At 42.7% G+C, this 243,326-nt stretch overlaps 4 protein-coding genes, 1 non-coding gene and 2 pseudogenes across 28 annotated transcripts in view; 3 read left to right on the forward strand and 4 right to left on the reverse strand.

Annotated features, from left to right (window-relative positions):
* Positions 1 to 2,703: 2,703 nt before the first annotated feature.
* FLACC1 (flagellum associated containing coiled-coil domains 1) lies at positions 2,704 to 78,562 on the forward strand. 5 transcript variants are annotated; one of them, XM_058439739.1, is made up of 16 exons: positions 7,774 to 8,364; positions 10,218 to 10,403; positions 13,919 to 14,078; positions 14,588 to 14,659; positions 17,396 to 17,444; positions 19,006 to 19,139; positions 21,397 to 21,490; positions 23,229 to 23,290; positions 34,798 to 34,895; positions 35,109 to 35,161; positions 56,398 to 56,497; positions 58,050 to 58,153; positions 64,694 to 64,756; positions 77,333 to 77,422; positions 77,552 to 77,661; positions 78,332 to 78,562. In XM_058439739.1, exons 3-16 carry the CDS (start codon positions 13,966 to 13,968, stop codon positions 78,456 to 78,458), a joined length of 1,269 nt encoding a protein of 422 aa, XP_058295722.1. In that variant the 5' UTR covers positions 7,774 to 8,364; positions 10,218 to 10,403; positions 13,919 to 13,965; the 3' UTR covers positions 78,459 to 78,562. The 5 variants fall into 5 exon arrangements, with proteins under 5 accessions (XP_058295728.1, XP_058295722.1, XP_058295724.1 ...); XM_058439741.1 differs by having other exon boundaries at positions 10,221 to 10,403; XM_058439744.1 differs by having other exon boundaries at positions 10,300 to 10,403.
* An 837-nt stretch (positions 78,563 to 79,399) lies between these two features.
* On the reverse strand, positions 79,400 to 131,341 carry CASP8 (caspase 8). Of its 7 annotated transcripts, none has more exons than XM_032754968.2 (10): positions 131,282 to 131,341; positions 130,724 to 130,820; positions 98,266 to 98,596; positions 93,069 to 93,174; positions 91,835 to 91,973; positions 91,669 to 91,713; positions 89,630 to 89,694; positions 87,611 to 87,752; positions 81,787 to 82,288; positions 79,414 to 80,644 (listed from the first exon to the last, which is right to left on the reverse strand). In XM_032754968.2, exons 3-10 carry the CDS (start codon positions 98,568 to 98,570, stop codon positions 80,509 to 80,511), a joined length of 1,440 nt encoding a protein of 479 aa, XP_032610859.1. In that variant the 5' UTR covers positions 98,571 to 98,596; positions 130,724 to 130,820; positions 131,282 to 131,341; the 3' UTR covers positions 79,414 to 80,508. The 7 variants fall into 7 exon arrangements, with proteins under 7 accessions (XP_032610856.1, XP_058295700.1, XP_032610859.1 ...); XM_032754967.2 differs by having other exon boundaries at positions 131,214 to 131,332; XM_032754965.2 differs by lacking the exons at positions 130,724 to 130,820; positions 131,282 to 131,341 and adding an exon at positions 106,972 to 107,321 and having other exon boundaries at positions 79,400 to 80,644.
* A 6,555-nt stretch (positions 131,342 to 137,896) lies between these two features.
* Positions 137,897 to 175,785, reverse strand: CASP10 (caspase 10). 4 transcript variants are annotated; one of them, XM_032754984.2, is made up of 10 exons: positions 175,548 to 175,785; positions 172,788 to 173,141; positions 171,119 to 171,212; positions 165,782 to 165,917; positions 162,966 to 163,072; positions 155,872 to 155,908; positions 153,669 to 153,760; positions 151,166 to 151,274; positions 149,787 to 150,279; positions 137,897 to 141,711 (listed from the first exon to the last, which is right to left on the reverse strand). In XM_032754984.2, exons 2-10 carry the CDS (start codon positions 173,132 to 173,134, stop codon positions 141,558 to 141,560), a joined length of 1,569 nt encoding a protein of 522 aa, XP_032610875.1. In that variant the 5' UTR covers positions 173,135 to 173,141; positions 175,548 to 175,785; the 3' UTR covers positions 137,897 to 141,557. The 4 variants fall into 4 exon arrangements, with proteins under 4 accessions (XP_032610875.1, XP_032610874.1, XP_032610877.1 ...); XM_032754983.2 differs by having other exon boundaries at positions 155,872 to 155,911; XM_032754986.2 differs by lacking the exons at positions 137,897 to 141,711; positions 153,669 to 153,760 and having other exon boundaries at positions 150,201 to 150,279; positions 155,872 to 155,911.
* A 10,534-nt stretch (positions 175,786 to 186,319) lies between these two features.
* CFLAR (CASP8 and FADD like apoptosis regulator) overlaps positions 186,320 to 243,326 on the reverse strand; it is a 64,037-nt gene continuing 7,030 nt past the window's right edge. Inside the window, exons 1-11 of one of the 11 annotated variants that reach the window (XR_009213747.1) lie at positions 242,083 to 242,858; positions 230,006 to 230,423; positions 226,668 to 226,773; positions 223,068 to 223,203; positions 218,731 to 218,813; positions 212,845 to 212,899; positions 209,093 to 209,142; positions 208,310 to 208,391; positions 196,923 to 197,433; positions 193,524 to 193,741; positions 186,320 to 187,651 (exon numbers count right to left, since the gene is read on the reverse strand). Coding sequence is in view for 7 of the 11 variants with exons in the window: in XM_032754991.2 (XP_032610882.1) it covers positions 193,603 to 193,741; positions 196,923 to 197,433; positions 208,310 to 208,391; positions 209,093 to 209,142; positions 212,845 to 212,899; positions 218,731 to 218,813; positions 223,068 to 223,203; positions 226,668 to 226,773; positions 230,006 to 230,286 (1,443 nt within the window). In the remaining 4 variants the exon portion in view is untranslated. The other 10 variants (XR_009213746.1, XR_009213745.1, XR_004370297.2 and 7 more) reach the window with 10 other exon arrangements.
* LOC116810464 (large ribosomal subunit protein eL38-like) lies at positions 195,210 to 195,406 on the forward strand (annotated as a pseudogene).
* LOC116809867 (U7 small nuclear RNA) lies at positions 216,940 to 217,002 on the reverse strand. Its single transcript, XR_004370038.1, has one exon. It is a non-coding gene; the product is annotated as a U7 small nuclear RNA (small nuclear RNA).
* LOC116810465 (inosine-5'-monophosphate dehydrogenase 1-like) lies at positions 220,184 to 221,719 on the forward strand (annotated as a pseudogene).

Raw genomic sequence — 243,326 nt, forward strand, 5'->3', positions numbered from 1 at the left:
CCTGATGCATTCCCTTTGTACACAATCCGACCTTTTTCTCTAGCTGCCTTTAAGATGTTTTCTGCTGGGCGCGGTGGCTTACACCTGTAATCCTAGCACTTTGGGAGGCCAAGGTCAGCAGATCACTTGAGCTCAGGGGTTCAAGACCAACCTGACCAACATGGCAAAACCCGGTCTCTACTAAAAATATAAAAATTAGCTGGCTGTGGTGGTGTGCGCCTGTAGTCGCAGCTACTCAGGAAGCTGAGGCATAAGAATTGTTTGAGCCCAGGAGCAGGAGGCTGCAGTTAGCCAAGATAATGCCACTGCATTCCAGCCTGGGTGACAGAGTGAGACACCATCTTGAAAAAAAAAAAAAAAAAGTATTTTCTTTAGCATTGACCTTGGACAGTCTGGTGGCTATATACCTTGGTGATGCTCATTTTGTATAGTATCTTGCAGGTGTTCTCTGGATTTCTTGTATCTGGATGTCTACCTCTAGCAAGATTAAGGAAACTTTCTTGAATTATTCCCTCAAATATGTTTTCCAGGTTGTTCACTTTTTTCCTTCTCAGGAATGCCAGTAATTCATAGGTTTGGTTGTTTTACATAATCCCATATTTCTCAAAGCCTTTGTTTACCTTTAAAAATTATTTTTTCCTTATTTTTATGTAACTGAGTTAGCTCAAAAGATCGGTCTTCAAGCTCTGAAATTCTTCCTTCTGCTCGGTCCAGTCTACTGATAAAGCTTTCAATTGTATTTTGAAATTCCCTGAGTGAGTTTTTCAACTTCAGAAGCTCTGATTGATTGCTTTATAAGATTTTATCTATTGCTTCATTTCCTGGATTGCTTTAGAAGTTTTGTGTTGTTGATTTTTAACCTTGACTTGGATCTCATTGATCTTCCTTGTAATCCATGCTTTGAATTATGTATCTGTTCTTTCTGAGTTTCTATTTTGGCTATAGACCATTGCTGGAGAGCAAGTTTGATCCTTTGGTGGTGTCACTGTATTGAGATTTTTCATGGTGCCAGAATTCTCGCACTGATTCCTTCTCATCTGGAGATTCTGGCATTTTAATTTTATAGTATTTTCATATGTGTAGGAGTATTTATTTTTCCTTCTTTCCCTATAATATTATTGGTTTTTTTTTTCTTTCCCTTTCCCTTTTCCTCCCTCTCTAGGGAGTGTGACTGTAAAGAATGCTGGGTAGGGTCTTTTGGCATTGCTTCTATAACCCTATTCACTTCTGTCAGCAGGTTTTATATTGGGCTGTGCAGTTCAACCTACAAGCCAGTAGATGGTGCTTACAGGTAAGAGCCTGCTCTGGCCAATGTGACTGAGTATATACTTGATCCTTGTTTATGGGGAACAGCTCTGTTACCTCAGGCAATGAGCTGATTCATGGGGTGCATAGTGGTCTGAGCTCCCTGCTCAGACACAGGGAGGTAGGGGCCAAAATGGGCAGAGCTGGACTGGGCAGGTCCCACTACAGGTCCCCTGATGGCAGGTACAAGCACCAGCACTGAGGGAGAATGCAGTGGGTAGCCATTACCAAGCACCCAGAGATGCTTGGGAAATTTCCTCAACCCCAAGTTCCCTGCAAAGGGATGTGGGTGGCCTAAACTAATCCAGTAGAGTGACTGCTCCAGATGCCTGGAGCTATATCTAGGCATGGAGCCCCACTGCACCAGGATCTATGCACAGGCAGGGTGGGGTGCTCAGGCTGCTGTTCCAGGTGAGCGCGTGCTCTGAATGCCTGGAGATCTGCCTGAGCATGGAGGAGAGAGGGCCCCCCATACCAAGACCTCTGCGCAGGAGGGTTTGGGTGACTCAGACTGCTGATCAAGGAAAATGGGTGCTCCGAATGCCGATGATCTGCCTGGTCATGGAGCAGAGAGGGCCTTGCTGCACCATGATCTATGTCTTGAAATGGGGAGGGGCAGCGGCTCAGGCTGGTGAACCAGATGAGCAAGTGCACCTAATGCCTAGAGATCTGCTGGGGTGCAAAATGAAGAGGACCTTCCCACACCCAGATCTCTGCACAGGAAGGGTAGGGCACTCAGGCTGCTAGTCCATGTGAGCAGGTGCTCCAAATGCCTGGAGATCTGCTTAGAGGTGGAGTGGAGAGGGCACCCTTGCACCACAATCTATACACAGGAAAGGTACGACAAGTCAGGCTGCTGATCCAAGGAAGGGGATGCTCCAGATACCTGGAGATCTGCCTGGGTGTGGAGCAGAGAGAGCCATGCTGTACCACAATCTATGTCCATGAAGGGTGGGGCAGCTCAGGCTGCTGGTCCAGACAAGCGAGTGCTCCAAATGCCTGAGATTTCTGCCTGAGGGTGGAGCAGAGAGGGCTCTGCTGCACCACAATCTCAGGGGAGCAGGCTGGGTCACCCTGCAATGACATATGCAGACTAGTTCCAGGTCACCAAGGTAGCCCTGGCTGCAAGTCTCATCACACAGGAGAAACTGCAGCTGTAGCAGCTCTCCTCCCACCTCAGGCCTGCAAAGGGGGAGAGCACAATCCCTGCACCTACTAATGAGGCTCTTTGCGCAGTTCTGGCTATGGAGACCCCTACCCTAAGCCAGAGCAGGTGCTCCAATTGCTCACCCAAGACTAAAATGCCTGTGTGGCCATACTGCTAAGTCACCAAAGAATGCCTGGATTAAAAATGGCACCCTGCTTTCAGTCCTGAGTCTGGGAAAATGTTTGCAGCTTTTCTCTGTGTCTTTTCCTCACAGTGTTTCCAAGCCGCTTCCCCAAGTCAGCTCCAGAGCTTGTGAGAAACAAAGTGCTCTCCCTCAGCCTGGGTTGCTTGGATCCCAGGTGGAAAGGTAAGTCATAGAGGGAGGCTGTCTGCCTCTCCCATGTACTAGGGCTTCACTCATTTTTATCAGCTGCATGCCATCACTGGGGCTGTTTGTTCACATTCTCCTCCCTGGCATCTGGGGTGTCCTTCACAATTCTAGTGGATTCCCATTTTCCTTTTTGCATAAAAACCCACAGAGATGATCTTTACACACTATCTCCTTGGAAACAAGGAGCCAAGGCACACTAAAAGACTCTAGTCTGCCATCTTGGAAAAAAAAAAGAAACTATTTTTTGAAAAAACTCAGTATCCATTTAGAATTATGACCATCTTGTGAGAAATGAAGCTTGAGACTCTACTTTGATATGAAATTTAGTGCTATTCTCATCATCTTTAATTGTGTTTTCTTTTACAAATGACTACTAGTGGATGTGTTTAAGTCCAAAAACCTTCTGATGAGGTTTAAGATTTGGGGCTTTAAGCATCCTGTTGACTTCCATTGTTAGTTTCACTATATTAAATTTGAGTTAGGCTAATAGTAAGTTTTATTTTTCTGTTTTTCATTAGTTTTTATGAGTTAAGGGCCAAAATGCCACAAAATTTTCAAATGAGCAAATGTTACTGTGCAAATTTGGAAAAGATGCCGAAATACAACTGTTGGCTGGCAGGTCATGTTGCCAGCAACAGCATGAAGTGTTTTGTTCTTTAGTTTAAGAAGTTATGAAGAAAGCACCCCAAAGGTGTTATGAGATGATGAAAAATACAGAAAACCCAAATATATAAAAATCAAAGTATTGTTTCACAAAATTTGATTGTCTTGCCTTCTCAGAAAAATCACTAAGTTGTTCAAAATCAAGATTTTCACATCACATTCAAACATTATGATAGGCCAGAAAATGCTATGGAGTATTTTAATTTCATATAATTCACTACTACTTCTATGGCTGTTTTTACCATCTCTCAAACAATCTCTAGATCTATCCAGTAATATGAAGAGTTGGTACCAGGCTTCATGTTCCATCTAGATCTACATATATATAAATTTAAGGGTACTCAGGATTCATATTGCACAATGTTCTTCAGCCACCATATGTAGCTCTTGCAAATACCATTCCTGTATGCGAATACCTGTGGAATTACAAATTAAGGCATTAAAAGAAGCAAAAAATGGGTGCTCAGCACCACTGGAAAATATATCTCATTATGCACAAATCTTGCATTCATGCTATCTGAGAGGTTTTGACAAGTTACCTTTCCTCTTACCTTACTGCTGCTGCCCCAGTCTTTCCTGCACTCCAAAGCAGTGTCTGTGTCTGATCTCAGCAGCAGCATCACCCACAAACCTTTATAGCATTTGGGCACAGTCATCTTTTGTTTTGAAGGTAAAGGGTAAAAGATGTGGTGAAGCATTCCCTGAGACCTGCATATGGTTAATGATGAGAGTGAATCTTTAGGGTTATGGTTCCTGCTGTTTCAGAGCTGAGCTCCAGATCAAGGGCCCACGTGTTTTTGTTTTTTTTGTTTTTTGTTTTTTCTTCCTCTTCTGATATGGAGTCTCGCTCTATCATCCAGGCTTGAATGCAGTGGCACGATCTTGGCTCACTGCAACCTCCACCTCCTCCTGGGTTCGAACAATTCTTCCACTTCAACCTCCTGAGTAGCTGGGACTACAGGCGTGCACCACCACACCCAGCTAATTTTTTTATTTTCAGTAGAGACAGGGTTTCACCATGTTGGCCAGGCTGTTCTTAAACTCCTGACCTCAGTTGATCCACCTACCTTGGCCTCTCAAAGTGCTGGAATTACAGGCGTGAGCCACTGCACCCAGCCTGGGCCCACGTGTTCTTGAACAAATGTAGGTTTCTGTGTGTGCCTGTCCTATGCAGAGCCCTCTAAAGCCCAGGGCTCAGAACAGTGGCCCCTCTTTCTAGGTGCAAGGGTAGCACTGCAGGCTCTCACAGGATTCCTGTGGCTACCTGGTTGGGGCTATTCAGGATGATCCATGGGAGTTAGCATAGCACCACTCTAAAGTCAGATTTTGAAAGACAAAGATCAAAGAAAGTTGAGCAAGTGAGCAAGTTGGAGATAATTACAAGCTTCTTAAGAGAACACTGTCTTTTCCACACTGGGAGTATTCTCATAGAGCCACAAATAGTGCTGCACAGATGGAAAGCCTCCGAATGCTCCCAGCTGACCATGTTTGCCACTTCATGAATGCTGCAACATCACACAAGAGGATATCTATTTCCCCAAGCCCTGTGCAGACCAATTTTGATAATATTACTGTCTGAATTAAGTTGCAATTTCCCTCATTCATTTATTCAACTTATACTTTTACTATTCATTTATTCAACTTATACTTTTACTATTGGTATTCTGGTGTCCTCCACCTCTGTTCCAAATAGTAAGACACTTTGTTTTAGGGGAAGATATTGAGAATGCCAGCACTTCCCCAGTTTCATCAAAGAGAAGAGCACTTGGCCGGGCGCGGTGGCTCACGCTTGTAATCCCAGCACTTTGGGAGGCCAAGGCGGGCGGATCACGAGGTCAGGAGATCGAGACCACGGTGAAACCCCGTGGCAGAGAATGGATGAACCGGAGAGTTTGAGTGAGTGATTGACCATGATCCAGCCTGGGGAAGATCCGTCTCCGAAGAGTACTTAACACTTAGCCCCTAAACACCTTCATTTCCTTCTCCTCTGCTGTTTTGGACCTGGCAAAGCTTTACTCATGTCCAAAAAGATGAAAGGAGAATGGGGAGACCCAAAGTAGTAGTAATTAGTGCTGAGCCTTTGCCAAGTCGAGTGGCTGGGGTTTTCCTTCAGCACTTACTTCCTCTGTATCTCTGTTTTTAGCCATGCTTCACTCAAGACCCAAATCCTGCAGCTTTTTTTTTTAATCATAAGAAAGGATTTAAATATAAAATTTTACACACTAAACACACTCAAAGTAAATATTCAATCTCTGGATGGAGACAGATTGTCTAGATGACTAATAGAGTTTATCAGTTGTTCTCTAAGTTATTTCCCTCCTTTTAATCTTTGAAAGTCTCTCTTCATCTAGCCTGTTCATGGTGCTCAGAGTTGAAGCAGCCGTAGTGCAACCAAGAGGCTTCCCTCCATCAACACACTGAGGCTGGCATAACAGAGAGATGGAAAGAGGCCAGTTCTCCAAGGACATTGCTGAATCTTTGCACCAACTCTGATAGCACTGCCTCCAGACTCTATTTCATGAGGTTAATAAACCTCTTTGATGTAAGCCACTTGTGATCAAGCAACAGGTCTATGCATTTTAACTACACGTGGCCTACACTTTGAGAAATCTTGTTATAAATACTGGTGTCCTCGGAGCTCTGTTCTAGACCCTCTTCTCTCCTTACACAATACTCTCTCTATATGTGATCTCACTCGCTCTCTTGGCTTGGAATATTATCCACTCTGAAGACTCCTAAATCTGCTTCTAGGCCAGAATCTTCTTCTGAACTTCTAAAATATATAAGAAACTCTAACAGATGTCACCACTTGTCTATTAGTCTCCCTGCACCTCAACATATCCAAAACTGAACTAATAATCTGCTCCCTGGAACCTGTTTATCCCCCAGACTTTCCTATCTCAATAAATGGCACCACGGTCAACTCAACTGCTCGAGCTAGAAAGCCAGGAATCATCACCTTCTCCTTTTCCCTCATCCCAGCATCCAGTCAGTCACCAAGTCCTATCATGTCTTCTCTCCATCCCCACTGCTGCTCCTCAGTCAGGGCCATCGTTAGGTCCCATGACAACCACTGCCACAGACTTTTACCTGGTGTCCCTGGCCCTTCCAATTGCTTCCCTATATTGCAGTCAGAATGATCTTTCTGATATGTAGATCTAATCAGATCTCTTCTCTGTTTAACACTGCTGCCTGACTCACTGGACTAGAAGAGTGACTCCTGCTATGAACTCCCACTGCTTCTGGCGAGTCTCTTAATATGAGTCATTGTGGCTGCATGGTGGCTCACACCTGTAATCCCAGCACTTTGGGAGGCTGAAGCAGGAGCATCGCTTGAACTCACGAGTACAAGACCAGCCTGGACAACATAGCAAGGCCTCATGTATACTAAAAGTCAAAAAAATTAGCTGGGCATGGTGCTGCGCACCTGTAGTCCCATCTACTTGGGCGTCTGAGGCAGAAGGATCGCTTGAGTCCAGGAGGTCAGGGCTGCAAAGAGCTATGCATGCAGCCTGCACTGCCACTGCCACTGCCACTGCCACTGCACTGCAGCCTGGGTAACAGAGTGAGATACTGTCTCAAAGGAAAAAAAATTAATTATGCTTTTATTGAGCTTTTTTATTGTCTGTTTTCTCATTGGTCTCTAAGTTGTATTGAGTATAAGAACTGAGGTATATCCCCACACCTAGCAATAGTGCCTGGCACACAGTAGACAACAAATGTGAAGTTGAGTGAATAGATGAATTTATAACAGTATTTTGTAAGCTAGGGGTTGTGACCCACCAGGATCATGAAATCAATCTAGTAGATTATAATCAGCTTTAATTTAAAGAAGAAAAAGAAATAGAAGAGAATAGCAAATAATAAGAGTATTATTTCATGAAATTTTTTATTACAAAATTTGTAAAATATATTTCTTATAATGAGTGGCAGTAAAACTAAAATGAAAGCCACTGGGTTGTAATAAGCAAGTGCTTTTTTCTATAGTAAGAAAAAGCAGCTTTATTTAAAAAAAAAATCAGAAAACCTTGTGACTGAAAAAGACTCCTGCCTTGGGGGATTTTTACTTTCACAGATTTCAAAGGCTTAAACTCAAGGGAAAAAAGTGTCTAGAGTTTTAGGTTTCTGTGAGTAGATGACAGAGGAATTAAAAATCCATCACAGATCCTGCCTGGTAACTATTGCCATAGACAAATGAAGCCTAAAAGTGCTGTTGAATTCTATTTCCTCTGAAGATATATCTTAAACATTTTTGTCCCACGGCTGATGACGAAAGTGGAAATCCAGTGTTAAAAGTATGAATTCTTTGCTGTTGAGGGTGGTCACTGATTTGTGTCTTGGAGAATTTAATTGGCTGTTTCTCCCAACCTTCTCTCTTGAAGAAAAGAGCCCTGAGCCAATGAGGAGCTACTGTTCTGTGTCCATAGCAACAAAATAAACAAACTTTGGCCTGCCATCTCCCAAGGGCAAACCTCACGACTCAGGCCCAAGTCACGGGAATCTGAATGGTGGGGTGACCTTCTCCTCTAGTTTACTTTCATTGCAATACTGAGAAACTTCCACTGTTTTGTCTTTAGAAGGGAAATTCATGTTTGTGCCAGGCCAGCCTTTGTAAAAGCCTTTGATTGGATTCACTAGAAGTCTGTCTTCCCGCAGTACCCATACTGTGAATTTTCTGCTTCGGCATTTCAACCACTTGGAATGGCCACTAAAGTCTTGTGTTCTGGAACCTCTGGATTTGATCTAAAGTAAACTCTGATTCTGTGTTGATGGGGAACCGTTTGTCTCTAACATTGTGGTTTCTTTAAGATACTTGACTTGGGCCACATGAGAATAACAGATCTTTGGGCAGTCCAAGGTAAGCTCTTTGGAAAAGATGTTTTATATTATTTTTTCTACTGATTATTAATACTAACCAGTAACTTCTCTGAAGCCTCTGCCGGCTCACTGGTGACTATTGTTAGGGCGAGCCTCAGGTAAAATCATCAGGTAGAAGTGCAGGAAAGGAAAAAAAGGGAGACAAAAACATCCTTACACACACTCACACACCCCTCTATAATTAGAGCTGTATGATGTCAAGCCACTGTAAATGCAGATCTATCTGTGATTACATGGAAATATCTACTAGATATCCTGTTACACAAAAAGAACAAGATGCAACATTGTGTGCAAAGTATGCTCTCATTTATGCAAATCATTTTAAAAATCTATTATGCTTCTCTACAGGTTAAGTTCTATATGCAAAACATTTAAGGTTATATGCACTCACAACATTTCTGGAAGGATGCCCCAAAAATCTGTTAGAAGTAGTTCCCACTGAAGAAGCTATGAGAAGTCAAGGGCTGATTTTAGCTACTGAAATATTAAAATACTGCCATATAGGCCGGGCACGGTAGTTCACACCTGTAATCCCAGCACTTTGGGAGGCCGAGGTGGGTGGATCACCTGAAGTCAGGAGTTTGAGACCAGCCTGGCCAATATGGTGAAACCCCATCTTTACAAAAATTAGCCAGGCGTGGTGGCGGGTGCCTATAATTCCAGCACTGGGGAAGCTGAGGCAGGAGAATCGCTTGAACCTCGGAGGTAGAGGTTGCAGTGAGCCAAGACCACGCCATTGCACTCCAGCCTAGGCAACAAGAGCAAAACTCTGTCTCAAAATAATAATAATAATAAATAAAATACGGCCATATTGATTGGTAGATGACCATGGTCCAAGCCCCTTGCATGTCCTCCTTGCCACCTTGGTTGCCCCAACTCCTCCCCTGGCACCCCCAGACCACCTCATGATTCAGCAACTAAGGGGTTAATGCCCGGCATGGAGGTGGGAGTGAGATCCTCCAGGACCTTGTTCCAACCCTGGTTGATTATTCAATAGCCTTATCTTACTGGTTGTTAAATATTTTGAGTATCACTCCCATGGGTGTTCAAAGAGAAAGGCCTTTATTTTTATTTTATTTATTTATTTATTTATTTTAGAGACAGGGTCTTGTGCTGTCACCCAGGCTGAAATGCAGTGGTGTGGTCATAGCACACTACAACCTCAAACTCCTGGCCTCAAGTGATCCTCCCGCACCACCTGCCAAGTAGCTGGGACTACAGGCACACTCCACCATACTAGGCTACTTGTAAAATTTTTTGTAGATACAGAGTCTCGATATGTTGCCCAGGGTGGTCTCAAACTCCTAGCCTCAAGCGACTCTCCCACCTCAGTCTCTCAGAGTGTTGGGATTACAGACATGTGCCACCACACCTATGAGGCCTTTTTTCTTTTTTCTTAAGAGCAAAAGAATATATACCAAGACATTGTTTATCATGGGGAAGAAGAAAAGGAAACAACCACACGTTCATCAAAGATCATTGAAAATCTATGTAAAACCCCACTGAGTGACTGTATCACCCATACAATTTACATCTGCTTTCTGGCTTTTGAATGCAAATGTTTAATATTATTTATAACATGATAATGATGATTACAACATTTTGGCAGTTTCATCTGTGAATCTCTTTTCTCTTTGTTTTTGTTTTTTGTTTTATTTATTTATTTATTGAGACAGAGTCTTGTTCTGTCACCCAGGCTGGAGTGCAGTGGTGAGATCTCCGCTCACTGCAACCTCCACCTCCCAGGTTCAAGCAATTCTCCTGCCTTAGCCTCCTTAGTAGCTGGGATTACAGGCGTGTGCCACCATGCCTGGCTAATTTTTGTGTTTTTAGTAGAGACGGGGTTTCGCCCTGTTGGTTAGGCTGGTCTCGAAGTCCTGGCGTCAAGTGATCCTCTCGCCTTGGCCTCCCAAAGTGGTGGAATTACAGGCATCAGCCACCGCACCGTCTTTTTTCTCTTTGTTGAGCTACGCCAACCACCATGATGAGCTGATTACAACCATCAAATTTACTAGTCAGGTAAGAAATATTCATCAAATGCCCATTGTGGACAAGCCACTTTGCAAGGCTTAGTGGAGGTGTTGAGGCACAGAGAGCACTCCATAGTGGAGTCCTGGCCTTCAAGAAGAGAGAAGGCAGTTGCTAGAAGTGGACCTGCCTTAGCCTCTCACTTCCTGCCCCATGGACTCCTGCTAAATCTCCCAAGTTCAAGGTTGGCTCCTTTCCTACAGGAAGCAGACACAAGGTTCTAAGCAGAAGCAGTTTCTTTTTTGCTACTGTTGTAGCCTTCTTTCAGACTTTCACCTGAATTCTAGCCCCTTGTATCATCATCTTCCCACCTGGGCACTCGATCCCATCTGCTTCTCTGACCTCATCTCCTTGACTTGGCCCTGACAGGCCCCCAAACCCAGTGGAGTATGGACAGTTATAAATGGTGGCCCTGTCACCTGCTCTTTAGGCCTTTGCTGTTTAGCCAGTCTCCTGGACTCCTTTCTAGCCCTGGACTCCTTTCTAGCCCTGACCTCTATTGCAGAAGACTCCCTAGTCCCAGGCCTCTGGCCCAGCCAACCCCTGCACACGCTGCCTTTCTTCCAAGGCCAGGTCTCTTGCCTTCACTGCACTGCTCACTTAGCTCTCTTTCTGCCGACTCCTCTGCTGACTGCAAGCTCCCTGAGGGCAAGGTCCAACCAGCATCTAGCACAGGACTCACAGCACGAGCCTCTAAAGATTTGTACTGTTAAAGCAGCAGTTACAAGTGAGTGAGTTTTAATATCCTCATATGTAAAACAGATTCAACCTTAAGGTCCTCTCTAGCTCTTAAGGTCATTAGACACCATCAGTGGGTTTCTCAAGCATCAGTCGTGTTAGAGAAAAAGGTCGATTTCGTTTTTTCAGCAGGTTCTTAAGCAAATGTATTCCAGTGTAATATTGAAAACTAATCATAGACTTAGACATTTGAGTTAAATCTGCTATCGTTTTAATGCTTCTGTTAGGCCATTGATTCTTATAACATTTTTGGCATTTGTTTTTATTACTAATGAAATATCCACTGACATGGCCAGGCACAGTGGCTCATGCCTGTAATCCCAGCACTTTGGGAGGCCGAGGCAGGAGGATCATTTGAGACCAGGAGTGTAAGATCAGCCTGGCCAACATGGTGAAACCCAGTCTCTACTAAAAACACAAAACTTAGCTAGGCATAGTGGTGGGCACTTGCAGGAGGCTGGAGGCCTACACCTACAGGAGGCTGAGGCAGGAGAATCACTTGAACCCAGGAAGCAGAGGTTGTAGTGAGCCAAGATTGTGCCACTGCACTCCAGCCTGGGTGACAGAGTGAGACTCTGAAAGGAAAAAAGAAAAGAAAAGAAGAAAAGAAAAAAGAAAAGAAAAGAAGAAAAGAGAAAAGAAATATCCACTGACATCATTTAAAAACCAACTAATGTTAAAAATTCATTAAAGAAAAGTCTCAATTTCTGCCCCATCCCCTAACCTGTCAGTTCTACTTCTCAATGTGCTCCTAGAGGCAATTATTTTCAACTCTGCTATCTATTTCTTTGGAATTTTACCTCATACTTCCAAATAATTTGTCTGTGCTCCGTATGTTAATTTTTCTTTCTGGTACAGCAGATGAGGATTTGGCTCTTATACATACCCATTCCGCTCATTCTTCCCATGTGGTCACAGTTCACTTTTTGGCTAAGTCAATATTAAGTATTTACATTTGATACATATGAGTGTGTGCCATACTATGATTATGTTTACTTTCTCATTCAGTATTTTTTAACCTGGAGTAATTGCACATTATATTTTCTTAGGTTTCTATGTTTCTATTGCCAATCCCTCACCCATACTCCCAAATGCTCTGGTTCCGGTTGCTCTGTAACAAAGTTACCACAAATTTAGTGGCTTAAACAACAATCTTATAATTCTGAAAGTCAAGGTCCAAAATGAGTCTCACTGAGCTAAAATCAAGAGGTCAGCAGAGCTGCATTCCTTCCGGAGGCTCCAGGGGGAATTCGTTTCCTTGCCTTTTCCAGCTTCTAGATGCTGCCCCAATTCCTTGGCCCCCGGACCTTTTCCTCAATCACTCCTACCTCTTCCTCCATTATCACATCTTCTCTGACTGATAATTCAGGTTAATCTCTCTATCTCAAGATCTTTCGTTTAATCCCAGCTGCTTTTGCCATGTAAGGTAACATAGTCACACTTTCCAGGGATTAGGACATGCGGCGTAGGGAAAGGGATGGTATTCATCCTACCATGTGCTCCTACACATCTACCAGCTGCCTGTCAATATCATCAGGTAATCTACCAGTTCCAAGTCCTGCACCCTCTGGGACCTCTGATGTGTGAATTGGCTCCATCTTATTCATCTGTGTCTTTGCAGGCACATAGGCTGTAGTGAGCTATGGTGAGAGCCCTAGTTACGATGCCGAACATGTACGGACATCCCTTGTGCAATCTTGTCTCCTCTCCCATTTTCTTGCTCTTGTGGAATTAAATCTCTTTTAATGCTGTACTCTAATTTTAGTTGGATTCTGGAAAAGAAAGAAGATAAGCCAGTGTGGTCAAGCCACCATGTTTATCTGATAGTTGTCTTTCATCAAGATTCTCATAATAGGGGTTTTGTTTTTATGGAGCCAGGGAAGGAGTTTCCACTCTGTAATTCAAGGAGATAACCAGGAATGAGAAACAAGGAGATTCACTTGCACTGTAGCTCAAGCAGCAGAACTAATTTCCCAGGAAGTTCTGTGCAGAACTTGCTGTGGGAATTTCTCTTCCCTTCAGTGAGAACTGGTGTGGCCTGCTGGAAAGGAAGGAGCTTGGGAGTCAAGGGAGATTTGTGTTTGTTTCCAGCTCTGCAACTTGCTGCCGCTGTGACTTCTCTGAGTCTCAGTAGCTTCATCTATAGTATCAGCATAACAATAATTGAGCAGTTTTACCTGGCTCACAGCAAGGACTCGGTTATGGCAAATTTTATTTTATTTTATTTTATTTTTATTTTATCTTATTTTATTTTTTGAGAGGAAGTCTCACTCTCCACCCTGGAGAGTGCAGTGGCACCTCCAGGCTGGAGTGCAGTGGCACAGTCTCGGCTCACTGCAACCTCTGCCTCCCAGGTTCAAGCGATCCTCCCACCTCAGCCTCCTGAGTGGCTGGGACTATAGATGTGTGCCACCATGCCCAGCTAATTTTTGTATTTTTAGTAGAGACGGGGTTTCACCATGTTGGCCAGGCTGGTCTCAAACTCCTGACCTCAAGTGATCCATCTACCTCGGCCTCCCAAAGTACTGGGATTACAGGCGTGAGCCACCATGCCCAGCCAGTTATGGCAAAGTTTAAATTGCTTTCAAGTCAAGTCTACTGAGTAGAAAGGGATGAGCTGTTAACCTATAGTCAAGACCCTGCACCAGATCAACAGCTTCTGGAATCTACCATTGTTCTTTGGTCCTCCCTGGGTTCTTCCCAATTCGTCCGTATTTTTGCTTTGATTCTAAATGGTTTAACCTTCTGCTGTTGTTTTTTGATTTCAGCAAGAGCCTACTGATCTAGCAGCCAAGACTGTCCCTGACCTTTGGCCATGTACCCCAACCCTCTCATCTATTGCACCTGCTGGGACCCCTGGAACTTGGGACCACGGAAGCTAATCAAGACCCCTCAACTACCACACAAGAACTCCACAGGGAGGTCTAAGTAAGAATTTTCTGGGATGGGTTAGGCACAGGGACCTTAGGATCCATTTGTAGCCTCATTTATTTCACAAGATTTCTAAAACAGCAAGTGTGGCAGGAAAATCCCAGGTGGGCCAGAAAGCCTCGCTTTTCCCAGCTTCCCTGCCAGCTGGTTGGCTGCACCCTCATCTTGCCAGCCCCGCCTGGGGTTTGCGCCATTTTAAATGAGGAAGTCTCAGTGTTGGTGCAACGGCAAAGTGCAGCTTCCAACCAAAGAGCCCTGATGGCAGCTGCTGCCTCCATGTGGGATAAAGAGCTTTGGGAACTGGGGGACAGACTCTTCCTGGGACAGTGAACAAGTGCCAGGGCCTTGGGCCTGAGTTTTAAAGGCCTCAGATTTTAAAGATTCCAGCTGTCAGATCGTGCATTCCAATTTTGGGTCACTATAGGGATGTACTTGATCTGGGAGTGTTAAAAAGGGTTTCCGAATTTCCAATGTTCTTGTTTTAGTTATTTGTTTTTCACTTTCAGGCCAGCTCCTCTTCTACCAGCTCCAAAAAATCACAATTGCCTCCAACCAACAAAACCTGTTGTTTCCCCAAAGTAAGTATTGTTTTGTTTTGTTTTGTTTTGTTTTTTGTTTTGTTTTGTTTTTGAGACAGAGTCTCACTCTGTTGCCCAGGCTAGAGTGCAGTGGCACAAGCTTGGCTCACTGCAACCTCCACCTCCCAGTCTCAAGCGATTCTCCTGCCTCAGCCTCTCGAGTAGCTGGGACTACAGGTGTGCGCACCACCATGCCCGGCTACTTTTTTGTATTTTAGTAGAGACGGGGTTTCACCACATTGCCCAGGGTGGTCTTGAACTCCTGAACTCAGGCGATCCACCCGCCTCGGCCTCCCAAACTGTTGGGATTACAGGTGTGAGCCACTACGCCCAGCAGTTTGTTTGTTTGAGATGGAGTCTTGCTCTGTCACCCAGGCTGGAGCGCAGTGGTGCCATCTTGGCTCACTCCAACCTCCACCTCTCTGGTTCAAACAATTCTCCTGCCTTAGCCTCCTGAGTAGCTGGGATTACAGACACCCATCACCATGCCCAGGTAATTTTTGTATTTGTAGTAACGACAGGGTTTCACCATGTTGGCCAGGCTGGTCTGGAACTCCTGACCTTAAGTGACCAGCCCTCATCGGCCTTCAAAGTGCTGGGATTACAGTCGTGAGCCACTGAGCCTGGCCCTAAGTATTTTTATGTCCATGAGGCAGAAATGGTTTAAGGCATGTGAATAAAATAATCTCCCTCCCACCTGGCCTGACTTGAACTAATTGATGCCAGGGATGTTAGAGAATTGCCAGAATCGACCTTGATTTCTTGCAAACCTCAGATCCTACATGTAGATTTTGGGGTCCTCTGCATCCACAGCTTCCAAAGTCATTGCATCATTTGATTCAAAGTCACTGTATCAACTGCTCTCCACAGGGGTACCCTCAATAACTGTTTTCTGCCCTGGAGCCCAAAGCTTGATGCGTGCTATTGTCACAGAGCCTTGGCGACCCTCCCATGCATTTAGGGTGGTGACTCATTCTTTAGCTGATTACTTTCCTGTGTCTCAGATTTTGTGTGGGTTGCATGTTGGTTTTAATCACAAATTAAAATTTTTACTCACATTTTACAAGCTTAGAAACACACCTTAGTTTTAGGTCTTTGTATGAATCCTTGTATTCCATTAATTTTTTTGGAAAATATTTATTGACCACCTATTATTTATTAGGCACTGTTTCAGGTACTGGGAAAAGAGCCAGAAACACAATAAAGACTCCACTCTCTTGGCACTTATATTCTAGTGGGGAAGGGAGGGGAAGAGGACCATAAACTAGTTATTACATCTGAGGTTGGCAAGTGCTACATAGAAAAACAATGCAGGCAAAGTGGGTAGGGGCTGTGACGTTGGGGATACTTTATGTAGGGAGGTCAGGGTGAGTGCCTGTGTAAAGGGGACAAAAGGAGCCTCAATGATGCCTGGGGCAAGCACTCTTGGCAGAGGGACCAGCAAGTCCAAAGGCCCTGGGGTGGGAACTTGCTTGGCATGTCTGACCTCTTCCAGGAAGGCAGAAGCCAGTGTGGCATGAGCGGAGCGAGTGAGCAGGGAGTGGTGGGAGATGAGCTCAAAGAAAGTAATGAGGTGATGGGTGTGGTGGGCAGAACAGTGACCCCCCTCCCAAGGACGTCTACACCCTAATACCTGGAGACTGTGAACATGTTATGTTACTTGCCAAAGAGTAAGGCTGCAGATGGAATTAAGGTTGCTAATCAGCTGACCTTGAGTTGGAGAGATTATCCTGGATTATCCCAGATTCCATGTAATCACAAAGGTCCTTCTTTGTACGTGAAAGAGGAGGTCAGAGTGTCAGAGTCAGAGAAGGAGCTGTGACAACAGAAGCAGAGGTCGGAGTGATGCAATTGCTGCTGGCAGGGCCGGGCGCGGTGGCTCACGCTTGTAATCCCAGCACTTTGGGAGGCCGAGGCGGGCGGATCACGAGATCAGGAGATCGAGACCACGGTGAAACCCCGTCTCTACTAAAAATACAAAAAATTAGCCAGGCGTGGTGGCGGGCGCCTGTAGTCCCAGCTACTCGGGAGGCTGAGGCAGGAGAATGGCGTGAACCCGGGAGGCGGAGCTTGCAGTGAGCCAAGATTGCACCACTGCACTCCAGCCTGGGCGACAGAGCGAGACTCCGTCTCAAAAAAAAAAAAAAAAAAAAAATTGCTGCTGGCTTTGGAGCTGAAGGGAAAGGCCGCTGTGAACGTATACACATATATGGTATTCGTTTTATATATAGCATTTATAAAGATTTGAATGAAAAACAAGTTTGACTTCAACATTTGTATCTTAATGGGATACATTTCATTATTTGGAACATTTGTTTATATAGAACATTTCATTCTCCAATAAAGAGAGTTCCACACAGTTCCCTGAACGGAGTGTGTGTGTGCCAGTGTGTATGTAAGGGGGTGGCGGGGGGTGTCACCTGACTCACAGAGCCTTGACTCAGGGAGAATATGTAGGGGTCCCTCTAGCTGGTTTATGCTCCTCCAAAACAGAAGTTGCCCCAACATCATAAGACAAGTCTTTTGCCTCCTTGGGCAGGACCTTTTCATGAGCGCCCCCACTTTGGGGCCCTCAGGAGCCCGGCTTCAGTGAGTTCCCCAACTATCCTAGGGATCCCCTAAGAAGGTCAGGTCAGAGAGCAGAGGTCAGATGGTGGCGGCCTTAGGGTTCAGCTCCTAAGCTTTGAACTTCTCTTTGCTGTCTAGTTACTTTCTGAGCATGTCTTTCTCTTGCAGAATGAAAATCCATTCAGCAAGGCAAGAAGAGAGCAATAAATCATTTTATGTGAGTAAAGGCAGGAAGAGGGTGGTGGGACTAAAATTTATTGAGCGCCTACCATGTGCAAGCGTGGACCTTTTACATTTTTACACTTACTTTGTTGAATCTTCACAAAGATTCTGGGAGGAGGTGCTGTTGTTATTGCACATTATGCATGGCAGGTAAGTGGAAGAACCACGAGTTGAACTCAGCTCAGCCAGATTCCAGAGTGGGCATTTAATTGCCACTCTCTCCTACCTTGCACAAGGCAAACAGAGTGTCCCAGGGAAACTGGACATGACAGCTAGTCCAGACCAGTGAACAGCTCGTGCCCAGATGCAGGAAGTGCTCTGCTGACCTAGGGAACTCACGAAAGCTGGGGAGAGGCTGCTGGGACCCCTCAGGGGAGCAGGGACGGGAGGGCACTGGAGAAGGTGATGGGAACCAAACTCGAAGGATCTTGATGCCTGCCTGGGAGTGTGGGCCCGACCCTTCTGGTGTCTGGGAGCCTTTACTGGTCTGACGCAGGCACAGGACCAAGTAAGAGTTACATTTCAGAAAAAGTACCCGCTGGTGGGATGTAATTGGTACATTTTACTGTTTTCTGTGTTTATCTAGTTTCTTTTTTTTTTTTTTTTTTTTTTTAGTTTTAGGTCTTTGAATGAATCTTTGTATTCCATTAATTTTTTTGGAAAATATTTATTGACCACCTATTATTTATTAGGCACTGTTTCAGGTGCTGGGAAAAGAGCCATGCAGTCCTTTAATGGTTAGGGAAAAAAATATACAAGCAAAAATATAATTGCCCTCTAGGTGGGGAGGAGGATGAACTGCCGGGGGAGCAAGATTGAAGGCAGAGAGGCCAGATCCCAAGAGAAAGATGGTGGTGGCCTGGGGCCGTCAGGCAAGGGTGTGGAGAGAGGAGGGTGACTCAGAGAGACATGAAGGAGGTGACAACAGCAGGGATCAAGGGGCTGCAGCGTGTGCTGCGCAGCTCTCAGAGCCCCAGCCTTGCCCTGGTCCAGGCCAGCAGAGGCCCTGCCCAGGTTTCTGACTTGGTGTCTAATGGGAGAAGGAGGAGGAAATGACATTTTGTTTGCAACCATCCTAGTCATTTTCTCATCTGTTGTTTTGTTTTTCCCTCACAAAAGCCCTTTGAGAAAGAGTTATTAACCCCACTTTCTGATAAGGAAACTGAGGCACAGAGATGCTGGATGGCTATTGTCTGGTGGCAGAGCCAAGATTTACTCAGGCCTCTGTGATTCCAAAACCTGAGCAGTTGCCGCATGCCCACCTCCTCTGGACTCTGGCCACGAGGGCAAACACAAGTTGGGGGCAGGGGCATCAAAGGCTTGGTTTGATGCAGAGCTCGAGAGGCCCCTAGGGACACCCAGGAGCCTACCAAGCATCAGATTTGAGTCGCAGAGATGTGAGGATGAGCTATAATGGGTGAAGGACCCAGAAGGGCTTGGGCTCTGGAGTCCCAGGTCCCTGTTTTTAAGATGTGAGTGAGGCAACAAGAGAAGATTTGGAAAAATCTCAGCACTCCCAAGTCTGCCATTTTATCTTACTTTCCCTTGATGCCTAGGAAGTGATCAACGTGTCACCTGGCTATCAGCTTGTTCGGAATCGGGAACAGATTTCTGTCACCTTAGGAGATGAGATGTTTGATAGGAAAAAGCGGTGGGAATCAGAGATCCCAGACAAAGGCAGATTTTCCAGGTAATGCTGTTGTACCAACATGCAGTTACTTGGGGCTACTCCCGCACGGCTCAGCCCGGCCTCAGGGACAAGCCAAAGCTGCTATGCCCACACCCAGGCCACTGGTCCCTGCTCTGGAGGGGCCGCAAGGGCACCTCCCTCCTCGCCCCTGCTCCTGATGATGCGTCTCTCCACATCTGCCTCTCTGCTCTGATCCCATCCGTGAGCAGATCCAAGGGGCAGGATGAAGATTGAGAGTTATGTGATTGATCCCAAAGGATAGCAATTGTTCGTGGGGTGAGGAATAGATAGAATAGCCATAAATTAGTCTGAATTTGGGGCATGCAAATTAAGTAAAGTGAGGGTTTCTGGGAGGCTGGAGTGCACTTTTTTTTTTTTTGAAACAGTCTCTCTGCCACCCAGGCTGGAGTTTAGTGGCACGATCTCAGCTCACTGCAACTTCTGCCTCCCAGGTTTAAGCGATTCTCACACCTCAGCCTCTCGAGTAGCTAGGATTACAGGCTTACACCATGACGCCCAGCTAATTTTTATAGTTTTAGTAGAGATGGGATTTTGCCATATTAGCCAGGCTGTTCTCGAACTCTTGACCTCAGGTAATCCTCCCGCCTCAGCCTCCCAAAGTGCTGGGATTATAGGCGTGAGCCACCGTGCCCAGCCTCTTTTTCATTATGTCCAAAAATACTACTCAGCTCATGCCCCCGGGAGATGCAGTGTGGAAGGTTCTGGCCTGACTATCCCGTTAGCACAGCTGTCCTGTCTGTCTTCAGGCTCCATCCACTCTCTGTCCTCCAATGCCATATCAAGTATATCTCCATGTCTTTCTTTTTTCATTAACAGATGCAGATTCATCTCTACATCTTTTCATTTACCTTTTAATCTCTTATTCATATCTTCTTCTTCCCTGATATCCTGCCCACATTCAGGCATCTCACTTCTTAACTGCACTACTGAATGGCTCTCCAAGTGCCTCTTCCCTCAGGCTTATTTTGCTGTAAGAATTATTTTTTCAACACACAAGTGTAAAAGACCAACAATAGAAAACACACACAGACACACACACACACACACACACACACACACACACACACACAATCATCTACCTATCTGCTAGTATATTGGCAGAATTCAACCAAACCGTTAGCAGTGGTTATATCTGGGAAGGGATTCAGGTTGGGGGTGAGTCTGAAGGCCCCTCAAGTCGAATGAGGCCATGCCATGGAGTCTCCCTGATCTGACCTGGCCCAGAGGGGCCGGACCCGAGTTCTTGTCTTCCCACCCAGGGGCATTCAGCCTCTGCTTTCTTTTCCCTGCTTATCCACAGCGCTCTGCAGGAAGAGAATGGGTCATGCACCTATAGTCAAGCTAGCACCGACAGCCACCTCTTGGCCTCACAAGGAAGTTGTCACCAGTTGTGCACAATAAAACACGATAACCTGTGCTTGTTGTATTCCCCAGTAAAGCTGTGAGTGTTGTTTGTATTGAAGATTGTGTTCAAAAGATAGGGGCTCCCTATTATTCAACTTTCTCATGCCTTTTCTTTCTCTTACCCTTGAACTGTCTCCTCCTGTATCCCCTGTCTTGTTTTATCAGCCCACATTCTCTCTGTGCTCAGTTAGACATGGAAGGTGGTTGGCCAAAGAGGTCAAAGCATCATGCATTGAGGACTTCCTCTCAGCTCCACTGCACATGGCACCACCTGCTCCCTTGTCACTTTAGCCCAACCAGACAGAGCTAAATAATTTACAGATATTATGGCAGCCTTAGACCCAGAAACACAGAAAACCATGACCTGTGCTGAAAGCCACTCTCTTAAATACGCTCTTAGTCCCATCTCTGGCCCAATCCTTGTCTGTGGTTCACAGTCAGCATCAATCCTATTGTACATCTTCTAATTTCCTAATCATCTGAGCTTCATCCTCTGTTTCAACTATCATTACCAAATCAAGGTCAAACTCTAATAAATTTCTGACATATTCTTATTAACCTTCTATTTGGTAGGGCACCAAACCATCCTGTTCAAGTCTAGTGAGCTTACCCACAAGAGCCAGATCTGAGCCTCAACTGCCCTATTGCCAAATGCCTTCTGTAAGATCGCCCCTATCCCTCCACCCTCACCCCATAATGATAGAGCAGGTGCAGAACATGGCCAGCTCTCACCAGGCCAGCTCTCACCAGGCCAGAGTCAGTCATGCTCAGAGGCCTGAATGGCGTGGAATGGTAAGCTTTGTGGATGATAGAAGAATTACTTCTCCTACAGGACCAACATCATTTCTGACCTAGAAGAGCAAATCTCAGAGCTGACAGCAATAATTGAACAAATGAACAGAGACCACCAGTCTGCCCAGAAATTGGTGAGTGACCTTACATTAGCTAACATCTTCATGGATAAGATAAAATTAATATTTTCGGATCACCTATATGCCAGGCAAAATGTTAAGCACTTTACTCATATGAGCCATGTTGTCCAGGTGACAGGACCCTAAAGATTGGACTGTGTCACTCAGTAGTATTTCTCTGACATCTTTATCTGTAATTCCAAGAATTCAAGTTCTTCCACAAGGCTTAACTTATTTATTTCCAGGAGCTCTCCAAGTATCTCTGTGTGTGTGCAGTGACACTGTCCTCCTCACAATAGGGTGCACTTGTTGTTTTCTGTCTGGCCTTTGTGGTGCAATTAAGTTTCAGAGCTTGTGAGGCTCTCACTAACAACACCAGCGCACTCAGTGTCCAGGGCTTACTCTCTGACTGTTAAAGCTGCCCACACATCAGAATCTGCAGATATCATTTGACAGTCTTTGTGATTCCTGAGGATTTCAGTGACACCTTTTTAGCTTTTACCATCTGTTTCATCTGGTGACTTCTTCCTCGCCTCAAACAGGTGTGCCTGTTGGCCTGGCCTGGAGTGACAGCCAGTGCTGTGTTCAGAAATATCCTCCCCAGGGTTGTGGAACCCCGCCCCATCTGGGAGGCTTTACTTCCCAGAAGGCAGCCTCTCACCCTCTGATATGTCCCAGACGTGTCTGAATCCTGCAGTGACCTAGCTTATGACTTAGGCTGGGTCCTATCCTGAGACCACCCTCCTCCGCCCGCCAACTATTGATTCATTACCTTATTTATCTGAAAACACTGCCAAGTTTATGGTCTCCTTCTATAGAAAGGAAACTGAGGCTCAGGGAAGTTAAATAATTTGCATATGATCACTCAGCTGAACAGTGGTAGATCATTGGACAAAATGAACATTTTAAGTCACAGGCACAGATCCTGCTGAAGACATATTTAAAGACTATTTCCATGAAGGGATCCTAGACTGTGTTACTGAAAATACTGCCACTTGTGAACATGCTATTTGTTGTCTGGCCCTGTGGAAGGGAGTAGTGTTGGCTGACCCTGGGCTGTTCTCTGTCTGTCAGAGTGGCTCTGCTGACCATTTGTTGTGTGACACAGTCCCTGGCTTCTCCCCAGTAGTCAGAGAGGTACAAGGACAAGCCGTAAACCCTTGTCCTAGCTGACAGTGGTCAATGACTGATTTGAAGTATTGATTTATCCTGAGACACTGGCCAGAGGATCTGACATGTTAGAATGAAGTATCACCTGAAAGAGAGCAAATCCTGCCTGCTAGAATGGAACTATACTGTCAACAAGGATTAACACTAGACTTTAAGTTCCTTGAAGGCAAGATCTGAGTCTTAGTCCTCTTTGGCTCTTCCAAGCCAAGGCTTTTGTTCAATAAATGATTGCTCAATTGGATTGCATATCCAGAAATCTGAAGGCCATGATGTAACAGAGATGATGGTCTAGCACAGGAGACCAGACGTACCCAAAAAAAATAGTCAGTGAAAGAGATGCACCAACATTATGAACTGAATAAGTACAAAACAACATAGAGCAAGGCACAAATTGTTCTGTTCCCTTATTAATAATGTGCTCTCTGGCACTGCAGAGCACAGTGGAAGAGGGGTGGGAAGGGGGCTGTGCCCCATGAATTGGAAGGCAGCTGTGCCCCATGAATTGGAAGGCTTTTCAGAAGGTGCAGATTAGAATGGGATGGGGTCCTCAGTCCTGTGTTGTTGATGCTGATTTTGTTTCCAGCTCTCCAGTGAAATGGATCTCCGCTGTGCTGAGATGAAACAGAACTTTGAAAACAAAAACAGGTACACTTTCTGGCATGGACCGTTGTGTGTGTTGATGGCTCTAAGGCTCCTGCATCCTTTGCAGGATTTTAGTTCACTGGGACTTCAGATAGTTCCAAATGGAGTTGGCGGATGAAGGGTGGGGGAGATGAACAAGACACGTGTCTTTGAAGAGCAGAATGGCTTGATTCAAAGCCATTAAAATAAACCACAAAGAAAGTTATTACTGCTTTTACATTTTATCATCCAATCCTTTTATTTCAATTATAATCTCCCTTTTTGTTGGTTACTGAGAAGAGTCATTTTTGTTCACTATGAGATTTCTGTGATAAATAACTGTTATTCTCAGCCAAGGCTCCTCCTCCACCATCTCCTTATTCTTCTCCTCTTCCTCCTCTTTTTCTTTGTCTCACCTCTACGCTCCCTGGCTGCTAGGTCAGGGCCTCAGCAAAATAGGAAGAAGGTATAAGAGAATCAGGAGCAAAGTCAAATCAAGAGAAAATTAAAAGGAGTCCAAATACAGAGAGATAGAGAATAGAACATGGTTACCATGGTCCAGTAGGAGGAAGAAAATGGGGAGACGTTGATCAAATGATACAATGTTGCAAATATGTAGGGTGAACAAGTCCAAAGATATAATGTAATAAATGAGAGCTATAGTTAATAATAATGTATGATATTAAGAACTGTTGCTAAATGAGTTTATAGCTGTTCTCACCACAGGGGGAAAATGGTTAACTAAGTGAAATGATGGATATGTTAATTTATTCCACTCTAGTAACCTTTTTACTATATGTGTATAGTAATCTCCACTGTTGTAACCATTTGTGTATATATATATATATATACATACATACATATAAACTCTACCTGTATATATATGCTTGTGTAGTGTGAGTGTATATATATAGTAAAAATTATGTGTAGTATATATATAGTATAATGGTTACTATAGTAGAGATGCATATATATATGATTTATATATATATATATGAATCTTATGACATCATGTTGTATACCTTAAATATACACAATAAAATTTATTTTTAAAGGAGTTTTCTTATGTGTATGGGTGAAGATAATCCTACATCCCCTTTCAGGCTACTTGCTGCACACCAGAGCAGCCTTAGAAATCCTGGTGGAGAGATAGCACTCTTAGTTGAGTCATAGCCATTTATACATCTGTTAGAGCAGTTTTGGGTTTACAGCAAAAATGAGGAGAAACTACAGAGAGTTCCTGTGCACCCACTGCTAATCAAATTCAATCAAATTAAACTCAAAGATGAGTACACCAAGACACATAATAATCAAACTATCAAAAATCAAAGACAAAGCAAAAATTCTGAGAGCATCAGAAGGTAAGAAACACATCACATACAAAGGAGTGCCAATACAATTGTAATTTCTCAACAGAAACCCTGTAGGCCAGGAGTCAGTGTGATGATGTATTAAAAGTGCTGAATGAAAAACCTGCCTACCAAGAATACCTTAGCAAAGCTGTCTTCCCCAGTTGAGGGAGAAATAGAAACTTTCCCAAACAAAAATTAAGGGAGTTCATTATCACTATGCCTGCCTTACAGAAATTGCAAAAGGAAGTTTTAAAAACTGAAACAGAAAGCTGCTGATAACATGAAACACATGAATGCATAACACTCAATGGTATAAGCAAAATAGAGTCATACTCAGAATACTTTAGGACTGTGATGATGGGATGTAAGACAATTTTATCCCAACATGAGGGTAAAAACACAAAACTATTAATAACAACTATAGCTAAAATAAATTTTCAATGATACACATTATAAAATGATATCAATTCTGACATCAAAAACAAAATGTTAGGGAGGGAGTAAAACTGTTGAGTTATTGCTTGCAATTAAACTTGTTATCAGCGTGAGATAGCTTATTACAAGAACAAGATATTCTAACTAAGTGTCATGGTAGCCACAAAGATAAAAATCTTTAGCAGTAGCACAACACAAAAATAGAAATGATTCAAAGCATACACTACAAAAACCATCAAACCGCAAAAGAAGAGAGCGAGAGAGGAAGAAAGAATCTACAAAACAACAAAACAAAATTTAATAAAATGGCAGTAGTAAGTCCTTACCTATTAATAATTACCTTGAATGTAAATGGATTAAATTCTCTAATTAAAAAAATAGAATGCGTTAATGGATTTTTTAAAAACAAGAACCAACTATATGCTGCCTACAAGAGACTCATGTTACCTGTAAGGCACATGAGCACTCCTCCCAGGGTCTGAGATTAAGCCCACTCAACCTGCCGCTACCACCATTGCTGGCACCTACCTGCATGCACCACCTATGGGCCTGAGGACAGGACCACCCAACTTCTCATAGCCATTGCCAACACCAGTGAGTACCACTTGGGTCCTAGAGGGTTGTCCCACTATTGCTACTGCCATCAGCCACAACACACCCACTGCCAATGGGTCCGTGAACCTACCTACCTGCCCAGCCCATAGCTGCCATTCCTGACACCTGAAAAAGACACTAAAAGGCCCAAGAATTGGCCTGCCTGAACTCACTAATACTTAATGCCAGCATATGCCACCCTGGGGCCCAAAGATAGGCACACTTATAATATTAGAATAAAACTGGAAATCAATAACAAGAAAAACTTTGGAAACTATACAAATGCATGGAAATTAAACAGCATTCTCCTGAATGACCAATAGAACAATGAAGAAATTAAGATGGAAATAAAAAAAATTTCTTGAAACAAAAAAAATTGAAATACAACATACCAAAGCCTGTGGGATACAGCAAAAGCAGAGCTAAGAGGGAAGTTTATAGCAATAAACACCTACATCAAAAAAGTAGAAAGATTTCAAATAAACAATCTAACAGTGAAGGAATTGGAAAACCAAGCCCAAAATTAGTAGAAGAAAAGAAGTAATAAAAATCAGAGCAGAACTAAATGAAATAGAAACTAAAAAAAAATACAAATGGTCAGCAAAAAAAGTTTCTTCAAAAAGATAAACCAAATTAATAAACCACTAGCTAGACTAACCAAAAAAAGACAAGAGAAGACCCAAATAAAATCAGAAATGAAAAAAGAGACATTACAACTGATGCCACAGAAATACAAGAAATCATCAGAGACTATTATGAATAACTATAACACTAACAAACTAAAAAACCTACAAAAACAGATAAATTCCTGAAAACATAAAATCTAACAAGATGAATCAGGAAGAAATTGAAAATTATTCAAGACCAGTGATGAGCAGCAAGGTTGAATCAGTAATAAAAAGTCTCCCAACAAAGAAAAGCCCAGGACCAGATGGATTCACTATCAAATTCTACCAAACATATAAAGGAGAACTAATAGCAATCTTCCTCAAACTATTCAAAAAAATTTGAAGAGGAGGAAATTCTCCCTTACTTATTCTGTGAGGCCAGTATTACCTTAATACCAAAGTCAGATGACAATACAACAACAGGAAAAAGAAAACTATGGATCAATATCTCTGATGAACACAGATGCAAAAATCTTCAACGAAATACTAGCAAACCAAATCCAACACTACATCAAAAATATAATACACCATGACCAAGTGGGACTTCTATCAGCAATGCAAGGATGGTTCAGCATATGAAAATCAATAAACATTATATATAACATCAACAGAATGAAGGACAAAAATCATGTGATCATCCCAATAGATGCAGAAAAAGCATTTCATAATAGTCAACATTCCTTCATGATTAAAAAATAAAACCTTTCAACAAGCTAGATATAGAAGAAACATACCTCAACATAACAAAGGCTATATATGACAGATCTGCAGCTATCATCATACTGAATAGGGAAAAGTTGAAAACTTTTCCTCTAAGAATTGGAACAAGGTAAGGATGCCTACTTTTACCGCTCCTATTCAATATAGTACTGGAAGTCCTAGCCAGAGCAATCCCGCAAAAGAAAGAAATAAAAGGCATCCAAATTGGAAAAGAGGAAGCCAGATGATCTCTCTTTGCCAAAAACCATGATCTTATATATGAAAATCACAAAAAAACTCCATCCAAAAACTCTTAGAACTAATAAACAAATTCAGTAAAGTTGCAGAATATAAAATCAACATACAAATATCAGTTGCATTTCTGTACACCAACAATGAAATAGCCAAAAGAGAATTCAATAAGGCAATAACATTTACACCGGCTACAAAGCATAAAATAAAATATCTAGGAATAAATTTACCCAAAAAGGTGAAAGACCTTTAGAAGGAAAACTACAAAACACAGATGTAAGAAATTGAAGAGGACACAAACAAATGGAAAGACATTTCACCCATGCTTATGGACTGGAAGAATTAATATCACCAAAATGGCCATGCTGCCCAATGCAATCCCTAAATTACCAATGTCACTTTTCACAGAAATAGAAAAAATAATTCTAAAGTTCATATGGAACAAAAGGTGAGCCAGAATAGCCAAAGCAATCCCGTGGGGAAAAAAAAAATCTGGAGTTATCACATTACCTGACTTCAAAATATATTACAAGACCAGGCATGGTGACTCACACCTGTAATCCCAGCACTTTGGGAGGCCAAGGCGAGAGGATGGCTTGTGTCCAGGAGTTTCAGACTAGCCTGCACAACATAGCGAGACACCATCTACACAAAAGATTAAAAATTAGGCAGGTATTATGGAGTGTGCCTGGAGTCCTAGCTACTTGGGAGGCTGAGGTGGGAGGATCACTTGAGCCCAGATGGACAAGGCTGCAGTGAGCTATGATCATGCCACTGCACTCCAACTGCACTCCTTGATATAGATCATGGCTATCATAACTAAAATGGCATGGTATTAGTATAAAAATAGACACATAAACATAAACCATGGAACAGAATAGAGAATCCAGAAATAAATTCATATAATTACAGCCAACTGATCTTTGACAATGCTGTCAAGAACATACTCTGGGAACAGGGCACCCTCTTCAATAAATGATGCTGGGAAAACTGAATAACCATATGCAGAAGGGTGAAACTAGACTCCTATCTCTCATCATATACAAAAATGAACTCAAGATGGATTAAAGTCTTAAATGTAAGATCCAAAGCTATAAAAATACTAGAAGAAAACCTAGGGAAAAGTCTTCAGGACATTGGTCTAGGCAAAGATTTTATGACCAAGACTTTGAAAGCACAGGCAACAAAAACAAAAAATGACAAATGAGACTATATTAAACTAAAAAGCTTCTACACAGCAAAAGAAACCATCAACAGAGTCAAGAGACATACTCTTAAATGGGAGAAAATATTTGCAAACTACTTGTTTGACAGAGGACTCAAACAATTCAACAGTAAAGCAAACACAAATTCATTTAAAATGGGCAAAGGGCATCAGTAGACATTTCTTAAAGGAAGACATACAAATAGCCAACAAGTATGTGTTCAACATTACTAATCATCAGGGAAATGTAGAGCAAAAACACAATAAGATATCATCTTAGACCAGTTAGAATGGCTATTATAAAAAGACAAAAAATAACATATATTGACAAAGTTGTGGAGAAAAGGGAACTCTTATATACTGTTGGTGGAAATGTAAGTTAGTATAGCCATTATGGAAAACACTATAGAGATTTCTCAACAAATTAAAAATATGAACCAGCAATTCAACTACTGGATATTTCTTCAAAGATTGTGGAGAACAGGAAATGCTATACACTATTGGTGGGGATGTTAATTAGTTCAGCCACTGTGGAAAGCAATTTGGAGATTTCTCAAAGAACTTGAGACAGAACTACCATTTGACCCAGCAATCCCATTATTGGGTGTATTATACTCAAAGGAATGTAAATCATTCTACCAAAAGGACACATGCATGTGTATGTTCATCACATCACTATAAACAGTAACAAAGATATGGATCAACCTAGATGCCCATCAGTGGTGGACTGGATAAAGAAAATGTGGTATATATACACACCATACAATACTACACAGCCATAAAAAAGAACAAAATCATGTCCTTTGCAGCAACATGGATGCAGCTGAAGGCCATTATCCTAAGCGAATTATCACAGGAACAGAAAACCAAATACTGCATATTTTCACTTATAAGTGAGAGCTAAACATTGTGTACACATAGATACAAAGAAGAGAGCAATAGACGGTGGGGCCTACTTGAAGGTGGAGGTTGGGAGGAGAGTGAGGGTTCAAAAACAACCTATCAGCTACTATGCTCACTACCTGGGCAATGAAATCATTTGTACACCAAACCCCAGTGATGTACAATTTACTTATGCAACAAATATATACATGTAAATGTACCCCTAAACCTAAAATAAAAATGGAAAAAGAAAAAAATTAGTAGCATTTCTATACACTAATAGTTAACTATCTAAAAAAGAAATTAAGAAGACAATTCTATTTATACCAGCTTAAAAAATAAGATACCTAGGAATAAATTTAACCAAGGAAGTAAAAGATTTCTACACTGAAAATTATGAAGCATCGATAAAAGAAATTGAAGAAGAAGCAAATAAATGGAAAGATATTCCATGTTCATGTATTAGAAGAATTAATATTGTTTAAATGATCATACTACCCAAAGTATTACACAGATTTAATGCAATCCCTATCAAACTACCAAAAATGTTCTTCACAAAAATAGAACAAATAATCTTAAAATTCATATGGAACCACAAAGTCCCCAAATAGCCAAAATGATCCTGAGCAAAAATAACAAAGCTAAAGGCACCTGATTTTAAATTATACTACAAAGCTATAGTAACCCAAACAGCATGATACTGGCATAAAAAAACAGACACATAGACCAATGGAACAGAATAGAGGCCTATAAATAAATTTATACACCCATAGCCAACTGATTTTTGACAAAGTTGCCAAGAACACACACTGGGAAAAAAGATAGCCTTTTCAATAAATGGCTTTTAGTCAAATTAAAAGAAGTAGATAAAACAGAGATCTCAAAGAAGCTAATATTACACCTCACAAAACTAGGAAAGAAGAACAGAATAAGCCCACAGTATGCTGAAGAAAGAAAATAATAAAGATCAAAGCAGAAATAAATGAAATAGAGACTAGAAAAACAATATAAAATATCAATGAAACTAAGAGTTGTTTTTTGAAAAGATAAAAGCAACAAACCCTTAGCTAAACTAAGAAAAAAATAGAGAAGACTCAAATAAATAAGATGAGAAATGAAAGAGGAGACATTACAACTGATATGACAAATACAAAGGATCATAAGAGACTACTGTGAACATTTATATGTCAATGAATTGGATAACCTGGAAGAAACTGATAAATTTCTAGACACATAAAACCTACCAAGACTTAATCATAAAAACAATAGAAAATCTGAACAGACCCGTAAAGATGATATTGAATAAGTAATAAAAACCTACCATCCAAAAAAAAACCAGATCTGGTGCCTTTACTGCTTAATTCTACCTGACATTTAAAAAAAGAACTAACATCAATTCTTCTCAAATTCTTCTAAAAAAATGAAGAGGTGGAAGGACTTTCATACGATTTTGTTCTTAGCTTTTTTTTTTTTTTTTTTTTTTAGACAGAGTTTCACTCTTATTGCCCGGGCTGCAGTGCAATGGTACGATCTCAGCTCACCACAACCACCACCTCCTGGGTTCTGGGTTTAAGCGATTCTCCTGCCTCAGCCTCCTGAGTAGCTGGGATTACAGGCATGCACCACCACGCCTGGCTAATTTTGTATTTTTAGTAGAGATGGGGTTTCTCCATGTTGGTCAGGCTGGTCTTGAGCTCCCGACCTCAAGTGATCTGCCTGCCTCAGCCTCCCAAAGTGCTGGGATTACAGGCATGAGCCAACGCACCCAGCCCTTTCACACTATTTTTATGAGGCCAGCATTACTCTGATACCAAATCAGACAAGCACATTATGAGAAAATAAAATTACAGGCCAAAATCCTTAATAAACTTAGATACAAAAATCCTTAATTAAATATTAGCAAACAGAATTCAACAGCATATTAAAAGGATCATCCACCATGATCCAGTGAGATTTATCCCCTGGGATGCAAGAATGGTTGGACGCACACAAATCAATAAATGTGATACCTCATATTAATAGAATGAAGGACAAAACCATACGAACAGACACCTCTCAAAAGAAGACATTTATGCAGCCAAAAGACACATAAAAAAATGCTCATCATCACCGGCCATCAGAGAAATGCAAATCAAAACCACAATGAGATACCATCTCACACCAGTTAGAATGGCCATCATTAAAAAGTCAGGAAACAACAGGTGCTGGAGAGGATGTGGAGAAAAAGAAAACTTTTACACCGTTGGTGGGACTGTAAACTAGTTCAACCACTGTGGAAGTCAGTGTGGCGATTCCTCAGGGATCTAGAACTAGAAATACCATTTGACCCAGCCATCCCATTACTGAGTATATACCCAAAGGATTATAAATCATGCTGCTATAAAGACACATGCACATGTATGTTTATTGTGGCACTATTCACAATAGCAAAGACTTGGAACCAACCCAAATGTCCAACAACGACAGATTGGATTAAGAAAATGTGGCACATATACACCATGGAATACTATGCAGCCATAAAAAATGATGAGTTCATGTCCTTTGTAGGGACATGGATGAAGCTGGAAACCATCATTCTGAGCAAACTGTTTAAGGACAAAAAACCAAACACTGTATGTTCTCACTTATAGGTGGGAATTGAACAACGAGAACACATGGACACAGGAAGGAGAACACCACACACCGGGGCCTGTTGTGGGGTGGGGGGAAGGGGGGAGGGATAGCATTAGGAGATATACCTAATGTTAAATGACGAGTTACTGGGTGCAACACACCAACATGGCACATGTATACATATGTAACTAACCTGCACGTTGTGCACATGTACCCTAAAACTTAAAGTATAATAATAAATAAATAAATAAATAAGTAAATCCAATTAAAAAATGGGTAAGGGACCTGAATAGACATTTCTCAAAAGAAGACATACAAATGGCCAACAGACATATGAAAAAATGCTCAATATTGCTAATCATTAGGGAAATGCAAATTAAAACCATAGTGAGTTATTATCTCACATCTATCAGAATAGCTATTATCAAGAAGGTTGAAGATGTGGAGAAAAGGGAACACTTACAAAGTGTTAGTGGGATTGTAAATTAGTATGGCCATTATGGAAAACTGTATGGAGGTTGCTCAAAAAACTAAAAAATAGAAATACCATATGATCCAGCAATCCCATTTCTGGGTGCTTACCCAAAATATTTGGAATCAGTTTGTTGAGATGTCTGTATTCCCATGTTCAATTCAGTACTATTAACAACATCCAAGTTATGGAATCAACTTAAGTGTCCATCTGTTGACAAATGGATAAAGAAAATGTGGTATATACATAAAATGGAATGCTATTCAGCCTTTAAAAAGAAGGAAATTCTGGCATTTGTGACAACATGGATGGAACTGGAGAGCATTATGCTAAATAAACCAGGCACAGGAAGACAAATACCACATATTCTCACTTATATGTGGGATCTGAAACAATCAAACTCATAGAAACAGCAAGTAAAATGGTGGTTAAAGAGGCTAGGGGGTGGGAGGAATAGGGAGATGATGGTCAAAGGGTACATAATCTCAATTAGGCAGGACAAGTATGGGATTTTCTTAGATCTATTGCACAGAGTAGTAAATATAGTTAATAATAGAGTATTGGACATTTCAAAATTGCTAAGAATAAATTTCAAATGTTCTCACTGAAAAAACTTTTAGGCTGGGCGCAGTGGCTCACGCCTGTAATCTCAGCACTTTGGGAGGCTGAGGCGAGTGGATCACCTGAGATCACGAGTTCAAGACCAGCCTGGCCAACATGGTGAAAACCCATCTCTGCAAAAATACAAAAATTAGTCGGACATAATGGCGGGTGCTTGTAATCCCAGCTACTCGGGAGGCTGAGGTGGGAGAATGGCTTGAGCCCAGGAGGCGAAGGTTGCAGTGAGCCAGGATTGTGCCATTGCACTCCAGCCTGGGGGACAGAGCCAGAGACAAAGTCTCAAAAAAAAAAAAAAAAAAAAAGGAAAAAAAGAAAAAACTTTTAAGTATTTCAGGTGATGACTATGTTAACTAGTTTGGTTTCGTTATTCCACACTGTGTTCATAAATCATAACATCACTTTTTACCCCATAAATATATATAATTATAAGTTACCAATTTATAATTAAAAAAAGAAATCCTGGTGGAGAGACAGCACTCTTAGCTGAGCCATAAACTTTTATGTACTTATTCATTTATTTATAAACTTAATTTTTTAGAGTAGTTTTAGAGTTTTAGGTTTACAGCAACATTGAGGGGAAAGTATAAAAGATTTCCCATATACTTACTGCCCCCTCACACGCATAGCTTCCCCCATTATCAATATCCCCAAAAGTGATAACATTTATTATAATCAATGAACCTCCATTGACACATCATTATCACTCAAAGTTCATAGTTGACATTAGAGTTCACTCTTGGTACTGTGCATTCAATGAGTTTGGACAAATGTGTAATGACACGTATCCACTATTCTAGTGTCATACAGAATAGTTTCACTGCCCTAAAAATCTGCTGCGCTCTGCCTATTCATCCTACCTCCCACCCCTAACCTCGGGCAAACACTGATCTCTTTACTGTCTCCATAGTTTGGCCTTTTTCAGAATGTCATATAGTTGGAATCATACCCTATGTAGCCTTTTCAAATTGGCTTCCTTCACTTAGTAATACGCTTTTAAGGTTCCTCCATGTCTTCTCATGCTTGATAGCTTATGTGGACTCATTTTAATACTCATCATAAACACTGCCAACATCGCTTCCTGGAATGGAGGCTGGAGAGAACTTGGGTTCTAAAATTATCCTGGGTGTCAATGCAGCCCATAGTTTCCCAAGCAAGCTATAGACAAGACTGTGCTGACTATTAGAGGGGAATCTGTGGTCATGCTGGCTCCATTCAAAACAATGGTTGTAGAAAAGGGTCCCCTCACCCTTTCTGGATAGATGCCAGGATAATTCTTCAAGAAGTGAGGGCCCCAGGATGAGTATGGTAGCTCACGCCTGTAATCCGAGCACTTCGAGAGGCCAACGCAGGAGGATTGCTTGAGTCCAGGAGTACTTTGAAACCAGCCTGGACGACATAGCAAGACCCTGTCTCTACCAAAAATTAAAAATTAGATGGCATGGTGGCACGTGCCTGTGTTCCCAACTACTTGGGAGGCTGAGATGGGAAGATCACTTGAGCCTGGGAGGTTGAGGCTGCAGTGAGCTGTGACCATGCCACCACACTCACTCTGGGCAACAGAGTGAGACCCTGACTCAAAAAAAAAAAAAAAAAAAAGAAAAGATTTAAAAATTTTAAAAATAAAAAAGTGAGAACCTCACTTCCTGTGGGAGGGTGGAGGGTAGGATCAGATCAGGGTAACAGCTCAGCTCTGGACTTCTTTTTACTAACGATTGCGGCCTTCTCCTGGGGTCCCACAGGGAGCTCAAAGAGGCCCATGAAGCAGAACTCAGTGAGTTGGAGAACAACTACAAAGCAGCCTTGAAGGCGCAGAAGATGGCTGCCCAAAAGAAGCTAGGTACTGCTGGGACCTGGGAGAATGACCCTGGATGAAGGTCCAGGCAATGGCATTTCTAATAAGCTTCTAGGGTGATTTCCGGGGCACACAAAGGTTTTACCACCTTGGTGATGAGTTTGGGGTGGGGAAGGTGTGCAGAGAAGCTCACGTTTGAATTTGAAAATGTGCATATCAGAAGACTAATGATGACCCTGTTGTTTTCCTTTTATCCAGAGGAGATGGGAAAAGAATACAAGTATTTGAAGAATATGTTTCGTACGTATCAGGTGAGACACAGAGCTCCCTGTTGGATTAAAAGAGAAGGAAGGCTCATTCCTGGCTAACACTGGGATAAATCTAGAGCTTTTGTCCAGAAAATAATGTCCTGAGATTCCCAGCATCCTTGGACCTAAGTGGCACTAGCTGCACCCAGGGAGAGGATGAACCCGATGGCTTCCATGCATGGCAAATCAGGCACCCAAATCCTGAAGAGCACTACTGCAAAATATGCTTGTGATTACAAAAGTAATAGCTTCTCATTTTTTGTAATGGAACAAAAAGAAATATCACTACCCAAAGACAACCCCTGTTAATATTTGTACTTTGTTAGAACTGCAGTTGAGATCATATTGTATATTGTATAACAACTATTTTTTTATATATCTTCTTTATCAAGCATATAAGAAACTTTTCCCTCCTTTATAATGACTCGATATTATCCTAATGAAATTGCCATTGGGTTCTAAAATTTTACTGTTCCCCTATTATTGGGCATTTGAGTTGTTTCCAATTGCTTGCTGTAACAGATAATACCACTTTGAATATCTTTGATTCTAGAAGTAGAGTGCTTGGTCAAAAGGAATGAACTTTAAAAAAAAGTCAACCTTTAGTTTAGATTCAGGGGATACATGTACAAGTTATTGTGTGATACTGAGGTTTGGGATATGAATGATCTCATTACCCAGGTAGCGAGCATAGTACCCAACTGTTATTCAACCCTTCCCCCTCTTCCTCTCTCCCAATAGCCCCCAGTGTCTACAAGAACACATGGCATTTGGTTTTCTGTTCCTGCGTTAATTGGCTTAGGATAATAGCCTCTAGGGCCATCCATGTTTCTGTGAAGGACATGATTTTGTTCTTTTTTATGGCTGCATAGTATTCCATTGTGTATGTACCACATTTTGTTTATCCAGTCCACTGTCAGTGGGCACCTAGGTTGATTCCATGTCTTTGCTATTGTGAATTGTCTGTGATGAACATACAAGTGAAGGTGTCTTTTTGGTAGCAAAATTTATTTTCTTTTAGATATATACCTAGTAATGGGATTGCCGGGTCAAATGGTAATTCTGTTTTATGTTCTTTGAGAATCTCCAAGCTGCTTTCCACCGTGACTGAACTAATTTACATTCCTACCAATGCTGTATAAGCATTCCCTTTTTCCTCCAACCTCACCAGCATCTGTTGTTTTTTGACTTTTTAGTAATAACCATTCTAATGTGTGTGGGCTGGTATCTCATTGTGGTTTTTGATTTGCATTTCTCTGATGATTAGTGACATGAAGCATTTTTTATATTTTCTGACCACTTGTATGTCTTCTTGTTTTTTACACACTATTACATTCTATTTATGACAAGAAATATTTACATGATTGGAAAAAGTAAAAATTGGGGGACAAAAAGCAGATTAGTATTTACCATGGGCTGGACTGGGATTGGGGGAGGGGTTGACTACAAAGGGACAAGAGAGAATTACTGGAGATGATGTAGTGGTAGTTCCATAACTATCCATTTGTCAAACACATTAAATGTATACTGAACAAGGGCACATTTTACTCAATTAAACTGACATTTAAAAAAGAAGTGAAAAAGAAAAAATTCCATTTAGAATGTTGAAAAACTGTAGATTTAGTTCTAGAATTCTGGGGTTCTATAATTTATTTCAAAATACAAGTTTTCAGCCCATTTTTAACTTATCAAATCTTTATTCAGAAATCCGAAGTTTATATTTAAAAATAGCTCATTTAAATTTGACCATAGGCCGGGTGCTGTGGCTCACACCTGTAATCCCAGCACTTTGGAAGGCCAAGGCAGGCAGATCACCTGAGGTCAGGAGTTTGAGACCAGCCTCGCCAACATGGCAAAACCCTGTCTCTCTCTACTAAAAATACAAAAATTATTCAGGCATGGTGGCACACACCTGTAATCCCAGCTACTCAGGAAACTGAGGCAGGAGAATCGCTTGAACCTGGGAGGCAGAGGTTGCAGTGAGCCGAGATTGTGCCACTGCACTCTAGCCTGGGCAACAGAGCAAGACTCTGTCTCAAAGAATATATATAAATAAATAAAATAAAAGAGAAATAAATTTGACCCTAAAGCTAACACGTGCAAAAATTATATAAAAGAAAAGAAAATTGTTCCAACTTTTTTTACTTTGGGGTTTTTAAAAAAGTTTTATTTCAATAGCTTTGGGGGTACAAATGGTTTTTTTTGTTACCTGGATGAATTATATAGTGGTGAATTCTGAGACTTTAGTGCACCCATCATCTGAGTAGTGTGTATTGTACCTAATGTGTAGTTTTTTGTTTTTTTTTATCACAAGCCACTCTACCACCTCCCCCTTCTGAGTCTCTAAAGTTCATTAATGAATATGCCTTTGCATATTCATGGCTTAGCTCCCACTTTTAAGTGACATCATACAGTTTTTGGTTTTCCACTCCTGTGTTACTTCGCTTAGAATAATGGCCTCCAGCTCCATCCAAGTTGCTGCAAAAGACATTTCATTCCTTTTAATGACTGAGTAGCAGTCTATGGTGTATATATGCCACATTTTCTTTATTCACTCATTAGTCAACAGGCACTTAGGTTGGTTCCACATCTTTGCAACTGTGAATTGTGCTGCTATAAACATACATGTACAAGTGTCTTTTTCATATAATGACTTATTTTCCTTTCGGTAGAGATCCAGTAGTGGGATTGCTGGATTGAATGGTAAATCTACTTTTAGCTCTTTAAGAAATCTCCATACTGTTTTCCATAAAGGTTGAACTAATTTATATTCCCATCAGCAGTATATAAGCGCTCCCTTTTCCCCACATCCACACCAAAATATATTGTTCTTTTACTTTTTAATAATGACCATTCTTGCAGGAGTAAGGTGGTATCTCATTGTGGTTTTAATTTGCATTTCCCTGACGATTAGTGATATCGAGCACTTTTTCATGTTTGTTGGCCATTTGTATATCTTCTTTTTAGAAATATCTATTCATGTCATTTGCCCACTTTTTAATGGGATTATTTGTTTTTTTTCTTGCTGATTTGTTTGAATTCCTTGTAGATTTTGATTACTAGTCCTTTGTCAGATGCATAGTTTGCAAATATTTTCTCCCATTCTGTGGGTTGTCTGTTTATTGTTTCTTTTGCTGTACAGAAGCTTTTTAGTTTAATTAGGTTCTATTTATTTATTTTTGGTTTTGTTGCATTTGCTTTTGGTGTCTTAGTCATGAATTATATGCCTAAGCCATTGACTAGAAGAGTTTTTCTAACGTCTTCTAGAATTTTTATAGCATCAGGTCATATTTAAGTCTTCGATCCGTCTTGAGTTGATTTTTGTATAAGGTGAGAAATATGGATCCAGTTTCATTTTTCTACATGTGGCTTGCCCATCCTCCCAGCACCAATTATTAAATAAAGTATCATTCCCCAATTTACGTTTTTGTTTGCTTTGTCAAAGATAAGTTGGCTGTACATATTTGGCTTTATTTCTGGGTTCTCTATTCTGTTTCCTTGGCCTATGTGCCTACTTTTATACAAGTACCATGCTGTTTTGGTAACTATAGCCTTGTAGTATAATCTGAAGTCTAGTAATGTGATACCTCCAGATTTGTTCTTTTTGCTTAGTATTGCTTTGGCTATTCTGGCTCTTTTTTGGTTCCATATGAATTTTAGAATTTTTTTTCTAATTCTGTGAAAAATGATGTTGGTATTTTGATAGGAATTGCATTGGATCTGTAATGCAAGATTACTTTGGGCAGTATGGTCATTTTCACAATATTGATTCTTCCAATCCATGAGTATAGAATGCATTTCCATTTGTTTGTATAATCTATTCTTTCAGCTGTGTTTTATAGTCCTCCTTGTAGAGATCTTTCACCTCCTTGGTTAAGTACATTCCTAAGTATTTTATTTTTTTGTAGCTGTTGTAAAAGGGTATCAGTTCTTTACTTGATTCTCTGCTTGGTCATTGTTGGTGTATAGCAGTGCTACTGATATGCGTACACTGATTTTGTAAACTGAGACTTTACTGAATTAGTTTATCAAATCTTAGAGTCTTCGGAGGAGTCTTTAGGATTTCCTAGATATACAATTATATAATCTTCAAACAGCAATAGTTTGACTTCTTCTTTTCCAATTTGGATGCCCTTTATTTCTTTCTCCTGTCTAATTGCTCTAGCTAGGACTTCCAGAACTATGTTGAATGACAGTGGTGAAAGTGGCCATCTTGTCTTGTTCCAGTTCTCAAGGGGAATGCTTTCAACTTTTTTCCATTCAGTATGACGTTGGCTGTGGGTTTGTCATATATGGCTTTTATTATTTCGAGGTAGGTCCTTTCTATGCCTAGTTTGTTAAGAGTTTTAATTATAAAGGATGCTGGATTTGATTAAATGCTTTTTCTGAATCTATTGAGGCGATCATATGTTTTTTGTTTTCAATTCTGTTTATGTGATGTATCACATTTATTGACCTGTGTGTGTTAAACCATCCCTGCATCCCTGGGACAAAATCCACTTGAATTATCTTTTTGATGTGCTATTGGGCTTGTTTAGCTAGTATTTTATTGAGGATTTTTGCATCTATGTTCAACGTCAGTGAAATTGGTCTGTAGTTTTTTTTTTTATTTGTTGTGTTCTTTCCTGGTTTGGGTATCAGGGTGATACTGGCTGCACAGAATGATTTAGGGAGGATTCCCTCTTTCTCAATCTTTTGGAATCATTTCAGTAGGATTGGTACCAATTCTTCTTTGAACATCTGGTGGAATTCAGCTGTGAATCCATCTAGTCCTGGGCTTTTTTTGTTGTTCTTGGCAATTTTTAAATTACTGATTCAATCTTGCTGCTTGTTATTCACCTGTTCAGGGTTTCTGTTTCTTCCTGATTTAATACAGGAGAGTTGTACATTTCCAGGAATTTGTCTATTTCCTCTAGGCTTTCTAGTTTGTATACAAAAAGGTGTTCATAGTAGTCTCAAGTGATCTTTTGTATTTCTGTGGTTCTGTGGGTTGTAATGTCTCCAATTTCATTTCTAATTGAGCTTATTTAGATCTTCTTTCTCTTCTTTACTTGTTTAATCTTTTCTTCTTTTCTTGGCTAATCTAGTCTATTTTATTTTTTCAAAGAACCAGCTTTTTGTTTCATTGATCTTTTTGTATTTTTTGTTTGAATTTCAGTTAGTTCTGCTGTGATCTTCGTTATTTCTTTTCTTCTTCTACCTTTTGGCTTAGTTTTTTTTGTTTCTCCCGTTCCTTGCAGTGTGACATTAAGTTGTCAGTTTGTGCTCTTTCAGACTTTTTGATGCAGGCATTTAGCACTATAAACTTTCCTAGCACTGCTTTTGCTGTATCCTAGAAGTTTTTTTAGTTTTTAGTTTTTTGAGACAGTCTCACTCTGTCAACCAGGCTGGAGTGCAGTGGCACCATCTTGGCTCACTGCAAGCTCTGCCTCCCAAGTTCAAGCAATTCTCTTGCCTCAGCCTCCCAAGTAGCTGAGACTGAGACTACAGGCGCCTGCTACCACATCAGCTAATTTTTGTATTTTTAGTAAAGATGGGGGGGTTCAACACCATGTTGGCCAGCCTGGTCTCGAACTCCTGGCCTCAAGTGATCCACCTGTTTGGCCTCCCAAAGTGCTAGAATTACAGGCATGAGCCACTGCACCCCACCTATCCCAGAGGTTTTGATAACTTGTGTCACTATCATTCAATTCAAAAATTTTTTAAATTTCCATCTTGATTTCACTGTTTACCCCAGATATCATTCAGGAATGGATTATTTTATTTCCATGTATCTGTATAGTTTTGAGGATTCCCTTTGTAGTTGATTTTTAGTTTTATTCTGCTATGGCCTGAGAAGATACTTCATATTATTTCAATTTTTAAAAATTTATTGAGACTTGTTTGGTGACCTATCATATGGCCTATCTTAGAGACTGTTCTATGTACTGATGAGAAGAAAATACATTCTACAGTTCTTGGGTAGAATGTTCTGTAAATAGCTGTTATGTCCATTTGTTTTAACATGTCATTTAAGTCCATTATTTCTCTGTTGACTTTCTGTCTCAAAGATTTGTCTAGTGCTGTCAGTGGTATATTAAAGTATCCCACCATTACTGTGTTGCTGTCTATCTCATTTCTTAGGTCTAGTAGTAATTGTTTTATGAATCTGCAAGCTCCAGTGTTAGATGCATGTAAATTTAGGATTGTAATATCTTCTTGTTGGATTGATCCTTTTATCATTATATTGACCATCTTTGTCTTATTTTACTGTTGTTGCTTTTTGAAGTTTGTTTTGTCTGATATAAGAATAGCTACTCCTGCTTGCTTTTGGTGTCCATTTGCATGGAATATCTTTTTCCACCCTTTTACCTTGAGTTTATTTGAATCCTTTCATGTTAGGTGAGTCTCTTGAAGACAGCAGATGTTTGGATTGTGATTTTTGTTATCCATTCTGCCATTCTGTATTTTTTAAGTGGCGCATTTAGGCCATTTACATTCAACATGAATATTGAGATGTGAAGTACTGTTCTCTTCATCATGTTAATTGTTATGTATATAGTTTTTCTTTTTTCATTCTGTTATTGTTTTATAGACTTCTTGAGTTTTAAGCTTTCAAGAGATTCTATTTTGGTGCATATTTGGCTTTTGTTTCAATGTTTAAAACTCCTTTTAGCCCACCTTTCTTTCTTTTCTTTCCTTCCTTCCTTCCTTCCTTCTTTTCTTTTTTTTTTTTTTGATAGAGTCTGGCTCTGTCACCCAAGCTGGAGTGCAATGGTGCAATCTTGGCTCACTGCAACCTCTGTCTCCTGGGTTCAAGAGATTCTCATGCCTCAACCTCCTGAGTAGCTGAGATTACAAGCATGCACAATCACACCTGGCTAATTTTTGTATTTTTTAGTAGAGACAGGGTTTTGCCATGTGGACAGGCTGGTAGCATTTCTCGTAGTGTTGGTTTGCTAGTGACAAATTCCCTCAGCATTTGTTTATCTGAAAATGACTTTTATTTCTCCTTCAATTACAAAACCTGGTTTTACAGGATACAGAATTCTTGGCTGACAGTTTTTTCTGTTTAAAGAGATTGAAGATAAGACCCCAATACCTTCTGGCTTGTAAGGTTTCTGCTGAGAAGTCTGCTGTTATTCCGATAGGTTTTCCTTTGTAGCTTACCTGATGCTTTTGTCTTTCTGCTCTTAGAATTATTTCCTTCACATGGAGTTTAGATAGCCTGATGACTATATGCCTTGGTGAAGATCTTTTTGCAATTAAGTTCCCAGGAGTTCTTTGAGCTTCTTGGATTTGGATATCTAGATCTCTAGCCACGCCAGAAAGGTTTTCCTCAATTATTCCCTCAAATAAGTTTTCCAGACTTGTTATTTTCTCTTCTCTCTCTGGAACACCAGTTATTCTTAGATTTGGCTGTTTAACATAATCCCATATTTCTTGAAGACTTTGTTCATTTCTTTTGATCCTTTTTTCTTTATTTTTGTCTGATTGGGTTAGTTTAAAAACCTTGTCTTCAAGCTCTGAAATTCTTTCTTCTACTTGTTCTAGTCTATTGTTGAAGCTTTCCACTGCATTTTGTAATTCCCTAAGTGTGTCTTTCATTTCTAGAAATTCTTATTGTTTTTTCTTGATAATATCTATCTCTCTAGAAAATTTTTCATTCATATCCTGAAATGCTTTTTAAATTTATAATTGTTTTCATCTTTCTCTGAAATCTCCTTGAGTAGCTTAATAATTGACCTTCTGAATTCTTTATCCGGTATTTTAAAGAGTTCGTCCTGCTTTGGATCCATTGCTGGAGAGCTAGTGTTATCTTTTGGGGGTGTTATAGAACCCTGTTTTTTCATATTACCAGAGTTACTTTTCTGGTTCCTCCTCATTTGGGTAGATTATTTCTTCTAATTATCCTTGAATTTATGTTTGATTTGACTGTGTTTCTTTTTGTGTTTGTTTTTTAATTTCTTTTTTCCACTTAAGGATGTGACTTTAATGCTTATCATATTATGGCCTAATTTGGTTTTTGGTGCTTTCAGGGGTGAAGATTCTGTAATAGTTCCTTGGTTATAGAGAGTTTTTTTATGTGGCTTTCTTAGATGCTGGTTGGAGTAGCAATGTGCTTGGTATATTAGCAAGATCACTGTCTCCTATGGGGCTGTAATGATAGAGGTCTCTTAAAGCTTATCTCATTCCCCCATGGCATGCCCTTTTTTATTTATGTATTTTTGTCCAGTTTTTTTTTTCTTTTTTTTTTTAGGCCGAGTCTCACTCTGTCACCCAGGCTGGAGTGCAGTGGCATGATCTCACTGCAATCTCTGCCTCCTGGGTTCAAGTGATTCTTGTGCCTTAGCCTCCCAAGTAGCTGGAATTACAGGCACCTGCCACCATACCCAACTAATTTTTGTATTTTTAGTAGAGACAGGGTTTCACCATATTGGCCAGGCTGGTCTCAAACCCCTGACCTCAAGTGATCCACCCTCCTCAGTCTCCCAAAGTGTTGGGATTACAGGCATGAGCCACTGCACCTGGCCTTTTCTCCAGTGTTTTATTTACTAGTTTGTTGGTTCCAGCTTCAGGCCAGTGAGGGAGGTGTCCCTGGGTAGGAATCAGCTGTGGCTAAAGCAGGTGGGTAAATGCAATACCCAGTGATGGGCAGAGGTCTCAGCCTTGACAGAAGTGGCTGGAGGAGTGAGTTGCACTGAGGTCTTACCAGGGGTAAGGGTTGGAGCCACCTCAGCTCGCCTGCCAGGTTAGCAGGAAAGTTATCCCTCTCAGACACACTCCTATTTCAGTGCTCCAGCTTTTCATCCCCAGACAGGCACCTCTTTTCATCTGCAGGAATTTTGATGTTCCAAATAGAGAAAAATTGTGACTGTCTCTCATGCAAGCCTAAACCTAGAGGGTGCCCCTCCTATGGGGATGCAGTCACCCTGATGTCTTCCAAAAAGGCTGTCTGTAGTTGCACTCACACTGAGCTCCAATGGGAGAAGCTCCAACTGTGCCTGCAGTGGTAGACAATGGGTGGGGGGCTGGTCTGTCTGTTGGGTTATTGCTGAAGACTTTCCTGCCGAGCCCAGCACTGCAACTGTGCCTCTGCTGAAAGAAACTTCCCACCAGCAGAAAGATCTGGTTCTTAAGTCCTGCTGTCTGCATTATTTTGTCCCACAGGGTGTTCTCTTGATGTGATGCACTCCCTGTTCCTCTAGGATCGGGAAATCCCACTCCTAAGGCAACAGGGTCTCTGGGTCTAGCTGCCCAGTGAAGGTACCACACTCCAGGCTGGTGCTAGGGAATATCTGCAAGGGATCCAGTGATGTGACCTCTTTTCAAGTCTCCCAACAGTGGGTAGCAGCACCAGTTCTAATGGGTGTGGCAGGGTAATAGACTCCGTGAGAGTCCTTGGTTATTGATAGCCTTAGTGTGTTGGCTTTCTCGAACACTGGTTTTAGTAGTAATGAACTGGTCATGTGGACAAAATCAGCACCTCCTGGTTAGCCAGAGTGGTGCAGGCAGTGATGATAGCTTAGATTACACAGCCATCTTCTTCCTAGGTGAATTATTATTCTACCAGGAGATGCTGTAATGGACTGTTGGTTGGCCTCCAGCCAAGAGGTGGTGCTTGCAAAAAAGAACCAGCTGCAATAGTAGCAATAGGACTTTTGCTTGCTTTATGTTGTCCAGAGGGGTTACTCTGGTTTCTCAGGCAATGAGTGGGGCTATATAGCCCCCAAGAGTTTCTGTCCTTTGTGTTAAACTACCAGGGCAGGTGACAGGGCAAAGCAAGGTGAGGGTTGGTTCAGGTGGGTTTGCACTCTGAGTCTCCCTGTGCAGGGCAAGCAGCAGCCCCTGTGGAAGTCAGGGAATGGGAGTGGTTCTCAGGCCACTGGGTTGATGTTCCAAAAGGTAGTGTTGCTGCCTTTGTCACACAGAAGGGTTTGTGCAGAGTGGGGAGAAGCAGGTGGCTGTGAGCCCTACACAGATCCCATGCACTTGGCAAGACAGATGCACTCCCACAGTGTTCCACTGGCAGCAGCAAGCTAAGTTCCAGTTAGCCTGCACTCAGAACTTGCAACTGTCCTGAGTCATATATGTTCCCTGCAGAGATAGCAATCACAGCTTTCAGGCCAAGCCCCTCCCTGTCCACTGCAAAGCCAGGCACCCAGTTCCTGCACTGGCAGTTCCTGCACTCATGGCTGCAGCCCACTTTTCACTCTCCTCCACCCTGGCTCTGGCCAAGGGAGTTCATCCCCACCAAAGGTTATATCATGAAACCCAGTTGGAGGCTTCTTTCAACCTGCAACCACTGCCTGAACTTTTTGGCTGTCCTCCACAGGGTTCCCTGTGAGGAACAGTAAGAAATGGCTTCCCTCTGTCCATGCTGAAACCTGGGAGTGCGTGCAAGAATCTTCCTGCCACTGCTCCCACTTTTATATTCCACATCCCTCCCCAAGTCAGTTCCTGTGCTGGGTAGGGTTAGGGCCTTCTCCCATGGTCTGGACTTTCGGGATCCACAGTGGGGGTGTGTATTCTAGGAGTAATGCAGGGTGAGTCCCCCCTCTCACACTCTGGGAACTCACAGCCCTTCGCCAGATTCACAGTGTAACCTGCAGCCTCCTGCTTCCTTCAAAGGGTCTGTAGATTCCTTTGGTTTTCCTGTTCAGTTTCTGCATTGCTCCTTGAAAAAAGTTCAGTGTGAATCTCTACAACTATTTTGTTTTTCCAAGTGGGAGAAGCATGCTAGCAATGCCTCTAATCTGCCATTTTGGAAAAACACAAACAAATTTCTTCTTCTTTTGAGAAGTGTCTGCTCATGTCTTTTGCCCACTTTTTAACGGGGTTGTTTTTTGCTTGTTCAATTGTTTAAGTTACTTATAGATACTGGATATTAGACATTTGTCAGATGCATAGTTTGTGAATATTTTCTCTTTTTTTTTTGTAGGTTGCCTGTTTACTTCATTGATGGGTTTTTTGCTGTGCAGAAGCTCTTTAGTTTAATTAGGTCCCACTTGTCAATTTTTGTTTTTGTTGCAGTTGCTTTTGAGGACTTAGTCATAAATTCTTTCCCAAGGCCAATGTTCAGAATGGTATTTCTTAGGTTTTCTTCTAGGATTCTTAGAGTTTGAGGTCTTATGTTTAAATCTTTAAGGCATCTTGGGTTGATTTTTGTATATGGTGAAAGGTAGGGGTCCAGTTTTATTTTTCTGCATATGGCTAGCCAGCTATCCCAGCATCATTTATTGAATAGGGAACTCTTTCCCTACCACTTGTTTTTGTCTACTTTGTTGAAGATCTGATGGATGTAGGTGTGCAGCTTTATTTCTGAGTTTGCTATTCTGTTCCATTGATCTATGTGTCTGTTTTTGTATCAGTACCAAGCTGTTTTGGTTACTGTAGCCTTATTTTTTTTTTTTTATTTCTACAGGTTATTAGGGAACAGGAGGTGTTTGGTTACACGAGTGAGTACTTTAGTGGTGATTTGTGAGATTTTGGTGCACTCATCACCCGAGCAGTATACACTGCACTCAATTTGTAGTCTTTTATCCCTCACCCCCTTCCCACTCTTTCCCCCTGAGTCCCCAAAATCCATTCTGTTATTCTTATGCCTTTGCATCCTCATAGCTTAGCTTCCCCTTATGAGTGAGAACATATGATGTTTGGTTTTCCATTCCTGAGTTACTTCACTTAGAATAAGTCTCCAATCTCATCCAAGTTGTGTTGATGCCATTAATTCATTACTTTTTGTGACTGAGTAGTATTCTATCATATATATATGGAATTTCTGAATCAAATGGTAGTTCTACTTTTAGTTCTTTAAAGAATCTCTATGCTGTTTTCCATAGCGGTTGTACTAGTTTACATTCCCACCAGCAGTGTAGAAGTGTTCTCTGTTCACCACATCCATGCCAACATGTATTTTTTTTTTTTTTTTGATTATGGCCATTCTTGTAGGAGTAAGGTGGTATCTCACTGTGGTTTTGATTTGCATTTCCCTGATCATTAGTGATGTTGAGCACTTTTTCACATGTTTGTTGGCCATTTGTATATCTTCTTTTGAGAACTGTCTATTCATGTCCTTAGCCCACTTTTTGATGGGTTATTTGTTTTTTCTTGCTAATTTGTTTTAGTTCATTGGAGATTCTGGATATTAGTCCTTTGTCAGATGTATAGATTGTGAAGATTTTCTCCCACTCTGTGGGTTGTCTATTTGCCCTGATGACTATTCTTTTTGCCATGCAAAAGCTCTTAAGTTTAATTAAGTTCCAGCCATTTATCTTTGTTTTTATGACATTTGCTTTTGTGTTCTTGGTAATGAAATCCTTGCCTAAGCCAATGTCTAGAAGGGTTTTTCTGATGTTATCTTCTAGAATTTTTATATTTTGAGGTCTTAGATTTAAGTCCTTGATCCATCTTGAGTTGATTTTTGTGTGAGATGAGAGATGAGGATCCAGTTTCATTCTCCTACATGTGGCTAGCCAATTATCCCAGCACCATTTGTTGAATAAGATGTCCTTTACCCACTTTATATTTGTGTTTGCTTGGTCAAAGATCAGTTGGCTGTAAGTATTTGGGTTTATTTCTGAGTTCACTATTCTGTTCCATTGGTCTATGTGCCTATATTTATACCAGTACCATGCTGTTTTGGTGACTATGGCCATATAATATAGTTTGAAATCAGGTAATGTGATGCCTCCAGATTTGTTGGGTTTTTTGTTTTTTGATTTTTTGTTTGTTTGTTTTGCTTTGTTTTGTTTTGCTTCGTCTTGCTTTGGCTATGTGGGCTCTTTTTTGGTTCCATATGAATTTTAGGATTTTTTTTTTCTAGTTCTGTGAAAAACAATAGTGGTATTTTGATGGGAATTGCGTTAAATTTGTAGATTGCTTTTGGCAGTATGATCTTTTTCACAATATTGATTCTACCTATCAATGAGCATGGGATGTGTTTCCATCTGTTTGTGTCATCTATGATTTCTTTAGCAGTGTTTTATAGTTTTCCTTGTACAGGTCTTACACCTCCTTGGTTAGGTATAGTCCTAAAAATTTTATTTTTCTTTTGCAGCTATTGTAAAAGGGGTTGAGTTCTTGATTTGATTTTCACCTTAGTCACTGTCAGTGTATAGCAGAGCTACTGATTTGTGCACATTAATTTTGTATCTGGAAACTCTACTGAATTCTTTTATCAGTTCTAGGAGCTTTTTGGAGGAATCTTTAGGGTTTTGTAGGTATACAATTATATCATCAGCAAACAGCAACAGTTTGACTTCCTCTTTACTGATCTGGGTGCCTTTATTTCTGTCTCTTGTCTGATTGCTCTGGCTAGGACTTCCAGTACTATGTTGAAGAGGAGTGGTGAGAGTGGGCATCCTTGTCATGTTCCAGTCCTCAGTGGGAATGCTTCCAACTTTTCCCCATTCAGTATGATTTTGGCTGTGGGTTTGTCATAGATGGCTTTTATTACATTGAGGTAGACCCTTGTATGCCAATTTTGCTGAGAGTTTTAATCATAAAGCATGCTGGATTTTGTTAAATGCTTTTTCTGCATCTATTGAAATGATCATGTGATTTTAATTTTTAATTCTTTTTATTTTGTGTATCACATTTATTGACTTGAGTATGTTAAGCCTATATCCCTGGTATGAAACCCACTTGATTATGGTGGATTATCTTTTTGATATATTGTTGGATTCAGTTAGCCAGTATTTTGTTAAGGATTTTTGCATCTGTGTTCATCAAGGATATTGGTCTGTAGTTTTCTTTTTTGATTATGTCTTTTCCTGTTTTTAGTATTAGGGTGATACTGGCTTCATACAATGATTTAGGGAGGATTCCCTCTATATCTCGTGGAATAGTGTTAATAGGATTGGTACCAATCCTTCTTTGAATGTCTGGTAGAGTTCTGCTGTGAATCCATCTGGTCCTGGACTTTTTTGTGTTGGTAATTTTTTTATTATCATTTCAATCTCACTGCTTGTTATTGGTCTGTTCAGGGTATCTAATTCTTCCTGATTTAAGCTAGGAGGGTTGTATCTTTCCAGGAATTTATCCATCTCCTCTAGGTTTTCTAGTTTATGTACGTAAAGGTGTTCACAGTAGCCTTGAATGATCTCTTGTATTTCTGTGGTGTCAGTTGTAATATCTCCCTTTTCATTTCTAATTAAGCTTATTTGGATTTTCTCTCTTCTTGGAGAATCTTGCTAATGATCTATCAATTTTATTTGTCTTTTCAAAGAACCAGCTTTTTGTTTCATTTATCTTTTGTATTTTTTGTTTGTTTGTTTGATTTCATTCAGTTCTGCTCTGATCTTGGTTATTTCCTTTCTTCTGCTGGGTTTGTGTTTGGTTTGTTCTTGTTTCTCTAGTTCCTTGAGGTGTGACCTTAGATTGTCTGTTTTTGCTCTTTCAGACTTTTTTATATAAGTGTTTAGGGCTTTTAGCTTTCCTCTTTGCACTGCCTTTGCTGTATCCCAGAGGTTTTGATAGGTTTTATGTCACTGTTGTCATTCAGTTTGAAGAATTTTTTTAAATTTCCATCTTGATTTCATTGTTGACCCAATGATCATTCAGGAGCAGGTTATTTAATTTCCATGTATTTGTATGGTTTTGAACATTCCTTTTGGAGTTGATTTCCAGTTTTATTCCACTGTGGTCTGAGAGAATGCTTGATATAATTTCAATTTTAAATTTATTGAGGCTTGTTTTGTGGCCTATCATATGGTCTATCTTGGAGAAAGTTCCATGTGCTGTTGAATAAATGTATATTCTGGGGTTGTTGGATAGAATGTTCTGTAAATATCTCTTAAGTCCATTTGTTCCAGGGTATATTTTAAATCCATTGTTTCTTTGTTAACTTTCTGTCTTCTTGACCTGTCTAGTGCCGTCAGTGGAGTAATGAAGTCTGCCACTATCATTGTGTTGCTGTCTATCTCATTTTTTAGGTCTGGGAGTAATTGTTTTATAAATTTGGGAGTTCCAGTGTTAGGCGCATATATATTTAGGATTGTGATATTTTCCTGTTGGAGAAGGCCTTTTGCCATTATATAATGTCCCTCTTTGTCTTTTTTAACTGCCGTTGCTTTAAAGTTTGTCTTGTCTGATATAAGAATAGCTACTCCTGCTCGCTTTTGGTGTCCATTTGCATGGAATGTCTTTTTCCACCTCTTTACCTTAAGTTTATGAGTTCTTATGTGTTAGGTGAGTCTCCTAAAGGCAGCAGACAGTTGATTGGTGAATTCTTACCCATTCAGCAATTCCGTATCTTTTAAGTAGAGCATTTAGTCCATTTATATTCAATGTTAGTATTGAGATGTGAGGTACCATTCCATTCATTGCGCTATTTGTTGCCTGTATGCCTTGGGTTTTTTTTGTTTTTGTTTTTGTTTTTGCTTTTTTTTGTATTATAGGTCCTGTGAGATTTATGCTTTAAAGAGGTTCTGTTTTGATGTGTTTCCAGGATTTGTTTCAAGACTTAGAGCTCCTTTTAGCAGTTTTTGTAGTGCTGCCTTGGTAATGGCAAGTTCTTTTAGCATTTGTTTGTCTGAAAAAGACTGTATCTTTCCTTCATTTATGAAGCTTAGTTTTGCTGGATACAAAATTCTTGGCTGATAATTGTTTTGTTTAAGGAGGCTGAAGATAGGGCCCCAATCCTTTCTTGCTTGTAAGGTTTCTGCTGAGAAATCTGCTGTTAGTCTGATAGGTTTTCCTTTACAGGTTACCTGGTGCTTTTGCCTCACAGCTCTTAAGATTCTTTCCTTCATCCTAACTTTAGATAACCTGATGACAATGTGTGTAGGCTATGATCTTTTTGTGGTAAATTTCTCAGGTGTTCTTTGAGCTTCTTGTATTTGGATATCTAGGTCTCTAGCAAGGGTGGGGAAGTTTCCCTTGATTATTGCCCAAATGTGTTTCCGAACTTTCAGATTTCTCTTCTTCCTCAGGAACACTAATTATTTTTACGTTTGGTCATTTAACGTAATCCCAGACTTCTTGGAGGCTTTGTTCATATTTTCTTATTCTTTTTTCTTTGTCTTTGTTGGATTGGGTTAATTCAAAACCTTGCCTTCAGGCCCTGAGTTCTTTCTTCTGCTTGTTCAATTCTATTGCTGAGACTTTCCAGAGCATTTTGCATTTCTATAAGTGTGTCTGTTGTTTCCTGAGGTTTTGATTGTTTTTTATTTATGTTATTTCATTGAAGATTTTGCCCCTCATTTCTTGTATCATTTTTTTGATTTCCTTAAATTGGGCTTTGCCTTTCTCTGGTGCCTCCTTGATGAGCTTAATAACGGACCTTCTGAATTCTTTCTCAGGTAGATCAGGGGTTTCTTCTTGGTTTAGATCCATATCTGGTAAGCTAGTGTGATTTTGGGGGGGATGTTAAAGAACCTTGTTTTTTCATATTACCAGAGTTAGTTTTCTTGTTCCTTCTCATTTGGGTAGGTTCTGTCAGAGGGAAGGTCTAGGGCTCAAGGCTGTTGTTCAGATTCTTTTGTCCGATGGGGTGTTCTCTTGATGTAGTACTCTCCCCTTTTTCCTAGGGATGTGGCTTCCTGAGAGCCCAAGCTGTAGTGATTGTTATCTCTTTTTAGGATCTAGACATCCAGCAGGCCTACCAGGTTCCAGGCTGGTATTGGGGGTTGTCTGCACAGAGTCCTGTGATGTAAACCATCTGTGGGTCTCTCAGCTGTGGATACCAGCACCCGCTCTGGTAGAGGTAGCAGGGGAGTGAGATGGACTCTGTGAGGGTCCTTAGTTTTGGTCATTTAATGCACTGTTTTGGTGCTGGTTGGCCTCCTGCCAGGAAGTGATGCTTTCAAGACAGCGTCAGCTGTGGTAGTATGGGGAGGATCAGGCGGTGGGTGGGGCCCTAGAACTCCCAAGAGTATATGCCCTTTGTCCTCAGCTACCAGGGTGGGTAGGAAAGGACCATCAGGTCGGGGCAGGGCTAGGCGTGTCTGAGCTCAGACTCTTCTTGGGCGAGTCTTGCTGCAGCTGCTGTGAGGATGGAGGTGTGGTTCCCAGGTAAATGGAATTATGTTACCAGGAGGATTATGGCTATCTCTGCTGTGTCATGCAGGTTGTCAGGGAAGTGGAGGAAAACTGGCAGTCACAGACCTCACCTAGCTCCCACGAAACCCAGAAGATCGAGCTCACTCCCACCATGCCCCCAACCCAGTAGTACCAAGTCTGTTTCCAGGCAGTGGGCAAACAGGGCTGAGAACTTGCCCCAGGCTACCAGCCTCCCAGCTGCAAAAGCAAGTAGTGCTTTTGTGCTTCCCTGACTGTGGAGTCTGCACACCAGATTCATGCCTTCCCCCAAGTTCTGGCCAGGAGATTTCCTGTTCGGTTAGAATTGTTACAAAATTCATCTGGAGTTTTCCTTCTCCCTGTGACGTTTTCTGAGTTCCTCTGGCAGTCCTCCCCAGGTAGCCCTGTGAGACAAGTCAGAAATGTCTTCCCTGGGAACCCAGAGAGCCCACAGGGCTTTTCTTGCTACTTCCTTTACCCCTGTATTTCACTTGGTTCTCTAAATTGACTCAGCTCCAGGTAAGGTCAGAATCTTCTCCCATGATCTAGACCTTCAGGTTCCCCGGTGAGGTTGTGTGTTTGAAGGTGGACAATCCCCCTTTCCTACTTCCACATTTTGGGCACTCACAGTATTTGGGGCATCTCCCGGGTCCTGCAGGAGCAATCCACTACCTTCAGAGGGTCTGTGGATTCTCTTGGCTTTCCTAAATTATTCCTGCAGTAGTTCTGGAGCAAAGGTTCACGATGCAAGACTCCACATGCTGCTCTGTCCATCCAAGTGGGAGCTGCAACCTAGTCCTGCCTCCCGTCCACCATCTCTGTAGCCTTATATTAATAGTATAGTTTGAAGTCAGGTAATGAGATGCCTCCAGCTTTGTTCTTTTTGCTTAGGATTTCTTTGCCTATTTAGGCTCTTTTTTGGTTCCGTATGAATTTTACAATAATTTTTTCTAATTCTGTGAAAAATGATGTTGGTAGTTTGACAGGAATAGCATTTAATCTCTTAATTGCTTTAAGTAGTGTGACCACCTTAATATTGACTCTTCTGATCCATGAGCATGGAATGTTTTTTCATTTGTTTGTGTTGTCTCTTTCAGCAGCAATTTATAGTTCTCGTTTTACCTCCTTGGTCAGCTATATTTTTAGGGATTTTATTCTTTTTGTGTCTATTGTGAATGGGATTACATTCTTGATCTGGCTGTCAGCTTGGACATTATTGGTGTATAGAAATGCTACTGATTTTTTGTACATTGATTTTGTATCCTGAAACTTTACTTAACTTGTTTATCAGTTCCAGGAGCCTTTTGGCAGATTCTTTAGAGTTTTCTAGATATGGAATTATATTATCAGTGAACAGAAAAATTTGACTTCTTCTTTTCCTATTTGGATGCCTTTTATTTCTTTCTCTTGCCTAATGGCTCTAGCTAGTACTTCCAGTGCTATGTTGAATAAGAGTGGTGAGAGTGGGCATCCTTGTCTTGTGCTAGTTCTCAAGGGGAATGCTTCCAGCTTTTGCCCATTCAGTAGGATGTTGGCTGTGGGTTTGTCATAAATGGCTCTTATTATTTTGAAGTATGTTCTTTTGATAACCTAATTTGCTGAGAGTTTTTATCATGAAGGGATGTTGGATTTTATCAAAGGCTTTTTCCATGTCTATTGAGATGATCATATGGGTTTTCTTTCTAATTCTGTTTATATGGTGAATCACATTTATGGATTCACGTATGTTGAACCAACCTTGCATTGTGAGAATGAAGCCTACTTGATCATGGTGAATTAACTTTTTTTTTTTTTGAGTCAGTGTCTCATTCTGTCACCTGGGCTGGAGTGCAGCGGCACAATCACAGCTCATTGAAGACTTAACCTCCTGGGCTGGAGTGATCCTCACACCTCAGCCTCCTAAATAGCTGGGACCACTACACCCAGCTAATTTTTTATTTTTTCTGTAGACATGGGGTCTCATATCATGTTGCTCAGACTCCTGGGCTCAAGCAATTCTCCTGTCTCAACCTCCCATAGTGCTAGGATAACAGGTATGAGCCACCGTGCCTGGCCATGAATTAACTTTTTCATGTGTAGCTGGATTCAATTTGCAAGTATTTTGTTGAGCGTTTTTTCAGTCTATATTCATAGGGATATTGGCCTGTAGTTTCTTTTTTTGTCTTTGCCAGATTTTGGTATAAGGATAATGCCAGCTTCATAGAATAAGTTAGGGAGGAGTCCCTCCTCCTCATTTTTTTGGAATAGTTTCAGTAGAATTGGTACCAGCTCTTCTTTGTACTTTTGGTAGAATTTGGCTGTGAATCTTTCTGGTCCCAGGATTTTTTTTTTTTTGAGTGTTAGATTATTTTATTACTGAATCAATTTCAAAACTCAATATTGTCTATTTGGGGTTTCAATTGCTTCTTGATTCAATCTTTGGAGGTTGTATTTCCAGGAATTTATCCATTTCCTGTAGATTTTCTTGTTTGTATGCATACGGATGTTCATAATGGTCTCTGAGGATCTTTTATATTTCTGTGGGATTGGTTGTAATGTCACTTTTGTCCTTTCTGAATGTGCTTGTTTGGATCGTCATTTTTTTTCTTTGCTAATGTAGCTAGCACTCTATCGGTCTTGCATATCCTTTCAAAGATCCAACTTTTTGTTTCATTGATTCTTTGTATGGATTTTTGAATCTTGATTCCATTCAGTTCTGTTCTGATTTTAGTTATTTCTTTTCTTCTCCTAGCTTTGGGGTTAGTTTGTTCTTGTTTTGGAATGAACATTTTTAAGGCCTTTAATATATATGGCCAAATTGCCATCCAAAAAAATGTATCACTCTGCACTGCCACAAGCAAAGCATGGAGTGCTCCCGTCATCTCAGAATAAAACCCATCCATTTAATCAGCTCATTTGATGAAGGCCCAGGAAAACAAAGTTACGGTATGATTCTTACTAGGTAGATGAAGAGAGTTAAGAGATGGCTAGTGGGGCGGGAAAGGACTGAAGCCTCAAGCCTTCATCCTATTTAGTTGTGAAGTATAGTGACCAACCAGTTCTAGTTAGCCTGAGACTTTCCAGGTTTTAGCACTGAGAGTCCAGAGTCCCAGGAAACCCCTAAGTGTCAGGCAGACAAGGACACTTGGTTGCTCTATCAAAAGTTAAACACCAGTACCACCTCTAAAGTTCTATTTACCACTTACAGTTTCAGTTTTGAGCCTGTGTCTAAAACTCATTATTTTAAGATACTCCTTGGTATATTCAGGGAAAATATCATAGAGCAGAGCCTAAGACCTGTGAGTGGTAAATAGAATAGGTCAGGTGTGAATCCTTCTGCTAACCTGAAAAATAAGGCAGTCAGCGTCCTTGGACCCTGCTAGCGGCATCCAGGTCCAGGGCCTTCCCCCTCCTAGGGTTCCATGTTCATGAAATCTGAACCAAGCAACAGTATTGGTATTAGATTAGGCTTATCTAACCTCAACCACAAAAGAAAGTTAGATTTGCTAAGAAAAAGTGGACATTCTCTGAAAAACATCCCCTTATTTTCTAAGTGTTCAAATTAACTACTAGGCATTTCCTTTCTTCTTCTTTTTTTTTTTTTTTAGACGGAGTCTCACTCTGTCACCAGGCTGGAGTGCAGTGGTGTGATCTCGGCTCACTTCAACCTCTGCCTTCTAGGTTCAAGTGATTCTTCTGCCTCAGCCTCCCAAGTAGCTGGGACTACAGGTGTGTGCCACCACACCCAGCTAATTTTTGTATTTTTAGTAGAGACGGGGTTTCACCATGTTGGCCAGGATGGTCTCGACCTCTTGACCTTGTGATCTGCCTGCCTCCACCTCCCAAAGTGCTGGGATTACAGGTGTGAGCCAGCGCACCCAGCCTCCTTTCTTCTTGTGCTATTGAAGAGGGATTTGTGATTTAGGGGGAGCTGACATGATTCTTCAACATGGAGAACTCTACCTGTCTTCAAAGGAAGTTCAGTTCTAGTGGGGCAAACACTGTGCATAGTTTGCCCTTGACCTTTGGGTTCCATAAGCTCTCTGTTGGGCTGGGCTGGAATTTACTTCTCACCAGTCACCCATGGAGGACCTACTCTGTGAGGGCCCCAGGTAAGGGAAGATGCACAGAACATGGTGCTGGGCCCTGGCCCACTGTGCAGTGCCAAGAGGAGTCCTCCCTGAGTTGAGTTTTACAGCCTCTCCAGGTCACCTTCATTTTAGGACTCTTTTCTTCATGGTGCCTTTGTACCTCCCCAGGACAGTATTTATGATGAAATGGAAGAGAAGTGGTCAAAACAGAAGGCAAAATGGAGGAAGGATGAGAAGTTGGAGCGAGAAAATACCCTGCTACAGCAAAGTGAGTACAGAAACTCTAGCTTTTCTGATGACAAGTGCATTAAAAAACTGCCATGAAGTTTGGTCTTGACTTGAGGAAGGTAGCCTTGGGCTTACCAAGGGTGATGGGCCACATGAATCTATCAATGTGGTTGGCATGGATACCTGAATGGAAGGTGCCCAGAGTTTTCATGAAAGCAAAATGAGAACAAGGGTAGGGTGTTTTTTGAAGTTCAGGCATCTGATCTAAGAGAGTCTAAGCCTGTACCTTCTGAAACTCATTTGGTCCAAGTTTGCCCATGATGGCTGGAACAAATGCTAGAATCCCTGTAGGGAGTGCAGACTTATTATCTAGAAATAGATGAACATAAAGTTTCAAGAGTTCTTTAGTTAGAATGTGAAATGTTCACTTGCATGTGGGCAGGGGGCAGATAGGAACAACACAATCCATTATACTAAGAGCTTCTATATTCCCACGTCTTCTAGAAGGAAGTCACACTTGGTAAATATTTTTAATATTTCCAACAATTAACACAGAGCTTGCATCATACAAAGTACTCTATAGGTGCACCTCCCACCCCCACTGAACGTGTTCATAAAAGGAAAAAAGAAGAGAATTTGTAGAGACTACTCCAGGCCTAGAAGACTAGTTGAGGTCGGAGTGGGACCTCTATAGATCTATTCCACATTCCACGCCAACCACATTCATTTCAGATTTAGTTGATTTTAACAAATTACTCATTTAAATGCAGACACCCCGTAGGAAAATTAATTCACATTCTGGTGGGCACTCTGGACTGCCAGAAGGTAATATGAAGACCCTGGAGTTAAGGCTGGGGAATGGGAGGGGGAGCTGCTCCTGTCTGGGGCTTTACCTAGAATTCTAGTGCAATAGAACCCAAGTCATATCCCAGATTCTAGCTACTCATACGACTGTCATCCCATGTTGCCAAAGTCTAAGTAAAGACGTAACCACCAGTTTTGGAAGACCAGAATTTAGCTGCTCACCATCCAGCTCAGTCAGAGGCTTACCCTGTCAGACCAGAGACTCCCTGTCCATCCCCAGAATTGCAATACTGAAGAAATCTGTGTTTCCTTTCACCCCTCCTTCCTCTTGTTTGATACTGGGGCTCTACTGGCAGGTTTCCTTGCCCAGGAAAATAGCTGAAGCCTACTTCTACCCCAGCACTAAGTACAGGATGAATTTTATTGCTGGCAAAGTAACGTTAGCTAAGAGCTTTATTTTAAGATAAAGATATCCATGATAGCATAGTGGTTACGTCAGCAGAGGGAATGGACAAAATAAAAAGCAACAGATTAAAAATAAACTACATACAAAAGAACCAGAGATGTTGGTGGTAAATCCCATATGACTAATGTGATTGAGGACAACCACCGTGCTCACCTCACCCTCAAGCACCTTCAGGTGAGTGTCAGAGGCTGAACACCAGGCTGCAATGACCTTGAGTCTGACACAGTCTGGAATTGCTTTTATCTTTAGATATTCTGGGTTTCTCGTTGCACCTGCTTTTCCCATCTTTACACATATATGTGCTTTCCTGTCACTTCCACAGAAAAAAAGATGACCAAAAAATTCGAATTGGAGTCAGGAGAAGAAGAGAAGAAAATAAATGAATCCTGCAGTGCTGTCTTTGAGAACTTCATTCGAGAGAAGGAGGTAACTCAGCCCAAAGCACCTTGGTGATTGAATGTGTAGTCCAGGTGGTACGCCCAAGTCCCCAGGTGTGCCTCCATAATTAGGTGATCTTTTTGTCTTTCTGGGCATAATCCTCCTCTCCCAGCTTTCTGGAAACGTATGCAAATAGACTGACAGTCTTGCTGTCCTTTAGCTGGACAATCTTCCCACAGTCTAGACAGTCTTATCAAAGGGTTCTTAGAACAAAAATTTTAATTAACTGGAAATAACAGAATGCTAAACATGCAGAAATTGAAATTCCTTATTTTGCCAAAATCCCATCTCTGAATATCCTTTTCATTCTTCACTGTAGCTGTTATAGCTGTAGTGGTATTACTGGGCGCCAGGTCAGGTACAGGTTTAACTTTATAGGAACTCTTGCCAAAACTATTTTCCAATGTAGTTGTACCATTTTATTCTTGCATCTTAGATATATTGAAATTCTAGTTGCTCTATATCCTCCACAAAAATTAGTTTTGCTAGTCTTTTAATTTTGGCCATTCCAGTGGGCATGAAGTGGTACTTCATTATGGTTTTAGTTTCCCTGATGACTAATTATGTTGGGGATTTTCTCATATGCTTATTGGTCCATTCATATATCTTCTTCCATAAAGTGCCTGTTCAAGTCTTTTCCCATTTGAAAAAGTAGGAGGTGCTTGTATTTTTATTTTTGATATGTAGGAGTACTTTTTATATTGTGGATACAAGTTTTTTGTCAGATATACATGTTGTAAATATTGTCTGTCAGCCTGTGGTTTGCCTCTTCATTTTGTTAACGATATATTTTGATATACAGAAGCTTTAAATTTCGATGAAAGGCAGTGATCTTTTTTTTTCTTTTATGGTTACAGATTTTTGTGTCCTCTCTATAAAATCGTTGCCTATTCCAAGGTCGTGAAGATATTCTATTTTTTAGAAGCTTTAAAATTTTAGCTTTTATGATTCTATGATCCATTTTGAATAATTTTCGTGTATGAAGTGAAGTGTAAGAGTCATGGGTCATTTTTGTCTTATGGATATTCAGTTATCCTGGCATCATTCTTTAAAAATACTTTCCTTTGCCCATTGAGTTGCCTTAGTGTCTGATACAGTTTAGATTTGTGTCCCTGCCCAAATCTCATATCCAATTGTAATCTCCAACGTTGGAGAAGGGGTCTGGTGGGAGTGATTGGATGATGGGGACAGATTCTCCCCCTTTCTGTTCTCGCGATAGTGAGTTCTCAAAAGATCAGGTTGTAGCACCTCCCCCTTCTCTCTCTTCCTTTTGTTCCAGCTATGTAAGACAGGCCTCCTTCCTCTTTACCTCTGCCATGATTGTAAGTTTCCTGAGGCCTCCCCAACCATGCTTGCAGAAATGTGAGCCAATTAAACCTCTTTTATTTATTTTTTTTATTTTTTTTATATATTATACTTTAAGTTCTAGGGTACATGTGCACAACGTGCAGGTGTGTTACATATGTATACATGTGCCATGTTGGTGTGCTGCACCCATTAACTCGTCATTTACATTAGGTATATCTTCTAATGCTATCCTTCCCCCCTCCCCCCACCCCATGACAGGCCCCGGTGTGTGGTGTTCCCCATCCTGTGTCCAAGTGTTCTCACTGTTCAATTCCTACCTATGAAGGAGAACATGCAGTGTCTGTTTTTTTGTCCCTGCAATAGTTTGCTGAGAATGGTTTCCAGCTTCACCCATGTCCCTACAAAGGACATGAACTCATCCATTTTTATGGCTGCATAGTATTCCACGGTGTATATGTGCCACATTTTCTTAATCCAGTCTATCATTGTTGGACATTTGGGTTGGTTCCAAGTCTTTGCTATTGTGAATAGTGCCGCAATAAACATACATGTGCATGTGTCTTTATAGCAGCATGATTTATAATCCTTTGGATATATACCCAGTAATGGGATGGCTGGGTCAAATGGTATTTCTAGTTCTAGATCCCTGAGGAATTGCCACACTGTCTTCCACAATGGTTGAACTAGTTTACAGTCCCACCAACAGTGTAAAAGTGTTCCTATTTCTCCACATCCTCTCTAGTACCTGTTGTTTCCTGACTTTTTAATGATGGCCATTCTAACTGGTATGAGATGGTATCTCATTGTGGTTTTGATTTGCATTTCTCTGATGGCCAGTGATGATGAGCATTTTTTCATGTGTCTGTTGGCTGCATAAATGTCTTCTTTTGAGAAGTGTCTGTTCATATCCTTCACCCATTTGTTGATGCGGTTGTTCGATTTTTTTCTTGTAAATTTGTTTAAGTTATTCGTAGATTGTGGATATTAGCCCTTTGTCAGATGAGTAGATTGCAAAAATTTTCTCCCATTCTGTAGGTTGCCTGTTCACTCTGATGGTAGTTTCTTTTGCTGTGCAGAAGCTCTTTAGTTTATTTAGATCCCATTTGTCAATTTAGGCTTTTGTTGCCATTGCTTTTGGTGTTTTAGACATGAAGTCCTTGCCCATACCTATGTCCTGAATGGTATTGCCTAGGTTTTCTTGTAGGGTTTTTATGGTTTTAGATCTAATATTTAAGTCTTTAATCCATCTTGAATTAATTTTTGTATAAGGTGTAAGGAAGGGATTGTTTCAGCTTTCTACATATGGCTAGCCAGTTTTCCCAGCACCATTTATTAAATAGGGAGTCCTTTCCCCATTTCTTATTTTTGTCAGGATGTCAAAGATCAGATGGTTGTAGATGTGTGGTATTATTTTTGAGGGCTCTGTTCTGTTCCATTGGTCTATATCTCTGTTTTGGTGCCAGTACCATGCTGTTTTGGTTACTGTAGCCTTGTAGTATAGTTTGAAGTCAGGTAGCGTGATGCCTCCAGCTTTGTTCTTTTGGCTTAGGATTGTCTTCGCAATACAGGCTCTTTTTTGTTTCCATATGAACTTTAAAGTAGTTTTTTCCAATTCTGTGAAGAAAGTCATTGGTAGCTTGATGGGGATGGCATTGAATCTATAAATTACCTTGGGCAGTATGGCCATTTTCACAATATTGATTCTTCCAACCCATGAGCATGGAATGTTCTTCCATTTGTTTGTGTCCTCTTTTATTTCATTGAGCAGTGGTTTGTAATTCTCCTTGAAGAGGTCCTTCACATCCCTTGTAAATTGGATTCCTAGGTATTTTATTCTCTTTGAAGCAACTGTGAATGGGAGTTCACTCATGATTTGGCTCTCTGTCTGTTACTGGTGTATAGGAATGCTTGTGATTTTTGCACATTCATTTTGTATCCTGATGCTGAAGTTGCTTATCAGCTTAAGGAGATTTTGGGCAAGATGATGGGGTTTATTTCCTTTATTTCCTTCTCCTGCCTGATTGCCCTGGACAGAACTTCCAACACTATGTTGAATAGGAGTGGTGAGAGAGGGCATCCCTGTCTTGTGCCAGTTTTCAAAGGGAATGCTTCCAGTTTTTGCCCATTCAGTATGATACTGGCTGTGGGTTTGTCATAGATAGCTCTTATTATTTTGAGATACGTCCCATCAATACCTAATTTATTGAGAGTTTTTAGCATGAAGGGTTGTTGAATTTTGTTGAAGGCCTTTTCTGCATCTATTGAGATAATCATGTGGTTGTTGTCATTGGTTCTGTTTATATGATGGATTACGTTTATTGATTTGTGTATGTTGAACCAGCCTTGCATCCCAGGGATGAAGCCCACTTGATCATGGTGGATAAGCTTTTTGATGTGCTGCTGGATTCGGTTTGCCAGTATTTTATTGAGGATTTTTGCATTGATGTTCATCACGGATATTGGTCTAAAATTCTCTTTTTTTGTTGTGTCTCTGCCAGGCCTTGGTATCAGGACGATGCTGGCCTCATAAAATGAGTTAGGGAGGATTCCTTCTTTTTCTATTGATTGGAATAGTTTCAGAAGGAATGGTACCAGCTCCTCCTTGTACCTCTGGTAGAATTCACCTGTGAATCCATCTTGTCCTGGACTTTTTCTGGTTGGTAGGCTCTTAATTATTACCTCAATTTCAGAGCCTGTTATTGGTCTATTCAGGGATTCAACTTCTTCCTGGTTTAGTCTTGGGAGGGTGTATGTGTCCAGGAATTTATCCATTTCTTCTAGATTTTCTAGTTTATTTGCATAGTGGTGTTTATAGTATTCTCTGATGGTAGTTTGTATCTCTGTGGGATCAGTGGTGATATCCCCTTTATCATTTTTTATTGCATCTATTTGATTCTTCTCTCTTCTTTATTAGTCTTGCTAGCGGTCTATCAATTTTGTTGATCTTTTCAAAAAACCAGCTCCTGGATTCATTGATTTTTTTGAAGGTTTTTTTGTGTCTCTATCTCCTTCAGTTTTGCTCTGATCTTTGTTATTTCTTGCCTTCTGCTAGCTTTTAAATGTGTTTGCTCTTGCTTCTCTAGTTCTTTTAATTGTGATGTTAGGGTGTCAATTTTAGATCTTTCCTGCTTTCTCTTGTGGGCATTTAGTGCTATAAATTTCCCTCTACACACTGCTTTAAATGTGTCCCAGAGATTCTGATATGTTGTGTCTTTGTTCTCATTGGTTTCGAAGAACATCTTTATTTCTGCCTTCATTTCGTTATGTACCCAGTAGTCATTCAGGAGCAGGTTGTTCAGTTTCCATGTAGTTGAGTGGTTTTGAGTGAGTTTCTTAATCCTGAGTTCTAGTTTGATTGCACTGTGGTCTGAGAGACAGTTTGTTGGGATTTCTGTTCTTTTATATTTGCTGAGAAGTGCTTTACTTCCAACTATGCAGTCAATTTTGGAATACGTGCGATGTGGTGCTGAGAAGAATGTATATTCTGTTTATTTGGGGTGGAGAGTTCTGTAGATGTCTATTAGGTCCACTTGGTGCCGAGCTGAGTTGAATTCCTGGATATCTTTGTTAACTTTCTGTCTCGTGGAACTGTCTAATGTTGACAGTGGGGTGTTAAAGTCTCCCATTATTATTGTGTGGGAGTCTAAGTCTCTTTGTAGGTCTCTAAGGACTTGCTTTATGAATCTGGGTGCTCCTGTATTGGGTGCATATATATTTAGGATAGTTAGCTCTTCTTGTTGAATTGATCCCTTTACCATTATGTAATGGCCTTCTTTGTCTCTTTTGATCTTTGTTGATTGAAAATCTGTTTTATCAGAAACTAGGATTGCAACCCCTGCCTTTTTTTGTTTTCCATTTGTTTGGTAGTTCTTCCTCCATCCTTTTATTTTGAGCCTATGTGTGTCTCTGCACGTGAGATGGGTCTCCTGCATACAGCACACTGATGGGTCTTGACTCTATCCAATTTGCCAGGCTGTGTCTTTTAATTGGAGCATTTAGCCCATTTACATTTAAGGTTAATATTGTTATGTGTGAATTTGATCCTCTCATTATCATGTTAGCTGGTTATTTGCTCGTTAGTTGATGCAGTTTCTTCTTAGCATTGATGGACTTTACAATTTGGCATGTTTTTGCAATGGCTGGTACCAGTTGTTCCTTCCCATGTTTAGTGCTTCCTTCAGGACCTCTTGTAAGACAGGCCTGGTGGTGACCAAATCTCTCAGCATTTGCTTCTCTGTAAAGGATTTTATTTCTCCTTCAATTATGAAGTTTAGTTGGGCTGGAAATGAAATTCTGGGTTGACCCAATTTTCCAGGTGCCATCTGTCACGGCTTCCCTTGGCTAGGAAAGGGAATTCCCTGACCCCTTGCGCTTCCCAGGTGAGGCAGTGCCCCGCCCTGGTTCGGCTCCCAGTCCGTGGGCTGTACCCACTGTCCTGCACCCACTGTCTGACAAGCCCCAGTGAGATGAACCTGGTACCTCAGTTGGAAATGCAGAGATCACCCATCTTCTGCGTCACTCATGCTGGGAGCTGTAGACTGGAGCTGTTCCTATTTGGCCATCTTGGAACCTCCCCCCTAAACCTCTTTTCTTTATAAATTACCCAGTCTCTCAGGTAGTTCTTCATAGAAATGTGAGATCAGACTATTATAGTGTCTTTGCTGTATTTGGGGGTATAGGACTCTCCATTCTGTTTAATTTGACTATTTTTCTATACTTAGGTCAACAACACATTGTCTTGACTACTGAAGTTTGAAATCGGGTAGCAAAGATTATCTAGCTTTGCTATTGTTTTTCAAGATTATTTTGCCTTTCCACATTCTTTGTATTTTTACATAAATGTTAGAACTAGCTTGTCAATTTAGAATTAGCTTATCAAGGAAGCTTGCTGATATTTTGACTGGGATTTCATTGAATATAAAGATCAATCTGTGGTGAGATTAATTCTTAAGAGTATTGAATCTATACACTGATTTAAGAAAAGCTTTTGATGAAAATATAATTTCTTTTAATATTTGTCAGTGAGATAAGGTTGAACATAAGTAAGATTTTCATTAACTTCAACATCTCATGTCACTAGTTTATAATGTGTGCTTCATTATAGCAGTGTCTAAGCTTTGGTGAATATTATATTCCTGAATCCTAGTCTGGCTTTCTTAACTCCCTAGAAGATGTGCCAGAACCACAGTGCTAACCTTTTCCTAATAAAATTGTTTTTAGGAGCTCTTGAAGCAACATCAAAGTGACACCTTGCAATTAGAAGAGCTGAGAAAAACCAAAGAGGTAAGCTTTTTCATCCTTTCCTGTGGACTTGGTATATTACAAATACACCAGTAAAATAACAAGCTGTCAGTATAATGGAATCAATGATAATTTCCCCAAAACCAATAAGAAATGGAAGACCTAAAGCTGAGTTTACTGGATTCAATAAATTAAAAAGAATTTTTGAAATTATCTGTAAAATAAAGCCAGTGGGTCTTTTTAAAGTCTGATTTGAACAAATAGATCAGCAATATACTATGTGATCTTCAGTGTTAAATGACTTTCATTTCTAGTGAAGTTCAAACCACAAATGATCTTTCAGTTATAAAACACCAAGTTCTTCCCTTTGAGCTCTGAAAAGTATAAAAGTGCCTCCTTTGGAACTCTGTCACCAAGCTCCTCCTTAAACTCTGAGTGTACCTCACACATGGTAACTTCCTCAGGGACTCTATTCTGGGACAAATTGTGGCAGTCTGTGGGAGACAACTGAAGAGGAGTTGTTCAAATCCACAAGGTGATGTGTGATTCTTCCATCACTGAGAATTTGACTTGGATCCAGAATAGACATGTTTGAGAAAATATTAGTCATTATAAAGGCATTGTAAATGAATTCTATCTTAGAGCCGAGGCAGGGCTTCAGCATCATGGAGAGGCAAACAGACTGTGGTGTCCTACAAGTTCAAGAAATGGGCTTTGGAGGAAGGTATACCCAGTGTATTATAATAACTATTTTCACGAGTTTGTCTACGAATTCTGTCGTTTGTGTCATGTCTGGGTCTGTTTCTCTTCGTTGATTTTTCTCCTCATTTATGGTCATATTTCCTTGTTTGCAAGCCTGGTGAGTTTGGCTTGGATGTCAGCCATTTTGGCGTTTACCTTGTTGGGTGCTGAATATTTTTATATTCCTTTAGATATTCTTGAGCTTTGCCCTGGGATGCAGTTAAGTTGCCTGGAAACAGTTTGATCCTTTTGAGCCTTGCTTTTTAAGCTTTTTTGGGCAGAACTAAAGCAGTCTTTAGTGTGGAACTAATTTTCCCCCACTACTGAGGTAATACCCTCTGAGTATTCGACACCACACCCTCTGTATGAGAAGGATTTTCTACTCTGCCTAGTGGGACCATGAACTGTTCCCAGCCCTGTGTTGGCCCTGGGGATTGTTCCACCTGCTCCTCGCTGATGGTTCCTTCCTCTAACCTCGTCTCTTTCTATTTCTTCCCTCCATCACTCCACCCCAGAGGCACTTGCCTCCTTGCTGTTCCCTTAACAGGCCAGGATGTTCCTACCTTGGGGTCTTTGATATTCTCTCTTCCTGAAAAGCTCTTTCCTGGATATCCACATGACTAACTTCCTTTCCTCCTCTTGTTCTTTATTCAAATGCCACCTTCTCAGAAGCCACCCGATTTAAGGGCCCTGCCCAACACTTGCTTTTCTCTAAATGGGACACCACTGGAGGTTCTTGAGGAGAGAGTATCATTTGGGAAAATAACTGTGGCAGCAATGTGAAGGAGAATCTGAAGAGGCAAAATGATGGGAGGCAGAACCTATTAGAAGGGTCACCTCCCCTTTACACCTCAACCTGACTTCTGCTCCCATCCCAGCCATGGAAACTGTTTTTGTTAAAATCACAAGTAAATTCCGAGTTGCCAAATCCAAGGAATGCTTCACCTCACTTGACATGAGCAGTATCAGGTGCAATTGATCACTCTCTCCTTGCAACATTCACCTGTCTTAGCTTTCATGGGCTTCTGCGTTTCCTTCACCTCATTGGTCACACCTTCTCAATCTCCTTTACTAGAACTAGAACTCTGCTTAAAACCCTTCAATGGCACCCATTGTTCTCCCACCTACTTTCTAAGTCCTGGAGTATTTTCAGGCTTGTTCCCAGGCCCCACTTCTCTTCTTTATCTCCCATTTCTCCTTTGGTGACCTCATCTGTTCACACAGATGTAAAAGCCATCTCTGTGCTGATAACTTGGGTTGATACTCCAGCCTTGCCTCTCTCCTGAGCTCCAGGCTTGTACATCCAACTGCCCATTTGACATTTCAACACAGGTGACATACAGACACCTCAAAATTAACATGCCCAGTTCCACACTCTCAATTTTCCACCAGAGATTTAGCCCCGAAATTATCAACTCCCTCAGCTGTTCTGAGCCTAGACCTGAAGTCATCCTTGATTTCTTCTTTCCTTTCACTCTCCCAAATCAACTCAGCAGCCTCAGCTGATCCTCTATAACATATTCCAAATTCATCCACGTCCCTCCATTGTCACCTTACCCTAGTCCATTATTTCTCACCTACACGACTGTACTATTCTCCTCCTTAGTTCCGTTGTTTTCCCTCTTGCCCTTCCAATCCATCCCCATGGAGCATAATGTAAGCAGTAATATACGTGCATTCACTTCTCTGCTTAAAACCCTTCAGTAGGTACCCATGGTTCTTGGCTTACCTTATCCTCTCAGGTGAAACCAGGCTCCCCTGTATTTTCTCACCATGGCCCTCTATCCTTACTATCTCTATTCCAGCCATATTGGTGTTCCTTTGGGTCTTCAAACAGAATGAGCATTTTGCATTTTTTTATTATACTTTAAGTATTAGGGTACATGTGCACAATGTACAAGTTTGTTACATATGTATACATGTGCCATGTTGGTGTGCTGCACCCATTAACTCGTCATTTAACATTAGGTATATCTCCTAATGCTATCCCTCCCACACCACAACAGGCCCCAGTGTGTGATGTTCCCCTTCCTGTGTCCATGTGTTCTCATTGTTCAATTCCCACCTATGAGTGAGAACATGCGGTATTTGGTTTTTTGTCCTTGCAGTAGTTTGCTCAGAATGATGGTTTCCAGCTTCATCCATGTCCCTACAAAGGACATGAGCTCATCATTTGTTATGGCTGCATAGTATTCCATGGTGTATATGTGCCACATTTTCTTAATCCAGTCTATCATTGTTGGACATTTGGGTTGGTTCCAAGTCTTTGCTATTGTGAGTAGTGCCACAATAAACATAGGTGTGCATGTGTCTTTATAGCAGCATGATTTATAATCCTTTGGATATATACCCAGCAATGGGATGGCTGGGTCAAATGGTATTTCTAGTTCTAGATCCCTGAGGAATCGCCACACTGACTTCCACAATTGTTGAACTAGTTTACAGTCCCACCAACAGTGTAAAAGTGTTCCTATTTCTCCACATCCTCTCCAGCACCTGTTGTTTCCTGACTTTTTAATGATGGCCATTCTAACTGGTGTGAGATGCTATCTCATTGTGGTTTTGATTTGCATTTCTCTGATGGCCAGTGATGATGAGCATTTTTTCATGTGTCTTTTGGCTGCATAAATGTCTTCTTTTGAGAAGTGTCTGTTCATATCCTTCACCCACTTGTTGATGAGGTTGTTTTCTTCTTGTAAATTTGTTTAAGTTCATCGTAGATTCTAGATATTAGCCCTTTGTCAGATGAGTAGATTGCAAAAATTTTCTCCCATTCTGTAGGTTGCCTGTTCACTCTGATGGTAGTTTCTTTTACTGTGCAAAAGCTCTTTAGTTTAATTAGATCCCATTTGTCAATTTAGGCTTTTGTTGCCATTGCTTTTGGTGTTTTAGCCATGAAGTCCTTGCCCATACCTATGTCCTGAATGGTATTGCCTAGGTTTTCTTCTAGGGTTTTTATGGTTTTAGGTCTAACATGTAAGTCTTTAATCCATCTTGAATTAATTTTTGTATAAAGTTTAAGGAAGGGATTGTTTCACCTTTCTACATATGGCTAGCCAGTTTTCCCAGCACCATTTATTAAATAAGGAATTCTTTCCCCATTTCTTGTTTTTGTCAGGTTTGTCAAAGATCAGATAGCTGTAGATATATGGCATTATTTCTGAGGGCTCTGTTCTGTTCCATTGGTCTGTGTCTCTGTTTTGGTACCAGTACCATGCTGTTTTGGTTACTGTAGCCTTGTAGTATAGTTTGAAGTCAGGTAGTGTGATGCCTCCAGCTTTGTTCTTTTGACTTAGGATTGACTTGGCAATGCGGGCTCTTTTTTGGTTCCAGATGAACTTTAAAGTAGTTTTTTCCAGTTATGTGAAGAAAGTCATTGGTAGCTTGATGGGGATGGCATTGAATCTATAAATTACCTTGGGCAGTATGGCCATTTTCACGATATTGATTCTTCCTATCCATGAGCATGGAATGTTCTTCCATTTGTTTGTGTCCTCTTTTATTTCATTGAGCAGTGGCTTGTAGTTCTCCTTGAAGAGGTCCTTCACATCCCTTGTAAGTTGGATTCCTAGGAATTTTATTCTCTTTGAAGCAATTGTGAATGAGAGTTCACTCATGATTTGGCTCTCTGTTTGTCTGTTATTAGTGTATAAGAATGCTTGTGATTTTTGCACATTGATTTTGTATCCTGAGACTTTGCTGAAGTTGCTTATCAGCTTAAGCAGATTTTGGGCTGAGACGATGGGGTTTTCTAGATATACAATCATGTTATCTGCAAACAGGGACAATCTGACTTCCTCTTTTCCTAATTGAATATCCTTTATTTCCTTCTCCTGCCTGGTTGCCCTGGCCAGAACTTCCAACACTATGTTGAATAGGAGTGGGTTGTTGAATTTTGTCAAAGGCCTTTTCTGCATCTATTGAGATAATCATGTGGTTTTTATCATTGATTCTGTTTATATGCTGGATTACATTTATTGATTTGTGTATGTTGAACCAGCCTTGCATTCCAGGGATGAAGCCCACTTGATCATGGTGGATAAGCTTTTTGATGCGCTGCTGGATTCGGTTTGCCAGTATTTTATTGAGGATTTTTGCATCAATGTTCATCAGGGATATTGGTCTAAAATTCTCTTTTTTTGTTGTGTCTCTGCCAGGCTTTGGTATCAGGATGATGCAGGCCTCATAAAATGAGTTAGGGAGGACTCCCTCTTTTTCTATTGATTGGAATAGTTTCAAAGGAATGGTACCATCTCCTCATTGTACCTCTGATAGAATTTGGCTGTGAATCCATCTGGTCTTGGACTTTTTTTGGTTGGTAAGCTATTAATTGTTGCCTCAGTTTCACAGCCTGTTTTTGGTCTATTCAGGGATTCAACTTCTTCATGGTTTAGTCTTGGGAGGGTGTATGTGTCCAGGAATTTATCCGTTTCTTCTGGATTTTCTAGTTTATTTGCATAGAGGTATTTATAGTATTCTCTGATGGTAGTTTGTATTTCTGTGGGATCAGTGGTGATATCCCCTTTATCATTTTTTATTGCATCTATTTGATTCTTCTCTCTTTTCTTCTTTATTAGTCTTGCTAGTGGTCTATTAATTTTGTTGATCTTTTCAGAAAACCAGCTCCTCAATTCATTGATTTTTTGAAGGTTTTTTTGTGTCTCTATCTCCTTCAGTTCTGCTCTGATCTTAGTTATTTCTTGCCATCTGCTAGCTTTTGAATGTATTTGCTCTTGCTTCTCTAGTTCTTTTAATTGTGATGTTAGGGTGTCAATTTTAGATCTTTCCTGCTTTCTCTTGTGGACATTTAGTGCTATAAATTTCCCTCTACACACTGCTTTGAATGTGTCTGAGAGATTCTGGTATGTTGTGTCTTTGTTCTCATTGGTTTCAAAGAACATCTTTATTTCTGCCTTCATTTCATTATGTACCCCGTAGTCATTCAGGAGCAGGTTGTTCAGTTTCCATGTAGTTGAGTGGTTTTTTATTTTTTATTTTTTTATTATTATTATACTTTAGGTTTTAGGGTACATGTGCACAATGTGCAGGTTTGTTACATATGTATCCATGTGCCATGTTGTTTTGCTGCACCCATTAACTCGTCATTTAGCATTAGGTATATCTCCTAATGCTGTCCCTCCCCACTCCCCCAACCCCACAACAGTCCCCGGAGTGTGATGTTCCCCTTCCTGTGTCCATGAGTTCTCATTGTTCAATTCCCACCTATGAGTGAGAACATGCGGTATTTGTTTTTTTGTCCTTGCGATAGTTTACTGAGAATGATGTTTTCCAGTTTCATCCATGTCCCTACAAAGGACATGAACTCATCATTTTTTATGGCTGCATAGTATTCCATGGTGTATATGTGCCACATTTGCTTAATCCAGTCTATCATTGTTGGATATTTGAGTTGGTTCCAACTTTTTGCTATTGTGAATAGTGCCGCAATAAACATACGTGAGCATGTGTCTTTATAGCAGCATGATTTATAGTCCTTTGGGTATATACCCAGTAATGGGATGGCTGGGTCAAATGGTATTTCTAGTTCTAGATCCCTGAGGAATCGCCACACTGACTTCCACAATGGTTGAACTAGTTTACAGTCCCACCAACAGTGTAAAAGTGTTCCTATTTCTCCACATCCTCTCCAGCACCTGTTGTTTCCTGACTTTTTAATGATGGCCATTCTAACTGGTGTGAGATGATATCTCACTGTGGTTTTGATTTGCATTTCTCTGATGGCCAGTGATGATGAGCATTTTTTCATGTGTTTTTCAGCTGCATAAATGTCTTCTTTTGAGAAATGTCTGTTCATGTCCTTTGCCCACTTTTTGATGGGGTTGTTTGTTTTTTTCTTGTAAATTTGTTTGAGTTCATTGTAGATTCTGGATATTGGCCCTTTGTCAGACGAGTAGGTTGCAAAAATTTTCTCCCATTCTGTAGGTTGCCTGTTCACTCTGATGGTAGTTTCTTTTGCTGTGCAGAAGCTCTTTAGTTTAATTAGATCCCATTTGCCCATGCCTATGTCCTGAATGGTATTGCCTAGGTTTTCTTGTAGGATTTTAATGGTTTTAGGTCTAACATTTAAGTGTTTAATCCATCTTGAATTAATTTTTGTATAAGGTGTAAGGAAGGGATCCAGTTTCAGCTTTCTACATATGGCTAGCCAGTTTTCCCAGCACCATTTATTAAATAGGGAATCCTTTCCCCATTTCTTGTTTTTGTCAAGTTTGTCAAAGATCAGATAGTTGTAGATATGCGGCATCATTTCTGAGGGCTCTGTTCTGTTCCATTGATCTATGTCTCTGTTGTGGTACCAGTACCATGCTGTTTTGGTTACTGTAGCCTTGTAGTATAGTTTGAAGTCAGGTAGCGTGATGCCTCCAGCTTTGTTCTTTTGGCTTAGGATTGACTTGGCGATGCGGGCTCTTTTTTGGTTCCATATGAACTTTAAAGTAGTTTTTTCCAATTCTGTGAAGAAAGTCATTGGTAGCTTGATGGGGATGGCATTGAATCTATAAATTACTTTGGGCAGTATGGCCATTTGCACGATATTGATTCTTCCAACCCATGAGCATGGAATGTTCTTCCATTTGTTTGTATCCTCTTTTATTTCATTGAGCAGTGGTTTGTAGTTCTCCTTGAAGAGGTCCTTCACATCCCTTGTAAGTTGGATTCCTAGGTATTTTATTCTCTTTGAAGCAATTGTGAATGGGAGTTCACTCATGATTTGGCTCTCTGTTTGTCTGTGATTGGTGTACAAGAATGCTTGTGATTTTTGTACATTGATTTTGTACCCTGAGACTCTGCTGAAGTTGCTTATCAGCTTAAGGAGATTTTGGGCTGAGACGATGGGGTTTTCTAGATATACAATCATGTCATCTGCAAACAGGGACAATTTGACTTCCTCTTTTCCTAATTGAATACCCTTTATTTCCTTCTCCTGCCTGATTGCTCTGGCCAGAACTTCCAGCACGATGTTGAATAGGAGTGGTGAGAGAGTGCATCCCTGTCTTGTGCCAGTTTTCAAAGGGAATGCTTCCAGTTTTTGTCCATTCAGTATGATATTGGCTGTGGGTTTGTCATAGATAGCTCTTATTATTTTGAGATACGTCCCATCAATACCTAATTTATTGAGAGTTTTTAGCATGAAGGGTTGTTGAATTTTGTCAAAGGCCTTTTCTGCATCTATTGAGATAATCATGTGGTTTTTGTCTTTGGTTCTGTTTATATGCTGGATTACATTTATTGATTTGCATATGTTGAACCAGCCTTGCATCCCAGGGATGAAGCCCACCTGATCATGGTGTATAAGCTTTTTGATGTGCTGCTGGATTCGGTTTGCCAGTATTTTATTGAGGATTTTTGCATCAATGTTCATCAAGGATATTGGTCTAAAATTCTCTTTTTTGGTTATATTTATGCCAGGCTTTGGTATCGGGATGATGCTGGCTTCATAAAATGTGTTAGGGAGGATTCCCTCTTTTTCTATCAATTGGAATAGTTTCAGAAGGAATGGTACCAGTTCCTCCTTGTACCTCTGGTAGAATTCGGCTGTGAATCCATCAGGTCCTGGACTCTTTTTAGTTGGTAAGCTATTGATTATTGCCACAATTTCAGAACCTGTTATTGGTCTATTCAGAGATTCAACTTCTTCCTGGTTTAGTCTTGGGAGGGTGTATTTGTCGAGGAATTTATCCATTTCTTCTAGATTTTCTAGTTTATTTGCATAGAGGTGTTTGTAGTATTCTCTGATGGTAGATTGTATTTCTGTGGGATCGGTGGTGATATCCCCTTTTTCATTTTTTATTGCTTCTATTTGATTCTTCTCTCTTTTCTTCTTTATTAGTCTTGCTAGTGGTCTATCAATTTTGTTGATCTTTTCAAAAAACCAGCTCCTGGATTCATTAATTTTTTGAAGGGTTTTTTGTGTCTCTATTTCCTTCAGTTCTGCTCTGATTTTAGTTATTTCTAGCCTTCTGCTAGCTTTTGAATGTGTTTGCTCTTGCTTTTCTAGTTCTTTTAATTGTGATGTTAGGGTGTCAGTTTTGGATCTTTCCTGCTTTCTCTTGTGGGCATTTAGTGCTATAAATTTCCCTCTACACACTGCTTTGAATGTGTCCCAGAGATTCTGGTATGTTGTGTCTTTGTTCTCATTGGTTTCAAAGAACATCTTTATTTCTGCCTTCATTTCATTATGTACCCAATAGTCATTCAGGAGCAGGTTGTTCAGTTTCCATGTAGTTGAGTGGTTTTGAGTGAGTTTCTTAATCCTGAGTTCTAGTTTGATTGCACTGTGGTCTGAGAGACAGTTTGTTGTGATTTCTATTCTTTTACATTTGCTGAGAAGTGCTTTACTTCCAACTATGTGGTCAATTTTGGAATAGGCGTGGTGTGGTGCTGAAAAGAATGTATATTCTGTTGATTTGGGGTGGAGAGTTCTGTAGATGTCTATTAGGTCCACTTGGTGCATAGCTGAGTTGAATTCCTGGATATCCTTGTTAACTTTCTGTCTTGTGGAACTGTCTAATGTTGACAGTGGGGTGTTAAAGTCTCCCATTATTATTGTGTGGGAGTCTAAGTCTCTTTGTAGGTCTCTAAGGACTTGCTTTATGAATCTGGGTGCTCCTTTATTAGGTGCATATATATTTAGGATAATTAGCTCTTCTTGTTGAATTGATCCCTTTACCACTATGTAATGGCCTTCTTTGTCTCTTTTGATCTTTGTTGATTGAAAGTCTGTGTTATCAGAGACTAGGATTGCAACCCCTGCCTTTTTTTGTTTTCCATTTGGTAGATCTTCCTCCATCCCTTTATTTTGAGCCTATGTGCGTCTCGGCATGTGAGATGGGTTTCCTGAATATAGCACACCGATGGTTCTTGACTCTATCCAATTTGCCAGTTTGTGTCTTTTAATTGGAGCATTTAGCCCATTTACATTTAAGGTTAATATTGTTATGTGTGAATTTGATCCTGTCATTATGATGTTAGCTGGTTATTTTGCTCATTAGTTGATGTAGTTTCTTCCTAGCCTCGATGGTCTTTACAATTTGGCATGTTTTTGCAATGGCTGGTACCAGTTGTTCCTTTCCATGTTTAGTGCTTCCTTCATGAGCTCTTTTAAGGCAGGCCTGGTGGTGACCAAATCTCTCAGCATTTGCTTGTCTGTAAAGTATTTTATTTATCCTTCAATTATGAAGCTTAGTTTGGGTGGATATGAAATTGTAGGTTGAAAATTCTTTTCTTTAAGAATGTTGAATATTGGCCCCCACTCTCTTCTGGCTTGTAGAGTTTCTGCCGAGAGATCCGCTGTTAGTCTAAAGGGCTTCCCTTTGTGGGCAACCCGACCTTTCTCTCTGGCTGCCCTTAACATTTTTTCCTTCTTTTCAACTTTGTTGAATCTGACAGTTATGTGTCTTGGAGTTGCACTTCTCGAGGAGTATCTTTATGGCATTCTCTGTATTTCCTGAATCTGATTGTTGGCCTGCCTTGCTAGATTGGGGAAGTTCTCCTGTATAATATCCTGCAGAGTGTTTTCCAGCTTGGTTCCATTCTCCCCGTCACTTTCAGGTACACCAATCAGACGTAGATTTGATCTTTTCACATAGTCCCATGTTTCTTGGAGGCTTTGTTCTTTTCTTTTTATTCTTTTTTCTCTAAACTTCTCTTCTCGCTTCACTTCATTCATTTAATCTTCCATCACTGATACTCTTTCTTCCAGTTGATCGAATCGGCTACTGAGGCTTGTGCATTTGTCACATAATTCTCGTGTCATGGTTTTCATCTCCATCAGGTCCTTTAAGGACTTCTCTGCGTTGGTTATTCTAGTTAGCCATTTGTCTAATCTTTTTTCAAGGTTTTTAACTTCTTGGCCATGAGTTCGAACTTCCTCCTTTAGCTTGGAGTAGTTTGATTGTCTGAAGCCTTCTTCTCTCAACTCATCAAAGTCATTCTCCGTCCAGCTTTGTTCCGTTGCTGGTGAGGAGCCGCATTCCTTTGGAGGAGGGGAGGCACTCTGATTTTTAGAATTTTCAGTTTTTCTGCTCTGTTTTTTCCCCATCTTTGTGGTTTTATCTACCTTTGGTCTTTGATGACAGTGACATACAGATGGGTTTTTGGTGTGGATGTCCTTTCTGTTTGTTAGTTTTCCTTCTAACAAACAGTCAGGACCCTCAGCTGCAGGTCTGTTGGAGTTTGCTGGAGGTCCACTCCAGACCCTGTTTGCCTGGGTATCAGCAGCAGAGGCTGCAGAACAGCGGATATTGGTGAACAGCAAATGTTACTGCCTGATCGTTCCTCTGGAAGTTTTGTCTCAGAGGAGTACCCAGCCATGTGATGTGTCAGTCTGCCCCTACTGGGGGGTGCCTCCCAGTTAGGCTACTCAGGGGTCAGGGACCCACTTGAGGAGGCAGTCTGTCCATTCTCAGATCTCAAGCTGCATGCTGGGAGAACCACTACTCTCTTCAAAGCTGTCAGACAGGGACATTTAAGTCTGCAGAGGTTTCTGCTGCCTTTTGTTTGGCTATTCCCTGTCCCCAGAGGTGGAGTCTACAGAGGCAGGCAGGCCTCCTTGAGCTGTGGTGGGCTCCACCCAGTTCAAGCTTCCTGGCTGCTTTGTTTACCTACTCAATCCTCAGCAATGGTGGGTGCCCCTCCCCCAGCCTCACTGCCACCTTGCAGTTTGATCTCAGACTGCTGTGCTAGCAATGAGCGAGGCTCCGTGGGTGTCGGACCCTCCGAGCCAGGCATGGGATACAATCTTCTGGTGTGCCGTTTGCTAAGACCATTGGAAAAGTGCAGTATTAGGGTGGGAGTGACCCCATTTTCCAGGTGCCATCTGTCACCCCTTTCCTTGGCTAGGAAAGGGAATTCCCTGATCCTTTGCACTTCCTGTGTGAGGTGATGCCTCGCCCTGCTTCAGCTCACGCTCGGTGCGCTGCACCAACTGTCCCACACCCACTGTCCTGCACCCACTGTCCGACAATCCCCAGTGAGATGAACCCAGTACCTCAGTTGGAAATGCAGAAATCATACATCTTCTGTGTCGCTCACACTGGGAGCTGTAGACTGGAGTTGTTCCTATTTGGCCATCTTGGCTCCACCCCCGAGCATTTTGCATTCTAAGGACCTTTGCACAGGCTTCTATTCATTCTTTAGTGGAAGTTTGTTTGTGCATTTGTTTCAAGAAGCTACTTTTTAGAGCAGTTTTAGGTTTACAGAAAAATTGAGCAGAAAGTACAGAGAGTTCCCATATACTACACTACCCCACCCCACCCCACCCCACCACTAGTTTCCTTTATTATTAGTATCTTGCATTGAGGTGGCACATTAGTTGCAATTGATGAGCCAATGTGGATGCATTCTTATTAACTAAAGTCCGTAGTTTACATGAGGGTTCTCTCTTTGTGTTGTACATTCTGTGGGTTTTGCCTAATATATCATGTCATGTATCCACCATTATAGTGTCATACAGAATAGTTTCACTGCTCTAAAAGTGCCCTCTGCCCCACCTATTCATCCCTCCCTTCCCCTCCAAATCCCTAGAAACCACTAATCTTTTTTCTTTCTCTATAGTTTTGCCTTTTCCAGAGTGTCGTATAGTTGTAATCAGTAGTAGGTATTTAATAAAGACTTGCTTAGTGAATGAATAACTGATTGATTGCCATTGTAACCATTCATATGAGCTCTGGTGAGGCTGAAGAGAAGCATATAGATGGGTGAGACAGAGAGGAGGCAGAACTGACACGGTGTGAGTGGCCATGAGTGATGCAAAAGTAGCTCAAGTTGCTCCCTTGCATTACAGTCCAGGTGCCCTGGAGACGAGACTAAATAAATAGACATCGGCATGATGTCCTGCAACAACTTCTTCTTATGCAGGTCATGGAGGAAGAATTGCATGCACAAGCCCTTATCCTAGAGTCACTTAACACAAACCTCTACTATACCCAGCTGGAACTCCAGAAAGAGGTGAGTCCTTACTGGAGTGGGGATGGGGGTTGGGGGAAGAACCCAGGTCTCCATCCAGCTCTGCCATATAGCTCTGCCCTGGATGGCTCTGGGTTGGGGAAGATGGCTATTAAAATATATGTCTTTCAGAAAGCTATAGTGGGAAATCTGGAGAAAATGCTTCAAACCAAGTTTGCTGAAGCTGAAGAAAAGTATAAGCACACCATACAGATCCTGATGGAAGAGAACATTCATCTGAAGTGCGGCTGCTGCTGAAAAAGACATAGCTGAGTTGTCTTTAGGAGTGGGAAGGAGTTTGAGTGAGGAATGGGTTAGGAAGATAGACCAAGTGCTCCCTAGTTATGTCAAGGCACAGGTGTTTTCGGGAGGGAGGTATGTCACTCTGGGCCAGCGACACAAAGCCAGATAGTTCACTTGAGGTGGAGTGGAGATGTGTCTACACTTCTCCCATTCACCTGTGTCCTTGTTTCTATGCACAGGAAATTTATCTCCCAGTTTCTGAGTTTTCTCAGTTCTATGACTGAGGGTGGTTTTTAAATCCATCTCCCCTGGGAGTCTGATGGTCTTGCCATTACATGCAGCTGCTTCTGGTTCCTATGGAAATCAGCTTTGGATCAGAAGCTGTACTGTTACCTGAAGCTGCATCTTAAATCATTAAAATAAGTTTTGGTCAATACTTCTTTAATAGAGGAAAGTTATTTATTGCATTGATTTAGTAGAAAATTCCTCATATAGGACTTTAGTCACCTGAACACCATACCTCACTAAATTCAAAACCACTGCAAGTAATGAGTGAGAGACTGCTGTGGTGAAGGAACGAAGGCACATTTCTCTCCCTGCACTCCAAATATCCTATACTCTTTCTAGCTTTTGAGTTGACATTGATACATCTTTCCTTTCTTTTTACAGGCAAAAGATAATTTCTAAGAATGAAGAAATTTATGGAGGATGTTCTGGGAGATTGGCCTCTATTACTGTTTCTAAGGATGATTCTGACACTGTGGAAGATGATAGCAAGAAAGGACAAGAATCATAAACAAAAAGTTGCTCTCCATTGTTGAAGATGGTTGGCACACCATTTCTGTAGGCCCAGGAAACTCCTGGGAGGGTTTTCTTGAGAAAATGCATATAATGAGTTTAGTTCTTGGGTTGCTCTGATTCTCTGAGTGGCTGAAAATGTTTGAATTCTCATCTGAATTTCACAGCTTCTCATGGACACTTCATTGAAAAATGATGCTCTCCGTACTGGGAGCTGAGCTTTCTCTGAGTTTTGTACTATTTTTCTTCCACCTTTACGTATTTCGTTAGAAACTGATTTGAAGGCCTTCTTCCTATTGAACTTTTACTATATTTGGGAGATGTACCTTTGTCCCCTGGGGCATTTAGGTAGCAAAAAAAGATGATGTGTTGATTTTATTCTAAAATATTTTTCTCTCACACCCATGCCCCCTACTTCCCTACCTCTCAATCATGTTCCCTAACCTATGACTTAGGAAGGGTTTCTGATGATTCTTACCACCTTCTCTGGACCATCACCGGAATTCAGACACCCACAGGGCAGGCAACATAAAAAAGTGAAGTGGGCTAGACATAAGGAAAACAACTGCACAAGCACAGTGATAAGTGGCAACCAACAGCAGCCTCAGTAGAGGGGCTTGGGCAGGGCTGGGGCACAGCAGGTGGGGAAGAGTGACCCACAGAGCACTGTCCCATCTGAAGAAGGTGCTTCTCAGACCTTTGCCATGCAAAAGCATGAGGTCAATATTGTCAGATATTATGATTTTTTAAAAGAAGTTATTCTGGTTTTTATGTGATATCTCCTAATTTTTAAACGTTGACAACAAATTTTAAAAATACAACTGTGTGTGCCAATCATGGGAGACTCAAGTAGAACATGTCTGTGGTCCAGATGTTTTCCACCTGTGGGATGTCATTGGCAGAAACCAAAACCAAACACAAAAAATCTCTAAGGAGCAATAAGATCAAATTATATTTTATTCTATTAAAAAATGTTTTTGAAAAAAGATACTTACATTTTAAAGATAACTTAATTCCTAATCATTTAAAATAATCCAAGCAGAGATGAAAGAGCAAATGCAAATGCATAAAAAGACCCCAGAGCATTGTTAGCAAAAAAGCAAATATAGTTAGCCAAGTATATATACATCATAAAAGCGATAAGAAGGCATAAAGCAAGTTTGAGGAGAGATTATTTAAAACTTGTAAAATAATTTGAATTTTTAAAAGATTTCAATCAAATTTTGTTTTACTAAAAAAAAATTTTTTTTTTTTGAGATGGGGTCTTGTTCTGTCATCCAAGCTTGAGCGCAGTGGTGTGAACATGGCTCACTGCAGCCTTGACCTCTTGGGTTCAAGCAATCCTCCCACCTCAACCTCCCAAAGTGCTGAGATTATAGACATGAGCCACCATACGTGGCTATTTTCTAATTTTTTAAATGTGGTAGTGTGGAATTTAGCATTGAGAGAATTAAAGTTAATAGAATATTAACAGTGGGCTTAATGTTGGTAGATAATAGTCTGAATCATAAGCCCTCTATATTCGTAGCTGGATTTTGTATATGTCTGGTATTTGTTGCCACCAGCTAAAAACATTCCCAAAAGCCTTAAGCATAAGAGAAAGGAGACAGTGTTATTGTTGTTAATATCCTATTGACTTTAGCTCTTATAAAAAAGTGCAAAACAATTAATAAATAAGTAGAAAATCTAGAAAATTAGTAAATAAACATAGTGTTATGTATCTAAATAGTATCACTGGCCAGGCGCGGTGGCTCACGCCTGTAATCCCAGCACTTTGGGAGGCCGAGGCGGGTGGATCACGAGGTCAGGAGATCAAGACCATCCTGGCTAACACAGTGAAACCCCGTCTCTACTAAAAATACAAAAATTTAGCCGGGCGTGGTGGTGGGTGCCTGTAGTCCCAGCTACTCGGGAGGCTGAGGCAGAAGCATCGCGTTAACCCGGGAGGCAGAGCTTGCAGTGAGCCGAGATCGTGCCACTGCACTCCAGCCTGGGCGACAGAGCAAGATTCTGTCTCAAAAAAAACAAAACAAAACAAAATAGCACCATCAATCAGAAGGGAAGACAAGTTTTTTTCTTAGTGTGAAAGTAGGCTGCGGCATCTGTTTCCCCATGTTTTTCTTGTCATCCTTGTTGCTTACTTCATAGTTCACTTCAGTCAGGATGGTGAGAATATCATCACCTCTGAAATACATCACATAACATTGTGACTGTCTGTGGGGGAAAGCAACTGATGAACTGTCTCTTCTGCTGTGCTCAGAGATAGTTCTGTAGTTCTTTCTCTCAAAATATCAGTCATTTGAAACAATAAGTTGCTAAACCAAGACCTACCCCAGCTTTCCTGGTAAATGGGTTGTCTCGGAGCTTAATAACTTACTTTTGGTTTATTCAGGAACTCTTTTGACCATCAGAAACCTCGGTGTCAGTATTAGAGTTGGTTTCTTTCTCTCCTGACCTGTGTGTCTCTCACTCTTCTCCACGTTACTTGGCTCCCCATTGCTTCAATGCCCCCCAGTACTCTCTGCCTCCAATTGACATTGCATCTGCAGATTCATCTTTGGTGCAATTAAACTTAAGGCAAGTGAAAGTATAACGTCTCCTGCAGCTACTCCCACCTTCTTCTCACCAGGATCTCTTAGCATTTTTGTTAGGCAACCTCTTCTTCTACCTCGGTAGCTAGTCCCGGAAACCTTGCAGGATTCATGATCTAAGTTACAAAATCTAAGTTAGATTCATGATCTAAGTTACGGGAAATTCTCACTATTCATATACTCAAAACATGAAATACGGGGCTAGAAGGAACCTGCTATTTATCTCCCACAATGCACCAAGAGGTTTTGAGGATGGTTTGCTATTATAGAACTTTTGACAGAGTTGGAGGATGTTTAAACATTGAATTGGGTTACTGCCTTCTTGGAAGATTTCCAAAACTAGCTGAATTGGCTCAGTCATGTTTTGGCCTAAAGACAGAGAGCTGGACTATATGACTTTCCCATCCTTTCCTGCTCTGTGATACCCTGATTGTCCTTTGAGGTGCTGAATAAAGGAATAAAGCATCTCAGCTTTTCCATCTATAAACTAAGGATGTTAACACTTGCCACTCTTCCACTTTGTAACTGACCTGGGAAGTGCAGCTATGTGATCTACAGCCAGACATTTAGAGATGAATGGAAACCACTCCCCTTGGACAGTTCTCTGACCCGTTAATGTTATCTAAACCATATAGCACTTTCTAATAGGTCCTGAATATGAGTAGATAGTAGTGGTGATGGAGTAGCGGAGCAAGGTAGTGTAACAGTGAGGAGGGCTGAGTAGACAAAACTTACCGAGGACATCGCTCTCTCAGGCTCTGGCAAAGTGACTGAATGTACCAGGTTCCCTCTGCAGGATTTCGGTAGGAAACACAGTTATTCACAGTGGCCATCCCCAGCAGAAAGTCAGCCTCATCCGGGATATATCTCGCTTGAGGTGATGATAAATCCATTTCTAAATAGGGTTGCTCCTCTGAATCAGTCTCAACAGGTATACCTTTCTGGTAGTTATCCCCCTGACAAGCCTGAATAAAAAACACTTTGGGTTTTCCAGCAAGGGAAGGGCACTTCAAACCAGTGAACTGAGATGTCAGCTCATAGATGGGGGCCTCCTTGCCATCAGTGCCGTAGATGATGCCCTTGTCTCCATGGGAGAGGATACAGCAGATGAAGCAGTCCATGTTACTGTGGTCCATGAGTTGGTAGATTTTCAAAATCTCATAGATTTGCTGTACTGTGCAGTCATTGTGGGGCTTGATCTCAAAATGAAGCTCTTCAAAGGTCGTGGTCAAAGCCCCTGAAAAGTGAAATTGGAACAGTCACGTTATACCACAGTAATTCACAGACCAGAGCTGGAGAGCACAGTGGGCATAACCTTGATAGATAAGAATTTGAACCAGAAATTCAAGACCAAAACTCTCTATATTTGTAGCTGGATTCTGCAGGCTTCTAATATTTATTGCCACCAGCTAAAAACATTCTCAAACCCTGAAGCAAATGAGAAAGGAGAGAGTGTTATTGTTGGTCTGTTTTCTCTACTAAACTAGTTTACAAGATGGGTAAGCTATCATTTAGGCTTACTACTCAACCAATTTTAAAAACGATTACATTATTTACATAATCAGAAAAAAAACAATTTTTGAATAAAAGATCCAACTTATTTTATCCTAAACCTTCTCAAAATTATGTATGTATAGCAAAATAAAAGATGTGAATTAATAAAATAGAACTAGAAGACCTTTTACAAAAGGTTATCCCCTCTCTATCCCTCCCTATTACCTAGTCACATTCCATGAAGGCAACCACTTTCAGTTTTTAACCACTTTGTTTTCACATTAACCTCCATTTTGTAATGAATTTGGGTACACTGCTAATTACTCATTTATAAATTTTAGACTTTCACATTGAGTTCTTATTATGGAGAATAAGCATTTGGTGTTCTTACTCAATTATTTACAATTTTTGGTTGAATCCATAGTAATATTTTAATTTTTTAAAATATATTTTTAGAAAAGGTCTCACTCTGTCACCCAGGCTGCAGTGCAGTGTCACAATCTCAGCTCACTGCAACTTCTGCCCCCCAAGTTCAAGCAATTCTCCTGCCTCAGTCTCCCAAGCAGGTGGGACTACAGGCACGCACCACCACACCCAGCTAATTTTTGTATTTTCAGTAGAGACAGGGTTTCGCCATGTTGGCCAGGCTGGTCACAAACTCCCAGCCTCAAGTGACCCACCCCCCTTGGCCTCCCAAAGTGCTGGGATTGTAGGCATAAGCCACCACCTCCGGCCCATAGTAATATTTCTATTATTAAGACTATGTAAACATAATGTTCTTTCATTATGTTTCCTTTCTTATTAACCTTTTTGCCTTTCCTGGAATTCGTAATTGTATTATTTTTTCATCTGCTTTGTTTCCTATATGCTTAACACTATTTTTTCTCCAAGTGCTCTAATGGATCTGGCCAAAATCTTTCAATATTTTTAGGCTGCTTATCTGACTCATTTTTATTTCTTCCTGGAAAACTTTTCATCCAGAGCACTGCATCCTTCTGCTGTAATACCAACTGGCTGTTCCATAGGCCAGATGAATTTCTCTTCTCCTGGGACATCCCTCTGTCTCTTCCATAGTAGGTTCCCTGTTTCCTCCATCTATGACTTCCTCTGTCTTATCAGTTTCCTTTGCTGGATCATAACCATGAGGAGTACATTTTTTGAGCCCTTGTATGAGTCTTTACTAAGTTCTATTTTCAAAAGCATTTTTCCTCAGAATTCCAAAGGCCTTTCTTCACAGTCTTTTAGCTTTCAGTGTTACTAGAGAGAAGACCTTTTCATTCCTGATACTTTACATATTTGGCTTACTTTTTTCTCTTTCCAGAAGCTTCTAGGGTATGATATGTTTGGAAGTGAATCTTAATCCATTATACCCTTTCAATCTGGAGACTGTGTCATTTCGTTCTTGGAAAGTTCCATTTCCCCTTTCTCTGTCCTTTCTTTCTGGAACTCTTATTGTCAAAAATTGGACATCCTTGATTTAGCTTCAAATTTTCTTATCTTTTGCTTCTATTTTCTATTTTTGTCTTTTTATCCTACTTTCTGAGACTTTATCTTCTACTTTATTGAATTTTTCATTTTGGTGCTCATATTTTTAATTTTCAAGGAGTCTTTCTCGTTCTGTCCCTTTTTCATAACATCTTGTTCTTTTATGGACCTTTAACTCTCTAAGAATACTAAATACCAATATTAAGCATTAAAAAAGGTTGCTTTTTTCTCAACATTATCTTTGTTTCATTCATATTCTGTTTCATGTTTTTCTTGTTGTTTGCATTGCCTCTCATTTATCTAATAATTTATTTATTTATTTGAGACGGAGTCTTGCTCTGTCACCCAGGCTGGAGTGCAGTGGTATGATCTCAGCTCACTGCAACTTCCACCTCCCAGGTTCAAGTGATTCTTCTGCCTCAGCCTCTGTAGTAGCTGGGATTACAGGCACCCGCCACCATGCCCGGCTAATTTTTGTATTTTTAGTAGAGATGGGGTTTCACCATGTTGGTCAGGCTGGTCTCGAACTCCTGACCTCAGGCGATTCGCCTGCCTCGACTTCCCAAAGTGCTGGGATTTACAGGCGTGAGCCACCGTACCCAGCTGCCTCTCTTTTGTATTAGAGCCTTTCTTCAAATGCCTGCTGACCTTTGGTTGTCCATTCATAAATTGACTAATTAGTCCATTAAAAAGTCGACTGAAAGCTCTGTGTTTGTGGATGTGGTTTGTTCACTGACGGACTTCATAGCAAGATGATTGGTTTGGGACCTGATCATTTCATTAGGAGACTTCCAGATGTCAGCTTTCAGCTTCTCCAGAGGTAAATCTGTATCTGCTGCCAGTGTCTTGGAACCAAGTTGGTTTAGAGGTCTGACTCCATGCCACCAGTAGGTTTTCTTCAGTCTCTGTGTTCAGTAAAATGCTTCATTGCTTCCTTTGCTGGGCCTGGCACACCAAAGTGTAGAGCCTCTCTGGTTCAGTTTTATGAGAAAACAAACTTCCTGTTCCTTATGATGGTAGAATAAGAATAGTTCCTGGCTCTATGAGAGGGAGGTATGAATCAGAGGATTGTATAGGCTTATATAGGCTTTCAAAGAATCTTCCTGTTTTCTGCTCATTGCCTCACCTACACTTTGTACCTCCAATTGCTGAATTTTTCCAGGATTCTGTGGGGTAAATAGGCTTGCCTCCTTTCTGTGTTCCCTTCTGTAATCAGTGAGGTTGTAGCTTTCTCTGTTAAGTCAATTACCTCTACTCTTTTTTTTCAACTCCCCCAAATTGTTGGAAACCTTTCATTAGCTATTGTCTCCATTCCTGTTCTCTTGATCCTTGTTGGATTATTCCTTTTTTATTCCTTCTCCAGCATTTTGTCCCTGTCAGCACATCAGAGCTAAACATAAGTCATCAGTCAAAAGACAGTCTCAGCCAGGCGCAGTGGCTCACACCTGTAATCCCAGCACTTTGGGAGGCCAAAGCGAATGGATCACCTGAGGTCAGGAGTTCAAGACCAGCCTGACCAACATGGTGAAACCCCATCTCTACTAAATACAATTAACTGGGTGTGGTAGCACATGCCTGTAATCCCAGCTACTTGGGAGGCTGAGGCAGGAGAATCACTTGAACCTGGGAGGCAGAGGTTGCAGTGAGCCAAGATCATGCTATTGCACTCCAGCCTGAGCAACAGAGTGAGACTCTGTCTCAAAAAAAAAAAAAAAAAAAAAATACAGTCTAGCATTAGGAATAGAAAAAAAATAACTGAAATGCAATAGGGCCTTGTTGATTTGGAAGCACTTTGGCAAGACTAATACAGTGTGTTGGTTCTGTGAAAAAAATTCTGATCCTTTGGAAATGTGGAATGTTGATTTAAAAAAAAATGACTGTAAAGCAAGTCTGAAGGCACTGAAGCAGGACAGAAGGGAGTCTCTCAGGAGAAATGACTTCTGCAGCTGGGTCTCCTGCTTTTACTCATTCAGCATTAAAACATAAGAACAGGAACAGAAAAAGCAGGACACACAGACTCGAATGCCTACCAGAGACTAGTCGATCATGGGACCATTATAAGTAAATGAACTGCCAGAAATAGAAGCAAATGTTACTTTAATAGAAATGTTTTAATTTTAAAAGAATATAAATCAAGGGTCCGAAATGTTTTTTCAATACCAAGCACATAATGACGAATGATGTAATCAATGGACTTAATCTCTGTGCCTTTTTAAAGGCTTAGATTTGCTTAAATAAACAAATCATATGTTAACAGGGACCAGGTATAGTGGCTCACACCTGTAATCCCAGCACTTTGGGAGGCCGAGCCAGGTGGATCACTTGAGGTCAGGAGTTCAAGACCAGCCTGGCTAATATGGCAAAACCCCCTCTCTACTAAAAATACAAAAATTAGCTGGGTGTGGTGGTGTGTGCCTGTAGTCCCAGCTACTTGGGAGGCTGAGGCAGGAGAATCACTTGAACCGGGGAGATGGAGGCTGCAGTGAGCTGAGATCGCACCACTGCACTCCAGCCTGGGCAACAGAGTGAGACTTTGTCTCAAAAAAAAAAAAAAGTTAATAGGGGCCATTACAGAGTCCTGATGATTATAATCAGTCTACATTAATTTTCTAAACTTACCTCCATTTGCAAAACAAATCAATAATTGATGTCATGCCTGATGAACACTATATTCAAAAGTTCTTTGATCAAATCAAAATTATTAATATCTCAATGGTGATAGGTGATTTTTATTTTTTGTTGTTGTAGTCACTTTTTATATTCACATACTACAAATTGTTTTTTCATTTAACTTGTAAGTTCTGATCTTAGCTTAAATTGGCTTAGCAAAAGAATTGCTAACCAGTTTAATATTTAATACTTGAAAATGTTATTTCTGTTAAGAACCCACAATTTCTGCTGCACTTAACAGCCCAACCTGTAAAAATGCAGCCTCTATAAAAGCTTTGATACCACAGCAATTTCATCACCTAATGCACTCCACAGAAGCACTATGCATTTAGCTGAATTCAAAACAAAGCTTATTACTGCTTTTCATTATGTCTTTAGTAAGATTTGATATTTTATATTTACACATACATTGCTTTTATTTAAAAAATTAATTTTAAAAAAAGCAAGAAACTGATAAATGTATAAGAATGTTCTTTTTTTTTTTTTTGAGACGGAGTCTCGCTCTGTCCCCCAGGCTGGAGTGCAGTGGCACAATCTCGGCTCACTGCAACCTCCGCCTCCTGGGTTCACGCCATTCTCCTGCCTCAGCCTCTCCGAGTAGCTGGGACTACAGGCGCCCGCCACCACGCCCGGCTAATTTTTTGTATTTTTTTTTAGTAGAGACGGGGTTTCACCGTGGTCTCGATCTCTTGACCTCGTGATCCGCCCGCCTCGGCCTCCCAAAGTGCTGGGATTACAAGCGTGAGCCACCGCGCCCGGCATAAGAATGTTCTTTACCTCCACAGGGAAATATGTTTAAATCCATTTTCTTGAAACGTGGCCCTTTTGGTATAGCTTTTGTTCTCTCCCTTTTGATTTAAAAAAAAGGCATAAGAAATATTTCACTTTTCTCTTTTGGGTTCTACTGTACCTGCATCCAAGTGTGTTCCATTCCTGTCCCTAATGCTGTGAAGTTTGGGCACTTTCTCCCGTGCTTTTGTAAAATCGTAATTGTTGATGATCAGACAGTATCCTCGAGGTTTGCTTTTCATTTGGTAAACTTTGTCCAAAGTCTGGAAAACAAAAACCCAACCCAGGAGCTGACTCTGTGGGTTAAACACTAGAGATGTAAACAAACAACTCCCTAGTACGAGGACGTGCTTTCCATTGCACCACCCCAACTTGGGGTCGTTTCCTTGAAGAACTAGTTTCTACCTATTTCCTTCACACAGGACCCCTCAGACTGCTGCCCCATTGTTGTAAAGTCAGTGTCCCAATACCTGGGCCTCCTGAGCACTTTGCACATATATTAATATTGTTGTCATCATATTGTATTATTGTTTGTTCTAATTTCTGCTTCCCATACTATACAGAAGACTCCTTGAGGTTGATAACATCTGTGCCAGGGACTACGGTGTATTAACTTGTGAGAGCTCAATCAAGAGTCACTGAATGAATGAATGTCTTTGGCTGCCCCCACGCCATGACTTGTGATTCTCTTGACTGTCTACTGAACTCATCTGTGCTTCATGGCTAACAGCTGAGGGTCTCCCATTCATGCATTGCACAGTGTGGTCCCAGGATTTTAAAGGTGATGGCTTAACCCAGCTCTCAGGACCACGGTGGCTGCTGGGAAGAGATGGGCTGGTCAGGGAGGTCCTGGCTACACTGTAGGTTATGGTATTCAAACTGTAGTACCTGATAGTACTGGCCAGGGATGGCCCTGTGTCCTATTCATTCTCCTAGGGCTGTTTCAGTGCTGAGATACTCAGCATTTAGTTGGAGGTCTGAGTAGCCCCTTGAGGTGGAGAAAAGGATTCCAGGCTAGGAAGCCCAATTCCTGCCTCAACTTCACCTTATGACTTTGGGCAAGTAACCTGTTATCTTAATATGTTAACTCTAAGATATTAAATATTTGATTAAGTTTGTACCAAGTATGTTAAGTTTTTATTATTTACTGTTAAGTGTTCTAAGTATTTGTTAAGCATATTAAGTGTATTTACTGAGATATTAAGACACCAAGATTTGGCCAGGCACAGTGGCTAGTACCTATAATCTCAGACTTTGGGAGGCCAAGGCAGGAGGATTGCTTGAGGCCAGGAGTTCAAGACCTGGCTTGGCAACGTAGCAAGACCTCTGTCTCAATAAAACATTAAAAAAGGAAAAAGATACTAAGATTTACTAAAATATTAAGACAGTGTTTTTAGCTGTTCAGTGGGGACAATGCTTGTAGCATGCTATACTGTTTAGAAAGTACCACACTACTTGGGTTAATCCTTGACTTTCAGATGAAAGAGGTCTGGTAATTTTCTCAGGAGCCCACACTAGTGAATAATCTCTCTCAAGCCTACTTCAGATATTCAGGATTTCCTCTTCCTCCTCCCGTGAGGAGGAGCAAATGGGCTAATAAGTCAGGATGTATTTGGTGGATTATTGGTTACATAAAGAGAAGTTATTATGCCTAAAAAGTACATGTTTCTGCTGGTTCACTGAGATGGCTAGATTATGAGAGTTTGCTGCTTACACCTAATCACAAAGGAGAAGCATTTTTGAAACGTTAAGCTAAAGGAAAAGGCTTTGCTTTTTCCATTCCTGCTAGACTCTTTCTCCAAACCACTCCCCCATCCAGGCTGGCACGGCTGCTAGAAGATTTGGTAGGAGGCTTCTTACCCCCTCCACCCTCCAACTATTCCAGTATCTTCATCTCGGGTCTTAAAATAAAATTCAAATGCATAGAAAACTGAAGGAGTCACATTTTAAAAATTAAGTCATATTTTTAACTTGTTTTTTTTGTTAATTTTTTCTACAGTTCTCAAAATTTTCAGTAAGTTTCTGCCCCTTATCAGTTTATCTGGCAGCAAAAAAAAAAAAAAAAAAAAAAAAAGCTAACAAATTAAATAACTAGAATCTCTAATGTAAAAAGAAAAAGGATTTGGAGGTTTCCATCTACCTGTGATTCACTATCCTGTTCTCTTGGAGAGTCCGAGATTGTCATTACCCCACACAACTCCTCCACTGCAAACAACGAAGAGACACATCTAGAATGAGACATGGCAGGAAAGGTACACTGGTAATGAAATATGTAGCACATAGGACAACATAAGGTCTTTTTTAAGATGAAAATTCAAGCTGGGCACAGTGGCTCAATGGGCACAAGTGGGCACAATGCCTGTAATCCCAGCACTTTGGGAGGCCAAGATGGGCAGATCACTTGAGGTCAGGAGTTCGAGACCAGCCTGGCCAACGTGGTGAAATCCTGTCTCTACGAAAAGTACAAAAAAATTAGCCAGGCGTGGTGGTAGGCACCTGTAGTCCCAGCTACTCAGGAGGCTGAGGCAGGAGAATCACTTGAACTTGGGAGGCAGTGGTTGCAGTGAGCTGAGATCGCACCACTGCACTCCAGCCTGGGCGACAGAGTGAGACTCTGTCTCAAATAAATAAATGAAATGAAATGAAAATTCACAGACTGCCATGAATATAATCTCCTTTCAAGCCAGAGAGATTCTGCAAGCAGGGCAATTAACATGCTTCTGGAAACACAAGATCAAGTTGTCTCCTCGCCAAAGAGAAAAGCATACCAAGAAATGCCATAATTTTATATTGCTCCACATGGCCAGGTTGAATTTTTGTGGTATTTGTGAGATGCTCATTAATAAAGCCACTAGCTCAGGATGAATTAATGATTTAGTACTTTACTCCTTAAAGTATTCTTAAGGCCTTGGGCTCAGCAGGCAGAGGGGAAAGGGAAGGACAGCCTGCATAGACATTAATCTTTAAAATACATTTGAGTGATCCAAAACGTATTTTACACACACACACACCACAAAGAGCCGAGGTAAAAATACAATAAAAATATTCATATTAATATGAATGGAGTGATGGCATTCTTGGACTTGTAAAAATTTCTCTGAATTTAAAATCATCTTTAATTAGTATATATAATTTTTCTAATCAGAAAGAATACTTTATTAATTGCCTATAGTCCCAGCACTTTGGGAGGCCCAGGTAGGTGGATGGCTTGAGCTCAGGAGTTCAAGATCAGCCTGGGCAACATAGCGAAACCCCATCTCTACAAGACATACAAAAATTAGCCGGGCATGGTGGCTTGTGCCTGTGGTCCCAGCTACTCAGGGGGTTGAGGCAAGAGGATCATTTGAGTCTGGGAGGTCGAGGCTGTGGTGAGCCAAGATTGCACCACTGCATTCCAGCCTGGGGGACAAAGTAAGACACTGTCTCAAAAAAAAAAAAAAAGAATATTTGATTAATCAAAATTTTGAAGGAGATCGTTGAGAGCTCTCTCTCTTGGTTCAGCCTCGCTTACCAGGTAGAAAAAGTGAAAGGAAGTTGAAAGGAGTGACTTAGTGTAGAAGGTGTTGAAAGAGGAAGTGACTTAACCAAGAAAATTATGAAACATAATTTAAATCCAGCTACTCAGTGCATAACATGAGCAGCACGTCAAGGAGAAAAAAAAAAGCCACATAGAAAAAATGATGTTAAATTACTTATTACTGACTAACTCTGCACCTATTTCAAACTTGCCAGCCTGGGCTGCAGGTCTTAGGAGAGCAGGTGCGGCCGGACGCAGTGGCTCATGCCTGTAATCCCAGCACTTTGGGAGGCCAAGGCAGGTGGATCACCTGAGATCAGGAGTTTGAGACTAGCCAGGCCAATATGGTAAAACCCCATCTCTAATAAAAATACAAAATTAGCCAGACGTGGTGGTGCGCGCACCTGTAATCCCAGCTTCTCAGGAGGCTGAGGCAGGAGAATTGCTTGAACCTGGGAGGCGGAGGTTGCAGTGAGCCGAGATGGTGCCACTGCTCTCTAGCCTGGGAAACAAAGTAAAACTGTCTCAAAAAAAAAAAAAAGAAAAGAAAAAGTAGAGCAGGCACGTTAAGACGTGCATGTGGTAGAAGGCTGTGGGGAGGACACACGCAGGTACCAGAGAGTAAATTAACTAAATCTTGAAACTGTATCTCCAAGTATTACCATTTGAAAATTCATCAGGATTTCCTTCAAGGCTGCTGCTTCTCTCTGAATTAAAAGGGGAAACCCCAAACAATATTTGATTAGAAACAACTGTGATATGGAGCGATTTGTCAGTTTCAATTTTAGAGTAGGTTTTGCCGATTCCCGGCTGTCAGGTTGTTTCTACCTCTGCTGAATTCTTCATAGTTGTTGATTATCTTCAGCAGGCTCTTGTTGATTTGGGCACAGACTCTTTTCAGGATGTCCAACTTTCCTTCTCCCAGGATGACCCTTTTCTCCATCTCTATGAAAATATCCAGCAGGTTCTAAGAGGAGGAGAAATAAAGTTGGGAATCTGGATTGAGCCCTACTGGTTTTTAGATTAGATTTTTTTTTTTTAACTTCTACTTTCTCCAACCAAGGACCGGCCCTTGCTTCCCAAGTTTCTGACAGTTTCTGCTGGTCTCTCACAGCCAGCAGGCTACCAGAGAAGCGATTCCATGTTTTCTGGCCCAGAAGGACAGAAATGAGAGGATAAAGGAGAAGCCATGTCAGACGTCACCCAGTCCCCAGGCCCTGTGCTCAAATCTCCTGCGAATGCATTACTTGGGGACTGTGAAACAACCTGAGACAGCAGCCCGGTCATCATGGTGACACCCTGGGGACGGCCTCACCCCCAGCATTGCCTCTCCAGACCTGAGTACATACAGACACACAGAAACACACATACACACAGACACCACATGCACATACACACACAGATACAACACACACAGAGTATACTCAGTGATACACACACAGGGGCATAAATACAATACACACTACACAACACACAGACACACATACCACACAGAGAACACACACACACAGACACAGAGATACACAGACACACACACCACTTATAGAGACACACAGAGATACATCACACACAAATACAGACACACACTATACACAGAGAAAGGCACACACAGACACAGAGATACACATACAACACAGACATGCAAAACACACACAGAGACACACAACACAGAGACACAAAACACAGACACACAACACACAGACACAATATACACACAGAGTTTCAGGTCCCAGGTTGTTTCGGGGACTGCAGAAGTGGAGGAAGTGTCTCGGACCCACTGCTGTCTTTCCCAGCTCTGCCGGGTCTCAGGCTGGGCTGCATCTGCACAACCAGCCTCCTTCTCCCGGCCTCTGACTCTTCCTTGCTCCCAATAGTTAGCATGAGCCGCACTTCAGTCTAAAGGAATCACATCTGTAACACTCGTGCTGACAACTTTCTTCTTCTAGTTAAAAAGTTAGAATCCAGGTTGCTTTTACCAAAATACCCCCTCTCTTTGGTCTCAGAAATGCTCCCTGGCTAACCAAGTCTCAGGACTAAATCTCAGTAAGATACCAGGTCTTACCATGTCATCATCCAGTTTGCATTTGGAGATTTCCTTTTGCAAAAGAAACTTAAAAGACTTCAATTCTGATCTGCTCACTTCTTCTGAAATCTGATACAGCATGACCCTGTGGTGGGACATGGAGAGATTTTAGAAATCTTTTCCCAAATAATTTCCCACTTGATATATGGAGTCACGGTGGGCTTGATTCCAAAGGCCTCCCTTCAACATAAAGCCAGTTAATGGCATGGTTTATGAGTTGAGCCCTTGGAAAGAGGCTGGTGTACTGACACAGAAGTCTACTGGCTCCTCCCCGACTTTCCCACCCTTAACAATTTAAAGTTCTATCAACTTTTCTTTCAGTTTATTTCAGTTAGGTAAATCTTGTTTTCCTTTTTTTTTTTCTGTAAAATCAAGATTTTGTTGCAATAGAAAAAAGCTTTGCCTTTTGGAAATTATGCTTTTCAAAATGCACATTGGCTCATGACTTCCCTAATCAAAACTGGTCAGTATTCTCCCAGTCGTTATCTTCAGTAAGAAGGCCAAGCATTCGGTTCTGGAATACAAAGTCTCCGAATACATCCCCATCACAGACCAGACAGCAAACACTAAAGGACCTGAAGCCAAACACACTCAGCTGCCCTCCCCTCGCCCCTTTCCGCGGTGCCCCTACACTCCATCCCCTTGTCTATCTGCACACGCCCATCCACGAACAATCAGCTCAAGCATTGCCTGAGCATCCTCAAAGCTGCATTCACTCTATTATGACTTAGTAACCCCAAAAGGATAACATGCATAATTGTCTGTTGGTCTGGTGCAGTGGTTCATGCCTCTAATTCCAGCGCATTAGGAGGCCAAGGCAGGAAGAGAATCACTTGAGCCCAGGGGTTTGAGACCAGCCTGGGAAACATAGCAAGACCCCATCTCTACCAAAAATATTTAAAAATTAGCCGGGTGTGGTGGCATGCACCTGTGGTCGCAGCTACTCCAGAAGCCGAGGTGAGAGGATCACTTCAGCCCAGGAGGTTGAGGCTGCAGTGAGCTGTGATCATGCCACCACACTAAAAATAAAAATAAAAAAGAACTGTCTGTTTAGAAACTGTTCAAGTCCCCTAATGGCCAGGTCCGTACCCTTTTTATTTTCATAAACCCAGAGGGTTGTGAGGTGCAATGTTTGAGTGCTGCGGACCCAGGCTACTGGTGTTGGAGCCTTGGTTCCACCATCTTTGAGCAGCGTTAACTTTAGACATGTTACACATTTTTTCCTCGTCCATAGACTGAAGATAATTATCCGTAACCACATCACAGGAAGGTGTCGAGGGTTACACAAATAAGTTTATGTGAAGTACTTAAACCAATCTTTGGCAACACACTAAGTGCTGAATGAGTGATACGTGTTACTATTTCCTAATCTATGCCTATCACATTTACGTGATAGACACATTTAGGCTGGCACATTTAGGCTGTTGGAATATGCTTGTCGAATAGGTGAACACAGGAATGTTTTAGAAGTCAGCAAACCCAGGCCGGGCGCGGTGGCTCACGCTTGTAATCCCAGCACTTTGGGAGGCCGAGGCGGGCGGATCACGAGGTCAGGAGATCGAGACCACGGTGAAACCCCATCTCTACTAAAAATACAAAAAAAAAATTAGCCGGGCGTGGTGGCGGGCGCCTGTAGTCCCAGCTACTCGGAGAAGCTGAGGCAGGAGAATGGCGTGAACCCGGGAGGCAGAGCTTGCAGTGAGCCGAGATGGTGCCACTGCACTCCAGCCTGGGCGACAGAGCGAGACTCCGTCTCAAAAAAAAAAAAAAAAAAAGAAGTCAGCAAACCTTTCAATACTATGGTGTAAAGGAAAATAATTTTAATACAAAAACATGTTGACTTTAAAATTTAATTAGAAAAGTAAAACTCTGAAAATGAAAATGGCATAGAAACAGAAATTACTCAGTATTACCATCTGCCTTATCCTCCTTCTCCTGGACTCTCTACCCTAGAAGTGTTTATCTAAAGCTTTCAGTTTGGCCAAAATTGGATCTAATCCAAAGCTACTCTGACTCACCTTTATTACAAGGTATTTACCCTTTTGCTTTCCTCATTATTGAAGGCTACAGGCTTTCTTGTGCCATCACTGTTTAGTAATGAACCTGAATAGTTTATAAGTTACTTATTTTATAGGTAGCAATTATAACTGGAAAATAAAATGTCTAGTGTTTTCTTATAATGGTAAGTGGCCACCCTAGCGTATTTATTAGCTCCTGGCTAGTATTCAATGATAATGAACAAGCAGTAAGTCAGGATTGCACTGACCCTTTTATCTCTAAGCCAATACATTAAAGATTTTAAGAGAGATCCTGCCTTATTAATAGATGATCGATCCTCCACCAGAAAGGTACGGATTGTGTCTGGCACTGGCTGTTTGCTTCAGCCCAGCTCACGCGGCAGAAGTGGAACCTTCAAAGGACCAAGATGGTGGGCACAAGATGAGACCCCATCGGCTTTCCTAGTTCTGGGGCTGTGGGTTTTTAGGACTAACTGGTGCCTTAATGAATAAGTTCCTTATGAAGACTTCACAATGCTAATAAACCAAAGCTATCTAGTATACTTGTTGAATAGTGTTCTCCCTTCTTCCCCAAAATTCATGTCGACCTGGAATATGAGAATGCGACCTTATGTGGACACAGGACATTTGCAGATAAAATCTCATTAAGATGAGGTCATGCTGGCCAGGCGCAGTGGCTCATGCCCATAATCCCAGAACTTGGGAGGCCGAGGTGGGCAGATCGCATGAGCCCAGGAGTTCAAGACTAGCCTGGGCAACATTTCGAAACCCCATCTCTACAAAAAATACAAAAATTAGCCAGACGTGGTGGCAGGTGCCTGTAGTCCCAGCTACTCAGGAGGCTGAGGTGAGAGGATTGCTTCAACCCAGGAGGCAGAGGTTGCAGTGACCTGAGATCATGCCACTGCACTCCAGCTTGGGCCATGTAGTGAGACTGTCACACACACACACACACACACACACACACACACACACACACACACACACAACACACACACACACACACACACACACACACACACACACACACACACAAAGATGAGACCATACTGGATTAGGGTTGGCCCTAATTCCTAATCCAGTGACTGTCTCCTTATAAGAGGGAGATTTAGACACAGAGAAGGGAACATAGGCAGAGACCGCTGTGCCTCATCTGTAAGACAAGGAGCACTGAGGAGTCCTGCACCCACCAGAAGCAGGGAAAGGCATGAAAAAGATTCTTCCTCGGAGCCTCTTAAAGGGAACCAACACTGTTGGCATCTTGATTTCTGACTCAGGCCTCCAGAACTATGAAAATACATTTTAAAAACTGTTTTAAACCTGCTAGTTTGTGTTACTTTGTTACAGCAGCCCTAGGAAACTTATACACCCAGAATATCTCTTTCTTTTTTTTTTTTTTGAGACAGAGTTTCACTCTTGTTGCCCAGGCTGGAGTGCAATGGCACGATCTCAGCTTACTGCAACCTCCACCTCCTGGGTTCAAGCAATTCTCCTGCCTCAGCCTCCCAAGTAGCTGGGATTACAGGCATGAGCCACCACGTCCAGCTAATTTTTGTATTTTTAGTAGAGACAGGGTTTCACCATGTTGGCCAGGCTAGTCTTGAACTCCTGACCTCAGGTGATCTGCCCGCCTCAGCCTCCCAAAGTGCTGGGATTACAGGCATGAGCCACCTCACCCAGCCCAGAATATCTCTTTTGTCACTTAAAATCAAAATAATCAAGCCTTGGCTGGGCATGGTGGCTCACACCTATCATCCCAGCACTTTGAGAAGTCAAGGCGGGTGGATAACTTAAGGTCAGGAGTTCGAGACCAGCCTGGCCAACATGGTGGAACTCTGTCCTACTACAAATACAAAAATTAGCTGGGCATGGTGGCACGCACCTGTAATCCCAGCTACTCAGGAGGCTGAGGCAGGAGAATCACTTGAACCCTGGAGGTAGAGGTTGCAGTGAGCCGAGATCGTGCCACTGCACTCGCCTGAGTGATGAAGCGAGACTCCGTCTCAAAAACAAAACAAAACAAAACAAAAAATAGTCAAGCCTCAAAACAAAAAATCGTCTCTGAGAATAGAAAGACCAGAGCATTCATGGGCTGGGCCATCAGAGGGCAGCAGCTGTCAGCCCTGACTGTGAACCCTTTCCATCTCACATGCCATAGTTATCAACAAGCAAACAGAGACAATGAAATGGGCCCAGAGCAAAGGCTTCAGTAGAAGTTTCCTGAAAGCAAAGCTAAAATTGCTTTAAGTAGTGTCCAATAATAGGAGATGTTGAAAGAGAGAAAGTGACAATGTGTTTCCGTTTTTAAAGTCTTGTCACAGCATCATGAAGTTGTAACTGAATGGGGTTTCTCTCTCACACCTTTGGTTACCCACTCTCCCTAGGGTGGGGAGAAGCTGAGTTTTACAGCCTTTGGCAGGATGACCCAAGGTGCCACCGTCTTCCTATAGAAGCTTAGAACTGTCATACAGCTGGGCTCATGGGAGCTGGGCAGCCTCGGTGGGGACTGCCTAGCTGTATGTGCCAGGCCAGCGGCTTACAGCTCTGTAAAGAACTGTGTCATTCGAGTCTTTAAGTGTGGCAGAAAACCCTTAAATCTCATTGAAAATTTTCATAGCCATCCGCAAGCAGGTGGGAGGGGGATTTCAGGGTGGGAAGCTGTGATGCTTTACTCAATGGATGGGCAAAGTAAGCACACAATCTGGATATCGAGAGGCACCAAGATAAGAGAGGAAAAAAATGAGAACATTTAGAAAAACGCTATTATAACTTCAGCATACCTCTAAGTGATGTTTCACTTTGAAAAATAAATTTTTATTTTACGGTCTTAGCATTTTTATAGAATTATACATAAGGCCCCTAAATTTCTTAATCTGGCTCCAGTGGGACATCTTCCCAAAGCCTCCCAAGTGATACTGAACGTGGTTTCTCTCTTACGCCTTTGTTTACCCACTGTCTCTAGGGTGGGGAGAAGCTAAGTTTTACAGCCTTTAGCAGGACCACCCAAGGCACCACTGTCTTTCTGTAGAAGCTTAGAATTGTGGCACAGCTGGGTTCCCAGGCACTAGGCAGGGTACCACAAAGACAAGCTCCAATCAGCTCAGAGGTTGTCCATTCAACCCACACCTCCCAGTCCCACAATGGGAGTTTCCACCCACCTGTAGGCAGAAATCTGAGCCCTGCCTGGTGTCTGAAGTTCCCTTTCCATCTCCTCCTTTCTAGTGTTTAGGTAGGCAATCAGCAAATCCAGTCTATTAATTCGGAAGAGCAGCTCCTTCAGGAAGGACAGATTGCTTTCCTCCAACATTCTCTTTTCCTGGAGTCTCTGGAATAACATCAAGGCATCCTTGATGGGTTCTTGCTTCCTTTGTGGAATGTAGTCCAGGCTCAGGAACTTGAGGGAGGCCAGATCTTCACTGCCCAGTTGTTCCCCAATATCATAAAGATTTCTGCTGAAGTCCATCTTTTCAAAAGGCAGGAGAATATAATCTAAGTCAAAATACAATGGTATGTTCAGATAAGGAAGAATAGTACCATTTGCTGGCTTGTTCACCAAAGGCTACTGCAACTACTAGATACTGGTCATGGTGCTGTGAGCACAGGAGAGAAAAAAAGAACACCAGACAAGTTCCCTCTTACTGTTTAGGAAGGTAGACATACAAACAAGCCAATGGGCTGGGCGCGGTGGCTCACGCCTGTAATCCCAACACTTTGGAAGGCCAAGGCAGGTGGATCACGAGGTCAGGAGTTCAAGACCAGCCTGACTAACATGGTTAAACCCCATCTCTACTAAAAGTACAAAAATTAGCCGGGCGTGGAGGCACGCGCCTGTAATCCCAGCTACTCAGGACGCTGGGGCAGGAGAATTGCTTGAACCCGGGAGGTGGAGGTTGCAGTGAGCGGAGATTGCGCCACTGCACTCCAGCCAGGGTGACAGGGCAAGACTCTGTCTCACAAAAAAAAAAAAAAAAAACAAGCCAGTGGTTAGAGGGTTGTGACCAGAGTGTGGTAGGGATGTAGGGGAAGAAAGCTTAACTTAGCCTGGGAGAAAGGCTTCCTGCGGGGAAGGGATTTTGGGGAGAATATGAGAAAGCACAATTCTTACAGGAAACAATTCATGTAAAAGATGGAGGTAAGAACTTTCAAGTCCATTCAGGCAGGCACAAGGAGCTCAATAAAGTAACTACAAAGGGTCTGGGATGGAGAGTGATGGGACAAAGGGATGAAGCTCTAGCCAGGTACCATGTCACAAAGGGGCCACATTACCATGGGGCAAGGAGTTTAGGCTTTGTCCTGGAGGTGATGAGGAGCTAAGAAAGGACTGTAAAAATGAGAATGACATTATCCAATTGGGAATTAACATTCAAAGTGCAAAGGACAGGCTGGAAGACTCGGAGGCAGGGGACATACTAGGACCTATTAGGACCAACCTCCCCTTCAACCCCACCATCAGTCCCCAAAGTCCATTATATCCCTCTGTATGTCTTTGCATCCCCATAGCTTAGCTCCCACTTTTAAATGAGAACGTATGGTATTTAGTTCTCTTTTTTTTTTTCTTTTTTTCTTTTGAGATGCAGTCTTGCTCTGTCACCCAAGCTGGAGTGCAGTGTCGCGATCTCGGCTCACTGCAACCTCCGCCTCCCAGGTTCAAGCAATCCTCCTGCCTCAGCCTCCCAGTAGTTGGGATTACAGGGACACACCACCACACCCAGCTAATTACTTAGAATAATGGCCTCCAGCTCCAAGATTAAATATTTTTTAAGTGACCCAAAGATTTTGAGTTTTTAAGTGACCCAAAACTTTTAGTTTTCAAAGTCTTCCTTTCAAAAATATCCTTTCCTTCCATTCCCTGAAAGAAAATTTTTAAAAATCTTTTCCCCCTGCTGATTACAGCAGCAGTGGTTTTTTTGTGTGGAAATGGAAACCACAGAGCCTCTGGGGACTTAAGCTTCTGCCTTCTGCTGCCCTCATTCTTCCCAGCCCCTCACTCGTTCGTCCCCTACTCCCACCCCACTGCGATCATGTTTGTTCTGTGCAGGGAGTTGGTCCCCAGCCCTATCGGCGTCACCCTCCTGATAATAAACCACCCTCTCACTAGAATGGAAGCTCTGTGAGGGCAGAAAGTTTTGCGGGTTTATTTTTTATTCTTATTTTTATTTTTATTTTTGAGACAGGGTCTCACTCTGTCACCCAGGCTGGAGTGCAGTGGTGTGATCTTGGCTCATTGCAACCTCCACCTCCCAGGTTAGAGCCATCCTCCCACCTCAGCCTGCTGAGTAGCTGGGACTACCAGAGCAAACTACCACACCCGGCTATTACTGGCTACTGTCTCAGGCTGCTGGCATGATCATTGTCTGGGCTTTCCTGAATGAATAGTAATAGCTATCTTAGAATGTTCAGTGTAGAAATAATCAGGTCTATTGCAAGTTGGCCAGAATTTCCAATAGATACTGCTGGCACGTGTCAATCATTGCTCTAGGTGCTGGGAATGCAGTAAAATAAACCAACGTGGCCCAGGAGTTCAGGTCTACTCTGGGCAAGACCCCAGGTAGCAATACCCCAACTCTTAAAAAAAAAAAAAGCAAAACCAAAACCAAACCAAAACAAAAAAAAAACAGATGGGTAATTTAGCCATCTCTGTCAAAATATAAAATTCACATAAAGTTTGGCCCACAATTTAACTGCCAAGAGTTTTTCCTACATTCACTTAAACGTAAGTATACTCAAAACCACATACAAGGCTATTCATGGTAGCCTTCCTTGAAATAACAAAAGAGCAGAAACAACTGTTTATCAGCATTAGAAGATTTAGGCAAGCTATTAATCATATTCCAGGGAACTCTATTTGGCTACTAGAAAGAATAGGAAGATCAATGTGGTTGAGCATGTGTGATCTACATAATGTATTGATCGGTACATATTTTGTGTATTCACAGAAGAGCTCTGACAGAAAACACACAGTAAGTTCCTTCAGTAATGTTAAAGAAAAGCAGAATTACACACAGATGTGGGCGTGCAGTGTGGGAAGGCTGATGGGTGGAGGTGACAGTGAGAGCTGCTTTATTTCCCATACCTTGCTGCACAGTTTGTACTGTTTGAATTTTTACCATGTACATGTATTACTTATTCTAAAAATATACCTAGTTAAAATCTTTATTTAAAAATCCATTCTTATTCATATGTTGAAAAAGATCTAAACTAGATCTAACCCTGTTTAGTGCCATTAGGTCAACTCTTTAAAATTTTTAATGCATTCTAACCTCTGTTAAAATCTCATCTTACAGAATAAAACCAACCAAAGAATCAAATGAAAGCAGGACTTCTTTTCCCCCATCCCTCAATTATTTTTTTCTGAGGATAACAATGCTTAGTGTATTCATTTTAGAAAATACAGAAAAGATAAAAAGGAAAAGGAAAATTAAAATTATGTATAATTCCACCATCCAAATATAAATGCCCAATAATATTTTACTCTTTCCTACCAAATATTTTATGCATACGCATTTTTCCTTATATTTGAACACATCATATCTCTGTAGTATAAGTGGATTTTTCCACTGGTAAGTACATCTTGTAAGTACTTTCCTGTCTTTAGTTTTTCTTCTACAGCATGGGTTTTAATATCTGTAAAGCATTTAATCTTAGAGATGGGCTATAATTTACATAGCCAGTTCCTGATTACATTTAGGATGACCTTAAAACGCAAATCTTTAAGTATACCTCTAATTATTTTCTTAGAATAATTTCCTAAAAGTAGTATTATTGGATCAAAAGGAACAAACCTTTTTGAGGCTCTTGTTACATATTCTATAGCATTTTCTGACAGTATATAATAAAAATCAACACAATCCAAGGCTGAGATGACATGAATTTGGATATAATAAGATTGGCGCATAGCTCCGTCCTCCGCAGCCATCTCATCTCACTCATTTCATTACCTTTTCAACAACGTGACAATGCTTTTTAAGTGGTTTCCCCATCAAATCATAACTGACATTTAGAAGGGAAAATGCTAACGTGGCTTCTTCTCTGGCCTAGGTGTTCCAGGATACACTGTCGGATGATAGTCGGCCTTTTCTGTTTTTTGTTTTTTGCTTACGTTACACATCCCTCCAGTCATAGTACCTAGAAAACAGTCACTTGCAAAGGATTTATGACACCATTAACAACGGGCCATCCAGCACTGTACAGGGAGAGACATCACGTGGCCGTTCTTGTTTTATGGGACCTAGATTTTCTGCACTAGCTTATGGGCTAGAAACTTTGTTAAGCTAGTATTTTTTAAACAATGTACTTGTATTTTTGGTTCCTAAAAATAGTAAAAGTAACACTTGTTTCATAGAGAAAGTACAAAGAAGTATAAAAAGAAAATAAAAATTACTTAAAAACTTGCCATTTGGAAGTAATTCTTTGGTCACATTTTGTGGCCTTTTACCAATTTTTTTTCCACATGTATATATAACATATGTAAATTTGAATATTTTGCCATGTAATACATATATTTTATATAATCTCTGCTGAATAGTAAATGCATATGTCTATTTGTATTACATAAGTATATTTATTATTTTATATATTTATGCCCCAAAGTATTTAAATATAAATATGTGTTTATAATAATCATATAAATAAATGATATATAAATGTTTATAACCTATATATCCATATAAACATAAAAATATTTTTTAACCTTATTTCACTAAAAGCCTCTGAAGAAACTACTATTATTGTCCCCATTTTTTTGTTGTGAAAAATCACGGCTTGGAAATAAGCTAGTAAGAGAGAGAGCCACAGCCAGTTTTAAGCATCTCACTCAGTGACAGATCACAAAGATTTAGACGTCATTCTACTTGCAACTGGAAGGCGGTGAAAGAATCTCATGAAGAAAAACATAAAATCATAACTTTGAGACGGAGTCTCGCTCTGTTGCCCAGGCTGGAGTGTAATGGCACAATCTCGGCTCACTGCAAGCCCCGCCTCCCGGGTTCACGCATTCTCCTGCGGGACTACAGGCGCCCGCCACCACGCCCGGCTAATTTTTTTGTGTTTTTAGTAGAGACGGGGTTTCACCGTGGTCTCGATCTCCTGACCTTGTGATCCGCCTGCCTCGGCCTCCCAAAGTGCTGGGATTACAAGCGTGAGCCACCGCGCCCGGCCCAAAATCATAACTTTTTTAGAGAACAACATTTCAAAAAATTTTATAATAACAAAACCACAAAAACAAAAGTTCTTAACAAATCCACTATAGGAGAGAGGGGGTCAGAGCCTCACAAAGAAAGTGCTAGAATCTAGGCCCCAGCATCTCATTCCAGAGTCCCATTCTACCACTGTATTACATGCCACAATTAAACTGCAAATACATTCCATCTTATCACAATCATTCCAGTAATATTCTAGCAGCATCCTAGCTCTTGCAGTGATAACTAAAAAGCAAAACATGCATTCGCCATCGGAAACAGAAACCTGCATCTCATCCAAAGCTTGAGAGAACCTGAAAGCTCTCAGGCCCAAACCCCTAACCGGTAGGTAGTATTGCCACTCCCTCCAATCCAGGCTGGCTGCCTCAGACTGCGGGCTGCCCTGGAACCTGACAGACATCCATTCCGCACGCACATGGTGTCCATAACAGGGCGCTGCAGCCACGGCATTCAAACAACCCAGCAAAGGGGTCCGAACCTCAGCAAAACATATAATCCCATCATTTTCAAACAGAATGAAACTTGCAACTTCACCTGTAAATGCTTAACCCAACAAGTACAGGTCTCTGATTGTGTCTATCTAGTCTTCCCATTATATTGTTTTTTGAACTGTTCTGTATCTTTTTAATTTCTCTTTTTTTTTTTTTTTTTTTTTTTTTTTTTTTTTGAGACGGAGTTTCACTCTTGTTGCCCAGGCTGGAGTGCAACCGCACGATCTCGGCTCACCACAACTTCCACCTCCCAGGTTCAAGCGATTCTCCCGCCTCAGCCTCCTGAGTAGCTGGGATTACAGGCATGCACCATCATGCCCGGCTAATTTTGTATTTTTAAGTAGAGACGGGTTTTCTTCATGTTGGTCAGGCTGGTCTCAAACTCCCGACCTCAGGTGATCCACCCGCCTCGACCTCCCAAAGTGCTGGGATGACAGGCGAGAGCCACCATGCCCAGTCTTTTTTAATTTCTTTAAAAAATAAGTAATTGAATTAGTAGGACCACATGGGTGTGTGTATGTGTATGTGTGTGTGTGTTTATGTTGGCAAATGTGTATGTTGGTGGGTATGTGTGTTGGTGGGAGGATAGCTGTAGCAGCAAAGTCAGTTGAGATTTAAATTTTGGCTTCTATTATTTCACAAGTTTGGCTGGGATCAGGATGAGGCCTTTATACAAGTAGGTAAACTTGCAGCATTTCAGAAACTCCTAGGACTTCATCAATCTAAGCTAGAATGGCCTTGAGATCTGGAAACTGCACGGCCCTCGGCAAGGTTCTCAGAGGGACTGCTACCTCTTACACTAACTTCATGGTTTCCCCATCCACACTCACATACGAGGATCACCTCCATGGCCCCAAGGCCACCCGATCTCACTCTCAGCAGCCTAGAAAACTCCAGAATCAAAGGCCTTCCTCCCAAAAGGCCCCTCTGACCTTAAGAAAGAGGCAAATCCTTACCTTACTCTCACGACGGTAGCACCTTCGTCACAGGCCTATCCGCTACCATCTGAGCATCTAAGACAAGAGCAAACGTCTAATGAAGGACGGAAGGGCACAGCCAGCCAGCTCTACTTCCTGTTTCGAAACTCCTGAGTCACAAACACTAGAGCGAAAAGAACGCTTACCACTTGCCCCTGAGTGAGCAGAGTGCCTTCTAAAGCTTCTAAAGCTGGAGGAAAAAGGCCTGGTGGTCCAGGAGACCACATGCAGGGCACCTGGCCACCTGAGCACTGGCCCCTGGCTGTGCCTTTGGATGGGCCATTTTACCTTTGGGGCCTCATTTCCACATTCCAAAACGAGGACGTTGGACTGGATTGTAACTGAGAACACTTTCGTTTCATATTTAGGATTTAAAGATTTTTCTGGGTTCATCATTAAGACTTCAATTTTTTCATTCAATGAATCTTGATGGAGCACCTCAGAGAGATCTTGAGACTGGACACTGCAGAGCCCCCTCATCTTGGTTCTCAGGGTGGCTGCGAACTTTCAGAGCTAAAGCCCCTGGTTTAGCCAAGGAGCATCTCTGTGGCCTCACCAGATTCCACCTTCAGCAGCCTAAAAAACTCTAAAATAAAAAAAAATTCTAAAAAGAAAAAACTCTAAAATGAAAAACCTCTAAAAAGAAAAAACTCTGAAATAAAAAAGCTCTAAAATGAAAAAAATCTAAAAAGAAAAAACTCTAAAATGCAAAACTCTTTGGTAAGATGGTAAGATGGACTTACCATCTTACCAAAGGTGATCCTTGTATATGAGTATAGCTGGGGAAACCATGAAGTTAGCTGAAAGATGGGTTTACCATCTTATCAAGGAGGCAAATCCTGGGGCCCTCACCATGTTGGGCTCTAGGGATATATCAGTAAACAAAATATTGCCTTCATACTGAGAGTTAGATGAAATGTTTTCTGATGTTAAAAGTAGGAAAAGAAAATCAAGCACCTCTCTTCTTTGAAACTGCCTTTTGCCTTTCCCCAAATAGAATATAAGCTTTCAGAGGGCAGGGACTCATAGCTGAGAAGACTGAATGAAGTATCTGAAAAGGACTCTTCACCAGAGAGGGCTAGGTGAAGGTAGCCTCATAACATCAATGCCTGGATGGCCACCGTGGCTCATGCATGTAATCCTAGCACTTTGAGAGACCAAGGTGGGAGGATCCCTTGAGCATAGGAGTTTGAGACCAGCCTGGGCAACATAATGAGACACCATCTCTACGAATAAAAATTTTTTAATTAGCCAGGTGTGGTAGCAGCTCGTCCCAGCTAATCTGAAGGCTGAGATGGGAAAATTGCTTGATCCCAGGATGTTGGGGCTGCAGTGAGCCGTGATTGCACCACTGCACTACAGCCTGGGTGACAAAGCAAGACCTTGTCTCAAAAAATAAATAAATAAAAAGGAAATAGAAACGGAATGAGCAAAATAAAATACCAATAGTATTAATATGCAGTAATAATTGCTAACTCATGTAGTAAGTGATGTATGCGTATTATCTCCTTCAAGCCTCACAGTCACCTCTCGAGGCATTATTAATCATTTAATGATGAGATAACAGAGGCACAGAGGAATTACTTACTTGCCTGAGATCGCATAGTTAAAAAACAGTGTACACATACAAAAGAAAAATACATTTTGCAAAGATACAGATAAATTCACGAATCCACATCAAAACATTAGAGAACTGTCTTTGGGGAGCAAGAGAGAGGGCAGGAGGGCAAGGGTGGGAGTGGAGAGATAAAAGGAAACCCTTAAGGCACGGAAGAGGGGGAAGCAGGCTGTGAACCTCAGGGCATCGTGATTCGACGAATAAAGTACTTAACCCTCATCAGCCCCAGGGCCGAATGAAAAAGAAAAAAAAAGTGGATTGATAAAGTCTTCTGGACTCTACAAACGGGTCCACAGGAGGGAGACCATGTATCTGCATTCGAGGCGGCAGGGAAGCTCGGAGGACAAAAAGGTAGCAGAGGAACTGGAGACTGCTCAGAGTGAAAAAGTAGCGAAGTCAGAGGCAACGGCTCAGAGAGAAACCCCACAGGAGACCTGGGCCAGGCAGCACCCAGAGGTGTCCTCAGAAGAGCAGATCCAAGTTGCTTCCCCACCCCCATAGCCCTGTTTCTAGAGCAAGTCAAGAAACAAAAATATTGTGGTTTCCTGTTGAAGAGGCCACCTTGGCAACAGGCACTCACCCGCTCCACCCTTTCCTGGCACCATCGCAGTCTCCGAGTCCCCTAACCTGCCTAATTCCACGTGCTCAGCGGGGAAGGGGGTGGGAAAGGCTCTCAGGAAGAAGTTCCTTTTACTTTCAATAACCACCCTGGCTCTTCTGCCTCCCTCCACGGCCTCACTTCCTGTTGAGTTGACTAGCAAATTCAGCAGGGCTTGAAAAAAAAAACACAAAAGATAAAAGGAGGAGAACCTGTGAAAACACTTCCCTCCAGCAGAAGGGCAGAATCTGGTCTCCGAGAGAAAGAGAAAACTTCACAACAGAAGGAACCGCAGGGTAAGCTTTACTCCTAAAGCAGAACGGAGATGATTCACTCGAACAAGAAATGTTTCCTATTTAAAGGAACAGATGCCCAATTTCCAACCATTCAGAAGAGGGATGTGGCAGACAATTCATGGACGTGCAAACTAAAAACCCGAGCGCTGGACATGCTTTATTGGAAAGCATTTATACTGACTCCATTTAGTAATAATAACGTCTGTCGGTGACAAGTAATATGCCATTCTTTCTTGCAAAGGGTCTGGGAATAGGAAGTTTCCCTCTGCCTTGATCCAAACCTCAGCACTGAAGTCACAGACCAGCCTTCTCCTCCCTCCCGCCGGACTGGGTAAAGCCAGCCCTGTAGCTGAAATGTAATTTTTTTTTTTGTATTTTTAGTTGAGACAGGGTTTCATCATGTTGGTCAGACTGGTCTTGAACTCCTGACCTCAAGAGGAGGAGTGCCTTGGCCTCCCGAAGTGCTGGGATTACGGGTGTGAGCCACCGTGCCCAGCCCCTCCCCTGTTCTCTGACATCTGCCTCTCTTTCCCATTTGAATTTTTTTTGGGGGGACGGAGTTTCACTCTAGTTGCCCAGGCTGGAGTGCAGTGGCACCATCTTGGCTCACAGCAACCTCCGCCTCCCGGGTTCAAGCAATTCTCCTGCCTCAGCCTCCTGGGTAGCTGGGATTACAGGTATGTGCCACCATGCCCGGCTAATTTTGTATTTTTAGTAGAGACAGGGTTTCTCCATGTTGGTCAGGCTGGTCTCAAACTCATGACCTCAGGTGATCCACCCGCCTCAGCCTCCCAAAGTGCTGGGATTATAGGCATGAGCCACCGTGCCCAGCCATGAATTTTTAAAAAGGGTTTTCTGCCCTTCTGCTTTCACATCTTGTACATTTTATAACCAGAACACCAGCAATAACACGTTACCTATATGTTGCACCTTGACATGAACTATCTCTAATTCTCCCAGCAATTCAGGGTATTGTTCTCCCATGTTACGGATGAGGAAACTAAGACTCAAACAGTTACATGGAGTCAAACTCAGTCCTGCTGAGCCAAAAACAGAGATTTTTCTATGACACACTAACTCCCTTTCTCCAACGCTTCGAATTTGGAATGAATCATGTGGATGGAAGAGTAATAAATTTAAACTAATAGTGACCGATGCATAAAGGTCAGAAGGTCCTTGGTTTCTCAGTCACCTAACAAAAAGGAGTTGGCCTAATAAAGGCACAAGCTAATACTTATCAAACCATTGGTATATGCCAGACACAGCCACCTAAACTGGCTCATTTCCACTTCTGAACAGTTCTGAGAAGTGGATGCTATGATTGGTCCCATTTTATGGATGAGGACACTGAGGCTTAGAGAGGTTGAAAGACTTGGCCACGCTCAGTGAGTGAGTGACAGAATGAAGTCTGTTTGTCTCTAAAACCCTGAGTGGTTAGTCACCACCTAAACATTAATGCATAGCCATGAATCTCAATCTGACCCACCTCAGAATTAACTGCAAAATTTCTAAAAATATGAGTCTTCAAGCTCCAGGTTTGGAACTCCTACCTGAGCAAAAATGTGGGAGATAAAACAGCTGGAGCACTTAGAATAGTGCCTGGGCCTTCCACATTTCTCAATAAATAGGCTGTGGGTGCAGTGGCTCACACCAGTAATCCCAGCACTTTGGAAGATCGAGGCAGGAGGATCGCTTGAGCCCAGGAGATCGAGGCCAGCCTGGGCAACATAGGGAGACACCGTCTCTGCAGAACATTTTTAAAAATTAGTCAGGTATGGTGGCATGCATCTGTTGTCTCAAGCTACTCAGGAGGCTGAGGTGAGAGGATAACTTGAGTGTGGGAGGTCAAGGCTGCAGTGAGCTATGATCACGCCACTGCACTCCAGCCTGGGTGACAGAGCGAGGCCCTGTCTAAATAAATAAATAAATAAATAAACAAATAAATAAATATTCACTACCATGTTATTTAAGCTCACAACATCTCTAAGATGGCTACAAATTATTAGGCTTACATACAGATGATGCAATTAAATGCAACATCAATTAGCTGACAAATGGCAGGGCCAGTGCACGAACTCAGGAGTGTCTCACTCAAGAGTTTCTGCTCTTAGCCCCTTTACACATCTCCCTGCATGTACCCAGGCCCAGCCTAGCAGAAATGGATGAGCTGCTGGAGGCATCTGAGGAGCAGTACTGAGAATGGGGGGAGCAGGGTGGGAGTGGGAGTCTCAGGGCTTCAACTTGTGCCATTTGTAAGGCACTGACCCTAGATTCTCCCAGTCGTATCATATATGTATATGTGAAGGGCTGATAAGTGAATTATGGCCAGGCACAGTGGCTTATCCCTGTAATCCCAGCGCTCGACGAGATTGAGGTAGGCAGATCACTTGAAGCCAGGAGTTTGAGACCAGCCTAGCCAACATGGCAAAACCCCATCTCCACTAAAAATACAAAAAATTAGTTGGGCATGGTGGCATGTGCCTGTAGTCTCAGCCACTCAAGGCACGAGACTCAATTGAGCCCAGGAGGCGGAGGTTGCAGTGAGCCGAGATGACACCATTGCACTCCAGCGTGGGTGACAGAGGGAAACTCCGTCTCAACAAAAAATAAAAATAAAAAGAGTTAATAAGTGAATTATAAACCTCAGGTTGGTTGAATTCCTATTGTGAAGCACAAAGATCATTATTACTTCATTTGCTGTAACCAACTTCTCACCCTCATCTTGAGACATGTGTCTGTGTGACTATTTATATCAGAATTAATAATGTGCATGGTCCTTAGTCCCAGGGAAGCTGAAAGATCCAGAGGTGTTGCCGGAGCTGCAGGGACATGGAGAGCTGGCTCCTGCCCAGCACAGAATGAGGACAGGTCTGCTTTGACTCAATCTCCAAGTGGTTTCCACCCTCTCGAATCTCAGCTCCCACCTGGAGGCCTGGTCTTGAGACTGCTGTGTCTCCTACCATGTCCACCAGCCGGCTGAAAGCAGATTTGGACCTGTAAGTGTCCCTAAAAAAGCCAAGAAAGACCAAACCTCAGCTCAACTGCAACACACCCTTCCCATTCATCTGGATGTGACACCCTTCAAAGATAAACACTGACAGTGAAACCAAAATCCCCTGAATGTGCATGCCCTTTGTTTGCTGCCAACGTGGGAGGTTGTATATAACTAACCCATGGGCCAGGGTGGTGTGGTTTGTGGATTCAATGGGGCCGCTCCCCCTTCCTTGACTGGCAGCTGGCCTTGGCTACTGCCCTTGACTCCTCCTCCAGAGCGTGGCAAGGGCAGGGAAAACAGATTCCATTCACATCTATCTCATTCCTTTCTGGGCCTTGTAGGGAGAGGCTCAAAGAGTTGTCTAAGACAAAGATTTTAGCAGTTGGGATTTTAAGTTTTTCTTTTGGTATTGAAATGATCAGATAGTCATGGGGCGTTTACAATTACTGACCTCAATCTGCATACTCTGCAGCTTGTTGATTGCCAATACCTACCCCTTCTGCTTTCTCAAAAAAACTACTGCAGACATGAATCTGTACCACAGATTTAGAAAGGAAGAAATTGAGTTTGTTAGGCTCTGATTCCAATATTCATGTCACTGACGTAGCTTTTCCAGAATTTTCATTTTTTTTTTTTTTTTTTTTTTTTTTTGAGATGGAGTTTTGCTCTTGTTGCCCAGGCTGGAGTGCAATGGTGCAATCTCGGCTCACTGCAACCTCCGCCTCCTGGGTTCAAGCGATTCTCCTGCCTCAGCCTTCCGAGTAGCTGGGATTACAGGCGTGTGTCACCACGCCCAGCTAATTTTGTATTTTTAGTAGAGACGGGTTTTCTCCATGTTGGTCAGACTGATCTTGAACTCCTGACCTTAGGTGATCCACCCACCTTGTTCTCACAAAGTGCTGGGATTACAGGCATGAGCCACTGCGCCTGGCCCAGAATTTTCTTAAAGGTTTGGGCATAGAAGAGGTGAGGATCCTCAATATTCTTGAGGCACTATATGCCCATACCCAAGAAATGGGGCACCTCAAACGCTAAGGATAATTGTCAAGAACCATCTTTTAAAATGTATTAATTGTGGTAAAATATATATACCATAAAATTTACCATTGTAACCAGTTTTAAGTGGCATCGAGTACATTCACGTTGTTATGCAACCATTCCCACCACCCAGGAGTCACTTTTAATGATATAATAACAGTGCATTTGTTAAGCACTGTGCAGTTTTAAAGGATTTTCCCTATTTTATGTCATTAGATCTCACTGGTAACATTTTTTGGTCTCAGGGGTAGAAAAGCGTGTGTCTTACAGACAGGAAGACATTGAAGAAACGAAAGCTCAGAAAAGTGAAGTGACTCTGAAGGGCCTACGTAGCTATGTAACCTACATACAGCACTAGTGACTGTTTCTTAAAAAAAAAAAAAAAAAAAAAGATCAGGCTAGGTGCAGTGGCTCACATTTATAATCCTCGCACTTTGAGAGGCCAAAGTGGGAGGATCACTTAAGCTCAGGAGTTTAAGATCAGCCTGGGCAACATACTGTCTTTACCAAAAATCAAAAAAATTAGTCGGGTGTTGTGATGCAGTGGTGGTGCACACCTGTGGTCCCAGCTACTCAGGAGGCTGAGGCAGGAGGATTGCTTAAACCCAGGAGTTCAAGGCTGCAGTGAGCTATGATTGCATCACTGCACTACAGCCTGGGGGACAGAGCAAGCCCCTGTCTAAAACAAAAAAAAATCAAATGTTGGGAGGGTTATTCCCTGAAACAGATATTTTCTCCATTAGGTTTCACTTCTCACTTTCTGTAAAGAAAATTCCTTGTTTTTTCCCTCCATAATAAGAGGATTTTAAGAATATCTGTGGTAGTAACAAAACACATTCACTACAAAATGAATTAGGCAATTATTTCTTTCCTCAAAACTGTTAGTGATAACACCACATATTCTCAGTAGATCTAGAAGGTGGGTTATAAAAGTAACTTTTCATGGTTTACAACATATGACACAAAATCCTAGTTTCTGAGAAAATGAGTCATCTCTCACCTGACATGACATGTTGTTGTGGGGGACCAGATGTTCTTTGAGATCCCCCCCTTCAAAAGATACAGTTAAGAGTGAAGAGACAAACCGCAGATTGGGAGAAAATGTTTGCAAAACAAAAGACCGTTACCCAAAAGTGTACAAAGAACTCTTGCTGGGCGCGGTGGCTCACGCTTGTAATCCCAGCACTTTAGGAGGCCGAGGCGGGCGGATCACAAGGTCAGGAGATCAAGACCAGGGTGAAACCCCGTCTCTACTAAAAATACAAAAAAGGTTGGCCGGGCGTGGTGGCGGGCGCCTGTAGTCCCAGCCACTCGGAGAGGCTGAGGCAGGAGAATGGCGTGAACCCGGGTGGCGGAGCTTGCAGTGAGCCGAAATCGCGTCACTGCACTCCAGCCTGGGTGGCAGAGCGAGATTCCGTCTCAAAAAAAAGAAAAAAAAAAAAAAAAAGAACTCTTAAAACTCAACCATACTGGTGGATCACGAGGTCAAGCGATCGAGACCATCCTGGCCAACATGGTGAAAGCCCGTCTCTACTAAAAATACAAAAATTAGCTGGGCATGGTAGCGCACACCTGTAGTCCCAGCTACTCGGGAGGCTGAGGCAGGAGAATTGCTTGAACTCGGGAGGTAGAGGTTGCAGTGAGCCAAGTTCATGCCACTGCACTACGGCCTGGTGACAGAGCGAGACTCTGTCTCAAAAGAAAAAAAACAAAAAAACTATGCTGTTATCCAAAAATATACAAAGAACTCTTGACACTCAACAATAAGAAAACAAACAACCCTCACCAAAAAGGTATACAGATGGCAAATAAGCATATGAAAAGATGTTCAACATCATATGTCATTAGGGAATTGCAAATAAAAACAACAATGAGATACCACTACATATTTGCCAAAATCGCTAAAATCCAAAACACTGACACCACCAAACATTGGCAAGGATGTGAAGTAACAGGAACTCTCATTCATTACTCATGGGAATGAAAACTCATACAGACACTTTGGAAGAAAGTCTGGAAGTTTGTCATGAAGCTTTTTTAGACAGAGACTCACTCTGTCTCCCAGGCTGGAGTGCAGCGGCAAGTGTGATCTCGGCTCACTACAGCCTCTGCCTCCTGGGTTCAAGTGATTCTACTGCCTCAGCCTCCCAAGTTGCTGGAATTACCAGCATGCACCACCACGCCCAGCTAATTTTTGTATTTTTAGTAGAGACAGGGTTTCACCATGTTGGTCAGGCTGGTGTTGAACTCCTGACTTCAAGTAATACACCTGCCTCTGCCTCCTAAAGTGCTGGGATTACAGGTGTGAGCCACTGCGCCTGGCCATTTTTTTTTTCTTTTTTTTTTTTTTTGACACAGAGTCTCACTCCATTGCCTAGGCTGGAGTGCAGTGGTGCCATGTTGGCTCAATGCAACCTCCGCCTCCCAGGTTCAAGTGATTCTCCTGCCTCAGCTTCCTGAATAGCTGGGATTACAGGCACACGCCACCACGCCCAGCTAATTTTTGTATTTTTTTTTAGTAGAGATGGGGTTTCACTGTGTTAGCCAGGCTGGTCTTAAACTGCTGATCTCAGGTGATCCCACCTCGGCCTCCCAAAGTGCTGGGATCACAGTCATGAGCCACCACGCCTGGCCAAAGCATATGCTTACCACAAGATCCAGCAATCACGTTTCTAGATATTTACCCAAATTGAAAATTTATGTCCATGCAAAAACCTGCACATGAATGTTTATACCAGCTTCATTCGTAATTCATAACTGCCAAAAGTTGGAAGCAACCAAGATGTCCCTCAATAAATGAATGGATAAACTGTGGCACATCCATACCATAGATTATTATTCAGCAGTAAAAAGAAATGAGCTATCAAACCACGAAAAGGCATGGAAGAGCCTTAATTGAATGTTACTGTGTGAAAGAAGGCAATCTGGAGAGGCTACGTACTGTATGATTCCAACTATGTGTCATTCTGATTAAAACTATAGAGATAGTAAAAAGATCAGTGGTTGCCAGGGACTCAGGGGAGGAAGTGTGAATAAGTTCAGCACAGGGGATTTTTAGGGGAGTAAAATTATTCTGTATAATATTGTAACGGTTCTACATGGCATTATTCATTTGGCAAAACAGTAGGATGTACACCAAAAGTGAACCCTAATGGAAACTATGGAACTTTAGTTCAGAATAATTTATTGACAGGATTCAGGACATGCTATCACAAAATATGGCACCATGACTGACATGGTTTGGATTTGTGTCCTCACCCAAACTCATGTCCAGTTGTAATTCCTAATGTTGGAGGTGGAGCCTGGTGGGAGGTGATTGGATCTTGCGGGTAGTTTCTAATAGTTTAATTTCTAATAGTTTAGCACCATCCCCATAGTGCTGTTTGCATGATAGAATTCTCATGATATTCTGGTTGTTTAAAAATATGTGGCACCTCCCCGCTCTCTCGCTTCCCCTGATCCAGCCACATGAGATGTCTCGCTCCCCCTTTGTCTTCCACCATAATTGTAAGTTTCCTGAGGCCTCCCCAGAAGCCAAGCAGATGCCAGCATCATGCTTCCTATACAGTCTGTGGAACCCTGAGCCAATTAAAACTCTTTTCTTTATAGATTGCCCAGCCTCAGGTATTTCTTTATAGCAATGCAAGAACAGACTAACACAATGACATATTGAATATTTTAAGGTGGAGGAATTTGCAAAAGCAGCATGTGCAGGAAGGGTTTTCTGACCTTCCCCTGAAGCCAGTTCATAAGACCCTCGGGTGAGAGATGCCCTCCCTATTCCTGGTGGTATCTGTGAAGACGAAGGGACACAGAGAGGAATCTAACTAAACAAATGGGCCTTGATAAGCTTCCCCCAGCAGATTACACTTACTTCAAACTCTTTGCTGTATCTCCTCCACAACTGTCCACCCTTTATCAAACCTACATCAAACTGTGACTGCTTCTTGGAGTCTTCATTTCCTTATAAAGGCTTCCATGTCACATAAAACTTAAATATGTTTATGCACTTTTCTTTTATTAATCTGTCTTCTGTTATAGGGTTCTCAGCCATGAACTTAGAAGGGTAGAAGGAAAACAGATTTGTCCTCCCCTACAATATCAATATTGGTTCATCACTTGTAACAAATGTACCACACTAATGCAAGATGTTAATAACGGGAAAGTGTGGGGAGGGGAGAAGGGTAGGAGGCAGAGGGTATATGGGAACTCTCTACTTTCTGCTCTTTTTTTTTCTTTCTGAGACAGGGTCTCTCTCTGTCACCTAGGCTAGAGTGCAGTGGTGTGATCTCAACTCACTGCAACCTCCACCTCCCGCGCTCAAGTGATCCTCTCGCCTTAGCCTCCCGAAGCCAATCTGATTAAGCTAATCTGTTAAGACTCAACAATAAGAAAACAACCCGATTGAAAAGTGGGCAAGAGATCTTAACAGACACCTCACAAAAATATACGCAGATGGCAAATAAGCATATGAGTAAGCTGGGACTACAGGTGCACACCATCATGCCCAGCTAATCTGCTCTATTTTTTCTCTAAACCTAAAACTGTTCTTAAAAAATAATCTATTAATTTTTTAAAGTCTCACACTCTATTCTCACTTGATACATAGGTAAATGTGACAATGAGGTGAAGTAAAAAAAGGATCGTCTTTATAATAAATAATGACAGATCAACAAGATAGCCATATAAAAACAAAATGAACCTTGATTTCCTACCCACACAAAATTCAAATCCAGATGGGTAGTCAATCTAAATATAAAAAGGAAGCAATTGACCAGGCGTGGTGGCTCACGCCTGTAATCCCAGTACTTTGGGAGGCCAAGGTGGGTGGATCACCTGAGGTCAGGGGTTCAAGACCAGCCTGACCAACATGGCGAAACCCCCACCTCTAGTAAAAATACAAAAATTAGCTGGGCATGGTGGGGGGCACCTGTAGTCCCAGCTACTCAGGAGGCTGAGGCATGAGAATTGCTTGAACCCAGGAGGCAGAGGTTGTAGTGAGCCAAGATCGCACCACTGCACTCCAGCCTGGGCAACAGAGTAAGACTCTCTCGAAAAAAAAAAGGAAGCAATAAAACTTTATGAGAAATCCTAAGAGAATGTCTTTATGATATTGGAGTAGACAAAAACTCAAAAAGGACACAAAAAGTGCTGACCATAAGGGAAAAAAAACATCAACAGGACCATTTTAGAATTAAGAGCTTCTTTTCAGAAAAATGTTACCATTAAGAGAGTGAAGAGGCAGGCTAGAGAATAGGAGAGGAAATGCTATGATAGGGAGCAATCTCCAACATGTGTTAGTAAGTGAAAAAGGGGTGTGGCAGAACAGCATGGATAGAACAGTGAACAGATACGGACAAAAAGAGCAGCCAATAGAAATTACACAATGGTGTCTCTCTGCATCTCAGCCCTTTCATATAATAGATCACTAGTGCCAAAGTGAAAACACTTTCAGTGAATTTCTGCAGGAAAATTTGCATCTTGTTTTAAGTTGAGTATTAACTGAAAGTCTCACTCAGGCTGAAAACCTAAATTGATGATGTTGCTACTTGGGATAGTCCATTACAATCGCCTCCATTGTCAGCTGCATCCGCACCTCATCTGGACGGACATTCACTCAGCACACAAGGTGGATGCTCATCAAAGCCCCCTTCTCCTGGGGCCTTCCTGCAACCAGCAACACTCAAGGACCCCTGCACTCGATCCACCCACAGGGCGTGGTTCCTCAGGATTTTCTTGCCCTACTCCCTATTATATTGTTCTGGATATTTTTCTTTACCTGCTTATTACCGAAATCGTAGAAAAAGAGAGAGATTTAATTACTATACTAAGGAAGTGGAATGTTTTAGCCTCAAAAGTCAAGGCTGTCATTCATTAATAGGTTGTGCTGTCCAGGCACGGTGACTCACACCTGTAATCCTACCAATTTGGGAGACTGAGGCAGGTGGATCACTTGAGGCCAGGAGTCCAAGACCAGCCTGACAAACATAGTGAGACCCCCATCTCTACTAAAAATACAAAAGTTGGCCGGGCACAGTGGCTCACGCCTGTAATCCCACCACTTTGGGAGGCCGAGGCGGGCAGATCATGAGGTCAGAAGATCGAGACCATCCGTGCTAAAACAGTGAAACGCTGTCTCCACTAAAAATACAAAAAATTAGCCAGGTGTGGTGGCGGTCACCTGTAGTCCCAGCTACTCAGGAGGCTGAGGCAGGAGAATCCCTTGAACCCAGGAGGTGGAGGTTGCAGTGAACCGAGATCACACCACTGCACTCCAGCCTGGGCAACAGAGCGAGACTCCATCTCAAAAAAAAAAAAATACAAGAATTAGCCAGGAATGGTAGCATGCGCTTGTAGTCCCAGCTACTTGGGAGGCTGAGGCATGAGAATCACAAACCTGGGAGGCAGAGGTTGCAGTGAGCCGAGATCACACCACTGCATTGGGCAACAGAGTGAGGCTCTGTTTCAAAAAAAAAAAAAATAGGTTGTGCTAATGAGGATTCTCAGAGAAATCCTGCAGCCCCTGGGGAAATGTGGAGCTGAGGGTCAAGGTCACAGACAGAAGGAAGGAGCCTTCAGCATGGACGCTATGGGGACCCAGTGAGCTCTCAGTAGGCTCCAGAAGCAACCTAATTTACATACATGCAGTTAAAAGAAAAGTCTCACCCTGATGTCCCAGTGGCCACCAGATACACATCCTCAACAGCCTAGATAATTCTAGAATCAGAAAGATTTCTTCCTTAAATTCTTCTTTCCTTTTTTTTTTTTTTTTTTTTTTTTTGATACAGACAGTCTCACTCTGCCGCCCAGGCTGGAGTGCAGTGGTGTGATCTTGGTTCACTGCAACCTGCACCCCCCCAGCTCGAGCAATTCTCCTGCCTCAGCTCCCTAGCAGCTGGGATTACAGGTGCCTGCCACTGCACCCAGCTAGTTTTTGTATTTTTAGTAGAGACAGGGTTTCACCATCTTGGCCAGGCTGGTCTTGAACTCCTGATCTCATGATCCACACACCTCGGCCTCCCAAAGTGCTGGGATTACAGGAGTAAGCCACTGTGCCCAGCCAACTTCTTCCTAAAATTCTAAGCAAATCTTACCCAAGGGCGATTGCAGCTCCTTTCTTGCCCCTCTGTGGCCCTCCAAAATTCCAAAAAACAATGAAAGTCAAATGAAGAACATTTTGCGTTCCTCTTGACACAACTTTTGGAATTTCTGCAGCCAGAACAGACTCTTAGCAAAGTGGTGTGGGAGGGCTGGGATCTGAGCAGGACATGCAGTTCACATTTTTTCAAAGCTGCAGGACAGACCCTGGTGTGCAATGGCAAGAATACAGGCTGGGGAGTCAGGCAGCTGAACTCAGAGTGAGGGTGGTCGATTCAGGTCTTAGCCCAACTTCCACATTTCCAAGTGTGAGAAATTAGACTAGAGGATGTCTAAGAACACTTTCTGTCCAAACATTTGATGATTGCATAATAATATGTTTTTCTCACTCAAGTTCTCATTTTTCTTCTGCAATTCTAGTGTGTGTGGGGGTGGGGGTGGACTTCCAGTTCTGAGACACGATGGCATAGATTCACTTTTCCCTGCTTCTCCCCTCTAAGGACACCTAAATACCCTGGGAATAAATCAACAGACAATCACACAACAACCCTGAGAGATGGAAAGTAGAGGCAGACTGGCTGGGGACCCAGAGGCAGGAACAACACCCTGTTTTGTGCCCTGGGCTGTCTTTTTATTCCCACACATGCCAGACTGAAAACGAAAGAGGCCTGCAATCCAGAACCGCCAACAGGACTAAATTAAAAAGAACAAATGGCTGGTCCCAGTGGCTCACGCCTGTAATCCCAGCACTTTGGGAGGCCGAGGCGGGCGGATCACCTGAGGTTGGGAGTTCGAGACCAGCCTCAACATGGAGAAACCCCGTCTCTACTAAAAATACAAAATTAGCCGGGCATGGTGGTGCATGCCTGTAATCCCAGCTACTCGGGAGGCTGAGGCAGGAGAATTGCTTGAACCTGGGAGGCAGAGGTTGTGGTGAGCCGAGATTGCGCCATTGCACTCCAGTCTGGGCAATGAGAGCGAAACTCCGTCTCAGAAAAAAAAAAAAAAAAGAACAAATAAGGAAAAGCAACAAAAAGAAAAGCCTGCTCTCTCTGGCCAAAGGGCCAGGAAAGGGCAGCAAAGCAGAACCCAGCAGGGAGATACATGCCCATGATTCACACCTGAGCAAGGACAGCTGACCTAGCCTGCAGCAGCAGGGTCAGCAGGAGCTGCCTGGAACCTATGCCTCACTCCAAACCTGGAGCCCTGGCAGGCTACACTGGTGGTCCTCTGGGTCTATGATGAGGAAGTGGAAGCAGCAGATGATGAGGTTGCAACCAGACTCAGATTTCTAGCTTTGTTCATGATACTCCGGATGGTTATCAAGTCCAATGGCCGGACGCAGTGGCTCATGCCTGTAATCCCAACACTTTGGGAGGCTGAGGTGGGCGGATCACTTAAAGTTAGGAGTTCGAGACCAGGCTAGCCAATGTGGTGAAACCCTGTCTGTACTAAAAATACAAAAATTAGCCAGGCGTGGTGGTGCATGCCTGTAATTCCAGCTACTTGGGAGGCTGAGGCATAAGAATCACTTGAACCTGGGAGGTGGAGGTAGCAGTGAGATTGAGCCACTGCACTCCAACCTGGGTGACAGAGTGAGACTCTGTCTCGAAAAAAAAAAAAAAAAACCTCCTTGTGAGGTCAGGTCAATCAATCGGTGACACAATTCAGATCTTAGATGGTCAATTCCCAGGCATAGAATGCATGTGATAATGGCCCCAGGTTTGTAGCCCAAGCCACACATCAATGGGCCCAAGCATGGGGCATATATGATGGACGCCCTATGCTCTCTATCACCCCCAAGCAGCAGGGATGATTGGGTGTTTTAGTAGACAATTGAAGGACAGGGTTAAGTGACTGACGGGAGGGAATAAAAGAACCTCGGCCTGGACTATGCATCTCAGGGGAACAGTCCGGGGTCCCAGTGTGGCAATTCCTCAAAGGGGCAGTCATCATTTGCGCTGCATATTTGATCAGACTGTCTACCTGCTTCCTTTTATTGCACAGCCTGTCTCTCTGGGGAACCCTACAAGGGCCCCCCATCCCCTTCAATTCCTTTCTAAAGACTCAGATAGGTGAGAGATTAGATTAGCTATTAAAAAACAAAGCATGAGAGTCAGTAACCCTCTTCATCAGTTATCCCTTTGGTGCTGAGCATGGATTTTTTTGCCTGCAAAAAATAATCACTATCAACTTGAGGCTTCTAATTCAATGTTTTCCATAAAGTGGCTTTGTTGCTTTGCCTGGTTATTTTCAAGGGATGGATATCAACGTATAGAAGAGAAACTTTTATTTTCAGTCATCAGAGGATCCAGGCCAGATTACAGCCCACCTCCCCGGAGGATAGTCGGAAGATGCTACCCTTACCCATGTCACAGTGGTTGGGGAAAATTCCCCCAACTGACAGGACCAGAGCGCCTAAGAACCCATGAGCCAGGGTACAGAGGAGGGAGAAGTGGGAATCTAACCTTCCTTCTCTTTCTCCTACAGAATAGACTGTGTGACTTTCAAGTCACTAAATTCATTGATATGCCTGTCCCAGGCAGTTCCCCACTGAATTTGACAAAATGCTGGATGTATCCCCACAAATAAATATTTTGTTCCTGTGCCACTGAATGCTGAAGACAAACATTTCTGTAAACATGGATTTTTCTGGTACCTAAGCTACCCCAACCATATTAATCTGTACACGACGCTGGGAGTGATCTTGATCCTGACCATGGTCTATTGTAACTGCAGACTAATAACCTGGCTCCTAACACAGACCCTCAAAATCCAACACATTCAGGTCCATGATGGGGTAGCCTATGTTTCTCACTTGGGCTCTGAAAAATCAAAGGATGGAGTTGAGGAATTATTTGGGCTCCAGGCCAAAATCCTATGTGTAATCTGTCAGGCCCAGACATTAGTAATTACAAAGGCTTTACCTGGCAGGCCAAACAGGGGATTGCTGCCCCCCGACCCCTCACTCCCTCAACAGACTTGAACAGACTTTGTGCATAATCCATGTGTGGCAGGTCCTTGAGGGAGCTGCAGTCAGGACTCAGCCCATCGCCTCCTGAATGCCTCGGGACAGCCATGCTGTTATGCATATTAAACTAACTTATCAAATCACCTAACTTGTTAAATTGGCCAGGCCCTCCAAAACAGGGTGGAACAATACATTAATAACGATATTATCAAGTTCCTGAGTTTAATGAGAAGCACTCCAAAATTTCCTAATTAATATGATTTTTGATTTGGGCTTCTGGTAGGTATTTTTATCAAGTTAGGGACTTTTCCATACCTATTAGCTTCCTAGTATTTGATAAAAATCAGAAAGGGGCATTAAATTATCAAAAAGAAATGTCAGGATCTTTTGAGATGATTATAGGATTTTTCTGTCTCAGTTTCTTAAAAGTAAATTATTTACATTATGCTTGTGGATTCAAGGCTATGTGCACCTTGCAAAGTGAGTTGGGAAATTTCTTCTTCTATATCCTATAGCTGCCTCAATAATAGAAATTGTCTTGTGTGTAAATTGACTGTTCATTGCTTTTAATTAAATGGAAATTAGGTATTGACCTTTTTATGAATAGGAATCCTTTTCTATTGCTTTATCAATTATATTTTACTGTAGTAAGAACATTTAAGTGAGATCTACCCTCTTAGCAAATGTTTGTGTACAATACGGTATTGTTGACTATAGGTACAATGTTGTGCAGCAGATCTCTAGAACTTACTCATCTTGCTTAACTAAAACTTTATGCTTGTTGACAGGCAACTCCTCACTTCCCCCCTCCCCAGCCCCTGGCAACCACCATTCCACTCTTTGATTCTATAAATTTGACTACTTTAGATACCACATGTAAGTAGAATCATACAGTATTTGTCTTTCGGTGACTGGCTTATTTCACTTAGCATAATGTCTTCAAGATTCATCCATGTTATCATATATTATAGAATTTCCCTCTTTTATAAGGTGAATAATATTCCATTTTATGTGAATACCACATTTTCTTTCCCCATCCTAGTTATTTAGGTTGTTTGCACATCTTGGCTACTGTAAATAGTGCTGCTATGACCATGGGAGTATAATATATTTAGAAATCAGGAAGTGTGGTGCTTCTAGCTTTGTTCTTCCTCAAAACTGATTTAGCTGTTTGTGGTCTTTTTTAAACTTCAGAGGTTTTTTTCTGTAAAAAAAAAAATCCGTTGGGATTTTAATAGAGATCACACCAAATTTGTAGATTGCTTTAGGTAGTATATGCAATAGACTGATGTTTGTTTCCCCTAAAATTCATATGTTGAAACCTAATCCCCTATGTGTTGGTATTTGGAGGTGGGACCTTTGGGAGGTGATTAGGTCATGAAGGTAGAGCACTTATGAATGGGACTAGTGCCTTATAAAAGAAATCCCAAAGCGCTCCATCACCCTAATTCCATGAGGACACATGGAGAAGATGGCCATTTATGAACCAAGAAGCAGGCCCTCACTACATAGCAAATCTGCTAGCTACTTGAATTTCCTAGCCTCCAGAACTGTGAAAAATAAATTTCTGTGTTTTATAAGCCACCAGTCTATGATATTTTGTTTTAGCAGGCTCAGTGGACTAAGGCACTGTATACGCATGGATTTATTTCTGAGCTCTCTCTTCTCTTCTGATGGCCTATGTGTTTGTCTTTATGCTATTCCCACGCTGTTTCAATTACTATAGATTTGTAATATATTTGAAACATATTATGAATCCCATATATGAAAAGCTCACATCTAACATGACACTCAACAGTGAAAATTTTCTTATATATGGTCTTGATGATGTTGAGACTCTATTTCCAGTTTGTTGAAAATTTTTTTAATTACGAAAGGGTATTGAATTTTGTCAAATGCTTTCTCTGCATCTAGTGAGATGATCATGTTATCTTTATATCCTTTACCCCGTTAATATGCCATTTCACACTGATTTATTTTTGTATGTTGATCCATACTTGCATCCTAGGGATAAATCCCACTTGGTCATGATGTATGATCATTTAAATGTGCTGTTGAATTTGATTTGCTAGTATATTGTTATGAGTTTTTTTTTTTTCTTTTTTTTTTTTTTTTTTTTTTGAGACGGAGTCTCGCTCTGTCGCCCAGGCTGGAGTGCAGTGGCGCAATCTCGGCTCACTGCAAGCTCCGCCTCCCGGGTTCACGCCATTCTCCTGCCGCAGCCTCTCCGAGTAGCTGGGACTACAGGCGCCCACCACCACGCCCGGCTAATTTTTTGTATTTTTAGTAGAGACGGGGTTTCACCGTGGTCTCGATCTCCTGACCTCGTGATCCGCCCGCCTCGGCCTCCCAAAGTGCTGGGATTACAAGCGTGAGCCACCGCGCCCGGCCATGAGTTTTTATATGTATATTCATCAGATATATTGACCTGCAGTTTTCTTTTCTTGTGGTGTCTTTGTTTGGCTTTGGTATCGGGATAATGTTGGCTACATAAAATAAATTTGGAAGTGTGCCCTCTTCTTCAATATTTAAAAATAGTTTAAGAAGAACTGGCATTAATTCCTCTTGAGATGTTTGGAAGAATTCACCTGTGAAGCCATCTGGTCCTGGACTTCTTCGTTTTGGGAACATTTTTTATTATTGACTAAACCTCCACATTAGTTATAAGTCTGTTCAGACTGTATTTCTTCATGATTCAGTTATCGTAGATTGGAAGGTTTTATGAATTTATTCATTTCTTCTAGATTATCCAGTTTGTTGGCATAGAATTATTCATTGTAGCCTCATGATCCTTTTTATTTCTGTGGCATCAGTTGTAATGTCTCCTCTTTCATTTCTGATATTGTTTATTTGCGTCTTCTCTCTTTCTTACTTAGCCTAACTAAGGATTTGTTGATTTTGTTTATCTTTTCAAAAAACCAATTTGTTATTCTTTTCAAAAAATTTATTGATTTTTTTTCTATTGCTTTTCTATTCTGCATTTTCTTAGTTCCTACTCTAATCTTTGTTATTTCCTTCACTAATTTTGGGCTTAGTTCCTCTTCTTCCTCTTCTTCTTCATCTTCTTCTCCTCTCCTTGAGGCACAAAGTTAGACTATTTACTTGAGATCTTTCTTCTTTTTCACTGCAGATGTGTATTGCAATAAAGTCCCTCTTAGCACTGCTTTGCTTAGTACTGCTTTTATCCTGTAAGTTTGGGTATGTTGTGTTTTCCTTTTCATTTATCTCAAGATATTTCCTAATTTCTTTTTTTTTTTTTTTTGGCCTAATTGTTGTTCAAGAGTGTGTTGTTTAATTTCCACATATTTGTGAACTTTCTATTTTTCCTTCTGCCATTGATTTTTAGTTTCATTCTATCATGGTCAGAAAAGATACATGGTATGATTTCAGTCTCTTAAATTTGCAAAGACTTGTTTTGTGACCCAACATGTGATCTACCTTGGAGAAAGTTCCATGTGCATTTGAGAAGAATGTGTGTTCTGCTGCTGTAGGGTGGAACGTTCTGTGTATTTCTGTTCAGTCCATTTGGTCTATAATGTTGTTTAAGTCCCCTGTTTCCTTATTAATCTTCTGTCTGAATGTTCTACCCATTATTTAAAGTACAGTGTTGAAGTCTCCTACTATTTTTGTATGGCTGGCTATTTCTCCCTTCAGTTCTGTCATTGTTTGTTTCATATATTTAGGTGCTCTGATATTGAGTGCATATATTTATAATTGTTATATCTTCATGGTGGTTTGATGCTTTTTTCATTATATAATATGCTTTAATGTCTCTTGTGACAGTTTTTGACTTAAAGTCGATTTTGTCTGATATAAATAGAGCCACTCCTGCTCTCTTTGGGTTGTCATCTGCATGGAATGCCTCGTTCCATCCCTGACAGGAGGCATCATAGTTCTGCTCTTCTAAAGGGCAATGATTCTAATGTTTCTCTGTGGGTAGGGGGAAAAGGAAAAGACAGAAAAATAATAGAAAATGTGAGACAGTGAAGGGCTTTAAGAATTCTTTTCTGTCCTTGCAGACAATGGGCCCTGAAGGAGAAGAGTATTCCTGGGCCAAATCTGCATGCATACACACAGTTCGATCTGCCTGGCTTATGAGGCATTCACATCTAGGCCTTACCTCCCACATGCTAAAAATGGGCCTATTTGAGTAACATGGGTGCTTCAAAAATCTCTATGAACTAATTTGAGGGGAAAAGGGGCACAGATGCAGAGGTAACTAGAAGGGATCATAAGTCCCCAAAATGCTCTGAAACTAGGGCCTTGCTAGTATTGGATAGAAAGGCAAAAGAGAGCCAGATCTCAGGAACTTGGTTTCACTTATCAACAGACAAATGCTATCCCAGCTTGCATCAGAAGCCATCAGGGACAGTATCAAAAGTTTCATAATTACGGTGCAGTATGAGCTTCCCAAGAGCAAGCTCTGGGAGGATCCGGGTAAGGATTGCCCACCATCCGTGATGCCTCAACAGGGAGGAGCTCCTTGCTTGAAAAGGGAGAAAATTGCCAAACTGAAGAGGAAGGAAACTGAAGGAAGTAGCCACTAAGAAAAAGCAAGATGAACCCAAAGCACAATCAATCCAAGGTAACTGAGAATTCAGGAGAAAACAAATTAGAAAAGTAAACTGATAAGTGTCTATGTAACTCCTCAAAAGGTTTGTTATTAACCAAAAAGTAAAAATCAAATCAGCCAACAACAACCAAAAAAAACCACTAGAAATTGGATGAAGATATCCAATAGTTGAAGACAAATGCATTTTTAAAAAGTAAGGAAAAGACTGGGTGCGGTGGCTCACACCTGTAATCCCAGCACTTTAGAAGCCCAAGGCGGGAAGATTACTTGAGGCCAGGAGTTCGAGACCAGTCTGGCCAACATGGTGAAACCCCATCTCTACTAAAAATACAAAAAATTAGCTGAGCATAGTAGCACATGCCTATAGTCCCAGCTACTCGGGAGGCTGAGGCAGGAGAATTGCTTGAACCCAGGAGGCGGAGGTTGCAGTGAGCCGAGATTACGCCACTGCACTCCAGCCTGAGCGACAGAGTAAGACTCCATCTCAAGAAAAAAAAAAAGAAAAAAAAGAAAAGCAATAAATAAATGTTTCAGTGTTTCATTGTTTCCTACGCTGAGGTGGGAGCGAATATTCTCTGAAATTATCTCGTAGATAACCTTTAGAAAATTTAAATTATATCCCATATATTCCAGGCACATTCTCTCAAACAGAGCAAGTTCCCCACTTGCCCTACAAGATGCCACAAGCCTTCTCAAGGCTCCTCTGGGTCATCTGGATTTCAGCTCAGCCTTAGTTTCCTGACAACATCCTGTTGTTCCCTCATACTTTTCTTTTTTGCCTCCCTTGTTATTTGTTACCCCGCTTGGAATACTCTTTCTTTTTGATATCTCCAAAATGTGAATCCACACAACACTGTCCACTTCCTCCAGGAAGTCTACCCTGACCGCTCCCACCTAGTATATCTCTTTCATTCACGTTCTTCTTACACATTCAGTCGGAAACCTACAGCTGCTCTCCATTTGCCATGAGGTTGTTCTCTAAGTTTATATCAAGGTTGTTTGATGAGATCTCAAAAGGCCACTTCCCATTTTTCCCCTAGCTAGCTTTTTAACCCATGTCATGCCTGACATCTAAACGCACTGCTTGATCACTACACAAGGCTGGCCCACAGACTGCTTTGGCACAAAGGCCAAAGACTACTAGGCTCAACGTTAATTCCTGTCTTTCTGGGCCAAGATAAAGCCAGAAGACAGAGAGCCATCCACTGATGCACCAGTAAATTAATGACTTTACAAACCAGCATGCATTCTTGCGGGGAGTATGTGCAAGTGGGAAGAAAACTGTCTGGGTACCAAAATCAGTCACCAAGCTGTGCATTTACAACTTGTGAACTCTTCAGTATTTATGTAAGGTTTCGATACAAATTTTACATCAGAAAATCACCATGACTCACTCCAGTCTTCTAATTTTCTATTTTTCCTCCGGGACCTTGCTGGACTTTTTTTTTCTTTTTTTTTTTTTTTACTCTGAAGATCTACTGGAGAGATGTTCTCATAAAGATAGAGAAAAGGGTCTGGACAAGGTGGCTCACGCCTGTAATTCCAGCACTTTGGGAAGCCGAGGCAGGCAGATCACTTGAGGTCAAAAGTTTGAGACCAGCCTGGCCAACATGTTGAAACCCCATCTCTACTAAAAATACAAAAATTATCTGGGCAAGGTGGCAGGCATCTGTAATCCCAGCTACTCAGGAGGCTGAGGTGGGAGAATCTTTTGAACCTGGGAAGCAGAGGTTGCAGTGTGCCAAGAACGCGCCACTGCACTCCAGCCTGGATGACAGAGCAAGACTCTGTAAAAAAAAAAAAAAAAAAAATAGAGAGAAAAGGGTCATACTGGGGAAAAGGAACAAACACAGACACACTGAAAAGAATCCAAATGGTTAAGAATATGACAAAGAGAATCAGAGACTATGAAGATTTAATTTGGGGGTGTGGGGATAGAAATAATTTGACACTGCTTTTCGGCTAAATTTATTCTTTACTTGAAAACTTCCGTCTCAGGCACAGTGGCTCACACCTGTCATCTCAGCACTTTGGGCAGCCGAGGCAGATGGATAGCTTGAACCCAGGAGTTCAAGACAAGCCTAGGAAACATGATGAAACTCCATCTCTACAAAAAATGCAAAAATTAACTAGGTGCAGTGGTGCGCACCTATAGTCCAGCTACTCGCAGATGGGGAGAATCACTTGAGCCTGGGAGGTTGAGTCTGCAGTGGGGCAAGGGTTCAGTAAGCCGAGGTCACACCACTGCACTCCAGCCTGGGCGACAGAGCCAAACTCTGTGTCTAAAAAAAGACTTTTTAATAGAATTTTCATGTTGGCTTGCTGCCCTCTGGTGGGATTATTAGGGTTTATCACAAACACTGTGGAATTCACTCTGGCAATGACCACTAACACAAAATACCGATGGTTCTTGGGCATAACTCTCCCCCTGGGGAGGCAGATCCTTGACTCCATGGAGTCAGGAATTTGTTATTGGCCTGGACAACAGAAACGTGTCTGGAAAATCCCCAAATATTTGGAAACGAAATAACACAACTCTAAAAAACCCATGGGTCAAAAAAGAAATCAAAAGGAAACTATGTAGTATTGAATTAAATTAAAATCAAAACAAAATATCAAAATGCATGGGATGCCGCTAAAGCAAGGCTAGGAGAAAATTTACAGAACTAAATGCCTAAAAGGAGCAAGGGTGGGGAGGGGCAGGAGGACAGGATTCAAGAGGGCATGCGAAATATTTTGGAGGTAATATATATGTTCACTATCCTGACTGCGGTGATAGTTCCACCCATATATATACAGTCATACGTCACTTAATGACAGGCATAAGTTCCGAGAAAAGCATCGTCAGTGATTTCATCATTATGCCAACATCATAGAATGTACTTACGCAAAACCTAGATAGTATAGCCTACTACACACCTAGGCTATATGGTCTAGACTCTTACTCCTAAGATGCAGACCTACAAAGCATGTTACTGTATTGAATATTGTAGGCAATTGTAACACAATGGTAAGTATTTGCATATCTAAATATGTCTAAACATAGAAATGGTACAGTAAAAATACAGTATTATAATCTTATGAGACCACCATCATATATGTGGTCTGTCATTGACTGAAATGGCACATGAATATATATATGAGTGTGTCTATATGACTGTCATATATTTGTCATACATATGTCAAAATTTATCAAATTATATACTTTCTATGCCATTTGTTGTATATCAGTCGTATCTCAGTAAAGCTGTTTTAAACAACATGTGGCTGCACTATTAGGTAGTACAACTCAAGTGCAATCACTAAGAGAATACTAAAAGCATGTACAATTAACAAGCTAATAAAGGAGTAAGGTGAACTTTCTAAAGTTACTTAATTCGTCTAAAAGAAATCAAGAAAGTAAAGTTAATTGATGCCACAAATAAAAAACAACTGGAAATATAGTAGATTTTAGCCCAATTATATTGACAATTACATTAAATGAAAATGGACTAAATACTATAATTTTAAGAAAAGTACTTTCCAGAATACATTTTTCTATAATAAAAGAAAAACTTGAACAATACACCACTTATGGCAGACACATTTCAAGTATAAGAACATAGAAACACTGAAAGTATAAGGATGGAAAAAGATGTACCAACTGATATCATTATACTAATATCACATAAGGCAGACATAAAGGAAAAATGATCCTAATTTAAAATGAGAAATTGACAATCCACAGTCATAGTGTAAGATTTTTATGTTCCCTTCTCGATAATGGGTAAGAAAGACAGACAAGCAGTAGAGTTATACAAGATTTGAACAACACAATTAACCTTGACTTAAATAACATAAAATCTTGACCTAAGTAACATAAAATCAATTATGTTAGTGCCTTTCTTTCCTCATTCATAGTCACTATAATAATGACTCCTGCATGTGAAGGTTATTATGAGAATCAAATGAGTTAATACATGCAAGTTCTTAGAACAACTCCTGGCATGCAGAGTAAATTCATAATAAGTAGGAACTTAGCCAAGAAATAAAAGCGTAAGTATATTGCTTTCATATAGTGGTCACATTATATAAAAATACATAAATTTTTATAACGTGGTCATATTATCTAAAAATGTGAAATTAGCCGGGTGCAGTGGCTCACGCCTGTAATCCCAGCACTTTGGGAGGCCAAGGTGGGTAGATCACTTGGGGCCAGAAGTTTGAGACCAGCCTGGCCAACATGGTGAGACCCCCATCTCTACTCAAAATACAAAAAAAAAAATTAGCCAGGCATGGAGGCAGGTGCCTGTAATCCCAGCTACTCAGGAGGCTGAGACACGAGAATCACCTGAACCCTGGAGGCGCAGATTGCAGTGAGCTGAGATCGCGCCACTGCACTCCAGGCCGGGCAACAGAGCAAGACTCCCTCTCAAAAAAATAAAAATAAAAAAGAATAACTTTTCACTATGTGAGCCACTGTCCTTTAGTGCATAATGTCTGCGTACTACCCAGCATCCCCTGCGGCTCCTCCACAGTTGTGGGGTCCCGCACTATAGGAAGACAATGCATTTTAGCTCAGAGTACAGGTCTCAGAAACTTGGCTAAATACTTCCCCGATCCACTCATACCAGTGTACAGGGAACAATAATGGATTAATAACCAAAGAGAGGGCAGGAAGGTCCCAACTGGCATCTGCTCCACTCGGCCCACTAGTGTCTAGATAGTAATAGTGTTCACCACTTCTCTTTCCCCCAAACCTCCTCTGGAAATTCCAGGCTTACCTCAATATTCCCAAGGTTCAAGTGACCAACTCAAGGGCTCAGGCGGCCAAGGCCCAACCTCACGTGCCCAGAAAGTGGACGCACCCAGGCGCTGCTCCTGGAAGGAAGGAGAAATTTCGGTGAGTAGAAGCCAATGTCAGCCTCTCTGGCTGGGCCCTCCTTCTATTGATGTCTTGACCTGCAGCCCACAGCCTCTGGGCAAGGAACTAAAGCCGTTTTGAGCCAGCAGGGTCAGACTTCTAGAAGCAGCCAGCTAAGGTAAAATATCTGTCTTTTACTCCCTGGAAAGCAGTCTGGAGAGGTGGAACCAGCCTAGACTTCAGTATCAGACAGATCTGGATTCAAATCCCGGCTCTGCCTCTCGCTTGCTGAGGAATCTAAACCCCTCCTTTTGCTTCACCCAGCCTCCATCTTTTCACGTGGAAAAGAACTGCTTGGTAAGGTTGCTGTGGGGAGTGAATAAAGCAATATACGTAGTGCTTAATCTCACAGACAGCAGATGCTCCAGAAATGCTAATTCTCTTGCCTACTGGTATTCCTCAGGCAGCCACCAGTCACCTTCTTCTGAAGCTGTTAGCGGGGTACAGGCAGGCAGGAAGCTCAGTCTGAACAACCAGCCTTCAGACCAGCTCAGACACAAGGTGAAACAGAAACCAACAGCTCAGAGTACGTGACTTACCTCCTCCAAACCTTTGCTCCAACCACTGCCACGCCCCAGGGAACGCCCTCCCAGTCTCCTCCCACCCACTGCGGAGAGTGCTCACATTCTCCACCATTTATCACACACTTGTTTCTCACTTCCTGGCCCTGTGAGTTGTCGTTTATTAACTAGTTTATTTTCTTCTTTGAAAAATAAGTTTTTTAAAAAATATACCTTATCTATGCACACAAAGCAGTCCCCCAGTTCATGAATGGATATACTTGTGGTTTGTATTTGCGTTTTAATTACTAAGCAATCTGGCTCATCCGTTTGTGCAAAGCATTTTCTTAGGTTACAGTGTAGGAAACTGTATTAGCTCATCCTAGCACTGTTATAAAGACATACCTAAGACTGGATAATTTATAATGAAAAGAAGTTTAACTGGCTCACAGTTCCACAGGCTGTACAGGAAGCACAGTGACATCTGCTTCTGGGGAAGCCTCACTGTATTTATTTATTTGAAGGACTGATTTTTTTACAAAGTGAAAACTTCTCCCATGGCCTCTTCAATGCTTCCTTGAGGTCCCCGCTGTTAACATTTTGATTCTTTCAGACTTTTTTCTAGGCTTATAAAGCCATAGTAATTCTTGCTCTGCCACTTACTAGCTGCGTGACCTTGGGCAAGTTACTTAACGTCTCAGTGCCTTCCTTGGCTCATTCATAAAGTAGCTATAATGATTCCTGCATGTGAAGGTTATTATGAGAACAAAATGAGTTAATACATGCAAAATACTTAGCTCCTGGCATGCAGAGTAAAGACATAAATACATAATAAGTAGGAATGTCGTTTTATATACAGAGAGAGAAAGAGAGACATCACATATACCATTTTGTTTACAAAAGCAGGGTAAGTATACTGTGCCAGTATCAATCATTGTGCTGTATCTGAGCTCCAAGTCCACTCAGTTTTGTTTGGTGACACCGAGCTACATCCCATACATAAAAAGATCTCCTTTGCCAGCCGGCACAATTTTACCGGCTTTGTCAGTAGAGGGCGCCAGAAGGACGGTGCAAGGCCTAGCAGAGGACTGGATTTCTCTTCCGGGTTCTGGTGCTTCTCTTCCTGCTTTTAACGCCATGACTGCCAGCAGCTTGTAGAACCAGTGGTGCTCACCTTCAGGGAACTTTGGCAGCCTCCCAGCGGGCAGCTTCCTGCTCACCAGCCGGGGCTTGCTGACTGCAGACAGCTTGAGTGCTCTTGTACCTTTAGCAGTTAGCCTTCTTTTACTAGTTAATAATTCTTCCTATTACATTTTCCCTTTCAAATTACTGGTGTGCTTTCCATCTCTAACTGGACCCTAACTTTTAGCTCATGCCTAGTATCTATCAGATAGCTTGTAAAATTTATTTATCCATTCCCCTATTGAAGGGAATGTGAGTATTATAGTTTCCAGTTTTAGGCTGTTATACACTGTGCAGTAGTGAACATGTGTTTTTCATCCACACGACTGTTTTTGAAGGAAAAAAAATCCTGGAAGAGGAATAAATTGCTCTGCCATAGGGTTATGCATTTAAGTCTTTGAAAAATGTGAAATTGCTCTCCCTATAAGGTTACACCAATTTATATTTCCAAAAGTAGGTGAAAGTGCCCACTTCCCCACGCCCTCACCAATCATTATTTTTCTTTAACATTTACTAATCTTAGGGGTAGTGTCTCATTGTTTTAGTTTGTTTTGTGCAATTACTAAGGAGATTGAACATTTTTTCATAACTTCATTGTCAATTTTTATTTTTTCTGTGAAACACATTGCTCATATCCCTTATTCATTTTTTAGTTGGATTGTCACTTTTTTCTAATTCATAGAAATTCTTCGTTGATTTATTCCTAAAAGTGTGTGTAGTTTTACAGATTTTATTAAGGGCCTTCATTCTTAGTTATGTAGCGAATATTCTCCTCTGATTCATTTCATGTCTTTTTTTATGTGATAAAATACACATAACATAAAAGTTACCATTTTCATCATTTTAAGTGTACAGTTCAGTAACATTAAGTACATTAATACTGATGTGTAACCACCACTCATCTCCAAAACATCTTCATCTTCCTAACCTTCATTGTATGTCTTTAAATTCATTCTTTGTGTCTTATATTATACAAAAGTTTTACATTTTTATCTATTCTAATTTATCAACCTTTTCCTTTATGACTTCTGGCTTTTACATCTTGTGTAGGGAAATTTTTGCTGGTGCTGTATTTTCTATACTTTCTTTTAATACCTTTCTAGACTTGTTTTAACATTTATCTCTTTAAGCCATTTGGCATTTTTGTGCTGGTATGCATGGTCTGAGGTGGGCTTCTGACTTTACTTTCTTGCAGGTGGGGACCCGATTATCCTAACACCTTTTTTAAAAAATCCATGTTTTCGCCTGGTGCAGTGGCTCACGCTTGTAATCCCAGCACTTTGGGAGGCCAAGGCAGGCGGATCACGAGGTCAGGAGATCGAGACCACCCTGGCTAACACAGTGAAACCCCGTCTCTACTAAAAATACAAAAAATTAGCCGGGCGTGGTGGTGGGTGCCTGTAGTCCCAGCTACTCGGGAGGCTGAGGCAGGAGAATCGCTTGAACCTGGGAGGCAGAGGTTGCAGTGAGCCGAGATCACGCCACTGCACTCCAGCCTGGGTGACAGAGCGAGACTCATCTCAAAAAAGAAAAGGCCGGGCACGGTGGCTCATGCCTATAATCCCAGCACTTTGGGAGGCCAAGGTGAGTGGATCACGAGGTCAGGGGTTCGAGACCAGCCTGACCAACATGGTGAAACCCTGTCTCTACTAAAAAAAATACCAAAAAATTAGCTGGGCGTGGTGGCGGGCACCTGTAATCCCAGCTACTCAGGAGGCTGAGGCAGGAGAATTGCTTGAACCCAGGAGGCAGAGGTTGCAGTGAGCTGAGATCGTGCCACTGCACTCCAGCCTGGGCAACAGAGCAAGGCTCTGTCTCAAAAAAGATAGTGTCTCGAAAAAAAAGAAAAAAATCCATCTTTTTTTAATTATTTTATTATGTCACTTTTGCCAAAAAGTACCTGCCTTCTCTCCCAAAGCAGATTATCATTTCCTAGAAGGGAGGGACGTTTCTTGTATCCATAAGTTCTCTCCTGACCTGGCAGATAGTACATGTTATACATGTTGGTTGGTGGTATGACTGATAGGAAGCTGAATGAGAACTAGCACATTTTTAACGAAGCAAAGCAGCAGGTATCAGAACTCAGAATCAGATAAAAGCTGTCCCCCAATTCATGAATGGATATGCTTGTGGTTTGTATTTACATTTTAATTACTAAGCAATCTGTCTCATCCCTTTGTGCAAAGCATTGTCTTAGGTTACAGTGCAGGAAACTGTATTAGCTCATCCTCACACTGTTACAAAGAAATACCTAAGACTGGATAATTCATAAGGAAAAGAGGTTTAATTGGCTCACAGTTCCACAGGCTGTACAGGAAGCATAGTGGCATCTGCTTCTGGGGAAGCCTCAGAGAGCTTTTATTCATGGCAGAAGGCAAAGCAAGGGCAGGCACCTTACATGGCAGGAACAGGACCAAGAGAGTGGAGAGGTGCCACACACTTTTAAACAACCAGATCTCATGAGAGCTCTATCACAAGAACAGCACCGAAGGCATGGTGCTAACCCATTCATGAAGGATCCATCCCCATGATCCAATCACCTCCACCAGGCCCCAGCTCTGACACTGGGGATTACCTTGACATGTGATTTGGGCAGGGACACACATCCAAACCATATCAGAAACAGAGGATGGGTAAGATATTGTTTCTGCTCTTATGAAGTTTGTGATCCCTAAATGCCCATCCCTAAGGTGCTAGTTGGAGCACTGATGATCCATACATTCAGTGGAGCTGTAGCAGTCATGAAAAGGATCAAGCAGATCTATATGTTCTGTTGCCCAGGCTGGAGTGCAATAGAGCGATCTCGGCTCACTGCAACCTCCGCCTCCCAGGTTCAAGCGATTCTCCTGCCTCAGCCTCCCTAGTAGCTGAGATTACAGGCATGTGCCACCACGCCTAGCTAATTTTGTATTTTTAGTAGAGATAGGGTTTCTCCACGTTGATCAGGCTGGTCTCAAACTCCTGACGTCAAGTGATCCGCCCGCCTTGGCCTCCCAAAGTGCTGGGATTACAGGCATGAGCCACCCACCTGGCTCCAAGATATGTTAAATGAGCTAACCAAGGTGCAAAACAGTCTGCTAGTGTTTGTGGGGGGAAAATGAGGGAAGGACACAAATACACATATGCTTATCTCTGAAAGAATATTCAAAACAGCCGGGCGCGGTGGCTCAAGCCTGTAATCCCAGCACTTTGGGAGGCTGAGGCGGGCGGATCACGAGGTCAGGAGATCGAGACCATCCTGGCTAACACGGTGAAACCCCGTCTCTACTAAAAACACAAAAAATTAGCCGGGCGTGTTGGCGGGCGCCTGTAGTCCCAGCTACTCGGGAGGCTGAGGCAGGAGAATGGCGTGAACCCAGGAGGTGGAGGTTGCAGTGAGCCGAGATCGCGCCACTGCACTCCAGCCTGGGGGACAGAGAAAGACTCCGTCTCAAAAAAAAAAAAAAAAAAAAGAATATTCAAAACATTAGAAACAATAATTATCTCCATAAAAGGCACTGAAGTTTTGGGGGACAGTGTGAAATTCACTTTTCCCATGGACCATTTGTTTAAATTGTTTAACCATCTGCTTGTAGTTCTATTTCTAAATAAAGAAAATGGGAATTTTAGAAGTATGTTTACGATGAAACAAGAAAGATGACACAGGTACACGTGAAACAGTAGGGGAACAGAAGAGTGCCAAGTTCAGAAGTATCAACTTTGTGACTCCAGAATAGCAAGATGGTGCTGTAAAGGGAGGTTTCCGTCTTGCTGTAGGGCGTTGTCAATCTCAGGCGATGTGGCTGGAGGGCAGGCAGAAGGAAGCCTCTGGAAAGAACTAGGAAACGCTGCTCCACCTGTGCATGGGGGTCAAGATGTCTGTGCAGAGATGGCCATGGGCAGGGAGGTTGCTGAGATCTGAGTCTGTTTAGCGCCGCACACTGTTCTCTTCCTGCCCCGATTTCTACTGTCTTTTCCAGAAATTTCAACAATCTACTGAGCACAAAGAGAAATAAAAGGGGAACTTTGACTGAGTGGTTTTTCACACACAGGGACCTGGAGAGGCTGGACACCGGCATAGCTTTTTTATGGGCAGCTGTACTTTCAATTCCTGGCAGAATGACTCATATTTCTCATCAGTAATGGAGCAGTCTATTTTTTTATTTGTTTACAATCTTCAAGATAAACCAAGCCCATTTCTCACAGGCCTGGAACTGTTGATAAAGTTGGCTTGTCGTTGATGGTTCAAGATGGTAACTCAAGTGGAGAGGCCGTGGCTCCTATCTCCAAGACTACTTAGTTTCTCTGGGCCTTGATTTTCTGATCTGTAAAATGGGAACTAAAACACCTCTACATCACTCTCACGAACATTTTTAGCAGCAACAGGTGGCTAAACCCAAGGGCTGGAATTGTTAATTTGGCAGCAGCAAGAAGCCCCAGGCCAAAACTGGCTCACTGTGCCCTTGCAGTGTGGCCAGACTGAGCCTTCAGAAAGGCATGAGTGGTAGGGGTGAAGATTCTTACTCTCTCATGCCTTCTGCCCTAGTGGAAGGATCCTTCCAAACTTTCTAAGGAATTTTTTTTTTTTAGAGGGAGTCTCGCTGTGTCGCCTAGGTTGGAGTGTAGTGTCACTGGCACGATCTCAGCTTACTGCAACCTCCACCTCTCAGGTTCAAGCTATTCTTGTACCTCAGCCTACTGAGTAGCTGGGACTACAGGCATACATCACTACACCCGGCTAATTTTTGTATTTTTAGTACAGACAGGGTTTCATCATGTTGGCCAGGCTGGTCTGATACTCCTGGCCTCAAGTGATCTGCCTGCCTTGGCCTTCCAAAGAGCTGGGATTACAGATGTGAGCCACCATGCCCTGCCTCTAAAGATCTTTTTGAAGGTTCTTCAAATGGTGAAATAGCAGCCTGATCCAATAGAGTGCTGAGCTTCTAATTGTGCATTCTGAGTGGAGGAATGCCAGCAGCAATTTGGGCGTTGTGGGTGTCATGGTCAAGATGACTGATTCTGTAGAGGAACCCCTTACGCTGATTTGTTAGAAACCGGTTTAGGGGCCGGGAGCGGTGGCTCACACCTGTAATCTCAGCACTTTGGGAGACCGAGACGGGCAGATCACAAGGTCAGGAGATCAACACCATCCTGGCTAACACAGTGAAACCCCGTCTCCACTAAAAATACAAAAAAACAGCTGGGCATGGTGGCAGGCGCCTGTAGTCTTAGCTACTTGGGAGGCTGAGGCAGGAGAATGGCATGCAGTGAGCCGGTTGCCATGATCCAGCCTGGCAACAGAGATCGTCTCAAAAAAAAGAAACTTAAGTCCTGCTGTTTCTGTTGAAGTTACAACCAGAAGACCCTACCACCTAAAGGCCTTTATATGCACCTCAGCACAGTTAGATTTAAATAGATGCACACATACACATTCTTTTCCGTCTTCCCAACAGCTAATGTTTTCTCTACAGACAAGGCTGAAAAAAGCTAGCTTGATTTAGTTAGTGTATCTGAGCAAAGGAATCCTAGGACCAAATGGAAATGCAGGGCTTTGATCTCCAGACCCTTTGCTCTTTCCTCGGTACCTCACCATCCTTCACTTGCCTTCACATGTCAGTTCTGCCAACTGGACAAAGACTGTAACCACTAGATTTTAGCCCTGACTGTTATGAACACGGTTTTGGGAGATCATCCTGACACATGTGTAAGAATTAAAGAAAGAGGAAAGAAACATGAAAGGTGGCTTGACAGCCAAGGACAGGTTTATTTTAGAGAAAACAAATTTGAAAGGGGCTTCTGGCCGAGTTAGGTCAGAGCCCACTCACTTACAGACTAAGAGTTTTTAAGGATTTAGGGTAGGAGAGTTTATCAGAGGCTTGGATTGCTTCTATGTCTCTTTCCTGTGTTTATCTGGGAGGGAGAGTTGTGTGTCCATTCCCATACAATATTTCTGCAGCTGTAGGTATACCCCGCCCCCCTCCAGTCTGCTTTTAGCTTCCCTATCTTAGTGCACCTGAAGGGAAAGGAATGTGCTTATTAAGGCCCATTGTTTTACTGGAACCCATTGTATGAAGGCAAAGTTTGGCAGTTACCCAAGAGACTTCCCCCCGCCCCACCTCCCTCTGTGCCAGAGCTGTCTTATCTGTATTTTACTCTCTTCTCTTTCTGGCTGCTTGCTGTTAGAAGAGAAGTGATTTCCTTGAAATGCATGAGGCTAGAAAGGGAACTGGAACTTAAAGTGGCGGTGTTTGTCCAAGATGACGGTGCTCCTGCCCTGTCAATATGGATTAGACATTCCCTCTGTCAAGCTACATTCAAATCCACGTGACAATCAGAGACATCAGAACAGTGTTCTTGTGAATATTCTTATAACAAATTTACTGTACATGAATTTGACTTTCACATAAATAATTATAAATGCAGGCACCACTGAGAGTTGTCGTTCTTCATTCCTTGACATTTTTTTATGAGCATTCATATATCAAATGAAACACTCCTAATGCCCTTCCACGCCCTAAGGCATTCCAGTTCACCTGGCTGAAGTCAAATCCAGTAAATGAGGACTGCGAGCAGGTTGTTCACATCCCCAGGCCTCAGCTGCCTCATCTATAAATGAAGGCGTTAACCACAGGACTTTGGATCTCCCTCTGAGGGCTCGCCTTCAAGGATTCAAAATACAGTTCCAGGAATTAACAAAGAAAAAGTTCCTCTAGAAATTGAAAAAAAAAAAAAAGCTCAAGTACATAAAAATGTTCAAAATCTTAATGAAGAAAGCATCAAGGCGTCCTTACAGAACCACTCCCTTCAGGCAAGCCAGACATCTCCTCTGCCAAGAAGAGCCCAGTGATCCTGAGAACAGCTTCAGTTCTCAGAACAGAACAGCCTCTCTCCTCATCCCTCGGGCCAGAGGAGCAAAGTGTAGTAGCAGTGACAAGGTGGGGACTGTCCACTGCAGTCTACTGCATCTGCCAGCCCTGAGGACATCTGGCCAAGAGAAAGGTGCTGGCCTGTAGACTGAGTCCTGATTCAAGCTTTGCCTGAAGCCAGTGCTATCCACTCCTGGGTTTCCATGTGAAAAAGGCAATAAATTCCCTTCTATGCTTCAGTCAATTTGAATTGGGTGTTCTGTCAATGGCACCTGAAAGGTTCCAACCCCAACACTGAATTTTTTTTTTTTTAAATAAGGTCTCGCCCTGTTGCCCAAGCTGGAGTGCAGCTGTGTGATCTTGGCTCACCGCAGCCTCTGCCTCCTGGATTCAAGAGATTCTCCTGTCTCAGCCTCCCGAGTAGCTGGGATTACAGGTGCTTGCCACCACACCTGGCTAATTTTTGTGTTTTTAGTAGTGACGAGGTTTTGCTGCATTGGCCACGCTGGTCTCGAACTCCTGACCTCAAGTGATCTGCCTATCTCGGCCTCCCAAGGTACTGGGATTACAGGCATGAGCCACCGCACCCAGTCCAACATGGAATATGACATCAGGTTGTAAAGTTTCTGCTTGCAGAGCAGCTGAGCGTAAATGAGCCATCATCTTCCTACAGGGAAACCTGTCTCTAACCAAATAAAAACTTCCTACGTGAGCACCTTCCTCATACAAACGCAGGAAATGGGCCTGGCATAGACCAAATTTTCACCTCACTAGATGTGCAGAAGAGAAGTCTTAGGAAGGGGGAGATCAGAGAGAGAGGGTGGGTGGACTGTGACCTCATTGTCCAACGTTCAAGGCTGTGCAGAGGGGACACAGAATTATAACTAAGGGGTAGTTGTCTAGAGAGGCAATCTAAGCTCAGTCTAGGCTAAGAACATGGTTCTTTGAACACCAAGGAACCTTAAAATGTACCTGGTCCCCAGGCCAGGCACAGTATTTCATGCCTGTAGTCCCAGAACTTTGAGAAGCTGAGGTGGGAGGATCGCTTGAGCCCAGGAGTTTCAGACCAGCTTAGACAACGTAGTGAAACTCCATCTCTACAAAAAAATACGAAAGTTAGCTGTGCATGAACACACACCTGTAGTCTCAGTTACTTGGGAGGCTGAGGTGGGAGGATCGCTTGAACGTGGGAGGTCAAGGCTGCAGTGAACAGTGATCCCACCACTGCACTCCAGCCCAGGTGATGGAGCAACTCTGTCTCAAAAAAAAAGTACTTGCACAAACCAAAGCCAATTACTCTCTCTTCAGGGTAGACATCCAAAACCAAGGCTACAATCCAAGTCTTCGCGGTGCCTCACGCCTGTAATCCCAGCACTTTGGGAGGCCAAGGTGGGTGGATCATGAAGTCAGGAGATCAAGACCATCCTGGCTAACTTGGTGAAACCCCGTCTCTACTAAAAATACAAAAAAAAAAAAAAATAGCCGGGCGTAGTGGCGGGCGCCTGTAGTCCCAGCTACTCAGGAGGCTGAGGCAGGAGAATGGCATGAACCCGGGAGGTGGAGCTTGCAGTGAACTGAGATGGCACCACTGCACTACAGCCTGGGCAACAGAGTGAGGCTCCATCTCAAAAAAAAACAAAAAAAAAACAAAAAAACAAAAAATGAAAGTTTTCTGGCCAGGTGTGGTGGCTCATGCCTATAATCCCAGTATTTTGGGGACAGAGGTGGGAGGATCACTTGGGCCTAGGAGTCTGAGACCAGCCTGTGCAACAAAGTGAGATCCCTCCATCTCTACAAAAAAATAAAGAATAAAAAATATCCAGGCATGGTGGTACACACCTGTGGTTCCAGCTACTTGGGAAGCTGAGGTGGGAGGATAGCTTGAGCCCGGGAGGTCGAGACTACAGTGAGCCATGATTGCGCCCCTGCACTCCAGTCTGGGTGACAGAATGAGACTGTCTCCAAAAAAAAGGAAGTAAAAAAGAAAGTTTTCTAACATTTAGACTTGTCAAAAGAAAAAGAAAATCAGAATTGACTGTATCAGAAAACAGGGTGTTTCCTGTTTCTAGAATGACAGGTGGAGACCACCGATTCCTGTGCTGGGCAGGAGGCTGGAGGATACAGCCAAAGATTCGTTTGAGGTCTCAGAACCAACAAAAACTCTCTGCTATAATGAAAGTGCATCCAGGGGCACGGGGAATACTAGTTTTTTCCTTAGTGTGAAAGCAGGCTGGGGCATCTGTTTCTTTGTTCCCTGTTTGTCCACTCGCCGACTCACATCATCATTGACAGCAGTGAGGATGGATAAGATGTCTTCACATCTGCAACAAAGAAGAAAACAAAATTTTTTTTTACAGAGTCTCACTCTGTCGCCCAGGCTGGAGTGCAGTGGTGCGATCTCAGCTCACTGCAGCCTCCAGCTCATGGATGCAAGTGATTCTCATGCCTCAGCCTCCCGAGTAGCTGGGATTACAGGTGCCTGCCACCACACTCGGCTAATTAGTAAAGACAGGCTTTCACCATATTGCTTGCCCAGGCTGGTCTTAAACCCCTGACCTCAGGTGATCTGCCTACCTCAGCCTCCCAAAGTGCTGGGATTACAGGCATGAGCCACTGTGCCTGGCCCAGAGAAGAAACTTTTTTCAATCAGGAGGTAGAAACCACACACCAGGTCTTAGAAAAGACACCAGGTACCATGTACCAGGTCTTAGATCAACAAATATGCAGCAGATGCCACAGATACCAACAATGCCCTCTCTATCTCTAGTCTTGGGAGAGATACAAAGATAAACATGACACAAGTCCTGAAGTTAAACACTTAGAATGCAGATATGAAACATTTACCGAGGATGGCATATACACAATATTCATAACACAAGGCAGAATGTGGTCAACACCAAATGAAAGGTCAAGGTTCCACTGCAAGTTCAGAGGAGAATGCACTTCTGGTTGGGAAGGAGAGAGAAGGCTTCATGCAGATGGTAGCATTCGAGCCTGGGCTTGCAGGACATATAGCATTTAGCAGAACATTCTCAGGGTGAGCAATACATATCACTGGAAGCAAGCACAGGTTCTGAAAACACGTTCAATTTTAAATTGTGGCTCCATCACTCATTCATTCTGTGCTCTTAGGCTGGTTACTCACTGCTCCATGCCTCGGTTTTCCCAGCTCTAAGATAGGAACCATAAAAGTCCCCATCTTAGGGGTTGCCGAGAGCATTAAAGGATGTATATTGGGTCAAGCACTTAGAACACTGGCTACACTGTTCTGTTGACCATCATTTTTAGTATTAGTGTGACTACTCTCATCCCCTCATCCTTACCATCACTATTTTTCAGGGAAGGGATGCAGGCCCTTACCTGCTGTCAATCCCTGCATCTTGCTTTGCACCTGCTCTCTAGTCCCAAATCTTCCTGTGTTTATTTCCTTTTTATCATTTAGTCTCACCTGAAATATTACCTCCACCAAGAAGCTATCATTATCCTGTTTTGATTTGTTCATGGCAGGGATCACTTCCTGAAATTGTCTCTTTTTGTTAGAGATAGGATCTCGCTCTGTTGCCCAGGCTAGAATGTGGTATTGCTATTGTAGCTCACTATAGCCTCAAACTTCCGGGCTTAAGCAATCCTCCCACTTCAGACTCCCTAATAGCTAGGACTACAGGTGCATGCCACCACACCTGGCTAATTTTTTCTTATTAATTTAAATATTATTTAAATTTAAATATTTAAATATTAAATAAATTTTAATGTTTAATAAAATTAAATAAATATTAAATATTTAAAAATTAAATATTTAAATTAACTTAAATATTATTTAAATTAATATTAAATAATAATTGAATACATGAAATTATTAAATAAATATTAAACAATTAAAATATTATTAATTTAAATATTAAACACTGAAAACTATAAAACATTGATGAAAGAAAGTGAAGAGGACACAAATAAAGGGAAAGATATCTCATGTTCATGGGTTAGAAGAATTAATCTTGTTAAAATGACCATACTACCCAAGGTGACCTATGGATTTAATGCAGTCCCTATCAAAATACCAGTGACAAGTCAAGTGCAGTGGCAAATGCCTGTAGTCCTAGCTACTCAGGAGTCTGAGGTGGGAGGATTGCTTGAGCCCAGGAGTTCAAGTCTAGCCTGGACAACATAGCAAGACCCCATTTCTAAAACAAAACAAAACAAAACAGAAACAAACAAAAAAATTACATTCTTCACATAAATAGGAAAAAAAATCCTAATATGTATATGGAACCACCAAAGACCCCAAATAGTGAAAGTAATGCTGAGCAAAAAGAACAAAGCTGGAGGCATCACACCACCTGACTTCAAAATATGCTACAAATCTAGAGTTACCAAAACAGCACGGTACTGGCATAAAAACAGACACATAGATCAATGGAGCAGAATATAGAGCCCAGAAATAAATTCACACACCTACAGCCAACTGATTTTTGACAAAGTTGCCCAGAACACACAACAGGTAAAAGAGAATCTCTTCAAAAAACGGTGCTGGGAAAATTGGATATCCACATGCAGAAAAATGAGACTAACCACTTACCTCTCACCATATACAAAAACCAACTCAAAATGTGTAAGACTTAAAAGTAAAACCTGAAACTATGAAGTTACTGCAAGAAAATGGGGCAAACATATCACGACATTGGGTTGGGCAAGGATTTTTAACATGAGACCTCAAAAGCACAGACAACAAAAGCAAAAATAGACAAATGAGATTACATCAAATTAAAACCCTTTCGCACGGCAAAAAAAAAAAAAACAACAGAGTGAAGAGACAATCTACAAAATAGCAAAAAATATTTGCAAATTATACATCTCACAAGGAGTTAATATCTAGAATACATAAGGAACTTAAATAACTCAACAGCAAAAGAACAAATAACCCCATTTAAAAATGGGCAAAAGACTTTAATAGACATTTCTCAAAAGAAGACATACAAATGGTCCACAGGTATAAGAAAAAAATAAGTAGTTTAAGCCAAAATAAATGATTTCATTAGATTACAATAGAACACACCAAATGCCCTCTATTTACATAAGTATCATATTAGCATTTATCATATCACTTCTGGGGGTATTAATCTATCAGTCCCAACTAATATCATCCCTCCTATGCCTAGAAGGAATAATATTATCATTATTCATCATAAATACCCTTATAGCTTTAAATATACACTTCACCCTAGCAAATATAATATCCATTATTCTACCAGTATCTGCTGCCTGCGAAGCCACGGTAGGCCTTGCTTTACTAGTTTCAATTTCCAACACATATGGCTTAGACTACGTACATAACCTAAATTTACTTCAATGCTAAAAATAACTATTCCTACAATTATACTACTACCAATAACATGACTCTCTAAAAATTATATAATTTGAATCAATACGGCTACCCACAGCCTAATCATCAGCTTCATTGCCCTACTATTCTTTAACCAATTCAACGACAATCTATTCAACTTCTCATTAACTTTCTCCTCTGATCCACTAACATCACCCTTTCTAATCTTAACAGCCTGATTACCACCCCTTATAACTATAGCAAGCCAGTACCACCTCTCCAATGAATCACCCCTATGGAAAAAACTCTGTATTTCCATATTGATTTCCCTACAAATTTTTCTAATCATAGCATTTACAGCCACAGAACTAATTATATTTTATATTCTCTTTGAAGCAACACTTACCCCTAACTTAATTATTATCACCGATGGGGTAACCAACCAGAACACCTCAATGCAGGTACATATCTCTTATTTTACACACTAGTGGGATCCCTTCCCCTACTTATTACACTTATTTATGCCCAAAATATCCTAGGCTCACTGAGCATGATAATAATAACATTTAATATCAAGAACTACCAATCTTCTGATCCAACAATCTCATATGATTGGCATGTATAATGCCCTTCATAGTAAAAATACCCCTATACCGACTTCACCTATGACTTCCCAAAGCCCATGTATAAGCCCCTATTGCTGGCTCAATAGTACTTGCAGCAGTGCTCCTAAAATTGGGCGGATACGCATAATACGACTTACCCTCATCCTCAGCCCTCTGACAGAACATATAGCCTATCCTTTCCTGATATTATCCTTATGAGGCATATTATGACAAGCTCCATCTGTCTACGACAAACTGATCTAAAGTCACTTATTGCGTATTCCTCCTTAAGCCGCATGGTACTTGTTATTGTGGCTATCCTCATTCAAACCCCCTGAAGTTTTACCAGTGCAATTATCCTCATAATTCCTCATGGACTTACTTCTTCCCTACTATTCTGCCTAGCAAATTCAAACTACAAGTGAATCCACAGCTGAATCATATTACTCTCTCGAGGACGTCAAACATTACTTCTATTAGTAACCTTTTGATGACTTACAGCAAACTCACCAACCTTGCCCTACCCCCCACTATTAATCTAGTAGGAGAACTCCTTGTAACAGTGGCTTCATTCTCCTGATCAAACACTAACATCATGCTTATAGGACTTAATATATTAATCACAGCCCTTTATTCCCTCTGTATACTTGTCACAACACAACAAGGAACACTAACATACTATATTAACAGCATTAAACCTTCCTTTACACGAGAAAACATACTAATACTTATACACCTTTCACCAATTCTCCTACTATCTCTAAATACTAAAATTATTATAGGACTTATACCTTGTAAATATAGTTTAATCAAAACGTTAGATTGTGGGTCTAATAATAGAAGTCCGCAACTTATTTACCGATAAAGTTTCCAAGAACTGCTAACTCATGCCTCCACGCCTAACAACATAGTTTTCTCAACTTTTAGAGGATGAGAGTTATCCATTGGTCTTAGGAACCAAAAATATTGGTGCAACTCCAAATAAAAGTAATAATCATGTATTTTTCCACTACTATAATAACCTTAATCTCCTTAACCTTACCAATTATTATTACCTTTATCAACCCTCACAAAAAGAACTCATATCCATACTACGTAAAAATAGCTATCGCATGCACTTTCACCATTAGCCTCATTCCCACAACATCATCTATGTGTACAGACCAAGAAACCATATTGATATTGAACAACAATCCACACCCTAAAACTCTCATTAAGCTTCAAACTAGACTACTTCTCCATAATGTTTATTCCAGTAGCACTATTTATCACTTGATCTATTATAGAATTCTCAATATGATATATAAAGGCAGATCTGAACATTAATCAGTTTTTCAAATACCTACTTATTTTCCTTACCACAATATTAATTCTGGTTACCGCCAACAACCATTTCCAACTTTTTATCAGATGAGAGGATGTAGGAATTATATCTTTTCTACTAATTGGCTGATGACATGGCCAAGCAGATGTTAACACGTCAGCCCTCCAAGCAATTCTCTACAAACGCATTGGTGACATTGGCTTTATTTTAGCTATAGCACGATTCCTCTCATCATCCAATACATGAGAGCCTCAACAAATACTTATCCTTAACCCTACCCCCAACCTTCTTCATTAATTGGTTTTCTCTTAGCAGCAGCAGGAAAATCAGCCCAATTTGGCCTCCGCCCCTGACTTCCTGCTGCCATGGAAGGCCCAGCCCCAATCTCAGCCCTACTTCACTCTAGCCCTACAGTTGTGGTGGGAGTTTTCCTACTTATCCGCTTCCACCCCTCAACATCACTAATCATCACGGAAACGCAAATCAAAACCACAGTGACAGCTGGGCACTGTAGCTCACGCCCGTAATACCAGCACTTTGGGAGGCTGAGGCGGGCGGATCACTTGAGATCGGGAGTTCCAGACCAGCCTGGCCAACATGGTAAAACCCTGTCTCTACTAAAAATACAAAAATTAGCCAGGCGTGGTGGCACATGCCTGTAATCCCAGCTACTTGGGAGACTGAGGCAGAAGAATTTCTTGAACCTAGGAGGCAGAGTCTGCAGTGAGCTGAGATTGCGCCACTGCACTCCAGCCTGACAGAGCGAGATGTTGTCTAAAAAAAAAAAAAAAAAAACCCACAGTGAGATGCCACTTCACTCGAGTTAGAACGGCTATTATCAAAGAAACAAAAGAAAACACATGTTGGCAAGGATCTGGAGAAAAGGGAACACTTACACACTGTTGGTGGTATTGTAAATTAGTACAGCCATTATGGAAAATAGTATGCCAGTTCCTCATAAAATTAAAAATAAAAATACTATATGATCCAGCAATCCCCATACTAAGTCTATAGAAAAAGAAAATGCAATCAATATGTCAAAGAGATATCTGCACTCCCAGTTTACTGCAGCATTATTTACAATAGCCAAGATATGGAATCAACCTAAGCGTCCAAAAATGGATATATGGATAAAGAAAATGTGATATTTATATGTGACAGAATACCATTCAGCCATAAAAAAAAGAAGAAAATCCTGACATGTCTGACAACATGAATGAGCCCAGAGAACATCATGTTAAGCGAAATAAGCAAGACACAGAAAAAGTCTGCATGTTCTCACACATGTGGAATCTTTGTTTAAAAAGTTGATATCATAGAAGCAGTGATTAGAACAGCAATTACGGAGATGAGAGAGGGAAGGAGGGAAGGGAAGATGAGAGGTTAGTCAATGGGTACAAAGTTACAATTAGATAGGAGAAATAACCTCTGGCGTTCTATTGCACAGTGGGGTGACTATGGTTAACAGTAAGGCATTCTGAGCTGAGCACTGTGGTTTGAGCATATAATCCTAGCTACTTACAAGGCTAAGGCAGGAAGATTGCTTGAGCCTAGGAGTTCAAGGCCAGCCTGGGCAACATGGTGAGATCCCATATTTAAATCAATCGGTCAGTCAGTAAGGTGTTGTATATTACAAAATAGCTACAAGAGAGGCTCTTAGAGGTTCTCACCACAAAGAAATGATAAATGCATGAGGTGATGGATACACTAACTAGCCTGATTTGATCATTATACAACACACATATGTACTGAAACATCAAATTATAACCCTGAAATATGTAGTTATGAAGTATCGATTAAAAATAACAGAAATTTCTGGAGTACCAAAAAAAAACCAGACATTGCTTAATCATGCATGTATACTGTCTCCTTTTAATACTGTTGAATTCTTAAAATAATAATAATTTAAATATTCACTTATATTTTTATTATCTGTCCTTCCTTCACTGGACTTTTAGCTCCCTGGAGAGCAGATTTTGTCTCTCTTGTACACAGTTGCACCCCCAGCCCCCAGTTCGGTACCCAGTACAGTAAGCACATAGTATGCTCTCAATAAATATTGCCTTGTTCCTGAAGCCATAGACATTAGCCTCTGATGTCTGTGATGAGGATGGACGGGCTGGTAAAGAAGAGAGAAAAGCAAAGTTGACTGAAGGCTCCAATCCTGAATTCCCAGAAGAGCACTATGGCCACTCCTTCAAATGGAAATTCAGGAATAGGAGCTCCTGGAGAGAGCTGGGAAGATGAGCTCAGAAACATACATGCTGAATGTGAGGTCCAAGGGCTAAACAGAGGTAGGATATCTAGCGGGATGTTAATAAGACAGGCTCGAGCAAGTCATTCATTGGCCCAGCAAATGTTTAACAAGCTCACAATATATCAGGTCAGGGGCTGAGGATATAAAGTTGAATGAAACAGGGTCTCTGCCCCCAGGAATTCAGAGATGAGTGGGCCAGAGATAGCAACTTTGGAGACGTTTCCATGGAGGTGCCCATGGCCTCTAGGTATGGCTAAAGCTGCCAAGAGGAGAGCACGTGGCAGAGACAGAAGGAAAGCTGTCAGAGCAGTGGCAAATAAAAGTCCAAAGATAGCACATAGGTGCTCAGGACATAGGAGTGAGTGATAAATAAAGGAACAAGTAAAAGGCCCCCATGCTTTTGTTCATGCTATTCCCTCTGCCCAGCACATCTTTCACCTGATTCTTTACCTAACATCTATTTGTCATTTCTAGAGGCCTCCTCTGATCCTTCAAATCTGGGCAAGGTACTCATTCTGCATGTTCCCATAACACCTATACTTCACAATGTGCACTTACTAGCTGGGGATGCCCTTCCCTGTCTATTTGTTTGTCTATCCCTCTAGCTTGTAAGCAACCTGAGGGCAAGGACTCTGTCTTTTTTTTAACTCTGTATCTTCCTTTCCAGGTCCAGGCTGGTACTCAATACAAGGCTGCTGGATAGATGGATGGATGGATGAATGGGTGGATAGATGGATAAATAGATAAACAGGAAGGTAGGCAGATGGATGAACAGGTACATGGATAGAACAACTTAGAACTCTCACCCTTACCAAAGGTGTTGAATGAGAGTAAAATAAAAAATAAATAAAACTAATTAATTACAGACGGAAGAAAAAAAGAGCTCTCACCTTGGGACCAATTTCTTCAGATGATTACACAGAGACTGAATATACCAGCTGCCTTCCTCCACATGCCGAAAGGATACATAGCCTGGGACAGTGGCCAGACCAAGTAGGAAGTCAGCCTCAGCAGGAATACTGTCCTGCAGGGAAGTGGGTGCCTGCTCAGGGTTCAGAGCATCTGCTTCGATGGATACGGAAGGCTGTATCTCTTCACCTTGGCAGGCCTGGATGAAAAAGAGTTTAGGTTTTTCAGCCAGTCTAGGGCACTGCAGGGCTGTAAAGTGAGACATGATCTCCCGAATGGGAATGAGGGCCTCATCCGAAGAGTAGACAGCTCCAAATTTCCCATGGGTCAGAATACAGAACACGAAGCAGTCCCCATCGGCATGGGCTGGATTGCACTTCTGCTCCTGCAGGACCTTCTCCATTTCCCCTTTTGTCACATCATTGTGTATACGCACTGTGAACCCAAGCCACTGGAACACATGACTCAGGATCTCTGTTTAAAAACAAAAACAAAACAAAAAAAGAGAGAGAGAGAAAAAGGAAATAATAAAATGATGCAAAACAAAATGGAGAACCGAAACAAGGCCGGGTGCAGTGGCTCACACCTATAATCTCAGCACTTTGGAAGGCCGAGGCAGGCAGATCACTTGAGGTCAGGAGTTTGAGAACAGTCTGGCCAACATGGCAAAACCCCATCTCTACTAAAAATACGAAAATTAACCAGGTGTGGTGGCTCACGCCTGTAATCCCTGCTACTCTGGAGGCTGAGGCACGAAAATGGCTTGAGCCTGGGAGGCAGAGGTTGCAGTGAGCTGGGACTGCACCATTGCACTCCAGCCTGGGCAACAGAGCAAGACTCTGTCTCAAAGAAAAAAAAAAACTGAAACAATGCTAATAGTTACAAAATTTGCACAGCAAATAGCCTAAAGCTTTGGATTATTTTTATTTTCATAACCATAAAATCTTACAATGTATCTCCTATCATGTAATACCCAGTGTTGTCACAACAGTCCTGAGAATCGGCGGTGGCCAGTGCTTCATCCTGTTTCACAGTTGAAGAAGCCAAGGTCTCTTGACTCTCCCGTGATCACACACCTAGTTAGTGGTGGAGCTAGAGCTCATGCCCAGGTTGTCTCGTGCCAATCCAGCAGGCTCTCCCCCAGTACATGCTCTCCTCTATTCAGAATTGTGAATAGTCAAAGATTCTTGCCACTCTTTAGCAGACTGGTGATGCCCCAGGGATATATAAGAGGCTCAGAAACATGATATCATCCTTACACGTATATGGAAGATAAAAGTCACAGAAAGAAAATGTGAAAATAAGAAATAATTTTAAGATCCCCAATTTGCATTAGATAAACTATTCCAGACTTTCTTACCAGCATCTTTATGGGTTCCTTGTCTGTTCTTCAGGGAGGTAAAGCTGTGGTTGTTGATAATGACACAGAGGCCTCTGTGGTTCCGATTCATCCTGTACACAGCTGCCCTCTTGAAGAAAAGATAGAGCCACTTAGTAGGAATCCTCATCTTAGGGCCTTAAATGTTTCTAACCAACCACTCCAATGGATCCACTGTGAGGAAGAGCAGGATGTATCTCCCCATGCCAGTTGTTTAAACCATGCTTTTGTTGTTGTTGTTGTTATTTTTGTTGCTGTTGTTTTGAGACGGAGTCTCACTCTTGTTGCCCGGGCTGGAATGCAGTGATGCGATCTCGGCTCACTGCAACCTCTGCCTCCCAGATTCAAGGGATCCACCTGCCTCAGGTGCCCACCACCACCCCTAGATAATTTTTTTTTTTTTGAGATGGCGTCTCACTCTGTTGCCCAGGCTGGAGTGCAATGGCGTGATCTCAGCTCACTGCAACCTCCGTCTCCTGGGTTCAAGCGAGTCTCCTGCCTTGGCCTCCCAAGTAGCTGGGACTACAGACGCCCGCCACCACGCCCAGCTAATATTTATGCTTTTAATAGAGATGGGGTTTCACCATGTTGGCCAGGATGGTCTCGATCTCTTGACCTTGTGATCCGCCCGCCTCAGCCTCCCAAAGTGCTGGGATTACAGGCGTGAGCCATCGCACCCAGCCGATAATTTTTGTATTTTTGGTAGAGGTAGAGTTTCACCACGTTGGCCAGGCTGGTCTTGAACTCCTGACCTCAAGTGATTCGCCCACCTCAGCCTTCCAAAGTGCTGGGATTACAGGCGTGAGCCACCATGCCTGTCCAAAACCACGTCTTTATACTCTAGTCTAAACCCCTTGGAGTATTTATGCCACATTATTTCTAAAGTCACATATTGAAAAACTGGGGATTCTGACCACTCTGCAACTCACTTTTACTGCACAAATGTGATCTGAATAAAATTTCAAAGATTATTTTTTAAGTCCGGGCCGGGCGCTGTGGCTCACGCTTGTAATCCCAGCACTTTGGGAGGCCGAGGCGGGCGGATCACGAGTTCAGGAGATCGAGACCACGGTGAAACCCCGTCTCTACTAAAAATACAAAAAAAATTAGCCGGGCGTGGTGGCGGGCGCCTGTAGTCCCAGCTACTCGGAGAGGCTGAGGCAGGAGAATGGTGTGAACCCGGGAGGCGGAGCTTGCAGTGAGCCGAGATCGTGCCACTGCACTCCAGCCTGGGTGACAGCACGAGACTCCGTCGCAAAAACAAACAAACAAACAAAAAGTCCTAGAGCCCAGGACAAAGGATAAATCTCATTTGCACTAAAGATTAGACAGTTCCTTTCTTTCAGGATGCCACTCCCAGTATCAGAGGCAGAGAGTTCTCAAGATCCTGGCCCTAATGTGGAATTAGCTAATTAATTCCAAGGTGAAATGCCAGATCCTGATTAAAATTCAGACTTCACCTGGTTTGGCTAGAGAAGCTCAATCATGACAGTTAAGAAAATGGAATATATATTTTAATATTGTCAAAACCAGGGTTTATGCAAAAGCATCTTCATTTTCATATTAGCAACATGAATGAAGAAAGCATACAGAAGGATTTCATGAGACAACATAAATATCAAAGATTTTTTTCAGATGGTTCATTTCTGGAGTGATCTGATGCCTTCAATAAAAGGGAAATCTCTTTTGTAATTTTATTTCTGAATATAAAAATAATATACAAGCTGGCATGGTGGTACTCGGGTGGCTGAGGTAGGAGAATTCCTCGAGCCTGAGAGTTCAGGACAAGCCTGGGCAACATAGTGAGACAGCCATCTTCATATATATATGAATATATATATATGTGTGTGTACATATATACACACTTAATATACAAGTATATATAAAGTATACTTATATATAAAGTATATATATACACATATATTCATATATACATAAAGATGGCTGATATATAGTCATATGTATATAAAGATGGCTGTATATTCTATTTTTAAAATTCAATATATATATTCACATTAGGAATTTAAAAATATGAGCAATTTTTTTTTAAGGCTATTGTAAACAGCATGTGATTGCAAGTTTACAAAGCTGAGCTGGCTTTAGCAGAGCCTCTGTGCAGCTAAAATCATCCTTGAAATCATGGTACATCTTTATCCAAGCAGAAAATAAGTGGCTTCAATGGATAAGAAAAGAAACTACCCCTCTCCAGAAATAACCCAAAGGGTATGTATGACTCAAAGTGCAACAGCATTTCCTCCATAGTCAAAGGGATCAATCACTTCTGATTGATACAGAAAAAGGTGGGAATAACAGAGATAATTACAGAGAGAGGGAGAAACAAGTTGGAAACAAACAGCTCAGAGCCCTTAAAATCATCGAAGGCCGGACCCTAGGGAAAGAGCCCCTAAAGAAATCATCCTTTTGATTAAATTTGGAAAAAAAAATTTTTTTTATCAAAAAAAGGAAAAAAAGAAACCATCCAGACCTTTGTGCTGGTTTCAGAGTTTAGAGTGTTAGCAGATGCTCCTTGCATCCCCCTGGAGACCAGGCTTGGTGCACCATTTGTGGCTCTGTTACCTAGAAAGAGAGGTACTCAGACTCCAAATATCTTCCCCAAGCACTTAGATTTCTTCACTGATAATTTTCGCATCTAATTCTGGAGAATTATGCTTCTCTCAAGGCCCTCCTGAGACAAATTCAGCCACCATGCCCTTCCTGATGGGAGAGACTGATGTATCTTCGCATTCCTTTTTGCTTTGTCTGGGTTGGAAACTATGCTGCTGGCAGGGATTGGGTGAGGAATTAGTTAAGATCCCATGATCAGCTCAAAGGTTCCAGCTCAAATATGGTTGGGTTGAGTCAGCATTTATGTCACTGGATATAAAGAGGCTAGGTGGACCTCTTCCTTAGAGAAGAAAAAAGAGGGAGGTTGGGCGTGGGGGCTCATGCCTGTAATCCCAGCACTTTGGGAGGCCAAGACGGGCCGATCGCTTGAGCCCAGGAGTTCGAGACCAGCCTGGACAACTTAGTAAGACCCCCCATCTCTAGAAAAAAAATACAAAAAATTAGCTAGGCATGGTGACACATGCCTGTAGTCCCAGCTTCCTGGGACGTTGAGGTGGGAGGATCACCTGAGTCGGAGAGGTCAAGGCTGCAGTGAGCTGTGATTACACCACTGCACTCCAGCCTAGGCAACAGAGTGAGGCCCCATCTCAAAAAAAAAAAGAAAGAAAAAGAAAAGAAAAAAGAGGGGAAAAAGAAAGTTCCAGTTGGGCATCGACTGAGGATCACACTGCTTTAAGCGTTCCTGCCAACTCCCTGTTTCCTCTGGAAAAGACTCTATCACAGAGAGAAAGTCAGCAATGCGTTATTTGTCACATGGCACTAACAGGAAAATGTAACATCAAACAGTTTTCTTTTTCCACTCACAGGAATTTTGTGGTAGAACCCACCAAACTGTGTCCTTGTCTCTGGGGCATGAGTTAGTTATTAACTACTGCTAAGGGTCAGTCCTCAGGCTGAGCAAGTCCATATTCCCCAGACCAGAAAACACAGCAAAAGGGATCCAAGCTTCAGTGGCTCAGAGCACCTATAAATTCCTCCTCACCATGGGAGAAGGTAACGCTCCACGGGAAGTCATGTCTAAATGTTGGAACCGCAGAACTGTAAAGCTGAAAGAAACTGCCTTAATCTTCAGAGGGGTGAAGCAGTCACCTGAGCTTACATAAATAGACAGTGGGAGAGCCTGGCCTTAGGAGAGTAAGCTCTGGAATCAGGCTGCTGGGTTCAAATACCAGCTTCACTTCTTTTTAGCTGCGGTGCCTTTTAGCTGCAGTGCAAAGCACTAGATTTCATGGGTCTTGGTTTCCTCATCATTAGTGAGAATAACAGTATTGCCTACCTCCAGTGAATGGAGGATTAAATGATATAATCCCCAGAATCTCTCTGAACAGTGCCTAGTATGTGACAAGTGCTTAATAATGGTTACCTGGTCAATGTTACCAACATCATAGCACACAACCTCCATGTTAGGCAAAAAGACAAATTGCTAGCAAAACTGTGTCTTGGACCCTGAAGGATAATTTTCCAGAAAAAAAAAAAATGAGGAATGGTCTGTGACAAACTTTACATACCACGGAAAGACTTCACCAAAGCCTGTTTGTTCATAAGCAGTTTAACCTGATGGCAGATTCTGGAATATTTTCCTAAGGTTATGGTTTCTGGGCAGGGATTCAGGGAACGAAACACACCATCCTCAAGTCCCTCCTCTTGCTTCTTCTCTCCCTCTGAAGCAACATCTGGAACCACTCCATAGAGGACACACGCCCAGACTGCACATTCTGCTGTCACTACTGGCCTGAAGGCTTCAGCCCTGCTGGGGCCTGTTTCTGCTGCACAGAGGGTGACCTAATTCTGAAGGGTGGAGGGAGAACAGCTGCCTGCAGTCCCTAAAATCTGCTATACTAGGCATTCAGAGCAGAAACCACCCAGCCCTCTCCATACTGCCATAGGAAAGCCTAGTACAATCCATGCATTCAATGTCTTGCCTTGAATTGGAATAAAAAATGAATTATTCATTATTTATAAAGCTTCTCTTCCAAGTCACCTTGAATTCCTTGGTATATATCAAATATGTCTATCCCTGCCATAGTGATCTAAGTTGTAAAAAGTATATTAGAAATACCTACCATTACTCCCTGCATGCTTATTTTGCCAGGACTCCTCCTGCTGAGAAAAAAAAAGGAGGGCATGAAACATAGGAAATTCACACAGCTAGGATGAGGAACAAAAACTAGACTTGATGCAGGGAAGGACAGACATCTAATCCACAGCCATAGAAAAGGTCATTGGGCTGGTTGTGGTGGCTCATGCCTGTAATCCCAACACTCTGGGAGGCCGAGGCAGGTGGATCACCTGAGGTCAGGAGTTCGAGACCAGCCTGACCAGCATGGTGAAACCCCACCTCTACTAAAAATAAAAAAATTAGCCAGGTGTGGTAGTGCATGCCAGTAATCCCAGCTACTCAGGAGGCTGAGGCAGGAGAATCACTTGAACCTAGGAGGCAGAGGTTGCAGTGGGCCGAGATTGCGCAACTGCACTCCAGCCTGGGTGACAGAGCAAGACTCTGTCTCAAAAAAAAAAAAAAAAGAAAAGAAAAGAAAAGAAAAGTTCATTGAAGTTCATTGGCAGGAAATGGGAAGAGAACCAACTCTCTCCACCCAAAGGAGAAGGTTCACAAAGACGCACTGGCAAAAATACAGTGTGACATATGCTCAAGGGTACTTATTCATTGCAGCATTATTTGCACTAAGGACTGGAAAGAGCCTAATGTCCACCAATAGGAAGTGGTTGAAAAAGCTGTGGTATGTCCACATAGTGGAGTGAGATGCCAAGGACAGCCTCTATACCCTTCTCCAGGGGATGCTGTCACATGGAGAAAGCAAAATGAAATGGTATTTGAGTACACTACCTCTTTTGTAATAAAGAGAAGATATAGGTTGGATTTTTTTCAAAAGTAATAAGATAAATCAAAAAAATAAAAATGGTAATCGAGGCGGGGAGGAGAGGCAAGGATGCACTACTTTGGGCATACATTAATGTTTTATATAATTAAATACAAAATTAAAACAAAGTCTAAGACCCTGTCTTTTCTGTGCCCTCCTCCCCATTCACCGTCACCCCCTTCCCCCTATGACTCTCAGCCGTCAGCCTGCAGCAGAAAGCCCCCAAGGGGACCTGACCAAGGTGTTGGGGAAGAGCTGTTCCCCCAGCTCTGGGGGAACAAATGCAAAGGAGGCTTAGCTTCACTTTCCAAAAGACTTCCTGCCTTTCTTTTCATAAGCCACTGTTGCCTTCCTGTAGAACCCTAGATTTCTTCTAAGCCAGACAAGGGCCTGGCCAGACTGCTTTCTGGTTTTGTCCAGCAGTTGAGTGAGTCTTCTGGGACTAGGGGCAATGCAGACACAGCAGCAGGCTCTGCCCAGCCCCTCCAGGCCCTGGCTTTCCTTGATTTGTTCTTCCCTTGGCTGATAAAGTCAGCCAGAACAGGGACTAGAAAAAACTTTAAGGTCTAATCTGCCTTTCTTCTCCTGAGAATGTTGCATCCTCTGTTGACACCTCTCAAGTCTCTATGTCAGAGAGGAATGAATGAATGACTGAATGAGTGAATGTCCCACAGCCTGGCCACATTCAATCATCTTTCAACTTCTTTTGATTGTTTTCAAAAGGGGTCCAATAAGGCCTTATAAAGAAGCAGGTGTTAGGTCTCCTCCATAGAGAGACATGCCTCTCCTTAAGAAAACCTTATGCCACACTCAAAAAAATCGATTTGGCCGGGTACGATGGCTCACGCCTGTAATCCCAGCACTTTGGGAGCCGAGGCAGGTGGATCATCTGAGGTCAGGAGTTCGAGACCAGCCTGGCCAACATGGCGAAACCCCATCTCTACTAAAAATACAAAAAATTTGCTGGGTGCGGTGCGGTGGCCTGTGCCTGTAATCCTCGCTACTCGGGAGGCTGAGGCAGGAAAATCACTTGAACCTGGGAGGCAGAAGGTGCAGGGGGCTGAGAAAAAAATCAATTTAATTTTTAAACATATTAGGAGATGTTGCTTAAAATTCAATAAGAGTTCCTTCTCATTGAGCCCAATTATTGGCAGTGTTCTTTTAAATTAAAAAAAATCCTCAGGTGCTTAAGAAACATGAGATGTTTCACCAAGTTTTATTTTATTCATCACTTGATGGAGAGGGAAAGGGCTGCCCAGATAACTTTTAAGACACCTTCCAACCTTAAGAGTCTGTAAAAACACATGAGGTGCTGTGCCCCAGTACCCCCTACACTTCTAGTACTGCCACAACTATCCCCCTACTGCATGTGGCCGTGGCCAAGTTATCATCCCATGTCAGCGGAACCACAGCGCTTCAGAGGCCACAGCTGAGCCACGCCCCTTTAGAAACCACTGAATTTCCCAAAGACAACGAGCAGAATCGTACGTGTGTGTGTGTGTGTGTGTTTCTACATGCATGTCAGTATCTGAGCACAAAACTAGTTGAAAAAGTGGGTGGGAAGAGTTACATTTAGCAGACAATTTAATTTAGAATTAGGGAATCCTAAAATGTCAGTGCTGGAAAACCACATTTTAAAGAGCTTCTGGGATGGCTAGGCACAGCAGCTCATGCCTGTAATCCCAGCACTTTGGGAGACTCAGGAGGGTGGATCAACTTAAGTCAACATGGTGAAATCCTGTCTCTACTAAAAATACAAAAAAAATTAGCCAGGCATGGTGGCAGGTGCCTGTAATCCCAGCTATTAGGGAAGCTGAGGCATGAGAATTATTTGAGCCCAGGAGGCTGAGGTTGCATTGAGCCGAGATTGCACTCCAGCCTGGGCGACAGAGCAAGACTCCATCCCAAAAAAATAAATAAATAAAATAATAAAGAGCTTCTGGGGGAGTGGGGAAGTGGGAACAGGTTTGCAACTCTCTAAACAAAGCTGTGCCCATGGCCAGGGAGTTGGCCCATAAATGTTGGTTTAATTGGATTACAGTAAAAGAATCAAGGGGAGCAGCCTCTCTCCCTCAATACCTCAATCAGATATCTAGGCGCTTTTCTAGGATTGGAATTAATTGAATCAAGGGCTATTTTCCTAGAGAAAAGAAGCCAATTTAAGATTTTATAAATAATTGCAATTCTGCATTATTTCCCATTGTGGGAGATGGGGAATTCAAGTGAATAAACTCACAGCAAGCAGGCGGAGGTGTTACCATTTCTTTTAATTAAGGATGTACTTAATCTCTTAAGATCACTTACAAAGTGGCCTCCCAAAGCTGAGATTCCCTCAAATGCCTAAATACCTCCATCTGCCGAATGAGGTTCAGTGCAGAGCCGCAGAGCAGGCCTCTCCGGGCTCTGTGTCATGTCCTGATTGCCTGCATAGTCTTCAGGTGGGCGTTTGCCCAGCCTTTGCTAAGCTCCAGGAGCTACAGTTCATCTGGCCCGTTTCCACGGTCTCCTTCATTTAAAAAGACAAAAACACCTTCTTGGGGAGAAAGGAGGGTCCTTCTTTATAGTAGAATGCTGAGATCCAACTTACGAATGTGGAGAGAATACAGGAGTCAGAAAAGCATTGTTTTACAACCAACATAGTAAATGCTGGATCACACAAGAATCATCAGCGGACGCTCAATCTAGGGGGAAACTTTTCATGGGCAGCAGGATATTTACAGAATCTTAAAATGTCTCTCCAGCACTTGCTTATTAATTGTGGAAAAAAAAGTAACTATATAAAATTAACTACAGAGTGATGATATCAGAAAATATCTTGACCAAATAATCAAAATTAGCATCATGAATAGGGGGGCAGATGGACATGATGTATTTCCAGATGGGATGCCCTGAGAAAGACACAACATCACTTCTGTGATATTCTGGCCAGAATGTACGGCTTGAATCTAATTATGAGGAAACACCACGTGTACCAAAGATAAGGAAAATTCTATTTAATGAAAGGTGGGAGGAGTGACTGCATTCTCCAAAAGTCTCAATGGCATAAAAGAGGAAATTAAATGTAATAAAAGCTGTGGACATGTTCAAGATTAAAGGAGACTAGGCCGGTCATGGTGGCTCATGCCTGTAATCCCAGCACTTTGGGAGGCTGAGGTGGGTAGATCACGAGGTCAGGAGATTGAGACCATCCTGGCTAACATGGTGAAACCCCATCTCTACTAAAAATACAAAAAATTAGCCGGGAGTGGTGGCGGGCACCTGTGGTCCCAGCTACTCAGGAGGCTGAGGCAGGAGAATGGTGTGAACCCGGGAGGTGGAGCTTGCAGTGGGCTGAGATTGAGCCACTGCACTCCAGCCTGGGGGACAGAGCAAGACTCCGTCTCAAAAAAAAAATAAAAAATTAAAAAATAAAGGTCGGGCACCATGGCTCACACCTGTAATCCTAGCACTTTGGGAGGCCAAGGCAGACAGATCACTTGAGGTCAGGAGTTTGAGACCAGCCTGGCCAACATAGTGAAACCCTGTCTCTATTAAAAAATACAAAAATTAGCCAGGTGTGCTGATGCGTGCCTGTAATCCCAGCTACTTGGGAGGCTGAGGCAGGAGAAACGCTTGAACCTGGGAGTTAGAGGTTGCAGTGAGCCGTGATCCCGCCACTGCACTCCAGCCTGGGCAACAGAGTGAGACTCCATCTCAAAAAAAAAAAAAAGAATTAAAAATAAAACTTCTAGGCCGGGCGCGGTGGCTCAAGCCTGTAATCCCAGCACTTTGGGAGGCCAAGGCGGGCGGATCACGAGGTCAGGAGATCGAGACCATCCTGGCTAACACGGTGAAACCCCGTCTCTACTAAAAATACAAAAAATTAGCCGGGCGTGTTGGCAGGCGCCTGTAGTCCCAGCTACTCGGGAGGCTGAGGCAGGAGAATGGCGTGAACCCGGGAGGCGGAGCTTGCAGTGAGCCGAGATCGCGCCACTGCACTCCAGCCTGGGGGACAGAGAAAGACTCCGTCTCAAAAAAAAAAAATAAAACTTCTACAAACAACCGAATTAGAAAATGAACAAAGGACTTGGACAGACATTTCTCTAAAGAAGATATACAAATGGCCAAAAAGCACACGAGAAGATGCTCGACAGCCCTAGTCATTAAGGAAAGCAAATCAAAGCCACAGGGAAATGGGACCTCACTTCCATTAGGATGCCTCCTATCAAAAATGAAAGAGAATAATACGTCTTGGTGAGGAAGTGTTGCTGAGGATGTGTGCACAGTTGGTGGAAATGTAAAACGGTACAGTCACTGTGGAAAATAGAATGAAAGTTCCTCAAAAAATGGAAAATAGAATGACTATATAATCCACCATTTCCACTTACGGGTACAAACCCAAAAGAATTGAAAGCAGCATCTCAAAGAGATATTTTTACACTGACATTCATAGCAGCGTTATTAAAAATAGTCAAAAGGTGGCAGCAGCCCAAGAGTCCATCAATGGATGAGTGGACAACAAAATGTAATACAGTGAGTCCTCACTCAGAGTCATCAGTAGGTTCTTGGTAACTCCGACTTTAAGTGAAACAACGAACTGTATGCTATAGAAACTTAACTCTTAGGGCTTTTTGTTATCGTTTTTTGAGACAGGGTCTCACTCTGTCACCCAAGCTGGAGTGCAGTGACGCAATCTCAGCTCACTGCAACTTCCACCTCCCAGGTTCAAGCTGTTCTTGTGCCTCAGCCTCCTGAGTAGCTGGGATTATAGGCATGCACCACCACACCCGGCTAATTTTTGTATTTTTAGTAGAGATGAGGTTTCGCTATGTTGGCCAGGCTGGTCTCGAACTCCTGGCCTCAAGTAAGCCGCCTGCCTTGGCCTCTCAAAGTGCTGGGATTGGAGGTGTGGGCCACCATGCCTGGCCAACTCTCGTTTATATCAATTAGCCTATGGTAAAATTGGTTTCATTATATGGTATGTGGCTGGGCATGGTGGTACATGGCTGTAATCTCAGCACTTGGGGAGGATAAGGCGGGAGGATTGCTTGAGCCCGAGAATTTGAGACCAGCCTGGGCAACATAGCTAAACCCTATCTCTACAAAAAAAATTTTTAAATAAAAATAAATACATTATACAGTATACTATCACTTAAAGTCAGTTTCCAAAAATCTATCAACCTTTTAAGTGAGGACTTACTGTATATACACACAGTGGAATATTATTCAGCCTTTAAAAAGGAAATTCTGAGATATGCTACAACTTGGATGAAACCTGAAGACTTTACACTAAGTGAAATAAGCTAATCACAAAAGAACAAATATTGTATGGTTCTTCTTTTATGAGGTACCCTGAAAAGTCAAATTTATAGAGAGGGAAAGTAGAATGGTGGTTTCCAGGGGTTGGAGGGAAGGAGAAAATGAGAAGTTATTGTTTAATGGGTACAAAGTTTTACTAAAAGAAGATGAAAAAGTTCTGGAGATGGATGGTGGTAATGTCTGCACAACAATGTGAAGGTATTTAACATTACTGAACTGTATACTTGAAGTTGATTAAGATGGTAAATTTTGTTATGTGTATTTTACCACAGTTGAAAACAAAAACAAAAAATTTCCCAGACCCAGCTAACTTCATTGATGCTGACAGATGTTGGCAAAGAAATTACCCAAGTCTGCTGGAAGAACCACAAATCCCAGGGAAGACTGTCACATATCTCCCAAGGATCATGATCACATGGTGAAGAACAGACTGCAAATTCTCCCAACGTTTCCCCTTCCACCCATCCTTTCAGAGCTGAGCACTACAGAAACCAGAAACCCTTGCCCTCTGGGTTGGCCAGCTACATGCTTGGCAAACCTCTTGTTCAATACATTAAGAATTTCAAAACAGTAACAGCAGAGCATTAAACAAAGCTCTGTACTTGAACTCTGGAATTACTATCAGGCGCCCTGTACTCCATAGATTATATGTCCCTAAAGTTGGCTCTAATTGCATCCCACAGATAAGAACAGAGGAACCATTTCAGAGCAACTCAAGGGTGTGTGGAGTCAGCTCAAACTAACTAGTGAGAACTCAAACTAACTAGCTCTCACTAGTCAGCTAGTGTCGGCCAATTGTTAAATTTTCAGAAAATGTGCACTCTGGTTGATATCATGTTGTTTACTCGCAATCACCATGGCGAGAGCATTTACAGTAAATGGTACAAACCGGGGCCTCTCTCTCTTTTTCTTTTTTGGGGGTTGGGGGTTGGAGGGTGGAGCCAGTTGTTAAACACTGACCAGCACACCACTGAACCTACCGGTAAGGCTTCCAAGAATGTCTTAAAGTCTGTTTGGGAAACTAGTTCTTCCTCTCCTTGATACGACTCGGCTTCCTTGTCTACAGGAGGTGTCACTATCTGGGCAGCTGAAAATAAAATCACAGACAGAAAAACAAAAATCACCTTCTGACTAGTAGCAGGAGAATTGCTTGAACCCAGGACGCGGAGGTTGCAGTGAGCCAAGATTGCCCCACTGCACTGGGGACAGAGTAAGAGCCTGTCTCAAAAAAAAAAAAAAAAAAAAAAAATACTGAAGCAAACACCAAGGCTCAAGACAACTTAGAAAGTTAGCCAGGTGGTCCCTAAATAAAGCCAGTATCCTAGCTTGGACTTTGAATCACAAACACTTACAGAAAAGTCTAAACTCTGCACACCTACTCTTTTCAGTCCTTTAGTCTTTCATCTTAACAGCAGAATTAGGCTCAAACTCTTAGAACTAAAGAAAGTCAATATTAAAATATCAATAATGATTGACACCCAAAAGAGATCACACACAGGTAGGTTGTAGAAAAGAAAAATCAAAATCAGAACTCTGCTGATACAAAGCTCAGTCCTGGGCCAGGCGCAGTGGCTCATGCCTGTAATCCCCGCACAGATCACTTGAGGTCAAGAGTTCGAGACCAGCCTGGCCAATGTGGTGAAACCCCGTCTCTACTAAAAATACAAAAATTAGGTGGGCATGGTGGCAGGCGTCTGTAATCCCAGCTACTCAGGAGGCTGAGGCAGAAGAATTGCTTGAACTTGGGAGGCAGAGGTTTCAGTGAGCCAAGATCATGCCACTGCACTCCAGCCTGGGCGACAGAGCAAGACTCCATCTCAAATAAAATTAAAAATAAAAATAACAAAGCTCAAGCCAGGCATGGTGGCTCACACCTGTAATCCCAGCACTTTGGGAGGCTGAGGTGGGCGGATCACGAGGTCAGGAGATCGAGACCATCCTGGCTAACATGGTGAAACCCCATCTCTACTAAAAATACAGAAATTAGCCGGGCGTAGTGGCAGGCGCCTGTAGTCCCAGCTACTTGGGAGGCTGAGGCAGGAGAATGGTGTGAACCTGGGAGGCGGAGCTTGCAGTGAGCCGAGATCACACCACTGCACTCCAGCCTGGGCAACAGAGTGAGACTCCATCTCAAAAAATAAAAATAAAAAAAACAAAGCTCAGTCTTCAAGACTCACTGAGGCAAATGTAATCAACTACATAGAAACTAGTGTGTCTTCTTTCGAATTTAAATATCCAGAATAATATGACCATTTGCCCTATTTACTTTATATGGGATATGACATTACAGAAAAATGACAATGTGTTTAGAAAAAAACTCAGAGCTCATGTGAGGATTTCAAATATTCTTTCCATATCAACCTTCTGCTTTTTATTTCTCATTTGATAATTTGATGATAGAAAGAACTGTTTTTATTCTTCATAACTTAAATTATGCATTTATTCATCACTTTATTGTTTGAGATTTTATCAATTTGACAACAGTATATTTTGCTCCTCAACTCATTCTATGTTAACCAAATTCTTAGACACATGTTTCCTCTTAGCTAGTTTCATTTTCAACCAAGAAATTTGCACACTAGAGTCACTCACTGAACTAAATTAAGGGTGTGGGATAAAAGTTTCATGAATACATTCATGAGTTTTTATGTATAGTGCTTGTTTAACAGTGGAGAAATGAACTCAGAAAAACACAGATATTTAGCGTATTGACACGTGGTAAGGCAGCCAGGTTTGACTTTTGCCCTGTGCTTCTACCTGTATAAAATATCACAGCAGAACTACCTTTATCAGACAGACTTAAAAAAAAAAAACACACAAACACACACAAGAAAATGAAGTTCTTCTTTGATAGTAGTTTCTGAGAATGTGAAGTCTTCATGACTTTTCTCTCTGAGAGACCCATAATAGCCCCATGTATAGACTGCTTACTCAATGCCAGACATGCATTTTACAGAAATTATCTCATTCAATCCTCACAAAAACCTAGGAGGTAGGTACAATTATTATGCCCACTTTACAGATAGGGAAAGTGAGACATAGAAAAGCCAAAAAAGTACAACTGCACCACTAGTAAGCGGAGTCCTGGCAATCCGACTCTATAGACTCCACTCTCACCCGTGCTATCCTGCCTTTTTTTTCCATGTTATTTCATTTAAAACAATTCCCTATACTCTCACTCCCATATTAGAATCAGAAAAAGACATTTGTCTAAAACTACTTCCCTGCACTGGAATATAAGTTGCAAGAGGGCAGGAGCTTTGCTCTGAATTTGCTATATCCCCAACTTCTAAAACAGTGCCTGGTACAAAATATGAACTCAACCAATATGTGTTGAATGAACAAAGGGGAAGATTTCTGGCTTTCCTAGCAGAATATTATCAGAATGATGAGTAAACATCATGCATGGGCCAGGCATGGTGGCTCACACCTATAATCCCAGCATTTTGAAAGGCCAAGGTGGGTGGATCACTTGAGGTCAGGAGTTCGAGACCAGCCTGGCCAACATGGTGAAACCCTGTCTCTACTAAAATTACAAAAATTAGCCAGGCATGGTGGCAGGCTCCTGTAATCCCAGCTACTCGGGAGGCTGAGGCAGAAGAATCACTTGAACCCAGGAGGCAGAGGTTTCAGTGAGCCAAGATCACACCACTGCACTCCAGCCTGGGTGACAGAGTGAGTGAGACTCTGCCTCAAAACAAAACAAAACAAAACAAATAAACAAAACATCATGCATGGCCAATTGTTTTAAGAATTTCCACGGTCTGGTCCAAGTTAGCAATTACAAGCTACTTACCTTTCTCTCTTTTGTATTTCTCTATATTTCTCAAAAGTTTAGGTACAACCGTTTTGCAGAGGTCCTCCAGGCATGTCAGATCATCTTCATCTATTTTACCTTGTTTTTCTAGAAATGCCAGGAAACTTAGGGAGGTCTACAAGAGAATCAATAGAGTTACATTTACTTGCCTATTGATTATCCACTCACTCGAATGTTACCTGCATGGCCAGTAGGCACTGGGTTTTGCACTGATAAATAAGATATAACAGCATCTGCCCTCAAGTTGCTCAGGAATGTAGGGGAAGAGGCATTACCAAGCAAATCTGTATACAATCTATATTAATACCAGATACCAAATATATATAACTCTATGCAACAGGGACAGTGCTTGCTGTATATTAACAGCACAACAACTGAATAAGTAGATACTATTATAATCCCCATTTTAAAGATGAAATAATTGAGGCACAAAGAAATTCCAGTAACTTGCCCAAGGTCACAAAGCTAATTAATGGCAGAGCTGGTACAATCTGATGCCAAAGTCTATGTTATTAACCACTGAACTCTAAGTCACAGCTTTAAATGATACTGATTAGGAAGCCAGCAAAAGAGGGACACCAAAGAAATGAGGCGAAAATGTTTTGAATGAATTTTATATTTGGTATTTTAAAAGAAAAAGAATTTTCTGAAACAAAAAATCACAATGCAGCTATTATTATTATTATTATTATTATTATTATTATTATTATTATTATTTTGAGATGGAGTCTCTCACTCTGTCTCCCAGGCTAGAGTGCAGTAGTGCAATCTCGGCTCACTGCAACCTCCACCTCCATTCAAGCCATTCTCCTGCCTCAGCCTCCTGAGTAGCTGGGATTACAGGCTCATGCCACCACATCCAGCTAATTTTTGTATTTTTAACAGAGACGGGTTTCACCATGTTGGCCAGGCTGGTCTCAAACTCCTGACCTCAGGTGATCTGCTTGCCTCGGCCTCCCAAAGTGCTGGGATTACAGGCGTGAGCCACTCTGCCAGGCCAGAAACTCATGTCTTGACAACATCCTACCAGGAGGAATAAAGGGCTAAGATGTGATTCCAGAACCAATTATGGAAATCATTATACTTTCTAAAAGTTTATTAGATGTTTAGTACATCACACACATACACACGCACATACTTAAATGGGACCTGGGCATTAGTTTAACACCACTCTGGCAAATACTAGCAGCAAACATCTGAAAGCTCTTTTTTTTGCTTGTTTGCTAAAGAGTAAGTTCAGGTGTGGTTTCCTTCAGACTCAATGTTCTATGCTGATTGCTGTGCTGAGAACGGATTTCCTGACAGTTGTGAGATCTCTCAGATATGTGTAGGCCAGCTATACTGCTTACATTTCTATGAAAGCTATCAAAGAGAAAGCCCAGAATGCCCCTCAAAGGCAAGGTTATTTGTGTTCCCCCAGAGAGACTGTAAGAATTTAGAACCTTTCCGTTTTGGCTGAGGGGTGTCCAGGCCCTTTTCCAATGGCGGGTAAGTAATTTGTTTCTGTGATAAGGTCTTTTGCAATTGTAGTTGCAGATAATGCAGCCTCACTGAGCCCTGGTGTGGAAACATCTGTGTTGCTTAGAGACTGTCCTTTACACACTTCCAAAGGCTGATCTGATTGCAAAATCCAATACAGACCAACCCGGATTATCTGAGGTGTGTAACTCAGCCACAATTCTGACACGAAGAATGAGATCTCCCCACCCCACCCCCAACAAAAAAAAAGCTGAGATCATTTGGAATCCGAAGAGGAAACATGGTTTTCCTGAATTTGACCTGGTAATATCACAATTCCATGCCACAGCTAAGCACAGTTACGTTTCCTTTTACTGTTGTACTGAGAAAAACAAGATCATTTGGCCACATGAACATGTGCATTTTATTATTTAAAAGCTATTTTAGTAGGCGGGAAAATGTTTGGAATGCTTCTGACCTTAAAAATAATTCTGGCCAGGCACAGTGGCTCACACCTGTAATCCCAACACTTTGGGAGGCTGAGGCAGGTGGATCACCTGAGGTCAGGAGTTCAAGACCAGCCTGGCCAACATGGTGAAACCCCACCTCTACTAAAAATACAAAAATTAGCTGGGTGTGGTGGTGGGTGCCTGTAATCCCAGTTTCGGGAGGCTGAGGCAGGAGGATCACTTGAACCCAGGAGGCGGAGGTTGCAGTGAGCCGAGATGGCACCATTGCACTCCAGACTGGGCAACTAGAGCGAAACTCTGTCTAAAAATAATAACAATAATAATAATAATTCTGTAGCCACAGATGCCTTCAAGTAGAGTTCTAGAACCTGTGCAAGCAAAACGGGAAAAAAAACCCATTTTCTAGCTTTTCTCGTTTGAAAACTGACACTCAATGTTTCAAATATCAGAGATTGCTTTAACAAACGACCTTTCTCTCATCCCTCACCCCCCACCTCATATTGTTCAGAGAGTCCCTAACACAGGATGGGGTATAACAATAAAAAGTGGTCTCATTTTATGTATAAACATAGACACTGGAAAATTTGTGAGCAGATGCCCCAACTTGGGAGAGAATATTATCAAAACCACCTGGAGCGCTTGTCAAACTACAGGAATCTCCTCTGACTTTGAGAAATTCTGTATTTAAGGTATAATGCTACCGTTTGAGCAGGTACTTGCTTTGTACCACTGCAAATGTGGGCACTGAAATTTTATGGCAAAAGCAGAAGATCCTTACAATGTTTTATAAAAAAGTATTCCCTAAAAACAAAATCGCCTGATTTTTAAAATTCTCCAAGAATTACTGAAACTTTAGATCATGTGTGTCTGTGTGTGTGTGTGTGTGTGTTTGTATACATATGTGTATATACGTAGTGTATGTATATATATTTACCCAAAAGCAATGAGCATGCCAGCATCGAGTTTGTGGTCTTGAAATGACATCTCTCATTAAAAGAAGCCAGGGCTTTGGGGAGAAATGAGAGATTCCAGGACTGGGCAGAAAATACACAAGATGAACCTGGGATATTTTTGCCAGAGAGTAAAGAAGCCATCAAAGACTACTAAGGTCATGTCAAAATGACTTAGGAACCAAACTGAAGATGCATCCCCTGGGAAAAAATGGGACAATTGAACTTTTTTTTTTGAGACAGGGTCTCACTCTGTTGCCCAGGCTGGAATGCAGTGGCACAGCCATTGCTCACTGCAGCCTTGACTTCTCTGGGCTCAAGTGATCCTCCCACGTCAGCCTCCTGAGGAGCTGGGACTACAGGTGCACGCCACCACGCCCAGCTAATTTTTGTATTTTTTGTAGAGACCGGGTTTTGTCATGTTGCCCAGTCTAGTCTCAAACTCCTGAGGCTCAAGTGACCTGTCCACCTCAGACTCCCAAAGTGCTGGGATTACAGGCATGAGCCACCATGCCCAGCCTCAGTTTGAACTTCAGTAAGGATAATAATTGCAATAGATTGAAACACCTCACATATGTTTAAATCCATGAGTTTAAATTTATATATATTTTGTAATGGGTCACCTTCGGAGAATGATAAGAAACCAATTAACTTAAAAACTGGATAACTAGGCAGAGCACAGTGGTTCACGCCTGTAATCCCCAGCACTTTGGGAGGCTGAGGCAGGTAGATCACTTGAGATCAAGAATTTGAGACCAGCCTGGCCAAATGAAACGCCATCTCTACTAAAAACACAAAAATTAGACAGCCATGGTGGTTCATGCTTGTAATCCCAGATATTCAGGAGCCTGAGGCAGGAGAATCACCTGAACCTGGGAGGCAGAGGTTGCAGTGAGCCAAGATCACACCACTGCACTCCAGCCTGGGTGACCAAGTGAGACACCGTCTCAAAAAAAACCGCAAAAAACTAGATAACTAAAAGAAAAGAATCAAGGATTTACATATAAGCTGTATCACTGGGTAACCAAATAATGGATGAAGGGAAAACAAAATGATAGATTTCTAATATGTGGCTGGGTGTGGTGGCTCACACTTGTAATCCCAGCAATTTGGGAGGCCGAGGCAGGTGGATCACCTAAAGTCAGGAGTTCCAGACCAGCCTAGCCAATATGGTGAAACCCCATCTCTACTAAAAATACAAAAAGTTAGCCGGGCGTAGTGGCAGGCTGCTGTAATCCCAGCTACTCGGGAGGCTGAGGCAGGAGAATCGCTTGAACCCAGGAGGCAGAGGTTGTAGTGAGCTGAGATCGTGCCATTGCACTCCAGCGTGGGTGACAAGAGTGAGACTCCATCTCAAAAAAAAAAAAAAAATCTATTATCTCCATTTTTGCAACCCCTCAAAATTCAATATATAAAATGGTTGAATATCAACAGTTGCTAATATCAAAGAAAAAGAGAGAGAAAATCAGGTACCTCCTGATGAAAAAACAAGACTACCTATAGTCTTGCCAAACGGATCTGACCTGAGTCTGATGAAGCCTCTGGATTCAGCTGCCAGTCTGCAGGAAATGCAGAGGACAGAGGAACACGCCAAACTGCACCACGAGTGTGCAATCACAAAACCCAGCCTGTGAGAAACTCCACATGCCAACCGCCCAGAGATTCTTCAACAGATACATTTTAAGAAAAAGAAAGAGACTTGGGGGCAGGGAGGAAATCTAACCTATACTTTAAAAGGCACTTGAAAGAAAAAACTGGACAAGGCCAGGTGCGGTGGCTCACACCTGTAATCCCAACACTTTGGGAGGCCAAGGCAGGCAGATCACTTGAAGTCAGGAGTTCTAGACCAGCCTGGCTAACATGGTGAAACCCTGTCTCAACTAAAAATACAAAAATTAGCTGGGCGTGGTGGTGCATGCCTGTAATCCCAGCTACTAGGGAGGCTGAGGCAGGAGAATGGCTTGAACCCAGGAGGCGGAAGTTGCAGTGAGCTAAGATCGTGCCACTGCACTCCAGCCTGGGTGACAAAGCAAGACTTCATCTCAAAAAAAAAAAAAAAAAAAAAAAACAGCAGATTCCAACAGAAGTGAGCGTTTATTGCATGCTATACCAAATACTGGCCTCATGCTAATGCTTCATGCACATTATTTCAGCTAATTCTCCCAACAGTCCTAGAAGGAAGTCATATGATTGCCCACAATTTTACATCTAAGAAAATAGAGACTCAGAAAAGTTCAATCATTGGCCTCACAGCACGGGTTTAGAATTAGAATCAGGACCAGAATCTAGGCTCATCCAGCACCAAAGCCAATGTTCCTAACCATTGTATGATACTGTCTCCCACAAAAAATAAATCTCCCTAAAAACCCTTTCCAGCATCTTTCTAATCATTGATTAAGACAGTGCTCACACAGTCCCATTCTGTATGACCCACTCACCATTTCGGTTTTGGGAAGCAAGTCTTTCAGAAGGAAGATCATGTCCTTTAAGTTCTCTGAGTCAATGCCTTCTGACAGTTCGTAGAGCAGGTTTCTAAGACACACACCCGAAATGACAAATAAAGCCTTACACTTGTGGAGGACACCATAATCAATCAAGTGCTTTCATAAATGTTTTCTGTCATTTGAATGATCAACTCTATGTGTAGACAACTATTAATCCCATTTATAGGTTCAAAAAATGAAAACTTTCAGTTTCTAAGTGACTTGTTTAAATAAAGATAACACAGTAAGTAGTAGAAGCAGGCCTTCTGACTCCAACCCTAGTGCTGTTTTTCACCACACTAAGAAGGCATATTAAAAAAAAAAGGCATAAAACACAATTCTGACATGCCCTCCCATCTCCTGATTCCATTTAGAAATTCAGGCTTACTTTACAGGCCCTCGGTAGAGAGGACCCCAGGCCAGCCAAGGTACAGTTGGTTGTATATTGAAAAGGGAAGAAAACTATCCCAGCTCTGAGATATAATCCACAACCAGAAAAAGTGAGGATTTCATCCACATACTAACACCCCTATGTGTCAGAGACTGTCCCTCAGATGTTTAGCCAGCAGAATGGAAATATGGATTTCTGGAATTCATCATTCCTTCCACTGACTCAAGGGCAACTCAGGTTCTTGGAGCCAGTTCCACCACTAAGGTTTAATGTGTTCTAATCGCACAGACCATAAAACACCCTCCAAAGGCTCCTCTTCATGAGGTTCTCTGATGTGGACACTATGTCAGTGAACAATTTTAAACTGTCATCAGCCTGGCACAGTGGCTCACACCTGTAATCCCAGCACTTTGGGAGGCCGAGGTGCGTGGATCACTTGAGGCTAGGAGTTCCAGACCAGCCTGGCCAACATGTTGGAAACCCCGTCTCTACTAAAAATACAAAAATTAGCCAGGTATGGTGGTGGGTGCCTGTAGTCCCAGCTACTCAGGAGGCTGAGGCAGGAGAATCGCTCGAACCCAGGAAGCGGAGGTTGCAGTGAGCCGAGATGGTGCCACTTCACTCCAGCCTGAGTGACAGAGCGAGACACTGTCTCAAAATAAAAATAAAATGCTGTCATCCATGATAAGACCAATGCCTAAATGTTACCTCTGGGCAAAATGCGTATTTTTACCTTTCTGGATTTCCACCCAAAAATATAGAAATTTCTATAACTAGACATGGCATAAATGACATCCCTCCCTACCCCAGAAACACGTCTCTTTTTTCATCTTGCTTATTTCACTCCAAGTATGCATTACTCTCTTCTCAAGACCCTGGGAAACAGGTAGACAGACTAGTGGATCCCAGGAGGGAGAAGATCTGCACGTGTGGCAGCTGGTAAGCAGGGAAAACGTGGGCTCTGCCACACCGAGGTGGTCTTCACTGCTAGTGAGAAGCAAAACAAAGGGAAGCCACCTCTGGGCCCAGAGCTTGGTCTTGAAGCTTTGCTGACCTCCCAACTCTCATCTCATTAGCATCAGAGGCTGAGAAGCAGGCTTAGAGTCTCCTGGTTTATCATCCAAGGATGTAGATAACCAAAATATCTTAACTGCAGCTTCCTTTCAAAGCCCAATGGCCAGAATGAACACTAGATGGGAGATCCTCCCATCTCCACCACAGACCCATCCTCACCTAAACAGAGAGACCCTTTGTCGGGTGGGCAGCAGTCGCTCCACTTCCTCTTTGGTACAGTTGAGGTGCTGCAGCAGCTTCTTCTGCCGTATGATATAGAGGAGTTCCGCCAGGAAGAAAGGGTCTTCCTCACTCAGCAGATCCTCTGCCAAGAGATGTTCAAAAACATCCGAGGCTGAGCTGGACTTCTCCAGCTTCTTGTTGGGGACCAATCCTATGCAGAGAAACTTGAGGTTCTCCACATCTTGGACCCCCAGGTTTGAATCAATAATCAGAAGCTTCTCACGAAAGCTCACTTTACAGTTTTTATCTGAACTGGAACACCAGTGTTGACCTTGAGATTTCATGGCCAGCCTGAAAGGGACAGAGAGGTGGGGCAGGGCATTAGAGAGTGAGGACATATGGCCCCCTGACTTCCCAGGCCCTCCCCTCACCACAGTCTCCTCCGTTCTGGGCATTAGACTTTCCTAGAAGTGCTGAAAAATAAAAATTACTGCGAGGCTACTTCAAAAACCAACAGCCCAGAAAACTTTTCCCCAACACTTGCAAGTTACTTTTTAGGAAACTTGGAGGGTGCTTATACTGGAACTTAATTCACCTTGACTTCTCCCAAATCAAAATGTTCCCAGAGAGAGAAAGTTAAGATGGAGGGACACAGCACAATTTCTCTCAAGCCTGGTAGCCTGATTGGAGCCCTTACATTCATTTCCACCACGTGGCAGAAATAGCACTTGGATCTATGCTTTAAGTTTTAGACACAAAGCAATCTGGGGGAGGCAGGGTTATCCTCATGATCTATCAACCCAAAGACAGCGAGGTACCATGAGGTATGTGTGTTACATCTTAACTTCAGACTGCTACCTGTAAGAGGGCAGGCCTTTATCTTACAGAAAGGGAAGGCATAATCCTAGACCTCAAGCCTGAGCAACATGGCGAGACCTGGTCTCTACTAAAAATACAAAAAATTATCAGGGCATGATGGCACATGCCTGTGGTCCCAACTACTCAGGAGGCCGAGGTGGAAGGATCATTTGAGCCTGGGGAACAGAGGTTGCAGTGAGCCATGCACTGCACTTCACCCTGGGTGACAGAGTGAGACCCTGTTTCAAAAAGAAAAATAAATAAATAAAATATCCTAGACCTCAGGAGGAAAGGGTGGTTTTAGACAAGAGTTGCTCAAATCAGTGTAGGAAGTTAAAAATTACATGAGTCGGCTGCTCTGTCTACGGAGTAGCCATTCTTTTGTTTCTTTACTTCTCTAATAAACTTGTTTTCACTAAAAAAAAAAAAAAAATTACATGAGTCAATGTTCCCATCTGATCAGTTTATAAACTACGCTATTCTCTATACTAAATTTCATCATAATCAGAGGAGCAATGCAGTGATAAAATTTTTATTGTAATATTATTTATTCTATAAGCACTTGAGGTATGTAGTCATTATGCAGAACTTGGCTATCTTTAGAAACAAGAAAATACTTTATAAAGGAAGGAACAGGTAGGGTGTCATGGCTTACGCCTATAATCCCAGCACTTTGGGAAGCCAAGGCGGGTGGATCACTTGAGGCCAGGAGTTCAAGACCAGACTGGGCAACGTGGTAAAACCCCATCTCTACAAAAAATACAAAAATTAGCCAGGCATGGTGGTGCACGCCTGTGGTCCCAGCTACTCAGTGGGCTGAAGCAGAAGGATCATTTGAGCCCCGGGGATGGAGGTTCCAGTGAGTGCCACTGCACTCCACCCTAGGTGACAGAGCGAGACCCTGCCTCAAAAACAAAACAACAACAAAAAACCTCTAGACCTCAGAAGGAACGGGTGGTTTTAGACAAGAGTTGCTCAAATCAGCGAAGGAAGATAAAAATTACATGAGTCAGTTTCCATCTGACTAGTCTATGAACTATGGTATTCTGTATACTAAATTTCATTATAATCAGAGAAGCACTTCAGGAGACCGAGGCAGGTAGATCACTTGAGGCCAGGAATTCAGGACAAGCCTGGGCAACACGATGAAACCCCGTCTCTACAAAAAATACAAAAATTAGCTGGGCTTGGTGGTGTATGCCTGTGGTCCCAGCTCCATAGGAAGCTGAGATGGGAGGATTGCTTGAACCTGGGAGGCGGAAGTTGCTGTAAGCCAAGATTGTGCCACTGAACTCCAGCCTGAGTGCTGGAGGGTGAAAGAGAGAGACTCCATCTCAAATAAATAAATAAAGGAAGGAAGGAAGACATAGCAAAAATCAAAACCTCCATAACAAACAGTGGTTGTATCAAGGTGACATAACTATAGATAATACAAATTTCCTTCTGGGCTTCCAATTGAATTTCTCAAATTTTACGCATATGTGAGCATACACATTACTTTTGGTGTTAAAAGAAACAAAAAATGTCATTTTTAATGTGATAATCCAGGGGATCTTCCCTGCTACTAGCCCTGAGGTCAAATGAGTGGTTTATTGGAGACACCTTTCTATTCTACCGCATCTTGCATTTGCCTTGTGGTTTGACAATTCTAATCTCTAGTTTTAGTAAGTCTACCAAACTTTGTCTCTGTGAGCTAACATATTTCTGCCCCGGTAAAAGGCTATGTTGGAGGCTTCCGGATTTTTTAACTTTTGTTTTCCCAGGCATAACAAGGAAATCTAAGAAAAAATAGTGCCATTGCTGACAAGTTTTTGCAAGTTTCTACAACATGAAGCCATGAAGCAAAGGAAAAGATCCAAGCATGAGACTCTGGGTTAAAAAGGGTTGTTAATTACATACCTTCAGATCAAGCTCCACCAATCCTCTGGAGGTAAACGGTTCTCAGGGAAATTGCCTGAAAACAAAGTTTTAAAGAAAGTAGAATCCTCTGTGTGCTCCAAGGTCCAAAGAAGCTCCCATTTGCTTGGGAAGAGACTTCAAGACTTGCTGCTTGTTTAAGTGAAAACTGAATCTTCAGGATTGGGTAGCCTGATATTAATTTCCTGCTGATGTCGTCACTGCTTATCTGCCTTTTTCCCTCCCCTTTTCCAGGGTTAAGATAACTTTGACAAACAGCGTCTCCTAAAGGCTAATTTACAACTTCCTCACTGTTGAGCTTGGGGTTTCCCCAGGTAAAGCAAAAGCTTCCTAGAAATGAACCCGTGGAAGCCACGAAGTGCTCCAGGCTTTCCTTTGGATCTCCGTTTCCTTGGTAAGTCAAAAAGGGGAGCATCTATTTTCCTAACCATCTCCTTCCCCAAACACACTTCACTTTTCAAATAAAGCCAAAAAAGCTCATGAAATAGTTGTTGGCCATGTTAACCCTTTCTTATGTCCACATGCAAATAAACAAATAACTTTTTTTTTTTTTTTGAGATGGAGTCTTGCTCTGTCACCCAGGCTGGAGTGCAATGGAGAGATCTCCACTCACCGCAACCTCTGCCTCCCGTGTTCAAGCGATTCTCCTGCCTCAACCTCCCGAGTAGCTGGGATTACAGGCGTGCGCCACCACGCCCGGCTAATGTTTTTGTATTTTTAGTAGAGACGGGGTTTCACCATGTTGGCCAGGCTGGTCTCAAACTCCTGACCTTGTGATCCACCCTCCTTGGCCTCCCAAAGTGCTGGGATTGTAGGCGTGGAGCCACCGTGCCTGGCCCACAAATAAAATTTTTAAAAGATAAAAGAAAAGTGAGGATTCACTTTCAGTCTTTGTGGGAGAAATTAAGAAATAAAAAGAAAAAGAAAGGAAAAAAAAAGAAAAGTGGGGATGGTGAATTACAAGCCCATTTGGAGGTACCTGCAAGAGACTCAACCAATTTGTGGTAGGCAAAACTGACAGTATGTGTTCTCACAGCACATTCAAACCAGCAGGAAAGTGAGACTTTGAAGACATTATTTCTAATAATAAAAACAATACTGCACACTAATATTGCAACTACCGTGTGCCAGGGCATTTACAAATATTTACTCATTTCACCATCCCAACAACACTCTAAGATAAATACTATTACTATGGCTGCTGCTTTAACATGTGAAAACTAAGGCACAGAAAGGTTAATTAATTTGCCCAAGGTCACACAGTGAGAGGCTGGAAGAGCCAAGATTTAAACCAGCAAGTTTGGATCAAAGTCACTACACTGTAATTAAGCTAACTCAAATGTGCAGCACTCTGGAAAGAGGTACAGAGTCTTAGAAAGATGTTTTATCTATGGGGAAAAAAAAGCAAGATTTATGATGCTTTGATTAGCAAATGTATTAAAATGTCCTTTCCATGTCCTAGGCATCATTCAGAGAACTTCTGTGCTTAAGAAAGACAAGTCCTGGGGCCAGGTGTGGTGGCTCACGCCTGTAATCCCAGTACTTTGGGAGGCTGAGGCAGGTGGATCATGAGACCAGCCTCACCAACATGGTGAAACCCTGTCTCTACTACAAATACAAAAAATTAGCTGGGTGTGGTGGCGCACAACTGTAATCCCAGCTGCTCGGGAGGTTGAGGCAGGAGAATCGCTTGAAGGCAGGAGGTGGAGGTTGCGGTGAGCGGAGATCACGCCATCACACCCAGCCTGGGCTACAGAGCAAGACTCCTTCTCAAAAAAAAAAAAAAGAAAAATAAAAAGAAAGACAAGTACTGGCCGGGCACAGTGGCTCACACCTGTAATCCCAGCACTTTGGGAGGCTGAAGTGGGCAGATTGCTTGAGGTCAGGAGTTCAAGACCAGCCTGGCCATCATGGTGAAACCATATCTCAACCAAAAACATAAAATTCGCCAGGCTTGGTGGCGCATGCCTGTAATCCCAGCTACTAGGAGGCTGAGGCTGGAGAATCGCTTGAACCCGGGAGGCAGAGGTTGCAGTGAGCCAAAATCGTGCCATTGCACTCCAGCCTGGGCGACAGAGAAAGACTCTGTCTCAAAAAAAAAAAAAACCCTTCTTGGGAAAGGGGGGCTGGAGCACAGCAGGCTGTATTACTCACTACCCCAGTTCCAGAGAAGGTGGGGCCCTGACCCTAGAATGCTGCAGCAGAATGAGGAGGGGGCCTCAATTGACTATAAAGAGTGTAGGGACCACCTTCTTTGCCTGTTCTGTTGGGACCAGGCTAGTCATTATTTGTCCCAGCCTGGGGCTCCCCCTGTGGTTTCCAATTTGCAATTACTTTAACTTAAAATATAAATATTATTTTCTGGAAAATAAGAAAGAAAGACAAGCCATAAGTCTTGGTCTTCTATTTAGTTGTTTTATTATAAATATTAAATTTTTGGGGCCATTTAGGGAGGCAACTTATTGAAACTATCACTTTCTTTCACTCTGTTCATAAAGTATATTAACTCTTTCAACTTTGATTCAATAATATTAAATATTTAGCAGGCAATTCAAAGCCCTGAATTGGGCACAATTGGAAAGCAAAGTGACCTGCTTTCCATAATAACTATGACGACCGGTACTACCATTTCTAAACTTCTCTGATTTGAACTCATAACAACTCCCAGCCTTATTTGGCATTATTATCCACATTCAATAGATGAGGAAACCCAGATTCAGAGAGGCAAGGAATCTTGCCACCATCCCAAAGCTATGAACAAGAATTCAGGGCTCAGACGTGGGTCTCTCTCACTCCAAACCCCTTGCTCTTGATCCCCGGGCTACCACTGCCCGAATCTCGTATGACGTTGTGTAGCATCTGTAACTGCGGGCAGGGGGTGGTGATGCCACAGGGGCTTTAAGAAGGGACAATCAGTCAGACATTCCTTGGAGGAGGAAGTATTTGATCTAGGCCTGGAAGGTAAAGGTAGAATAAAGACCCAGGAAGTAAAACTGTAACTTATATCCTACTACTCCAGGGAAACATTTGAATCAGGTTACAGAGGGGAGATGGTGTGCAGTGCAGATATTTGTACTCAGCATTTTCTACTTCCTCCTACACACAGTTACGGAGGGCATGTTGATGGTGGTAGAATAAACATGTCTTACAATCACTTTCCTGATTGGTTGCAATCTACTGAGTACACGTGAAGGGCCAAGCAAAACCTTGATGGCCTTTTGTAGAGGTGGATGTCAACGACTGCTTTAGTTCCACATCAGTAGGGGGTAGTGGTAGCAGTGGTTGGCTTTCCTTGACATACAGTCTCTGGTCCAAGCTCCTCACCCTCTGTTTGGGTAGATTTTAAAGGGTAATGACTCCTGGCTGGGCACGGTGGCTCACACCTGTCATCTCAGCACTTTGTGAGGCTGAGGTGGGTGAATCACCTGAGGTTGGGAGTTTGAGACCAGCCTGACCAACACGGAGAAACCCCATCTCTACTAAAAATACAAAATTAGCTGGGTATGGTGGCACATGCCTGTAATCCCAGCTACTCAGGAGGCTGAGGCAGGAGAATCACTTGAACCCGAGAGGCAGAGGTTGCAGTGAGCCGAGATTGTGCCATTGCACCCCAGCCTGCGTAACAAGAGCAAAACTCCATCCAAAAAAAAAGAGTAATGACTCCTAAAGGATTGGCATAAGCCATAGGGGAGGAGGAAGGGATATACTGGCTAGAGAAGAGCTCAGAGCACTGAAACCTCCACCCCAACCTATGAGGGTCCTCAGAAGGTCTTGAAGTAGCAAGTCCTCTAGATTTGACACCCCCAACCTCCAAGACCTCCTTACCCCCACTTTGCTCCATACCTTTGTTATGGGATCTTTGGGGTGTCAATTTTCTGGCCGGAAACCTCTCTGGCTGCAGCACCTTTGCCCGAGTTCTGGCCTGCGTTCAGAAAGAATGAGGTACACAGACAAGTGAAGGGTGAACAAGACGAAGAAGAGCTTTATGTAGTGCTAGAATAGCTCAGAGGAGGCCCACAGTGGGTAGCTACTCTCTATAGGCAGGTTGTCTGTCCAGTGCTCAGTTCTCAGTGGAGAGAAGGCCCTGGAGAGGGTGGCTTCTCTCTGCTGGCAGGTTGTCTCTGCAGCTCTCAGTTGAGAAGGTAGCTCTTCTCTGCAGCCAGCCATCCCATCGTCTCCAGCTATCAGCAGAGGGTACTACTCTCTGTAGCTGGTCATCCCACCACCTCTCTGCCCTCTTTGTCCTCTGGCCATCCTCTGCCCTGCTCTGGTGAGCCCAGGGCTTTTATGGACCTCAGAAAGGAGGAAGTGGCTGCCAGTTGGTCCACGGGCACCCAGAAGAGGCACCATGAGTCCCTACTCCAGTCCGCAGGACTGGCAGCCCCACCCCCAGCCTTCAGGGCCTCCCTGGCCTGAAGGCAGGGCCTTACTGGGGACCTGCCCCCTTCTGCCCAGGACTCTGTCTGCCTCCCATTGCCATTCAAGGCCCCAGGGCTTGGCCCCAACCCCACTTCAAGATTGGAGCAGATGCCAGGAGTGAAGAGAGGCCAGGCAGCAGGAGCAGACACCCCCAAGCCTGCAGGGATGGGGTGGGAGGGGGTCCTTCCTGGGGCCCCCAGGGTGCAGGCTGCAGAGATGCCCAGGTCCTGCACCTAGGAGGGTGGCTGCAGCCACACCCTGGTGTTGGGAACAGGCCCCCAAATCTGGCCATAAACTGACCCCAAAACTGGCCATAAACAAAATCTCTGCAGCACTGTGACATGTTCTTGATGGCCATGACGGCCATGGTGAAGGCTGCTACTTTACCGGAACAAGGGCAAGGAACACCTGGCCCACCCAGGGTGGAAAACCGCAAAAAGGCATTCCTAAACCACAAACAATAGCCTGAGTGATCTGTGCCTTAAGGACATGTTCCTCCTGCAGATAACTAGCCAGAGCCCATCCCTTTGTTTCCCCCCATCCCTTTGTTTCCCATAAGGAATACTTTTAATTAATCTATAATCTATAGAAACAATGCTTATCACTGGCTTGCTGTCAATAAATATGTGCGTAAATCTCTGGGGTTCTCAGCTCTAAAGGCTCTCAGCCCCCTGATTTCCCACTCCACACTCTATATTTCTGTATGTGTGTCTTTAATTCCTCTAGCGCCACTGGGTTAGGGTCTCCACGACCAAGCTGGTCTCTGCACCCAGGAAGGCAGATCCTGCTTGCTCCTAGCCCCCTCCAAGAGCACAGGGAGGCTCAGATCCACAGCTGCAGTCTGGGTGGCTGGGTTTGGGCAGCTGCAGCAGCACCCGAGGAGCTCCCGCTCCAACTCAGAAGGTGGGGGGCAGCCACCAGCTCCATGGAGTGTGCACCCTGAGCCATGCCTCCCTGCTGCAGCCAGTATGATGGCAGCAGCCACTGCCATCACCTTTATCCACACATTCCAGACCTTCCCAGAACTGTCATATGTGGTATATGGGCGTGAAACTAAGGTCCAAAGGAGTAGACTTTTTCTGTTAAAGATCCCATCAGAGATTTCCAGATAGTCAACAGGAAAGAGATGATAGCTAGACAAGTAAAATGCAACCAGGCCCGGGCAGTGTGGTGCTGTCTCCTATAGTACCAGCTACTGAGGAGGCTGAAGTAGGAAGATCACTTGAGCTTAGGAGTTGGAGACCAGCCTGAGCAACCTAGCAAGATCCCATCTCCAAAAAAACTAAAGTGATCCATTTTGTGTTTGCTATGCTACATAATAGAAGAACAGAGCAGCTAGGAAATTCTGGGGTGGCAAAACCTCAAAGTTCCGCAAGATGGCAGTAGTTCCTAAAAGTTAAATTAGCAATAGTTTGTCTAGGGAACTAGGTGGACGTGGTTAAATTGAGTAATGTAGGCCGGGCGTGGTGGCTCATGCATGTAATCCCAGCACTTTGGGAGGCTGATGCAGGCGGATTACCTGAGGTTAGGAGTTCGAGACCAGCCTGGCCAAATGATGAAACCCTGTCTCTACTAAATATACAAAAAAATTAGCTGGGCATGGTGGTGGGCACCTGTATTCCCAGCTACTCAGGAGGCTGAGGCAGAAGAATCTCTTGAACCTGGGAGGCAGAGGTTGCAGTGGGCCGAGATCATGCCACTGCACTCCAGCCTGGGCAACAAGAGTGAAACTTTGTCTCAAACAAAAAAAGAAAAAGAAAAATTGAGTAATGTGTACTATATATATTTATATATAATATGTATTTATAAATATATTTAAATTTAAAATATATAAATATATTACAAAAATATTTTTATATAACATAGATTGTATAGTATATAAATTTAAAATACATATTTTTATATATCAATAAATTTAAAATGCTGTATATAAGAAACCACTATATATGTTTATATATTTGTGGGGTTTTCTTGAGACAAGGTCTTGCTCTGTCGCACAGGCTGGAGTGCAGTGGCAAGATCACAGTTCACTGCAACCTCAACCTCCAGGGCTCAAGTGATCCTCCCACCTCAGCCTCCAGAGTAGCTGGAACTAAAGGCATGTCCCACTAAGCCCAGCAAATTTTTAAAAATGTTTTTGTAGAAACTGGCTCTCACTTCATTGCCCAGCCTGATCTCAAGCTCCTGGGCTCAAGCAATCTTCCTATCTCAACCTCTCAAAGTGCTGGGATTACAGGCATGAGCCACGGCACTCGGTCTGAGTAAAACAGTTTTAATGCTGCTGAAAAAAGAGAAAAAAGATAAACGCAGAAAGGCCTTTCACTTCGAGGTTAGTTTGTTGTTTCTAGGACAAAAAACAGCAAGAAACTGCTAGCATTTGACATAATTTTTCAGAAGGAAGCATATGACTTAGCCACATCTATAAAAATTCACCATGAGGCAAGTGACAAGAAATGTCACCATATCAAAGTATACAAAGAAGGGGTTTGTTACAGTGGGTACAGTCAGGTCTGAGCAAGGCAGGAGAGGGCTCCCCTGACACACACCAAGAGTGTTGGGCAACCATCAGGTGATGGTCAGGTGGTTGTTAAATGTTTCTGTAAAGTAATAATTGGTCACAGGTGGTGCCAGGGACAGGCAGACCCCGCCCTCCCGGCCAATAGAAAACACCTGAAACTGATCATCAGCTTCCCAAAAAGATCTCAGGAGTGGGGAGAAGTAACGCAAGATCCTGGCAGTATGCGAGCATATAAAACCCCAAGTCAAGAGGGCAAGCCCTGCACTTGGTTTCTCAAGTCACCTGCTTGGCCCTCTTCCAAGTTATACTTTCCTTCTTTTCTATCCTTTCCTTACTGTTCTAAAGCTTAATAAACTTTCTCGGCTCACTGCAACCTCCGCCCCCCAGGTTCAAGTGATTTGCCTGCCTCAGCCTCCTGAGTAGCTGGGACTACAGGCGTGTACCACCATGCCCAGCTAATTTTTGTATTTTTATTTTTTTTATTTTTATTTTTTTATTTATTTATTTTTTTTGAGACGGAGTCTTTCTCTGTCACCCAGGTTGGAGTGCACTGGCGCGATCTTGGCTCACTGCAAGCTCCGCCTCCCGGGTTCACGCCATTCTCCTGCCTCAGCCTCCCGAGTAGCTGGGATTACAGGCGCCCGCCACCACGCCCGGCTAATTTTTTGTATTTTTAGTAGAGACGGGGTTTCACCATGTTAGCCAGGATGGTCTCGATCTCCTGACTTCGTGATCCGCCCGCCTCGGCCTCCCAAAGTGCTGGGATTACAGGCTTGAGCCACCATGCCCGGCCTAATTTTTGTATTTTTAGTAGAGACGAGGTTTCATCATCATGATGGCCAGGCTGATCTCAAATTCCTGACCTCAAGTAATCCACCCGCCTCAGCCTCCCAAAATGCTGGGATTACAGGCATGAGCAACTGTGCCCAGCCTAAAGCGTAATAAACTTTCACTCCTGCTCTGAAACTTGCCTCCATCCCTCCTTCTGCCTTATGACCCTCAGTCAAATTCTTTCTTCTGAGGAGGAAAGAATTGAGGTTGCTGCAGATTTGCCACCAGTAACTTGGATACCTTCCACCAGTAACAACTTCCGTTAAGATGGCAATACACCTCAAATTTATTTTTTTGTAAACTATTATGGTGCTGTAGGAGTTTCTTTTAGCGTGCTAATGTATTATAATTACCATAGAATGGGCAGCAAAGGTAACCAGAGGTCTCTTCTGTCACCATCATGGTTTTGGCTGGTTTGGGTTGGCCTTTCTACCACATCCTGTCTTATCAGCAGGGTCTCGTGTCTTTTTTTTTTTTTTTTTTTTGAGACGGAATCTTGCTCTGTCGCCCAGGCTGGAGTGCAGTGGCGCAATCTCGGCTCACTGCAAGCTCCGCCTCCCGGGTTCATGCCATTCTCCTGCCTCAGCCTCTCCGAGTAGCTGGGACTACAGGCGCCCGCCACCATGCCTGGCTAAATTTTTTTGTATTTTTAGTAGAGACGGGGTTTCACCGTGATCTCGATCTCCTGACCTCGTGATCCGCCCGCCTCAGCCTCCCAAAGTGCTGGGATTACAAGCGTGAGCCACCGCGCCCAGCAGGGTCTTGTGTCTTACGTCTTGGGAAACTAATCCTGCCAAACTCCTCTCATTCAGTGTAATCACTATCAAAATTCCAGAGGCTCTTTTTACATAAATTTGCAAGCAAATCCTACAGTTATATGAAAATTTAGGGAAAGGTAAACCCAATACAGCTCTAACAATTTTGAAAAAGAACAGGCCAGGTGCAGTGGCTCACCCCTCAGCACTTTGGGAGGCACAGGTGGGAGGATTGTTTGAGGCCAGGAGTTTGAGAGGAGCCTGGGCAACATAGCAAGACCTCATCTCTACAAAACGAAAAAAAAAAAAAAAAGAAGAACAGCAACAAAGTTAGAGTACTACATTTCTGGATTCCAAAACTTACTACGAAGTTACAATAATCAAGACAGTGTGGTACTAGCATAGGATAGAGCAACAGCATTGAGTCCAGAAATAAACCCTTATAGTTACTTGATTTGTGATAAGTATAAAATAATTCTATAGGGAAAAAATAGTATTTTCAATAAGTAATGCTGAGACAAGTGAACATTTATGTGCAAAAGAATGAGGCTGGACCCTTATCTCACACTGCATACACAAAAATAACTCAAAATGGGTCAAAGGGCTAAAAATCATAAAACTTTAGAAGAAAACATAGGTGTAACACCTCATAGGCAATTGATTTAGACAATGGTTTTTTTAGGTATCACACCAAAAGCATAAGCAATAACACAAAAAACAGAAATCAAGTGAACTTCATCAAAATGTAAAACTTGTACTGTAAAGGATAGTATCCAGAAAGTGAGAAGACAATCCATGGAATCGGAGAATATATTCACAAAGATTGTACCTGAAAGAAATTAGTATCCAGAATATTAAAAAGAATGCTTACAACTCAACAATAAAAAGACAACCCACTGGGTGTGGTGGCTCACAACTGTAATCCTAGCACTTTGGGACGCCAAGGCAGGCAGATCACCTGAGGTCAGGAGTTCAAGACCAGCCTGGCCAACATGGCGAAACCCTGTCTCTACTAAAAATACAAAAATTAGCCAGGCATGGTGGTGGGTTCCTGTAATCCCAGCTGCTAGGGAGGCCGAGGCAGGAGAATCGCTTGAACTCAGGAGGTGGAGGTTGCAGTGAGCCGAGACTGTATCACTGCACTCCAATCTGGGCGACAGAGCGAGATTCCATCTCAGGAAAATAAAATAAAATAAAATAAATAACCCAATTTTAAAATGAGAAAGGATTTGAGGCCGGGCACAGTAGCTAATGTCTGTAATCCCAGCACTTTGGGAGGCCGAGGCAGGCAGATCACGAGGTCAGGAGATCAAGACCATCCTGGCTAACATTGTGAAACCCCGTCTCTACTAAAAATACAAAAAATTAGACGGGCGTGGTGGCGGGTGACTGCAGTCCCAGCTACTCGGGAGGCTGAGGCAGGAGAATGGCATGAACCTCGGAGGCGGAGCTTGCAGTGAGCCGAGATTGCGCCACTGCACTCCAGCCTGGGCCACAGAGCAAGACTCCGTCTTAAAAAAAAAAAAAATACAAAAATTAGCTGGGCATGGTGGCGGGCTCCTGTAATCCCAGCTACTCCCAACTACTAGGGAGGTTGAGGCGGGAGAATGGCTTGAACTCAGAAGGCAGAGGTTATAGTGAATCAAGATAATGCCACTGCACTCCACCCTGGGCGAGAGTGAGACTCCATCTCAAAAACAAAAAAACAAAAAAAAACCTCATACACTGCTGGTGGGAATATAAAATGATGCCATTACTTTGAAAAGCAGTTTGGCAGTTCCTCAAAAGGCTAACCATAGTTACTATATGATGAACACTCTCACTTCTAAGGTATATGCCCAGAAGAACTGAAAACATATATCCATATAAAAATTCATATACAAATATTCATAGCAACATCATCCACAATAACAAAAAAGTAGAAACAATCTAAATTTCGATCAACTGATGAATAAACAAAATGTGGTATATCCACACAATAGAGTATTATTCAGCCATAAAATGAAGTACTGGTACACTCTATAGCATAGATGAACCTTGAAAACATGCTAAGTTGCCAGGCGCGGTGGCTCACGCTTGTAGTCCCAGCACTTTGGGAGGCCGAGGCGGTGAGGCAGAGAGGATGAACCGGAGGGACTTGCAGTGAGCCGAGTCGGCCACTGATCCAGCCGGGAGGACAAGCTCCGTCTAAAAAGAACAAGAAAACATGCTAAGTGAAGGAAGCCAGACACGAAAGGCCACATGTTTATTTTTATAAAATATCCAGAATAGGCAAATCATAGAGGCAGAAAATGGATTATTTGTTTCTAGAGGCTGGGGGAAGAGGAGGATTAGAGTGGCAGCTCACCGGTACGGAGTTTCTTTCTAGGTAGATGGAAATGTTTTGGAATTAGATAGTGGTGATGACTGCACAACTCTGTAAATATACTAAAATCCACTGCATCATATACTTTAAAGGGGCAAATTTTATGGCTTGTGAATTACATTTCATTAAAAAGATGAGGAAACCTAGGATATGTCACAATCCCATGCCACAAACTACTTACACTTCCAATATAAAAACTATATCAACAATAGTTTACGTCATGTTCAGTACATTGCTTGCTAAAGTAAGGTCATGAATATATCAAAATATTTTATAAAAGTTAAAATTTAGGAGATCCATCATTTCTTTTCAGTCCATCACTGATTCATTCAATATATATTTATGTGTATGCCAGGCTCTTCATCAGGTAAAGTGTTTAGGAGAGATATAAAGATAAAACTGATGAGAATTCTGCACTTGAGCTACAGCATACTCTCCAAGAATTACAGCATAAGATATAAAATGAAAAGAAGCCTTGGAGGAGATTCACATGAAATAGTACTGTTCAGGAGAGGGGGCGATAATTCCAATGGAAGAGATAACTGACTTCATGGAGGATAGAAGGAGACAGTATTTGAACTGCCCTTGAAGTATGGTTATATTTTGGGGATGTGGAGATGTGGGGTAAGGTGATATGCTGGGGTTCCAGACGGTCCAGAAATATACAATCACCAGAACTAAAGATCCAGAGGTAAGAGCTATGAGCTGTTCAATTCGGCTGAGCTAACAGTGTTTGGAGTGGGATCTTGAAGAAGCTGAAAATGAAGATACCAACTAGACAGTTACAGAAAGACTTCCAATGTTTGACTGAACTGCAATTTTATTGTGTATGCATTGAAGAATCTTTTTCGTATTCTCTAAAGATTTTTAAAATATTTTATTGTAAGTTCTGGATACAAGTGCAGGATGTGCGGGTTACATAGGCAAACGTGTCCCATGGTGGTTTGCTGCACCTATCAACCCTTCACCTAGGTATTAAGCCCCACATGCATTAGCTAGTTATCCTGATGCTCTCCCTCCTACGGCCCCTGCATCAGGCCCCAGTGTGTGATCTCATCCCTGTGTCCGTGTGTTCTCATTGTTCAGCTTCCGCTTACAAGTGAGAACATGTGGTGTTTGGTTTCCTGCTCGTGTTAGTTTGCTGAGGATAATGGCTTCCAGCTTCATCCATGTCCCTGCAAAGGACATGATCTCATTCCTTTTTAAAAAAAAAAAAAAAATTATTTCCATAGGTTTTTGGGTAACAGGTGGTATTTGGTTACATGCGTAAGTAATTAAGTGGTTATTTGTGAGATTCTGGTGCACCCATCACCTGAGCAGTATACACTGAACCCAATTTGTATTCTTTTATCCTTCACCCCCCTCCCACCCTTTCCCCTGAGTCCCCAAAGTCCATTGTATCCTTCTTATGCCTTTGCATCCTCATAGCTTATCTCCCACTTATAAGTGAGAACATACAATGTTTGGTTTTCCATTCCTGAGTTACTTCCTTTAGAGTAATAGTCTCCAGGTTGCTGTGAATGTCATTAATTCATTCCTTTTTATGGCTGAGTAGTGTTTAGGTGAGGTTATTTTAAGTAACTAATATTGAGTAAAGATTCATCCATAGTGGCAAAGCCACATAACTTCTAAGTATCTTAAACTATATCTAAATGGTACCAAAACATGCAGTCAATTCCAAAAGCTCAGCTAATGATATTTCATAATATAGGAAAATATTCACAACATATTTTTGTGTAAAAAAAAAGCAGACTTCAAAATGGAATATGCATTATGATTCCAATCATGTAAAAGCTATACATGAACAAAGATTAACAGATATAAACAAACGGATGAATGAATGGAGAGATAGATGATAGACAGATTGAGTGGTGGTGGAGAATAACAGATTTTTTAAAAATTTGTGCCTTTCTATATTTTCAAAACCATCTAAATAAGTATTACCTTTGGAGTTAGAAAAGGATATGTATTTTAAATCCATAATTCAACTACTTATCTATATGATGCCAAACTGGATTGAGCTGAATTATCAGCAAGTGAATAATAGTTCCTTCATCCATGGAGAAACATCCGTTTATGACATTCTTTGAATTCCTCCTGTTAGAGTTCTTTATGAATTTAAAATAGAAACATGGCCAGAGTCAAGATTTCAATACAAAGATTACTTTTTCATGTTCAGTAATAACCAATTAAAAGAATTAAATGAAAAATCTGATTCACTGTATCAGCAAAAGCTGTTAACAGCTGCACTGCACAGTATTCCATGTGTATATGTACCACATTTTCTTTATCCAGTCTATCTTTGATGGGATGGGCATTTGCTATTGTGTCTTTGCTATTGTGAAGAGTGCTGCAATGAACAAAAATGTGCATGTATCTTTATAAGAAAATGGTTTATATTCCTTTGGGTATATACCCAGTAATGGGATTGCTGGGACAAATAGTATTTCTAGTTCTAGATCTTTGAGGAATCGCCACACATGCTTCCACAACGGTTGAACTGATTTACATTCCCACCAACAACGTAAAAGTGTCCCTACTCCTCCACAGCCTCGCCAGCATCTGTTGTTTTTTGACTTTTTAATAATCACCATTCTGACTGGCATGAGATGGTATCTCATTGTGGTTTTCATTTGCATTTCTCTAATGATCAGTAATGTTGAGCTTTTTTTTATGTTTGTTGGCCACATAAATGTCTTCTTTTGAGAAGTGTCTGTTAATGTCCTTTGTCCACTTTTTGATGTTGTTTTTTTCCTTGTCAATTTGTTTTAAGTTCCTTGTAGGTTCTGGATATTAGACCTTTGTCAGATGGATAGATTGCAAAAATTTTCTCCCATTCTGTAGGTTGCCTGTTTACTCTAATGATAGTTTCTTTTGCTGTGCAGGAGCTCTTTAGTTTAATTAGATCCCATTTGTAATTTTTGCTTTTGTTGCAATTGCTTTTGATGTTTTTGTCATGAAAACTTTGCTTGTGCCTATGTCTTGAATGGTATTAACTAGATTTTCTTCTAGGGTTTTTATAGTTTTAGGTTTTACATTAAGTCTTTAATCTTGAGTTAACTTTTGTATAAGGCGTAAGGAAGCGGTCAGTTTCAATTTTCTGCATATGGCTAGCCAGTTTTTCCAGCACCATTTATTAAATAGGGAATCTTTTCCCCATTGCTTGTTTTTGTCAGGTTTGTTGACGATCAGATGGCTGTAGATGTGTGGTCTTTCTCTGGTCTCTATTCTGTTCCATTGGTCTATGTGGCTGTTTTTGTACCAGTAGCATGCTGTTTTGGCTACTGTAGCCTTGCAGTATACTTTGAAGTTGGGTAGTGTGATGCTTCCAGCTTTGTTCTTTTTGCTTATTGTTGTCTTGGTTATACACGCTTTTTGGTTCCATTTGAATTTTAAAGTCGATGTTTTCTAATTCTGTGAAGAATGTCAATGGTAGTTTAATGGGAATAGCAATGAACCTATAAATTACTTTGGGTAGTATGGCCATTTTCATGATATTGATTCTTCCTATCCACGAGAATGAAATGTTTTTTCATTTGTGTCCTCTCTTATTTCCGTGGGCAGTGGTTTGTAGTTCCTCTTGAAGAGGTCCTTCATCTCTTATTAGCTGTATTCCTAGGTATTTTATTCTTTGTAGCAACCATGAATGGGAGTTCATTCATGATTTGGCACTCTGCTTGTGTATTGTTGGTGTATAGAATGCTTGTGATTTTTGCACATTGATTTTGTATCCTGAGACTTTGCTGAAGTTGCTTATCAGTTTAAGGAGCTTTTGGGCTGAGATAATGGAGTTTTCTAGATATAGTACCATGTCATCTGCAAACAGACAGTTTTACTTCCTCTCTTCCTATTTGAACACCCTTTCTTTCTTTCTCTTGCCTGATTGCCCTGGCCAGAACTTCCAGCACTATGTTGAATAGGAGTGGTGAGAGAGGGCATCCTTGTCTTGTGCCAGTTTTCAAGGGGAATGCTTTCAGCTTTTGCCCATTCAATATATTGGCTGTGGGCTTGTCATAAATGGTTCTTATTATTTTGAGATATTTTCCATCAATACCTAGTTTATTGAGAGCTTTTAACATGAAGCAATGTTGAATTTTATTGAAGGCAAACAATGTTGAATTTTATTGAAGGCCTTTTCTGTATCTATTGAGATAATCATGTGGTTTTTGTCTTTAGTTCTGTTTATGTGATGAATTATGTTTCTTGATTTGTGTATGTTGAACCAGCCTTGCATCCCAGGGATGAAGCCAACATTCCAAACATTTTATTTTTTTATTTTTTTGAGACAAAGTCTCGCACTGTCACCCAGGCTGGAGTGCAGTGGCAAGATCTCAGCTCACTGCAAGCTCCACCTCCCAGGTTGAGCCATTCTCCTGCCTCAGCCTCCCGAGTAGCTGGGACTACAGGCGCCTGCCAAAACGCCTGGCTAATTTTTTGTATTTTTAGTAGAGATGGGGTTTCACATGTTAGCCAGGATGGTCTTGATCTCCTCACCTCGTGATCCACCCGCCTTGGCCTCCCAAAGTGCTAGGATTACAGGCGTGAGCCAACGTGCCCAGCCTCCAAACATTTTAATCTCGTAACAATGCATCACTTGGGTTAACTAGGTTTAGATAAATATAAACTCTCAATTTTTTTCCCTCACATAAAAGTCCAGAGGTAGGTAATTGGGGCTGACACAGTGATTCCACAGTGATTCTGCTCCTTCATGCCCTCATCCAACAAGGCTTCTTGCTGCTCACTACCCAGTTACCCCTAAGTGTGGCCCTTATCTTCATGGTTCAAGATGGCAGCTAGAGCTGCTAGGTAGTTAAGATCCCTCTCACACACTTTCCTTTTGTCATAATTAACATAGGGCTTTAGCTCATGAGGCCAAGCATACACATTACTTCCCACTGGTACCTCTATGCAATATTAAATGCAAAGATACCCTCAGGAGTCCTGTGCTCAAAACAAGTACAAAATAACTTTTTGTTGTTATTTGTGGTGCTGGTGGTTTTATTTATTTATTTATTTATTCTGAGACAGGGTCTCACTCTGTCTCCCATGCTGAAGTGCAGTGGTGTGATCACAGCTCATCACAACCTTGACCTCTCTGAGCTCGGGGATCTACCCACTTCAGCCTCCCAAGCAGCTGGGACTACAGGAACACGCCACCACGCCCAGCTAAATGCTGTATTTTTTTGTAGAGATGGAGTCTTGCTCTGTTGCCCAGGCTGGTCTCGAACTCCTGGGCTCAAGTGATCCATCCACCTCAGCCTCCCAAAGTACTCAGATTATAGGTATGAGCCACTATGGCATCAAAATAACTTGGAAAGTAGGAATAATTGATTGTTGGTCCTGAAAACTGTCTCTTCCACACTTTTCGGCCTCTGTTGCATGATCATGACAAAATATACACAAATAGACATACAGATACACATCAGTTAAAACTAACCTCAAGAAATAAAAAAATAAATAAATCATAAAATATTTAAAAAGTGGTATTCTGACACACTGCCCAAAGGTACCCTATTCAGCAATTTTAAAAATTTTTTAAAATAATAATAGGCCAGGTGCAGTGGCTCACACCTGTAATCCCAGCACTTTGGGAGGCCGAGGCTGGTGAATCACCTGAGGTCAGGAGTTCAAGACCACCCTGGCCAACATGGTGAAACCCTGTCTCTACTAAAAATACAAAAATTAGCCAGGTGTGGTGGCAGGAGCCTGTAATCCCAGCTACTTGGGAGGCTGAGGCAGGAGAATCGCTTGAACCCAGAAGGCAGAGGTTGCAATGAGCCAAGATCGTGCCACTGCACTCCAGCCTGGGCGGCAGAATGAAACTCTGTCTCAATAATAATAATAATAATAATAATAATAATAATAATAATAAGCAACTCTAATGATATTTCAAACAGTGGTCCCCTTTTAGGTCACACTATCAAATCAGAGAAAGATATACTTGATTAGCTGTAAAATGCAATTTGAGGTCTAGGTGAACGAACAAGTAATCTCTAAATCATAAAGCTATTGTTACAAACTGAATGTTTGTATCCCCTCCAGAATTCAAAGGGGAGACAGTATCCCCAATGTGACAGTATCAGAAGGTGGGGCCTTTGGGAGGTAATTAGGTCATGAGGGTAGAGCCCTCATGAATGGGATTTGTGCCCTTGAAGAAGATACACTTGAGAGTTTGCATCCTCTTTTTCTGCCATGTGAGAACATGAAAAGACTGACATCTGGTAAGATCTGGAAGCATGCCTTACCAGACACCAGATATGCTACCACTTAGATGTTGGATTTCCCAGCCTCCAGAACTGTGAGAAATAACTGCTGTTTAAGTCACCTGGTCTACGGTAATTTGGTATAGTTGCCCAAATGGACTGTGATGGTTAATACTGAGTGTCAACTTGATTGAATAGAAGGATGCAAAGTGTTCCCGGGTACGTCTGTGAGGGTGCTGCCAAAGGAGATTTAACATTTGAGTCAGTGGACTGGGAAAGGCAGACCATCCTCAATCTGGGTGGGCACCATCTAATCAGCTGCCAGCACTGCCAGAATAAAAGCAGGCAAAACATGGGAAGACTAGACTGGTGTAGTCTTCTGGCCTCCATCTCTCTCTCATGCTGAATGCTTCCTGCCCTCAAACATTGGACTCCAAGTTCTTCAGCTTTGGGACTTGAATTGGCTTCCTTGCTTGCAGATGACCTATTGTGGGACCTAACCTTGTGATCATATGAGTCGATACTCCTTAATAAACTCCCCTTTTTATATACATGTATCCTATTAGTTCTGACCCTCTAGAGAACCATGACTAATACATTGACTAAGATAGTTCCTGTCCTTGTTTTTTTTTTTTTTTTTAAAGAGATGGGGTCTTGCTATATTGCCCAGGTTGGTATGCAGTGGCTATTCGTAGGCACAACCATAGCATGCTATGACCCTGAACTCCTGGGTTCTAAAGATCCTCCTACCTCAGCCTGCCAAGTAAACTGGGAATACAGGTACCCATCCCCACACCCAGCTAATTTTTGTATTTTTACTAGGGACAGCGTTTACCATGTTGGCCAGGCTGATCTCAAACTCCTGACCTGAAGTGATCTGTCCTCCTTGGCCTCCCAAAGTGCTGGGATTACAGGTGTGAGCCACTACGCCCAGCCTTTTGGTTTCTTATGTGTAGGAGAGGGTAAGTTTCTTTCTCAGAGTGTGCTGCAGCCAGACATAATATTTCTCCTTGGCAGAAACTCTGCTGTTCCAATCATACATGTGGCCATTGAGTTCAATGTGAAGATCCAGGAGTGGACGTTTTCTGGAGAAAACAAGAAAGGCAAAATTTAATGCCATGCAAATATCAAAGAGAAGACTGTCATTAGGGCAAAATGAGCCAACAGATGTGAAAGTTCTTTGAAACTGTTCCTTTCTGAAGGCACCACAAGCTGCTTAGCAAATGATCCAAACTAACTTGCAACACTCTGGCCTGATGGCCATCATCCCCTCCCTCAAGGGGCTGCTGAGTTTCACTCTGGGAACATACCAGCCAGATGATAACCCACATGGATCATCTATGCAAATGGGGATGGGCTCAAAAGGCCAGTAATACCACCGGCCCATGGAGTATCTGTCTTGGAAGGCTGAGTGGCTCCTGCTCTAACCCCCGCTTCCTGCTGGGCCACCGCTAAGGAGGCCAGGTAAAGAAGGCCATGAGATTTATTCCTGGGGTATGCAGAGATACAGCCCAGAATGCATTTGACAGATGGCTCAGAAACATTTTAAATTGTAATTAGAGTGCAACTGAAAAAGGCCAGTTAATCTTATACTTGAGGTACATTGTGGCTTCATTCAGCTTAAACAGAAACCAGCTCACTGATGTTTCTCTTAGAAAAGTATTCTTGCCAATAAACATTAAAAAAAAGTTTATATAACAAAGCCTTCCAGGGCCAGGCGCAGTGGCTCATGCTTGTAATCCCAGCACTCTGGGAGGCTGAGGCGGGCGGATCACGAGGTCAGGAGATCGAGACCACGGTGAAACCCCGTCTCTACTAAAAATACAAAAAATTAGCTGGGCATGGTGGCGGGCGCTTGTAGTCCCAGCTACTCGGAGAGGCTGAGGCAGGAGAATGGCATGAACCCGGGAGGCGGAGCTTGCAGTGAGCCGAGATTGCACCACTGCACTCCAGCCTGGGCAACAGAGCAAGACTCCATCTCAAAAAAAAAACAAAAAAAAACAAAAAAAAACAAAGCCTTCCAGATCTAAACAGTCAGATACCACTTTTCACCTATCAAATTGTCAAAACTTGAGGAAATATAAGAGCATGCAGTGTCAGGGAGAATTCAGGGACACAGCTACTTTCCTATAAAGCTGATATGACCATCCTATAGGACATCTATCTAGTAAGATGCATCCAAGGCTTGAAAAATGCATGTCCTTTCACTCAGTAATTCCATTTCCGGGAATTGTCCCCCTAGAAAACAATTAAGGATAAGAACAAATACCAAGTTGCAAGGATGTTTAATACTTACTTTGTAGGAAAGCAAACAGTATGCAACAACTGAAGATTGATCAAGTAAATTAAGCTATGGCCATATTATGGGCTGTTGTGTATACATTAAACTGATGCTGTAGAAATGTGACTACTGACATGCAAAAATGTTTGTGATCTACTGCTAAACAAACTAAAAGCAGGTTATAAAGTGGTGGCAGGCTGTGAGTGTCTTTTGGGTGATACATGGGCTAGAGGGGTGCCTGTCCTTGCCCTCTCCCTGTGTGCCTCATCGCCATGCCTTGAAAAATTGAGGAAATCAAGGACTTTCTGCTCACAGCCAGGTGAAAGGATGCCAAATCTGTCAAGATCAAGAAAAATAAGGATAATGTGAACTTTCAAGTTCGATGCAGCAGATACCTTCAGAGAAAGAGAAGGCAGAGAAACTGAAGCAGTCCTTGTCCCCTGCTTTGGCAGTAAAGGAGCTGAAATGAGCCAGACATGGGGATTTGAACTGCATTAAAATTTGTTTAATTAAAAAAAAAGAAACAATAGACGATGATTCCATCTGGGCTTACAAACATACTTCCGGGCTGGGTGCAGTGGCTCACTTTGGGAGGCCGAGGCAGGAGGATCACTTGAGGTCAGGAGTTCAGGACCAGCCTGGCCAACATGGTGAAACCCCATCTCTTCTAAAAATACAAAAATTAGCAGAGCGTGGTGATGTGCGCCTGTAGTCCCAGCTATTCAGGAGACTGAGGCAGGAGAATTGCCTGAACCTGGGAGGTGTACGTTGCAGTAAGCCAAGGTGTGCCACTGCACTCCAGCCTGGGCAACAGAGCGAGACGTCATTTCAAAAAACAAACAAACAAAAAAGATATACTTCTACATTACTGTGTGGGTATCAAATAAAAAAACACCTGGAAGGTGGCTGAGCATGGTGGCTCATGCCTGTAATCCCAGCACTTTGGCAGGCCGAGGTGCGTGGATCACTTGAGGCCAGGAGTTCCGGACCAGCCTGGCCAACATGGTGGAAACCCTGTCTCCACTAAAAATACAAAAATTAGCCAGGTGTGATGGCGGGCGCCTGTAATCCCAGCTACTCAGGAAGCTGAGGCAGGAGAATCACTGGAATCCAGGAGGCGGAGGTTGCAGTGAGCCAAGATCATGCCACTGTACTCCAGTCTGGGCAACAAGAGTGAAACTCTGTCTCAAAAAAAAGAAAAATTAAAAATAAAAATTTGTGGCCAGGCGCAGTGGCTCACGCTTGTAATCCTAGCATTTTGGGAGGCCGAGGCAGGCAGATCACCTGAGGTCAGGAGTTCAAGACTGGCCTGGTCAACATGGTGAAACCCAGTCTCTACTAAAAATACAAAAATTAGCCAGGGCGTTGTGGCACATGCCTGTAATCCCAGCTACTTGGGAGGGTGAGGCAGGAGAACTGCTTGAACCCGGGAGGCAGAGGTTGCAGTGAGCCAAGATTGCGCCAATGCACTCCAGCCTGGGCAACAGAGCAAGACTCCATCTCAAAAAATAAATAAATAAATAAATTTGTTATTTGTATTTATTTATTTATTTATTGGAGACAAGGTCTCCCTCTGTTGCTCAGGCTGCAGTGCAGTAGTGCAATCACGACTCACTGCAGCCTCAAACTCCTGGGATCAAGCAATCCTCCTACCTTAGCCTCCCAAGCAGTTGGGACTATAAGCGCACACTACCACATCCAACTAATTTTAAAATTTTTTATAGAGCAAGTTCTCACTTTGTTGCCCAGGCTAAAAATTTCTCAATTTTGAAGAAAAGTATTCAAACTACAAACTAACTAACTACAAAGTATTTTTAAATCATGCCGGGTCTATACTGTAGTCCTAGGGCAACCCCAATGCAGGAGGGAAAATCTCTTTTCCTCCCGGAAGAGAAGGGCAGCAAATGTGGCACAGTGGTAATTCCCACCCTGGTGGCATGAAATTAAGCAGGTGGTCCGGAACTGACCACCTCCTGGGGGCTCACCTTTCTTGTCTCAGTTTCTGGGAGAGGCACTGCAGGTACAGGGACGGTGAGCTGTGGGACCGCTCCAGCAGGGACACGTCCGCAGTGCACAGGCTCCAGAAGAAGTCAGCTTCTCGGTGAACTGTGCACAGCCCTCGCTTCTGAGCCTTGAATTCCACATTCTTCATCGCTGGCCCATCCACCTCCAAGAGGCTGCTGTCCTCCAGCTGGCCCTCTGACACCACATAGTTCTGAATAAAAAACATCTTCGGCTTCCCTGCTAGATAAGGGCATGAATCTCCCATGAACATCCTCCTGATGTGATGCAGGGGGAGCCCTGAGTGAGTCTGATCCACACCATACACACTCTGGGAGTCTCCTCGGCTCACCAGGACACACACAAAGCTGTCGTAGTCTCGGTGCTCAGGCATACAGGCAAATTGGCCAAGAATCTGGGATATACCGTGCACACTGAGATGCAAGAATTTCTGGACTTCATAGCCCAGGGAAGTGAAGGTGTCTCGAAGAAGCTCTGGGGAAAACAAAAAACAAACATGGAAAACAACACTGGAGTGAAGAGAGCTCAAGAGGACTGGGTAGGAATCCTAGCCATGGTCTAATCTCCATTATGAAAAGCTTCTGCTTTTGTGTCATATTTTGATGTGCCTGAGTCCTGGGCAGTTGGAACAAGAACCACATGAATCATGAGAGACATGACTTTAGGTCCCTAAATATGGTCTATACCCTGCTATACCACTGTTCCTGCCTGATGCCAGCCACGGGCACAGACTGAGCCCACTCTAGTCCAATCAAACCAAGGGGGGGCAAAACCTTTTTTTCTTCAACAGTCTTCTTATTGAAGTCCAGACCTCACAATCTTTCTCTCTTCTGAGTGGCTCACTCTGGGAGAAGCCCACCACCACATCATGAAAGTACTCAAGCAGTCCCTCAGAGAGGCCCACATGAAGAACAGGCTTCCTGCCAACAGCTAGCACCAACTTCCCAGTCATGTGAGTGACCACCATAGAAGTGGATCCTCCAATCCCAATCAAGCATTCAGATGACCCAGCTGACAACTGACCACAACTTCACTAGTCTGGGCCAGAGCAGCCCAGCTAAGCTGCTCCTAAATTCCTCACCCACAGGTGAGGATATAATTAAATTAGTAACTGTGAAGATATAATTAAATTACTACTGTTGATTTTAGCCACTAAATTTTGGAGTGATTTGTATACATTTTTAGGTAAATAATTCACTAGGTAAGTCCTTTGACCTTTCCTATCAGTAAAAGGAGAAGGCTTCTTACTTTTCTCCTTTGCTTGGCCCACAACTAAGGATTAAACAATGAATTATTGGCTGGGCACAGTGGCTCACACCTGTAATCCCAGCACTTTGGGAGGCCGAGGCGGGCAGATTACCTGAGGTCAGGAGTTCAAGACCAGCCTAGCCAACATGGTGAAACCCTGTCTCTACTAAAAATACAAAAATTAGTCAGGTGTAGTGGCACGCACCTGTAGTCCCAGCTACTCAGGAGGCTGAGGCAGGAGAATCACTTGAACTCAGGAGGTAGAGGTTGCAGTGAGCCAACATTGTGACACTGCACTCCAGCCTGGGCAACAGAGTGAGACTCTGTCTCAAAAAAAAAAAATGAATTATTATATCATGTAAGAATGAAGAGATACAAAGGAGGTGCTGATATTCCTAAGTCTATAATCAATAAGCATCATTAACAAGGAAATAGAAGACATGATTCACAGGTTGCAAATAACCCATTAAATAGTGAGGGCAGCTGGGCCCAGTGGCTCATACCTGTAATCCTAGCACTTTGGGAGGCCGAGACAGGTGGATCACCTGAGGTCAGGAGTTTGAGACCGGTCTGGCCGATATGGTGAAACCCCGTCTCTACTAAAAATACAAAAATTAGCCAGGCGTGGTGATGCTCACCTGTAATCCCAGCTACTAGGGAGACTGATAACAGGAGAATTGCTTGAACCTGGGAGGCACAGGTTGCAGTGAGCCAAGATTGTGCTACTGCACTCCACCCTGGGCAACAGAGCAGCACTCCGTCTCAAATTCAAATAATAATAATATAATAATAATGAGGGCAAATGCCTTCACAGGATCTCTGGGTAGCTGTTATCAGGACTGTAATTTTGCACAGCCTTTTTGAAGAGCAATTTGGGAGTATCACTAAATTTTAAATGTGTATACCCTTTATAAAAAAAAGAAAACTCTCTGTGTGTAGAAGAGGCCTGGACACACTGTCCCCAGCCATCTCCTCTGAGGGTGCAGGCGAGTTTCGATACCCAGTGCTGAATCCAGGCTGAACAAGGAGAGAACCTGGACTAGGACTCCAGTTCCATCACTGCTATTCTATTCCAAAGGACTCACACGTCTCTAATCATGGAGTATTTGCTCCTCCAGGGGGCAGAAGCAAACAGGGAAACACCAGACTCAAAGCTCTTTTGTTTACTTATCTCAAGATTGGTTCACTTCCCTCAAAACCTCTCTTCACTGATAAATGTCCTTCCTTATCAAAGTCCTTGAAAGAAAGCTTCACCACGTTCTCCCTGCCCATGCTGACATGTAAGGCTTAGACAGAACAAATGCTGTATTGTGCCTTCCAGCTCTTTCCTTTATCTGTGCTCCCTGGAGGTTCTGGCTGGGGAAGCCCCTGTCACATGACCGTGAGCAGACAGCTGCGTGGTGTAGGGCAAAAGAGGAACCAGCCTTGGAATCACAAGATGTGGGTTAAGTCCTAGTTCCTCCATCTCCTCCTACTAGGGTCTGAATCTTGCATGGTCTTGGAAGAGACTGAACTATAACAGCAGAGAAGCTAGGAAGGAAATGGGAATCTGAGGTCTGAGGCAGAAAATCCTTACCTAAAAGAACAGAAGAAAAATGGCTAAAGCTGGAGGTGAAGTCAAAAACCATGCAGGTCCCAAATGCCAATAAGAACAGCAGGTCTGAGCCTCAGACAAGACAGAGCATTGCTTAAATATCCTGTGGCAAGGCAGTCACGCCACAGGCCCAGGCTGAAGACATCACCGCTGACATTTCCCATTAACGTCACAATTTTCCTCTATGAGATAGCGAGGTGGAATGGGAAGGGTTGTTAGCTGGTACTTGCAACTTTATTGGGCCAGCAAGAACATGCATATAGCCCAGTCTAATGTACAGGATCAAAAAGGTAATGACAGTGTGACTTTGAGTCAGTCTGAGTCAGCCTCAGTTTATTCATCTATAAAACAGGATTAAAACTAATACTTGGCCAGGTGCGGTGGCTCACACCTATAATCCCAGCACTTTGGGACGCTGAGGTGGGAGGATGGCTTGAGCTCAGGAGTTTGAGACCACCCTGGGCGTCACAGGGAAACCCCGTCTCTACAAAAAATAAAAAAATTAGCCAGGCATGGTAGTACATGCCTGTAGTCATCACAGCTACTCAGGAGGCTGAGGCAGGAGGATCTCTTGAGCAGGAGGTTCTTCAAAAGGTGACTGTGAGGGCAGGGTACTGTGGCTCATACCTGTAATCTCAGCACTTTGGGAGGCCAAGGCGGGTGGATCGCTTGAGCTGCAGTTTGAGACCAGCCTGGGCAACGTGGTGAAACCCCATCTCTACCAAAAATACAAAAATTGGCCGGGCGTGGTGGCATGCATCTGTGGTCCCAGCTGCTTGGGAGGCTAAAGAAGGAGGATCACCTGAGCCCACGAAGTGGAGGAGCCAAGATCACTCCACTGCACTCCAGCCGGGGTGAAAGAGTGAGACTCTGTCTCAAAAAAAAGGTGACCGTGAGGATCCAATGAGATTTCTGTAAAGATGCTTTGCAAACTGTGTTTATTCAAATATAAGATATTGACTTTAAAGGAAATAAAGGCAGCCATTTCAAAGTACAAATCACTAATCTTACGGTGCTGCGCATCTCTCACGGAATCTCTCTCTTAGGACCTGGAGGGAGGTCTCTATATTCTAAACTAAAATGGGCTCAGAGCAGACAGAGTCCATATCCTATGTAGGTTGGACAGTAACTGTTTTGTCCTTGCACATAAATAGAGGAAGAAAAACTTGGGGGCTGGGTTTGGAAAATAAAATTTCAACAAACTACAGAAGTCCCACTTCTCCTTCTAGAACCCACCCTGGAAATCCCACACTCAACCCAGTCTGATCTCCATAAATTTATTTATTTATTTATTTTTTTTTTTGAGACGGAGTCTCGCTCTGTCGCCCAGGCTGGAGTGCAGTGGCGCAATCTCGGCTCACTGCAAGCTCCGCCTCCCGGGTTCACGCCATTCTCCTGCCTCAGCCTCTCCGAGTAGCTTGGACTACAGGCGCCCGCCACCACGCCCGGCTAATTTTTTTTTTTTTTGTATTTTTAGTAGAGACGGGGTTTCACCGTGGTCTCGATCTCCTGACCTCATGATCCGCCTGCCTCGGCCTCCCAAAGTGCGGGGATTACAAGCGTGAGCCACCGCGCCCGGCCTTGATCTCCGTAAATTTCAACTGTTCTTTAGAACTTCTTGAAATGATGTGGGGGGGCGGGGAGGGGAAGGGCGGGGCTTCTTCTGGCCTTGCAGTTAGTACATGGCTGTTCATTCAAGACCAGGGTCAGCACTACTCACAGGTTTGAGGACTTCACAGATAAACAAACAAACAAAAAATACAATAAAATGTCATGACTTCATTAATTTAGAATTTGTTTTGATCTAAATGAGGATACATTTATCTTGACAATTTCTATGAAAATGGCTTCATTCAATAACTGTATAAAATAAAAAAGAATGAGGGAATGCTTCACCAGTTAATTTACAATCACGTATTGAGTACCTTTAATAAGCCCAGTGTTAATTGCTATAGAGCACATGGGTAAAACACAAGATAGGCAAAACATTCTTAGTGAAAAAGGGAGTCCTGAGGTTAAACGTGTTTGGGAAATGCAAGGTGGACAAGGCTAAAATAGGTTTCTTCCGCAGGAAGAATTCTCAGAGCCTTTAATAGGTCAATATGCATTGCAAATCTCTGAGGGGGAAGAGATTAGGCGGCACTTCTCAAATTTACTTGACTCTTGTTTTACAAAGTTTCCCTTATTGCCTACAGAAACACTTGGACAAGAGAATACATATCAAATATATGATGTACTTCAAAGAGCTTATAATCTTGTTGGGGAAGCAAAGCTTATAAATGCACATAAAACAAAAATTACATGGTGGATCATGACCATAATCCCAGTGCTTTGGGAGGCCAAGGCTGGAAGATCGCTTGAAGCCAGGAGTTCAAGACCGCCCTGGGCGATACAGCAAAAGACCCTATCTCTACAAAAAACAAAAGTAAGTTAGCTAGACATGATAGCATGTGCCTGTAGTCCCAGCCACTCAGGAGGCTGAAGTTGGAGGATTGCTTGAGCCCAGAAGTTTGAGACCAGCCTGGGCAACATAGTGAGACCCTGTCTCTACAGAATATTTTAAAAATTAGATGGATGTGATGGTGCCTGTGTGTAGTTCCAGCTACTTGGGAGGGTGAGGTGAGAGGATCACTTGAGCCCGGGAGGTTAAGGCTGCAGTGAGCCATGATTGTACCACTGTGCTCCCTTCTGGGTGATAGAGCAAAATCCTGTCTCAAAAAAGAAAAGGAAAGTACAGAAAAATGTCCAAGCTTTTCAGAAAGAGCAGGATAGAAAAAAAAAATACTTCCTCTTGGCCAGGTGTAATGGCTCATCCCTGTAATCCCAGCACTTTGGGAGGCCAAGGTGGGCAGATCACCTGAGCTCAGGAGTTCAAGACCAGCCTGGCCAACATGGTGAAACCCCATCTCTACAAAAATACAAAAATTAGCTGGCCATGATGGCTGGTGCCTGTAATCCCAGCTACTCAGGAGGCTGAGGTGGAGAATCGCTTGAACCCGGGAGACAGGTTGCAGTGAGCCAAGATAACGCCATTGCACTCCAGTAGCCTGGGCGACAGAGTAAGACTCTGTCTCAAAAAAAAAAACCAAAAAAAAACTTCCTCTTAAAATCGGCAAACATCGTCTTTTATTTTTATTCAAGGGCCTTAAAAACAACCAGAGCTTTAGGCAAAGCCGTAAAGCCCATCTGTCAGAGATGTGAGACGTTTGCTTCTATATTCCTAACAAGATAAAAAAGGCCAGTGTTTAAAGATGACCCACCAGGGCCTAGCATAGGTCCAGCTTTGCTGTCACTGACACAGATGACACAACACCAAAGACTTATTTTTCAATTCTACCAAACTGAGATAATTAGTCCCCAAATCTCTAAGCATTTACTTCTGCCTCAAGAAGAGGTTACTGAACTCCATAAGGATTCTTCTCAAGAATGAACTACCAAAGAATAACCTTATTTCATGCACAACACAGCTCTGAGATCAGACTCCACCTCATTGCCTTAATATTTACTTCACACGGGGCCAAGCATGGTGCTTTGCACATAGTAAGCCCTTTGTCCAGTAAAACAAACATTTACTGGACAAAGAAATAAAGCTATAAATACTTGGGGGACTTGCATGCTCCTTGGATAAAAGTCTGGTTTTTTGAGGAGAGAAGGGAAGATAGGTATAAAAGAGTCTGCTAAACTCTAAATATAAAAAGGAATGGCTTTTATAAACACACTGACACTGGGAGAGCTTATTCCTTCATTCATTCACCCAACAATTATTTATTGAACACCTATGTACCAGGTATTGTTCCAGGTACTGGAGACCCATAGTAAGAGATGAATAAACTCCCTCACCTTCACAGAAATTATATTGAAGCTAAGTAGTTAAAAGCATAGGCTTTGGAGTCCAGCTTTTGAATCCCAGCTCAATCAGTACTAGAGAAGGTAGCAGTGTAGTTCACTGCTCAGCTTCCTCACCTTGAAAATGGAGAGAATAGGCCAGGCAGGATGGCTCACGCCTGTAATCCTAGCACTTTGGGAGGCTGAGGTAGGCGGATCACGAGGTCAGAAGATCGAGACCAGCCTGGCCAACATGGTGAAACCTTGTCTCTACTAAAAATACAAAATTAGCCGGGCATGGTGGCACATGCCTGTAATCCCAGCTATTCAGGAGGCTGAGGCAGGAGAATCGCTTGAACCTAGGAGGTGGAGGTTGCGGTAAGCTGAGATCGCGCCATTGCACTCCAGCCTGGGCAACAAAAGTGAAACTCCATCTTAAAAATAAATTAAAAAAATAAAAAGAAGAAAGAAAAATTAGCTGGGCATGGTGGCGCGTGCCTGTAATCCCAGCTACTCAGGAGGCTGAAGCAGAAGAATCGCTTGAACTTGGGAGGGAGAGGTTGCAGTGAGCCGAGATTGCACCACTGACGGAGCAAGACTCCGTCAAAAAAAGAAAAAAAAGAAAAGAAAATAGAACATTCCTAGCAAATTAGTTCTAAGTAGAACCAAAAAAATTTAATGGAGATAATAGTACCTATATTATGGTATTATTTATGAGGATTAAGCAAGAATCCGTGTAAAGCAATTAGCAAAGTACCTGGCACATAGTAGATGTTTAATAAATTATATACTCTGAGCACAGCTATGCCCAGGTTAGTCCTATCATGTTCTTGTTTCTTTCTTTCAAAGCCCTTATTTTGGCTGGCAATTACCTTACCCGCTTGTTCATTATCTGACTCCTGCACTCTTCCCAAGTGTTCAACGTTAACCACATGGCAAAGTTAACTAGACAGAGGAAATCCACATAATTACTCTAGATGAAGCCCCCTAACTGCAGATTAGATGGAAAAGAGATGAAGGGTGCTGCACTAATAATAACAACCATTTTCAACCAAGGCAGGATTCTGGGCCTAGAATCTTCAGTGACAAATTACCAGGAGAGGAGGAGGAAAATGAAGAGCTGGAGGCCTAGAGAGATTGTGTGAGGAGAGGAGACTGTGCCTTTCCACTTCATAATAATTAATGTTCTCCTGCTGCTCTGAGTCTGTGCATGTCAGTGGATTTGTGACCTCTCAGCTAATGAAAACCATAGCACAAGAGTAAAAGTGTGCTGCCTTGTTTCTCACTTGCTAATTAGCCACCTGAGCCCAGGGGGGTTTATAAGTGGCCTCAAGCCCAATTATTGATTTTGTTCCCAGAGGCAGGGAAGGCTTGAGTCAAATCACCCTGATTCTCAGGGGAAAGGCAGCACTGAGCATCCAGGGTACCCTCTAATGGCCCAGGCCTACTCTTGTCCAGCAATGTACCACCAAGATGTTGAACTTTAAAGGACTATGTCTGACCAGGAGGGACCTGCTGTCTAGAGCTGCCATTCTGATTCTTGGAGCTCATATACAGATACATGGGCAGCCATGGGGCAGGAAACAGATGTACCAATGCAGTCAAGACCAATACCTGCTCATACCTGCGGCCAAAAGCATGATGCCCCAGCCTCTGCCTCCAATTCTACCATCTTCTTCCATCTTTCTCTTTTATCAGGTCTCTGCCCTCCTGTACTTTGTACTTAGATTCTCCTCTGCCAAGCCCATTCAGACTGTGACTGGTAGGAGTGTTGTGCTCAGCTTTCCACTTGAGTGTTTATCCAAGAAGCTGAATAACCCTCTCAGGTTATGGCCTTCATTCCAGTGCACCTCAGCCTATGGGGATCCATTCCACTCACCCTTGGGCCTAGAGCAGGCCTCAGTGCCCTGGTCTCTCACTTGTCTGAGACCAGACTCTACGTACCAAGTGCAAAGCCATGGTGAGCTCTTGCTTAGGTGGTTTATGGCTAGAATTAAACAAGCAAATGAGGAAATAATGCTAGTTGGCATCTAGTACATGCTTACACTGTGCCAGGCATTATTCTAAGCCCTTTTCAAGTATGAACTCACTCATTCTGCCCAATCTCCCTATGAGGTAGGTCCTGTTATTAACCCACTTTACAGAAGAGAAACTGGGACTTAAGGAGGCCAAGAACTCAGCACTACAGGAAAAATAAAAATAAAATTTAAATTAAAAAAAATTAGAAGCCGGGCACGGTGGCTTATGCCTATAATCCCAGCACTTTGGGAGGCCGAGGTGGGTGGATCACTTGAGGTCAGGAGTTTGAGACCAGCCTGGCCAACATGGTGAAACCCTATCTCTACTAAAAATACAAAAAATTAGCCAGGCACGGTGGCGGGCGCCTGTAATCCTGGGAGGGATGTACTCGGGAGGCTGAGGCAGGAGAATTGTTGAACCCAGGAGGAAGGGGTTGCAGTGAGCCAAGATCGCACCATTGCCCTCCAGCGTGGGCAACAAGAGTGAGACTCTCTCTCAAGAAAGAAAAAAAAAAATTAAAAAAAATAAAGAAGCCAGGGACATTGCCCAAGGTCATAAGCTAGAACATGGCATAGCCATGATTCAAACCCACTCTGTCATATTCCATTTCTCAACTCTGATCATGCTCCTATAATGCAGAAAAATTCGAATATACATTCAGCCCCTGCCCCCAAGAGGCCCACAACCCAGCAACAGATGCAAGCACAGACATTGAGTTTTAGCCAAAAAACTTAGTTTTTCAATTCACAGCAGGTCATGGCTTTTTTTTTTTATGATTCTCTCATACAACAGATATACGTACAACATCTGCTGATGAATGAAACAAAACTGACCAAAACCAGAAGTACAGGACAATTACATAATCTCTTAAAACAGGAAGTGACTCATTAAGAAAATATTTTCTCATTCTTATATGAGTACTAATGGCTAAAAAGGAGAAGACACTTATCTTTCTCACATCTAACCAAAAATAGGACATGACCAAGCAGGATCATATCTAAAATCCTGGAAAATTTAGTATATATTTGCTAATTTGGCCTTCTCTTAGCCTCTCTTCCCATAAAACTCCTCATGGTAACATTTTAAGCGAGACTAAAAGATAGTTCTGACTCATTTTAAGAGAATGTTGAGAAGCTCTAAAACTGGAAATACAATGATCGATCCTCTTAAGGAAGAGCTAAATAATTAAACAGAACGTCATTCCACTTATCTAGGCTCTCCTCATTCTCTTCTGATGCAGCACCAGTGATTCAGTTTGAGTCAGACATCCAACAACAACTGAGCAAAAGAATCATCTCAGATCCAAGCAATGGTGACGCACAGATAGAAGAGACTGAGGCCAACGACCAAAGCAAAGGACAGCAGAACTGACTGACACATTGCTCAGAAAATATCCAAAGCTCTGTAAGTGAACACACATTTATTATGTCTTTAATGTTCCCAGGAAAGCTTTTATCATCTAACTAGGTGAAATGATGGGGCATGTGATAATATTAAGCCAGAATGCCTTCCATTAATATTAATGCCTCTCTGGGTTCCAGGACTCCTCCCTGCTACAGCATCCAAAAGAAAAGGCAAGACTAAGGCTCACCAACTACTGTAAATGATGTCTTTGTGCCAGAGACACTGTTACGTGTTCCCCAAATCCATTTCATTTTCCTCCTGACACACAGCGAGACTAATTTCTCCATGTCCACTACAGTTAGATGTAGCCGCATGACTGAGTTCTGACCAATCTAATGGGGTGGAAATTATGCATATTATCACTTTTAGGCCTGGTCCCTAAAATCTCTTGTGAGATCCTTCACACATTCTCTCTTCCCTTATCTGCTACCCAGATGCAAAGGACTCGCAGAAAACTCCAAGACCTCAGAAGATAATGGAGCCACTGAATGGCCACATGAACAAAGCTCCCCCAGCCCGATCCACAGTGACATGACATGAATGAGAAACAAGTCTCTATTGTGTTGAAACACATACTCATTTTTTTTTTCTTTTTTTGAGACAGGGTCTTGCTCTGTCACCCATGCTGGAGTACAGTGGCACCATCTTGGCTCACTGTAGCCTTGACCTCCTTGGGCTCAAGTGATCCTCCTGCTTCAGCCTCCTGTGTAGCTGGGACTACAGGTGTGCACCACCATACCAGCTAATTTTTTTTTTTTTTTTTGAGACAGAATCTTGCTCTGTCACCCAGGCTGGAGTGCAGTGGCGCGATCTCGGCTCACTGCAAGCTCTGCCTCCCAGGTTCAAGCAATTCTTCTGCCTCAGCCTCCCAAGTAGCTGGGACTACAGGCACCCACCACCATGCCCAGCTAATTTTTGTATTTTTAGTAGAGACGAGGTTTCACCATATTGGCCAGGCTGGTCTTGAACTCCTGACCTCATGATCCGCCCGCCTCCGCCTCCCAAAGTGCTGGGATTACAAGTGTGAGCCACCGTGCCCGGCCCACACCAGCTAATTTTTAACTGGGCTCAAGTGATCCTCCCATTTCAGCCTCACAAAGTGCTGGAATTCTAGGCATGAGCCATCGCACCCAGCCTGAAGCACAGATTCTTGAACTGGTTAGTCATGGCAGTTGGTGCTGATCACTCTAATGAATACAGCTTGCCTGTGCCATGATCTCAATCTGGGGGCACCAGTTAATCTGCAGCTTCCACACCTACCTGTCTCATTGCCAGCGCAATCGATTATCAGGCATATTCCTAGGGGCTTGCTCTTCATCTTGTATCTCTCTTCAGGTATGCTCTGGAAAGGAAGGCGAGAATTGCTACAGACTCTGGATATTGCTCTGTTTCTATAAGGTCCCACCCATATACCATCTCTTCCTTTGGATTTCCTTTGGCAGGTGAGTCACTCAACAGACACAGCCTGAAGTTTCCCATTATGGCAAATGTTTCCCATTAATATCAAATTTTTCCTCTATTAGGGTAATATGCTTAAGATAAATTATTTTAATTTTTATTTAATTTTAATGAAAATCCCAGTCTCTTTATTGGCTTTGTGGAATAAAGATAATTTGAAAGAGAGAGAAAACATGAGTCATTTGTCTCCACAGTAACCTGAAGTTATATAAGTGGCATGTTCCCAAGTACAAAGGGAGCCCTTCTATTGCTTCCGCTTACAAAGAGGTGTCAACCTAAGAAAAAGCCTGGACAAGTCAAAGTTTAGGGAAGTATCACTGCTGACTAATATGTTCAGCAGTCACAGAGTTGAGATGAGGAGTGCTACTTTGGAACTTCCCTGCATTCCAAAGTTCACTAATGCAATCCACTTTAACATCTTTCTCTTTATTATTCAGGGTTCCCTTGTATGGAAGTTCTCAGGAGAACAACACTCTCAGAGTCCCATTGTCTCAAAGAATTCTTAATGGACAGATATTTTTAAGGAAGTTAGGGTTATCCACAGCTATGTACATATAATACCAAATCAGATCATTTATTCTGTACCTGAGGCAAAAAAGCTTCTGATTCCTGAATGGATTTCTTCACTGGTTCTTCTAGGGGATGAGAGAGAGAAACCATTTACAAAGCTGAAGGAGAGCTAAGTCCACCCGCACAGTGGCTGAGTTTCTTTGTATCACAACTGTTCTCCCTTCCTATTTTCTTCAATTATCTCTTCCTTCCCCAGCTATACTTGGCCCCAAGGTTCCAACCTCACATTGAAGAAAGTGACATAAGAAAACATAAGTCCCAGTGCCATCAGGGGCTATCTGGAAAAGCTGCTTAAACAGCAAGTGAAAGAAGGCTCTCCCTTACCCTGTTCTAGGTGAGGAACAGGTGGCTGGTGAGTTTTTAACTTGATAGGAGAATCTAATAACCTCACCACCCAACAATACTGATAGCTTTCCTATATGTGCTGAAACTGTTGACAATACCTAAAGGGAACAGCCTTAGAGAGTGCAGAGCAGGGAAAGTTTACATGTGTTTGCTAGTTATAAAACAGATGGCACTGTTTTCATAGTCCAGTGATACTGGGAGATCATAAAATAAAATGTCAATGGCAAGACAGTGACAATGGGGGCAGTGAGCCTGGCAAATGGAGATGAGCCTAAAGCTAATTTGCTAGAAAAAAATGACTTGATTAGGTCAGGGAGGTGGAAGAACAACCATTTTTCAGCCGAGATTGTGCCACTGCACTCCAACCTGGGCAACAGAGTGAGACTCTGTCTCCAAAAAAAAAGAAAAAAATTTAAAAAAGATACACAGGATATATTAAGTGAAAAATGGATTATTAAATAATATGTATAATACTGATTCTGTGTACTTAAAATATATATTTGTGTACATATACTTATACATGTATTAACATATGCTTAAATATAAAAGAATCTGGAGGCATAAAAATCAAACATTAATAGCAGCTATCTCTGATACTTGAAAGAGAAAATTTCATTTTATATTTTTTGTATTTTAGCAATTATATATTAACAGAACAAACAAACAAAGAAAACCCACAAAATAATCTATGTGATATATCTATCTCAGTTTAAGGCATTTAGCAAGAACTTATTAAATTGAAGTTATCACCATCCTCATCAAATTCAATGATGGCTGAACAGATCAAATCTATTTGGAAGTCCAAATTAATATAAATATTTGGTTTATTATTATTTATTTATTTATTTAGATGGAGTCTCACTCTGTCACCCAGACTGGAGTGCAATGGCACGATCTCAGCTCACTGCAACCTCCGCCTCCCGGATTGAAGCGATTCTCCTGTCTCAGCCTCCTAAGTAGCTGGAATTACAGGTGTGTGCCACCACACCTGGCTAATTTTTATATTTTCAGTAGATACGGGGTTTCACCATGTTGGTCAGGCTGGTCTTGAACTCCTGACCTCGTGATCCACCCGTCTCGGCCTCCCAGAGTGCTGGGATTACAGGTGCTAGCCACCATGCCTGGCCAACTATTTTAAACTTCTATTGGCCGGGCGCAGTGGCTCACGCTTGTAATCCCAGCACTTTGGGAGGCCGAGGCGGGCGGATCACGAGGTCAGGAGATCGAGACCACGGTGAAACCCCGTCTCTACTAAAAAATACAAAAAATTAGCCGGGCGTGGTGGCGGGTGCCTGTAGTCCCAGCAACTTGGAAAGGCTGAGGCAGGAGAATGGCGTGAACCCGGGAGGCGGAGCTTGCAGTGAGCCGAGATTGCGCCACTGCACTCCAGCCTGGGTGACAGAGCAAGACTCCGTCTCAAAAAAAAAAATAATAAATAAAATAAAATAAACTTCTATTAAATTAAGCCCAAGTTATTAGAAAGCTTTCTTGCGGGGGGCAGGGTCTTGCTCTGTCACCCAGGCTAAAATGCAGTGGCAAGATCTTGGCTCACTGGCACCCTCCACCTCCCAGGTTCAAGCAATTCTCCTGCCTCAGCCTCCCGAGTATCTGGGACTACAGGTGTGCACCACCACGACCGGATAATTTTTGTATTTTTAGTAGAGACAGGGTTTCACCATGTTGCCCAGGTTGGTCTCGAACTCCTGACCTCAGGTGATGCACCCACCTCGACCTCCCCAAGTGCTGGGACTACAGGCATGAGCTACCATGCCCAGCCCAGAAACCTTTTTCTTTTATTGGCAAATAAACCAATTCCAAGCAAGAACAAGTAAGCAGCTCTCCTAACAGGATCATAGGGATATTTGGATTCTCACTTACCTCATCTGTACAATTATGACCAAGGATAAAACTGCCATCAGGGAACAAATGGAAAGAGCACCAATTGTTTTTAATTCCTATGCAAATCTACTAGGTCTCCTATTTTCCCTTTAAACAGCCTTTGGAATACTAATTCTCATCACCTCACCAGTGTTTTAAGAAACATGCTATCATTTCAGGAATTAATTCGCTTCTCAGTAGTTTTTGCTGGAGAGCACAATATTAGGTAGAGAATGACAGACACGAGCTACACCATCTGACTAATCCGGGCAAAATAAGTTTCCAGGTGCACACAGCACAAAGACTGAGTCGTAAGATATCCGTAAGGGGACTGCCACACAAAGAGGGCTTCTATTAGGCCACTGCCCTACTCAAAACATTCATGATGTCCCACCACACACAGGACAGATTCCAAGCCTCTTGGATAAGACTGAAGCCCTCCAACACAGCCCATCAATCCGTTTCCTGGAGTTTGGAACCACAGCCATGTGCCTCATCAGTATAAAACTGAGTCTCAGCTCTCACTTCAAGGAGGACTCAAGACAAGCAAAAGTAGTAAACTTTTGCTGGGTGCAGTGGCTCACGCCTGTAATCCCAGCACTTTGGGAGGCCAAGGTAGGTGGATTACTTGAGGTCAGCAGTTTGAGACCAGCCTGACCAACATGATGAAATGTTGTCTGTACTAAAAATACAAAAATTAGGCTGGGCGCTGTGGCTCATCCCTGTAATCCCAGCACTTTGGGAGGCTGAGGTGGGTGGATCACCTGAGGTCAGAAGTTTGAGACCAGCCTGGGCAACAGAATGAAACCCCATCTCTACTAAAAATACAAAAATGAATTGGGTGTGGTGGCGCAAGCCTGTAATCCCAGCTACTCAGGAGGCTGAGGCATAAGAATCACCTGAACCCAGGAGACGGAGGTTGCAGTGAGCCGAGATTACACCACTGCACGCCGCCAGCCTGGGTGACAGAGTGAGACTCTGGTTCCAAAAAAAAAAAAAAAAAAGAAGTAATCTTCTAAAAAATGATCTATGGGATCAAGTGCTAATGTTTTAAGAGAGAAAACAGCTCATGTGGGTTGAAATGACCCATCTCTAAATGGCACGTTTTCTTTCTTAGGAAACGGGGGATATCATCTGTAGAGTATCCAGATTTATTAAATAGGCTGTAAGACAAGAACTTATTTACCGTTCCTCTTCCCGCTGCTAGATATTTGGTTTAACATGGTTCATTATCATGGTTGGATGAATGTTTAACATGGCCCGGTTAGAGCTCCATTCCATTTCAGTTATAAACGTCACATCTCTTAAAATACAGCCAAGATGATGAAACTGATGGAGTACTATGGTGTTCAAACTTAGATAAGCTGATTCAATAGACAACTAGAAATGCCAATGAGTCTGTCATAAGAGTTTAACCAGTTTTTATTTTGAGAGCTTACTTAGATTATGTAGACAAAGGAAATGACCAACTCTAAAAATGCAATATTTGTACTAGAATTATCAAGCATTTATAAATAATGAATATTAAAAAAAGGTGGTCTTACGTTGAGTGCCAAGCTGTTCCTTAAGTCTTTGTTCTTTACTTCTCCCATTATGGAGCTTCAAATACAAAGAATAAGGTCATACTTCCTGTTAGTTATTTCAGAGGTACACTATACATCACACCTCTTTAAATGTCTCAATAGGATTCTTAACTCAGGAAAAAAATAAAAATATCATCCCGACAGTTAAATTACCTAAAGAATAGCAAGAGCTGTTAACTTCATAAATCCCATACCATATTACGAAAGAACAGGGAAATTCTGCTTTTAAAAGACGAAAATAGACCGGGAACGGTGGCTGACGCCTGTAATCCCAACACCTTGGGATGCCAAGGTGGGTGGGTCATCTGAGGCCAGGAGTTCCAGACCAGCCTGGCCAACATGGTAAAACCCCATCTCTACTAAAAATACAAAAATTTGCTGGGCATGGTGGCGTGCCCCTGTAATCCCAGCTTCTCAGGAGGTTGAGGCAAGAGAATCGCTTGAACCTGAGAGGCAGAGGTTGCAGTGAGCTGAGATGGTGCCATTGCACGCCAGCCTGGGCGACAAGAGTGAAAAGTGAAACTGTCACAAAAATTTTAAAAAATGAAAATAAAAATATGCTAAGCTAGCATATTAGAATGTTTCAAAACAGCCCAATAAAATCTGATGTTACAGTATAGTATAGTTGCTAGCATAGCTCCAGGTTAGGATAAGCTGTTAGAACATGAGATTGACATTCCACCTGTTTCTTCAACACAGGAGCAAAGTACAGCAAGGTTAAGAGTCGGATTTCTAGGCCAGACAGACCTGGCTAGGAATCCTAATTCTGCCACTTATTAGCTATGTAACCTTATGCAAGTTATTTAACTTCTGTATGTGTGTTTCTTCATATGCTAAATGAGGATAATAATAGATACCTTACAGATTTTGTACGAAGATTAAATGCACACAAAGCACTCAGCACAGTGCCAAGCACATGGAAGTACATAATAAATGTCCAGTTATTGCTTTTCTATCATTGCCTAGCTACACATAAGCAACATATGGTCCTGATTCTTGATAATCAAATATTCTTGATAAACCACTTCTGAGGGCTAGAGTAAGAGTAATCAGAGAATGAAAAATTAAACTGACCCTTTCTCTTCTCAGATGACAGGTTCTATGTAAGATACACATACCACATGCTGTCAACCCATTTGAGACACTCAGCTTTCAAATGATAGTTCTTCTCTGAAGCTAACCTAGCCAAAAGAGAGAAGTACACTATCCGTTAAGCTGTGTCAGTAGCTAAGTCTGTGTGTCTAAATCAAAAACATGTAAGTTGCCTTTTTCACTAATAATTAGTAACTTAGCCAGAGGCTGATCATATCAGATAGAAATTGGCCCCGTGCATAGATGTGTATTCACTTTTACATACCATTAGAGAGAGGTAGCATATCAAATCAAAGATGGATTTTAAGAGCATTGTATTGTAGCCATATAATTTTTAAATTCTTTTTTTTTTTTTTTTTTTGAGACAGAGTCTCACTCTGTCGCCCAGGCTGGAGTGCAGTGGCGCCTGCAACCTCTGCCGCCCGGGTTCCAGTGATTCTCCTGCCTCAGCCTCCAGAGTAGCTGGGATTATAGGTGCCTGCCACTGCGCCTGGTTAATTTTTGTAGTTTTAGTAGAGACACGGTTTCACCATCTTGGCCAGGCTGGTCTTGAACTCCTGACCTTGTGATCCACCTGCCTCAGCCTCCCAAAGTGCTGGGATTACAGGTGTGAGCCACCGTGCCCAGCCATAATTTTTTAATTCTATAATATCTTGTGGTACCCTGTGGCATTTAATCATACAGTAATTTTTAAAGCACTTCTGCAGCCTCATATGAATTAACTTCTAGGTATTCGGCTCCTAAACCCTTTAAGAAAGTCACTGCATCCATATGCCATAGTGCCTGCTTACTAAATGAATGAATGAATAATCAGGGTCACTTTTTTTTTTTTTTTGAGACAGAGTTTCACTCTTGTTGCCCAGACTGGAGTGCAATGGCACAATCTTGGCTCACGACAACCTCCGCCTCTCAGGTTCAAGTGATTCTCCTGCCTCAGCCTCGCAAGTAGCCGGATTACAGGCTTGCACCACAACACCCGGAAAATTTTGTTTTTTTTTTTGTTTTTTTTTTGAGACGGAGTCTCGCTCTGTCACCCAGGCTGGAGTGCAGTGGCGCAATCTCGGCTCACTGCAAGCTCCGCCTCCCGGGTTCACGCCATTCTCCTGCCTCAGCCTCTCCCAGTAGCTGGGACTACAGGCGCCCGCCACCACGCCTGGCTAATTTTTTGTATTTTGGGTAGAGACAGGGTTTCACCGTGGTCTCGATCTCCTGACCTCGTGATCCACCCGCCTCGGCCTCCCAAAGTGCTGGGATTACAAGCGTGAGCCACCGCGCCCGGCCTGTATTTTTAGTAGAGACAGGGTTTCTCCATGTTGGTCTCAAACTCCCGACCTCAGGTGATCCGCCTGCCTCGGCCTCCCATCGTGCTGGGATTACAGGTGTGAGCCACCGCGCCTGGCCTTAGGGTCACATATTAAACATAGAAAATTTAAGGAGAAACTAATATGCGAAGCATATGGGCTCACAACAGGCTACATAGCAATGAATATGCTTCATTTACAAAATAGAAACACAATAGTAAAAATACGGCAGGTTTTTAACTAAGAATGACAATATAATTTATATTAGACAGACAATAGCAGAGAAAGCTCAGAAAACCTGGATCTGAATCCTAAATCTGCTTTTTCTCATTATTTGGTATTACAGAGACTCAGAAGGACAAAACAAAGCACATTTCATTCTTTTAAAAAATGTATGCTAGGGCCGGGCGCGGTGGCTCATGCTTGTAATCCCAGCACTTTGGGAGGCCGAGGCGGGCGGATCACGAGGTCAGGAGATCGAGACCATGGTGAAACCCCATCTCTACTAAAAATACAAAAAATTAGCCGGGCGTGGTGGCGGGCACCTGTAGTCCCAGCTACTCGGAGAGGCTGAGAGGCTGAGGCAGGAGAATAGTGTGAACCCGGGAGGCGGAGCTTGCAGTGAGCCGAGATTGCGCCATTGCACTCCAGCCTGGGCGACAGAGCGAGACTCCGTCTCAAAAAAAAAAAAAAAAAAGTATGCTAGGCCAAGTGCAGTGGCTCATGCCTGTAATCCCAGCACTTTGTGAGGTTGAGGCGGGCAGATCACCTGAGGTCGGGAGTTCAAGACCAGCCTGACCAACATGGAGAAACCCCATCTCTACTAAAAATACAAAATGACCTGGGCGTGGTGGCACATGCCTGTAATCACAGCTACTTGGGAGGCTGAGGTGGGAGAATCGCTTGAACCCGGGAGGCAGAGGTTGAGGTGAGCCGAGATCGCACCACTGCACTCCAGCCTGGGCAACAAGAACGAAACTCCATCTCAAAAAAACAAAAAGTATGCTCTAAGCTATGGTATGACAAGTATATAGTTTACTATATACATCACAGTGCAGTGAAAGGAGTATGGACTGCGCCCAGCTCTGCTAGTAGTTAGAAGTAGACAATCAGTTAATGTTCTTTAGGGCTAAGTTTCCTTATTTTGTTCATTAAGGGAGTTGGATAATATAATCCGTAAATCCATTTTAGCTCTGAAATTGCATTGTTCAGTAGTGTCTCTTACAGACATATTCTCCAAGAAACCATTTATATTACAAGAGTGGTTAATGTTTTCATTACATATTTTAACAAAAGCATTTATATATATATATATATATATATATTTTTTTTTTTTTTTTTTTTTTTTCTTTTAGAGACAAGGTCTCACTCTGTCACTGGGGCTGGAGTGCAGTGGCACACTCACACCTCACTGCAGCCTCAACCTCCCAGGCTCAAGCAATTTCTCCCACCTCAGCCTCCCAAGTAGCTGAGACTAAAGGCACACCATCATGCCCAGCTAACTTTTGTATTTTTTGTAGAAATGGGGTTTTGACATATTGCCCAGGTTTGTCTCAAACTCCTGGGCTCAAGCGATCCGCCTGCCTCGGCCTCCCAAAGTGCTGGGATTACAGGCATGAGCCACCACACTCAGCCAAAAGCATTTTTTTCCTTCTTTTTTTTTAGGGGCTTTCTGGCAAAAACTGAAAAGCCTGCTAGACAAATTCTAAAAGAGCTGTTAACACTGCCAAAAGCATTTCTAATTTAACCATGAAATTGTACTCAGGTCTAAGTCCTCACTATAAACTCCACTTATCTTTATATGAACACGAGGATAAGATTACACCAAGATTTAACTTCTCAAGATAAATGATTAACTAAAGAACAATTCTGATACCTTGTACTAAGTACCACGAACACAACCATAAGTGACTATATGATACTTATGCTCATGAACACCCTCAAAAATCTTTTGTTTCATCACTCAATAACAAAATAACTTTTGCTGAAATCATTAAAATTAGCTCAGTAAAAAAGCAAATGCACAAAGAAGTACAAGGATATTTATTTTATAGCATTATTAGTAGTAACAAAAGATTGGAAAGCATCTAAACATACAGCAACAAGAAAGGGCTAAATACATTATAACACATTTAGAAAATGAAATGATTTAGGCGGTGCGCGGTGGCTCACGCTTGTAATCCCAGCACTTTGGGAGGCAGAGGCAGGAGGCGGGCGGATCACGAGGTCAGGAGATCGAGACCACGGTGAAACCCCGTCTCTACTAAAAATACAAAAAAATTAGCCGGGCGTGGTGGCGGGCGCCTGTAGTCCCAGCTACTCGGAGAGGCTGAGGCAGGAGAATGGCGTGAACCCGGAAGGTGGAGCTTGCAGTGAGATTGTGCCACTGCACTCTAGCCTGGGCGACAGAGCGAGACTCCGTCTCAAAAAAAAAAAAAAAAAGAAAATGAAATTATTTAATCATTCAAAATAATGATTAAGTAGAGGCAGTTCCACGTTAATCATATGCAACAATTTCCAAGAATTTTCAGGTCAGGACAATGGGCATAGGGTGCTATCATTTGTAGACGAGAAAAAAGCAAAAATGAAATATATGTGCAGACTATCTCTGGATAGTTACAGAATGAACTAGTTCACAACAGCTGCCTTTAGGAAAAATAATTGGAGGTCAGTATTACAGGGGTAGGAAGAAAACATTATTTTTTGAGACAGAGTTTTGCTCTTGTCACCCAGGCAATGGTGCGATTTGGCTACTGCAACCTCCGCCTCCTCGGTTCATGCGATTCTCCTGCCTCAGCCTCCCAAGTAGCTGGGATTACAGGTGCCTGCCACCATACCTGGCTAATTTTTGTATTTTTAGTAGAGATGGAGTTTCACCATGTCGGCCAGGCCAGTCTCGAACTCCTGACCTCAGGTGATCCTTCCGGCTCGGCCTCCCAAAGTGCTGGGATTACACGCGTGAGCCACTGCACCCAGGTGAAAAAATACTTTTAAAACCTCTTGTAGTACATTTAAAATTTTTTTCCACTGGCATGGTGCATCTATTTTTATTTTTAAAGTTACATTTTCTTTTTTTAAGTTACAATTGCAAGTGAATAAATGAACAGTGAAAAAAATGTCCAATTGTCCAACTGTATATATATATATATAGATCCAAACCCACATGAAAAAGAGTCTAGAAGGAAATATACCAAAATATTAACAGTGGTTGTCTTTGGGTAATGGAATATAGGTGATTTATTTTCTTTTATCTTTCTCTATAGTCTCCAAATATCTCAATGAACATGTATTAGCTTTGAAATATAAGAAGTTACAAGTTTTTAAAACAAATACACATTTCTATCACAATTTTTTCAGATATCAAATAAAGTACATGCTGTGAGAATATGCATATTTTTATTAGAACTCTGAAACGGTTTCATGCTGGGATTCCATATGTTTTCTCCAGACTCACCCTGAAGTTATTTGAAGGATCCTTGAGACTCTTTTGGATTGCTGCTTGGAGAACATTCTTGTAACTTGTCCCTGCTCCTTGAACTATAAAAGCAGAAGGGAGGTACTGAGTTAAAACTTACAAATTATTATCAAACAAATCTTCAACAGTGGTTCAGTCCAAGGTCAATCACCATCTTTCAAAATACCCTAAACTTTCCAGCCACCTTACTGAATTCAAAATTTCAGATGACTCTTCGACCAATCATCGTTAAGGATGGAGTATAGGGCGCCCTGGCCCGCCCAGTAGCTGCCGCAGCCCCCGCCCCCGGCCCACGCGGCCCACTCGGCCCCTGGCTGCAGTGTGGCAGCGGCGCGGCCTCGGCGTCGCAGCAGCTGCAGCGTTTATGTCGGGTCGCGGGGTCTCGCAGCAGCATGACGGACTACCTGTCAGCGGCGGCACAGGCTACGTGGTCGAGGATGGGTTCACTGCGCTGAAGGGGTGGGTTGCCCCTCCACACCTGTGGGTTTTTCTCGTTAGGTGGAACGAGAGACTTGGAAAAGAAAGAGACAAAGTATAGAGAAAGAAAAAAGGGGGCCCAGGGGACCGGTGTTCAGCATACGGATGATCCCGCGATCCCGCCGGCCTCTCAGTTCCCTTAGTATTTATTGATCATTTTTGGGTGTTTCTCGGAGAGGCGGATGTGGCAGGGTCATAGCATAATAGTGGAGAGAAGGTCAGCAGATAAACACGTGAACAAAGGTCTGCGTCATGAACAAGGTAAAGAATTAAGTGCTGTGCTTTAGATATGCATACACATAAACATCTGAATGCCTTAAAGAGCAGTATTGCTGCCCGCCTGTCCCACCTCCAGCCCTAAGGCGGTTTTCACCTATCTCAGTAGATGGAACATACAATCGGGTTTTATACCAAGACATTCCATTGCCCAGGGACGGGCAGGAGACAGATGCCTTCCTCTTGTCTCAACTGCAAAGAGGCGTTCCTTCCTCTTCTACTAATCCTCCTCAGCACAGACTCTTTACGGGTGTCGGGCTGGGAGACGGTCAGGTCTTTCCCTTCCCACGAGGCCATATTTCAGACTATCACATGGGGAGAAACCTTGGACAATACCTGGCTTTCCTAGGCAGATGTCCCTGCGGCCTTCCGCAGTGTTTGTGTCCCTGAGTACTTGAGATTAGGGAGTGGTTATGACTCTTAACGAGCATGCTGCCTTCAAGCATTTGTTTAACAAAGCCCATCTTGCACAGCCCTTAATCCATTTAACCCTGAGTTTTTACAGCACATGTTTCAGGGAGCACAGGGTTGGGGGTAAGGTTACAGATTAACAGCATCTCAAGGCAGAAGAATTTTTCTTAGTACAGAACAAAATGGAGTCTCCTATGTCTACTTCTTTCTACAAAGACACAGTAACAATCTGATCTCTTTCTTTTCCCCACACCGCGCAGCAGCTCTTCGCCAGCGACGAGGGACTCACCTACAACGACTTCTTGATTCTCCCAGGATTCATATACTTCATAGCTGATGAGTTGGACCTGACCTCAGCCCTGACCCGATGGTCACGCTGAAGACGCCGCTGATCTCCTCCCCCATGGACACTGTAACAGAGGCCGACATGGCCATCGCGATGGCTTTGATGGGAGGTATTGGTTTCATTCACCACAACTGCACCCCAGAGTTCCAGGCCAGTGAGGTGCAGAAGGTCAAGAAGTTTGAACAGGACTTTATCACGCACCCCGTGGTGCTGAGCCCCTCGCACACTGTGGATGATGTGCTGGAGGCCAAGATGCGGCATGGCTTCTCCGGCATCCCCATCACTGAGACGGGCACCATGGGCAGCAAGCTGGTGGGCATCGTCGCCTCCCGAGACATCGACTTTCTTGCTGAGAAGGACCACACCACCCTCCTCAGTGAGGTGATGACGCCAAGGATCGAGCTAGTGGTGGCTCCAGCAGTGTGAGGTTGAAAGAGGCAAATGAGATCCTGCAGCTTAGCAAGAAAGGGAAGCTGCCTATCGTCAATGATCGTGATGAGCTGGTGGCCATTATCACCAGCACCGCCCTGAAGAAGAACCGAGACTACCCTGTGGCCTCCAAGGATTCCCATGAGCAGTTGCTGTGCGGGGCAGCTGTGGGCACCCATGAGGATGACAAATACCGCCTGGACCTGCTCACCCAGGTGGGCGTTGACGTCATAGGCTTGGACTCATCCCAAGGGAACTCGGTGTATCAGATCGCCATGGTGCATTACATCAAACAAAAGTACCCCACCTCCAGGTGATTGGGGGGAACATGGTGACAGGAGCCCAGGCCAACAACCTGATTGACGCTGGTGTCGATGGGCTGCGCATGGGCATGGGCTGCACGGCTCCATCTACATCACCCAGGAAGTGATGGCCTGCAGTTGGCCCCAGGGCACTGCTGTGTACAAGGTGGCCAAGCATACCCAGCGCTTTGGTGTGCCCATCATAGCCGATGGTGGCATCCAGACCGTGGGGCATGTGGTCAAGGCCCTGGCCCTAGGAGCCTCCACAGTGATAACGGGCTCCCTACTGGCCGCCACCATGGAGGCCCCCGGCGAGTACTTCTTCTCAGACGGAATGCAGCCCAAGAAGTACCGGGACATGGGCTCACTGAATGCCATGGAGAAGAGCAGCAGCAGCCAGAAGCAATACTTCAACGATGGGGATAAGGTGAAGATCATGCAGGGTGTCTCGGGCTCCATCCAGGACAAAGGGTCCATTCAGAAGTTCGTGCCCTACCTCATAGTGGGCATCCAGCACGGCTGCCAGGATATCAAGGCCCGCAGCCTGTCTGTCCTTCAGTCCATGATGTACTCAGGGGAGCTCAAGTTTGAGAAGCAGACCATGTCAGCATCCATGGCCTGCACTCTTAGGAGAAGTGGCTGTCCTGAGGACAGCAGTGCAGGACGAGGTGGTGGAGGGAGTGCACCCCAGTGTCCACCTTCGGGCACAGCCTCCCTCCATAACTGAGTGGTCCACAGATTTGCACTACGGGTTCCCCAGCTCCTTTCCAGGGAGAGAGGAGGGGAGGCTCTGAGGGGTTTGCAGCCCCCCTCGCTGGGCATCCCCTGCAGAGTCAGGACTGCTCCCTGGGCCAGGCTGCCCTAGGAGCCCCCCTGAACCCAGCCAACCGAGCTCTCAGGCCCTGCGCCTGCCTCAGGTCTTTCTTGCTGCAGCCTGCTCCAGCCCAGCCCCAACCCCAGGGGCAGACGGCCCCTCCTGGCTTCTCCTATAGGGCGCCTCCCTGTCCCCAGCCCCCCAGGAAATGGTGCTCTCCTGGCCCTGCCTCTGGCCCTTACCAGGCCGCTGCCCCCTCAGCCATGTGGCACTTCTGAGTTCCAGACCTAGGCCAAGGGGAGGTCTCTGCCCCCTTCCCCGGCCCTGGGCTACCCTTGGGTCCTGCTCCTCAGGCCACTCCCCAGTCCCTGGCCCTGGGAAGGAGGCTGCCCTGGTCATGGCCGCCTGCCTGTCATTCCTGACTCACCACCATCCCCAAGTGTACCATTCCTGCCCTCTCCTCAGCTGCAGTTGAAGGCTTTAACTTTGCACACTTTGGGATCACTGTTGTGTCACTGTGTGATAAATAATCGGAATAAATCAAGCAGGTCTCAAAAAACAAAAAACAAAAAAAAAATGGAGTAAAAATGCTACTTCTGTTCTCGATCTTTGATCAGTCATTTAGAGTGTGTTGGGGTAAAAGAGTGCTCTATAGATCAATGAGTCACAGCCATGCCCTTTAGGCTATGATGCTATGGTGGTAGTGAACTTGCTAACAGAGCCCAAGCTGATGCTGAGTCTAAAAGACAATGAGGAATGCAAGTAAGGGAGAAGGCCATTGTGAATCTGGTCCCTTTTATCAAGGAAGAAATCGAATGTGCTCTTTTCCATAAGGAGGTTTTGTGAAACTTGGGACACATGCAAGGAAGGTATGAGACCCAAGTGACATCACCCGAAGTCGGATAGTGGTTGTGAGGCCAAATACCAGAGCAAGGCAGTAGGGTTCAGCATACATGCAAAACCCCTGAATGTCCATAGCTCTGCCAGCCTGTGCAGATCCCAGATTCTTTCTTGAAGACTGAAATGTTAAGAACTGCTAGGCAGCATTTTGCAGAGATCATGAATATACAGGGCAATGGAGTTGGCACATCTGGGATATGAAGAATATAAAGGGACGTGATTTCTAGCCACAAGCTAAAGGAGGCTTTGGTCATCCGGGTTCCATTCCATCCACCTATCCAACAAATGAATCTTTACCAGTCATGACCACCCCCATGCACAGAGTACTTCCTGTAGACCACTGAGAGGCCAAAATTCTTACCAGACTGCTTGTACTTCTGGATTTTTGTCTTCAGGTCTATTCTGTGGATGTTCTTTAGGCATTTTTCTAATAAATCCAGTTGATCTGGGGCAACCAGATTTAGTTTCTCCAACTCAACCACAAGGTCCAAGAAACTCTAAGAGAACCACCAACAAAAAACAAATGTCAATAGAGCTAGCTAGGCCAGGTGCAGAAGCTCATGCCTGTAATCCCAGCACTTTGGGAGGCTGAGGTGGGAAGACTGCTTGAGCCCAAGAGTTTGAGACCAGCCTGAGCAAAATAGCGAGACCCCCATCTCTACAAAAAATAAAAAAATAAGCTGAGTGTGTTGGCACACACCTGTGGTCCCAGCTACTCAGGAGGCAGAGGTGGAGGATCACTTGAACCCAGAGGTCAAGGCTATAGTGAGCTGTGATTGCGCCACGGCACTCCAGCCTGGGCGGCAGAGAGACCCTGTCTCAAAAAAAATAAAATAAAATAAAGCTGACTAATAAGCCCCAAATGCAAACCTCAGTCCATGTGATTTATAGCAGTAAGAAAACGTGACAAGATGAGCCCTTTCAGTGACCTTCAGTGATCTTAAACCAGATATCTCTGTCATGAGCAACTTAGACTCCTGATTTTTACTCAGAACAGAGGTGGTGGTAAGTCTTTTGGTCATCAATCTGCTCCTTGGTTGCAGGCAGACACGTGTGCCATGTTGTGTCATTGAGAAGGACCGTGAAAGAGCAGGGCTGAAAAGAGAACCCTCCTGAGTTTATTATTTTCCAAAAGGCCAGGCTGGTGTCATAGTGAAAAACTCTAAGGGCTTCTCTGAAAAAGGGAGAAGAAAGGTAGCTGGGGAAGACTTTATGAGAAAAATCACATGTTATAGTTCTAAAGTTTCCAAAATATTTGAATCAATGCTGGGCCTTCCAACTCATTCTGTCGTTCTGACTCAGGGGGTTATGAAAAAGTGAAATTATAACAAGGTTTGAGTATTCTGCTATTCATTTACCTTGGGCCACAGTGATTACGAACGAACGATATTTCAGAAACAGGCATTGCTTTGGGATCTATTTCCTTTGCATTTAACATTTAGTTACTGAAGTGCTATCTTTATTTTTGAAAATAATAATCATAATTTAAATATATATAAATGGCTGGGAGAGACAATTACTAGGAGAAACCAAAAAGGGAGTTCTAGTTTCATTTTCCTTCCCATTTTGCATTTGATGGGACTTAAGAAACAAAACTACAATCATTAGGAACACGAGGAAATTCTCAAGCAATGACTTATCTGAATCGTTACAGGCAGGCACTGGCCTGCCTATTTTGAGGACCTATTGTCATATTTTAGAAACAATAGGTTCTCAAACATTTCCTGGCCTATCCTTAGGTCAACAGTACCACGTAGGGCCAACTGGAATGTTTTTTATTTTATTTTATTTTTTATTTTATTTTATTTATTTTATTTTTGAGATGGAGTCTGGCTCTGTAGCCCAGGCTGGAGTGCAATAGCACAATCTTGGCTCACTGCAACCTCCACCTCCCGGGTTCAAGCAATTCTCCTGCCTCAGCCTCCCAAGTAGCTGGGATTACAGGCGCCCACCACCATGCCCAGCTAATTTTTGTACTTTTAGTAGAGATGGGGGTTTTGCCATGTTGGCTAGGCTGGTCTCGAACTCCTGACCTCAAGTGATCTGCCCGGCTCAGCCTCCCAAAGTGCTGGGATCACAGGCATGAGCCACTGTGCCCATGAGCCATTGTGCTAGGCCAACTGGAGTTTAAAAAAAAATTTTTTTTCTTGAGACGGAGTCTTGCTCTGTCACCCAGGCTGGAGTGCAATAGTGCAATCTCGGCTCACTGCAACCTCTGCCTCCCAGGTTCAAGTGATTCTCCTGCCTCCACCTCCTGTAGCTGGGATTATAGGTGCCTACCACCACGCCCGGCTAATTTTTTGTATTTTTAGTAGAGACGGAGTTTTACCAGGTTGGCCAGGCTGGTCTCAAACTCCTGACCTCAGGTGATCCGCCCACCTCAGTCTCCCAAAGTGCTAGGATTACAGGCGTAAGCCACCATGCCTGGCCATGGATTTTTTTTCTTTTTGTTTTTTTTTGTTTTTTTTTTTTGAGACGGAGTCTCGCTCTGTCGCCCAGGCTGGAGTGCAGTGGCGCGATCTCGGCTCACTGCAAGCTCCGCCTCCCGGGTTCACGCCATTCTCCTGCCTCAGCCTCTCCGAGTAGCTGGGACTACAGGCACCCGCCACCACGCCCGGCTAATTTTTTTGTATTTTTAGTAGAGACGGGGTTTCACCGTGGTCTCGATCTCCTGACCTCGTGATCCGCCCGCCTCGGCCTCCCAAAGTGCTGGGATTACAAGCGTGAGCCACCGCGCCCGGCTCTGGCCATGGATTTTAAATATTTTTCTAGCAATCATGACATCCCTGAGATCTTCACCACTACCTGGTCTTCTTTTCTTCCTTTTTTTTTTTTTTTTTTTTTTTGAGAGGGAATCTTGCTGTCACCCAGGCTGGAGTGCAGTGGGGCCATCTCAGCTCACTGCAAGCTCCGCCTCCCAGGTTCATGCCATTCTCTTGCCTCAGCCTCCCGAGTAGCTGAGACTATAAGCACCTGCCACCACGCCCGGCTACTTTTTTTGTATTTTTAGTAGAGATAGGGTTTCACCGTGTTAGCCAGGTTGGTCTCGATCTCCTGACCTCGTGATCCACCCACCTGGGCCCCCGAAAAGTGCTGGGATTACCGGCGTGAGCCACCGCATCTGGCCTCCTGGTTTTCAACTCTAAATCTCTACTTTTACCATTTCCCAGATATATCAGTCACAAGAACCTCCCCCCACCCCACTCCTACATGCAGCCTAGACCCCACAATGACCTTGAGTAAGCTGAGGAGAAATAGGTGGCAGTAGGAGAGCGATACTATAGTGGACTAGCACCTCCCTCCTGTTTCCACCCAGCACAAGCAGATGGGATGTCTTCCCCACACCCCCATCAAACCAGGGAGGGAAACACATATGAGCCAGACCTATGAATTTTACAGAAATAAGGATAAAATCCAAGGATGAAAGAAACATTCGAGGCCACACCAGAAGATATTATTATCCTATTTCTTCAATTCATAAACCAATTCTCTTCCCATTCATGTTATTTAAAAGCCACCTGAGATGTCTGACTCCCACTATAGTGGCGGCAGACTGCCTGCTTTCCTCTCTCTGTATCAAAAAGAGTAGCTCCCTTGGCCGGGCGCGGTGGCTCAAGCCTGTAATCCCAGCACTTTGGGAGGCCGAGGCGGGCGGATCACAAGGTCAAGAGATCGAGACCATCCTGGCTAACACGGTGAAACCCCATCTCTACTAAAAATACAAAAAATTAGCCGGGCGTGTTGGCGGGCGCCTGTAGTCCCAGCTACTCGGGAGGCTGAGGCAGGAGAATGGCGTGAACCCGGGAGGCGGACCTTGCAGTGAGCCGAGATTGCGCCACTGCACTCCAGCCTGGGGGACAGAGAAAGACTCCGTCTCAAAAAAAAAAAAAAAAAAAAAAAAAAGAGTAGCTCCCACTTCTGATAGGCTCCTGGGATCACGAACCAAAAGAAGAAAACTCACCTTCTCTTTGCTTATCTTGCCTCGGCCCATGTAATCCTTCATGAGGAAAATTAATGAGGACACATCAGATTTATCCAAATCCTCACCAATCTCTGCCATCAGCACTCTGCAAACCAGACAAGTTCATTTAGTTAATTCAGACATCAGTCCTAAGACAACTCCAAGTGCCCACGCCTCCCCTATGCAACAATGGATTAAAAGACTAGTTCTTGCCCCTGTGTAAATGTGTCCCTCCCTCATAAAACAGCAAGCCTAGATCACCCCAGGAAGAGATCTTAAGGGAACTCAAAAAAGGGAACTCGTCCTTGCCCGTTTAATAGGAGATGGTATATCCTTTGCCAACTAACAGTTTCTGAAAACAACTCAGAGAATGGAAACTTCCCTAAAGAATCCCCTAGTTCCCCCAGAGGTTACAGTGAAATGACTTAAGAACCCAAATGACTAACATAAAAGACAGAAATAGAATTTGAAGTAGCCTCGTCTTCTCTGTTTAACAAGCTCTCAGGTGATGTTGATTCAAGGACCATATTTTGAATTGCAAGATGCTAAAGGAAAGAAATACCTGAGATATCCTGGCCCACCTCTGAACTCAAAGGGTACAGGCATCTGGATCACAAGGATTCTGAACTTAGATGTCTTTGCCTAGAAAGCCTCTCCTGACTCAGTGGTGGCTGGAGCTAACACTATATATATACATATATATATATATATATACGTATATACGTATATATATATAATTTTTTTTTTCCCCTAGGAAATAGACTTTGAGAACCAACAACCGCACTTTACTGGGGCTCCTAAGGACACCTTGTGGTTAGTATTGTTACCATGACATTGTCATCAAGGCCATTTTCCCAGTTAGGCTCTCAGATTCTTGAGGATGGCAGATTTTTCATTTTGTCCTAGAGCTTACCAAAACACTTAGCACATGCCAATACACAATGAAGCCCACTCACCAGATGAATAAATAAATCTAGCACTCCCTTTCAACTGCTCCCCCTCTCTTCCCAGAGGGCCTGAAGAATCTCCACTCATCATAGCAAGGAAATGGGAAATGGAGAGATTGCCCTAATCTATTCACTGAAACTCAGTTGGTGCCTCCCGGAAACTCTGAAGATTACTGACATTAAAACTGATGGCTGAATAGGTGGAAGATTAAAAAAATAATAATAATAACAATGATAATAATCCCTTCTGTCTGTAGAGTGCTTCACAGTTTAAAAAGTACTTCACATAGTAAATTATTACAACTGATGCTCACAACAACCTTGTAAAGTCGGGTATTATTATTTTTCGCTTTACAAGTAAGAAAACAGAGGCCCGCCGGGCGCGGTGGCTCACGCCTGTAATCCCAGCACTTTGGGAGGCCGAGGTGGGCGGATCACCTGAGGTCGGGAGTTCAAGACCAGCCTGACCAATATGGAGAAACCCCGTCTCTACTAAAAATACAAAATTAGCCAGGCATGGTGGTACATGCCTGTAATCCCAGCTACTTGGGAGGCTGAGGCAGGAGAAGCGCTTGAACCTGGGAGGCGGAGGTTGCGGTGAGCCAAGATAGTGCCATTGCACTCCAGCCTGGGCAACAAGAGTGAACTCCGTCTCAAAAAAAAAAAAAAAAGAAAACAGAGGCCCAACAAGGTTAGTGATTGGCCCAGCCTGCCTGGCCCATAACTGGTAGATCTGAGGCTTGAAACAGGTCTTCCAGCTACAATGAGCTATGATCACGCCACTGCACTCCAGCCTGGATGACAAAGCAAGACCTTGTCTCAAAAAACAAACAAACAAAAAAACAAAAAAACAGGCTTTCCAAGTTCAAATCTCATATACTTTCCAAAACCCACACTGCTTTCAGCTCTCTTTAGTATAGTTCTTGATAATAATTATCATCTCCAAATACACATTATCAACATAATAAAAGGCTGGTGGTCCAGAGAAAAAACACCGGCTGGGCATGGTGGCTCACACCTATAATCCCAGCACTTTAAGAAGCCAAGGAGGGCAGATTACTTGAGGCTGGGAGTTCAAGACCAGCCTGGCCAACATGGCAAAACCCTGTTTCTAGTAAAAACACAATAATTAGCTGGACACAGTGGTGCGTGTCTGTAATCCCAGCTACTCAGGAGGCTAAGGCAGGCAAATCACTTGAACCCAGAGGCAGAGGTTACAGTAAGCCAAGATCGCACTACTGCACTCCAGCCTGGGCTGCAGAGCGAGACTTTGTCTCAAAAAAAAAGAAAACAATTTAAGGTTACAAGTTATCTTCCTTTCCCCAGGAACTCAGTCTCTCAGTAGCTTCCATGCCCCTCTGAACCTCTAAAGACATTAACATGTGAACAGGAGGAAGGAGCAACCCAAAGCTTGTGGGAACTAAAGCAGACTCCAGTGGCCATTTCCTCTTTGGACTGAAGGGACTTAGATGTGGTTAACTGAAGAGATTTTCAATTCGGGCTCTCTAACGTCTCCAAGGGCAGGAAGTGCAGGAAGGGAGCCCACCCTGATAAACTTCCTCAGCAGGGGTAGGGCCAACGGGGATTCAGAAGGGATGATGGAGTTTCTACAAAGGTAGGAAGATTACTGTCAGACTTGTTATTTCCTTTCTTTGTACCACAAATTATCAAGGACTGACTTCACAGAAAATGAACTAGTAAACACCGCTGCAGATCTCACACTGTCAGAGGCTGGCAAGAATGACTAGCTCTTAGTCATTCCTATCTTTCTTCACGTCTTGTCATTCTATCCTTCAGGCAAACACACACCGTCTGTCCCTTCTACCTGCATATGATCCCAATTCCTTTGAGAAAGCATGTTTCAGCTGGAGGCAATGGCTCACGCCTGTAATCCTAGCACTTTGGGAAGCCAAGGCAGGTGGATCACTTGAGGTCAGGAGTTCAAGACCAGCCTGGCCAACATGGTGAAACCCCGTCTCTACTAAAAATACAAAAAAAATTAGCCAGGCATGGTGACGCACGCCTGTAGTCCCAACTACTTGGGAGGCTGAGGCAGGAGAATCGCTTGAACACAGAAGGTGGAGGTTGCAGTGAGCCAAGATCACGCCACTGCACTCCAGCCTGGGCAACAGGGTGAGACTCTGTCTCAAAAAAAAAAAAAAAAAGAAAGAAAGAACGAAAGAAAGAAAGAAGAAAAAGAAAGCAAGAAAGCAAGTTTCAAGAATTTAAAGGGCTCACAGGAATGAAGTGATATCATCTGGCAGTTGGATAAGTGGGCAGAGACAGTAAAGTGGCTGCACTTCTTATTATCCTCGTTTCTGCCATTCAGTAGAGTCTGAGACACTTCACTCCCTCCCACCCACCCAGCCTCAGGAAGAGTTGATGAATTACCTATAGTCCGAAACAAGGTGAGGGTTCCTGAGCAGGTAGGTCTCCACAGCTTTTCTGTCCATCTTCAAGATACGTTTGAGCAGGTCAAATCGCCTCACTCTGTAGAGCAGTTCAGCCAAGTCCCCGACAGACAGCTTACCTCTTTCACGTAAAATATCCAGAAGGTCCCTGACATTAGGTGGAACCACATCTATAGCAACATCCCGGCACAAAAAGAGCAGCATCTCCTTCTCATCTGTGTCAAGTGCTTCTTCAACCTGATGGATGACCTCAGCAGACATCCTACTCTTGGACTAGGGAAGCTCACAAGGGTCTTGCAGTACAGCTCCAGGCCAGTCAACAGAAAGCCAGCAGGCAGTCAACTTCATTTCTGAGGGCTGACTTCATTTCTTTCAGAATCTTTTCCAGTGGGGGAGTTCTGTGGTTAAAAGGGAATTTTTCTGAAAATCTTATCAAGCTAACTTATGCCTAAGATTGAAAGTATGGGCTCTTTCTTTCTGGGTGGTCTCCCTGACCTAAGTAGATTAAGTTCTATAGAAAGGGATCTATAGAAGTCTAAAGAAAGGGATCCTTGGTAGACAGAGCCAAAAACTCAGACTAATCCAAAGAGACAGAGAAGAAAACCTACATTGTAAAGGAAATGAAACAACAGATGAACTCATCTGCAAGGAAACCCCACATTCTTTTTCAGAATTCATCAGAATGTAAACCATGTTCAGGGAAAATTACAACTAAGGGTTAATGGCCTCAGTAGGAGGAACGGGGAAGAAGTACGTAGCAGAAGGAAGTGGGAAAAGCCCAGTCAGCCTGACTGAACCAGGGAAACTTGTGTCACAGGGTTAAACCTCCACTTCGATGACTCCACCCATGTGGCCTTAAACAAACAATGGGGAAAAGAAATTTCTGTCCCTGTGCCACTCCTTTTTTCTAGTTGCTCTCCTACTTCAAAAGCCCCTCACTCACACCTGGAGGCAGAAACCTCTGCTGCCATCCTCCTAGACCCCAAGCCCTTTTCACAACTTCATCATGAATGCTCACAGAACCTGCCACCAAGTTGTCAGGTTTGGATCATGTCTTCAGACCCTGAGCCCCATGGAGGTGCCAGAGGCCCTGACTCTCAATGCACTGCTACACGGCAGCAATTGCCATCAGTGCTTCTGATGTTCTCAGTGGAACATCAGGAAGTTACAGAGGATCTGGGGAAAGACCTCACTCCTGGGAGGGGGCTGGGTAGGAGGGGTAAGGAGCTTATGCAATGGGTGTGTTCTTAACTTCTTCCCTTGAAACTCATCCTATTTTCTTTCAAAATTTAAGTTGCTAACCTATCTACTCTTAAGTTTCACAGCTAAAACTTATGTTAAATCGCCTCTCGTGTTCTTTATCTGTTCCTACAAGACAATACTTCAGGTTAAAATCAAATTTATTAACAAAAAATAAGTGGAAACACAACCCAACTCTAAATTGCCAATGGTTGCTTTGTATTTGTGTTCAAGTATATTTATATATTTATCTAGCTGTATTTAGTGAAAGAAGCACTGAATCCATTTATTTATCTACATACAGTATCAGTCCACAAAAGAAGTGAGCTATCTTAAAATAAAAACACATAAATAGAAAAATTTTACATGAAAACAAGGGGAAAAATTAGGTTAGAAATTTGAAATGGGCTTGCCCATTCATCCAAACTTCACTTAAATATGATTATTTGTAAATAACTGGAGAAATTAAATTTGCTAAGTTAAATTTACTAAAATTAAATGTGCTCAATGAAAGTGGAAAAATTGGCACTCAGACTATTTTACTTTTTTTTAGCAGAAAGATAAATACAAATTTTATGTGTTCTGGACAGCCCAAATCTATACACCACTCGCAGGCCAACAGTGCTTTAATCTCACCATCAGCTTCCATGAAAAGGAGGCCAAGTTCTTTTCTACTGTATTCATTAATAGTCACAATTTTGTCAACAGTTATTATTATAAATTAAACTATAAAATATATGCAGTAGAAGGAATTATAAAAACACAAAAATAAAATCATTAAACACAAGAGTAAGAAATGAGATATTATACAAATTCACTGACATATTTGAAAAAGAACCAAACAGAACTACTAGAAATGAAATGCTTAATTCTCTATTTTTTTTACAGTCATCTAACTTTTGTAATTCATAAGTATCAACAATATAACAATGCCACCAAGAGTTAACAAAATGAGATCATCATTTTAAAAAACATGATCTGCTCAGTTTGTTTCTTCCAACCATCACACCCATGACTGCTTTCTGCCAGTCATGCACGCTCAGCAAGAGCACTGGCATACTGTCTTCCCTCTGTGCTAATGGGGGTAGAGTTTGGCAGCAAAATCTAGATTACTCAGTGGTAGCATCTGGCACATTGAAAGAAAATATCAAAAGGAAACTACAGATCCCGTGTGGAGCCAGCCCACTCAGATGCAGCAAAATATCAGCGTGTGTGTATGCTGGAGGCAGTTCACTGTGGCTAGAGGTGGTGAGCACTTGAGAAAGGAGAGCATACTAGGGAGAGGTAGGGCTGGGGTCCGAATAATCACCACTTTGTTGGGGTTTCTTTTAAGCCCAAGCCAAGAAAATAACATAAAAATTACTCTTAGACTAGGGAAGCTCATAAGGTCTTCAGTTTTTTGTAGAGAAAGGGTCCCACTGGGCCGGGCGCGGTGGCTCACGCTTGTAATCCCAGCACTTTGGGAGGCCGAGGCGGGCGGATCACGAGGTCAGGAGATCGAGACCACGGTGAAACCCCGTCTCTACTAAAAATACAAAAAATTAGCCGGGCGTGCTGGCGGGCGCCTGTAGTCCCAGCTACTCAGAGAGGCTGAGGCAGGAGAATGGCGTGAACCCGGGAGGCGGAGCTTGCAGTGAGCCGAGATTGTGCCACTACACTCCAGCCTGGGTGACAGAGTGAGACTCCGTCTCAAAAAAAAAAAAAAAAGAGAGAGAGAAAGGGTCCCACTGTGTTTCTCAGGCTGGTGTCGAACTCCTGGGCTCAAGTGATTCTCCTGCCTCAGCCTTCCAAAATGCTGAGATTACAGGTGTAAGCCATCACACCCAGATGAATGAGTTCTTTAGAGCCCAGTAAAAGGATTTGTGCCCATCAGTTACCAACTCCACCCTGCCTGAGCTGCGGGACTCAGTGTCCCCTTCACCTCTTCTGAAGAGTCACTTGCTTTCACCTTACTTAGATGAAGGGGCAAAGGAATATCCAAGTCCAATTATTTTTCTTCCCTGCTTTCAAATACCCAATCCTCCTGACTGATCAAGATACCATTAGTTTCATTTCTCCCCTCAGTGTTTTCAGCAGTTCACTTTCCCTAGCCAGACAAAATTGGCACCTGTGTGTGTTTTCTAGAATTTTAAAGGAATTCCCCTCAACTCCCCTCACAGGCATATTCTAATTTAATGACTATATCTCCCCTTCTTTTCCACACCCACACCCTGGTACAAACTGTCCTGACCTTCACAAGAGCAACTAAAACCTGAGACCAATTTCTGTTTCATTTCTCTTGCAGAAGTCATGAGACTATCGCCAATTATTATTCAAAACGTCAACAAAGCTTAGGCAAGTCAGAGTTATCTTTCACACACTAGCTAAAAGGAGCATCCGGTTCTGGAAACAGAAATACTCCAGGCGTTTTTTGTAGAAATTACACTTAATACTGGAACTAACAAAACTGCTGAGAGGACTGGAGGAAGGAGCTCTGGGGTGGGATTCTAACAAGACTCCTGGGGCTGCTGCAACAACCTTGCCTCAGCCAGGGAAGTGAGGATCAGGAGGCCGCCACTAGAACTGAGCTCAAAGACCCGCTGACAGTGGAGACCCAGTGATCATGTAATGCCCAACCTTGTTTTTACTAACCCTGTTTTTAGACTCTCCCTTTCCTTTAATCACTTAGCCTTGTTTCCACCTGAATTGACTCTCCCTTAGCTAAGAGAGCCAGACAGACTCCATCTTGGCTCTTTCACTGGCAGCCCCTTCCTCAAGGACTTAACTTGTGCAAGCTGACTCCCAGCACATCCAAGAATGCAATTAACTGATAAGATACTGTGGCGAGCAATATCCGTAGTTCCCAGGAATTCGTCCGATTGATAACGCCCAAAGCCCCGCATCGATCACCTTGTAATAGTCTTAAAGCCCCTGCACCTGGAACTGTTTACTTTCCTGTAACATTTATCCTTTTAACTTTTTTGCCTACTTTACTTCTGTAAAATTGTTTTAACTAGACCCTCCCTCCCCTTTCTAAACCAAAGTATAAAAGAAAATCTAGCCCCTTCTTCGAGGCTGAGAGAACTTTGAGCGTTAGCCGTCTCTTGGCCGCCGGCTAAATAAACGGACCCTTAATTCGTCTCAAAGTGTGGCGTTTTCTCTAACTCGCTCAGGTACAACAATCAGACGGCGCATGCTACAAACTCTGGCCAGCATTTTCAATTATCTGGCCTTTTTCCCTCCTAACTGTCAGCCCTGCAACATCTAGGGTGACCGAGTCCCAGGAAACCCCTCAGACCCAGGCAAACAGGGATGGTTGATCACTCCAGCACCCCTGCCTTAATGAGGAAGCCTCTACCACTCCTACACCTCCAGTAGCAAGTTCTGAAGGAAGGGAGAAGAGATAACACAATCTGAAAACTACTTACCACCACACCCTGGTGGTTTCCTGAGCTGGGCCCCTACGGCTGCTCAACAGTTTCATTTACAAGAAGACTCTGTTCAGCTCCTTTCCCACACCCTTCAAGGCGTGTAAGAAACCTCCCACACTCCACAACTCTCTTCCATCCCAACACCACCCCCAGTGACATTTCTCATCCATGTATCAGGCACAAACTCCTGCCACCTTCCACCTTTCCACTGCCCCAGCCGGTCCCTCCTGTCCCTCTGCTTGCCTAGGGCTAAGCCTCCCTGCGTGCCCTCCTGTCTCTACTAAGCCCTTATGTCTATTCTCAACATCCTCTCTACCTCCAGAGACGGCTCCTCCCAGCTCATAAACATGTGCAAGTTTCTTCCGTCTTAAAAAATAAAGCCAAAACCCTCAAAAAAGCCTGAGGGTCCCCTAGACCGACCATCCTTTCATTTTATTCCCTTTCACATAAAGCTGGGACCTCCTGAAGTAACAGTCTGTACTTAGTGCTTCAGTTTCTTCAACCACAATTCACTTCTCAGCATGCCTCCACCTGGATCCCCTCACCCACCATCTCCTCTACACAGCCACACTCAGTCCTGAGCCATACTGGAATCTGAAGCAAAACGGACAATCAGCAATACTGACGCTGTCTTTATTTAAAATGTTGGCATTTTGTTCATCATAGATTTTTGGCATTTATGTCTGTTTTTTAAAATATTGCATTAAAATATTATCTATCTTGATGACTGACTTTTTGAGCACCCCCTTACATGTTGTCCTGAAGCCAGTGCCTCGTTTGTCCTGGCTAGTATCCCAGCCCTGATGACACGGCTCTTGTTGAGGCCCTGGTGACCTCCTGGTTGCCACATCCAAAAACTTGTAAGTCCTCTTTCATCTGACTGCTCAACTCCAGCTGACACTGCTAATTAATCCCTCCTTGAAACTCTTCTCCCTTGGCTGAGCTCACACCACTATATTCTACACAGACCCTTCTCTGACTTTCTTCTACTCCTCAGCATACTCTTTCTGCACCTGTCCCTTAAGTGCTGGTGCCTACCATCCATCTCTCATCCAAACTCATTCCCCTAGCCATTCTGTTCCCCCTGCTTCAGACCTTACCCTCTCCAAATCTACCTTCCATCTAAGTGAACTTTCTAAAGTTCATGCCTGAACTGGCCAGGAGCAGTGGCTCACACCTGTAATCCCAGCACTTTGGGAGGCCAAGGCGGGTGGATCACTTGAGGCAAGGAGTTCAAGACCAGCCTGGCCAACATGGCAAAACCCTGTCTCTACTAAAAATACAAAAACTAGCTGGCCGTGGTGCTGCATGCCTGTAATCCCAGCTATTCAAGGGGCTGAGGCACAAGAATCTCTTGAGCCTGGGAGGTGGAGGTTGCCAGTGAGCTGAGATTGTGCCACTGCACTCCAGCCTGGGCAACAAGAGTTAAACTCCATCTTGAAAAACAGAACAAAACAAAACACCTCTATTGAAGCACTTAACACACTTCCCTGGTACCCACATTAGCCCTAACCAAGTGTCAGCAAATGTGGTTAAGTTTAGTCAGGCTTCTCAACCTTTCTCACAGAACACCAGCGCTGCCTCCAAACTATCTGGTAACAAAGGCACATATTGTTCCCTGTAATCAGTAGCAAAGCATGCAGCATGACCAGCTAAGCCATCCAAAGACGTACTTAACATTCCCTTCTTTCTACTGCTTCTCTGTGTGAAGCAAGGTCATCATATGGCATGAAAGCAATGTCATGTCCAATGAGCCACGGCGTGAATGCAAATGTAATTTCTTAGCAACCCCACAAACTGGGCGGCAGTGGAGAAACCTGTCTTGCCAGCTGCAGAAAGCAGCATGCAAACCTGAACTTTCAGGTGTCTGGGAAGCCCCAGTGGAGATATGAACATGAAACAAAGTGTCATCCAGAAGTTTCTAAAAGGAGAAGAGGTTGCACAATTCTGGGTAAAGTAGAATGTGGCCATCTCACAGAAGTTTTGTGCATTCATCCTGAACATAACAAAATTCACCTTCCTCCTCCATTGGTGTGCAGAACAACAGATGATCCCAATTATAAAATGACATAAAATTATGTCATATTTTATAAAATTATTTGATGAGGCTGCTATGGTTTGAATGTGTCCCCTCCAAAGTTCAGGTGTTGCCAATATGATAGGATTAAGAAGTGGGGCCTTTAAGAGGTGATCATTCCCTGGAGGCTCCTCCCTCCTGAGTGGGATTAGATGTCCTTATAAAGGGGGCTGATAAAGGGAGTTTATTTCTTTTTTTGCCCTTCCACCTTTTGCCATGTTAAGACACAGCATTCCTCCCCTCCGTAGAACGCAGTGTTCAAGGCACCAGATTGGAAGCGGGGAGCAGCCCTCACCAGATGTCAGCACCTTGATCTTGGACTTCCCAGCCTCCAGACTGTGAGAAATAAATTTCTGTTTTTTATAAATTACCTGGTTGTGGGTATTTTGTTATAGCAGCACAAAACAGACTAAGACAGAACAGACTTTTCATGACTCTCAGGGAAGCTCCCACAAATTCCAACCAGACATTATCTCCAGTAACTTCCTTGGTTCCTAACACTTACATGTAGGCTGCAGAAAATGAGAATGAATCAGAAATGAGAAAGCATCTAGATCAAAAGGTCATAAATCATCATCTAATTGGATATAGAAACATGGGCAAAGTCACCAGGAGCAAGGGAGCTAAATCAGTTGATGTAGTGCCCTTAACTAAATTTAAATTTTCACTTTGGCAGGTATACTCGCTCAGCTTACACAACGGATTGCCCACTGTAACTAAAGGGCCAAGAGTGGCCCTGCAGGAGATAGCTCTGTTCAAAATCAGAAATTGTGCATAATACTATGGACAAACTTCTGATACATAGCTGAAGCACTAACAGTTATCATCCCCACTTCACATAATCTAACTCCAAACCAAAAATATCTCAATGTTCCCTGCACAGTATTTTTCTGTCCCAGCAACTTCACTCAAGCATTTGCCTCCATTTGGAAAGCCCCTTCCCTCCTCTCAGTCTGTACGTGAAATTATATCTTATCTCTCAAGAGGTCTCTTCTATAAGCTTGTCTTGATCCCCAAATCAAGTCATCTCTTCCTGCTTTGTAGCACTGTGTTCTCTTCCAGCATTTTATCTTATTCTATCCTATGTGAGACTCAGTTGAGTACTGTCATATGTGGAGGTCCTTGGGGATAGATAGGCTTTTACTCATCTTCATTAGGCTGTGGTAAACAATGGCCAGGGCTGCCAATCTCAGCCCTCTTGGGTCTTGAACAGACTAGTCATCATTAGACCATTGCAGCCCATGTGTAATGCTTACTCATCCCTTCGTAACATACAATGAAGCAAGATGGAGCTGGTGGTGTAGTTAAGATACCATACTTGGAATCTGGTTGTTGGATCCAGAAGAAAGAGCTTGTGAAAGGAAGCTTTTGCAACTACATGAGATAACAATGCTATTGCTTTAGAGTGACTTGCCATGTAATTCTAAAAGGATGGGTAAGCCCCCATGCAAAACTTTCTGGAAACTGGCAGGACCTCATTGTGAGTAGGGAGAATACAACATCTCCAACCAAGGGGATGTTTGGAACTCATCATCAATTTATTACCGGGCTTCAATTTATTTGATAGAGAAAAATGAGGAACAGGTCAAGCTGCCTGAGTTTAAGCAAGATGTCAGATTTTAATGCTTCAGCAATGACTGAGTTCAGAGACCAGGTCTCAACTTCAGGTAGTACGAAGAAGACCTATGGCTTAGCCTCACTTCTTTTTAGGTATCTAAACCATCTGATGTCACCTTTAGAGGAACTGGATGTCTAACTTCATGCAACAGCAGTCAGGAAAACAGGCATTCCTTCTCCTCAAGGTTTTGATCAAAGGAACAAACAGTGGCTCAAGAAACAACCCCATCTATTCAAGAGAATAGCATACTATCAATCATGCTACACTACTGCAATAAAATATTTAGGAGACATTCTCAAGTTCATCTAGACAAGATTGGCTTACATTAAATTTCAACTTGGCAGGTATATTTGCTCAGTTTACACAACAGATTCTCCATTGTAACTAAAGGGCCAAACTTGGCCCTTTGGGAGATAGCTCTGTTCAAAGTCAGAAATTGTACATAATACTAGGGATATATAAAGTTCTTAAAATTACTTTTATATAGCATTCATTTTCTGTAAAAAGCACTACCTGCTTTTTGCTCTAAGAAAATCTGGAAAATAGAGAAAAGTAGAGAAGAAAATAAAAATTCCCCACTTGCTTCAGTCTCATCACCATCCCTGGTACCTACTCCTCTGTCCCCTAGTTTCTCATCTCTTGCCTGAGTCCTCGTTCTAGGTTCCTTTACATTCCTGGTGACGACCCAGGTTAAAGGGATAGACTCATTCTACATTTAGGCTGAATGATGGCCAGCACGTTTATAGAAAGCCTAGGCAGACAGCAACTGATACAGTGTCTCCTCTGGGGGTATAGCTTTGTGCTATATACAACTTGCCTGTGCTACCATATTTTGTTAATAGCTCCATCACGGAGCACAACCTTATAATTACTTACCAGATTAAAATAATCCAGCCTTATAATTATTTGCCAGATTAACATAATCCAGCCATGGCTTAGAATAGAACTCAAGTCAAGTATAAAATCTGAACTATGGGGTTTCAATAGCATACCACGGCCAAGGTTTTGGGCGAAACTATTGCACTGTTTCTATGTTTTCCAACCAGAAAGGGTGCTCCAGACAGCAGAGGGAGATCTACGTGCTCCCATTCCTCAGCCCCAGCAGGTGCTCAGTAAATGCTGAAGGAGTTACTTTTTTCATTTAACTCTTGATTCAAAGTTGTGGCTATTGTTGCAGGGAATTTGGTTCACTCACCAGATAGTATTCAAGCAAGAGACTGTCAGGTACCTACTCTTTTAAACAATCTCATTGACTTTGAAAACTACTTTTGAAAGCTGCAAGTAAAAACAAACAAAAAACACAGATATATAAGCCAAAGGGAAGATAAAAAGGAAGTTCAAGGAAAAAACTCAAGAATTTCACAAGTAGATAAGGAAGCTTTGGTTCCCATTTCTAAAGTCACATGACTAAAGAAACTCATTACCCTGGGAAGCATTTTTAAACCTTGGAGTAAGTAACTATGAGAGGATTTTTCAATTACATTTTTAAAAGTATATAAATATACATATGAATGATTCATTTCTTCAACTGAAGAGTTCACTGCAGAAGATACAAATTATCTTGAGTACGCAGATGAAAGTGGTATCAAGTGGTGTAGCTTCTCTCTTTCATAATAAGTACTAAATCACCAAAGATGGCAAAACCCAGTATGGAGAATAAGAGAAAAATAATGTAGAAGATGTTTATCTATTTGGGCCAAAAACTTAAATCGCCGAAAAAAGAAAGTGGCTAGAAGTGGAGACCATCAAAGGAATATAAATACAGAACAAGTGTAGAAAAGGAAGCAATCACTTGAACCCAGGAGGCAGAGGCTGCAGTGAGCAGAGATAGCACCACTGCACTCCAGCCTGGGTGACAGAGTGAGACTGTCTCAAAAAAAAAAAAAAAATGTAGCTGGGTGTGGTGGCACACACCTGTAGTTTCAGCTACTCCAGAGGCTGATGTGAGATGACTGCTTGAGCCTAGAGTTAGAGGCTGAAGTGAGCTATGATCACCTGATCACCACTGCACTCCAGCCTGGGCAACAAGCAAGACCTCATCTCAAAAAAAAAAAAAAAAAAAGAAAGAAAAGAAAAGAAGGCCCCACCTTGAATCTTTTTTAGAAAAAAGCAGGTTGTAAATAAACACAATTTTAAAAAATGAAATATCTTGCAAACTAGAAAATAAACCAAAAAAATTATGAGTGTTTATTTTTTTTCTTATTTTTATTTTTTTTGAGACGGAGTCTTTCTCTGTCCCCCAGGCTGGAGTGCAGTGGCGCGATCTCAGCTCACCGCAACCTCCACCTCCTGGGTTCATGCCATTCTCCTGCCTCAGCCTCCCGAGTAGCTGGGAATACAGGCGCCCGCCAACACGCCCGGCTAATTTTTTTTTTTTTTTTTTTTTAGACGGAGTCTTTTTTTTTTTTTTTTTTTTTTAGACGGAGTCTTTCTCTGTCCCCCAGGCTGGAGTGCAGTGGCGCGATCTCGGCTCACTGCAAACTCTGCCTCCTGGGTTCACGCCATTCTCCTGCCTCAGCCTCCCGAGTAGCTGGCAATACAGGTGCCCGCCAACACGCCCAGCTAATTTTTTGTGTTTTTAGTAGAGACGGGGTTTCACCGTGTTAGCCAGGATGGTCTCGATCTCCTGACCTCGTGATCCGCCCGCCTCAGCCTCCCAAAGTGCTGGGATTACAGGCTTGAGCCACCGCGCCCGGCTGAGTGTTTATTTTTAAAAATATGTAAAAGACTATATTTGAGAGCACACATGTGTGAAAAAAAAAAAAAAAACAACATTAAACTGAAACCTTTGGTTATCTCTAGGGAATGAACCCCTGGAGGTTTTCTCTATTTATTTTGCATGTATTTTAACTCAGAAAAGTATAATACAACTTGACTGAAGAGTGTCTGAAGAAAATGCATTACAGTACAGAATGTTAGGTACAACCCTGAAGCAAGCGCAAAGACAGCCTCTGAGCATATGAAAGTACAGAGAAAGGGCACGGGGTGGGGGGTGTCAAGTCTTCTGAGGGGAGATGACAGGAGGAGAGCGTAAGGGAGAGACAGGGCATTCCAATAACGATAGTGCTTTTCACCTCACCGATCTATAGTAAGAAAGAACAACTGTGTTCTGCAAGTTACCTGGGCATACTAAAAGAAAAGACAAAACAAACAAACAAATAAACAAAAAGAACCCATGGTGTCATAACTGCCCCACCATGGCCCACAGGCTTCCTCCAGTCAGGCTGTCAGTGGATCTTGTCTAAACTGCCTTGACTCGAAGTTACCTGTGTAGGTAACTGCTGAGTCTTCCTCAACCACATTGTGAGGTTATGGGGAAAAGAACCAAGTTTAGATCCATTTCTATGTCCTCGGCACCCAGAACTCTGCCTGGCCCAGAGAAGCTCAATAAATGTTGGTCGGATTATACTGAATTAAAGGCAAGGAGGCATTGGAGTCCATAAACACGAGTTTAATTAGCCCCTGGGGCTCTACAGGGAAGAAATAATCAGACTTCAAGGGTGCCCCATTCCCCAGAGTCCATTCCTGGTATTTGAAAGAGCAACATGCCCCGGAGTGTTGTGAGTCCTCTGGAGGCTCAAGGAGACCTAGGGCCAAAAGCGAGGACTCAATCCTTTTCTGCCACTATCGGGGGACAGTGCCCCGATGTCCCAGGAGCCCAGGGCGACACCAGCCCAGGGGCGGGGATCGGGCAGGATTCTCGGTCTACTCACGCCCAGGCAGCCGCCGGCTCTTCCCACTGGATCTCCGCCGGGACCAACTCCCACCCTCGCCGGACAAGCTCAGACCTGCTGCTGCGCAAAACCAGAATTGGAAATGCCCCAGATGGGACGAGGAACAAGGACAGAAAGTCAAAAGCATCAACAGGTGGCTTCGCCGGAGGGCGTCCGAGAACCTCTGCCTACTGAACCGCTTCACGCCTAATCCCCGCCGCCCACCGGCTGAAATGTTACCACACAAGACATAAATTCTCGAATCCTGTCTGCGGAATTCCCCGCCCACGCGCAGTTGAAACTTGCACAGGGCCACTCGCGTGTCTCTGGGTGGTAAAATTTTCCATGAGTGGTCAAAGGGCTTATGCATAGCTCAGGACAGTTACGTGCGGCCCCACCACCTACTAGGAGCTGCGGTAGGACCTCCAATGCCCCAGGGGCCTAGGCAGTTTCTGCTTCAGCTTCCTGGAGGCCCCCAGCCCAAGGCTCAAAAAACTGCACGCTATCCCGCCCACCCCGGGTCGCGTTAAGACTTTCGGGGGGAGGGGGAAACCCAGCGACCCTGCAAATAGCTTCACCTTGGAAACCGGTATAAGGAAGCAAGTAATACCGTGTTAAAAGAAGGCCAAATGTCAGTTACAAACAGAAACGTAAAACATAAAGTCGCTAGAGAAAGCCATTTTAACGAGGACATTTGACCCAAAAGCTGTTAAGTAAAATAAGTATTAACAAAACAAGAAAATGTATGTAAAGCAAACGGTAAACATTAAAAACTCCCTTTCAACCCAGTCTTTTTTTTTTTTTTTTTGAGACGGAGTCTTGCTCTGTCCCCCAGGCTGGAGTGCAGTGGCACAATCTCGGCTCACTGCAACCTCCGCCTCCTGGGTTCACGCCATTCTCCTGCCTCAGCCTCTCCGAGTAGCTGGGACTACAGGCGCCCGCCACCACGCCCGGCTAATTTTTTTTTGTATTTTTAGTAGAGACAGGGTTTCACCGTGGTGTCGATCTCTTGACCTCGTGATCCGCCCGCCTCGGCCTCCCAAAGTGCTGGGATTACAAGCGTGAGCCACCGCGCCTGGCCTCAACCTCTCCAGCTTTTTTATACCCTTGGCTGAGTCAGCTCCTGCATCCTGGGCATTCTTATCATTGTCATCATGATCTTTGACTGTGTGTGAACCCGTAAGGGCAAGAAAGTGTTCATCTCTAGGTCCCTTTACCAACAGGGCTGGCCACACAGCCGGTAG

This window comes from Hylobates moloch, unplaced genomic scaffold, assembly GCF_009828535.3.
Source record: "Hylobates moloch isolate HMO894 unplaced genomic scaffold, HMol_V3 SCAFFOLD_1, whole genome shotgun sequence".
In the NCBI taxonomy this organism is placed as follows: Eukaryota; Metazoa; Chordata; class Mammalia; order Primates; family Hylobatidae; genus Hylobates; species Hylobates moloch.

Coding starts and splice junctions, on each gene's coding strand:
- FLACC1 (XM_058439745.1), top strand. CDS start 13,966: ATGTACCCCAACCCTCTCATCTATTGCACCTGCTGGGACCCCTGGAAC. Junction 17,445..19,005: donor AGAGCAATAAATCATTTTAT/GTGAGTAAAGGC, acceptor CTTGATGCCTAG/GAAGTGATCAACGTGTCACC. Junction 23,291..34,797: donor AACTTTGAAAACAAAAACAG/GTACACTTTCTG, acceptor GGGGTCCCACAG/GGAGCTCAAAGAGGCCCATG.
- CASP8 (XM_032754965.2), bottom strand. CDS start 106,996: ATGGTGCCAGGAAAGGGTGGAGCGG. Junction 98,597..106,971: donor GCCAGGAAAGGGTGGAGCGG/GTGAGTGCCTGT, acceptor ATTTTGACTTAG/ATTATATTCTCCTGCCTTTT. Junction 87,753..89,629: donor AACAGGATAGTGAATCACAG/GTAGATGGAAAC, acceptor TTTGTTTTCCAG/ACTTTGGACAAAGTTTACCA.
- CASP10 (XM_032754983.2), bottom strand. CDS start 173,134: ATGAAATCTCAAGGTCAACACTGGTGTTCCAGTTCAGATAAAAACTGT. Junction 153,761..155,871: donor TAAGCATGCAGGGAGTAATG/GTAGGTATTTCT, acceptor CTCTCTTTCTAG/GTAACAGAGCCACAAATGGT. Junction 141,712..149,786: donor CTGAAGAAATTGGTCCCAAG/GTGAGAGCTCTT, acceptor TCTTTGTTGCAG/ATGTGAAGACATCTTATCCA.